This window comes from Pteronotus mesoamericanus, unplaced genomic scaffold (assembly GCF_021234165.1).
Source record: "Pteronotus mesoamericanus isolate MK-2021 breed Mesoamerican mustached bat unplaced genomic scaffold, CSHL_Meso_final scaffold_31, whole genome shotgun sequence".
NCBI lineage: Eukaryota > Metazoa > Chordata > Mammalia > Chiroptera > Mormoopidae > Pteronotus > Pteronotus mesoamericanus.
This window is the reverse complement of record NW_026555312.1, coordinates 4253321-4530771: the sequence shown is the minus strand read 5'-3', so window position 1 is coordinate 4530771 and position 277451 is coordinate 4253321. Positions and strand designations below refer to the sequence as shown.

Sequence of the window (277451 nt, the reverse complement as noted above, 5' to 3'; positions counted from 1 at the left end):
TTAATTAAATTCTGACACCGACTGCCGGGAGTTAACGCAGCCCCCACAGATTAAGGGCTCAGTCCCACAAATCCGCCCCTACTTCAGAAACCAGCTGCAAATGGAGTGCCTAGGCTACCACACTTCTGCCTGGCAGTTTACAAATTTGGGGGTTCCCATGACCTTCTCGGATTCTTAATTTGCTATAACAAATCACAGAACTCAGAAAAACACTCTACTTACATTTCAAGGTTTATTACAAAGGAAGCAACTCAGGAACAGCCAAGTGGGAGAGACAAGGGCAGTGGTGAGCAGCACATGGCTCCCATGCTGGCTCCTGGAGACCCCACCTCAGCACCTCCCAGTGCTGTCTTCTCTGAATGTCGTCCTTTATGACCTCCCTGGAGGTCAGGGTGGGGCTGAAAGTTCCAACCCTCTAATCTAGTGTTTGGCTTTTTGGGGATAAACTCTTATTCTGAGGCTATCTAAGGAGCCTCACCCTCAGCCACCTTGTTTGCATAAACTCAGGTGTGGCTGCAAGGGGCTTTTAATTAACAAAAGCCATTCCTGTCCCCCTCATCACTCAGGAGGTTCCTAGAGTTTTAGAAGCTCTGTGCTAGGGACAGGAAAAAGACCAAATATTTATATTTTTATTATGCCATATAATACTTAACCAGGCCCAGTATAAATTGAAATTGTGATGCGCTTAAAATGAACGATTGAGTATGGGTGCCGCTGTTTCTTCTGTTTACCAAGACACCTCACTACTTCAGTTAAGTTTTTAATTGCAAAGAGCAGAATCCATCCTCGTTAATTTCAATAGTGAAAGAATTTTTAAAAAGATGTTAGCTGAGAGAGTTGTTGAGAAGTTTAGTGAAACAGACTCAAAGAGTGTAGATTTTAAAGGCTTTCTTCACAAGAAAAAAATTTCATAACCATGTAAGGGGATGGATGTTAACTAAACTTATTGCGGTAATCATTTTGCAATATATAGACTATATCAACTCATTATGTGATACACTCATTCACTGTTATATGTAAATTATATCTCAATAAAACTTGAAAAAATAAAAACAATTTCTAGAATAAAAGTGACAGGTATACTTTATTAAATATAAAGATGACACATCTTTATAGCCCCAAATAGTGTAGTTGCATCTTTTATGTGCCAGCACTATCCATGTATGAGTTGTATATGACCCAGAAAAGAGGTATTGTTTAAAAAGAAAAAAACGAAGTCCAAAGCATATCAATTTCTGCCCCTCCTCCCTGATTTCTCACTGGATGTCTCTTCTTGTGCTCCTCCCTGCCTCTCAAAATAGCTGGGAGTGTGCATGCTCCGTCTCTGTGAGCCTCCTGCGCAGGTTTGCAGGGTCAGGATTTCTCGCCTTCGTCCGGTGTTGGGCCCACTTTATTGCTGCCTCCAACTACTCATCAGTTACTCTCCTGAGGGTTAGTTACTGTAAGGTTCCTGTCCCCAGTTTTCTAAATCAATAAGCAATTCTTGGATACTGGCAAGGTGTCCGAGAACTTAACTCAATTCTGGACACTCTACCCAGAGCTAGCATCAGATTGCACAGGCTGGGAGCTGAGTCCTCCAAACCCCACTGCAGGTGCCAGTGGAAAGCCCAGGTCGTTCCTTGTGCTTCTGACCAACTGGCTATAAATCAGAGCTCCCCACGCCCCCTCTTTACATTCAATTAATTTGTTAGAGTGATTCATAGAAGTCAGGAACAAAAATTACTTACGTTTACTGGTTTATTATAAAAGGATATGATAGAGGATACAGACGCACACCGTGACGGAAGAGAGGCGCAGGGCAAGGCAGGAGGGAAGGGACACAGAGCTTCCGCGCCCTCTCCCGGCTCACGCTCTCCCAGAACCTCCACGTGCTCACCAGCCTGGAAGTTACCGAACTCTGGGGATTTTTATGGAGTCTTCATCCATAGGTATGATTGATCGTTAACTCCATTTTCAGCTATTTTTCCTTCTCAAGAGACTGGCAGGAGGGGTTGAAAATTCCAAGCCCCTAATCATGGCTTGGTTTTCCCTGTGACCAGCCCTTATCCAGTGGCCTCATTGGAACAAGAATGCTCCTATCACCCAGGAAATTACAAGGTTTCAGGAGGCCTAGATCAGCAACTGGTGTTAAAAAAAATAATTTAAGAACAAAAGGTGCTCCTAGAGCTCTTAACACTTGGGAGATCAACAAGGGTTTCAGAAGCTCTGTTCCAGGAACTGGGAGGCAGAGACCAATTTCCATGATCCCACACCTATTCTTTCCATCTCGCTGACCATCTGGCTCCGAGGCCTGCATCTTAACCATGAGGCTCCATCCCCACATGCTCAATAATGTTGAGAATTCCATTAGTTTCACTGTCATTTTCCTGATGTTGACGTGCAAAGGCACTGAGCTCAAACTCAGGACCCTTTGTTCTAGGTTCAGCTCTGTCACTAACTTGTGGCTTTTTGATTGATTTAATTTTTCTCTTTTGTAAAACAACAGTGCTGAATTTAACCTCCAATTTTACTTCCAGTTCTTTCCTTTTATTTCTTTTTAAATTGAAGTTTAATTGACATATAACATTATATTCATTTCAAGTGTACAACATGATGCTTCAATATTTGTACATATGGCAAAACGATCACCATAATAAGTCTAGTTAACATCCCTCACCATACATAGTTGCAAATTTTTCTTTTCTTCTGATGAGTTCTTTCCAGTTCTAAATTTTGTGAGTCTAAAATCCCAGCCATAGCATTGTGACTTTCTGGATTTTGTCCTAGACCCAGGCCACCTCTCCTGCCCTTGCCTCTGTCCTGTTTTTTCTTCCTCGGTCCCTGCCTGACGTGTGTCCCTGAGGCTCATACATCAGTACAGCCCCTTATAAATGCTGTGGGGCCTGTCCTTCAGCATTTATATTATGTTATCTTTTATGTACATGTGTTTTATCCCTTTAGATGTATTTTAAGGTTAGAGAACTGTCTTGTAAACCGTACTGACCTTTCCAGGTCACCTGGACCTTTAGTAAATACTAATTTCTTCATTGAAGAGTGTTTTGAGAATGTATGTACTACTGTTATGAAAGCTTTAAAAAACAAAACAAAACAAATCTAAATAGCTTTGGCTTGCCTGACTTTACCTGTTTCAGTGTGAAGATGTTACACATTCTTCCTCTATAATCCTCCCTGTGAGTTACCTTCAAAGAGCTGTTTCGTCTTTTGAAAAATTTATATTCTTATAGGAACTGCTTCTCCCCAGGCATTCCATTAAACCCGTCTGTCAGGTTATTTGGTATGTTATTTTGTTTGTTAGAGAGTTACTCAGAATTGTTAGGTCATTCACTGCTCTACCCAAAACCCTGCAGTGCCTCCCCATCTCTCTCAGAGACCCCAGTGCCAAGTGTGGGTTTCTAGCTCTGACCTGCACTGACCCGGTATCCCCGCCACGACTCTGACCTTGCCACCTTCGTGCTCCCTGCTCCCCGGCCTCCTTGCTGCTCTTCAATGATGCCAAACATATTTCTCCTCCTGTTCCCTTGGCCTGAAATACTCTTGCCCTCCAAATATCAGCATGGTTTGCCCCTTCACTTCCTCCCAGTCTTTTATTGGGAGGCCTTCCCTGACAGCCCTGTGTGAAGTGGAACACACGCTGCCTTGCCAGTCACTCTCAATTATCCCTCGGATTCTCTTCATAGGATTCGTCATCAACTAATGTTTCACATTTATTCATTGTCTCTCAACTACAGTGTAAGGGCGATTGAAACAGGAACTTTGCTTGTTTATTTCTCTATTTTGGGGGCAAATTAGCACCAAGTAATGACTCTCATGTTAAATGACTATATGCTGAAAAAAAATTGACTTGAAAAAATATGGTGGTAAAGAAGGTCATAAATTTTACTTCAATAAATTACAGTTTAGTAATTATGTTTCTGCTGCTAGTTTTTCTGCTGCATTATTGATATAATATTGATAGGATGAGTAAGATTAATAAAAAATTGGATAAATTGAGAGAATTGGTTCAAAGTTCTAAAAATATTAACAAGTTTCACTGATTTTAATACCAGAAGTGGTTAAAAATGACTTCTTCATGTGACCACTAGATGGCAGGATATGCACACATACTTGCAAACGGGGACGTTTATCTCAAGTTCACCTTGAGCTGGCAGTTACAGTAATGCTAATCCTTCATATTTGAACAGTACTTTCTGGTAGACAAAATACTTTCACAAGCAATGTCGCATGATGCTCCTGTGAAGTAGAGAAGACAGGTGTTTTTATCTGTTTCTTTTTAATCTATTTTCTTTTAAAGAGGTTAAACGGAGGCTCAGAGTTTAAGGGATTTGCCCAAGGAAATAAACAGCAGAGCTAGACCTAGAGCCCATGGCCTGGTCTCCTAGTCCAGGGCTCTTTTTACAATTCACTCAATGAGGGGAAGGTGACCTTTCAGGAAATGTGATGTTGGTTCTACATTTGCCCAAATGAAAGAGTCTGAAAATAATCCTTTTTAGCTTAAAAACAAAATAAAACAAAACAATCCAAACCATAAATTTTTTCCACACTCCCCTTTGGATTTGGGATGAATCCTGAAATTCATCTCCTTTTGGATCTCCTGGAACTTCAAGGGGTTTAGGGGAAACTAGTTCAAGTTAAGAACTTAACTTCCATACTATGTCACCAGACAGTCTCAGTGGGTAGCAGTGTGTCTAGTCAGTGACAACATAGGTTTCTGCCTCTTATATGGTTGAGTGCTGTGGTGTATTCTATGTGAAAAACCGGGGTGTGCAATTCCCATTAGTATTGGCAGGAACTGCACTGAGCCCTGGGTGGTTTTGGAACACTGAGGAGGAATAGCAGAAAAATCACCTACATGTAAAAAAATACCATTTAAATCCATTAAATATCGCTCTTAGGTTTTCTAAGTTTATGACAAGCAACGTACTGGTGGATTTTTAGCACAGGTTTCCATGGGCAGAAGTGTGATTTAAAAGTTTACTTCACTAATTGTTCTTGTTGTAGTGCCGTGTGGCATATTAAAAATAACTTAGGTTTTGAGGCTAAATTCTGGGGTATGGTCCTAGTTTAGTTATTTCCTGGTTGTGTGACCTTCAGCCCATGATTTAACTCCTCTGAAGTTCAATTTCCTTGTGTATAAAATTGGTATAATACTACCTGCTTTACAGAATTGGTATGAAGACGAAACGAGATAATAATTATAAAAACAATTCATAAACTAAAATCCCTGTGGAAGGTGATTGTTATTACCACAGAGGCAGGGGAAAACATGGTTTTTTTTTTAAGCTAGAGGACCTTGGCTTTGTCATTACTTGCTGTTGTCCTTCGGTTACTTTATTCAAATTGCTGAACCTCAGTTTTCTTGCTGAGAAAAAAAGAAATGAAGTAATCAACAATGCATTTATTGAATATTTTCTAAGTGCCAGTGACTTAGTTCTTTATATCTGAGTTCTTTATATAGCAACTAACTTAATCTCTATACATATCTCTGAAGTAGGTTTATTAAAATTGATTGACTATTTAAAATCTTGGCATTTTAGAGCTAGAAGAGCCTTAGAAATAATATGGAGTAAGCACCTTATTTTACACATAAAGAAAATAAACTCCAGAGGTGAAGTAAAGTGCTTAAAGTCACATACTACTTGTGGGCAGAACCAGTGGCTGGTTTCCAGGATATTTCATTGTCTCAATTCCTATAATGATCAATTCAAAGAAGTATGAAACAGAGAGGTGCTCTTATATCTTTTAGTCCAGTTGGAGGGATAAGTGAAAATAACCTGAGGCAGTGCCATTGCAGAACACAGCAGCTTAGGAGAGAGCAGAGAGGTGGGAAAAAACGATGGAGGAGGAGTGATGACAGAGGGCTTCCTGGAGATTCGAACTGGCATAGAGAAGCAACTGTGATGTAGTAAGCAAAAGGAGAGAATAGATGATCTAAAAGGAAAAAATGGCATAAATCAAAGAGGGGAGGAAGACAAGAAGAGGGAATTTGCAGGAGTTAACGCTTCCTGTGAAGGAGAAGGGGCAAATGGGGCAGGATAAGCGGTGGGTACGGACTAGAGGCCAGGGACCTGGAACGCCAGACAAGCTTTCTCCTTAATTCTACAATCAAAAGGAGCCACTGATTAATTAATCCAATCACTTGTTTAACAAAGATTTATTGAGCATCTACCACATGCTCAGCTGGGCACTCGATATATGGTGCTAAACAAAAGGGGCTTTCAGGCGGGTTCAGTCTAGTGTGGAGAGATGGGCGATAAAATGCTGAATGAGTTACGTCTTGAAAAGTGTGTTGGAAGTCATGGACAGAGTGCTACGTTAGAGGGTGGCAAAGAATGCATTCTTACATAGGTCAGCCAGAGACTACTTCTCTGAACAGGTAGTAGGGCCTCCTACTAATGTAGCTAGAACACTATTAGCATGAGGGGCTGGAGTAAAGGCTGGGAAGGGAGCTGGGGCTGAATAATACCTGACTGCATTGTAAGTGCAAAGGAACTGCTAAGTGCATTGGAGATTTTTAAGCAGGTCTGATATATATGTAATACTCTTCTGGGCTGCACAATAGGGAAAGAACTGTGGAGGGAGGGTGCCAGGAATGGAAGCAGGGACCCATGGTAGAAATTCCCAAGAGAGAGACAAAGGTAACTTGAACCAGGATCATAGCAATGAAGCAATGAAGCATAGCCGCTTCATAGCAATGAATGTGGATGACTTGGCTGAGAGATACTATTTGAAGGAAACTTCTCTAGGGCCTGTGGATGAATGGCTGTGAGGGGTAATGGAGAGTATAGTGCATTGAATGATGGCCGCCCAAAAGAGCTGTCCATGTCTTAATCCCCAGGGCCTGAGAATGTGACTTAATTTGGAAAAAAGGTCTTTGCAGATGTAATTAAGTTAAGGATCTCCAAATGAGATCATTCTGGGTTATCTACATAAACCCTAACTTCTGTGATAAGTGTCCTTATAAGAGACACAGAGGAGAGACGCGGAGAAAAGTGGAGAAGCCCAAGAGACATAGTTGCGGAGGTTGCAGCGATGTAGCCACAGGGAACTCCTGGAGTCACTGGAAGCTGGATGAGGCAAGGAAGGATTCTCCCCTCGAGCCTCCAGAGGGCGCGCAGCTCTGCTGACACAGTGTTTTCAGATTTCTGGCCTCCAGGACAGTGAGCAAATAAATGTCTGTTGTTTTAAGCCACCAAGTTTGTGGGGATATGCTATGGCATCCACAGGAAACTACCACAGAGAGAGAGGAGTCCAGGTTTCCGGGTGTTTGGCGTTGTCATTACTGCATTGGGGAAGTCTGAGTTTGGGTGGTGGTGGTGCAGAGATCGACAGTGAGTTCGGTCCCCTGACCAGATAGGCCAGTTGGTTAGAGCATGGTCCTGATACTCCAAGGTTGTGGGTTTGATCCCTGCTCAGGGCACATACAAGAATCAACCAATAAATGCTTAAAGAAGTTCAACAACAAGTTGATGTTTCTATCTCTCTCTCTTTCTCAAATCAATTAATAAATTTTTAAAAAAGAAAAGATTTAGAGTGTGAACATGTGAAGTTTGAAATACTTGTGAGGTGTTCAAGCAGAGGTCAATACATAGACAGATGGAGGAGTCTGGAGGTCAGAGGGGGTCCGGAGAAAAGATACGAAATCAGAATTGTCAGCATACAGATCACATTTAAACTGCAGAAATCGAAAACTCTCCTAGAAAGAGGGTGTAGAATGGAGTTGTAGAAGATCTGTGAATTGAGGCATGTGATTTTCAGTCCATTTGTGAGAAAATGGTCAGTCCTTTGCCTTCTGTTTTCTTCCATTTTCTCGACTCTTCTGCCCGCATGCTGTAAGGGAGGCAGGTTATAGGGAGGCAGGGTAACAGGTGAGGTGGCGTAATTTCAGGGCAAAGCTGTGTGAGTCTGCCTTCCCAAATGCTTTCCCCACCTGATGACTGGCGCCTGGCTTTCCATGATTATAGATTCACTTCTTTAGGTATTAAAACCTATATATTCTTTGGGAGAAGTCATTCATAACCCTTTCCTTTACATCTTAGTGAGAATTTGGGTATCAGATACTTTCCTCGGAGCAGGCTGCAACGCAGTGGGTGACAGGAGTGCGGGAGAACAGGAGCACGAAGTCTGGGGCATAAGATGAGAAGGCAGAGTAGGAAAAGGTGATCCTGAGAATGTGGGGACCCTGAGGCGCGACCATGGCTGCTCTACCGCTTTGCAAGGGAGGGGAAAGCCTGCCATAGAAAGATTCCTCCCTTCCCGGCCTTGGCCTGAAAGCTCAGCCGCAGACTCCTTCCCTCACCGCCTGTGCACCACTGATGGAATCTAAGCTGACATGCCTGCCCTTCTCCAGAGGAGAAGTGAAAGGAACACCAGTGACATACAGCAGATGGCTTCGCAATAGTCAAGAGGAAATCTATCACGCAGACTTTGCAGTGTTTTAAGGGCTATTCTGAAGTTTCTGCTTTGTGTTAGGGGGCAGTTACTTTCACTGGCCTGTGGACGTTACCTCCTCTTGTTTCCATTGCTACCGTCATCAGTCTAACGCCAGTTGGGCCTCCTGGCTGCTCCCAGGCCGTTCTGCTAGCTCTGCTATCAGAGTGAGGACTTCCAAATGCAAACATGCTTCTCGCACTTCCGTGTCTTCCTGCTGCTTCTTGGATAAAAAACTATAAAGCTCACGGGGAAGTAAAGTACAGTATGGGGAGCATAGTCAATAATACATGTGGCATCAGGTGGGTATTAGACTTTTTGAGGGCATTATTTTGTAAGTTACGTAAAGGTCTAAACACTCTGCTAAAACTAATATAATATTGAATGTCAACTGTAATTGAAATTTTAAAAAATCATATAATAAAATTTTTTTTAACTATAAAGCTTTTCTTTATCTGATTATTGCTATTATTTTTGGCTTCATCTCATCCTCATCCTTATTCACTTTGGTCTCTGAGATCTAGGTGCACTGATATTCATTCAGTTTTTCCAGGCCCACACGCCCTCTCTTTGCTGCTTCCTGGGTCTGGGGTGCTCTCCCTGCCCCCACGCCCTTCCCCACCTCCCGCACTCCTTCCCTGCATCTTTTCACCCCTCCATCCCCTCATATACAGACTCACACGCTTCATCAGGGACACTGTCCTGACTTCTCCTCCTCCCCCTGTATAAACTCTTCTATTTTCATCCTTAAGGCACTGTTTACTTTTTCTGCCTAGTCCTTGTGATCGTTGTAAATATGCGTGTGTGTGATTAGTGTCTCTCCCTAGCAGACTTTACTCTTTATGAGGACAGGTTTCTTGCCTGTGGTGGCATCCCTAGCATCCAGTTGCCCTTGGCCTGTCATGGGGTCTCATTGCATGTTGGCTGAATAGATAAAATGAATGGACATATATTGCCTCTAATTATTGGATTACCAAAGAAATTCTAAGAATTCTCAGCATGGCTCACTTCTATGTGGCTCTTCAGGTTTTGAAAAACGATCGATTAGTAATAACACTGAGCCTGATTCTCCCCTCCTGGAGGGCGCTTATTCCTGGAGCACAGTAAGGAGAATAACATTGCCTATCAGTATCCACTTATGAGCATCAGTTTCTCTTTTTTTAATCAAAATGTATTTATTTTTAAATTTTTTACTGTATTTTTTCCACTATCATTTAACTTCCTTATACCCGCCTCCTCCCTGCAATCACCACACTGTTGTCTCTGTCCATGAGTCCTGAGCATAGATTTCTGCCCCCAAATAGAAGGAAATTCTCACAGGCCCCAGGAGAAATGATGCTGATTTTGTGATAGCAACTCGCAGAACAGATTTCACTGTGGCTGTCATTTATGAATGAAGAGAAAGCCCAGGGAAGGCGACACACCCCCTACCCTTACGGAGCCACTCCCAGCCCCTCACTCACACCTAATAACGTGCATTGGTTATTTGAGAATGCATTTGGCTTCCCTGAAATAAAAAAGATGATGTTAAACACAATGACTTTAAATAAAAAGGACACAGGGGTTAAGCTTGATAAAATTACCACAAAACTTTAATTTAGGAAAAAAGTCAATGGCATGTCTCAAATGTAGTTCAAATGGTGTTTCTTTTGAATATTAAGTTTCCAGGCTATGGTTCTAGTCCTCAGAGCGATGAAAATACGGTGTGCATCTGTACGTTTGCTTTCTCATGGCTTGTGTTTAATTACCCACGAAGAGAAAAAAATTCACAAAATGTTTCATGTTCTTCTCTTTTAACAGCTAAAATAGGAACTTCTGAGGCTTTGACAGGATTGGTTACTGCCCCTTTGAAAGTTTTATTAATGCAGACTGAGAATGTTTTTAATCATTTGTGTTTTGATCGCTAAAATGTATTTTCTATAATTTGTTCATGCTTGCTTCTATCATATTTTAAGTAAACAAGGAGTTAGCAGCTTTTACCTTATAAAACATATTGGGCTTTTCTCCCCCCAATTTTTAAGATTATTTTTATTATGGTACATTTCTCATAAAAATATGTAAAAGGCATAGTGATTATCTAGTATATCTAGCACTATCTGGAGCAAATTAAATCTTAACAGTTTTCCACATTTCCTTCAGATTTTTTAGAGAATAAAAAAGTCAATACTACTGAGAGCTTTTTGTGTATTCTTTTCCCAATCTCATTTTCTTTCTTATTCTCCAGAAACAACAACAACCATGAAGTTGTTATTAATCTTTTGTACATGTTTTATGCTTTTACTACATTTTCCTGTATCTATAAACAATACATGGTATGGTGTTGCAGGCTTTTAAACTATTTAAATGGTTTCACACTCTATACACCCTGCAATTAGATTTTCTGTGCTTTTAAAAAAAAATTTTAATCTTTATTGTATTATTTTTCATTATCCCTTAGTCCATTTATATCCCTTGCCCCCTGAGCTTTTTTTTTTTTTCAGATGCAGAGCGAAGATGATTAATGAACAAATTAAATATTAAATCAGAGGATTCTTCTTTGTCTAGGGTAGAAAGGAAGTCTTCAGACTCTTTGAGAGATTAGCATCTACATTCATTTTAATGTAAACATCAGAGACATTCCACTGTGAGCATATTTTTTTCCTCTTAAAAAAAAAGTCTGTGTATAGATGTTGTATTTTCTATGTATCTGTGGATGTAGAAATATAAATAAATCAAAGTGCTTACTTTTTTGTCTCAATTGATATTGAGTCAGCAGTTGAAAGTTAATGTAAGAAGTGTATTTTGGCTCTGGCTGGGTAGCTCAGCTGGTTAGAGCATTGTCCTGATACGCCAAGATTGTGAGTTTGATCCCCAGTCAGGGCACATGCAAGAAGCAACCAATGGATGCATTAATAAGTGGAACAACAAATCCATGTTTCTCTCGTTCTCTCCTCTTCCTCTCTCTCTCTAAAATCAATGGAAAAAAAAGTACTCTAGTCCCTTCCTCATTTCTGTGCTGTTAAAAAAGGTGTTTTTTGTAGTACACTGTTAAAAATAAAAATGTGCATAAGAAAATATTGAATGCTTACTATAGCTAATCTATTATTATAATTGTCTTTGCTATTCATATTTTTCAAAATTTTATTCTAGTTTCATACATCTCATTGTTTAGGGTCTATTTAAAGTGTTTGGAGCATAAATAACTACTTTATCGGTAGTTGCCTGAACAGAAAAACAAGATGTCTTCCAGATGACTCTGTAAAAAGAGTTTATTTCCAACAAAGCAGAATTCTTGGGTTAAGTCTCAAAATAGGAATAATGAAAGTAGTTTTAATGCAATGCCCAAACAAGAAGGTATTTTCATAAAAATAAAGGCCATGATATATTACTGAAATAAGGTAATAGCATCTTTTTTTAAACAGAAGTTTATTTTTAGCTATATTGACCTTGTAAAGTCAAAGTCTCAGATCTTTGTTTCTTTCTTATTGTTGTTAAAATCACACTATAATCTCTGTACATATGTAAGTTTATTTTTTTAAAGATGTATTTGAACAGATCTTACCTGTGTTCGTCTAGATCCACAGGCCATTGAAGGATTAAAGAGAATGCCAAGAAATGGAAAGTTAACAACTTCTAAACATCAGGTGATCTGTAATAGGAGCCCCGGTAACATGTCATAAAGAACCATTTTCCATTGTTCTTTTGTTCACCAATTGAGCAGGTATTTTAGTGCCTCTCACGCACCAGGCATTGTTCAAGGTGTTAAGGATACATAAGTGAACTAAAGAGACTAAAAGGAGCACCTGTTTTTGTAGGTGGAAGTGAGATGCTTAACATTTAGCCACATCTTTTCTTTAATCAAGAATAAGTCACATGCTATAAAAATAATCTCTAGATTTTGGTCATAGATTGAGTTTCAAGGACACCTGTGGAATAAATATTATACCACAATATATTATTTTTCTTGATTTAAAAAAGTGTGAAAATTCATCCTATTGGCTTACTCAACTTTTTACTGTATAAGTGGTTGCTTTCTCTCTGATTAAATTTGTATACACCTCCTTAGGAAATTATGATTTTCTCTGTATTTATAAATGAGGACTATTTAGTTACCAGCTGTTTAGTGGCAGAGCTGGTAGCAGATCTTGGTGTTTTATCTGCAAACATCTGATCTTATTACTCACTTTATTTTAAATTTAGAACATTATTAGAGTGATATGTTCTGAACTGGAGAGTGGGAACTCCCATTTATTAAGTCCGTACTATAAGCCAGGTACTTGACATCTTTGGAGAGGCAGATATGCTCAGACATAATTCACAAAGGAGAAGGCTTTTCTGAATGCAAATAGATAATACATAACAAGACTGAAGTTTAGACGTTGGTCTTCAGCTATCTACTATACAAAGCTACTGCTAAATGAAAACAGTACATTTGTTTAAATTTAGATTGCCTCTTAGATCCAAAATAGAGATATATAACCAATATCTAAATTCATGTCTAACAACAGAGTTTAATGATTATTGACATTTAATAAGCACTTACTGTGCCAGGTACTTGATATGAAGTGTATCTTTAATCTTCACAGCAACAATTATTAACCCTATTATGGGTGAGGAAACTGAGGTTTTGAGAAGTGGCTCCTTGGTCACACAGAGTTAGGATTCACACTTGAGAATGTTGTATGCTAAAACTCAGACTTCTAACCCATTTTTTTTTCAATAAATGTCACCAAAAGGTGACTGAGGGAACACTACTATCTCTGGGAAAACATCACATGCACTAGGACAACTTCTTCCCTCAGAGGAGGGTCCCTCATAAGATGCACACTGAGGTGGGCTGTTCTCTTTCCAACCCCTGACTCCCAGATCAGATTCAAGGGGACCTAAAGACAGGAACCTTCAACTGGAGACCTGCTGCTGTGGGTAGAGTAAGGCTCTCCAGTGGGTTTACCTGGAAGGTAATAGAAAGTAGTTCTCTGCTGGAGTCATGAGCATTTCCTAAATGCTCCTGTGAAAGAACAAAAAATGCTTTCTCCACATTGGCAAAGCAAAGTGAGAGTTGGCAGCAGTGTAAATCCTGGCTAAAACATGTCTTGCAGACAGCATCTTCTCTTTTTTGTAACTTTTCAGGGCTTTTAGTCATTCATTGAAGGGATACTTGCTGAGCACCTACTGTATAAGGGGCTCCGTGTTAGGCAAAATAGGGTGCACCTTGCAAGAAATTGGAAGTGCGAAGAGAAGGCTACAATAAATTGAATCTTAATCTAAATCTAAATGTATTTTAAAATCTAAATAAAAAAGAGGGAGTTTACGATTAAATTAGAATGTTTAGAAAAGTAACTTGATAATTCAAGCACAAATCAAAAAGAAAATTATTCAAAATAAATGTCTATCTTAATTTTATTTACCAAATACAGTACCCAGCTTACCTTTCATGTTTCATTGTATAGATAACATCATTAAAGGACAGTGTTGTTACAGTCATACCCTATTTAGGTAAATTGGATGGTGCAGGTTAGGTATTAAAACTTTAGAAAATATTTTAATATTAGAGGACTTCCGACCAAGATGGAGGCATAGATAGATACGCTTTGCCCCTCGCACAACCAAAAGAAGGACAACAACAAATTTAAAAACAAAAAATAACGAGAACTTCCAGAATATCAAACTGTATGGAAGTCTGACACCCAAGGAGTTAAGAAGAAACATTCATCCCAACTGGTAGGAGGGGCAGAGACAGGTAGCTGGGGTGGACAGGATGCGCAGCAAGCTGGCAGCTGGCACACTGGGCAGTCTCACATTGCCGTGCAGATAAACCGAAGGAACAGCTGGGGAGTGAGACAGACCACGCAATCCAGGGTTCCAGTGTGGGGAAAAGAGAGCCTCAAAACCTCTGGTTGTAAAAATCTGTGGGGGTTGCTGTGGCAGAAGAAACTCCCAGACTCACAGGGTCCTAGAAAATACACAAACCCACCCACCTGGGAATCAGCACCAGAAGGGCCCAATTTGCTTGTGGGTAGCAGGGGAAGTGACTGAAAGCCAGTGGAGAGCTGAGCAAGTGGCATTATTTCCTCTCGGACCCCTCCCCCACACACAGCATCACAACTCAGCGACCTGGGCTTCCCTGCACTGGTGAATGCCTAAGGCTCTGCCCCTTCCAACATAACAGGCACGCTGAGACAAAGAGATGTGGTCCAAATGAAAGAACAGACCAAAGCTCCCAAAAAAGAACTAAGCAATGAACAGATGGCCAATCTATAAGATGCATAGTTCAAAACTCTGGAAATCTGGATGCTCACTGAATTGGTTGAGTATGGTTGCAAAGTGGAGGAAAAAGCAGAGGCTGTGCAAAGTGAAATAAAGAAAAACATACAGGAAACCAACAGTAAAGGGAAGGAAACTGAGATTCAAATCAAAGATTTGAGCAGAAGGAAGAGATAAACATTCAACCAGAACAGAATGAAGAAATGAATTAAAAAAAATGAGCAGAGGTTTATGGATCTCTGGGACAACTTTAAATGTTCCAACAACCGAATCAGAGGGATACCAGAAGAAGAAGAAGAAGAGCAAGAAATTGAAAACTTCTTTGAAAAAATAATGAAGGAGAACTTCCCCAATCTGTCCAAGGAAATAGACTTTCAGGAAGTCCAGGAAGCTCAGAGAGTCCTAAAGAAGTTGAACCCGAGGAAGCACACACCATGCATATCATAATTACATTACCCACAAAATTAAAGATAAGGAGAGAATTTGAAAAGCAGCAACAGAAAAGGAGACAGTTACCTACAGAAGAGTTCCCAAAAGACTATTAGCTGATTTCTCAAAAGAAATCTTGTAGGCAAGAAGGGGCTGGAAAAAAGTTTTCAAAGTCATGAAAAGCAAGGACCTACATCCAAGATTACTCTATCCAGCAAAGCTATCATTTAGAATGGAAGGGCCCATACAGTGCTTTCCAGATAAGGTAAAGCTAAAGGAGTTCATCATCACTAAGCCCTTATTATATGAAATGTTATAGGGACTTATCTGAGAAAAAGAGGAAGATTAAAAACTATGAATAGTAAAACAGAGCGGGGGGAGGGAGAAGAATGGGGGGAAGATACAGGGAATAAGCAGCATAAATAGTAGGCGCAAAGTAGACAGGGGGAGGTTAAGAACAGCATAGGAAATAAAGAAGCCAAAGAACTTATATGTACAAACCATGGACATGAACTAAAGCCGGGGGGCAGGGTGGGGGGAGGCTAGGGGGTGGGGTGGTGCAGGGTGAAGGGGAATAAAGGGGAGAAAAAAATGCGACAACTGTAATAGCATAATCACTAAAATATATTTAAAAAAAGAATATTAGAGAAACAATCAGATTTTTATAAAGTAGTTCTAGGTACTTACCATGTATAATAGGGAATACAATGTCCGTTCTCCTTCAAAAAGGCTCTGGAGCTGCACCAAAAAAATGTTGATGCTCAGCTCACTAGTTGCAAAAGCTTCCATGATTGCACTATTTCATTTCTAGGATGCTATTTTATTGCATATTAATTAATTAGTTAATTTTGAATTTGATGCCTTTCAAATGCATTTTTTGTTTTTTAATGCAATATCCTGGTGATTTAGGGAGATACTCTAGTGTCATCAGTAATAAGTTTTCAAATTTAGGACGTGTCACTCTTGGGAAGATATCTTCAGATGGCTTATCTCATTCTTTTTTTGTTTTTTAATATTTTATTTGTCCCATCTCCACCCTGCCTCCCCCACCCCCAACCCTGTCATCTCATTCTCTGTTTTGTTCCCATTGCAAAAGGTGACTTTGCTTTGTTTTCTAAGTTGTCTTCCCCATATTCTCTGACTATTCCCTATTTGGGGATGTACACTCCCCTATACTAAGTTCAGAGAGTTTATATACATAGCATGGATTTTTTTTTTTTAAAGTTGTATTGTGGAGCTTACACAAATATTTTCCTTTTTTTCTTCTCTGATCATAAACATGCCCTCACCCCTGGATTTGGAACATAACCAAGCTGAAAGATGAGATCATGTTTGCAGAGCACAATGAGGTCTCAGCAAGAATCATCTAATTTGAAAGCCATCAGTATTTTATGCACTCGTATGCTAAAATACTGAAGAACAAAATCAGGAGTTTAAAAGTTATTTTCAGCATTGGGACTAAATAAAGGAGATAGAGTTTCTTTTTTGTTTTTTTAATATTAAAAATAACTTATTTTCCCTTGCAAATATAATTCTGTTTCACTTAAAAAAATGGAATCAATAGTCATTTGCTAATTCAAATAATGCTAATGTTTTATTTTGGTATTATGTATAGTGTTAATTCTTTTGTTCTTATTTTAAAATTGACAATTATTTGTTATTTGCATGATTTACATTTTTAATGTGGAGAGATTTTTCCTTGTTTCTTTTTTATGTAATTTAATGGTCTTATTTGCATATTATTAAAGTCTTATTTGTTTATTCAGTATGGACAGATTATTTTCCCTTTTTTTCACGTAATTACACATATACTATACTGCTTAAAATGCAGAACAGATGAGGATAACTATATATTTTTTTTATTTGCAGATTTTAACCACATGTGAAGTTTAGCATGAAAAATAAGCATGAGTCAAAAATGTCTGACCCCGATGGCCCTTTGAAACATTTTTATGTGTTTCCATGAAAGTGCGCATTTTAATAGATGCCATGACATGATGGCTTTGCCAAGGTCTTTGTTTTCAAGACAGTTCAACTCAAACTATCTGTTATAAGCATCTATTGTTTTTACCTGCTCACTATAGTATCCTCATTTGTTGAAAGTCAGATTTTAATTTTCCTTTGGGAGTTATCCTTCCCCAGGCCATGCCATTCTGATAGGATGACTACAGTGCCCCACCTACTGTGCTCTAATAAGAATCCTCTCTATAATTTGTTTCTCTAAGATTGATAGCTGCTAGGAGAGAGAGGAACTCCAGTTTTGAGGGATGAGGGCGGGCTCTCAAGCTAAAACCACATAAGCCTGAAGCTCATGGTCCTAAGCCCAGGCTTCATGGAAGGTCTCTGCGAGTGATGCTAACACACAGAGGGAACCAGAGCTCAAGCACCATTTAGCACCATCTGAAGCTACATCAACTCTTCAAGTTCCCAGTTACTGGAGCCAACACATTCCCGTTTGGGTAAGCTAATTTGAGCTGCATTTCTATCACTTTCAAGCAAAAGAGCTTTGGATATTGCTTTCAACCTAGATGTGAGGATGATAAACTCAGTGCAAGCAAAAATAACTTGTCAACAGTTCTGAGTAATAGAAATATGTAATCAAATCTTTTTTGGATAAGTAGTAAGTTTTTGTTGGTTTAGAATCCTAAATTTAGAAAGCTCAAATAACTAACATTTTCCTGTACCCTGGGGACAACTGTTAAATAAACTAACTGATCCCTAGGATTATTAAAAGATGTAATTCCAGGTTATGTCAGAGTGTCTTTATAGATTCAACTTAATTGCCTATATTTTCAATATTAATAGGATTATTCTACAGGAAGTGAGGCCAAGAGAAATGATCTCAAGGCTTCTGTGCTAATAACTTCAACATATTGACACATATGTAAGCCAAGAAGTATGCAAAACCTGTCATTTTTTAACATTTAATTCTCACAAAAATCCTAAAAGATAGGTGTCATTATATTATTCCCTTTTTATAGATAAGGAATCTTAGAGAGGTTCAGCAATGTGCTCCAATTCACACATCTGGCAAATAGAAGAACAAAGTCTAAATCTAGAACTTTCTAATTTGAAAGCCCAGGCTTCAACCACTGCTCTCTCTTTAAGTTCCCAAAGTTCATAAGAATTTGTGCAATCATCTATTTTTTCAACATACTTTGGAGATCTACCTGGCTCATAGTAGATATATCTATATATTTATGTAGATACACATATAGTAAATATAGTATTAAAATATAGTAAATATCTATAAATTCTTATGAACTTATAAATATATACAAACATTAATATATTAATATATAAAATATAAAATTATTATATAATATATAAAATATAGATATGTTATAACTACTATGAGCTAGGAATAAGAATTTCTAATTCACAAGGCAATTTTATTTTAAAACTCTTATGGATAAATCAGAATTTGTCATCAATAATTCAATATCTGCATTTCAAATTCTTTCTCTTATAAGAGAAAGCAGCCTGGGCTGGCGTTAAAAAAAAAAAAAAAAAAGGTTAGTAACCAATCCAGCAAACTGCTAGCAGAGCCTGTGGTTGCTCCTTTTCCCAAAAATGCACAAGCCCATGCGGTTTTGGAGGACTTGGAAGGCATCTCAACCAATCTCCTGAGATCCGAGGCATAGCAGGCGCTGGACTGGATCCACAACCTTCTCCTTTCCTAAACCAGGTTTCTGTGCAGATGTGTGCTTCTGACCCCCATTATCTGCATGTGTGGCAATGCCTTGTTTTCATGCTGACTTTTCACAGCTGGGAGCTGTATTGGCATTGCGTGTTTGTTTTAACTTTCCACAGAGGGACGGCTTCCAAAATTTAATTAATTGTGTCTTTATTTGGGGAAAAAACCCAAATGTGTTCTGTATATTTAAAGACCCCCAAAAGACATGAAAAAAAAAATTTTCAGAACTAAACTGATTCAAAAGAGATAGGGATTTAAATAGAGACTACCTTGCTTTGAGTTTCAGCTGATCACTTAAATACATATATATCTTTGGGCAGATTGTTCACATCTCAGTTTTTCAATAATAATATTTAGCCTATAATGTTCTTGGGAAGATTAAATAAAATAATGCTAATGTTAGTACTTTGTAAGTTTGAAAGCACTAACATTGTTGTAAATTAATAGACACTCTTAATATTGTTAGGGAAACTTCCTAGAAATCCCTTGGGTATCAGGGAATATATATCACTCATTCTGAAATGTTTATTTTAATAAAATTTTAAGAACAGTTGAAAAAGTCTGCTTAATCTTTAAACATTATAATGCAGTATACAATAGTATTTGTAATGTTTAAATGTGTAATGCTATTATTTAAACCAATAGTTTAATAAAAACAGATTTAAATCCTTGTTGTCTTGCTCATATAAAAGATTAAGCAGTTTCAAAAAAGATTATTTTATTTTGATTTTGGGATGTAATTTCCTTTAATTGCATATTTGTAGATATTGGCTCTTACTGTGCTTTCTTTTCATGCTGAAGAAACTACTTATTTTTCTTTGGAGGCCACTTATATGTATTTCAGGTAATTAAATATTTGGAGTAATAAAGAATTGTTACATATTTTTTTAATTAGAATTAGAACCAATAAAAACACACCTATTAAAAGTATATATGACTATCTAACAACAACCCAGAAAATAAGTGTCATGAGGATGTAGAATAATTGGAACCCTTGTGCATTGTTGTTGAAAATGTAAAATAGTGCAGTCACTATGGAAAACAGCGTAAATATTTTTATTTTATCAAAAAATAATAACTAGAATTACCATATGGTTCAGCAATCCCACTTCTGGGTATTTATCCAAAAGAATTGAAAGTAAGATCGCAAAGAGGTAGTTGCTCCCTCATGTTCATTGAAGTAGTATTCACAATAGCTGAGAGGTAGAAGCAGTTCAAATGTCCATTGATGGATGAATGAATAAACAATGTGCTACATACACACAATGGAATATTATTTGGCCTTAAAAAAGGAAATCTTGTCACATCCTACAACATGGATGGACCTGAGGACATTATGTTAAGTGAAACAAACCAGCCAAAAAAAAACAAATACTGTATGATTTCATTTCTCATATTCACAGTGGAGTTGAAGAGAAGCAGCTCAGATACTTGACTCAGATCACAAAGGTCAGGACAAGGGTCCTCGAACCCAGTGTTTGACTCAAGGTGGAAATGGGTAGGTCTCAGGTCAGAGAGTTTCTTTCCAGGATATAAGGACTAAATCCAAGGCCATTTGGTCGTTGGCAAACACAGTGGGAGGAAAGGGCCTGAATTTTTGTCCAGAACTCTTTCTCTAAACATGTGGGTCAGGGACACTGTTCTGGAACCTCAGTTAGTAGATGTCAGTCACCAGTAAAGGAAATATTTGTTGATGAAATGCATTGTTTAAATCAAATAATAAACCATATTTCTTATCCCATATCAGACTTTTTCAAACTGTTCTGTTTTAGTCCTATGAGTATTACACTCTAAAAGAGGATTCTGGGGTGAAAAGGTTTGGAAAATGTAGGGTTTAAAAGAGTTAAAACTGGGATCATTTATTCCAGAATTTCTCAAAGACTTTACTATGTTAATATTAATGTTATTGCCCTGGCTGCTGTGGTTCATTGAGTGCCAGTCTGCATACCAAAAGGTTGCTAGTTTGATTCCCAGGCAGGGCACATGCTTGGGTTGCAGGCCAGGTCCCTGGGTGGGTGTGTGTGAGAGGCAACTGATGGGTGTTTCTCTCTTGCACATTGACATTTCTCTCCCTATCTTTCTCTCTTCACCTCTCTCTAGAAATGAATAAAATATTTTTTAAATGTTAATGTTACTATGTCAATATTAAATATTAGATGTTAATATTTAATGTTAAATATGTTGATATTAATGTTAATGTTCAGCAGTTCCCCAAATAACATCATTTTGTTCAATGCTGTTTTGCTGTAACATTGATACAATACTCTAGGAACTTAAATCTATATCAGTGAGCCTATGGTACATATCAATTAGCCTATGGTAAAATTGGTTTCCTCTTGTACATTGTTTTGCTGCAGTTCCAAAAACCTATCAATGACATTAAGTGCAGACTTACTGTATTAATTAATATTCATGTAGCTTTATTAATATGTTTTTCCTCATTCTTTTTGACCAAGGAAGCAGGCCTTGACACATCAGTGTAAAAATGCTGCCCTAGATCATAAAAAGCATGGTATTTTTGTCAGCTGCTTCCCTTAAGACAGGAAAAAATTTTCATTCCTCTTGAGTTTGCTGTGAAGCCCTTCTCTTTCACCATAAACACCACTGGGAAAATATCCAGAGGATAGGGCTGTAGCAGTTTAGTATTTGTCATTTAGTATTTGTAAAGCCGTATGGTGATTTGGCTTTACTATAACCCCAACTATTTTTCCAAACAGAGAGCATTAACAATAGACCACCCTATTGATTTTGCAAGAGTACCAGCAAGAAAGAGGGAGTCAAGAATATACATTGCAAGGTGAAATGATCAACATGCGGAGTTTCTTACATGGGGTACTGTTCTGTGTGTGTGTGTGTGTGTGTGTGTGTGTATAAAAGCTAATGAACAAAACAAACAAGCAAAATAGAACCAGACACATGGAAATCAGGAAAAAACTGAGTGACCAAGAGGGGTGGGGGAAGGGGGATAATGGGGGAAAGAAGGGAAAGGGTCTAGTCAGGGAACAGGTATAAAGGACTCATGGACGTGGACAACAGGGTGGGGATTGAATGTGGGAGCCGGGGATGGGTAGGGTGAGGGAGAGCAACGACAGAAAATTGGGACAACTGTAATTGAACACAAAAAAAAAAAAAAGAAAAGAAAAAGAAAAAGCTAGGTAGTGCATTAGGAAATTATGGCTGGCATATTTTGAATTCACATGGAAATTTTGAATGTTAACTGTTACCAAAATGATGATAGTGTAAAATTGGCCCATTTTATAGCTAAAAGATTAGATTTAAATAATTGAGCTTTTAATATGAATAGAGAGTGATATCCAGGAGGAGTATATTTTGGAATCTTAAAAGAAAAAGCAGTTACAACAGGTATCTGCAACCAAAATTCAAGCCAACAGAGCAAAAACAGTCAAAACAATTTCTTGACATTTTAAGGATCCTTATATGTTATGTTTTTAGCTGAAAACTCAGAGTTGCTATCACTGCAACTCAATTAATGATCTTTGTTTTATTTGTAGTCAAAAACAGAAAACAATGTGTGAGGGAGGGCAGGGAAGCCTTGTGTGTAGACCTTTGATGGTGAGTTCCTGTTAAAAGTCGGTCTGTCTAAGACATTAGCAATAGAGGCATTTGACTTTGAACCTGAAAGAGGAATCATCATATAAGTCATCACAAGACATAATGTGATTAGTAGAAAGAAGTATTGACTCCAGTTTTCTAGTATATAGTTTTATCTTTAGCAGAGCACTATTTCTGAAATGCCCCTTCTGAAATTACCTCTTGCCCCTACTCTTTTTATTTATTCATTCAGCAGAAATTTATTGAGTACCTATGATTTGCCAAACATTGGGTTGAGAACTGAGGATATTTGTTTTGCTATTATATCTAAAAGGCATATTTTTGTTTGCATTAAGAATAATTAGCCCTGGCTGGTATGGCTCAGTGGATTGAGTGCCAGCCTGTGAACCACAAGGTTGCCGGTTCAATTCCCAGTGAGGGCACATGCCTCAGTTGCAGGCCAGGTCCCTGGTTGAGGGTGTGTGAGAGGCAACCAATGGATGTTTCTCTCTTGCACATCAATGTTTCTCTCCTTCTCTTTCTCCCTCCCTTCCTGTGTCTCTAAAAATTAATAAAATCTAAAAATAAAATCATTAAAAAAATAATTAAAACAGCTTATTGCCTGTGATGCACAAAACTGAAAAAATATTTTAAGATACCAGTTTAAATATTAGCTATCTGTATGTCAAAATGCTATTTATTTATTATTTTTGTTTTTTAAGTATATTTTATTGATTAAGCTATTACACTTGTTTCATTTTTTTCTCCCCTTTATTTCCCTCCACCCTGCCCCACCCCACCAACATCCCTCCACCTTTAGTTCATGTACATGGGTCATAACTGTAAGTTCTTTGGCTTCTCCATTTCCTATAGTATTCTAAACCTTCTCCTGTCTATTTGGTACTTGCCATTTATGCTTCTTATTCCCTGTACCTTTTCCCCATTCTCCCTCCTCCTCCTCCTCACTGATAACCCTCCATGTGATCTCCATTACTGTGATTCTGTTCCTGTTCTAGTTGTTTGCTTAGTTTGTTTTTGTTTTATTTTAGGTTCATTTGTTGATAGTTGTAAGTTCGTTATTCATAGTTTTTGATCTTCTTTTTCTTAGATAAATCCCTTTAACATTTCATATAATAAGGGCTTGGTGATGATGAACTCCTTTAACTTGACCTTACCTGGGAAGCACTTTATTTGCCCTTCCATTCTAAATGATAGCTTTGCTGGACAGAGTAATCTTGGATGTAGGTCCTTGCTTTTCATGACTTTGAAAACTTCTTTCCAGTCCCTTCTTGACTGCAAGGTTTCTTTTGAGAAATCAGCTGATAGTCTTAGGGGAACTGTTCTGTAGGTAACTGTCTCCTTTTCTGTTGCTCCTTTTCAAATTCTCTCCTTATCTTTCATCTTCAGTAATGTAATTATGATGTGCCTTGGTGTGCACCTTTTCTCGTTTTTTTGAATTCTTGTTTCTTCATTCTGTTCTGGTTGAATGTTTATTTCTTCCTTCTGCTCCAAATTGATGATCTGAGTCCCGGTTTCCTTCCCTTCATTGTTGATTCCCTGTATATTTTCCTGTGTTTTACTTTGCATAGCTTTCACTTTTTCCTCTATATTGAAACCATACTCAACCATTTCTGTGAGCATCCTGATTACCAGTGTTTTGAACTCTGCATCTGATAAGTTGGCTATCTCTTCATCATTTAGTTCTTTTTTTGGAGTTTTGATCTGTCCTTTCATTTGGGCCATATTTCTTTGTCTCAGTGCACCTGTTATAAGATTTTAGTATGATTGATTTTTGATAACTCATTTTAAATTTCTTTTAAGATTTGCCCTATTTAGGAACTGTACCTGTAACTGAAAACTGAGTGATAACAAATACACAAAGCCATGTTTGACTTTATGAGGAGTCAAGGCAAAGTGAATCACTCTTGAAGTTAAAAAAAAATAGAAAGTCTGACAGTATCAACTGTTGGTGAGGGTGTGGACAGGTAGATGGCTCATTCCATCAGAGGGAACTAAATTAATACACCTCCCCCCATGGCGTACACTTTGATAATACCTGTAAGATTTTAATCATTTATACCTTCAACCCAACAATAATTCCACTTTTAGTTATAGTTTGTGAAACAGAGAAATTGTTGCACACGTAAACTGGGAAATAGGTACAAGAATATTTTTGTTATTGAAATATTGTTTGCAATAATAGAAAATAGATGCAATTCAAATGATTATCTTTAAGGGAATTAATAAATAAAATAATATATTAATACTGTGGAATATTATCTAGAAGTTAAGAGAAATGAACTAATTTCATATATACAACAGATAGATTTAAAAATCATAATGTTAAATGAAAACAGCGAGTTGTAGATTATGTGCTACTTATGTAACATTTTAAAGTGGACATATACATTCATATTATAAAGCATTACTTTCTATATATGTACATATGCATAAGTATATACAAATACACACATGTATACATATATGTGTATGTAAAAGTACAACAAAAACACTAAGGATCTACATACTAAATTCATGAAAGCAGTTATCTCTGAAGAGACTGAGAGGATAATTGGGCTGGATTGGAGTTGAGAAAGTCAAAAGGACTTTAATTTTATCTGTAATATTTTATTTCTTATACAGAAAGACAAGTAATCTGTCACAATATTAACAATTATCAATTCTGGGTGTTGACACATATGGGTCTGTTAGGTTAATTGCATTTTTCTGAAAAATTCTTGTAAACTAGCTCTGTTCTTTTTTTTTTTTTTTTGAGATCAATATTCTACTTTGTGCCTAGGTTTGGTGAGTTGTGAAATTTCAGCCCACACAATAGTAATAAATGAGCCTTGGAACAAAGCATGCATAACCTTCTGCCTCGCTGCATGGCCCATTCTTACCAAGCCAGCCTACAAATAACTGAAGAGTGAAAGTATTATTGGATAGAGGGCCCCTCAGTTGACCTTTAGGACTTTCGGATTGTCCACTCAGTTTATCTTGTCACAACCATTTAATTACAAGGTTGGTTTGAGTTTAATGAACTCCATATATACAAGGATAATATGCTGTAACTGGACTTGTGCCACATCAAAGCCATTGGTACATAATGCTTTTCTAGCGTTTCTATGTGAGGTTTTCCTAAAGGAAACAAAGACTTTTAAAATACACTTTTCAGGCATATCACCCTTTTCAACAAATATACCTCTTTCCCAAATCAACTTGGACATTTCCCAAAGTATGCTGATGCCACACACTCACCACATAAAAACCCAAATACTATACCAGATCCTAGTGGGCTACAACCGGAGGGTATTATACCTGTAAAAGCAGTGGAGCTGTAGATTCCTTTTGAAAAGACCATGATATCCTCCTCTGAAAGAGAATCTCAATGCTGAAATACAGTTAGTAAAAAAAATACAGGAAAGAGAAAAGCAACCAGGCAAGGTTACAAGTACACTCAAGCAACACTCAAAATTCCAGGTGAGTTTAACTTGGAGTTATCTTAAAAAATGTTTTAAAATTAAATATCTGAAGAACCAGTTTGGGAGCTTCAGCCTGTCTTTTTCTTTTTCTTTCTTTCTTTTTTTAAAGATACGTACCACTTAGCTCTCTGCGAAAAAAAAATATTGAGAGGGACTTCTATCCCACAGAGTGAAACCTGAGACTATCCCAGGTCAAATACAAAGCTATAGTTCAGCAGTCCCAGTGAAGTTCTGAAGTTTTCTTCCCTCTAAACTTACTTTGTACTTTGAAAATTTTCAGGCCTTAGGAAAGTTGAAAGACTATCAGTGAGGTTTTTAAGATATTTGGCACAATATAAGACTGAAAAATAATTCATACAAGAAAAAATATCTATATAATTTACTAATTTATATGTTCATTTTTATAAATGTGCACAAACCCTACAGATGTATATGCTCTGTTTAAGGAAAAGCAGGAAAAAAAATGGTAAAGAGAAAAGAGAAGGAAAAAGAGTGAAGAACAAAAGCCATACTGAATGCACAAAATCCTATGAAGCTTTTGATTTTTAAACAGGGTCTGAACAATTGGTTTCCTTGATTTTAAAGCAGTAGTTGTTTTAGGATTCTATAGAGAAAACCAAAGGGGATGCTATTGGGATTGTGTAGTGTAGGGGGCCAGAGGCAAAGAAGGAAGTAGGTTATCCTTTCTCGAAGGGAAAGGGTGATGGGAAGAAAAGAAACTGTTTAAGTTGATGAATGCCTCCTTCCTTTCTCTCACACCCGGGAAACAGGGAAACCCTTTAAGATCTGTTTCTTCTCCTTTAAGATCACTGCCATTGGCATTTCAAGATGGCCAGCATTTTTCGGCAATGGTAATAATAGTGTGAATATGATTTTTATCTCTGTCGACATAGTACAAAGTAAGAGTGATAGCTAAGACATGACACATTATTTCCACTTTTAGTGGCACCTGACTCTTTTTCTCTCCTTTAGCTAACTTTAGTAAGGAGGCTTATTTTCTCTGGTCTGGGGGCTTGGTTTGTCTACACTATGTAACAGGTCTGGCTGAGATTGGGAAGCCTCATGCTACAATCTCTGGCTTCCAGGTCAACCTTTATTCATGCTGTTTATACTTGCTTCTTGTCTGGACAAATTGGTGCTGATTCTTCCAGGTCAGATGTATTCTGTTGCCTCTCACTTCCTGGCCTTCGTAACACCAAAGGCCCTGGGTTAGTCTCTTTTTGAGACTCTAGAGGTGCATCTCTCTCAATGGTTGTTATAAAACTTCACTATTCTTTTCAGTCTCTCAGCTGTGGGTATCTATCTCTGGAAAAAGCATCCATTAATTCAGTGTTTAGTGGATTCTGTTAGACGTAAGACATTCTGCTAAAAGCTAGGAATACAATGTTGATTAAGATTGGTCCCTGCCCTCATTGTGCTTGCAGCCTAATGTGAACTTACATGGGAAGCCTGCTCTAAGGAAGGGCCTGGTTTTATTCACTAATGTGAACCATACATAGAAATTACTGAATAAGTATGTGTGCACACGTATGTGTACATTTGTGGGTGGGAAGAACGATTAGAAGCAAGGAGACTAGAGCCATCACAATCATATAGGTGAAAAAAAATGTATTGATTATGATATTTTTCTGCAATGGAAATAGTGAGAAGTGATTATCTGAAGGCAGAGCAAACAGGACTGGCTGATGGATTTGTTATGGGTTTTAGAGACAGAGGAAGCAATGAAGACCCATAAGGTTTTTACTTTTCTTAAAAAAGATTTTATTTATTTATTTTTAGAGAGAGGGGAAGGGTGGGAGAAAAAGAGGGAGAGAAACGTCAATGTGTGGTTGCCTCTTGTGCGTCCCTTACAAGGGACCTGGTCTGCAACCCAGGCATGTGCCCTGATTGGGAATTGAAGTGGCAACCCTTTGGTTCTCAGGCAGGCACTCAATCCACTGAGCCACACTAGCTGGGGCGAAGAGCCATAAGGTTTTGGCATAAGCTGCTGGATGAATGGTGGAAATATTTACTGCAATAAGGATAGGGAAGACATGTGTGCAGGAATTAGGAGTTCAGTTTTTGACACCTAACATTTGGTTTTCCTATTGAACAAATCAAGTGGAGATGTTGATTAAACACTTGAGTTTGGAGTTCAGGGGAGAGGTCCAGCATGGAGATAAAAATTTGAAAGTCATCAATGTGTAGATACATTCAAAGAGGTGAGTCTGGATGATAATACCTTGAGGGAGACCTGCAGTAGAGAAGCAAACCAAAAGACACTGTCCTGGGATAAGCCAACATTTAGATCTTGGGAGCAGGATGAAAAGCCAGCATAGGTGACTGGGAGGGGCCAGTCAGTGAGGTAGTAGGGAAACCACTAATGTCAATCAAAATGTCTCAAGACAGAGAGAGTGAGCTCCTGCGTCATAAAGTAGTAGGTAACCAAGATGAGCACTAGGATTGGCTACTAGTCTGGCCACGTGGTAACCTTGACAAGTGTGGTCTGACTGGATATGGTTGAGGAGGAAATGGCAGATGAAGAAGCATGGGCAACAAATAAGGAGTTCTACTAGAAAGGTAGCAGAGAAATGGGAGTTAAATAATTATGTGGGGCCACGTAAGAGTTTCTAAAATGAGAAATGTTATATTATGTTTCTAAGTTGATGGAATAATCTGAGAGAGAGAGAGCAAGAGAGAGAGAGAGAAATCTGAGGGTACAGGTGAAAGAGGAATTACTACAGGATGAGAGTCCTTTTGTAGTTGAAGGAGTTGAATCTGAGGTACAAAGAGAGGGAACGGGGCCAATTCATCCCAGGTAACAAGAGAGAAATCAGAACAGAGAATAGACACATAAATTGGTAGATGTGGTGGTAGAAAAGTAAGGATATTTTCTTCTGAGGGCTTCAATATTCTTAAGTAAAATAAGAAGCAAAGTTATCAGCTGAGTTTGAGTAGGAAGCAGAAGGTATTGAAGATTTGAGGAAAGAGGAAAGATAAAATAAACCTCTTGGAGAATAAGAGTGAGCTGATGAGGAAAATACAGTAGGATCGCTGAGTAGTGCTAATAGCCTATTAAAGATTGTGGTCATAAATGTATAGTCACATAAATTTATAGACTAGTCACGGTTGTGGATGGGGAAAAAGCAGTAGGGACAGTGGATTAGTGATCTTGTTGAAGTCAAATAATTGTTGGAATCAAGATACTAGAGGCAATTAGTTGGAACAATAGATAGAAATTGGTGGTCAGAGAAGAATGCTTGAAATTGAGATTTGGGAAGTGGAGTAGTCCTTCCTTCCTTCCTTCCTTCCTTCCTCTCTTTCTTTAAAGATTTTATTTATTTATTTTTAAAGAGAGGGGAAAGGAGAAAGAGAGAAACAGGGATTGGCCACCTCTTGCACACCCCCAACTGGGGACCTGACCCACAACCCAGGAATGTGCTCTGACCGGGAATCAAAATGGTGACCTTTTGGCTTGCAGGCATGCACTCAATCCACTGAGCCACACCAGCCAGGGTGAGCAGTTACTTCTAATAAAGATGATTTGGACATGATCATTGTAATAAGTGACTGAAGTAGGCTAGAAGAACAGAGTGCTAGAGGGGGAAAGTCAAGGAACTGAGAGGCCAGATTTTTCCAGAGATAAAATATCTCTGAAAGGGTTTGGAAGCTTGAGGGAAAAAAAAAAAGATTGAATTAGGTTAGGGGACATTCAGAGCCAAATGTTGAGAAGAGTGATGAGCAATGACTTAGAAGGCTGGGATTTCTTACGGAGACTGATGGAAACAGGCTTGTAAGATCCTTATAGTACTTAATGGTGAGGTAAATAATTTGTTCTTATTCTAGCTTCTTTCTGGGCACCAGTCTTTCAGGCACTTCTGCTTTATAGCCTTAGCATCCTTTCGGCTTTGCTCAGATTGTTCTTTCCATTCTCTGCATCCACTGCAGCCTCAGTTCACTTGTTATCAAGGATCATCTCAATTTTCTAGCACTTACAGTCATATTTGATACTATATAAGACTTTTTTATCCCTTTGTTATTTTATTATATTTCTTGTCACCTCTATGTGTATCTTTCACCTCTTAATATGGCTTAGCAAATTTCAATGAATATTGGTTGATTTCTAAAACATGAAAGAAGCGAAAGTCTCCCAGAAAGTAGCATAAATTCTATGAGTAAACTCGGGGAACTTTAAAGAAAATTTTAATTAGGAATTTTATAATACATTTCTCAAATGTTCACAATATAAGTACCCTTTTCAAAAAAGAAAAAAATAATTAGGGAGCTCTGGGAATAAGCTGACTACTTTGAAAAACACTGACCAAGGAAATCAGCCTTTTGTTATGGAAAAGTCTGTTAATTTTTAATTTATTCCTGCCTTCCTCTGCCCCCCAGAAAAGAGGGTAAAAGATTTATTTTTAAAATTATTGTTAAAACAAAAATACAAAATGAAAACAAATTTCTTATTGAACTTATTACTGAATTCTAAAGAACATATGTGCAGAACCCATTTGAGAAACTCTCCTTCTTCTTCTGGTGGTAGCCAGACAGACGTGAGCTGAGCAAGGACAATCGGTCAGGTACAGAAGGTGACCAGGGCAGAAAGCCCCAGGTGCTTAGCAACAGGAAAAATTGGGAAACCAAGGACCTCATCTGCAAGATAACCTTTCCTCTTGTAGAATATTTCTGGTCATGCAGTTTGGACCTCCTGACCTTTCATATCGCTGGTCATGTGGCTCGGACCCTCTCCTGACCTTCCCTCTCCTGGCTCATCACTAGTCGTGCCATGGACCCCCTTGGAGGAAGAAAAATGAGTCAAAGAGTGTCCCCATGCAACTCTCATGCAGGCCCTTACAGGACCACTCCCTTAAGCATTAACCCCTATGGATAACATCTAGGCCTCAGTTGTGTTTCAGCTCCGGGCCCAGAAAAGCAGCAAATCCAGACAAGCGATGCCACAGCAGACATTGGGACCAGCTGCCTTGACTAATGACCCTCTGGTTCTGACCAGTCACTGGAGATGGCAAACCTGAAAGGACACACCTGGAAAGCTGATGTATATTTCATTGAGACCCTCCCTTGGGAACTCCCATAAAACCCCCTCCCTTAAAAGCCCTTAGGAAGAAGGACCCATGTCTCTCTGTCTGTATGTCTGTCTTTCTTTCATGCCTGTGCCTTTCCCCACCCCCTTCCTCCAGGCCCGTTTTCCTTGCTCTCTCTTTCTCCTAAGTTGAAATAAGCTCCAAGGGCCCTTCTTTTGCTTCTGTAACTTGTGTCCTGAGCCTGTTCCTTCTATTGCTCACTCTGTCTACCTCTGTGACTTTCTAAATAAACTTATGCTTGTATTCGTGTCTTGGCTCTGAATTCTTTCTTAGTCAGAACTCTAGCACCAAGGTCGCTGAACTGCAGTCCTGTCTGACTCCATCCGTCTAACAGCTGGCACCGTTCTGCCACCAACACTTAGATTACACGTTACGAGAACAGTGAGTGACCTAAAGAAATGGTATAGCACGTAATTTTATAACAAATATATGGAAATGACCACTTTCAAAATATGTTGGGAAATCAATTTTAAAAGGCCAAAGTCACATCAAGGTCTTGCACAGAGCAAGTGCTCAATAAAGGGAAATAATAATAACATAAATAATAACAGAATCAAAAACAATAGCAACAATAATTTTTAAATTTGGGTGTTTTTAGTAGAGTTTCAGCGTTTCTTGTATTTGTTAAACTGAAGGCAATGAGATTTGTAACATTTGTGGATATTAAAAAATGTTCTGGGTGCTCTGCTTCTTTTTTTGATCCCCCTGAATACAAAATAACATGTCTATCCCAAGAATTAACATCAGTAAAGTGTGCATACTACTCAAAGCAATCTATAGATTCAATGCAATTCCCATTAAAATACCAATGGCATATTTCACAGATCTAGAAAAAATATTCTAAAAATTTATATGGAACCAAAAAGGACCCCAAATAGCCTCAGCAACCCTAAGAAACAAGAACGAAGTTGGAGGGAATCACAATACCTGATACTAAACTACACTACAAGGCCACTGTAATCAAGACAGCCTAGTACTGGCATAAGAACAGACACATAGATCAATGGAAATGAATAGCGAGAGTAGAAAGAAACCCATGTCTCTATGGTTGACATATGACAAAGAGGGCATGAGCATACGAGGGAGTAAAAACAGTCTCTTTAATAAATGGTGTTGGTAGAACTGGAATGGTACATGTAAAACAAATGAAACTACACCACCAACTTATACCATACAGCAGAATAAACTCAAAATGGAGAAAAGACTTAAATGTAAGTCATGATACCATAAAAGTACTAGAGGAAAACATAGGCTGATATATCTCCTGGGGCAAGGGAATAAAGGAAGAAATAAACAAATGGGACTACATCAAATAATAAAAGTTCCTGCATGGCTAAAGAAACCATCATCAAAATGAAAAGGGAACCAACTGTATGGGAGAACATATTTGCTAATGATACATCAGACAAGGGTTTAATCTCCAAAGAATATAAAGAACTCATATGATTCAACACTAGGAACACAAACAACCCAATTAAAAAATGGGTAAAGGACCTGAATAGACACTTTTCCAAGGAGGACATACAGGTGGCCCAGAGACATGAAAAGATACTCAACATCACTAGCCATCAGAGAGATGCAAATTAAAACCACAATGAAATATCACCTACCACTGGTCCGAATGGCCATCATTAATAAATCAACAAACAAGTGCTGGTGAGGAAGTGCAGAAAAGGAAATCCTAGTGATCTGTTGGTGGGAATGCAGACTGGTGCAGCCGCTGTGGAAAATAGTATGGAATTTCCTCAAAAAATTGAAAATGGAACTGCCTTTTGACCCAACAATTCCACGGCTAGGAATGCACCCTAAGAATCCTGAAACACCAATTCAAAAGAACTTATGCACCCCTATGTTCACAGCAGTGCTATTTACAATAGCTAAGTTTGTAAACAGCCCAAGTGCCTATCAGTAGATGAGTGGATTAAAAAACTGTGGTACATTTACACAATGGAATACCATGTAGCAGAAAGAAAGGAGTTCTACCTTTCGTGACAGTGTGGATGGAACTGGAGACTATTATACTAAGTGAAAAATAAGCCAGTTGGTGAAACACAAATACTATATGACCTCACTTATAACTGGATGTTAATGAGCAAAATAAACTAAAGAGCAAAATAGAAACAGACTTGGAAGCATGGAATAGACTGACAGCTGTAGGAGGGGAGAAGCGAGAGGGGGAATGGTGGAAGGAAGGGGAAGGGACTAGTCAGAGAAGGGGTATGAATGACTCATGGCCATGGACAATGGAGAGGGGATTGACTGTGGGGGAGAGGGGTGGGCTGGGTGGAGGGGGGCAATAAGAAAAGGAAAAAAATTGGGACAATTGTAATAGAATGAACAATAAAACAAACCAACAACCAAAATAACATGTTTGTAGTTTGTGATTTTTTTTGCTTCTCCAGGCCAAATCCAAAGTATTCTCTAGTGCAGCCACATAAGTGGGGGTCAGAACGAAGTCTTCCCTCTGGAATCCCTGCTCCCAAGACAGGGAGGGCAGAGGCTCTGTCACAGCCGCTCTAGAACGAAGACCACGGGAGTCTCTGGGGGGTTTGGCTGTTACTTTGAAATGGTGTGAGGTTTCCTGCTTTGTCAGGAGCCCCGCTGAGGGGGAAATTGAAGGTGCATTGTGGAAACCTCCATCGGAGCACAGGAAATGACAAGTTTGCAGGAACTCATGGTTACTGTAAGGGAGTTTTCTTTGGATTTTATTTCCAAGTTCTCTGAAGAATCCCCCAGGCCTGAATCAGGTGTCTGCTTTAGGCTCTGCTCTGCATACAGATTCATCTGATAGTATTTATTTCTCATCAATTTGAAATTTGCCAGCTGCAAATTTTATCAGTGAAAACCAGATTCTAATCTTGGATATAGATACAGAAAATGTGGTTTTAGATTATGGCTTTAGATTACAGTGATGTATAAAACACCTCTAGGCATGAACTGAAATCTTTATGGGCAAATTTTAGAAATAAAGTAGTAAATCTGTCTGTAATAATGGGTCCACCAAACAGAAAATAGGAGCACATGCTGTAGTTTGTAGACCAGTATCCTGTCACAACAACTTTGGAACATTTGGTTCATGTTCTGTCACACATTCTTAAGAGTAGTTACGCAATTGCCTCCAAGATGTTGTCTGTTTCAGGCAAACTTGAAAGTTGGTATCTCTTCTCCCCTCTTTACTGGGTGAAAGGAATCTATTTTTATGTGGCAGTGGTTGGGACTGGGTAATATTTCTCCTAAACAAACTTTGGTTTTTGTCTTTTGAAACTTTTAAAGAATTGAGCTTTAAAAAAATAAGACTCTATGAGTGGAAGGGGGCTCCCTTTCACCTGTTAGCAGCACGAAGCGCAGGTTCAGAGTGGGCTCTGAAGGCAGAGCACCTGGCTCTACTGCTTGTGTGACTTTGGGTAAGTTACTTAACTTCTTTTTTAATTTTTTTATTGTTGTTCAATTACAGTTGTCGCCCTTACCCCCCATTACTCTCCCCTGCCCTGCCCCCTCACATCCATTCTCCTCCGCCCTGTTGTCCTCATCCCTGGGTCCTTTATGCACGCTCCTTGACTTGACCCTTCCCTTCTCCCCCCTCCCTCACCCCGTCCCTGTTATCTCCCACTCCCTCCCCTCTATCATCGTCAGTTTGTTCTTTATTTTCACTGCCTGGCTTACTTCACTTAGCAAAATACTTTGCAGTTCCATTCTATCACGAAGGGCAGGAGTTCCTTCTTTTGTTCTGCTGCATGGTATTCCATTATGTAAATGTACCACAGGTTTTTGGTCCACTCATTTACTGACGGGCACTTAGGCTGTTTCCAGCACTTGGCTGTTATAAATAATGCTGCTATGAACATTGGGGTTCATCATAGATTCTTTTGAATTAGTGTTTCAGGATTCTTGGGTTATAATCCCAGTAGTGGAATTGCTGGGTCAAAAGGCAGTTACTTTTTAAATTTTTGAGGAAATTCCATACTGTTTTCCACAGTGGTTGCACCAGTCTGCATTCCCACCAACAGTGCACTAGGGTTCCCTTTTCTCCCCAACCTTGCCAGCACTTTGTTGTTTGTTGATTTATTAATGATGGCCATTCTGACCAGTGTGAAGTGGAATCTCATTGTGGTTTTAATTTGTATCTCTCTGATGGCTAGTGATGCTGAGCACCCTTTTATATGTTTCTGGGGCCTCTGTATGTCCTTCTTGGAGAACTGTTTATTCAGGTCCTTTGCTCATTTTTTAATTGGTACTTAACCTCTTTGTACATCATTTTCTAATCTGTAAAACTGAAACTGAGGGTCCTTATGACTTTGATTAAATTTAGCTTTAAGTCCTAGCCTTACAAATCACATCTCTCTCTCTCCCCCCCTCCCCGCCTTAGAGACCTAGCCTTCACCCTTCCCTCTGTATTCAGCAACCCTCGAGGCAGTAAAAGACTATAGCCCAGGCCTGACTAATGGTCAACAGGCAGGACCCCTGGCAGGCTAAAAATAACATCTTGACCTAAGTTATGTTTCAGCTCTGGACCTCTAAGGTGGACCAAGCCCCGGGCTACTCTCACTAAGACTGGATGCCAGAGCAGACCTCGGAACTGCTATCCTAAAGACCTGCAGAAATGATTTATTACCCTCACCTCACCTCTGACCAATCAGCTTCCAGCATGATCCTGAACCCCCCCTAATCCATGTTGACTTGTGATTTTGTCCTATATAACCTATAACCTACACACCATTGGGGAATTGTCTTTAGAGCAGAAACTCCTGTCTCTGGATTGGCCAATTCAGTATTAAACTATTTTTCTTTCTATACTGCAAACTCCCACTCTTGCATTTCTTTGAGTCAGTGCAAGCAGGCAGACGGACTCTAACATTGGGGTCCCAGTAACAAAATGAGGATACTAGAATTGTTACAAGGATTTAATGAGTTAAAATTTGTAAAGAGCAAAGCATGTGCTAAGTATTATATGAGGACTTGTTAAGAAAAACAACTGAATGATTTTCTGGTGATATAGTCTTTCAGTAATTTGAGGTGCTTGCTTCTGTGAGGAACATAAACAAGCTATTATGAATTTATTCAGTTGTCTGCTAATCAACAGACTCTGGAGGCAGGCCAGTAAATCTGAGTCATCATAAAGGAGCACGTCCATACCTAGAGGAGGGAAGGTGCCTTGGGAGAAACACAGCCTTAGTAAATCACTGAGACTCTCTTCTGTCAAATATTTTTATACAAGTGGAGATAAAGTGCACCTCTTTATTTAGTACACTGCCCCTCGCCTCCGCCACACTTAGAATTCTTTTTGAAATAATTTGGAACAAATGACCAAGACACCACCTTTGACCAAAGGAAGCTTGCATCTTACAGTAACAAATACTGTAACTCGCATATAGTCCTACTTCATAAGAAACCGAGAGAAAGGACAGGATTCATCCCTGCAGAAATCAGTTAATAAAAGGCAGGGCAACCCTGTTTCTAAAGCTTCTTTAGAGAATCAAAAAGTTAAGTTTATTTCAAACCTTTGTTCTATCCTCCAGATGTCCGGATTTCTGCAAATAATATCACATTATTAGTGTAAAAATTTTTTAAAAAGAGAAAAATGCCTCTGTAGACATTGTTAGTTTTGTAAAAACTGACAAATTCTCAATTTTCTGTATCATTTACAGAAACTAATAGCCCTGATTTTTAAAAATGTTTTGGAAAAAAAAATCAAGTCAACCAACCAATTCCCCTTTCCCCATCCCTGAATCTTTCATTTTGCCAATATGTAAAGATTTTGTAGTATGGCCTAGTGGTCCAAGACTTGGGCTCAGAGCTAGGTGGGTGTGGGTTTCAATCCTGGCCCTCTCACTTATTAGCAATACTATCTCAGTTAGTTGTAAGTCCTCAGCATATGTGTATAGCCTTATGGGACTCTGAGAAGTAAATCTGTTCATATGTATAGAGAGTTTAGGATTCTGTCTAGCATAGAGTAATTAATCGTTCAATAGATGTTGATGGTTACACTGTTAAGAACCTGGCTCCATTGTGAACAGTCACTTCATCATTCTTTAAAGGCGAGATGCTTCTAAGTTATCTAGGACTTGGTTTTCCTCTCTCCTTCTACTATGCCATTTTACTTAGAAATTAGAAAGCTTTACTTAACATGATTGATACATTTACATGTAGAATTAAATATTCACACCCAGTTCAAGTGTTCATGTCTGCACTTGAAACTAAAACGACAATTTGAGGTATGAATACTATATAATTTGAGTTCATGAAAAATTTAACACCTTAAATCTAGAGAGACTGTATCAAAAATGAGGCTAACTCTACCTAGACTGCTAGTTCCTTCAGGGTATTATGCCTTTGTGTATCTCCAAGGCCTAGCTCAAGTCTCTCACAGTAGATGCTCAATAAATGTGGGTAAGGAATAAATGGTTCATTGAGGAGTTTTTGCAGTAAATACAAGTGATCAGTGATGATTTGATCTTTGTGAAAGTGTCTCCAGTTGGGTGAGCAGGGACAAAATGAAAAGGATGAGAAATATGTCCTCTTCTCTCAAAGTAGGGAAATCAAAAAAATTTTCCAAATAATAATATAAGTAATAATATAGGATATCTCCCAATTCCACTAGCCAACATGTCAAAGGTTTAGGCCATAACATGTTAAAACTGAAAGATGTCTCCTAGGCCGAACTCCTCATTTAACACATAGGAAAGGAGACTTGGAGAGTTTTAAATCCTTAGTCCAAGGGCAGTCAGAACTGGAAGTTGGGTCTCTGAAACCCGTGGTCATTTAACCAGCCTTTTGGTAAAACAGTACCCTGTATCTTTTAAAAGAAAAATGGGGTGTAAAGAAGAGTATCGAAGTGGTGTTCTCATTACTGCACGCATCAACTCTTGCAGGGTGGTTCACAGGCACGTGTCCTCTGGAAGATGCAGTGCAGCCCACAGGCTGGTTTATGTCGCGCCAACCTTAGGATAGCGTCAGTTATGCTATCCTGGCTCGTTTATTTGTACCAACTTACATAGCAAGCACGGGGACGGGCTGGGTAGTGCACTTTGAGCTGTTAGAGAGGAGGAGGCAAGACCCGCTGGCGCTTACCACCGGAGCACATCTTGGGATAACAAGCAGGACTGGAGGTGGGAAAAACAAACAGGGACAGAATGAATATGTGCAGGGGACTTGTGCTAGGGGGTGGGCAGGAAGGTGTGATCAAATTACTGGAGGTTTTAGAATTTTTGTATCAAGACGGAGATAACTAAATAAAACCCCAACTCCTCCAGGGAGCCCTGGAAAGTTTGAAGAACCTATTTTGAGGGAGCGAATCTCTGCAGCTCGTATCCGCACACGTGTGCCCCTCCCACCCCTATCTTCCTAGAGGGCTGGGATCTCTACCCGCCGACCTAACCTGGGCGCGTAGCAGCCCAGCCGTTCCCCGAGTTTCTTCTTTTCCTCCCTCCTTGGTCCAAAGGGAAACACAGACTCAAGCTGCGCTCGGGGCTCATCCATCAGTACGGGAGGAAAAGGGGGAGGAGAGAGGAGGCGGGCAGCGGGAGGAGGAGTTTCTCCGTGGCCCGGAGCCTTCAGTGGGGCTGGCGGAGGAGGAGCGCCCTTCCCCCCGCACGCTGATTGCTGTGGCGTCCTGCCCGTCCCCGCCCGCGTGTGTGCGAGGGCTAGCTAGTGCGTTGGGTCGGCCCGATGGGGGTAATCGAGGTTTTCGGGGACGCCGAGCGGCGCATTCCTCTTCCCAGTGAGTGAGGGAGGGAAGTCGGTGGCTGTCGCGCCCGGCCACTTTACCCCTGTGATTCCCGGAGCTCTGTGCAGAAGGTGAAAGTCTCCGGCGGGTCCGGATGGCGTAGTTGCGCCGCGGCGCAGCAGCTGCCGGAGCTCGCGGCCCGCGAACGCTGGGCGGGGAAACTTTCCTTTGCTTTCCTCCCAACTTGCGGCGGGTGGATCTCCGCTTGACAGACCGCCTCTGAGGTACGTGTTTGTCCTGCCCGCGGTGCTGCAGCCCACGCCGGGACTCCCCTGGGCGCGCCGCTAGCCCAGCAGCACCCATCCCGGCCCCGGGCTCTGCAGGCTGCGCGGTGCCTTTGGCGCTGCACGGAGCTCCGCGCCTGCTTCGTGGCCGGGGTCGCTCCGGCCGCCCGGACCCTCGGGCTTAGAAGGGTGGCGATGGTTGGGCGCCGAGGAACGAAGGACCCGTGGCCGCCAGTGCGTGGGGAGCGGCCACCCCGGGTGGGCAGCGGTCAGGCGATGCTCTGGGCTGGGAGAGACTTTTCCCTCCACGCCCGCCCTCACTCTTCTCCGCGGGGCGCGCCGTCCACTTCCCGCTGAGCGCGTGACAGCGTCGGTGGGAAACGTCTGTTGTGGGTTTGCCCTCAGTTGCCCTTGCAGAAGCTGCGGCTGCGGGACGCGCGCACGGGCAAGAGCTGCGCTCCTCGCGGGCCGCACCCTCAGGGTGCTCGCTTGTGGGCGGCGCGGAGCCTGCAGCTGGGTGCCCCAGCAGAGAACACGACCCCTCCGGTAACTTATTAGCCGCCTTACCCAGTTTATTTTGAAGGCTTTTCTTGTTCAGTTGGTTAGAACAAGCTTGGCAATCTTCAATTGTTGCTAAGACAATTTGCTTGCAGTCTCGTTCTTACTAGAGCATTTGCTCCACTTTCCATAATCACGTCATGTAGGAATCCGGCTTGTCAAATGTGAATTGCCTTGGGCAGAGTAGAACTCAATGGATATAGGGTCTGGAAAAAAAAAAAAATCCAAGAAAAGAAAATCACTCCATTTCCTTAGCTGTGAAATGGGAATTATAATAGTACTGGCCTCGTAGGATGGCTGCGTTAGTGTAGCTTGTCCCGAGCCCAAAGGTGACAGGAGAGCGAGGAGGGCATGGTAGGAATGACAGACAGAGATGGGGAACCGGGGGTTTTCTGATCTCCATCTCCAGGAGAAATAAGTGAGCTGTTAGAGAGGACGGAAGTCTCTACAAGTAGCAAAGCACATGCCAAGACCTTTGAATTTTCCTGAAATGGTACTTTAGCCTGCAAACAGTTACTTCAGTGTGAAATTAGCAATTTCTTTTGCACAATAAGGATAGCTAAAGTTTACTGAGTCCCAGCTCTATACAGACACTTTCTTAAATGTCTTTCCGACACATTTGGCACTTAATCCTCACACCAGTTCTATGGTAAACACAGTAATAGCCCCATTTTACAGATAAAATGCTAGAGGCTAATTACTTGCCCGAGCTCCTACACAATTTTCTGTTAGTTCTGACTCCGGAGTGAGTTAGCTTAGTCACTTAGCAGAGAGCAGCAAGTGCAGTCAGATTTGTGTGCAGTGAGTCCCGTGTGTTCTCCCATTGCTCAGTTTCCCATTTGAGTTAACTCCTATCCCTTGAAATACAAATAAGGTATGTGTGATTAATTTAGGTGATACAGGGATGCCAAATCACAGCTCCTTTGAAACTGGTTCCAAGTAATTATATATAGAACTCTGATTTGTGCTAATGAATGTGGATCTTTACTCTTAATTTCTTTTATTATTTCTCCAGACATTGTTGGTCAGTGTTTCTTGTCTTCCTTAGGAAACAGCTTGGGGTTGGCACAGGAGGCAGGGAAATAATTCTTACCCCCTTAAGGGCTATTAAAATGAAATTGATTTCATGCCATTGTGTCAGTTAAAGGATGTTGCTCTGTTTCTTGGTGTTCTCTGCTTTTGGCTTTAATTCTGCATTGTTTAGTGTTTCAAGGCTTCAGTACTTTTTTTTTTTTTTTTTTTGCCCTTCAGTTTTGTCTTTCTCATTTGTCAACTTTAATTTTTCCTGTTTTGATGGAATCTGACCATTACATGGTGGCTTTGCTTAACAACTGTTGCTCTAGCTCATGTTTTTAAATATAAAAGTCACCGACTTACTTTTGAACCCCAGGACTTCAAAGGCAACCCCGGGGGAATTCATTGTTATTTTGAAAATTAGCCAACAGGGGGAGTATAACACACTATTGATGTCTATTAGGCTTGTAAACCAGTTTTTAGGGTATTAAGCATACATTTCAGAAGTGGAAAATGTTTTGAATTTTATCTAGCAAAATAACCCAGTTGATTTCTGAGTTTACAATGGAGAGCTGGGTTTAATTTCAACTGATGACAATGAGAATGACCTTGAAGACAAGGCCTGTATGTTGGACATACCTAAACTCTGTGGTGGCTGGACAGATATTAAATACGCATGTAGTTTTTCGTTAAGAGGTGAATGTAAAGTAGTTTTGTGTATTTTGAATAATATTTTAAATTATTTAGGAGAACTGGGAGTCCAGAGAGATCCATTGTGAATCTTTTTGTAATGATCCTCATTTGTCTTTTGTGGAAAACTGCATGTAGTGAATTTGTTCTCAGGGAGGTTGGTGCACTCGCAGTCCTATCATTATCATTTTTCATTAACATCTTCCAAGTTCAAGGCAATAAAGGGATTGTTATCCTGCATAACAGCATTTCTATTACTCTGCATTCTTCTAAGCTGATATTTTAGTGTAGTAAAAGTTCAGAAGTGTCATACTTGTCTAGTATAGGTGTGATGTGTCTATAGACACTCATACCTGTAAATATTAAATAAACAATAGTTAAGAATTAACATGTTTGGAGAAACAGTCATACTGACTTTTTAAAAAGGTTTTGGATCTTTGCAGTTTTGTAGGCCAATTTCCTTTCTTGTTTCTTGAGCATCATGTACTATTGACTTAACTTTATTTCATTTACCAAGTTAGGGTCAAGAGGATCTTATTTTAAAATACCATCACTTTCAAAGGTTAGTTCCCTTTTTCTAAGGCATTGCACTTAGAGTGGAATTTTATTTATGATCTAATTTAGTCTTCCATGCTCTCATCCAGTTTACTCATTCAACAAACATTTATCAAATCCCAGCTCCCTAATAGGCTTATGGTTCCTGGTCTTAGAGTTTGGCAAATTAATTGTCCTCTTAAAATCCTCTGATAGCAGGGGGCCAAGATACCTTAAGTCTTCCTGAGGATTTGTGATAGGAAGCCTTTATAGATTTTTTTTTTAAAGAAAAGTGTTAACCAGTACGAACATGTATTTTTTTTCATTGAAAGTCAAAAGCTACCTTCATGACAACAAATAAGAATTTAACTTGTCCCTTTTTTTTGAAGTAAATTTATTTTATTTTATTTTTATTTATTTTTTCAAATACATTTGTTTCTGCCTACCCCCCACCACTTTCCCTTGCCCCCTCCCTCTTTCCCTCCCTCAGCTCTTCCCCTTTGGTTTTGTCCATGAGTCCTTGCTATATGTTCCTTGACTTTCCCCTTCCCTTCCTTTTCCCCACCCCCCTCCCTCCTTCCCTCTTGTCTCTGTTGGTTTCTTTTCCTTTCAGTGTTGCTGGTCTTATTTTCCTTGCATCTTTGTATTGTTGGTTAGGTTCCGCTTATACGTGAGATCATATGGTATTTGTCTTTCGCCCCCTGGCTTATTTCGCTTAGCATAATGCTCTCCAGTTCCATCCATGCTGTCGTGAAGTTTAGTAGTTCTTTTTTTCTTTCTGCTGCATAGTATTCCATTGTGTATATGTACCATAATTTTTTGATCCAATCATCTACTGATGGGCATTTAGGTTGCTTCCAACACTTGGCTGTTGTAAATTGTGCTGCTATGAACATTGGGGTGCATAGGTTCTTTTGTATTGGCGTTTTGGTATTCTTAGGGTATAGTCCCAGCAAGGGAATCACTGGATCAAAAGGCAGCTCCATTTTCAGCTTTTTGAGGAAATTCCACACTGCTTTCCACAGTGGCTGCACCAGGCTGCATTCCCACCAACAGTGTACTAGGGTTCCCTTTTTTCCACAGCCTCGCCAGCACCTGTTGTTTGTGGATCTGTTTATGATGGCCATTCTGACCGGTGTGAGGTGGTACCTCATGGTAGTTTTGATCTGCATTTCTCTGATGGCTAGTGATGCTGAGCATCCTTTCAAATGCCTCTGGGCCCTCTGTATCTCCTCCTTGGAAAAGCGTCTGCCCAGGTCCCTTGCCCATTTTTTGATTGGATCGTTTGTCGGAAGCCTTTATAGATTGACAAAATTGCTTTGTTTAAAGGAAAGTATTGTCCCATTCTTTTTTAAAGCTCAGAGGAATTAATCTTTGGGTTTTGCACGCAAACTTGGTTGTATCGTAAAAAAATCAAGTGATTGCTGGCTTTTTGTAAGGACAGAATCTGAGTCTCAGCACCCAGGGCCAGAGGACTGTATGTTCTTTGAGTAGTACTAAGAAGGTGATCACTGCTGACTTCTTTAGTACCTACGTGATGACCAGTTTCCTGGCATCATAAATCTGTAGAAAGTTCTGACTTTACGTTTCAAACTTAACCGACAGAGCAGTTAGAATTTAGAGGATGACTGGTAAGTATTAACATTGCTGTAATATCTTTCCTGGATGAATTTGCTTTGTGGTCATTTTGAATTACTCTCGTTCTTGATAATCCATTTTAAAAATGACTTTCCCACCCCCGCAGCTGCTTCTTTCATTGCTATTGGGCAAAAACCAATTATAATTGTCAGGTTCATTCATTAATCAGGGCAGTCTTCATTTTCTTCTTTTTTTTTTCCTCAAGTTATTTAAAAAGTGATACTATTGCTGTTTTAGTCTGTCTGTTGGAACATTTTCCCTGTATTTTAAAACTTATTTTGAAATTATAAAAGTTAAAAAATGTTAACTATAAAATTTTTTAAAATTGATTTTATAAAAAGAGGAAGGGGAGAGAGGGAGAGAGAGATGGAGAGAGAGAGAGAGAGAAATGTCGATTTTGTTGCTCCACTTAGTTGTGTATTCATTGGTTGCTTCTGGTATGTGCCCTGATGAGAGATCAAACCCCCAACCTTGGCACGTAGGGATGACGCTCTAACCAACTGAGCTACCTGGCCAGGGCCAAAAAAATAACAACTTTTTGAAATTTGCATACCTCAAATTAGATAAATGTTTTTAGAGATCTTTAATATAAAAGTAATCTTGTATTGCTTCTAGGAATATGCAAGTTAGGAATGAAAAAGTGAATCTAGGTTATATGAATAGCTAGCCTTTCACAAATAACAGTTACCCTTTAATAATTTCAGTGAGGGTGTTTGTGGCTTTGGAAGAATATTACTGCAGCAAGATCCATGGCAATAATTTTTCTGGTTCCACATCTTCAGAGTAACACTTGGAATGATAGCATTGTCTCTTTGCACCATTTCCTAAAACACAAGCTATTGCCAATTTGTTAGGATTCTGGTCAAGCTGAAATAAATCCGCACAGCTTGGCAGGGCCTTACGAGAAGCATCTGGGTCCATTCCTTGGCTCTGTCCATTTCTGGTTTTATATCTTTTGAAACAGCACACTTGTTTGCTAACTGACATTGAGCTTTATTTTCTCTGTTTGCAAAGCCCTTGCACAGATTGAGCACAGATTTCCAGGCATTCTTCCTTCTCTTAGAGAAGGAGTAATGATTTTTATCTCTCAACCAAGATGTGTGCAATGTTTTGTGTTTGAAGCAACATTTATAAAAATTTTGTGTGAGGCCACTCTTATTTGGATCTTATTCTACTTTATTTAATTCTTCAGCTTCTCAGGCCAAACATCCAAACATCAAGACATAATAGGCTGACAAATACAGGTATTCCTACGGGGAATGGAGGCCATATTTAAAACTGAAATTGTTCCTGAAGATCTGAAATGGGCCCCAGAGCCATGCCTGAGGCTGGCCTGGCATATCCTGCTTATGATAGGTTATCATCCGGTGTTTGTGCTGAAAGATTCTTCAAGTCTGAGAAGGAGACTGTGTGATAATAGAGTCTGGCAAAGCTCAATGTTAGGACTTAATGTTAAATTGTTGCCACGATAATAATTTATTTATTTATTTTTAAAAGTTTATTGAGAGAGAGAGATTTATTGTTCATTTATTTATGCATTCATCATTTGCTTCTGGTATGTGCCCCGACTGGAGCTCGAACCCCCAACCTTGGCATATGGGGACGATGCTCTAACAACTGAGCTACCCCCCCCTCCAGGGCTGCCACAATAATAATTTAGAATTAAGTTTGAAATGTTAGCTCTGTCTTCACTTTAAGGAAGAAGATGGTAATACAGAAACACATACTGTCTCTACCGCTTGGACACCAGACTGGGAAAAAGCTTCAGAGCTGGGTACCATTTGCAGAAGGAAGAAACACCTGCTTGTCTGTCCTTCCGAGTGCACACTTCATTTCCCTGCTACGTGCTGAAGGTCAGGCTTGTGGGTGAAACTGCAGATGGACCATTTGTAAAAGCACATTTAAGTGGATTAGTCCTTGAAAAAATGATCTTTAGAAAACAGTCTTTACAAATACCAGTCCTTGAGCGCTCCTGTTGATCAGATGGCCCTGGGAGAAGGTCTGCTGTTTTACAGGCTTGATGACTTCACCACCATGGATGGTGAGAACACCAGGTGGAGGGCCCAGCAGAACTTGGATTTCTTTCTTTTCTTTTCTTTTTTTTATTCTTACTATACCATTTTATTAATGGAAACTTGATGAATACTTAATTCCGTTGGCTGTGTGAAAAGACTCCCTTTGGGGAGTATAATTTGGTTAGCATTTTTAGTGAGTTATGTGCTTTTACAGTATGAAATTGGTCATTGGATGCAAAAATACATTGCTGGCTATTTGCAAATTCCATTTCATAATGAACTAACTATATGATGATTGCAGGAGCAGAAAGTGGCTTTTTTTCATACTTGGAAGGTTATTTGAGGTGAAATACTTAGATTCAAATCTCAAAGCCCTGTGTTTATGTGGGTACCTTAAGTATTTTTGTGTGATATTCCCTGTGTTGTTATGAGTTTCTGGGTTTTTTTCCTTTAAAACAAAACATACTCAAAAACAAAACTTTCTTCTGAGTATCCATAAAGAATAAATGTTTCATTTTGTTAGACTTTGTGCAGTCGACTGGCAAATTAAATTCAACTTTGAGGGAAAGTACCATTGATTCATTACAAACTTTTTGCATTAATGTAGTGTAAGGTCTTCCCTATGTGTGTGTGAGAAGTTTCTGATCTTCTAAATGGACACGTTTACTGTTAGTGGTCTCTTTTTGCCAGTGTTTCCAAGCAGGCGTTCCTCTTAGTTTTCTTATTTTTGTGTCTTTACAGAGATTGCCACTTGTTGTGTGTTCACAGAATACCGTCTGAATCATGAAAAAATACTTAGGCTAATAACCTGTGTTGTGGAGACATACCTGTCTCTCTGTTTTGAGTTCATCATACTGTCCCTTACAGTTGCTGCACAGCCATTAGATGCATCATGCTTTTGACACAGGAGTGAGAGGAAGGATGACGATGCAAAGCACAGTTTTCTGTATTCGCATCATGTTTAGTTTGTGGTATCTCTATTTCATTATTAGAGCGGTTGCTCTCTAAGATATTCAAGGTTTTAATTTCATTCAGTGTGTGGGCTAATAAGGTTTCCTGTAAAACCAGTTCTACTAAATTCTTAAAAATGCTTCCAGAAAGCATACTTTGCTTGGTAGGGTTGTTTTTTTTTTTTTTTTTTTTTTTGGTTAATGTTCTAATGGGAGATATTGAACACAAACTAGGATTCTACTTAGCCTATCTGAGTGAGGAGGCTAGGAAAAGGAGGGGGAGTGTCTAATTTGTTAGAGAAAATATATTTTTGCAAGATAATAAGGGATTTAAATGTATTCTGTCGAAAACCTAAGGGATTTCCCCTGGCTGGTGTGACTCAGTGGGTTGAGCGCCGGCCTGTGAACCAAAGGTTCGTCGGTTTGATTCCCAGTCAGGGCACATGCTTAGGTAGCAGGCCAGGTCCCCAGTAGGGGGCGTGCAAGTGGCAATCACACATCGATGTGTCTCTCCCTGTCTTTCCTCTTCCCCTCTGTTTAAAAATAAGATAAATAAAATCTTAAAATAAGGGAAAAGAAAACCTAAGGGATTTAAATGTATTCAAGTAGGTACTTAGGTAAGAGGTTTGCAAAAGAAATTTTGCTAAAGTCGAGGTTCTCTCATTGGCAACTCCTACAACCCCAAAGATCCTGTTCTCTGAAGCCAGGAAAAAGCAGTCTGTTTCCAATTATATATATCACAAAAATAGGGAAATTAGACCAAGAAAAATGATCATTTGGTGGTTGGGTTGCTTTTTTGTAGAGGGTAAAGGAGAAAGGATCGTAGGTGCACTAAAAAAAATCTGTTAGTTTTAATGTTGGCTTTCAAATTTTTCTCAAGTGTCCTGTATTGGAAATTAAGACTAGTTTGGGGTTAAAGACTCTCGCCTCCTCCATCTCCTTTTTGTTTCTCGGAGAGCAAATAGAAGAGAATTAGGCAGTTTCTGCTGACACTAAGGGGTTTGCTCCCAGTGTTCCAGGACTGCCTGGTGTTTTTGGTAAAGCCTTTTTCCTGATTGAAAGGTGTCAGCTTATGGGCTCCCAGCATCACACCAGGAAGTTGGTGCTATGGATTTTTTCATTATCCTTTTTGCACTGCCTTGAACAGAAATATAGTCCTGCTGCTTAGCATTATTCTGCTGGGGAAGAATGCAAAGGTGAGAAGCCTAACTGGAAGTTGAATGATGTGTGGGTGAGTGTATTGTCCTCTGCACTTGCCAGAAGCAACTGGCCTTTCTTAAAGCTTGCTGCTAGTTTCAGGATTAGTGGTCCCAAGAGACCCAGGTGTTAACTAAGAGAAGATCACCCCCAGCAGATCTTAGTTCCTGTTTCTCACACCTTACACCTCCTCATAGTGTTGAATAAAACTTTCCTGGTGGTACAGAATCTTTGATAACAACAGGGTGTGCCAGGGTCGGTGGCGTTTAGCTATTGGCTCTTTTTGTTCTCACCTCCCATGACCTCCTTGGCCTGCTGCGGTCAGGCTCCCACGCCCACCACACCATGATAGGGCGCTAGAAAAGGTGCAATGTGCAAAATTCGCGCTTGTTCTCAGTCAGCATCCTTGTTGCCCTCTCTCTGATGCATCCACTGCTTTATTTTCCTGTTTCCCCATGTTTTATTATCTTGGCTTTCCTGGAACTACTTCTCTCGGTTTTCCCTTCACCTTCCTCATGTCTGTTCAGGTTTCCTCTTCAGTGCTTGATCCTCAGGTGTTGGCGTTCTTCAGGTTTCCATTTTCCTTTTCCCTTCCCTTCTCAGTCATTTAGTCGCTCATATTTCCATGCCTCAGTGGCCATGTCTATTCCAGGAATGCCTTCTGCTTTCTTGCTTACTTCCCCTACCCGGAGCACACTAATCCCACGGTGTCTTACTCGTAGAAGATCACACTTGACATTTTCTTCTCTATTTTCGAATCTTCATCTTACCTGGACAGGAGTCTTCCAGTTTGCTTTCTTCGCTTCAGCGTCTCTATCTTAAATTATTCATTTATTATGGTTGATAAACACATTATGGTTCAAAAACACAGATCTGTTTCTGTTTCTTACATTTTAAGAATCTCTGCTGTTCCATTATCCTTGGCATGGGATATCTAGTTTATTAACAACAGAGTGTTAGTCTACTTTTTCTTCCATTTTTCCTTCGCTTCCTCCGTGAGCTTTGCTATGCTCCTATCAGACTCCTCATGGTTTTCAAAGCATGCCCTGCTCTCTTGTGCCCTGTTCCTTTCATACTTGGCCGTCCTCTAGCACCCCTTTCCTTCCCTTCTCTCTGGAAGTCCCTGGCCTACTCATCCAGGAAAGCTCCATCGTCAGCTTCTCTGGTGATGGTCCACATGGCTCCTCCTGACAGGTGGTTGGTTGCTTCTCCATTAATTTCTCTTACAGCACTTGTGCTACTGCCTCATGAGAACTGATTTTCTTCCTCTGCCAGATTGTGGACTTCCCTACAGCAAGACTGACTTACTATCTTTGTATCCTGGGTGTGTAGTGTGGACTTGGCATAAATGTTGTAAAATTGAATTCTTCAGCTCAGTTCCATTGCAGTTAAAGCTTTGGGGAAAGAACACACTTACAGTCTATATAAACTGTAACAATAGAAAAAACCAAGGAAATCAACTCAGGGTCCTAGGGTTTAGGGTAGAGTGGGGCTTAGAAATAATCCTCTTCAAGTCCCTCTAAAAATAGGAACAACTAGGTAGAGAGAGGTTCGGTGGACTGCCCAAGAGCATGGGGCCAGGAAATAGTGCTTCCTTGTGCGCCTGTGCATTGTTCTCCACCCAATAGTGAGACTGGCCCTAATAAAACCCAAGTCAGATCCTGCCGTGCCTCTGCTTAAAACACTCTGCTGCTCTTGTATTTCTCAGAGTAAATATCAAAATCCTCACAATGATCCGTAAAGTCCTGCATCCCCAGCCCGACTCCCTTGCCTATTACTTCTTTAGCCTCTCTCCTCCGGCGTATTCACTCTGCTCCAGCTGTGTGGCCTGCTTGCCATTTTCCTAGTGGGAGACACACTCTGTCTCAGGGCCTTTGCATGTGCTGTTGTCTTTGCTTAAAATGTTTCTCTCCTATATATGTATAGGCTTCACTTCCTGTAGGACCTTACTCAAAACAAAGAAACAAACCAAACCAGAGACCCTCAAATATTTCCTTTCCCTCTCTTCTGCTTTACTTGTTTTCTTAGCATTTATCTCTATCTCATATACAATTACATATCTTGTTTATAGTGTGTCTCCCCTGCTAGAATGTAAGCTCCATGAGGCCAGGGACTTTTTATATATTTTATTCCCTGTTGAATCCCACACCTAGAACAGTCTTGGCATTGATCAAGCACTTGTTGGGTAAGTAAATAAATGAGAAGAAGCAAGATTTTGTGGATTTCTTATGGTTAAATGTACACTTAGGATATTAAACAGGGCAAACCATCAGATCTGTCTCGGAGACTCTGATTTTTTTTAAAGCCACATTTGAGGCCTGTCAGACTAGAACACTGACCTCCTTTTAACTGTCTGACTTGAAACAGCAACCTTGGGCCCTCCCTGTCTCCCCAGCCCTACAAGTGGTTTGGGAAAACTCCCATTTTACCTCTAACAGGCTTGGGCTTGCTGTGGTTTCTCTCTGCCTGTGGTTTGCCCTTTCACCCATCAGCTTCGAAGATGAAAAGTAAACACAGCATTAAAGAAAAGAGCTGAGGGAGAGGAGCAGAATTTCCTTGTGGCCCTGACATTGTCCCTTGGCTCTGGGGCCCCCTGCAGGGCAGCTCACCGTGCCTTGTAGAGCAGCTTCAGGGCTGTGCCCTAAGGAACGATGTGGAGACCAGAAGACTTTTAAAGCTCATCTTTAAAAACCTCAAAAGGCCAGAAGACGTTTGAGTTTTGCTTTGATGTTCTAATTTCTTTGAAAAGAAATGGGAAGTTTAGTCAAAAAAGACATTGGAAAAAGGATTTTTTAAAAATTAAATTACCATCTTAATTTTGAAGAGAAGTATTAACTTACCATTCTCAAGACAGAGGATTGCAGCCCTGGCCTGGTGCTCAGTTGGTTAGAATGTCATGCTGATACGCCAAGGTTGTGGATTTGATCCCTGGTCAGGGCACATACAGGCATCAGCCAGTGAATGTGTAGATGAGTATAACAACGAATCAATGTTCCTCTCTCTCTGAGGGGAAAAAAACCTCAGAGGGTGGCAAATGAAATTACTACTTGTTTTTGTCAGTGGTACAGTGAGGAGACACTGCTGGGACTCAGTCCTGTGAAACCAGCGGCTTAAATCCAAGGGACAGTAAGTTAAACTTTTGAAGAAGCACCTGGAGCTTGGGAGTGGGGGTGATGTTGAATGAAGAGCTAATTTATATTAGTGTAACAGTGATGTTAGAGTAATTTGCTTCCTGTTCCTCATGAGAACATCAGTGTGGGTCCCAGAGAGCCCTCCTCATCGGGACAGGACACCCAGACAAGGAAGTCAAAGGCTTTGGAGGAAGTGATTGGCCATGTACAACGCCAGCAGCATCATTGAACCCTGGGTTTGACTTGAAAATAAGTTGTCTTGAACAGAGCTAATTTATCAATGACCTGGTTAAAAATCATAGCTACCATTTCCTCAATCTTAAGAACATAGTAGGTATTAAGTGCTTTACATGTTATTAACTCAATCCTCATAACAACCCTATTAGGGAAATACATAGAATCACTATCTCTGCCTTGCAGATGAGGCATGTTTAGTAAGTTACCCACAGTGGCACCACTAGGAAGAGGCAAGGCAGGGGTTTAAACCCAGGTCATCTGGGGGCCCCACACTTTGTGCCCCTGGAACACACTGAGTATCCTCCCCTGCAGGGCCTTTGCACTTCCTATCCCCACTGCCTGGGATGCTTTCCCACCAGATAGTATCTTAGCTCTGGCTCTCACCTTTGTGCTCAAATGTCACCTTATCTGAGAGACCTTCTAAAATGGGTTCTGGCCACTGTTTCCACTGTGTGGGAGGGGCGTTTCCCCCCAACACCATCAAGCAGTTCTCAGACACCAGCAGGATGTCTCAGAATTCAGATCAATTCTGACACTATTTACTATGTACCAGGAGACAGCATCAGATGCCACCGGTTAAGGGCTCCGGCCCACAAGGCCTCACTCCACTTCAGACACAGGTTCAGATCTGTGCTTCTGACCTCCTTGCAATAGACTGGAGGTCAACTACCCCCTTTTTCAGTTTTATTTATTGAATATTTGCTAGAGTGGCTCACAGAATTCAGAGAAACATTTTATTTACTAGATTACCAGCTTATTATAAAAGAATATAACTCAGGAACAGCCAGATGGAAGATACATAGGACAAGTTATGTGGGAAAGGACATGGAGCTTCCATGCTTTGTCTAAGCATGACTCTCCTAGAACTTCTGCATGTTCACCAACCCAAAAGCTCTCTGAATCCCATCATTTTGGGTTTTTATGGAGGCTTCATTATATAGGCATGGTTGATAAAATCATTGGCCATTGACGATTGATTTATCCTCCAGCCCCTCTATTTTCCTCCCATATATGTGGTTAGTTCTCCAGGCAACTGGCCTCATCTTTAAGGGGGGTCCAGAAGCCACCCCAGGAGCGTAAGACACCTTTATGCCTCTCATTACTTAGGAAATTTCAGAAGTTTTAGCAGCTCTCTGCTAGAAATGGGGAGGACGACCAAATATATATTTCTTCTTATAAATTACACTATCGCACCTTGCCTGACCTCTCTATCTAAAATAACATCCCTCCTCTCATCACTCGTTCTCCTTAACCTGCTTTATTTTTCTACATAGGACTTACCACCATTTGACATATTATATATTTGTTGTCTATCACTGCCATTAGAAGGTAAACTCCATGAAAACAGTGTCATATTTAATTCACTGCTCTGTCCCCAGCTCCCTGAACAGTATCAGGAACAAGGTAGGTGCTAAAAAATGTTTGTTGGGTGAATGAATGAAGTAAAATAAAACTGCTGATTGAGACTCCTTGGTTTCCAAAATGAAATAATATCCCTTATGTTAGATCTAGTCACACTGCGCACCACTGGAGGGTATGTGCAGGGCCTGGTTGGAGACCATAGTCTGGGGGTTGCTAAGCAGTGGGAAGCCTCACTTTTCTCACTATAAAGTGGAATAAAGGACATCTATCTCCTTGGGTCGTTGAGAAGGTGAAGTGAGAAATCAGAAAAACACAATCAGTGCTCCATAGATAGCAGGTAGACATTTTATGAGGTAAGACAAAAAAAAGCAGGGTGTTAAGACTCTAATAGGAAGGAGAATGTGGTATAAACACATGAACAACCACAGAATAATGACAAAGCAGCATGTGGACAAGTTTTGGCTGTGTTACTAACTAGCTGTGTATTGGTGGGCCACTCATTGAGCCTTTCTTAATTCTTGGTTTTGCTTATCTATAAAATTAAAGGGTTCGAGTATGTTTTCTAACATTCTGAGTTGGCACTGAATAGAAGGTAACATTGAACAAATGAGGTGAGTGGAACAAGTAGAATTCATGGAGTTTGAGGAATAGAATAAATACGGCAGTTTTGATAAAATGGGCAGATCTGGTAAAATTCAGGTTTTGTGTGTGCCTTACATTGCTCGCAAGATAATTCATATAAATATTTTTGTTAATATAAATTATGTATTAAAAATAGCTAATGTATTAGTATAGGCAGACATACCTTGGAGATATTGTGGGTTCAGTTCCAGAGATACCACAATGAGAAGAATATTGTGATCAAGTGAGTCAGACAAATCTTTTGGTTGCCTAATGTGTATAAGTTTAATGTGCAATAGCATTATGTCCAAAAACACAATGTGCATAACTTAATTAAAAAAATACTTGATTGCTAAAAAAATGCTAACCATGATTTGAGCCTGTTGGAGAAAAATGATAGGCTTGTTTAACTGAGGGTTGCCACAAACATTCAATTTGTAAAAAATTCAGTATCTACGAAGCACGAGAAAGAAGAACTCAATGAAACAAGGATGCCTTATTGTATTTACACTTATGTTGTCAAATTGCATGTTTTCCTTAGATAATACTTCCCAGTTCTGTTAAGTCATTCCTGCTAGCCATTACATGATCATGCATTTGAAATTTCCACAAGTGAGTTTGAAATCTCACTTTATAGGAGGGGTTGAGAATTAGTTGTTAGTCCATTTAATGTCAATTCTCTAAGGTATAGCATAAAAGATTTTCTTGTTTAATCTCTTCATATTAGAGATGAAGAAATTAAAGCCCAGAGCAAAGTGACTTGCCTGAGCCTGTAACACATGTTGATGTCAAAACTCCTGCCTGTCCTGTTCTTTTGAGTCTGCCTGACGTATAGGTTCTTTCTTAGACACAACTTTTCTTTATTGGCTTATCATTTATTATTGAGAAGTGTTCTGATAATTCACACTCGTCCATACTGCTTTTCACTGTAAAGTGCACAACCCCTCACGATACCTTTGGTGGGTGCCTGCTGTGGCCAGGAGGTGAGCTGGGTAGACCGTGATCCCTCTTCCCGGAGTGAACAGGCGAGTGGGAAAGCCATCCGTGGAAGGAAATAATTACACAAAGATTTACCTGCAGTGTTGAATTGTGCTACATTCCAGGCATCTGAGTTTAATTTCATCTGACACAATCAGAGGAGGCTACCTTAAAGAAGTAATGCTTAGACACAGACCTGAGACCTGAAGATGTTAGAAAATGGCCATGTTAGGGGGACCATGGAGGGTCACTGGGGTCCAGCACAGTGAACAGCGCTTCTCAAAGCAAGGGCTTGGGCTTTGGTGGAGCCGAACTGCGATGACATGGTTGGAACATGCAGAGGATGAGGTTGGACTAAGTAGGCAACGTCCAGCAGCCATATGAAGGGTTTTAATTCTTCATGTTTCATGTGCTTGGCCTGCTGAGCCTTTTCCTTACCAAATACTATCAATTAAGGAATTGGAATGTATCTATTGAGGGATTACCCCCATCCAAGAGGAATAGTTTTATATTAGAAGTCAGTGAGAGAAATAAAAATAATATGCTTAATTGTAATTAGCAAAATAGTCTTTTGTTGAGGCATTTATTCTAAATTCATATATTTGCAGAATCCCTGTGAATATAAATAAATACATGAATCATATATTTTAGTAAATTACTATATATTGTACAAAATAGTCTACTGGACATCAGGTCGATGTTGCTTCCCCAAAGCTTTTTTTAATGGCCTAGTGCTTGTAAGGGCCTAAAGGATGATGACTGGTGTCTTGAGAATATTCAGATTGCTGACTTTGGCTAGAATAACTGTAGCTTCATGACTTAATAAGCCCATCTGCTGAGAGCTGACTCCTCCCTCCAGGCAGCTTGGTTGGTTTGGTGGCAGTGCCAGGCTGAGTTCTGCAGCTCCTGGCTAAACCCCTGAAGCTAAGTTGGGAATCATAAGGTAGAATGGAGTATGGCCATGCAGCCTGAGCCCTGTAACTTACACCAGAGATGTTGAGGCAGTAGATTGGTGACCCTTTAGGAACAGCTTTACCACATTATAACTATCTTTAGGACTCTTGTATTGAGTTTGGAGTTACTATCTTTTGGTGATAGAAGGAATTGTTGAAATTCTATTGGATAAAGTCTAAACCCCAGATTATACAAACTTTGATATAAACTATTTTTATATATAATCTTGCTATTAGTAGTTTTCTTGGTATTCTGAAAGTCAAGATGGATTTTAACCGTAAAAGCTGCAATGACTTTTATTTTTTAAAAATTCACTATGTGGGCCAGGTATTGTTTTAGGTACCATGCCCATATTGTATCTCATATTACATCAGATATCATTATCACTTTACAGATGAGTGGTGATGGAGGCTCAGTGACTTGTCCAATGTAACATATCTGGGTAAGCCAGGTTTGGAACCCTCAGGAATAGTTCTCTATTAATTCTGGCTTAAAATTGTAAGTAAAAGAAGTCTTTGGATGAAAAAATATTAAATGTGAAAGGTGGTTCTTGGAATAGTGCAAGGGCAAGTGAAAAATCCATCCTAGTTTATGAACCTGAACAAAACAGCCTTGTGAAATGTACCCATGCCCACCCTCCCCTTTTTGCTGTATTTTGCTTGGGCACTGAGGTCTGTTGTGCTTGGGATAGACAGAAGGGCTTCTAAGGACTGACTGAAGGTCAACCCCAAAGCAACTAAGGATGCTGAGGCCAGAGATGTGCTGGTCACACTCTCAGCCAGCAGCGAGGGTGGATCAGGTTTTGGAGGTACAGGGTAAAGTGGAGTCCAGCTTCACTGTACATCTTGTACCCTCCCTGCCTCCTGCCCCCCAACCCAGTGGTATTCATGTGGAATTCCTGCCCACAAGTACAGGTGGTTTAAGAGTAAGCTTTATTTTTTGCCTGCCTCTGATAGCCACTGAATGTTGAGGCTCGAATTAATCGTAGGCCTCAGAAAAACAAAACTCTTTGTTAGAGACAGCCTGCTAATGATAAATAATGATAACTTTTATACTCTTACATTGAAAATCTCATTTGATTCTCGCAACAACTCTGATGTAGGTAAGTTTCTTACTGTCTTACAAGTGAAGAAATCGAGGCTCCATTCGGATCTAAACCTCCTTTTTTGTCCGACTGGCTCTAAGAGTCTTAATTGATTCTGCACTTTGGGCTCCCTTCAGTCTGTTCTCTGCACAGTACTCAGGGAAATGTTTTTTTTTCTCCAGTTTTATTGAGATATAATTGGTCTAATGTATAAGTATAAAGGATACAACATAATGATTTGATTTAGGTATATATTTCAAAGTGATCACCACAATGATCTTAGTTAACTTGCATCACATCATGTAGTTACAAATTTTTTTCCTTGTGATGAGGACTTTTAAGATTTGCTCTCCTAGAAACTTGCAAATATACAATACAATATTGTTTATGGTAGTCATCATCGTCATACACCCCCAGAACTTATTTATCTTATAACTGGGAGTTTGTGCCTTTTGAGCACCTTCCTCCATTTCCCCTACACCTCACCTCTGGCAACCGCCAGTCTGTTCTGTTTCCATGAGTTTGGTTTTTTGGATTCCACATATCAGTGAGGTTATATAGTACTTGTCTTTCTCTGTCTGACTTATTTAATTTAGTATAATGCCCACCAGAGTCATCCATGTTGTTGCAAATGGCAGGATTTTCTTCTTTTTTTTATGGCTGAATAGCATTCCTCTGTGTGTGTGTGTGTGTGTGTGTGTGTGTGTGTGTGTGTGTATTCCATTTTCTTTATCTATACATCTGCCAATGGACACAGGTTGTTTCCATGTCTTGGTTATTACAAATAATGCTGCAGTGAACATAGGGTTGCAGAGACCTCCTCAGCATAGTGATTTCATTTCCTTTGGACATATACTTAGAGGTAGATTGCTGAATCATATGGCAGTTCTGTTATTCATTTTTTGAGGAACGTCCATACTGTTTTCCACAGTACTTGTACCAGGGAAATCTTTAAAAACCCGACTGGATCATACTGTTTCCCTGCATGAACCCTTTCTTGAACCTTATTCTTTGTTCTTTTGGCTTTTCAGCTATATGTTCCCTCCACAACAGGGATTTGTGGTCATCCCTCACCTGATCTTTTAAAGCTGCATTTATCTTCCAGGTTGCATATTATATATATTTTTAGGGTTCTTGTTATAGCATGCAATGATGTACTTGTGATTATTTGTTAGTGTAGCCCATCTTTAAGTCTATGAAGACAAAGAACATGTCTATTTGACGATTATCTTCCCAATGCCTGGTATGGAGTAATAAAGATCATTGAAGGAGGAGATGATGTTCAGGAAATTACATATCTTGCCTTACGTAGTAAATGGCATTACTTTTACTGGAATATAAGGTCTTTGAGGGCAGAATTTTTGGCTCCTTTTCTCACTGCTGTATTCTTGGCATCTGCAACAGTGGCTCGTAGTAGAAAATATTTGTTGAATATTGATTGTGCTTAGATGCGATTCCAGAGATTTCTTATCTATAGCCAGGACCTTTCCTCTCTTTATGCCAACTGTGTCTGAAAATGGGGATTTGGAATTATCCATTTTCTCCGTGTAGTAGAGAAATCTGAGAGTTGCTCGTGTGACTCAGTGAGGTGGCTTTGCTTTGTCTGTACACAGGTCTTAAACGGCATCCAAATGTCATCAGACAAAAAACAGTATCTGTTCTACATCCTGTACACCCCTTTTTTACAGGCTGCCAAGCTAGATATTGATGTCATCCATCCTGCCTCTTTTCTAAGTTCCCTGAATAACATGTTGAATAGCCATTAGAACAATCCCTTACCAACTTTTATTTAAGCATTTACAGACTTAACAGCATTTTTTTTCTCCAGAAAGTTAACTGTGTCCAAAATGGCAAACTAGAAACATTTTAATGATCTGTTAGAAAACCATGTTATGTTTAAGGTACCAGAAACTCAGGTGTTATTTACTGTTTGCATTTAGGGAGTGGTAATGTTTTCATTCTACTCACTATATCCCTGTCTTTAAGATCTTCAAATTCGTTGAATATTTTTCTGATTGGGGGCTGAACAGTTTTAGAGTTAAGATATAACAGTGCATAAGTCAGTGCTTCGTCTTGCCCTTTGCCTTTTCAAAGGCCTTGGAGTCATGAAGCGTTGCCAAGGATAGTTTGTCTTTTGTAGCTGCCACCCATGGTGCTGAAGTCAAGTCCTAGTGTGTGATCAGTAATGACTTGTGCACAGTGCATATGTCAACTTGGCGAGACTGATGTCTGATGGCAGCCATGGCAGGCTTTGTCCTCTCTTGGAAAAGGCATTCTGTTTTCAGAGATTGCATCCTGAGGGGGAGAAAATGGTTCCTAATTTGTGGCGACAGACCTGGAGCTGGGAAGGCCATTGCTGGTCATGGAAACACCTGGTTTCAGGTGTTGACTCTGCCATATTATTGTGGGCAAGTCCTGGTCGTGGGGGTCGGCTCCTCTTCAAGGAAATCATGTTGACCTCTTCTAGCTTTAAATGCTGTTCACATATCTTTAGCATGCTAATTTTTTCAGTTGAGAACTTGACTGGCTGCAAGTTAATTGTAAGTTCTGATTTTGAATAATATCATGTATGCATCCAGTTGTGTTAGCCATCTAGAGGAAGTTAGTAATTTTTCTTGCTGGCTTTTAGCCTAGTGCCAGACATTATTTTGCTATGTATTTCCTCTGAGATAGAGCAAGATGTGCTCTTTAAAAAAACATCCTGGTCAACCCAGGGAATACTGTGCCCAACCAATTCCTCTCGACCACTGGTTTAACCCATGATGGTTTTCAGGACTTCTTTGGGCAGGGTTTTTTTAGCTACTCCTTGGTCTTCACCTGTGCAGCCTGTTGGCTCAATAGTGAATGTATGGACGGCGTGCTCAGTTTAAATGGCCTCAGACATAGACACAGAGGAACTTTGAAAGTAGAAGAATTAGTATCACATTCACCATTTAAAAAAATCCATTAAGCTCTCAGAATTTTTTTCTATTCATTCAAGGGCACTAAATGTTCTGGTACCCTTTGATTGACCAGATTACTTTGAAATGCGGACAAAATGACTAGACCCCAAATTGTACTTTCAAGACCTCAGAGTACCCTATTTATATGTCTAAAGGAAGCATTTAGTTCATGACGTCCAGGAGAGTCAGTGAGGTCTGAGAACCGTGAAAACCCAGGTGGGGAGTCCCTACTCTCTGCATGAGTGTGATATAACCTCATAGAAGAATGGGGAGCTTGTATTTCCCTCATTTTATTTTAAATCTATAACTTTGTGGAAGCTGTCGATCATCCAGCATTCTTCTAGTTGGGGAACTGACCCCTACGTTGTGTGTTAAGGTGTTGATGTGTGCGAGTGTTGGCCCGAACCGGCGTTCCGCTGAATGGGAATGACACACTTCCCTTTTTATTCTCTTCTGCCTTAGGATCCTGTCACCACATTGGGGAGATTAGACAAAAACTCCCTGCAGTTTATTTTCTTTTTGAATAAGTTATATTATGGGGAGACTTTTAAGCTAAAAGAAGAAAAGCTCCTTCTTTGTTAGAAGCAGCAGTGTGTAGTTTCAACTTGTCTTGGACTTCCTCGGAGATGTTTTAAGATCCGGTGTAAACTTGCTGTGGTTTGCCTTTGGGCATCAAACTGTTTAGCTTGGCTCTATTATATCTGTAATTGCTGCATTTTAATAATTGCCCAATATTCTTGTCAGCAATTTGCAGTCTGTATTTTTAATAGAACCATTGGCCTTTCTTTGCTGCAGGTTCGCTCAGACCTGGTTTAAGCCCCTGGATTCACGAGCGCAGTCCCACAGACCCTCTGCAGCTGCGGGCAGGGGGTGACTCAAGCTCACTCAATAGTCCCCAGCCTCGCGCTGCCTATTGTGTATGTGTTCCATAAAAATCCTCTGGGAGGCCATCTTCTGAGGTCTCTTCATAGGGTTTTCCTCATAAAAATTGCCTTTAGCATTGTCTGAAATAGCATGTTTTTGAAAGAGGATTTTTCCTACTGGTCTGTTCAGGAAATCTAATTTTTTGGCGGTAAAAAATAGGGACAGATTCTCTTTTCTGTTGTTGATTTGTTAACAAAAGAGACTCCTGGTCAGGTAGATCGGTGTGTGAGAGCATTGCCCCAGTACGCCAAGGTTGCAGGTTCGATGCCTCATCAGGGCATATGCAAGAATCGGCCAGTGAATGCATGGAGGAAAGGAACAGTAAATCAATGTTTCTTTCTCCCCCCACCATCCTTCCTCTCTCTAAAACATGAATTTTTTTTTAAAAAAGAGACTTCTATTTTATCTGAGGTGATGTGGAGTTATGGTGACAGAAATACTAAACTTAAAGGGATCATTGAAGCCAATTTTATGGCTTCTAAAGTTATCCCTATCATTTGGTCAGTTTTTCAGACAGGACCATTGTGGCACCCGTGACTTGTGCCTCAGCTTTGTTCTTTTAGTGATTCCATTCTCTAGCTTATCTCCTTTTTGTATCTGTTGAAATGTTTATTTTTCAATAAACAAAAGATTTGAACTGCTTTTACACTAGCTAAGAATTACATAAATAACCACACCCAAATTTCTTTATCGTCATAAAGTCAGGGTGGAGCCAAAGTAAGTTGACAGTTGTTTGTATGAAAACAACACAATAATTAATAAATAATAATACAAGAGTATACTGTCTTTTATGTACTCACAACCGTAAACCTAGTTTTGCCCCACCCCGCATACCTCAAAAAGAATGGTCAAATAATGATAATAGCTAACATTTATTGATTGCTTATTATATGCTTGGCACTGTTCTAAGTATTAATATATATTACTGATCAGCGTGTGTGTGTGTTACCAAACAAAAGGACCCCTGGGGGGGATACCCAGATGCTATTACCGAAATGACACCCTCCTTCCCCGGGACCTCTCGGTTGTGGGTCCTTTGCCCGCCGCCCTTGGAATTATGGCTCTGAATGGCAGAGTTTGGTGAAAAGGAAAAGGAACTGTTTATTCAAAAGTTATACAGGTCTGATTAATGGCTAAATGTCACCCTTAAACCTCAAAATCCTTTCAAAACAACCACCAGCACACACACCGTCTTGCCTTCCCCCCTTTGCCCAGTTAGGCCAGTCAGGCCAGTCAAGGGGACCGTTCTTCAGAAGAAAAAAAGGAAGTCCGGGGCTCGGCTAGGCAGGCCTCTTGCGGGTCTCAGCACCATCCACTGCGTTGCCGCGATCTCCAGCTCTTAATCCATAACCATGTGGCACCTTCTCCTGGCCCACTAGCAAGAGTCCTTTCCCCCCTCTTTCTTCCCGCGTGGTCGTCATACTGTTCCCCAGAGTCTGTGTCCCTTTGTCTCTCCTGCAGGCCCCTGTCTCTACTTTTTCTTTCTCTCTCTCACATTCTGTATTAAATCTTTTAAACCTTCATGATTAGCTTTGGTGATATGCCAAATAATCCTCTTTGCAAAGGAGGAACAAAGCTATCCTGCTATTGACATGCAAACTGACTTCTCAATGGCCCTGCTCAAGGCTCCTATCCCCCATGGCAGCCTGCCCTGGGGTGGGGAATATATTTTTCTTGGACACCCAATCCCTGGACCCCATTACAAATACACTTTGAGGGGGGTCCCTGGCTGTGCCCTGTTACATGTGTACTAAATCTTCACAATAACCCACAGGATAGGTTCATGTTTGCAGAACCATCTGTCCAACATCACTGATTTGGTAGGTGGCAGAATGGATTTAAACTGAGGCAAGCATTTAACTGCCATCAAAATCCCTATTCTATTCTTAGTAGGCATTTAATTACTATCATATACTAAGATTGAGCCACAGTGCCTCCTTCACATATAATAATTTAGTTTTGATAGGGGAACTCAAGAGTTAAAGATTTTAGCTTCAGTCATAGTTGATAAGCTTAAGTGATTAATGTCTGTGGAAAGCTGTTATTGACCCACAAGGCTCCCGGAGGTCAGCGAGCAGTTCAGCTTTTGTGCCCCCGGGGGTCTGTGAGCAAGGGAGATGGTATCTGAGCCATTGGGTTCCAGGGAGGGAAGTCCTTGACACAGATAAAAATTGTTGATCAACAGGTAAAGAAGTACTAGGAAAATCAACGCTGGACTGCAACTCTTAATCTGATTAACCTTTTTTTCCAAACCTCTTACCTACCCTTTCTTCTCCTTTATAAAAAGGTCAGCTTGAGAAGAGATGATTAGAAGGTTTTGAGAGTACCTAACCAGCAGTCTTCCCAGAGTGCCAGCATCTGGATAAAGAGCCTGTAAAGATTCAATCCTTGTCTCTACTTAGGGGTTCTTGTAGTGACAGGCATTATGAATGCCAACTTTTCTGGTCTCAGTTTCAAGATGTATCTAAAAAATTCTTTTTGAAATTAGAACTTTATTGTTGTTATTTCTGTATAGGCAATACTTTCAAAACTCAAATGGCATAAAACTTAAGTTGATAATTCAGTGAAAAGGCTTCTCACCCTCCTACCACTGTCTTTCAACTGTTGCCAGGTGTGGCCCGGGACCAAGGCGGGTCTGCCCTGGCACCGTCTGGAAATAGGATTCTTCCACAGTATCTCAGGAAGCACATTTCATGAGGTGTTGGAAGGGTGCTTTTGGTGCTGCACTTCAGCCCGACTGGCTGCCACACCCAGGCCTGCTTGGCTGCTATGGAGAGAGAATGTGCTGCTACCCACCCCTCACACCTTTGTTAAACTTGGTTATATCTCCTTGGTTTGGGAAAGGGTGAGTTTTCTTTCTGGCTAGACTCCCACTTTTGTGGTGGCCATTTTGGCTTCTGCTATGCATGCCTCATAGTTTTGCTTCCTCATCTGTCTTCTACTGTGCATGTGCTTAACAGAAGGATCTCCTCTGCACCATCTGGGCTTCTACTGCATATGCACCCAGCAAAGGAATTTCCCCCTTACTGTTTATCGCCTTCTCCCCACCCCACCCCCCGCCCCTGTAATCCAGGCAAATGGGCTGGTTGTTCCTGAGGAGACTGTTAAACCTGGTCAGCCCTGCTTGATTGGGGATTAAGTCCCTTTGACAGAGGAGGTGGCTGTCTCCTGGGATGTCTGTGAAGCTGTAGCTTCCAGACTTAAACAGGCTTAGCCAGTTTAGCTCCCTTCTTTTTCCTTGATACCTAACTAGCTACCTATGCTAACACAACCACTCTGTTTCTCTCCCTCCCTCTCTTAGGAAATTAGTGTTTCAGTTGAACCTCAGTTCTTGAATTTGATTTGTTTTGGGAGGCTGTTCAAGAAGCTATTTGTTTGAAAACTTAATCATTTTTCCTATTAGAAATACAGTATTAGCATGAAGGGGTTGTTAGGTCAAGAACCAAAGCTTTATTTGACAACCATGACATTATTTCCATGAACAATTTGGTCGAGAACTGAATTGTTCAAGATGGGAGACATTAGAGAACCAAGGTTTACTGTAGTACTTATAAAGAGCCCCTTTAAATATCTTTCTCTTAACATTGGATACAGTGAACTAAGAACACTTAATTAGAAACTTATTTTGCCATTATTTTTATATTTTTGTTCTGTACCTACAAATTCCCAAACTGACTTTATCTCTGAAGGTAGCAAGCTGGTTCTGTGGATAGTTTTTCCTGGGTGAAGGTAATAAGGCCATGATCTCCAGCTATTTGAAATGATTCCTGGAAATGCCTTGATCTTGCCTTGCCCAGGGCTTATATTAGACGGGGTGTTTGTGCTTCTTTCCAGATGTTGCATGCCTTTCATTCTTGATGAGAAGAAATCATATCTTTAAACAATGCTTGGTACACAGTAGGTGTTCAATAATTATTTGTTGAATTGGACAACTTCTGTGGGTCATGCCAGGCTCAGGGACATAGGACTGGAAAATGTACTTTGGAGCAAATTAAATGAGGTAATCTCTAGAGCCACTGGAGGGGTATTGAAGTTAAGCAAACCACCACAAAACTTGGCATTCAAGGTTCCGGATTGGAAAATGTTAGAAAGAACCTCTGGATCCTCTAGTCCAGTAACCAGATAGTCTCAGATGGGACTAAGAGACAGCGAAGACTTTTCTTCTGTTACAGTACTGGCAAACAGTTGAAATGAGAATCTTGCCTTTTAATGGTTCTTTCTTTTCCAGATTGATTCTAAATCTATTTTAATTTGATCCTTGTGGTAACTCTGTCATTATAACATTAAATTGAGTCTCTAATCAGCTGTTTGTGGTTTCTTGTTAGCACTAGGGAATTCATGAATCAAGTATCATTGATTGCTTTAGTACCACACTGTAACTGGTGATATTATATTATAATTGTACCTTGAATTTTTTCTGTAGTCTTGAAAATTTTATATAAAGCCAAAGACTTAAAGTGTCAAAAGTAAATTTGGTTTTGCAAAAGTATTTGCTTATAAAAAACCTTTAGTAAGCCCTTAGCACCCCTATCTCAATTTGCTTGATTTCTGTTTTGGCATCTTTTAAGATAAATTTATCTTACCCTCTTTTGAAGTTCTTCATTTTGTCCTAATCTGCATTTATGAAAAGAAGTTCCTGCATTAAGTTTTCTTCTTGCAATATGTTTATTTTTACAGACAATTTGAAAATTGTAAAGAAGGATTTTAAGGCTATACCCGGTTTGCAGAGATTGTCTGTGATCTGAAGAACTATAGGCTGAGGTGACTGAGTGTTGCACACTTTTGGAGAAATAAAAATGACTTCTCATTATGTGATTGCCATGTTTGCTCTAATGAGTTCCTGTTTAGCTACTGTAGGTAAGTTGCATTTTTATTATATTCTTTTGGATATGTTTTTCCTCAGTCTCTTTAGTTTATGAAAATTTAGGATATGTGGTATTTATGCAAAACTTGAGTTATTTGTGTTCTTCAGGGAAATAAAATATTTGACTTCTATACAGATACATAATAAGTTTGCTTATGTTACATTTTGAAAAGACTGATTAGCTAGACATTCTAATGTCAGGGATACAGATAACTAACTTTCAGTATTGAGGCAGGTAGAGAACAAGTTTGCTAATGTTTAATCCCACTAAATTTTGTTGCATGCATAGTTTACATTTAATTTCTTGTCCTAAATATGCATTTTAAGAGGCCCTTTTTGTTCTTTATTACAAGATAAATAGATCTTCTAGATAGAGGAGACATTCCTAGCATAGGCTGCTTAGAAGGTTTTTAATTTTGTCTATTTCAGATGTTTAAATCTGTAACTTTAAAAAGTACGGAAATACATACATCAGATTATGAGGTTGGAGATGAGAAGAAACAAATGACTGGGTTGGAACGCTGTTACTTAAGAATATCAGATCCTCTGTATCAGTGTCTCAGTGTTGGCAGTCTGGGTTACTTAACAAATCTGGAAGCTTAATTTGCTCTATTTTGTTGGAATTTACTTTGCATCTGTTCTATAACAGGCTGCATAAAACAATTTTGTTGGACCAGTTCTCTAAATTGGCTGGTTCCAACAAGAAACACACTGACTTGAAAAATGATTAGCCTCTTGGTTATGGCTCTTGAATTCACATACAGTTGAGATGATAGCGATGATAATTACCATTTATTGAGTGTGCACTGTAGCCAGGCACTGGGCTAAAGAACTATAGAAATAACAATGAATAGGATATTCTTATTTCATGAGCTCACTTAATCACAACTCTGAGGTAGGTGTGATTATTTTTCTCATTTTACCGATGATGAAATGAGATATGGAGAGATCAGATAACTTGCACAGTGTCATGCAGCTGGGAAGTGGAGGAGCCAGATTTTATATCTGTGCTCTTAACCTCTGTGCTATAAGGAAGAAGCCAGACCACCAACTGAGGTTCCAGTAGACTCAGACTAGTAGTTGTATATAGGCACAGATGGAGTAAAAGCCAATTTACAGAACTTGGTTTATGAGTTTGGGAAGCAGAATGTCCCCCTCATTGCAACAATTCTGAGAGAAAATTGATAGGGTTTTTTGTTTTTTGTTTTTTTTAAAATACCAGTGTGTGAATTTGAACTGCCCATTCTCTCTGTCAGCAGTTTCATTTTGTGTCATGTTTGAAGAGTTATTTGCCTTTTACCTGTGCATTAAAACTGCTCTTAATTAAAATCTCATTGAAAAATAGGAGAAAGAGAAAGAAATGGCTTGATAGAAAATGTGCTGTTTTGATGACAAGATGTATAATCATATTTAATGGGTGTAAGGCACAGTTTTCTGCTGTCATTAACACTGGGGACAGACTGAAAAACATAGCTGAAGAAGGTACTTCATGGGAAAGCAGTGAGTTTGATGGCTCTGTGCAGCCTTGATGCATTTGATAGCGCATCAGTTTTGCTTAAGAACCTCAAGTCATGGTCAAAAATTTTTTTGAGTTGTATATATACTCAAAGCTTTGCTGAGGTGCACAGTAAAATTGAAGGTACAGTAGAATTACAGATTCTATAGCAACCTGAGGCACCTGATCAGTAGTACAGAGGTAGAGATGCCATTTGAACAATCTATGAATGAAGAAGGGAGAAATGTTTTGTATGTACTGACATACGCTTAGCATACTTTACAAAATGCTTTTTGGGACATTCTGGATGAGTTGAACTTCAAGAAGATAGTAGTAATTATAATAATACTCAATATTTATGAGGGAGCCTCTGTCCCGCAGAGTCTTCCCAGCTGCCATGGATGAAGAAAGAAATTGTACCAGACACGATTTGGCTGTCAGGAAAAGGGGGTGGCGATTCCCTCTAATGAAGAGTGCCCTGAGCCCTTCTCTGAAATGGCTTTTATTGAGGACAAGATGCACAGGGGTATGCAGCATGCATGCAAAGCTTAGCAATCCATATCAAATGGTTATAGATATTTAGATCAGGGTCTGTCAGACATGCAGCACTGGATGGGGCTCAGGAAGTTTCTCCCTGCTGTGAAGTCAGACACCTGGTTTTTCCTTTTCAGGGCAGTGCGAAACAGAGCAAGCTTCAGTAATTATATTGCACTCTTTAGGCCAGATCTCCTAGGGTACCCTTGGTGTCAGTATCTGGTCCTGCCCGCCTCCAGCATTCCTAGTTTTCTCCTCGAGGCTTACAGGCCTTTTTCAAGGCCTAGCTCACGTGGGCCTACAGTTCCTGATACCACACAAAGCGGTCCCCAACATATTTATAGAGTAATTAATTAATTACTGTGTGCCAAGCCCTGTTCAAAGTATTATCTCATTTCATTCTCATAACTGCTTTAAAAAGTGTAGGTACTTTATTTATCCCCCATTTACAGATGAGGAGACTGAAGCACAGACAGGTAAGTAACTTTCTCAAGGTAACACATCTAAGTGGCAGGTTTAGCCATAAACCTACTTAGTCTAGGTCTGTAGATGGAGCCATTAAGCCTCTATGCAATGAGGAAGTATTGGTCAGAAGGTGTTTGTTTAAAAAGAAGGATAATGGGCTTGCTCTGTGACATCTTGAAACATCAAGTAAATCACTTAAGGAGGCCCTGCTAAGCACAAAGCATATCACTTGCCACTTAGGGATATACAAAGAAATGTAAGATTCATCCCTTCCTGTGAGTCACTGATACTTTAGTTAGGCACATAAAATATATAACAAAATCATCAATGTATGGTGAGTGCCAAGTAAAAGACAAAAAACCTCAGAGGGATCGGAAGGGGAAGCTGTGCTGGGCTGGAACAACTAGGGAGGGCTTGGTGGAGGCACTAGGTTTGCAGTGCTTTGCAGGCCAGGCGTAATCCAAAAAGAGGGAGGCATTAGGTTGACCAGATGGGAAAACGTGACGAGCACAGTGCATGGCGTGTATGTGCTTGAGGTTTTTTAAAGAGTGGATAGCCTGGAAAACTGGTATGGCAATGTAGTAAGAGGTCTGTTTGGAAGAAAGGATGGGAATAGACTGTGTAGGACTGTCAGAATGAGGCTTGTGGATATCATTTTGAGGTTTGGATTCTCTCTTCTTTCATTTTACTGTAGCCAAAGGCATACATTGTTAGTCTGAGAATTCAAACTGTGGACTTAAAAAGTGAGGCTGAGCATATGGCCTCATTATCTTTAAAGACAATAGTGCCTTGCACATAGGCTGCCATTTATCAAGGATTTGGTCTCTGCCAGCTCATTTATTTTGTCTTTATAAGACAAACTCTCAGGTAGGTATTAGTTTTATTGTCATCATCTGCGTTTTACAAACAAGGAAACTGAAACTCAACTTGGTTAATAATTGGTATGAACTCCCAGAGCTGGGACTTGAACCCTGGCAGCGTGGCTCTTAAGCCCAGCCCCTCAGCCTCTCCAGCGGAGCCTCTGTGTAGGAGAACCTGAGTGTGGAATGAATGAACCTTTGCGTTTGATGGAGTAGCCCCTATGAGACATCCTGGAACCAGATTAAACCACTTTGGGCCTCAGAAGAGATATTTGTAAGTTACCAGAACCAAAGGAATCTCAAGTAATGGGCCTTCTTTTTTTGAATTCTTACTTCACTGACGTGGCCATTAAGCTCTGTTGTGGGGTTCTCGGCGGCAGAAGGGGTGAAGGCTGTAAAGCCCTCCTTTAGCTACGTGGCCAGGAAGGGACGGACTGCAGCCCTAGAATGAGCCCAAGTTAGAGTAGTAGAAGGCTGCTTTTCCAGCCCCATGGGTTCGGCAGGCCTTTGGTGGAGGCCTTTCCTTCTCTGCTCGAGGCTGAGGGTGAAGGAGGCAGGAGGCAGCAGCAATCCACATCCCAGGGGCAGTGGGTATTTTTACAAAAGTCACACTTTTCCTTTCCTCTCCTGTTTCTTGGCTACTGTACAGCATTATAGAGAGGGAGGGCCACCCCCTTGATGAACAGGTCCTTGCAGGACTATAATGCCTCCTGATTAGAAATTACATTAGGCTTTTGGCACCTTACCTTATACCGTGTAATCTCTCTAAGAAAGGGGGAAGTTTAAACAAATAAATGCTTGCTCTTATGGGCTTAAGGCTCACTAAATTTTCACTTTAAAGACTGTTCTGCTGCACATCTTTAAAAAATATTAACTGCTGCCTTTGAGGCTTGCCAGAGGTAGGTAGGGCTGTGATCCTAGGAGCCTTAATAATGAGAAAAAGAGGCACACAGAATTCAGGGAAATTGGTTTGGTGGGAAGGATGGACTTGTCTGTACTCCACTGGCCTCTGGTGCCAGGTCAAAGGGGAGCTGCTGAGGTGAATGCCGCAGAAACTGTTGGCCTCTGAGCTGGGGCGCAGGGGTGGGATGGATGGCTGTTTCCCTCGTTCCACTGTTTCCATTTGGTCTAGATGCGACCATTCGGAGGTTTGCCCACAACTGCACACATGTGTATTGAGCAAGCATATTTCATTTTCTCTCTCCTGGATGTACCTGGAATTCCAGGTAGAGTCTGCAGGAAAATAGAGATGTTTTTAGTTGGAACTCCTTTCCTACCAAGAAAGCCCTGAACTTTTTGTGTCCACGGGACAGCAAGTAGAGATGCCAGCTGGTTAATATGTGGTTTAGAATGGGACAAGCTGACAGCCCTGCGGGGAGACTAACGTAATAATCCAGGCCTACGCCACTCTATGGTGCTTCATAGATGTTGCGTTTTTGTACATACTGAAGGCAGGACCCTCCACCAGCAAAAAGATTAAAACTCACTTTATTGCGGCGGTCTGGCACTGAACTGGCAATATCTCTGAGGTATGCCTGTTATAGCATTTTATATTTATAGTTTTCAAAATAGTCTTATACCTAGTATTTCATTTTATTCTCATAGTAGTCCCTGGGGTAGGCCGGTATTGTTTTTTTTTCATTTCTGGAAAGAGAGTAATGGGGCTTAGAGAGAAAACAGTTTAGAAAGATGATTCAAGTCTCAGTCAAACCAGAACTCCACTCACTTCTGCAGACAAACAGCACTGGCGATGCCGAGGGTCCTTCTGCTGCAGTGACCCCTTAGCACCTCTTGAAACAGCGCCAGCGCCAGGGCCAGCCACGCACTGCCCTGGGCACCTTACATGGATCAGCGCGCTGAACCATTGCAGAAACCCGGTGAGGCCGGTACTTATCGTTGTCACTGTTTTTGTAATTATTATCACTGCCACCACTCCTACTACTTTTATTGTAGTCATTTTACCAATGAGAAAACTGAGGCTAGGAGAAGAAAGATGTAATATATAATAAGGCAAATCAATTTAAATACGTTAAAATGGTCATTTATGTACAGTCATAAAACTAGTAACTGGCAGAGTGGAAGCAACTCCAGAGTTCATGCTTTTGCTATTGTGCTACTCAAAGAAACTGGTGTTCTTTCTCTTGGACTTCAGATGAATGGCGTGAGGACCGCAGAGGGGGTTCTGCCATAGTTTTCTCTCCCGCCAACGGAGCGATCAGAGGCTGCAACTCAAAATGGCAGGAAGGCGGGGAGAGTGCCGGTGGGGCTGCCGCCAGCGGATAGAAAGGGTAGAGGAGGGACTGGCTTGAAGGTTCAAAGCAAATTCAACAAGGCCTTCTCTTGCCAGCCCCTAAATCTCTGGACACAGCTAGTTGATTTGGTCTGTGATTATTATTGTTTTTGGGTAGTTATTATGGCCACTTTTTGTGTTTAATTCCACTTTTGGATACACAGGGAATAGATATGCCAGTTGTGATGCCAGCTATCACACAGTGCCAGCTTTTTTTTTTTTAAGGGCAAAGAACTGGATTAAAAAACCCAGAGTTGCTAAAGTGGCCTGCATTTTAAGTCGTGTTCCCATTGGGGATACCATGACACCCAAGCGTGATGAGATAAAGATGAATTTGTTTCTCAAAGATTCCCGTACCCTGGATGGACCTGGATGGGTGTGTGAGGGGTTGGAATATGGTATTATATCTAATTAAAGACCTGTTTTATTTCATTTGCAAGGAGAGTTTACTAGTAGGTAATTGGGTCACCGGATGTGCATGTAGTATAAGACAGATATTTACCAAGAACATGAGTAAGATTGTATATAGATTTGCTGTCAGACAAATCAACAGAACCCAAATCAACAGAAGGTTTTTCTCTTCTTTGTGTCCTTGTCCTAGACTGTGTAATTGCCACTGCGCTTTCTAGATCCTGAATTTATTTTAGGACACCAGTATTGGTCTATTTTATAAACATTGATCAGTATTTTCATCAGGACAGAGCTATGTGTGCCCACACAGCTGTTTAATTGCTCAAAGCTTATACTTTCCCCTATTGTATATATAGGATATTAGGCTTCTTAAAAGCTTAGTTTGCTTTGATAACTAATTCCTCATACTCTGGGGCCACCATGAATCATTGATAGAGCTCTGAGCTCCAGGTGCGGGTTTTTGGAAGTGTTTGAGGAGCCGGAAGTGTCCCGGAGAGTGTTCCGCTGAGAGGCCTTCCCTCAGGACAGCCCTGCCCATGGGCGTCGGGCATTGAGGGGCCCTCCCCTCTTGGGAGACTGGCCCAACCTGCTCTGCATTCATGTGAGCCACTGACTTTCATTTTATTTAAAACAGTCTCTGCCTGAGCAGCATAGAAAAGATTTATCCTGAAGTCCAATATAGTTACAATTTTGTCCTCTGAGAGGGGACTGTAAATCAGGTGGAATTCTAGAGGGCTAAAAAATGCACTTGCTCTCAGAATGTTCTTCCAAGGAGGAGGCAGCAGGTGCTCTGAGGACGGAGGCCCAGCTATTGTCCTGCCCTATCCTGCCAACTCTTAGAAATCTTTGAAAAAAAGTTTAGAGTGGAATGTGGAAAATCTTACTGCTTTCAAAGGAAAATGTTGATTTTTTTTCTTAATGTTATTCTCTCTGTTGGCAATGAAGGGAGCCATATAGTAGAAAGTGGTAGTTATGGCAAAAGGAAAAGTTCCAATAGAACTGCTTTCGGTTCTCTGTGTTGCTTCCCTTCGTCCTCATCTGCCTGAATAACTTAGCCCTAGCCCAGGCATAGACTAGAGCCATCACTAGTAACACCCGCTTCCCCACCCCAACCCTTCGGTCCCAATCTAAAGGATGCCGGCGGCGTAGCACAGGCCTCAGGAAAGCAGCGCATCAGCCCCTGGCAGTGGCCCCAGCCCTGTCGTTCCCATCCGTGGTGCCTCCAGCTGCTGCAGCGCTTTCCTGCAACCAGCTTTCCAGGGGGACGCATGTGCGCAGGCCAACCCCGCTGTCGCCTCCTGGCCGCCTGGGGAAGCAAAATGCCACCTAGCTCCTATTCTCCCCTTTCTTTTGGGTTAGAAGAAAGAACCATTTACCATTTTACCCATCCTTTCAACTTTGAAATAAGTGCTATGTTTAGATGAGAACTTGTCTGGTCAGCAAACTTTGAGTGCCTCCCAAGTCTCAGATGCTTTGCTAGCTTCTGAGGCACAGAAAGGGAAGACTTTGGAGTTAGTGCAAACAATGTTACTTTCTGTAACATGGTTGTTTCCTAATGTGTTAATTGATTTATTCAACAGGCATCTATTGAGCACTGAGATACTGTTCCAGGGGTTAGAGACAGAACAGTAATCTAAATAGGCAAAAATCCATGTGTTCATCAAGCTTACATGCTAGTGGGGACAGACCAGAAACCAACAAACAAACAAACAAACAAAATTATGGAAATTTTAGCAGGTTCAATGGGAAAAAAGCAAAGGGGTTGGGGTTGTTAGTGGAGAATACACAATACAAGGTAAGGCGATTAGGGAAGTACTCACTGGAGAGATACTTGTAGCAACTTTGAGCAAAGATTTGAAGGAGGTGAGGTGAGAAGATGTCTGGAAGAATGAGCATTGCAAGCAGAAGGAAAAGTAAGTGCAAAGGTCCTCAGGTGGCGGTTTGCCTGAAGTGCTCAGGGAATATAGTCAGCAGGCCAGGTGACTTGCTAGAGTGGAGAGTCAAAAGGTTAGTTGGGGGTGGGGGAGATGGGACATGAGTGGGTCTGCATAAAGCCTTATAGGCCATTGTAAGGTTTTTCACTCCGAGCGAGATGGAGCCACTGGAGGGTTTGAGCAGTGGAATGATATGATCCGAGGGATGTTTTAAGGATCACTCTGGCTGCTGTGTTGAGGGAGAATAGACCTGTTGGGTAAGAGTGTGTTTGGGGTTACTTGGTGGTGGCTAGTATAATCATTGAGGCAAGAGATGATGGTCGCTATGAGCTGATTTTAGAAGGAAGGACCCATGGGAGGGATATGCTTATGAAATTAAGAATGATTTTGTGATATTCTTTCGATTTGTTCTTTTTGGGGAGGAAAGACGGTAAAGGCATATCAGTGGAACATTGTATCATAACCTAACAGTAAAAATAATTACTTTTACATAACAGAAAAGCTGCATCTTAAAACACAGAACAACCCCCAAAACACCTAAAGAAGGTCTCTTTGTACTGTGAATGGCTATTCTTGAAAAATTACTGTCTTAAAAGCCTGGGTCCCTGTTCTCAACATACTCTCCTGATTTTGATTTCATCCTTTTAATTCCCCAGGTGGCCTGTTTTTCAGGATGATAGGTTTTGAGGGTCTTACTACCTTTTGCAAAAGTGCTCCTTATAGCCAAATGAGTGTTGGAGAGAAATTCAGTTGCATCTAGGTTTAAGTAGTAAATAAATGTGTTGTGTGTAAACTCATTTTTTACTAATTAAACTACATATTAAGCAGTTAAGTGTGAATGAGGAGCTTGATATTTAGAGCACCTTTTTCCTGCAAAGAAAAGAATCACTTTAAAATGTTTTATAGTGTGGATATTCATATTGGTTTTGCCTTAGGGTGAGGTAAACCCACCTTGCTTTTGGCATTTAAAGTTATAAATAGACATTAGATCAGTGCTTTCCAAACTCTAATGTTTAGACATTAATTTAAATTTTTTTTTAGACAACAAATCACCTGGGGATCTTGTAAACACACAGATCCTGTTTTAGTGGGTCTTGGCTTTTTATCATATTTTGTTGATGCTGCAGGTCTGAGGGCCACTTTTGATAGCGTAGATCAGTCGTTTTTCTTAATACACAAATTGTAACCCAGAGCAGGCAAACACCTTCTAAAACATTTTTACTGTATTAAAGGGAGCTTGGCTTTAGCATGCCTTCAAAACAGCTACCTTGAAAACCTTTCAGTAACCTCCTTTGGGTCAGAGGGATCTGTGTGTTGATGAGGAAATTGGTTTGAGGGAGGGAGTTCCACAGATGCCTTTAGCTCCCCAGCTGTGGTGTGGTGCACCTGCAGAAACCAGGTGTGTCTGTATTTTTTATTAGCTGGGGCTACTACACCTTGGCATAGTCATCACAGTTGTTAGGGAAGGAATTGTCCCCCAGCTCTTCCTTTTATGTGCCCCTTGTGCCTTTTCCCATTTCTTGCCTTGTGACTTAGAAGACCAACCTAGGAGACGTGTGTTGATCCAGCGAGCCTGGGGATGTTGATTCAGGCAACTGCGGCTGAAGAGTCTAGGTCCCAGCTGATTGGATAACAGGGAGGGCCAAGGTAGGTTAACAAAGGTGTTAAAAAATGGTCATGTTAAGTGAGGCACAACCCATTTCTGCTGGAGCTGTTCTAGTTTTTAACTCTGGCTTCCTCACTGATTCCCACTTCATTCCTATAGTCAGGCTATCATTTTGAGAATTGCCATTTTTTTCAGAAGGGAAAAAAATATTTCCTAAGTTGTTATTAATATTAAGTACCCTGACTCCATGCTTATTAAAAATTTGGATAAGACACTGAGAAGAATTAACCTCTGGGCCTGAAAAGTTGTCTTTTAAAATAACATGCATTTATTTATTTTGCCACTGAGTAGTTTAGAATGTGTTCTGATTTGCTGTCTCAGACCGCGTCACTGTCACGGAAGGCGGGGAGGGGCACTGAGCTACCCCCCCCCGGAACTCGCCACAAGCCCTGGGTGGTGGCCGGCACGTTTTTGAAATTGCACCAGAGAAGTCCAGAGGAATGAAACAACATTTTTATTTCTTGTCCCCTGCTAGCTTTTTTCTAGGCCTCCTAAAAATGTGTTTATGTTGCTGGCCATGCATGTGGAGCAGTCTGGAATTTGGTGTGGCGCTAGATAGTGAAAAAAATAAGAAAGATTTCCCACTGACTGAAGGTTATGGGAGTGGGAAATCTTAGACTATGCAGGACTCTGAAAGACGGGTATGTTGGGATGAGATTCATTTTAATATTATTTTTAAAAACTTCTATACATTAAAAGATTTTTTTTTAAACCAGTCTTTTTGAGGGTGGAAATGTGGACTAGAAGCAATACCAAACTTTTAAGTACCAAATTGAGAATTTCCGCTTATTAGAAGAAAAAAATGTCTTTAGGGTGAAAGAATAGTTTGAATTTCAAGAGCCTGATAATTACATGATTTGAGAGCAGCATCTGGCATTTTGTGTAAGACCCTCAGGACCTGACCGAGCAGCCCCGCCTTCGTCACCCCAGGATAGTCTGCAAGGATGGCCTCACAGTCACCGGCCAGGGCTCAGCCTGGCCCTCCCGGGTGCCGGGGAGTCTGCCCTCTCTGTTTGCCACATTTAATTAGCTCTGGGTATTTAGAGCTAAATAGAGCAAAGGCTGTCCAGCAGCGTTTCATTAATGGTACGCGATATATTCAAAAGCACTAATTAATTGTTTTAGATTATTTGCAAAGTCCATGCTGAAAAACCTAATGCCTGTAGGAGAAAGTTGGCAGAGAGGCTGCTCAGAGATTAGGCTGGACCTTACGGGCTCAGTTGCCTTTTGGAGTTGGGCCAAGAGGGGAGTTGTTTTTCTTTTTGTAGAAGTGCTTGTGGCCATATTGTTCCCTACATTTCCAGTTTACTGCTCCTGGCTGTTGGCTGATGGAGCTTATATATGGTCTTGCAGAGCTGGGGATCCCAAAGAGCATCTTCTAGAGGTTTTGTTTTTTGTTTTGTGAAACATTTGTTAACTAAATAAATACTTCCTAAGGGCCTCTTCATAGAGAGAGGAAGGGAGCTCTAGTTTGTTATGAAACAATTCAGGTTTTAAGTGTTAAATGTTCAAAGGCACCGGGATCAGGCCTTAAAGTGTTTTTTTTTTTTTTTCCTTCTTAAAATAAAACAAGTCAGATTCCTCACTTCCTCTGTTTAGCTGGCTCAGGGCAGCAAATTGCTACTGCATTTGGAAAATGGTGTTCAAACAATCTCAGTTTAAAGTCAAGTGCATGCCAATATAAGTTCAGGGTATATGGACTTACATTGAAGGGGAAATAGGTTTCCATTATTTTGTTACATTTTTAATATCTTATAGAATAATAATACCTGGAATTAGCCCAGCCTGAGGAATTGTAGTAAGATAATTGAACTGCCCCTTACAGATGTAAGTGACTTGAAGCTTGAGCCAAATGCCAGTTCTGGTGACTCTGATTGCAGTTAAAGATAAAAGTAGAGAACTATTTCAGACTTATCTCAGAGCCAACTGAGGGTTATATAAGGGCACTGTTTTCTAATTAGTATTTAGCTGTTTGAAAACATCCATCCAGAAATCATCCAAACCTGGGCCTGGCCCTGCCTGCTGCTGGCGGGCCTCAGCCTCTTTTCCCGTCCTTCTGGGCTAGAGCAGCTGGTGAGTAAGTAGTTACATACAAATACCAGGGCCAGATTGTACCTTATTAACATGATTCAGGAGAAAAGAATTCTAATGAAAAATTTCAGGGGACTGTGTGGAGCTATTTCATGATATTGTCAGATCTTCCTGAACTCAAGGAAGGCCCTACCAAGTCTACTATTTCTGTTTGTTACTCATCTTGGAATCTATTGGAAAAAGCTTCCATGAAAAACCTCAGCAGAGTATGTGCTGGTTGTGGAATTTATTCTTGAGTGCACAGTGGCATCTGTTTACTCTCTGTGAGGATGGTCACCCTGAAGCCTGGGCACCCTGCCTTCTCCTCACCAGTGGGTCTGGAGTGGCAACGTTGGGCTTTTAACCTTTTCTGCAGACGGTTCTCAGGAAACCTGATGGCGTGAATAGGAGTGCAGACCTCAGAGCTGTGGTATTTTTTAGGTTGGGAATAAGGCCCTGTATCAATGAGTAACTATGTTTTTTCCACTGCTTTATTTTATTCAGTTTATTAAGCTGTTTTCTGCTGCAGTGTTAAGACTTACTGGCATATCCCAGCAAAGTTGTAAGATATGAATAGTGTTCCAACAAATAGTTAATAACTTCAAAGAGTTTTTTTTTCCTAAAAAAATGTAAAACAAAACAAAATTAAAGGTTACCCTAAAATAACCATGGTTATTTACATTAAATATATTGGAGAGGGAGAGACATAGGTTAGGATTGCCATTGATAGAATGAAAAGTGCACAGAATCTGTAGTGTGTCACATGTTTTTGTCATCCATAAACATGGTATACCCCCATTTATTTAAGTTTCTTTCAGCACTGCTTTTGGAGTTTGTAGTAATTGTTTGAAGACTACAGTGTGTCCAGAAGTAAACATTATTCATCATACTTGTCTGTTTCATTAGAATTAGGTTTGAGAACATCTATTTTTGAGTTATAATTCTGTACCCTTCAAATTATTCTTCATTAATAGTGATGAAAACTAATACTTCCTCTGGCCATCTGGAGAGTGAGCCCAGTCACAAATAATTAGGGCCACTTGCTCAAGTGAGTTATTGGCCTGGTTGGGTTTGCTCTAAGTTGTAGGAACTCAGAGCTCCATGTGCATTGTACTATAAGGAATATAATCTTTAGCTGAGGCTCAAACTGGTATTGATGGGCAGGGGGTGGCCATAGCATCTCTTCACTTGGTTCCTTTACACAACAGGTTACAGTTAGGGGCAGTGTCAGAGTCCAAAGATTGAAAGTTGTGTCCATTTTACACAGTTTTGAAAGTTGCAAGTCTATTATTTAGGTGTATTCTTGGTGCAAAAATGAAATCTGACCCTGAAAAACAATGTTGCAGAGTCTATCAATAAGATAGACTCTATCAATGCCCAGTTTCTTTATTTTTTTATACGTTCTGCTCAGAGTGGTACAGTAGGACTGATGAAGTTGGGAGTAGGTTGTGAATAAAAAAGCTCTTCTTTTTTTCTTGTTTTGAAGATTTGAATTTGAGTCCCACATTTATGATTTTCAGAGCTTCTTTTGCCTTATCTATAGAATACTGCCAATTATACTTATTCTGTTGAGAATGAAATACATGTAAAGCAGCCAGCAGTTTAGGGCACATAGTAGGTGTTCAGAAAGTTAGTCCTCATTTTGAAAATCCACATATTTATTCTTAATTTTTATTTTTTTCCATCACTATTTATCCCCCCTCACCCCGCACCCTTTTCCGCCTACATCCACTCCCTGTCCCCTCCCTGCAGTCACCACGCTGTAGTCCGAGTCTGTGAGTTCTTTCTCTCTTTTTTGTTTTTTGCTCACCCTCTCCCAGCGCCCCTCCCCCCCACCAGAGTATTTAGGAAAAGAACAAGAGCTAGAACAAACTTAAAATGGGCAGAATGAATTTGTTGTTTAGCTGTGTGCTTTCAACCGAGAAGAGCCAGACCAGGGTGTTTCTTTGGGTATTTACCGCGAGATGAGTGAGGGCTCAGGTAGCCTTGAAACAAGCAGTTTAACAGCTGAAGAGCTAAATCTAGAGCCAGCATGGAAAAGATCTTGCTCCTCTTGAGGAAGTAACTTGTCCTTTAGCTGGAAGTTGAAGGATAAGCAGGTCAGATGGTAGGGTCATTGAGGATTGGGGCTAGGGAGACGGGAAAACCCCAAAACAATGGTATGAGACTACCTATTGATAATTTTCCTCACCTGTGGGGTACCTCTGGGCTCAGTCCCACCCGCCCTGTTTAAAGTTGTAATCCCTGTCAATCTCTGGTGCTCCCATTCCTTTCCATCTTGCTCTATTTTTTTTGTCCCCTGAGCACTTATCACCTTAAAACATGTTTATAATTTATTTTTTATGTTTATTATTTATTTCCCCTCACTAAAATGTAAGCGCCATGAAAGTCAAGTCGGTTTGATTTTGCTCTGGTACAGCTTTTCCCATGTATATGAAAATTCTCAAGTCGAGTGTCCATGTCTTTTTTGTTTGTCCTTGAACATATCCTGACAAGGGAGAGCCGCACTGCCAGTTCACTAATAAATCCTCAGTTCCTAGCACGTAGTTGATGCTTAACATTTATTGAACAAATCAGTTATATCCCTGTCTCATTTATGAGCCACAGTGAAGAGAAACAACTTTGCTAAAATAAAAATTTGAATGTTAATGTACCTTGTTTTGGGGGAAAGAGTGCTGGGATGAAGACAGCCCCCATAAAGGCTGGGCGGATTCTTAGATTCTTGAGTGACCTATGGTGGTTCATTTAAAGGCAAGCAGTGGATCTATCACTAGGTTGTTATGAGTCTGACAGCAAGAAGCGATTGCTTCTTGGTGAACTTTCTATGAAGTTTAGCATTAGACATTTTTAAGTGCTTTACATGTTGGCTAAAGTAGTGGTGGCATGTTTCACTGAGGAGCTGAAGGTTAACTCTTTAGATCAGTGGTTCTCAAAGGGTGGTCATGAATCTGAGAGCTTTTCAGGAGGTCAGTGGGTTCAGAACTATTTTTTAAAAGAATTTTAAAGCCCTGGCTGGGTAGCTCAGTTGGTTAGAGCATTGCCCCAATATGCCAAGGTTGCAGGTTCAATCTCTGGTCAGGGCACATACAAAAAGCAACCATTGAACACATGAAGAAGTGGAACAACAAGATGATGTCTCTCTCTCTCTCTCCTTCCCTTTTTCTCTCTAAAAAAAGGAAATAAAGAATTCTAAGTTGTCCTCTTTTTACTGGGTTAACACTGCAATGATGGTATAAAAGCACTATAGGATAAAACAGCTGGTGTCACACACCAGTTTTATTTAAGAATGTTATTTATGAACTCTCAGGTAGGTGTTTTTTTCATGTTCTGTATGATGCAGTGGGAAGTATGCACGGGGCACTTCTGTATTCCCAAGGCTGCTGGTTGTCGTGAGGAAAGGCTCTTGTGCAGTGGTTCGAACTGTGTGCTGAACGAGCCCGTTTTCTGTGGAGTACTGTTTTATGGGACACAGTGACTGACAGACAAAGGGTGGCTATGCAGACTCTGGTATTTGGCAGACATTTTTGAAAATGAATGAAGTGAGCCTGTTATTTCAAGGGAAACAATGGACAGTGTTGCCAATGATAAATTTTATTTTTTCAAGCAAAAATTAGAGTTTTGGAAAACTTACATCCATCGCCATGACTGTGGCAGTTTCTCAATAATTAAATACTTTTCAGGTGAGATCCGTGGACATGTTAGCAAGTGTGATTTTTTTCAATACTGTATAAGATGTAACATTTGCCATATTCCCATAACTTGGTGAACCATTATTTCCCAGATGATCAATACATGATGTTACAAAATCATGGGTGGGTAAAAGATCTCATAACTTGATAGCATAAGAAGGAGCAATTGATTTTTAAAAAGCTTTTATATTTTGATACAATTTTAGACTTACAGAAGAGTTGCATAAATAGTACAGTTTCCATAGACTCTTCACCTTATGGTAACGTCTTATATATCCATAGAACAGTGATCAAAACTAAGAAATTAATCTTGGTACAGTATTATTAACTAAAGTATAGAATTTATTTGGATTCACCAATTTTTCCACTAATGTTCTTTCTTTGTTCTAGGACACAACTCTAAATCTCACATTGCATTTAATTGTCATGTCTCCTTGGTCTCCTCCAGTCTGTGACAGTTGTCTTTCAGTAACCTTGACGCTTTTGAAATATACTGATAAGCTGTTGTGAAAATAGTCCTTCAGTTTAGAGTTGTGTGATGTTCTCTCATGAGTGCATTGAGAGTCTGCGTTACTGCAAAGAGCACCACAGAGGTAACAGGCCCTTCTCCGGGCTCCAGGGTTACATTGTGTTTACATGTCTCATCACTGGTGATGTTAACCTTTATCGCTTGATTATGGTGGTGTCTGCCAGAATTCTCTGCTGTGAAGTTAGTGCTTTTGCCTCAGTATTTTGGGGAGAGCAATGGATTTAAAATAATAAGGTATGAAAAGTTTATGTGATTCACATCCCAGATTGCAGCTGATCTTTAAGAAATGACTTTATTTATTGAGTTTAGATATAATATCAAAGAAGAAATAGAGACAAGTATATGAAAAGACTATTAAGATTTGCCTCACACAGGTTTCTTCATATCCTTCAACCAGAAAAATATATCACAACAAATTGAATGCAGTAGTTCTGAAAACCCAGCTGTTTTCTATTAAGCCAGAAATTAAAGAGATTTGCAAAAATGTAAAACAATCCCACTATTCTCACTATAAATTATGTTGTATTTCAGAAAATATTTTTCTTAAAAGATACTATTTGTGTTGACATGCAGTGGGTGTATATTTGTTGGTTTTAAATGAATTAATAGTTATAGTTTTTATTTCTTTTGCAGTAAATGTTGATAGATACAACTCATCAACATTTGGAGTCCCCAGTAATTTTAAAGCATAAAGGGATCCTAAGACTAAAAAGTTTCACAATTGCTGCTTTCTTAATAAAAGAAGAGATACCTTGGAGTTTGGGGTGGATTTTGTCTTCCGGCCCAAATGAAAATTTAGTCAGTCACCGGCTTCATTAGGAGTCTTCGCCCTGAGAGATGTCACTCAGCATCTCTCTGTCTGTTCTGCCACCTGGCAGAGGAGGGCCATTGTCCTGAGCAACTTCAGACTTCCTTCAGCTCCCAAATTCTGTGATTCCAAATCACTGTGGCTTTCAGAGATGCCGCTGTGGCAGCCCGGGCAGCATGGAACAATGCAGGTAGTTTCTAGAGGAGTGATATTTGCTGGGTTAACAGTGAAGAAGACCATGTCTAGAGGATGTGACATGGTAATGCTTGTGAGGCAGGGATGCCAGGGCCTTGTTCTGGCTTTTTGAGCCTGTGAAATGATTTCTTTCACTTCCAAAGAGCTGTAGTTTTAATCGTGATTGGATCTTACCATAATGAGGAAGGGAAAGATTTTAAATTCTTGCTGAATATGTTTGTCAGTTTATATATATCATATATTAAACATGCATGATTTCTAGAATTTTCTGCTATTATGTTCTCTCTGTGTGTAAATGTACATTTCTTTTGTGTGAATAATAGAAATATTTACATAAAGCATTTTTATTTGCAATGGGCTCTTAATATACCGCTGGTGTCTCTATTGAAGGAGGCTCAGGTTATATTATCCATTATATAATCATACTCTTCATGAAGTTAATTAGTTATTTTAGTACTTGGTTTTTGAAAAATTGAAGACTTTGGACATCATTAATATTTACAAATGTAGACTTAAAAATGCCAGCTGGAAGGTATGAAGAATCCCAAAATTTGGAACTGATATTTTCCTTTTTTTAGTTTAAATTGGAAGGAGAATTGCTGACTTTAATGAGGAAACAACAGGGAAAGGGAGGCCAATAGTATGTTGTCATATTAAGAATCAGTCTAAATCAGTTTTTAAACAGGATCCTGCATTTTTGTAAAATGGGTTTTGTAATGGAAACTGCTGGAGTTAAGGGCCAGCTCTGTCATAATCCCCAGTTTGGGCATCCTAATATTTAGCAGAAATATAAATATCTAATGCAATGTGTTTGTTATACTGTCATAGGAAAATTTTGTAATTGATTTTGAGCTAGATTCTTCCAGTGTTTAAGCTACTACTTGGAAGTACGATTTGGAACCTGAATTAACTTCCTGAACACTTCTATAATGTAGTAAATTATAGTAAAGTAAATTTAGTATGTACTGTAGCTAGAGAAAAAGTTTTATGATTATCTTACATCAAAAAAGTTTCATTCATCAAACTTCAAAAGTCCTTTTAAGAAGTTAGCTATTTTAGGATATTTATGTAACCCAATCTAAGAGGAAAATGCTCCCCAGCTCCCAGCAAGACAACTCCACAGCGTGCAGGGTTTCAGAGCACAGACCTGAGAGCCAGCTGCCTGGGTGCCAGTCTCAGGTCTGCCACTGAGTAACCGTGTAACCTCTGTTTGCTTCAGCGTCCTCATGTATAAAATGGAGCTTATAAGAGCACCCAACTCACTAGGTTGTTCTGAAGATTTAATGAGAGAGCTGGCTTCAGGTGCTCAAAACCTGACTGGCACTTAACTGAGCGCTGCTAAGCTGCGGCTCTTAGTGTGTGGGTACTATTAAAATTATTGCTTAGTTAACGTGGTATGTTTTAGGTTGCTTATTTCTTCATGATATATGAATTTTTATCTTATTAACAACATTATCCTCAAGTAGTGTTTTAGGATGAGTTACATTTGGGAAGATTTTGCAGTCATAAGGCACACTACTAGAGTTCTAGATTTGTTGTCTGTTGGTATTTTAAGGATCCTAGGGTTGATCTGGTCCAACTCAGCCTGATACATAAATCACCTTTCTAATATCCTGTTGATAGAGCCCCCAGCATTGCTTGAATTTAAAATATCTCTGACTCTTGGAAAATTAGTCCTTGTGTTTTGCAATCCACCTGGCTGTAACCTTCACTCTCAACACCTAGTTTGGCCTTGTAGAGCAATACGGAATTTGGCTAACGAATAACCCATCTGAATGTGACAGTGAATTATTGGGTTGGCCAAAAGGTTTGCTTGGCCTTTTCTGTACGATGGCTGTAGTAGCACTTAGTTGTCTTTAATAACTTCATTTGAAACAGTTTTGTTAGATTGTATTGTGACAGCTGCCATGTCAACGTGCGTTTAAAAAGAAACTTACCAAAATAGGTGAATTTTTGTGTGGCTATTTTAATATTGAAGGTGGAAGAAAATAAGCATCATTTTCAGCATATCATGCTTTATTATTTCAAGAAAGGTAAAAATGCAACTGAAACATAAAGATTTGTGTAGTGTATGGAGAAAGTGCCATGACTGATCAAACATGTCAAAAGTGGCTTGGAAAGTTTTGTGCTGGAGACGTCTTGCTGGCTGATGCTCCACGGTTGGGCAGACCATTTGAAGCTGATAGCAATCAAATTGGAACACTAATTGAGAATAATCAATGTTACACCATGCAGGAGATAGCTGACATACTCAAAATATCCAAATCAATAATGTTATTGGCGAAAATGAAAAATATGTCTTTTACGGAAATAACTAAAGGAATTCTTTGGCCAACCCAATGGATAGAGTTTGGACAATTAAAGGTTGTCTAAAAGTGACCAGATGTTGTATGTCCAAGTTGAGAAAGCTCAAAAGACTTTGCTCCCTATTAGTAAAAGAAGTAAGGCTCATATTTCTAGACTGAGTTGCCCTGAGCTAGTTGGGAACACAAGTGACGTAGAAATTTGTCCCACTGAGCCTGCAGTTGGGCTGTGAGCCAGAGAGGGGAAGGGCAGTGCCTGGGTTTCTGGGGCCCGCTCATAAAAAACAGCCCTATGCATTGTTGTGCCTGCCCTTTCCTGGAGGTGGAGCTACTTTGTGCTCTGGGAATGTGATCTTCCATATTTTTTTTATTGTCTGTCCTTCTTCATGGGATGACAGCTTCATGAAAATAGAGGAGAAACTGCTTATCTTGTTCATTGCTGTGTCTACAGCAGCTACAGGTACTTGGGGTATGGTATGTGTTCAATATTTAAATGATGGAACTGAAGATGGCACATAGATATGACTATTTTCAATTAGGTGCAGGGAAATAGATGTCACTTTCACTTGTTGATCATGGCCCATTTTTTGGGCCTGAGTTGAAGGAGAAACCCATCAGAGAATAGAAATAAGACCTCAAAAAAGTATTTGTTATTATTTGCAAGTTTGAAACACATTCAGGAAAAAAAACGTGTTTTTAGTTTTGATATGTATTTTCCAGTAAGGAAGGAGGTGTTTCTAATTATATCAAAGGCAAAGGCATACCATGCTATGAGAATTGGGATTTTAAATCAGCCCATTGGATAGCAGCTTCAGATTGTAGCCTGGGCAATGTTATGTGAGCTTAGTTCTATTGTGAGTGCTATTGAAAAAGTTTGCCAGAAACATGAATTGTAAAAAGTCATCAAAATATTACAATGTAGGAGAAAAATGTGGTGACAATTCCAACATGTAATGTTCAAATAGTTAATTTTTCTGAAGGCTTTTAACATTTTTCTTAGGTAATTTGCACAGACTATTTTAAGTGGTAGGAAATAGATGAAAAATTAAAATGACATGAGCCGAAAACTTTGAACAGCTAATTAAAGAAATCTGAGCCTCCTTTTTTCTTTGGTGTTCATATTGCTCTTTAATGTTCTAGTAGCCGCGCTTTCATAGAATGAGGACATATATTTATGTCAGCACTCATTTGGCATATTCCATGGGATATCTTGATTCAGCATTTTCTCAAGGAAGAAAAACTCTTTGATTTTGGAACCAGAAGGACTTCTAGTCCAGGTTCCACTCATCCCGGCAGGCGGCAAGCAGGCTTCCGCTCAGTCATTGACTAAGTCAGGAACTTACGAAGTCATGAACTTCCCCACTTTGAGTAACTTATCATCATTCTACATCGGCTTTTTCATCTGTGAAAAGGAGACAGTGGTAGTATATCTCAAGGTTGTTTTGAGGAATAAATTATGTCAGTACAAGTAAAGTGCTTAGAAGAGAGCCCTGGCACATAGCAAACATCATTATGGTGAAATATGGAGGTTTTGAGGGTAATGCAGTGGAAAATAAATGACAGAACTTTGCACATTTAAAACCCCTATACAAATTCAGAGGAATATTGATTATTTGTCTCCGTGATGACCTTATTTGCAATTTTTTTTCCCATTGAGGGCCCCTTGCTGAGCTTTGTTTACACTTCCCTGAGGGAGGGGTGGAGCTTTCTAGGCTGCTCCATTAATCATGAACCTGGAATGCTTTCGGGGAAAAGTACTAACGAGTTAGAAAAATGAAATAACTTTGAATTACGTTGTAAGGTATACCTGTACTTGGAATTTTAACTTTGTTGAATTTCTAAGTAAGGGGATGAAAAACTACTCTGTTCCCTTCTTAGACTCACAGTGTTCATAGGCAAGTGGGAAAGAATAGCTAAAAATTATGATTTTGAAGGGAAATTTTTTTTATAATTGTCCACATTAATCAGATTCCATGAATGTTGTCTTAATTATCACTTTGTCTCTGCAGAGTGAAGCAGATTTTGAACATACTTTTTTTTCCTTAAAATAAATTGGCCATTATATTTAACAGATTTTAGGTTTTTTGAAAAAATAAAGGTAATTAATTGTGAGGTTATTTTGATGTTCAGCAGGCAAGGGAAACACATTACTTAGTGTAAACAGAGGTTAATATGGAGCCTTTGAAGTCTAAATTATTGAACAGTTTGCCTAAGGACAAACTTTTTAACTGTTTAGGTTTCCTCTGGCCTGTAATAAACTGCAGTGGTGGGACTAATGCAAAAACATCCTATGTATAAAACATTTGGGTCCTGTTTGCAAAGCATGTTTGATCCACATTGTCAGGTTTACCTTTGAGTTACAATGATAAATTAGGGAACTTTTCATCCCATTTTCCTCTCCTTGTAGCAGTCTAATTGGCTTATGGTTGATAAAGACAGAAGCATGTGTTTCTGGGAAAGGTATGCTTTCATTTTGTTTAAGTTTTAAATGATCACTTGTCTCTGGGTCTTGGCTCTGGGACCAAAGAATGTTTATTACTTCCACATTGTTAACATGGAATGGATCTGAGAGATGTTAAGTGAGTTTTATGTTCAGTTCCATTCCATAGCTTCCTTGGGTCACAACCAAGATGACTTGATTTTGTAAGAGCCAAAGGGACCTGCCCGATTGTCTCTTTTATAGCTGTTTGTATCTGAAAGCATCTACTTTGGAAGAGAAGCTCTGCTTTGCGGAGTGAAAAACAACTATTACTGATGTTAGCAAGTGGACAACCAACCACCAGGGAAGTGGGCAGGAGCACACGTGTTTCCAGGCACAGGTTGTGCTTCACACCTGCTTTGCTTGTGTGGGCCCAACTCCGCATTCACTTTTTCAAGATCCTCCCCTTTGCTCTGAGCTCTGGCCCTGCCCCCCTCACACTGTGGAGCTGTAAGGGAGGAAGTTGCTACTCCTGTGCTCTTTAGTCTTCCTGTGTCTCCAGGCTGAGATCTGTCAGGTGGGTCTGAGCGCCCCCTGAAGTCACGTTTCCATTTAGCAGCTCGCTTGGCAGTTCCTCCGTAGGGCCGGCTCCTGTGCGAAGCACTGGCTGGCGTGACTGCAGCTCCCATGGACCCACTGTTCAGAGCCATAGGAACAGGGAGCCCCAGACTGTTGAACCCAGAGAAAGCTGTGGGTGACCTCTGCTATTTAACAGCTGCTCCTAGCACCAGTCACTGTGGCAACTGGGCTCTGTTTATGAAAATGAATGAAGACCTCAAGCCTGGGGCATCCACACCATGGACAGAGCTCCCTCTGGAAACACACTGCCTGCCAGATTGCCAGGGCCAAACCAAAACAAAGCCTACCAAACAAACGTAGCCGGGGAAGTGTTCCTCCCTTAGGGGAAAGCCACCACAGCCTAATTGCCTGAGTATCCTCCTTTACCAACCAGGCCTGTGCGGGGGGCGGGGGGGGGGTGCTTATCTTAGTTATTAGGTCAGAGATCCTGGTACTTGTGTGGGCTGTTTTCTGAGTGCACCCTTGGGGTGCACAGGCCTGGGCTCTTGCAGTGAGTTTAAAAGGAAGCAGTGTTTAGTGCCAGGGATCTAACTTTCTGAAAATCTTATTTTAGGTTCTGCCTTTATGTAAACTGTAAAGCTATTTTTGGGTCTGCACCTTAAGACTAGACCCTTGTCTAGAACAACTGCCTTTGGAGTTTGGCCTTTTTGAGTTCTTGCTTTCCCAGTGTTGGTCCTTTGTGTCCAAAGCACCCTTGGTAGTTATAACTCCCACAAGAAACTGAGCCGTGGACAACATTGAGCGCACTTTCAAACCCAGAGCTTCTTTTGAGGAGACTGCTGTGTTCTGGGTTCTTCTGATATTCTTAGGTTATGAGTCCATGGCTGGACCCTTCCAGCATGTATCCTTTGGCCTCACTTAGATGTTCACTGGGGTACTTATAGATAAAACTGTAGCCTACATCGAATGCTCCTAGAATTTTGGAGCTGGAAGGGCCCCTCCATCAAACAGCACTCCTGTATTTTATTTTATTTTTTTAAGATTTTATTTATTTATTTTTAGAGAAGGGGGAGGGAGGGAGAGAGGGAGAGAAACATCAATGGGTGGTTCTCTCTTGTGCGCCCCCTACTGGGGACCTGGCCCCCAGCCCAGGCACATGCTCTGACTGGGAATCAAGCCAGTGACCCTTTGGTTCTCAGCCTGGCGCTCAAGCCACTGAGCCACACCAGCCAGGGCCACACTCCTATATTTTAAAAGATGTGTAAGCCACGGTGATAGGTCACTTGGCGAGTGTGGCAGAGCCAGGGCCAGAGCAGGGGTCTTCTCCAGGGCTCCCTTCCTCACACCATGCACTGTCACTGTGACAGCGTGCTTGGGCCTGACAGCATTCTTGGGCCATGGCTGAGGTGTCCCAGAGGAGGGCGAAGTTGGGGAGGGGCCAGAAGGTGATTTGACAACAGAACAGAAATGCCCAGGAACATGACATGTTCAGAAAAAGAGGGACTCCTTTACATGCATGTAAGTCAGCCTTAGCTTTAAAGTTTAAAACTCCCTTTCACGGCACTGAGGAGACCTTGAGGTTTCCTGGTGTTCTTGATCTGATCAGATGTCAAGGAGTTGGGGGAGACCGGGGAAGGACCTGGCGTGGGGGTGGTGCGGGTTGTGACTGCGGTGAGCCACAGAGTTCCTTCCCAGGAGGCTTCAGGCCTGGCCGTGCCCTGGCAGCCCTTTTCTCCCTGACTGCAGCAGTATGTCCTGGGGTTTGAACAGCTGCTGCCCCTCATGAAGGTGATCTATTCAGAGGGACCCTTCACTGCGGGGAAGGGAGTGGGGCTACGTTCACCTGCTCCTCCTTCAGTACTGAAGCCCGTGCAGTTACTGAGTGACTGCCACTGTTTGCTCATGATAATTCCTATGAACATTCCTGCTGATAAACCAAACTAAATGAGTGGCAGTTTTCTGTTAATTGTGGATTTAAGTTAAAGTATAACCATAAGTACCCTGTTGGTTTCCGTGTATCTCAGGGCTGGACATTTGTACACTGGCTTACCGATGTGATGTTTCTACCTTGTCTTAGCTGAGATACCTGGGTGAAATGTGAGTTTGTCATTTGGCAAACTCTTTTTACCTCTGGTTGGTTGGCTAATGAAGCTAAAATATTGATGGGGTTGATTGGTTATATTAGAGAGTTCATCAAGGGTGTGAATATCAGTGCAAGTGAATCCCATGCTTCACTCTGAGTAATGTAATTAGAGGAGGAAGTAAACTTTTCCAGGTTTATTCTACAATGGTCATGACATTCATATTTTCTCGGGGAAGGGATGAAGAGGAAGATTGCTAGAGTATGTCCTAGGCTCTTAGGCTTTGAAAAGCAGGCTGCAGGGTGATCTGAAAAGCCACTGCCCTGGACTAGATGAAGCCATTAACCAAAATGATACCCTGGACAGCCTGATGCCAAACAGGTTTCTCTGGTGTCTATTCACTGTCAGCCAGGGAGGTCAATAACAAGTGAGCAGGGAGTCAGTGCTTGCACTGGCCATACCTCACTCATGTTCTGGATGGAGGTCAGAGAAACTGAATCGATTTATTCATTCAGTGAGCAGCGAGTAACAGTAGCCTTAGCTGAAATACTGGCTCTTTTCAGCTTTTTGATAGCATGCATTATTATTACGAACAGGTTGGCCAAAAGTGAACTTGGGAGAGTCAAGGCTTTGTTTCTCTCTGTCCAACAGTCAGATGTTTTCTTCTAGATTCCTGTTGTCATTTAATAAACATTTATCTGTCTACTGTGTGCCAGGGACTGAGTATTCATAATGAGTAACTTAGTCTTAGTTATGAATGATCTCATGCAGCAGGTTTTTCTTCCTTAAGAAGGGGAGGATAATTGGGATTTTTTGTGTCTCCTCTGCTCATCTTTTGGTGTCTTCACACCAGGGAAAGGAAGTGCAAGGCAACTAACATTAGTTTACTTTGGTAATAGCAGCTTCAGAGAAGCTTTGGAGAAGGGAATTTAAATGATTGAGAAATAAGAGGTTTGGGAATCACTGCTGGAGTTTTCTTAGTCCTTTTAGCCCTGGGACTCTGTCCCAGTTACCACCGATAATGGTCCCTTTTTATGTTTAACTGTCTTGTCAGTAAGTCAGTGACACATGCTGAGAATAGAAACCAGTACCATTCCATGTTGTAACTGCCAGTCCATACCCGCCCCGCCAGTTCTGTTGTTGTGATCGTTGCTATGGTGCTTGACATCAAGTACCAGTCATTTGCCTGACACTTTACATCATACCTACAGAGTCCCTGCCCCAAGCACCTCACCTTCGCCAAAACTACAGGACCTTTTCCACACCGGCACCACAGGAAGCAGTAGAGGGGAAGGGACAGGAGTTATCTCTGTAAAACATGGGCCTCGATTAAATCGGTGATGGGAACTATGTGTGTCTGTTTCAGTAGGGAGGGCCTTTATTTAGGCAAAAGTCTTTTTTTTCTGTTAAATTCTACTTTTAAAAATATTTGAGTTGAGTGTAATGAGAGCAGACTAACAACTCTGTTCATCGTTTTCTGTTCTTTCAGAATATGTGGCTTGCAATGGTTGGCAGCGTGCTAGACCCTGAGGGAGGAAATGAAACATGTAGCTCCTAGTTTCTGCTCTGTAGGTGCTTCCTGGCCAGCGATGGAAGGGAAAAAAACATCAGGTGACATCGTCAGGAGCTTTTTAAATGCTGCAGGAGACAGGAGAAAATGGAAACTTGACTAATTTCATTCAGTTCTTAGGTGGTTTTGTCTCTCCACTTTACTGGTCATAGCGTCATCTTAACTGAAGATGGGTCTGCTGGTGGTTATAGGTATGGCTGTCAGTAGGTGTCAGGGCTATGGGCTTGTTCATAGTTGAAATACTGCCTTCAGGTTTCTTAAGAGTGAAAGAGCCCCTTTTTTTAGATTCCCAGCAGACCTCTCTTTGCATTCATTGGCTGAATTGACTTAGCCCCGCCCATCTGGAACCAGTCACTGGCAGAGGGTAATGCAGTTCCCACGTCTGGCTCAGATTGCGCAGCTTAGAATCAATCACACTGCTCACCCCAGGGGCCTCCTACCAACGTAAATGTGTATCATCCCTATAATAGAAGAAATGCACATCCAGTAGGACCATGGCATGATGATCGGAGGCCAAGGACAAAGTAATGGAGTGGAGATCCTGAGCCTTGTTTGTGTTCCCTGTGTCCCTTGATGGCCTTCAGTGGGGCTCTCTAATGTGGTGCTGCACTGTGTATTGGCCTCTCTCCTTACTCCTCGATAGTATAGCTTCTTAAGGCTAAGGCACTCTGTCTAACTCAGTATTTGTGGCCACCATACCTAGTGCATTATAGGAACTTAATATGGGTTTGGACAAATGGAATTGTGTTTCACTTTTATTGAACATACCTTGAAATAAGTGGACCATTGACATCCTGTTGTTCATTAAATATTTTCTAACAGCTTTATTGAGATAGAATTCACATACTACACAATTCACTCATTTAAAGTATACAATTGAATGATTTTTATTATGTTTACAGAGTTGTATAACCACTGCTGCAATCAATTTTAGAACATTTTCATCACCCCAAAGAGAAACTCAATATTCATTGGCAGTAACTACCCAGTCTCCCCTTCCCCCAGCCCCGGCTAACCACTAATTTCTGTTTCTATGAGTTTGCCTATCCTGGACATCCCATGTAGGTGAAATTATATGATATGTGGCCTTTTGCGCCTGGCTTCTCTTACTTAGCATAATGTTTTCAATGTTAGATCCTATTGTAGCACATATGAGTACCTCATTCTTCTTTTATGATTAAATACTACTTCATTGTAAGTAGATACCACATTTTATTAATCCATTATCAGTTGATGGGTATTTGTGTTGTTACCACTTTTTAGCTGTTATGAATAATATGAATGATGCTGCTGTGAACATTAGTGTACAAGTTTTTTTGTGGGCATATGTTTTTATTTCTCTCTCTATATATACCTAGGAGTAGAATAGCTGGATTATATGGTAACTCTATGTTTAACCTTTTGTGGATCTGCCAAACTGTTTTTCAAAATGGTTGCATCATTTCACATTCATAGGAGCTATATATTAGGGTTCAAGTTTCTCCATATCTTTGCCAACACTTGTTGCTATCTTTTTTATTATAGCCATCCTAGTAGACATCAAGTGGTTTATATGTTCATCAATTAAAAAAAAAAACAAAAACATTTAGCCCTGGTCGATGTGGATCAGTGGGTTGGAGTATCGTCCTGAAGCTGAAGGTTTTGGGTTCAACTCCTGTCAGGCTGCACATGCCTAGGTTGTGGTTTGGATTCCTGGTCCAGGTGCGTAGAATCCCCAGACTAGGCATGTAAGGGAGGCAACCAAACAATGCTTGTGTCTTTCGCATTGATGTTTCTTTCTCTCCCTCTCTCTCTAAAAGCAATAAAAGAAATGTCTTTGGGAGAGAATGAAAAACAAACAAACAAACATTTAGTTGTTTGTGTTGGAAACTTTGTTAGGTATGAAGATACAGAGATAGTGACCTTTGACCTTCCCCACCTCTTTTGGCCTCATCTCCTTCATATCTTTCCTCTTAAATTGTTTTGTAGTCTTCACACTACCATGCTGTTTCTCACTTCTAGATCTTTGCTTGTGTTCTTTCCTCTGCCTAAAATTAGTATGAATGTTAATAATAATACTATCATTGGTTAACTCTTACATAGCCAGTTAATCATAGAGCTGGCAGTCTGGCTCCAGACTCTTAAACACTGTGTTGTATGTTTTTTCTTTTAAAATCAGGTTTTTTGAAGTATAATTTACATAGATTAAAATGCATATACTTTAAAGGTATAGTTTGATGAGATGTGATGAGTTTTGATGAACATGTATATTTCTGTAACCACCACTGTAATCAAGTTGTAGAAGACATGCATAAGTTTCTATCCCCTCCCCCACCCCAATTCTCTTGTGTCCCTTTGTAGTCAGTGTCCCTGGTCTCAGGCACTGATTGATCTGGTTTCAGTCACTATTGGATTAGTTTTGCCTATTTCAGAATTTCTTGTAGTCTTTTGTGCCTCGCTCCTTTTGTTCAACAAAAGGTTGAGAGTCAACAGCCAGGTTGCATGTGTCCGTAGTTTGTTCCTTTTCAATGCTGAGCGTGCCCATTGGAAGGATTTACCCAAACTTGTTTATTCATTCCCTGTTAGTGGACATTTGGGTTGTTTCCTTTGAATATTATGATAAAAACGGTAATGAATGTTTGCAAACCTGTCCTTTGTGGGGACTGATATTTTCATTTTTGGGGGGTGAATACCTAGTAGTGCAATTCTCAGTTGTGTGGTTTTAAGTATATGCTTAACTTTATAAAACTGTCACCCGGTTTTCCAAAGTAGATGTACCTACTTTGTGCTTTTCTATCCTTTCTTGCTTAGGTAACTTCAACTAACTTCTAAGAATTACCTTAGACATCATCTACCTAGGAGGCCTTTTTTGACCCTTCCGTCTTCCCCTTCCTTGGGGTGGATGAGAGGCCCCGTGCTCCCATAGCATGATGGTTATTGAAATCATTCAGTTGCTCATCTTTTCCTATTAGACTGTGAGGCCCTTGAAGATGGAGAATATGTTGTTATCTCTGTATCCCCAGGATGTTGGCTGGTACTTATCATCTAGATAGGTGCTCAATAAATGTCTCTGAATGGGGGGCTTGAATTAGATATTATTTGGCTTACAAGGGAGTTTATGGCCCTGTAAAAGAGGTAAAACAGGCATGCAAGTAAGTATAATAGTAATATAAAGTAGAAATCGATAGAATTAAAGAATAATTAAAGAGAGAGAGAGGACTTTAATAGGGAGGATTTAGGAAGGTTGATAGGGAGGTGGGATTTCAGTTGAACCCCCAAAGTTAGGTTTAGAAGACAGAGATATTATTGTGCATTGGTTTTAAAGGGATTTGACCAGAACTTCTGGCCCAGAAGATTCAGGAGGCAGGAAACTGAAGGCTGTGTTTGGGAAGGCCGTACAGTAAAATTCATCTATTTTGTCGTACTTTGTTGTTCCCAGCCTCTAGCAGGCACTAGGGGATATTGAATTTTTTTTCTTTTTTTGCCAGTAGAAGAATGTGAATATTATGTCTGTTGTCTATTATTTCCTCCAAAATATGTCTTCTAAATTGGAGAAAAAAGGCTTCCCTTCCCTTCTTTTCCTCTCACCCCATAGTGCGCTCACAGTCACACAGGCCCCACCATCGCCAAGGCCGTCTCTAGGAGGTGGTCTGATCTCTTTGGTCTCAGCCACCTGGCTGCGCTCTTCAGTATGTGTTTGTCCCCTTTTTCCCTGTAGCACATGTGGATAAAATATTAGAGCTGGGAGCTTTAGGAATAATCAAATGATAGGCCTTCATTTTGTAGATAAAAATTGATTTTTGAGACCCAGCAAATTTCCTGGTTAATAATGGTAATGATAGAAGCTGCCATTTTGGGGGCACTCAGTACGTGTCATATAGTCTCTGTGACAGCCCTGTAGATAAATCCCTATTTAATAAATGAGAAAATTGAGACAAAGTCTCGGGTGGTATATGGCAGAGCCAGGAGCAAAAGTCAGGTGTTTTCACTGCAGCATCTGGCAGGATGCCAGGTTTGTGGTCACTCACCACAGAGATGGAAGAAGCTGGGCTGAAGTTCTCACAGAGAGGAGAGGCTGTTGTCATACAAGTGAGTAGACCAGGGCCCTCTGCTACCTGGAGAGTCACTGGGGTGGCTGTTTTTTTGGAACCGCATGGGATGCTGACCCAAAATAAGACACCCAAGAGCAGAGAACTCATCAACCAGCATTTGCCTTTTCAGAATTATTTGTATGGTAAATCAGGACATATATTTTTAGTTTTTAATTATACAAATAAAACTGTTTTCATTGTATATGTGATACTTGAAATACATTTGCATGGCAAAGGAATTAAATATTGTAGAAAGCATAGGGCAAAATCACAGGTCCCATTCATTTTTCTGACCCATTTTAGTGCTGTCTTGACGTTAGGTAAGAACTATTTACAGTTAGAATTATGTATTCAGTCCTTTTTCTGTGTACTTATATACATATGTATGAACATATACACACAGTTATAGGGGAGTTAATGAGTTTTTTTTTTCATATTTTGCAGTTTAAAAAAAGCTTCACATTATGTCATTAAGATTTTTCTGTTAACATAGACACAGACAACAGTGTGGTGATAGGCGGAGGGAAAGGGGGGATGGGGTAAGTGGAGGTGTGGAGGTGGGCAAAGTGGGGAAAATGGGGAAAAAGACTTTGCTCGGTGTGGTGGGCGCTCGCAGTGCGCGAATGATGTTTTATTGAGTTGTACATTGGAAAACTGTATGGTTTTGTGGACCAATGTCACCCCAATAAATTCAATTAAAAAATAAAGTAAAATGTATCTCATTAATGAGACCACCAAAAAAATCTTTCTGTTAATACAAATCATATTATTTTAAGTGCAGTGCATATATTTCATGGTACAGATGTGCACTCATGAACATTTAAGTTATTTCTTGTATTTCCTTATTGTAAATACTATGGCAGTTAACACCTATGTGTGTAATACTGTAATACCTTTTCAGTTATGTTGGAAAGTTATGATGTAATACAGTTGGTATATTTACAATTATACCAATTACAATATGGTATAATTACAGTTATGGTGTAATAATACTTTTACAGAGACGTTGGGAACTTCGGTTGCTACCTGGACCTAGTAAAGATTGCTAAAGGTTCAAAATGTTCCTATGGGTCTTCGTTATTGAATGATCACACCCTCTGAAAAGTGTTAATTATTATAATTGCTTTATAAGTAAAAGGTTAGGAAGTCTGTGCTAGATACTTTCTTCTGTGTTATCTCATTTAAATCTTTCAACAGTCCTGTGGAAAATGTGCTGCTGTGCATCATTTTTCTGAAATCAAGAGTCAGAAAGATTGTGACAAAGTGACATGGCTTCTAAGAAGCCAATTCAAAAATTTGAACCTTTGTTTTGGTTACCAGTTCAGTGCCTCTTTCTCTACTGTTCTGAAGCTGGTCCATTCTCTCCTTAAGGACTTTGAGAAAAATTATGGAAGATAAAATGTCTTACACAATGGAATCATAGCATGAGTAGAGAAAGGAAGAGCAGGCATCCTCAGAGTTGGTGGGGGAGGGGCTGGCTGGTGAAGCCTCTACCCCTGTCGGGCTTGGAGGTGTGATCATGACTTCAGGGGTGGAGACAGCGGCCACACGGAGAGCCGTTGGTGCCCTGACAGCGATGTCCTGCTGTTATAAGCTGTGGATTTAGTGTCGTGCTGAGATGAATAAATCACTGTCGGGAAAGACAGTATGTTTAGATGCAGCCGACTCTTGGCGGCCCTCTCCCAACAGGAGAATGGCCCTCCATGGATGAATCGTCCCAGCTGCCTTTGAGTTTTAATTTCTTTATGGATATAAGGATTATTTTCAGCCCGTGGGATGGCTCAGCTCTTTGAGAAGTGGTCCCTTTAGGGGGACAGTGGAGTAGGGCAATGGTTAGGATTTTAGGGTTGTTTCAGGCTCTTCCTGAACCCTGTGTTTGTAGGTCCCCTGAGGCTGGTGGGAGCAGCTTTTCCTCCAGAGGCAGCATCTGAGCAGTTTGGAAAGAGGAACCAGTTCTACTCTCTGGCAAGATGACCCGTGTCCTTGGATTGTAGGAGGAACTCACTGGCAATAAAATAATGAAAAATTAAAAATTAAGCCCTGGCTGGTGTGGCTCAGTTGGTTGGAGCATTGTTCTGTACACCAACAGGTTGGGGGTCCAATTCCCAGCCAGGGCACACACCTAGGTTGTGGGTTCAATTCCCAGTTGGGATGCTTATGGGAGGCAACGAGTCAATGTTTCTCTCTCACATTGATCTCTCTCTCTCTCTCTCTCCCCCCCTTTCTCTCCCTAGAATCAATAGGCATATAAGAAAAATTAAAATTAAGTCATTAAATGCATTTGAGGAAGAAAGCTACGAAAATCTGAAAGCAAAACAAAGCACCCCAGAACACAAACCCATGGTAGAGTAAATGGCCTTCTCATAATATTGGGTCAGCACTTTTAACAGATGTATGTATACTCAAGTGTGTGGTGATGCAGTATGTATATAAAAGTCAAAAGCACAAATGAAGTTAATGTTTACATTAAACCTTCCACCTCCAAAACACACACCAGAAAGGTCCCACTGGTGTATGTGTAATTACATCTCTGAATACTCCCTCGGACCCTTTTTCCCCTCCTTTCCCCAAACACATTATTTTGGTTACTTCCCTAAAGATACGTGATATATATGAGGGAACATATTCAGTTGACTCACACCTCTCAGAGTAGTGCATAAAGCGTAACATTTTGAAACACCAGGGATGCAGGTCCACCGGGAATCCTAAATGCTGGTTTCCAGCCACAACTGTGCTGGAATGAAAATAGAAAACAATGAGGCATGTGCAGAGTCAGCTTTTCTTTGTGTCGCAGCTCAGCAGTTTTCCTGCTGTCCTAAACTTTCCTTAAAAAAAAGACTGAGGGAAAAAGAGGAAATGATCCAGTTTAAAATTTTTCATAGTGAAGAGTGAAAATATAAAATAACAGCTAGGGCTGCGGGGACACATTTGAACAAGTCAAAACTGAGTTCATGGTGAGAAAGCTCACTGTTCTTTGCTTGATTGTGAAGACCTGTGTGTGTGTGCACACGACACAGTACACACCTCTCCACACACACAAATACAAACGCAGCTATGGGTTTTTGTGGTGGTATCATACAAGCACTACACTGTCATCATGGAACATGGATTTTATTTTTGCTTCTGCTGCCCACTTGCTGTGAACCTTGGGAACGCCACTTTATTAATTAATCGATCAAATGCTTCCATTTAACCAATATCATTGAATGCTTACTGTGTATGAGACCCTATCTAGGCGTTCTGGAGGATTCAAAAGAAAATGCTTTTTCTGACTTTAATAGCGCGCTCAGCTTTGCAGCCTGCTGCTGTGGCTCTGCCTGTGAGGGAAGAGCCAGGTGCTGCAGGAATTCAGAAGAAAGGGCAAGGTTATGTGGAGCTGAGTGAGGCTTTATTGAGGCAGTGAAGACCATTGAGGTGGGCTTTTGGGCCTGAGTGGGCTCTCAGCACCTCAGAGTCAGGGAGTAGAGATTAGGTGCCAGAGCTGGGGAAGTGCGAGGCCTTTCTGGGTGACCAGACCCCAGAAGAAAGTAGGGTTCTGTTGTGGTAGGTGCTGACCACTCAGCTGTCCCGTAATTTCTCTGGGCCTCAGATTCCTCAACTGCAAAAAACACAGCTGAGATTTCTTTCTGTTTCAATGTGCCAAAGAAAGAAAGAATATTATGTTTGTAGTGTAGGCATGCAAATTGTCACTGGTCTTTTATGCCTTACTGTTTGAAACCAGTTAGGTTTTCAGTCTTTTATGAAAAGTAGACAGCAAAAAGCTTTCCCCCTTCCCCTTGCTTATTTTCCCATGCCTCCCCTCCCCCACCAGTTTAACACCTTTATCGCTAAGATACTTTTTACTATTAAGAAGGACCTGTGGTAACTTGCTTGGTAAATAGAGGGGGAAGAAAACCCCCTAAGTGATGTGTCAAGCCTTTTTCATGAATGATGCAGGAATCCAAATTTACATACTGGAGTTTAATTGAAAGCTTTGTTAGTGAAGTATTGTTTCATACATCTGTATATGCATCTGTAAGAGGAGAAAAGTCAAGACAGAGGGAGAGGTGGACATCAAGGACATTTACATTTCCCCCCTGTTAGCAGCAGCATCCTTCAGAAAGTACTGATTAAAACTCAAGGCTGTTTCTAGCTCTTGGTTTCCTTGCTTCATAGCATACCAAGTCAAGGCTGAGCTGGGGGCCACCTTCCAGAAAGCACAGACTTCCTTTCTGGTTGGAAATAACCCGTATTTTGTTTGACCTTCAGGATATTCATGGCCTTTCTGGAATACGTGTGCCAACATTTGTCCTGGCAAGGCCAGGGCGGTTTAAACTTGTTTTATAGACAGTTTAAAGCAATGGGAGGAAGATGGGTATAGTAATTTAGACATTTGCATCCCTTCCGGCTTAAAAATCAAGGGGGTGATTTAAAACAGGCAGTATTTGAAAACAAACAAACAAGAAGCCACTTCTCACAGTTCCTCTTTGTCTAAACCTTTGAGAACTTCTCCAAGGCTAGAGTGTTCTTTTGCAAGTGGCTTGTCATGAAGAGGGGATTACATCTAATTTATTATACACTGCTAATATCTGCAATCCTATTCCAAAGATTGTCAAATATAGACCTTGGAAAGCACAATTCCCATGCCTTTTGAAAAATATGTTCCTTATAATGCTTTGTTTGTAAAAATGCTGTCAGATGGCTATGGATTTGCATTAACATACTAATGCTTACTGGAGTTAGGTCTCATGGTAGCTCTTAATTATTATTATTTTTTAAATCAGACCAGAGGCAGAGTCCAAAGCATAAGGTAGAGTTAAAAGTTATTATTCTTATTTTAAAGTAAATATATAACTAGGCTTCTTGTTGTGTACTGGGCTCTGGAGTTCTCAGCAAGGCCAGTCATTCTCAGTGCTTAGGGCCACAATATGATTCTGTCATATGTGTAGTTGAAGAGATGACAAATGAAGAGGTACTCAGGGATCAGATGAGTTCATATGTGGTTGTATGAAGATATTTTCTTTAATAAGATCTGTTACGTGGGAGTAATTGAAAATAATCATATCCTAATATAGTTAAAATCTTACATTAATTTAGGAGGGAGAAGTAAAATAAGTACTTTTTATCCTACTTATGTAAGGGAATGTAAAAGAATGCATGTCATTAAATTTCTAAATGCTTCATTTGCTTTCAGTGTGCTCCCACTAGGCAAAGTTGCATTTGAATGTTAACACTTATCACATGAGTCTAAAGTTTCAGACGAGGCCTGTAGATGGGAACAGCAGTCTCTAGTGATTTTCAAAATGCAGTCTTGTAAAGATGAAGAGACCCCACAGCTGAAACAGATGGTGTGTTCAATTCAAGTGACCATTTGGGAGCCCAGGAAGAATCTGACACCACGTAACCGCCGTCATGAGTGACTCCAGCACCATCACTGTGCACCAGCCCGTTTTGTTGGCTGTTAGTCGTATGTTTGCTTGTTGTTCACTCAGTTACAAAAGGGAAATATTGAACAACAACAACAAAAAGAATAGATACAAAGAATATGTTGTACAGAGTCCATTCAGTCCAAATTTATATGTATTTGTTTTCTGCATTTGAGAGAACAGGAATGGTAAGTGAAGCTCAAGGGTTAGGCATGAAAAGTAATTGAGAAAAATGAGTAGAAAGAAAGAAAAATCAATGTTTTGATAATCTTTGTCAAATGTTTTCTCACAGACCAGGCTCAGATTTAAAATATTATGCAGATGTGGGCTTTGGCCTTCTGTAGTTTTCTGATAGGAATTCAGCCTTAAGTTGAACTTTGAGGGAGGTTATTTTCTTTTCTTTTTTTCCTTTTAATTACTAAGTGACCAATCTGGTGTAGTTTGTTGATCTATTTTCTCCTCTTACTCTGCTTCTATTGCTTTCTGCATGAGCTGCTGTTTATTCTGGAATGCTGGGCGTCCACATGTAGAATTAGTGTTTGCCTGTCTCTGTCTTAACCAGGAATAGCGAAAATCTGACCTGATATTTCAATTCACAAGTTTAAGTGGACTCAAGGGGTTCTGACCCACAGTTACTTGCTCTAAGTTCCAACTCCTAGGTCCCCATTTCTTTATGTAATTAATGTGAAAGTTCCCACTATGGAAGCTTCTCTACACTGCCTTGGCTTAGCCTTCTTCCTTCAGGTGTTTAGGAAAGGGCTGATCACAGCTAGCTTCTTTCCTTGTCAATCGATTTTAAAACAAAAAGTCCAAACTTTTTGTTAGGCAAAGCCAATTCATTAATTTCTTATGTAGATATCTCACTGTCAAGCTTATAGAATACTTTGCTCTCCATTACTTTTGTTTACTTTGGCAAGATAGGTAACATTAGCCCCAGTTTACAGGTTAGAAGCTAAGTGAGATGGCTCAGGTCAAGCAGCTTCTTAGTGGCAGAGCTGAGATTAGGACCTAGGACTTCTAATGCCAAGTTCACTCTTCTTTCCTCTGTGTTCCTAAAGTCTCCCTTATATGTTGTAAGCTACTTTTTGCGGGGGAGGGAGTAGGATGCTGAGAAGAAAGAAGGTTCTTTTCTGTTGATTTTTCATACATTTATTGGTAATGTCTCTATGGTTGTGTAGAGCTTCCCAATTTAATAGTAATTTTAAAAAACACTTTCAAATGTATGATCTCATTTGTTTTTCTAATAACCCTGGATATTAGGAGAACAAGAATTATCTCTATTTTATTTTTTTTAATAAAGGTTTTATTTATTTTTAGAGAGATGGGAAGGGAGGGAGAAAGAGAGGGAGAGAAACATTGATATGCAAGAGAAACACTGATCAGTTGCCTCTCGCAGGCCCCCAACTGGGGACCTGGCGGCAGCCCAGGCATGTGCCCTGACTGGGAATCGAACTTGGCGACTTTTCAGTTCTCAGGCCAGCGCTCACTCCACTCATGCAACACCAACCAGGGAAAGAATTATCTCCATTTCAAAGGTGAGAAAACTGAGGCTTAGGGAAATGATATATAATTAGAAATTGGAGCTGTAGCCCAGACAAGGCTGAACTAAGACTAAAGTGAATGAGAATTAAATGTGAGCTTTTCCTTTCTGCATTGTGTGTCAGTTGATGTGTTAGATGTCATGGAAATAAAAAACACCGATTTTTAAATTGGTCACAGTACAGTGGAGGTTTTTAGATTTGAGGGGAAGAGGCTGGGGGCTAAGGAACTTATTTCTTTAGCATGAAGGAGACAGTAAATTTGGAAGACATTATGTTATAGAACTATAGCCAGATATGCTTACTTTTGTGATTGCCTGTTTTATTTTGCTGGTTTATTCATTCCTATGCATTTGGATAGAAAAATAAAGAGTTTCTATTACCTCCCTGAAATAGTTTTTATATTTTCTGGAATTTCCTCACTTATTGTCTTTAATATTCCAAAATTTTATTATGACCATACAATTGACCATACAAGAATAGAAGAAGTAGGTGTAGGCATGTTTGAAGAGGTTAATGAAGTAAATTAGAGCCCGTGTATTTTTGGAGCCTGTAAATGTTCATTTTTTTTCTTAGTTTTGGGATTTGTTTCACGGGTGTCAGTTCTGTGCCTTCTTGTGTGTTTCGGATGGGAGAGGGTGAACAGTTAGGAGTTAAAAGAGGATAGTTTAATTTTTCTCTTTGGCTCAAATGTGTAGTTTTACCATAAACTACTGAAAGTTTCCTGTTCTTGTTTGATTAAAAAAAAAGTGCACTTCCATTCATTGTTTCCATGTAATTTCCTATACTTTTCACAGTTAAAAAGGTTGAAATCTAGGATAAATTATGAGTTATCTCTGGCGCAAAGAAACTCTTTCATTTCAGAAAAGAATTTTAAAAAAGTGAACCTCCCTGAGTCTGCAAAACTGCACTAGTCCTCAGTCTATGCCTTTCCTTATATAACCATGCTTGCAAATAGTGTGGTCTGACTGGTTCTTCTAACATGAAAAGGCAGGGAAGATTTCCGTGTCACGACTTGATTTTAGACAGTGGCAGATTCTATCATTGTACTGAAGAGGGGCTTTTTGAGTGACCTTGTACTGTGTTTTCTCTGTTCAGGCTGCAGCCTGCCCCGCAGTCCCCTGAACACAGTGGGATCATTTATGCTGACCTGAAACAGGGGCCACTTATTTCCATGACAGTGTCTGCTGGCACTGAGGAGAGAGTGAGGACAGGGAAGAAAGGTGATTTCAAGTTCCACTGAGGAACTACAGTGGGAGAATGTGAGAATGTTGCCAAAATTGTAATTAATCTGGGACGTGCAGGTTAAATCTCTTCATCTTGAAAAATAAATGAGATGGGAGGCACCACGAGACCTTTATATATATGTGTGTATATACACATGTATTTATATGTATATACAACCTAGTCATATATTTGCTTTCTTCTCTCCTTGAAAAGATAAACTTTCTAAAATGCTTGAAGCCCTAGAGCAATGGGAGAGTAGGGTTTTTAGCACAGTTTTTGTGCGAACTAAATTCCCAACAGTTCACTGTAGTCCCTAAGCTTCACTGTCTTTGATGGCTTGCCATTCAAATTAGATTAGTGTGGACAGGTCGCTAATGTTGTTGCTAATATTGTCACTAATATTATTATAGGGTGTCAGTCTTTTGGCAGCTCCGTGCAGCTGGAGCACATGAAGGGGGCCAAAGCGCTTGGTGAATTACAAGGAAGGGAGCTGCCAAAAGTGCCTATAGGTTACCCTGTAGGTGGGAGGGCCTTCATCCGGAGCGTGTTAACTTAGAATTGAGGGTAACAGGTGGCATGTGATGGGCTTGAGGCAGAAACACAGGCCTGCCGCCAGAATTGAGAAAAACAGAAGTGTAGGAAATGTAGGCAGAAATAGAAAACATTAAAATATTAGTACTTATAATGATGACGCTAGGCCCTCAAAAAAAAATTTAGTAAATGATATTCTGGATGCTCAGAATGTAAGGTGGCCAGGAGGTAATTATGTGTGTAGTGCGTTTTAGGTAGTCTTCCCTTAAAAATGACCAGTCATTTCCTTTGTGGAAAGGGGTAAAGCTTTAGTTCTTTGGAAGATCGGCTTCTGTGGGATAGCTCGGTATTAGTCAATGCTGACTAAAGGGGGTATTTATTGTATGGTGGGAAGGTGGTTCTTTGGGCAAGATGAAGTATGGTGGGAAGAGGGAGTGTGATATTGAAAGAGAGAATTAATTATTACTCTAAATAGCGGATTAGTGTAACTTGGGTACATTTTTCTGTGCAAATCTTGAAACAAAGCCCTTTTTGTTTTAGGAGTTGGCATGCAAAGGATTATGTTTTTAAATTGACTGCTTGAAAGTATTAGAGTTTGTCTCCATGTGAGAAAAGGTGAATTCCCTCTGGCACGGCGGTTTTCGAAGGTTCACTTGGGAGGAAAAGAGGGGAGCTAGTTGATCCAGAGAGGAAAAACACCGAAGAAAAGCCCTCTCCAAAATAACACACAGATTTCAGAAAAACAGAAATTGCTTTGATTGAATGTGACAGACTTTTTTAAAAAGTTGAGCTTTGAAACATCATATGACACATCTGTTTTGAAAGGTTGCTTTGTCGGGTACAGATGTGTGTTTTACAGTAGTTTACTGTGTGTGAAGTTTTGTCATGAGCATGCTCAGTAGATGTTTTTCTGAACAGCTATCTCATTTATCCCACTTTTAAGTTTTTGGGGAGAGTTCATTAAACAGCAGTACATTATTTTATATATCTTTTTAGGTTAAATACAACTTGATTGAATTGAACCTTAAACTTATACTTCTGTTTAGATTTTATTCTTTCAGAAGTTGCTTGTTGAACCAGGACAGCAAAATCCAAAATTTTTGATTTGTTGCCTGGTTTATTTTTAAAAATCGAGATCACAGAATCCATCAAAGCCTTTAGCAAACTAATGCCGCTTTTTTTTTTTTGCTTTTATACCCACATTAATGCAAATTATTGGTTTAAAAAGTTTTTAAAAAATTCCTTCCAAGTCCAGAAAAGGAGTTTTTGTGCATATTGGAGAGAATTGCCTGGAATCCTGAATGAAATTCACTGCAGAATATATTTCCCCTATTATTAATGAGACCAAATAAAAAAAGTTATGTGTTTATGATTTTTGTAAAATGACTTTTGAAATCACTGATCCTCATATTATTATAGGCCTCTTAAATTCAGCCTCTTAAACAAATAGCTGATTTGTTTCCTTTTTATGAGATCTTGTAAGCATCACATTTTCTTTTACCTTGACTGCTAGGAAGCTCAGGGCTAGGTTGGATATTGAAATCAAGTAGTTGCCTTTGGTTAAGTGCTTCAGTAAGATTTCCCTTTTTGCCATAGCCACTTTTTAATTGATTGGCCGCTGTAGTGGGTTTTCTGGGCCTGTTTTTGTTTATTTTTTATTACAAGTCCCTCAATTTCCTTTCTGGAAGTAGTTGAATATGTATATAATAAAGAAATATATAGCATGACATTTTGGTTGGATCAGGAATTTTCTAGTAGAGCTCATAAAACTGGGGACCCTGATGAGACCTACTTTGGTACATTAATTTTGCATCTGTAACACCAAAAGCCATGGTAGGACTTGTCTGAAAACTAGGAAGGACTGGAAGAGAAGGCCTTTTTACCAGCTAGTTTATAGAGGTCTCTTAAACCTGCTAGGTAAAAGGAAATTGAACTACAAGGAACAAAGTTTCCTTTAAGCTCTAATATTCTGATTCTTAATGCAAAAGGAGGTTGAGATAGGTTAAAAAGTATTTTTTTCCAGAACACATCCCATAGTTGGAGAGATAGTTATAATATTTATAGTTATGTGATAATATAAATGAGTTATTCTTAGAACAGTCTTACGGGGTAGACACTATGATAACCTCCTTTGTATAGGCAAAGAATCAGAGCCGCAGAGCAGTTAAGTAACCACCCTAGCTAAAAGCTAAAGCTAAACTGTGGCAGGGCTGAGATATGAACCTAGGAGTCTGGTTCTGTGGTCCATAGAGAATTAGGGTTTTGGATGTTTGAGGAATTCATCACTCAACAAGTACTTATGAACACCTGCCACATGCCAGGTGCTGTGCCAAGCACCAGATGGGTAGATAGAGGATAAGCAAAAGAAACACGGTCCTTGTCCTCATGGGGTTTCCAGTTAAGTAGAAGATACACAAACACATGCCCAAATTAATGAAACAATAGATTTGTAATAAGAGATGATATTGGTTATAATGGAAAAGTATTACTATAATAAGTATAACAGGTTTACAGAGTCTCTGAATTTAATCAGGTACAAAAATGTGGTTCTAGGTCAGAGCTACTTAGCTGGGCACAATCCTTTTGCCTTTCTAAGGCCCAGTCTACATACACTGAGAAATTTGGTCTACATACACTGAGAAATCCTATCTGTAGTGCTGCTTGATTTGCCCATAACTGCTGTGAACTCTGGAAACACCAGTGCCATAGATTCTCCTGAGCTTTTACGCTTCACTGTGAAAGGAGCAAGAGCACGCTAGTTAGCCATAGATTTCTCACAAACTGTCGTCTCTTTTCCCCTCTTGACAGAAGAAGCACCTGAGCAGCCAGCTAGCAAGCCAGCTTGAAGAGCAAAGAATATGGTTTAATATTGTAATGGGATTTGACATATATAGTGATGCTTGGGAAATTTAGCATTCATGTTAAACATTTCCTTCAATCCTTTAACAACCCAATTGTTCAGTGCCATGATTTATATATATACACACACATATATAAGTATATATTTGTAAAATTATAAAGTAAACATATTTTCAGTTCATGGCCCAGTTTGTACAGATGGTTGTAATTAGCATTATTTTCCATTTGGCCAAACCAAAAGTTGATAGGTTTTCCAATTTAAATCTCTTGTCTCCTATCTATAATCAGGACTAAAGGTTACGGGCTACGATTCAACTTCCCAGGAGTTATGATTCACCTCTTCCGCCCTTTCTGACCATCCTCCTCCTTACAGCTATTATCAGTTATCCAGACCCTGCACCGCAGTGCTAACCAAGAGCTCAGCAGTCACAGAGAGTGCCCTGTGCAACGTGTTGTACCTCTTTGTTTCTGTGCACATCTCCCCTTTATTTCTGTCATCTTTTTCTTTCTTATCAGACTCCAGCTTGCTAGCGGTAAAAGAAGAGAAAAGTAGTTTAGCCACTCTCTTAGGTAAAAGGTGAGGCCTGAGAGATGAACAAGTTTGGTGATGTCATCCCTCGGGGTTAATGAGGGGCAGCTTTCCAGATCTGAGAGTCTCACCTTGCCACAGATTAATGCATTCGTAGGAATGAAATTATAATTTTTATAGGTTATGTGCCTAAACTGTGTATCATATTTTGAGTCAGGATCAATTAAGTATTTCCCACTTACTAAAGAAGTATACTTTCTTTTCATTATTTTGTATGTCTCTAGTTCACATGGTGGGAGAAAAAACAGATTCTGTTTTCTATCATTCTCCAGATCTCCAGGTTTGTTCTTGGTCTCTGTGCTGAGCCATTTAGGCAATAGCATCCTATAAATTCTAATCTCCCCATAAATGCATATTGTAGCCAATGTCCCCTTCACTTTCAGCTTCCTTTAGATTTTATCAGAAGCATTGAAACAGGTGTACTATCTTACAGACCGAAAATAAACAGCAAGAACATCAGATTACCTCTTTCCTGAGTTTGAGAATTCCCTGAGGGGCAGAAACATGGGCTGTTCTTGCCTTTGGGAGTTGTAATTTTAGCATGTACTCAGAGAACAGGAATTTTTACTCTAATACTGTACATGGTTTTATTTTCAATCTTCCCAGTGCAACTCTTAGAAATAACTTTTGGGGAGTAATGGCTAGGGAGTAGTATAAGAACATCTTATCTTAGATATTTTATTAATCTAAAAGCTCATAAAGAAAACATTTTTTTTTCAATTGGAGAAGATGTTTTCATTCATTTATTTCTCTTTCCCTAGGGAACTTTATGTCTCTAGTAGTACTTGGAATTTGTAAAGAATTTGTACGTAGGGTATCACATTTGATGTACAAGTCAAGCTTGTCATAGAGCATGAGGGAGGGAGATTGCTGGTATGAGAAGCTTACAGATGGGTCAACCAACTAGTAAGTGGCAGATCTGGATTTAAAAGGCAGCTCTTATATCTTCTGTCCGGTTTTCCTCCTAGACTACTCACTGTGCCTCTCATACAAGGGCTCTTCTCTTGCTTTTGCCCAGTGGTGACTTCTAGAACATGCCCCCTCTGCTACCTTTTTTCTTTAGGTTATAAAACACACAAAATGAAACCACTACCACTTACTCTCAGAGCTGCCTAAATCCCTCCTGATATTCCTTGGTTATAAAAAGGTGTCTTGCTTAGATGGAAGAGTGAGTGCTCTTTATAGCTTGGCATTTCCCAACACTTGGAGAATTTAGATTCTTAAAGAAGCTCTGCCCATTGTTTCCTTTTGAACATTTAAAAACACTCTTGGACAGGAAATTCTCCAACATGGTTGCACCATGGTTTCAACACAACAATATACAAATATGCACTGGCTTTTGGCTCAGCAAGTTGTCAGTTGACTTCTTGGAAGAGGGTTGGTTTGTCAAGAGGAAGGTTTGGATTTACTCACTTGGGGCATGAAAGAAACTATGATAAGACATGCCTGAGTTGTGCTGTAGAAAAATCTGGCTGTTCTTTTCCCCTCTGAGAAATCCATATTAGAGGTTTTAAGACTCTTCTGTCTTTTTCCTACCAGGGATAAGCTTCAGCCTTAAGCCCAGTTTTATTGTTGAAAAACCCACGTGGGGCTATGGTAGAGGGCCCCCTTTGGATTTTAATGGTGGTACATTCCGCCACTCCATTCCCAAGGGGCTGGAGCTCCAATGAGCTGAAATTTGAGATGATATAAACACGAGCATATGCTGTGTACACTGCAGGCGCCCCGAGCTCAGGGCCTTCCAGGTGTTTTTTCTTGGAACTTTGCTTTTGCATCATATCCTGGTGTTTGTCACATTCCCTCTCATAAAGCTCAATTAGAGGCTGCCCGTGCCATTGGCTGGGAAATCATCTCGGGTGCCCTTTGTTACAGATTCTTGCATCCCATGGGGGTAGGAGGGATTTTCAGCTCAGGGGCAGACTAGATCCTGCAGTGCCCAGTTCCACAATCTGTGGGAGTTTGTCCCTCTTTGCAGCTGACAGCATTGCAGAATTCCCTGTGGGACAATAACAGAAACCCTTATTAGCCAATGGTGTTGTTGGAATAAAATCTCCCCACTGCAATGTCTTGGTCCCAGGCTATAATATTACCCCTTGATTCCCTCTGCATCTTTACCACTTTTATTACAGCTGAACACACGCTCCTCATTAGTGCCCTGGGTGATATGGGGAATCAGTGTGCTGGAAATTATGTGGAATAGGTACCAGATGTTTGTGTCAACTTGGTATGCATTAGTATTGAGAATGCTTAAGGATCACATTTATTAAATGTGAAAATTACTTTCTATATCCTCTCCCAAACAATCACTCCCCCTCCCCCCTCAGTATTTTATTCTGTTGCATGAGGTGTGATATTAATTTCTTTTGGGACAGATTAAATTTAAAGTGTGTGCAGCAAATGCATCTGTTCCCAAATGCTTTGTCTGTATTATGTCAAGTCTCAAGGCTGGCCCGCCGCCAGGGTGGCTGTGGGGGTTCTGTAACTGAGATTGGAGTGCCGTGTTGTAGCAAAAGGACATAATGAAAGGGCGCATCCACTTGCATTTTTTTCTTTAAGTGGAACTGGGAATTTAGACATTGATGTTATAGCCATATTTTAGAAACATTTCCCATGTGCAGATAGGCAAGCGTTAGTGAAAAAGACGAAGACATTTGGTGAAATGAGGAATGAGCTTGTGTTTTCTCATTACATTTGTGAAGTCTTTTGTGTCAGCCGAAAGGTTGCAAGTGTGTGAACCAAGCAATTTATTGTATTTTATCAGACATGAATTAAAGTGCGTGTGTGGCCAGTAAGTGTGTGACCAGCTCCTGAGTTGAAGGACTGGAAAATGCAAGGTAGAAGCAGGCAGTGCCTTGTCATGGGAAGAGCTTGGACCTGGAGACTGAGAAACCCAGGTTCTCCTCCCATCCTGCCACTTACCGGTGGCCTGTGAGCTTTGGCCTATTACTGGGTCTCTGAGACCCAGTTTCTAGCACTCTAAAAATGGGTGTTTTAACACTGTCTTTATGTGGTGTTATGGGGATTAGAAATAATATGTGCACAATGTGTGGCCCAGACAAGGTGCATGATAACCTTACTCATTAAGAATCAAACGCTGCCCTGGCCAGATGACTCAAATGGTTGGAGCATTGCCCCATACACCAAAACATTGTGGGTTTGATTCCTGGTCAGGGCACAAACCTAAGTTGCAGGTTTGATCCCCAGTCTGGGTATAACAGAAGGCAACTGATCGATGTTTCTCTCTCTCTTTCTCTCAATCCTTCTCCCTTCCTTGGTCTCTAAAAATCAATAAACATACACCCTCAGGTGAGGATTAAAAAAAAAAAGAAGTAAGCCCTCACTTGTTACAGGAGGTGGAGCCCATGGGGGCCCAGCTGCTGAACAGAGGGCCCAGCTCTGTGAAAGACACCACTTCATTTGGGCCACCTGCTGAGTTTCTCACAACAGGGTTTACTTGAATCTATGCTGTGTTCAGGTAAGTAAATTTGTTTAGTCAATAGAAGTAGCAACTTTTGGGTGAACAGAGGCTGTGTATCCATCCTGGTGGCTGAGAAAGGTGTACTGAACTGGAAATACGGAGTCTGACTTTATGTTAGGAGAGAGGAGAACAGCTCAAAAAAAACAACACCCCAGATTTTGAGATCAGGTTGCTTGAGTAGCACTGGAGAAGGATGAATTCAACTCAGACTTTGAGAGCAAGAGTAAGTTACACTGTTAGGGAATTACTCCCAAAGAATCCTGGGCAGGGCACGTCCTAGATGCCCAGAAGAAATGGGAGTATCCGGGATGGGAGGCAACAGTGAGGAATGTCTCTGGAGGTGCGCTTCTATCAGGAAGCACTTGACTGAAATGTACATCCAGCTCTGGGGCTTGCAACAATTTCCTTATAATGGGAAAGATGTTCTGCCCACTTTACAAAGTTTCTGTGAGGCCTCAGAGAGTCAAGTATCTGTAAAATGCCTTTCTATTAGAAAACTGGTGCAAGACTAACAGGAGTGTGGGTATATGATACTGTTGCCTCCAGTCAGCATTTCTTCCCCTATTACCAGCGCCCTGGTTTGTCCTTATTGTGGCAGAGGAGCTTTTGCCGTGCTGATTAGCATCATCACCAGAGCATGTTGCTTACTTGCTGTTGTCTGTGGGGAAGAGATTGCTCAGGGAAGGAAGGGCTGTGGGTTTCCAGCAGTGGCCACAAGAGTAACTCCCAGCCTTCTGAGTCTCTCGGTGAGAGCCTGAACTAGCAGCTCCAGAGCTCTTAGGTTGCCACAAAAGTGAGCAGATGAGTCAGACAGGGTTTCGGAGCATGTTTGCGGCTGTGAAGCGCTACTCTTGGGCTCCATGGTGGTCAAGTGAGAATCATGGCCACCTTGCCACCTCAGGCATGTGTGGTATAGGCTGGGGGGTGAGTCACCTAGTTCCCAGGTAGTTTTTCTAACTGGAGACGGATCTGGCATTGTGTGAGTAGACTGGAAGAAACCACTATGGGGTAAATGGGGAAGTATGGGAGACTGGTTCATAGAGGTGGGCTGAGGCCAAGGGGCAAGAAGGCTTGGGGCTGACCCAGCAGGTGACAGGGTGCAGCCGGGGGCACGGTGTGCTGAGGGGAGAGACAGGATTGTTGTGCCACCCAGAGAAAAGAGCCTTGACAAAGAGTGATTGGGATGAGGGGACAAAAACAGGTTTGGGTTTCTGTCTTCTGTGACATTTGAGGGTGGGGAAACCCCAGCAGGAACTCAATTCTTAGCAACCCAAAATGCCACCTCCTTTATCTCTTGATTGATTTTTTTTTTCCCGTTTAGTACAAGATTGAAGCTTTGGCTAGTGGGCAGAGTAAGAGAAAGAACTCTAAGACAGAGTCTCCTATTGGTACAAAATCCTTGGAGCATGGGTCACCTCGTGGTTCTTTTCCCTTTCCTCTCCGACCACCCCTCCCTCATTAATATTTGAGTGCGTGTTGTGTGCCAGACATTATGCTGAGATACGGAATAAAGCAATAAGCAGAGTGATCAGATGCCGTTCTCTTGAGGTGTTTGCAGTCTTCGGTGTATGCAGACATTTTAAACAAATAATTGTACAAGTATAACCACACGAAGAGAAATAGAGAGTACTATGAGAGTATCAAAAATGCACACCTGATATAGTAAGAGAGGTAAGAGAAGCTTCCTTGAGAGATCTGAAGAATGGGCAGGAGTTTGCCTTGCCATGGTAGGGGAGAGGTACAGGGATGGTGGGGAAAGTGTTGCTGTAGGAAACCTTGTGGAGGCTCCAGTGGGAAGAAGGTTGGCACTTCCGATGAAGTGAAATAAAGCCAGTATCTTAATTAAGGTAGGTTAAGCTGCACGTGTCAGAAAACTCCAAGTAATATTATGGTCTTGAATAAGAGAAAAGTTTACGTGTGTTCCCTTATACAAAGAAGCAGCCTAGAGCTGATCCAGCAGGTCCAGGTTCATCAAGGGCTCAGGCAACTCAGGGTGTTGCTTCCGTCTTATGACCCAGGATGGCTGCTCCAGCTTTACCCATCACATCTGTATTCTGGCCAACAGGAAGAAGGAAATGGCAGAAGAACACGTTTCATTCCCTTCATCAGAAACTCCCTGGAAATTGCATATATCACCTCTGTTTACATCATATTGACCGGAATTTGTTCACAGGGCCAAAAAGCAGGACTTCCAGCACAGTGTTGAAAAGGAGTGGTGGGAGGGCGTTGATCGCCTTGCCTTATAACTGATCTCAGTGAGACAGCTTCTAGCTTCTCACCATTGAGTATGATGTGATGATAGCTGTAGATTTTTGTATATGTCCATCATCTGGTTGAGGAGGAGAACCCCAGTGAGTCTCTATAAGGAGTAACCATCCCGTCACTTGATCAGAGTGTGCCCTGTGGATTGCTCCCTCCTTTCCTTGACCTTGGACTGACTTGTACAGGCCATGGCTGGCTCTGCTGCCCATAAAGTGGGGGTTGCCCGGTCCTGAACTGTGGCAGGCCAGAGACCATAGACTCTAGGTGAGGAGCCTTCGTCCTCAGCACTTGGGACCTCCCCTCTCTGGCTCCCCCATCTCTGTGTAAGAGCTTATCCTCTTGATTTGTTTTCAATGAGTGTTTGCACCCAGTCTGGTGGTGATTGCAGGAAAGCCCTGCTGGGTGGCGGTGGCGCCGTGGTCAGGAGGAGGGCAAGTTGAGCCGATTGCAAGCCTTTTTTTGCAGATGTGTTTAGGGTAGAACCACAGCCCAGTCAGAGTTTTGCACGTGCATGCAAAAATAGAACTGAAAAGTACTTTTTATTTGTGCTTAATTGTGGTAATGGCAAATTCATGGCAGGAGGCTATGCAACCGATTCAGAAGGGTTTTTCCCGTGTGGGTAGCAATAGCTGCTGTGTAGCCCCAGAGCTGAGTAGGAATAGGAGACTGTCTCTGGAATACGCCAGGCATCCCACTATGGCTGGCGAAGGCAGGAGGGGGCGCAGCATGGCGCACACCTGCTCATACTGTGTTCTCTGCGTGGGGGATCTCAGGGAACCATATATTTAGTACCTTCAGCCTTTGTTGCCGTGACGCCTTTCCTCGCTACCTCTCTTAGAAAGCAGCTGGGCACCGTACAGCAGTACAAAGGGTGGCCATGATTATTTGGGAAGGTACATACCTCGTTTCAGAGCAGATAACTATGAGCAGCCTAGATAATTTCCATGAGTTCTGAAATAGACTTGATGCACCATGCAAGACATCTGCCTAGGGTATAGCAAAGGGAGTGCAGGACTGCTTGGTTCTGAACTGCATTTGCATTTTAGACCAGAGCTGTAACCCTGGAGAGGATCTCTATTATGTAGAGGTCAGAAAGAACTCGTTGGAGTGCGCTCAGCTTTTGTATTGGGTTCCATTTGGAAGGTTCAGGTTCAGTAGACTCTGTGTATTCAAGTCCCAGTCCCCCCAACTATCACATGGGGATAACACCAAGCTCACAGAAGTGTGTGAGGTTGAACTATTGAAGGTTCCCCCTCCTTCCTGGATGTCTCTCTGTTAAGCCAGCCAACGTGAAATGAGGCAGAATGTGGGGTCATACCTTATATCACTGAAGCAATTGCAATCTCTTTCCCATGTCAGTTCCTTAGAGTCAAATCCAAGTACCTGGAATGGTGCCCTAATCACTGATCAGAGAAGGGACACTTTTTCCTTCAGTTCAATGGTTCATTTAACAAATAATTTTTGAGCCAGGCACTGTGATGAGTGCTGAGGATATAAAGATTAGTAATCCACAGGCGTTAGGAGGTCACACAGCACTGGCAAAGACAGATGTATACACTGGTGGTTACAGTGTGGAAAATGAATCAACTGAGCTGGGCAGAGCGGTTGTAAGAGGACAGAGAAAGAACACCCTCCTTTAGTTTGGGATGTTTGTTGTGAGGTAGGAGTTGCAATGGGAGAGAAATCTGGGTAAAGGGAACACATTCGAATAAAGACAAGGAGCTGAGAAACATCATGGTTTGTTTGGAGACCTTTCAGCTAGCTGGTATTACTGGATGGGGAGAGAGAGGAAGGGCTTAGATCAAGAAAGGCCTGCATGCAGGTTAGGGAGCTCAGGCTTTATTCGCAAGGCCAGCACTTCTCGAGCGACAGGACACAGGGCATGCTCAGGAGATGGGTGGGGCAGGCATTTGCACTTGGAGTAACCGCTCATGGAGCACTCCTGGGTCAGATGGACAGTGCTTCCATAGAAGGTGACTTGGAGAGCTTGACACCTGAGGCTCCTTTTAGAAATCTCTGCAGTTGCTAGGGACAGGCAATGAGGGCTGCAGAAGGTAAAGACAAAGAAGAACGGATGGATTTAGGATTTAAGGTCTGATTGAGGAGGAGAATGAGAAGGCAGCAGCTGAGCATGACCAAAATCAGCTTGCTCTGTTTGAGGCTTTGCTCACATCCTACCTCTCTTGGGAGGATTTTCTGACCTCTGGCCCAAGCTGCTCTACAACTCTGGCACCATTTGCCTCTACTCATTGCATCTTACGTTATATTGTTCTTAAATTTGTTTTGCTTTGTCTAAGACAAGTAGCAGAAGCACTTGAAAGATAGGGACTTTATCTTTTCTGGTGTAATTTTAGGTGTTTAATATTATTTATGCACAATGTTATTGGACCTTTAGGCAATTTATTTAATTTAGCTTTGGTTTTATTCTAAGAGAGGAAGGAAGAATTAAACACAGATGTCAAATGGGATGTTTCCTCCATTCAGATGAATACATTCATGACTTGTGCATCTAAAAGGAAATTTAAATAATCATATACACATCAGAATCGTCCAAAGGAATGCAAGAGATTGTAGTTTTACAAGAATCTAAATCGGCTGACTTTTTTGCCATTTCGTTCCGGCAGCAACTTACCTGGGAAGACTCCTCGGGTGGGCTGGCAGTGGCTTGACCGTGCAGGATAATTACCTTTACTTGCGGCGCAGTTGATTGTGGTCTCTGAGGGGTTCATGTTTGTGATTCCCTCTGCAGGTCCAGAGCCCAGTGCCCATTGCGAACTGTCGCCTGTCAATGCCTCCCATCCGGTCCAGGCCTTGATGGAGAGCTTCACCGTCCTGTCGGGCTGTGCCAGCAGAGGCACGACGGGGCTGCTGCAGGAGGTGCATGTCCTGAACCTCCGGACCAGCGACCAGGGGTCTGGCCAGCCACAGAGAGAGGTAGGCACAGGTGCCAGCTTTCTACCCATTGCCCTTCTAAGTTTGTAAAGACACTGTTCTGAACAGAGTCCTATTCTTCCATTCTGGGTCTAACATGAACATGTGTGGGGGGGAGGAGGATACCGCGAACCCTCGAGAGGGAGGATTTCAAATAATAGATAGCTCTTCGGACTGGGCAGCTTGAGGATTTCCTTCTCTGGAGACTTTTTGGCTTTTTAATTTTTCTGGCCCCTTGTATTGGAAAGAATGTTCTTAAGAATTTCACCTTTTAAACAGGGCTATGGAAAGACCAAATTAGGTGCCATTTCTTTGTGATCGTAAGTGTCTCCCGTCTTCTCCTGTGCCCTTTCTTCTTCTGTTGCTTTGTCCTGTGAACCTCTGGCCCCTGCAGGATGCGTCAGGGAGCACTCTGGAATAAAGATGGTGAGACTTGGTGCTTGCACAAAAAGCCCTGGGGAGCTTCTTATGCTACCCAGGCAGCTTGGGAAGATGGTGGTGTCTTGGTGGTCATGCCGATAATCCAAGCTCGTAGTGACTCAGCATTTTCTCTGTCCTCAGCACTGTGTGAAGCACTTTTGCATTTATTCCGTGAAGTCCTATTATTATCTTCATTTTACAGGTGACAGGCAGGTATACAGATAACTCACTGGCTCACGGTCAGTGGCTCAGAAATGACCTAGATTGTGAATCAGAGATAAAACAGAGTTGTGATTCTTTCTGTTTTTAAGCTTTTGTGTGTCAGAAATGTTATATCACTCAAGTATTATCTCTCCAAGGAGAGAAAAACTGCAAAAAATTCTGATCACAGTGACCTATAGGAAAACCAATGCAGGACAGAATTTACCTTTGAGTTTTCTTCTGGTCAAGAAAGTTATTTTCCAAAACCCTTTGTTTATGTGCATCAACCACCCTGCCTTTTTGGGGGGAGTAGAAATAGGAGAGGTGAGGTGTCCAGAAGGAAAAGCAAACTGATTTAATCTTATGAAAGTGTGCGGAATTGGCTCATTTCAAAGACAAATCATCTAACCTTTCCAGCTACATTGGAAATTATTGTTAATACTTTTGGTTGCTTGCCATTGTAGCTGCAACACATATTTCAGGTCAGATTTCTTTATCCCAGTAATATGTCTTTAATTCCTAACTTATGGGGGAGAATTTGTGGTGGGAGGGGAAGGAGGAGAAGAGGAAATGCAGTTCTTATGAAGCGTTGCTGACTCCAGCGATTCTTTAACAGCAATAATTACTCATTTTATATATGCTTCTCAGAGGAATGAAGAAAGGAGAGAAAGTCTGAGCTATTACCGAGCAGCAACAGCAGAAAATTCTGGGTGTTAAATTGTGCGGTACAGTTGTTGACTCTGAAAACAGATTCAAATAAGACAATTGAAGCAAAGGAAAAATACCTCAAGAAATGACAGCAGCATTCTCCCACACTTGTTTTTACCATGTTAGATCAAAATGGAATTCATTTTAGGCCATGGCAGTACATAAAATTAGATGGTGTCAGGGGACAGTGTGTTAGTGAGGAAGTAAAGAAAGGGCCTGTAGGGGTGGTCTCTAAAGCTTGTTTAAAAACCTGACCATTATTCTTCTCCCTTCTGTATTTGTATTGTATGTGTATGAGTTTGAGTTAGGGATGTGAGGATATTCCTGAGACTAGGCAACTGAGGAAAATTGTGTTTTTTCCTTCTTTGGGGACTTTTAAGAATTAGATGGTTGTAGTTCAGTCCTGCCTGAAAACAAGATGGGATAATTAATCTTTGGAAATTTCACCTGGCTCTGAGCTGCACTTATATTGAGGATCTGAGTGTATGATGTGAACAGAGGAGTGTAGAGGACATCAGAGCAGAGGGCAATGACAGAGAAAGTGAAAGTTTGTTCACAGGTAGTAAGATGAGGATGGAGAAATATTAAATCTCTCTCACCTTCTTCAAATATGACTATAGAGATACATTACTGCATCATGCAAACAGTTTTTAAAAATCATTTGAACCATATGAGCCAGCAATTTCACTCCAAAGTACATTTGTACTCAAGAGAAATAAAACCATATGTCCATACAAAAACTTGTCCACAAATATTCATAGCTGCATTATTCATAATAGTCAAAAAGTGGAAACAACCTGAATATCCATCAACTAATGAATGAATAAATAAAATGTCTATGGACTTCCAATTAATATGGCGGCAGAGGTAAATGCATGAGGTACTCAAGTCCGCCCACAACCACATCAGAATTATAACTAACCCACAGAACAACTGCCATTCAGAATCACCTGAAACCTAGCTAAATGGAAGTCCTACAACTATGGATTTAAAGAAGAAGCCACGTCAAGACTGGTAATAGGGGTGGAACCTCAGAATGTGCTGGTCCCATACCCACATGTGCTAGATAAAATTTCGGAGGGATATCTGGGCTGTGGAGGTCCTCCTGAAGGGCAAGGGATCCCAGCCCCATACCAAGCTCCCCAGCCTGGATTCCAGTGCTGGGAAGAGAAATCCTATAACTTCTGGCTGTAAAAGTTAGCAGGGATTGTCGCCGAGTTGAGACAGAGGCTTCTGGAGTCTCAGGAAGTTCCTCCTAAAGGGCCAGTGCACAGACTTACTTGTACTTGCTTCCTTGAAGCTCCAGCGCTGGGGCAGCAGCATCTCAAAAGGCACCACGGACATAAAAGGAGGGACAGAATTGTTTTGCATCAGGGCAGAAGCTCTAGGGACAGCTTCCTGCCAGACAAAAGTGCTGGCAGAGGCCATTGTTCCTTTTCTGAGACATCCTCCCCCAACTCCCAAAGAGCCGGCGGTGAGGGGGTGTGCAGTATCTGAGTCTCCATCAACCTGACACACCACCTTATCCTGGTGATATCCCGAGACCTTTCCCCACCCAATTTGTGGCTCACCCACGCCATTTCCAGTGGCTTTTCCATACATACTGCCTGTCTTGGCTCTTGCTGTGACTTTCCTAAAATATCCCAAAGGCTGAAAAATTGCAGACAAGCAGCATCTGATCTGGGCCCCAGGTTCAGTTCTAGTGGCAGCTGGCTTCGTTTCACAGCTTAGCCTCTCCTGGGCACCTCCAAGTCCAGCACAAGTAGCAGCCCTCTGCAGATTGCTCTGTAGTTCATACTGAGTGACCCCAGGCAGGGTATAGGTGGTGACTGACCTTGCACTTCCCAAGAGGCCCCAGAGCCAGTGCACTGGGTGGACAGCTTCAGACCATGATGGATTACAATCCTACCACCTCCACAAGTCACACACGCAAGGGGCGGACTTGATGAGCACCAAAGCCCCACTGAAGCAATTCGTGTTCCCTATGGTTGGCTCCTGCACAGCAGCTCCTATGCTGTAGTTGCAGCTGGTCCTCATAGCCAATTGGTCTGGGGGGTCAGTCCCTCCCAGTGATGCCAGTGACAGTCGAGGCTCAACTACAACAGGATAGTGCACACAGTCCACACAGAGGTACACCCGGAACACCCAGCTTGGGTGACTGGGGAGGCTACACCACTGGGCCATTCTGGACACCTATTATACAAGGCCACTCTACCAAGTCAGGAGATAGAGCAGCTCTACCTAATACATAGAAACAAATTTAGGGAAGCAGCCAAAATGTGGAGACAAAGAAACAGGTCCCAAAGGAAAGAACAGGAGAAATGTCCAGAAAAAGAACTAAATGAAATGGAGGCAAGAAAACTATAAGATACACGAGTTCAAAGCAATGATTATAAGGGTGCTCAAGGAACTTAATGAGAACTTAAACAGCACGAAAAAGGACATAGAAACCATAAAAAAAATAACCAGTCAAAAATGAAGGATACATTAACTGAAATGAAGAATAATTTACAGGGAATCAACAGTAGAGTAGATGAAGATAAGACTTAAATCAGCAATTTGGAATATTAGAAAGTAAAAAACACCCCATCAAAACAACAAAAAGAAAAAAAGAATCCCCAAAAAACAGAGTACGAAGCCCCTGGGACAACTTCAAACATAACAATATTCACATGATGGGGTTGCTAGATGGAAAAGAGAGCAAGAAATTGAAAACCTATTTGAAAAATTGACAGAAAACTTCCGTAACCTGGAGTGCAAAGAGTCCTAAACAAGATGAACCCATAGAGGCCCTGACACACCATAATTAAAATGCAAAAGGTAACAGACAAAAAGAAACTATTAAAAGCAGCAAGAGAAAAGCAGTTAGTTACCTACAAGGGAGCTCCCATAAGACTGTGAGCTGATTTCTCAACAGAAACTTTGCAGGCCAAAAGCGTGGCAGGAAATACTCCAAGTGATCAAAAGCAAGGACCTACAACCAAAATTACTCTACCCAGGAAAGCTATCATTTAGAATGGAAGGACAGATAAAAAGCTTCCCAGACAAGAAAAAGCTAAAGGACTTCATTCCCACCAAACCGGTATTACAAGAAATGTTAAAGGATCTTTAAGAAGAAGAAAAAAAGATGAAAAATATGAACAATAAAATGTCAATAAATACATATCTAGCAACGATTGAAACTAAAAAACAAAATAAACAAGCAGAAGAGAAACAGACTCATAGATACAGAGAACATTTTGACAGTTGCCAAATTGGGGGCGTGGGGGTGAAAAAGGTGAAGGGATTAAAAAATACAAATTGGTTGTTACAGCACAGTCATGGGGATGCAAAGTACAGCATCGGGACTATAGTCAGTTATATTCTTATAACTATGTATGGTGTCAGGTGGGTATGGGATTTATTGGGATGGTCACTTAATAAGTTATATAATGCCTAATCACCAGGGTATATACCTGAAACTAATATAATATTGTATGTCAACTGTAATTGAAAAATAAAAATTATTAAATGGCAAAAAATGTGGTATATGCATACACTGGAATATCACTCAGGTAAAAACAAAGAAGTACTGATACATGCCACAACACAGATGAACCTTGAAAACAGAAAGGTTCATCTGTTTTCAGAAAGAAGACAGAAAAGACCGCGTACTCTATAATTCAATTTATATGAAATGTCCAGAATAGACAAATTTATAGAGATAGAAAGTAAACTAGTGGTTGCTTTGGGCGGAAGGGCTAAAGGGAGAAACGGCAGCTGACTGCTAATGAGTACAGGGTTTCCTTTTGTGGGGGTAGGGGGCTGAAATGTTCTAAAATTAAAAGTGGCGATGGTCCTACAGTTGAATATAAATATACTAAATACTATCAATAAATGCGAATATACTAAAACACATTGAATTGTACTTTAAATGGGTGAATTTTATGGTATGTGAATTTTTTCTCAGGAAAGCTGTTAAAAAAAAACCAACAATAATTTGACCGGCCAATATTCCAGTTAGCCCATAAAGTTTACCTTAACTGCTTTTTCCTCCAGCTCACCTAACTCTTTCTGTTATTCTCTCTGGGTGATTTGATTTTCATAGATATACTATTATATGGTCTGTGCTAAAATTCACAGCTGATCCATTTTTGAGGCAGTAGTGGGAGGACCAGAGGCAGCCTGGATGCATGTCAGCCAGATGTTAAAGGCAAATATTTTTCAAAACAATAAATGCTGTTGCTTATAAATTAGCAAAAAGAATGCCACCTGGCTCCAGGCCATAGTTGGATGACCGCTATAGTCGTTTTTCATGATGTCCTCCTTAAATGTGAGGGAATCACTAAGTCAGCCCTTTTTCCTCTCTGCTTGTTGTTGGTGTGACCAGCATGAAGACCTATAATAAATAATTCCTCTCTGACCTTTTGCTAAATTCCCACCTCCTGGGCACCTGAAGGTGGTTCTTCAGCTGAGGAGTGGCTTCTTTTCTGTGTGGGGGATGTAACAGAGCCTTCCCCCTTGAAGTAATGACCACAGAAGGCTGACAAGATTTGGGGAAACAGTTACTCTTAAGTCAGGTAAACAGTTTTATAGGCTAGCAGAGAATTTGTATCAGAAACCCACTTGTTACAATAATATATACAAAGCCTTTCTTTGCCAAAGTTGGCTCCCCTGCTGGATTTTCATCAGGATAGCACAGACCTATAGTTGTATTTTTTTTTTTTTTTTCATCTGAGACCACACCTCTCATTTGTAATGATTGGTTTTGGACACCACAGTCTTGGAAGGGAACAGGAAACTGGAAAAAGACTCTCTGGCGACAGCAGAAGAGGGTAAACAGTCCTGAGATACCAGCTTTGTCTTTTAGAATAAGCAGGCGAGTGTCATGGGTCTCATCCCACAAAAACCAGCTCCTTGTGCTCTTTGACTTCAAAGTAAAATGTACCCTCACTGCCACCCCCTGTCAGATTTTGGTCCCTCAGGGTGTTTCCTGATTTCTGAGAAGGATTATAGCACCACCACTGGCTTGTTTACAGTAACATACTTTCATTAGTTGCTAGAATGGCAACAATTTTGTTTCCTATCATCTAATTTTTACTGTGACCTGCTTTTATGTGGCAATGTGTCTTTTCTATTTCCAACCTAATTCCTTGCTCTTTATGAAAAGCTGCTGAGGATAAGCCCCTAGTTAACATTCATATGTGTACACAGGCAGGCCTCCTTTCATTGCCCTTGGCTTTGTTGCGCTTCACATGTGTTGCACTTTTTACAAATTGAAGTCAAGACCCTCCACCAGCAAAAAGATTGCGTCTTGCTTTACAACTTGCTTTATTGCGGTTGGGTGGAACCAAACCCACAATCTCTTCGATGTTTGCCTGCAAAAAGATACGGGCGTTTAAATTTATGTATTCATTTTGACATAAAGGAGTGGCCCGTTAATGGGCATGCCAGTGACTGGCTGTAGGGGTGGAGTGAGGATCTGGAGGCTTCATTGTGATTGGAAAGGGTCCAGACTTAATAACTTTACTGTCAGAGAGCTCAGAACTGTCCTTGCTTTTATGCATTTGTTCATTCTCTGCGTCATTCCAAAAAAAGGGTTTGGGATGGGTTTACAACAATAGGCATACCAAGAGCGTAAGCAGAAATGCAAAATGAGGACAAAAGAAAAAAGTGCAGTTTGTTAGCCATATGGGTTAATGTGGTTGGTATGATTGGGTTTGAAATCTGGCTCCAAGCTTCTTGGCAATCAGGGCCAAATGGGATGTGTGGTTAGTCACACATGTGGGTCCAAGTCAGTTTTACTTTGTACCTTCTCCGAGGACTGTGGCATAAAGTCATCCCTTTTCTGGCTTTTTTGAAGGCATGCAGGACCACAATTGGGATAAAGAAAAGGAAGTAAACACACTGAAAATGCTAACTGTTCTGCTTGCCTCTGAACAGCGCCCTTACCCCAAATAACAGTTAACAGCTACGGCCGTGGCGGTGGCGGTGAGGAGCCTGCTGTGGGCCAGCCACCTGCCGACACCTGTTTTCTGTCTGCCAGTCCTCACCGGCCGGAAAGGGAAGGAGGCTTAAGGAGGGCGTACCACGGCCCCTGGGTCATGAAGCCCCCTCTGATCCGGGTCTGCTGGACTCAGTAGTCCAAGCTGTCCCCACACTTCCAGTCCCCTTCCCTTGGACTTGTAGCTCTTAACCTTGTTCAGTCTCAGTTGGCTCTTAGTGAGCCAGCGGATCCCCTCCCCAGGGCTTGGGTTTCTTAGGCTTGTGATTGCTTTTTCTAGTGCTCAGGGTCCCTTTCGTTCCCTTCTTCATTTCTTGCCTTTGGCTTTGGGGCAGTATTAAGGTTGGTCTGTGTGTGGCAGTGTCTCTTTTTTCCTTTCTGGTTTAGAGGTTATTACAATTAAGTGTCAGTAATTATAAGATGCAGGCCGAGCTGCAGAGCCCTTGCACTGTCTGTGGCCGTTAGTTACCCACACTGAATGCCACCTCCTGATTTTTTCGTAGTTATTTCCCCCCTTCCCCCAATAAGGATTTCAGCTGCCTTTACAAAAGTAACTCACTTGTCCTCTGCTTCTCATCCAAGACTTCTTGTAACCAAACTTGCTTGAACTGTGTGATAAGGGAGAAGAAACACATTTAGGGATGCTTCCTGCTATGAATGAAACACAAGAGCTTCAGTATGTGGAGTTTGCCATCTGATCTGATATATTTTTTGGGAATCTGGAAATTCGGGGATTCAACATTTTTGGAGATTGCTGTACCAAACTACTTCTCTATCTGTTTGTATGAGTCTTTCCCCTATTTCTACAATATTAGTAGACATTAGTAGAACATCTTCTCCCTTTTTACCCCCTCAGTTATTAAAATATAGACAGATCAGGGTTGGGGGTAGGGGGAATGGGTGTGCGTCTCACATTTACCCATCATCCGTGAAAGAACTAATACAACATTTCAGGACTGGCTCTTTGGAAGATCCATATGTGAGAGCAAAAATAGCAAATGAACATTAGCACACTAGCTACTTTTTATTCTTTATGTGGGGCAGTTTTTCCTCCGCTGTTATTCATGAACAACTTCCCAGTGCTTGTCCTGTGTATATGCAGGAAAAATATCAAAACAAACTGAAGGGTATTTATGTTTCAGAGATCTTATAGGTAGTGTACCCTAAGCAAGTGTCAAAGTAAACCCTTCAAACCCAGACAGTGGATAGTGGTGAAACGCATGTACTAAACAAATACCTTCCATGTATAAACACTGCCGGGTGTTTGTTTAAATGAAGGTTGTTTTGGAAATCACTTCGGCCTGACAGGTAAGATTACCTCCAAACTGTTCATTTCATTGCAGACCTACAGCAGATGGATCTGAAAGTTACACTGACAACAGGGGTCACATTTCTCAGAGACACTCCTCCCTCCCTCCCTCCCTCCTCCTCGCTCTTCCCTTCTTCTCCTCCTCCCTTCCCCCATTCGTTTGAGTATCGTTGTGGAAATTATTTCATTAACATGAAAGGCCACTGAATCTGCACGTAGGATCGGAGGCCCTAAATGAACAGGATGGTCACATTATTTAGAAAGAGTTGCCCCTTCACCAGTGCAGTTTAAATGACAGAACCCTGCTGGGCACTGTGAAGGTGCGGCAGCTGGACGGAGGCGCAGCGCTGGGAACCGCGAGGCAGCCAGACCTCTGGCGGCGGCTTTCTCAGGAGAGGACAGCGCAGGACCCTGAGGACTGGCCACACTAGTCAAGGACGGTTTCTAACACACTGGGGCAAGATGTTCCATCTGAAACTCAGCTTTCAAGTGGGAACTCTCCAAAAACCCAGTCTTGTAATTTTAGAAGAAGTGAAAGCAGAAAGCAGAGTGGTAGTAGTAAACATCAGGGTTTAGCAAACAAGTCAGGACATAAGCTAAGCAAAGGAGTTACAAGTTCTTAACGAGATGCTGGCAGGCCGCATCCCTTAAATCCTGCCATTTATCACAATACCCTCCAGATGCTATTAAATTGCCCTAGGAAAGCATGGTTCCCCACCCCCCCCCCCCCCGACCCGCCCCCCCCCCCCCCCCGGCCCCACCAGAGGGATTGGGCCTGGTTTGACTTTGCCACTTTAGCATGAGGTAATGCTGGGTTAAGTTCTTTGCTGGCTGGGGACTGGCAGATTGAAAAGGCCTCTCTTATTATTGCCTCTTCACCAGTCTGGAGAAGAGACTGCTTTGACAGCCCTTCTAACATGTGTCCAGCGGCAGCATTTTCCAACCCGCATGGTGTTTGTCTTTTATGGAGCTTAGGTTTACAGCCCTGGCCTATGCTGTTGTTGCCATGATAACTTCTCTTCACTTTTTAATAATTGTGTAATTTACTGAAAATGTTGTTAGAAAATGCTTCTGCAGGAGCACCCTCCACATTTGAAAATGTGACTTTTTGCTTGTGGAACTTTTTGGAAAGTATTTTTAAAAGCGATGACCAAAGTAAGGAGGAGGCTACAAATCTGAGACCCAGATGTGCCAACTGGGCAAATGCCCGGTTTGTGTGTGTGCAGAGTATCCAGGTATCTAGCTCGCACTTTCTCATTTCCATTGCTTATGTGCGATCTTGACATTTTAATATTTTTTAAAAACTTATTGATTTGAGAGAGAAAGAGAGAAACGTCTATTTGTACTTAAATTTATACGTTCATTGGTTGCTTCTTGTATGTTCCCTGACCAGAGATTGAACAGCAGCTGTGACATATCAGGATGACACTGTAATCAACTGAGCAACCTGGCCAGGGCTCCGTCTTGACATTTGTTTGAGAATGAAAGGAAATTTACTGCTAACATCTCTGACTTAAATACTCAAGTTCTACAAAAGTATTTATCATATTACTTTCAATCATGCCCCCACTGTATTTTCTAAATATTTCTGTGACAATCAGACATATGTTTGATTATTTTACTTTTCTTTCCCCCACAGTGGAGAGGCCACGTATGAGCTTGGCCCTGCTGATCACCTCTCCCCATGAACTTCTTTAGCCTTTCCTTGCCTGCTGCACTTCTTGAATGAGTGAATGTCTGTGTGTCCTGCCTTTCCCCGCTTTCCCAGCCGCAGCTTGACTGCTGCTCTCCTGAGCTTCTGGCCGACTCATGGGACACTGGAGCAGGAGGGGTGCCCTCGAGACCACGTAGTCCTAACCACCTTATGGAGGAGACCAGGCCCAGGCAGTGAAGTGAGGACTTGTTCACTTTCAATGAAGCAGTTGGTGCCGCTGCTGGGCTGAGACCCAGGGAACGCGATCCCTGTCACTGAGCTCTTTCTACCACAGTACCTTTCCCCACTGCTATGCCTTCTCAGTTTCTTTTTCTGCACCCCCTTTCCTGCCGTTTCCTTCTTGGTTTTTGGATATTACCTTAGCCTCGTTCTCCTTTCTACCTTTCCCTATATTTCTGTTTCTTTCCTAGTTTCTCTTTCTTCCTTCTCAGGAATTCTCTGCTGAAGTGCAGTCCTTGGGCCTTGTTCCCCTACTTCCGCCGTCCTCGGGGTCTTTGGTTGTCACTCGCATGCCAAAGACTCCAGAAACTCTCTCCGAGCTTCTCCAGTGGAGCTCCAGTCAGGTCTCTCAAGCACCTTACCCCTCAGGACACACCTCAGGGTCCCTGGTGCTGAGATGTGCTGTGGGGGAGTGGCTCGCAGTATGGTTCTGTCTGGTGTCAGATACTGGGTTAATCTCGCCTCTTCCTCGCCCCAAGTGAATGAATTCTCTAAGCGTCAACTTCCTCATCTGCAAAATGGAGATGATTGTGGCAGTTCTTTAGAGGGTTCATAAGGATTGAGCGATGTGTCTATGGGACTTAGTTCTGGCGTATGCGCCTGGTACACAATGCCCAGTCGAATGCTTGCGCTTTTTAGTATCTCTAAGCTTGAATGTAACCACTTCCCATATCAGTCTTCTGCTTACCCTGGTGCTGCTTCCTCGGTCTTACATTCCTGTTCCATCAGTGTCACTGCTGCCAGCTCTCTGGAGACTTCTGAACCATCTTGGATTTACCCATTTCCTTCAAACCCTATATTTGACCAGTCCTCAAGTTTTATTGACATTTTCTTTGCAATTTCTCTTGAATTTTTGTGTTTCTCACCGTTGACCATGAAGCTTTTTTATCCGGTCTCCTGGGACTGGCCTTCAGCTTTAGGCCCTGATCCTTTCAGTCTATAGCTTGTGGACCACTTTATAAAACCAGTTTTCTCTAAATAATACTTCATAATTCATTCATTTGTCCATTTATTTACAGACTTATTCAATGAATTATTTATTGAGAACCCAGTGTGCACTAGGTAGACACTCTGTTAGATTCTTACTCATCTTTGTATCTTCATCACTTACTGGCCTGTAGAGGAGACTAATACAATGTGACAAATAGTATGACCATTATTTGTTATAAAACTAACAAAATTTTGCAGAACCCTAACAAAGGGAGTGGTCATTTTATCTGCACATGAGGGGAGAGCGCGGAGAAGAGAACATCTGGTGAAGGGCTTGAAAGTTAAGTAGAAGTTGCTGGGCAGAAGAGAAAGGAGGCCTGGGGTACACGGAGGGAAGGGCAGAAACCACGTGTGGAGGAAAGTTCTTTCATGGACACGTGGGGCTGGTGTACAGATAGGGGAGTGGCAAGCTGTGGCCTTTGGGCCAAATCCTGCCTGCTGCCTGTTTCTGTATATATATTATTTACACACCATAAAGGTCACCTGTTTTAGGGTGTACATGTCAATGATTTTTAGTATACTTACAGAGTTGTGCAGCCATCACCATAATCTAACTTTAGACCATGGTTAGCACCCCGAAAGGAAACTCGTGCCTGTTGGCAGCCACTCGCCATTCCCCAAGCTCCCCATTCTTGCTTTAGGCAACCACTGATCTGCTTTCCTTCTTTATAGATTTGTGTATTCTGGATATTGTCTATCAATGGAATCATATAGTATGTGTGATTTCGGTGCCAGCTTCTTGCACTTAGCATAGTGTGTTTGCGGTTCATCCATGTATTTAATTATTTCATTCCTTTTTACTCCTGAATAGTATTCCGCTGTAAGGCTCCACCACATTTTGTTTATCCATTCTTCAGTCTGATGCTTGTTATGTAAATAAAGTTTTATTGGAGAGTAACCACGACTATTCCTTTATGCATTGTGTGTGGCTGCTTTCTCACTGCAGTGGCAGAGTTGAGTAGTGTGACAATAGGGTGACCTGTATGGCCTGCCAAACCTGAGATATTTATGATCTGGCCATTTGTAGATAAAACTTGCCAACCCTTGGACTAGGGTGGCATCAATGGTGGGGGCAGTGGTAGGGTGGGCTGGGGCCAGGAAACGGAAGATGAAAACAGAAGGGAGGCACGAGTAAGGACTTGGACTTAATCCTGCAGATCAATGTTTCTCCAAGTGTGTGTGGTATGTGGTCCCCCTGCCTCTGAAACCCTTGGAGATGCTTAAGTGCAGATTCCTGAGCCTCATTCCTGACCTTTCAACTGAACCCACTGCCCTGCATCTCTTTTCTTAACTCCACCTGAACTTTGTTCATAATTCTTTCAATCCTTGCCACGTTAGAAGCCCATGCATAGGTCTGAACTCTTCAGCAAACCCTTTCCTGATTCCTTAACTCTCCTCCACCTTCCTCTTCTCTAAACATTACTCTGAATTCCCTCCTTCCCCCCACAGCAGTCTGCACTTCCCCAGAGTATAGGATTATATGTTTTCTTGTATTATTTGCTGCCAAATCACGTGTGTTTATCTTGCACACCCAGCTGGGGAGTGGACTTTTTAAGGGCTGCAACAACTCTTGACCTCCTTTTGCATTGCGCGTATTGGGTTCTTGCATGGTGCTGAGGATGTGATTTAAAACATCACTGAAGTTTTCTTAAACAACTCCCCTTTTCCACAGCGCATCTTTATTTGATTTGCATTGTTATCCGTGGGCTTTGTGTTTTGTCCCCAGGCCCCTCTTAACTTCTGTAGCTGAGCAGGTGTCCTCCATTTTGCATTACTGCTTTGATTTATTTTTTCCTAATTAAATCTCATACTACCGCAATTTACTCTAAATTCTCCAGATCTCTGTGTCTTTCTTTCCCCAGCCTGTTTCTGAGTTTTGTTACATTTTTCTTTACTCTTATGGATTTTAGCCATCTGCTAGTCAACTAGTTTGCTTTTTTCCTCAGCAGGGTAAAAAGCTATAAATGGTTTTTGACTCCATGCTGCTCCCTTGGGTGACTCATTTGATCTGAGCCAGGTTTGAGTTGGGCCACTGAGAATGGTTTGTCCTTACGGTATAGGGGGTGACAACCAGCCAATTTTTAATATTGCTGGTATTAATTAACCTTGATTCTTCCCATTGAACGAGGTCATTTTGCTCTACCTTATATTGTTAAATAGCTAATAACTTAATTTTTTTAATTTTGTTTTTTTGCTTAGTGAGCACTTAAAATATCCCTGCCTGTATAGTAATTTGTTCCCTGTTTAATGTGGCTTTTTCCTTTGTTTACTCTGGACCCAAGTCTTTCTAGCTTGTTTTCTAAGTCAGCTCAAAAGTTGCTGGTCATTGGATTTGGCAGCCTTTTCAAGCCTTACCCACCAGAACCCTACAGGAAGTTGTGTGTCGGCCAGAAGAGTCTGTTTATTTAGAGCGTGGTGTCCAGCAGAAGCAGCCCATTTATGAGGGTCTGGTCTTAAAGACACAGGAATCTGCATCTGGGTTTGGAAGACCTGCTGCCTTGGCTTCCATTGCAGTTCTGTGCTGTGGTGCTTTCCTTTCCAGACCGCCAGGCCTCCTCACCTGGCCTGCCGGCCCTCGGAAGGGCCCTGTCCCTGAGCCCCTTGGCCTTCTCTGAGATGAACACCAATGCCCAGATACTACTAGATAGTCTGTTTAAACTCATAAGAATGGAATTACTTTTTTTTTTTTTTTAACATTTTGGCCTTTATAATTTTATTTATCACCATTTTCTAATGTTCTTGTAGGATTTTGCTCTGAGTGCACTCCTGATGTAGAATGCTAAAGCTAAGTTGAAATGCTTTTGACTCTTGGGTATGGTTCTTTGCCCACAATCATCTGGCATAATCTGGGTTCTAGTCCAAGATACCCTACAATAGTGCTTTATATTTATGGGATTTCCACCCAAACCACAGAGTTCTTTGGCTGAATCTAGAATTTTTGTATTCCATCTGGGGAAGAGAGGCAAATTTCAGGTATGATTTGGCTTCTTTTGAAGATAGAGGGACTAGATTCGATGTTACCAGGTCTAACTATGAGCCAAGGAGAGCCAGCTATAGGGTCCAGGATCACTGTAATAGCCTGACTCTTACCTGGAGCCCAAGCACCACGTTGTGCACATTAAAGTTTAATTTCCACGTGCTGACACATGTGTACTCTCACCTGATTCTTTTTGAATTTGCTTCAGCAAGTAGGTGAAGTGGCTGTAGATTTTTATGTGCCTAGCATGGGGCTTACCACAGGACAGGTACTCAATACCCGTGCACTGATTTGAATGGAAGCTGCATTCATATCTTAAGAGCTGAGCCCTTCATAAATGAGAGGTAACTGAGAAAATGAGGTATCACACTACTCAGCTCTAGCATGCTCCGGGGTGGGGTGGGGGTGGGGGTTGTCCCTTAGTGCTCTACAGGGTTGGGGTTTTGTTTTTTTGTGTGTGTGTTGTTTTTTTTTTTTTTTTGTGAGGTTGAAGTTATATTGGTATTTCTGGCTCAGAATAACTCTTAAAGGGAATTGACTTTCTTAAAGTCTTAGGTAACTTTAACATTTAATGAAGTTAAAAACGATACCTTACACATTCTTCTCCTTACACCACTCAACCCCAGGTAGATAGACAAAGCTTTCCTTGGGAATCAGAATTTCTGAAGAGAAAGGAAAAACCTCATGTCCGAGGGAGCTAACGGTCCATCTGGACATGGACATGCATGCTTTGGTGTGAGACATATGGGCATTTAGTGTGTCTCCTTCACTTGCCATGCTGAATCTCAAATTTGGGGGTCTTCCAAAAATCAAAGGCAACTGGAGAGTTTAATTTCCAATGGTGAGTCATGCTTGGGCATTTTGCCTCCATCATCTGGCCGCAGAGGACCTTTAGGGGCCAATTACCCTCCCTTATATTCTGAACACCCCCTAGATTTTGATCTGGTGCAGCTGGCCACAGGACTCTGCCTGTTCCCTGCTGTGAGTCCTTTCTGCTGAGCGCAGCACCCTTTAGATGTGTTAATGCTGGCTCTTTATTGCTCTTGGTAGGTTTTTAGTGCATGTGTTGCTATTTATTTTTGTTTCCTGCTTTTTTATGGGCTGAAGATTTCACTCTTCTCTCCCTTATCACTGCTGACTGTTAAAATAGTGAGAATCGAAATGAAATGGTAATATTACCATTGTGAACAAGTATTTCTCTGAAAAAATCTTTTTTTCATTTTTAATGCTGTTAATATCTAATTCCCAGTGTTTTAGTTGGAAGCCATTCAAATTCCCCAAATCATAAAATCTTTCAATGCCTACTCCAAGTTTTTTCCCCTTGATTCAGTTTTCCTCCTATTTGCATTTTTTTAAAAAAGGCTACCTATTTCCAAATAGAAAAATGACTTATGTTTATTAGAGACCAGAGTGATACGATCCCTTGACGTGCTGTGAATTTTTTGGATGAGTTTTGAAGCAGTGTACAAGGGTAATTTTTAGTCCTGTTTTTGCCATGTGTTCTTATATACATTTCCTAAACACTTTCCCTGGCTTGGTACTATTACTGTGTATATGACCTACATGTGTTTCCTATTTTTTATGACTCATGCTTACGGTACTCATAAAGATTTAGCCTTTATCTTGGCTCTGAGTAATGAGCCCACTTGCACATTTCCAGCAGAAATGTGGGTTGGGACTTTTGCATTTAATCCTGCAGAGTTGGCCTCTTGAAGGTATGGTGCAGGAAACATGACATACTCATCGGAAGGTACTCCCTCCTCCCAGAGGAAGCAGTCATCTCAGTTTTTGTGAATTTATTAATTTGTGTTTTCCAGGTTTTCCTCCCCGTTTGCTCCTTTTAGTCACATTGCTGCTTATGAGTGAGACCACCCGATGGTGACTAGATGGAACAAACGCTGTACTTCTTTTCCCTGTTGGTCACTGTGTTAAAGGGTTTGGTGGTGGAAGAAATGGAAATAAACTGAAATGATACTTGTTTTACATGTGACCAATATCCAGGGGATCGTCTTGGGTTCAGATAAACTGTTAAGAGCCAGCAGACTATCGCAGACAACAGGTGGCTTCAGTCTACTCAAAAGGTTTTAGGATAGAAATCCCCTTGCAGCAGAGCACGATGGTGTTCCTCTTTTTGCATGCCCATGGCTGGCTACACATCAGCTCATACAGTCATCAGCGCTCTCCAGTCTATGGCTCAAATGCCAGGAGATCTGTGTGTGTTGCCCTGGTTTCTAAGCGCCACACTTCACACGAGCTAATTGGCAACTGTACTCTATAAGAACAGTTTCCATGAAGGACTTGCCTGGTTTACAAGAGTCACTGCTCTTAGGGAGGCCCCAAATAACTCTTTCTATCAGGTATTTTTAATTTTTCCAATTCCAATACATTAATCAATCGGGGTAATTTTAACTATAAGCATGTTGCCTTTTATTATGGTTGACATATTGTTTTAGATTACCAGTGTTACAGAGTTAATAAAATTAACAGAAGATCAAATTCTCAAGCAGAAGAGGAATAAATTTGCTAACACTTTTTCCACACTTTTGGATTTTCTTCTTATTATTCGTTTGTATTCCTGACTCTGGTTGGCTGTGTAATGGCTCCCAAAGGAATGCCCACATCCTAATCCCTCAAACCTGTGAATGTTACTATATGAATATTCTGTAGAAAAAAAATTTTTGCAGATGTGAGTAATTGAAGGATTTTGAGGTGAGCAAATTCCCCTGGAAAATCTGGTGGCCTTTAAATGCAATTACATCTGTCCTTATAAGACAGAGATTTGACATAGAAGGGGAGAAGGCGATGTGACCATGGAGACAGAGATTGGAGTGATGTGGCCACAAGCCAAGGAATGCTGACAGCTATGAGAAACCGGAAGAGTCAAGGAATGGATCTTCTTTAAGGGCCTCTGGAGGTAGTATGGCTCTGCTGACACCCTTATTTTGGCTCAATAATACTGATTTTCAGCATCTGGCCTCCTGAATTGTGAACGAATAAATTTCTGTTGTTTTAGGCTACCACATTTTTAGTAATTTGTTACAGCAGCCACAGGAAACTTATATACTCCCTGTCTCACATTAGTCTGGGAGATTATCTTGAGTTCCACGCAGCCCGCCTGTCTCCATTTTGTTCACTACTTGTGTTCCCCATCTCTGTAAAGGATGCTACTACCCTCAGTTACCAAGGCCAAAAACCTTGGCATTATCCGTGACTTCCTGTGTTTTCTCAGATGTCACATCCAATCCTATTTATTCTACCATAAAAATATATTCTGTATTCAGCCACCTTTGACCTCCACCCCCCCCAACCCCCACCACAGTCTCTCAGCCCCTACCACTGCCTTTGGTCTTAGCCATCATCACATCTTTACTTGAGACACAGTGGATCTTAATCCACTGTGTTCCTTAAGAGAGCAGGACCTGGAGCTTGAGTGCCTGCCTGTGTTGGAAGCCTGGTTCCACTGTATGAGCTTTGTGACTTTGGGCAAGTTGTACTATCTATATAGTATCTATTTAATAGGTTGCTATGATAATTCAATAGTTAAATTGTGACAGATGCTTAAAACAGTGCTTAGAATATAATAAGTACTCAATAAATGTTAGCTACTATCATAATTAGCTAAGATCTTGCCTCCACAGAGCAGCCTGAGTGATCCTTTTAAAACCTAAGTCCACTCACGAAAGTTACCAGCTCGTTACATTTAGAATAAGATCCCTGATCCCAGCAGAACTCTCACCATTTTCACTGTCCTGCGGTTGTTGGCCCTGACGCCCTTCGGGGATGCAGACCACTCTCCTGCCTCCCATCCTCTGCCTGAAGCACTTCTCCTGGCTAGTCCCTGGCTTGTTCCTCCCTTCATGCAGTCCCTGTCCGGCCCTTACCTCTGCAGTGCCCTTCGGTGACCACCCCATTCCCATTTCAAACAGCCACACCCTTCTACTGCCTCCAAACCCTGTTTTACACTTTAAAAATAACTTGTATCACCACCGGATATTTATATTTAAACGTGTTTATTGTCTGCTCCTTCCACTAGAATTTCCATGAGCTATTATATTTTGGGCATTATCTCTAATGATTTGAATATACCCAGCAGGAGGTGAGCACTCAATAAATATATGTGAAATAAATGCTTTACTGCACAAGTGAATGTGTCAGTTGTAACAGTTTAGCTTTATTAAACAAACTGAGGTAGAACTTTTTTAATTGGAAATTTCTTATAGTTTTTGGAAAATCTGGTTATGGATATTGGTACATATGGTTCAGGCAAAAATGTTTCTTAATCCAGGCTTCAGGGTGTAGAAAACAGCACTGGATTGTGAGTCTTAATAGAGGACTCGACTTTCCATTTATCAAGATCCTTTTTGTTTAAAGTTGGGCAATCTATGAACCCATGGAAGTCTCAGTTTTCTTTATTTGTCAATATAAAGATGTTGGGAAGGTTCAGATCTAATATTTTGTTCAGTACTCTTTTGTTTTTGAGTCTATATTAACAGTTAAAGGCGTATTTTAAAAATATACTTAGTCCAGGCCTTCAGTATGAAAAACAACAAAATTTACATTTAGTGAAAAACACTAGTTTAAAATTAAAATTGAACGTGTTTCTGGAAATTGTTAAATTAGAAAGTATCCTTAAAGAAACTTTAGGCAGGAAGCCACCTAAGAGCTGAAATGTAAACTAAGGGTATCTTATGTCTCCTTATCTTTTTTTTTTTTTTAAACTTGGATTAAGTAGGATTTATAGATCTAGGGGCAAAGCTAGTCCCCAGATATTTGGGAAAATCCTTTTGAGTTTCATCGCTTAGATCTTACTGCCTCGCGCAGTAGAAGTTTCCTGATTTCCAAACACCTCCACTGTTTCAACAGGACAGAGTACATACAAAAGAATCTTTCTCCCTCTGTCTTTATTTATTGAAATACAGAAGATTAGAGGAACTAATCATTTCAGTTTGTGGAGCAAGGGCCCCTCCCCACGTAATTAGAACCAGGCAGCTGGACAGTCCTGGGCAGCAGCCTTCACGGGACGTGCTTCAGTGCAAAGCACTGTGGGAGTGACGCAGGCAGCAGCTGCCGGGCTCACCATCCCGTGTAGACCAGGGCAAAGAACAACACCTGTAAACAGCAGGCACAGGGACATGGAAACATGTTACTGCCCTAAACACGATAGAAACAACCAAATAGACTTAATCAACTACAGCTGGGCTGAGATAAACACAGAAGTGCTAAGGAAGCAGGCATGTTGGAAGGATGCAGGGCTGGGGAGGCTCATTGCTGGGTAATTGGAGTCAGGTGTATTACCTGGCAGTGCTTTTTGGAGGTGAGAATTGGGAGAGGTTTGAAATAGGGATGTGGTTTGGCTGAGGGCTAGAGAGAGTGTTTTCAGAGACTAGGGGAGGAGGCTGGTAAATAATAGCTGAGTTAAGGAGTATGAACTATGTTGAGGACAATAAGTACAGTGGCAGATGTGAAAATTTGTATCTGATGGCCTTGCCAATTGGTGTTTATGGTGGGAGAAGGGGTGCTCACCTGTATGACTACTGCAGGTCTTTTAAGCTGGATGAATTGATACCATCTTTAACACTGGAAGGGGCAATTTAGGTAGACCTCTTAAGGTGTGTGTTTGTCCTCAAACTTCCCAGCTACAAATTGGGAGAAACTTTTAGCTTTACCTCATAATCCAGCCATTTCAGCTGCCTTGGAAGGAGTTCATGGCGTTAGCTCTTCCTGTGTTCCTATTTCTTTGGAAGGCATACTCCAGAATAGAAAGGCAGGTGATTGAGTCTGTTTCAAAATCTGGGGCCTCAGAGCAGATGTGATGTTGGGGTTAGATGTGGAATGAACGTGTTATTCTTGGGACCATTCTTTGTTGGACTCCAAGGTCCCCATGATTGCAATGAAGTTTGGAGAACAAGACTTGAGGCTGCTTGGATAGCCTTGTCTTAGCAGGAATAACCAGCGAAGATGAAACCAGACATGTTGAAGATAATTGCACGTGTGCTGCCTGCACTCTATCTTTCAGGTCTGGTCTTTAATGAGACTCAAATCCCAAAGGGCGAGGAGAAGGCTGGGAAATGGCAGAAAAGCTGTTCTTTATTTGAAAGCCTATGGGTCATGTATGCAGCTGTCATCAGTTTGTGATCCTGCTGAAAAATCCAGAAATCTATGGACAGAAAGCAACGGTACCACATTGATTGGAGCCAAAGACAAACACAGAAACACTGCTTTCTCAGAGGACTTAAAAAATTACCATTTTGGTCAATTTTCTCAACACCCCTGCGAGGAAGTTGATGTTAGCTGTGGTTTATAGGTATGGACATTGAGGCAAGCAGAGGTTAAATTTCCTACCCAAGGTCATGAGCTGGGAAGTAATTGGTAGAGCCCAAGCTTGAATCTGTAGCGTACAGATGGGGTCAATGTATAGTGGGTGGCGGTGGGCAGGGTGGGCTTTCTCAAGGTTTAGACATTTATTCAATCATTAAATCAGTATGTACTAAGCACCTGTTATTTGTCAGGCACCGTGCTGGGCACTGGTAGTCCTGATATCCCTGATTTTGAGAATTTGCCAAAGGGAGCAACGACGTGTGGGTCGTGCGCGCTCCCCCTGCCCCTTGCTCCTGTTTAGATGATCTCAGCCTCTTTGCTCCCCTCAAACGTGAGCCTAAATACTGCCCCTGGTTTTGCTTGTTTACTTTAATCATATTGGAGGTAAGCCTTTGAGCTGCAATAAAATAGTCATGTGGGAAGAATTAATGTGAATAGCTGAGTTGTCATCTACAGGTTAAGAGCTTAGAAAGAGGGGCAGGGTGGGGCACCCTGTTACTGATAGCTCTGTTCTATACAAAGAACTCTCTTCACTGGCTTATCTGTGCCAAAATATTACCAAATAGCTTGGAAACAGGTTAGTGTTTTTGCCCTTTAGGGGAAAAAGACCATGGAGTTGAATTTGGAAAGGAATCTTGGAAAATGTTTCAGTAAAACAATGTATCATTCACATGCCCAAAAATTCAGCACTTCAGGCTCCTGCTGGCAGAATCAGGTGAACTTTGAAAAATATATTATGACTTGATCTTGAATTCTTGCATATCTTGAGTAGGCTGAAAATTGGTTATTTTTGTTTCATTGCAGTGACCTTTTATTAGAACTACCTAGGAGATATGTTTTATTTTTTTTTATAAAAGGTTTTATTTATTTATTTTTAGAGAGAGGGGCAGGGAGGAAGAAAGAGAGGAAGAGAAACATCAATTGCTTGCCTCTTGCATACTGCTGACGGGGGACTGAACCTGCAACCCAGGCGTGTGTCCTGATTGGGAATTGAACCGGTGACCTTTCACTTTGTTGAATGACACCCAAGCAATTGAGCCACACTGGTCAGGGGAGATAAACTTTAGATAGAAGCCAGTAAGCTTTCTGGTATCTTTTTGTCTGTAGCTGCCTTCTTTTCCCTTCAAAATTTTAAAATTGATTTTTAGAGATAGGAAGGGTGTGTGTGTGGGGGGGGAGATAGAAAGGGAGAGACAGGGAGAGACAGGGAGAGACGGAGAGAGAGGGAGAGAAAGAGAAAGAGAAACATCGATTGGTTGTTTCACTGGTTTATGCATTCATTGGTTGCATCTTCTACCCGGGGATTGAATCTGAAACCTTGGAATATCGGGATAATGCTCTAACCAACTGATCTACCCAGCCAGGGCTCCCTCCAATTATTGAAAAATGTAATAGAAGGATTTCCTAGCACCATGTTGTGGAGCCCCACCCTATATGCTGGTTCATCTTTCCTTTGTCTTCCACATGTTCATTCATTCTAAAATTGGGTACTGTGTGCGGATGCTTTTCTAGGACTAGAGATACAGTGGTAAATAAGGCAGAATTTTAGTCCTTGTGATGCTTACATGGTTTTGAACATAAGGTATTCAGGTGACAGGATGGGGTGGTTGATAGGGTGGTTAGGAAAGGCTTCCTTGAGGAGATGCACTTGAAGACAGACCTGAATGATGAAACGGAGTGAACCATGAACAGATCCAGGGGAAAAACAGGCAAGATAAAAGATCTCCTCATATCAACACCCTAAGCTAGGAAGCTGCTTATTGGAGGTGAGTGAGAAGGCCTGTGTGGCTGGAATAGAGCAAGGAGAAAAATGGTAGCAGATGGGATTAATTAGTCAAGGGTCAGAGCATATGGTGCTTTGCAGAGGAAGTTGTTTCTTGCCATTTCTTATGTTTCTGCTTTTTTTGTCCAGTGTTTTTAAAAGGCTGTCCCTGAATTTTGAAGACTCAGAGAGTCCTTCTTTCCCAACAACAGAGAATTGGTTCTATAAGGAGACATATGGATAGTTACACTAGCAGGATAAAAGAAGCTGGATTATTGGAATGGAGATTTGGGTCCTAGTCGAGCGAGTCCACGGCCGGGTGTGGAACTTGGGCATGCCATCGCCTCTGTGGGCTTCAGTTTACTTATCTCCAGCAAATATCTGGAATACAATGTTTCTGAAATCTCCTCCATCACTAAGAGTCAGTGATTTTTATTATATAAAAAATTTTTATTTGGGGTTTTATTTTCTTCTTTCAGACTTCTATCAGCACTGAATACAATAACAAAGTCCACTGGTTCCAGTTATACCCCTCGCCTATTTCTTTGCAACTGGAACAGCCACTGGAATATTTGGAGGAAAAAAAAAGTCAGGAAGAGTAAACAATACAGGAGAAATGAGAGAACTTTATAACTTCACACTTAGATCCGGAGCTGACCAGTGTGCTTAACACACTATTTAGCGCAGGCCCTGGCTGGATGTCTCGGTTAGAGTGTTGTCCCAATACACCAAGGTTGTGGGTTCAGTCCCCGATCAGGGCACATACAGGAATCAACCAATGAATGCATGCATAAGTGGAACACTACATCGATGTTTCTCTCTCCCTAGAATTAATAAATAAATAATTTAAAAAACAATTCAGGGCTTTGCCCATTGCCCTGAAAGAATTCCTAGTAATTCTCAGTCGCTAAATGAGTCAATTGTAATGACCAAAACTTGTTCTCAGCCTAATGATTTATGGTGTAATCAAGAGTAGCCATTGTCTTTATTAAGGAGGATTATCACATCAAAATAGTCCTCTTAGAACTGACAGTGTAAATAATGTTGTTTGTGATGTCACTTTTGTTTTTATGTCATATTTTGATTTATTAGAAGCTCTATAGTTCAACAGAAAATAGAAAAATATGCCAGTTTTCCTGAAATTCATTATAAGTCATACAGCTCTCTCATTAAAAATTGTATCTTAAAAGAAATCAGCAAAACCAAATAAATTAAATTGTCTTTATTATCTTGTCAACACTACCTATTTTAAAAGACACTGTAAATCTTGACTTACCCTTAGGATTAGCTTTGAGTATTTCATGATTTGTTTTGCTTCTGCCAAGCATAAAACACTACAGGGCACACAGTGACCCAGGATTAAATTAAGAAAAAAAAGGAAGGAAGGAAGGAAAGAAATTCTCTAAAATATGTTCATGCTGGTTGGAGAAGCTTGATAACTTCATTTTGGAATATTTTCAGTTCTTGAAAGAAAAAAAATCTATTTTGCTATCTTATATTCACTTTTGTGGTTTAAATTAAACTTTTGTCCATCTTTTTCTTTAATAAAGTACACAAATCATTTTGGGTGACCTGGCATTTGTGAATTGTTAATTCAGTCATCAGCCCACTTACTCTTTTTTGTCAGCCACATCTATTCTTAGGGATCTGTCTGGGAGACTGTTGCTGACTCTACTGTTTGTTCAGAGAGCTGTGGCCTTTGGCCTAGCCTCATTTTTAGGGACACAATCCCAAAGTCAGATACTTCAGCAGAACTTTTTTTTTTTTTTTAAATGAACGATATGTGTAGAATCTTACACTTGGAGGAAGACAGGATTGGAAAGCACCAGTGTTTGTGGTTTATAGTAAAATTAACTTTCCTGTCTTTCTCAGGCCCAGATAATTAACTCCTTCTCCCTGAGGGCAAACAATAAATCATTTTCTGTAAATCAGACCATGCTGTTTTTTTTGCGGGGGGGAGGTCCTTACTGAAGGACATGCTTATTGATTTGAGAAAGGAAAGGAAGGAAAGAGAGATGGAGAGAAACATCGATGTGAGAGAGAAACATTGATTGGTTGTCTCTCGTGTGCACCCAGACCAGGGACCGAACCCACAACCTAAGCATGTTCCCTGACTAGGAATTGAACCCGTGACCTTTTGGTTTATGGGATTACAACCAACTGAGCAACACTGGCCAGGGCCAGACAAGCCTATTTTTATTCTAAAATCACTTAGCAACAGGCACTTGCTTGCCTTTTTGAGAAGAACACTATAAGAAAAAAAGAAAAGAACACTATAAGAGAGATTATGACCCAAAATTGTTTTCGGTGTGTACTGGAAATAAGGGAAGCGTTTTTAGCTCTTGTCAACATTTAGAGCATCTCAAGAAGGCATTGGTAGGATGGAGAATGGTAACAGATTTTTACTCTAGGGATGGTAAAGTAGAAAGAGAGGTAAGACACTCGATCTGGCTCATTTCCTGCTTAGTCGAGAACTAAGGGAAGGATTTAAGAATATCTGCATAGAATAATTAAGACCAGGATCAGAATTACCAGGATCTAGGAGACCTTAAGAGTTGTCCCTTGTAAAAATGCCCGAGACTAGTAACTCACAGTAGGTGCCTGATTCATCGATTGTTTATGGTTAAAATATACCCAAATCAACAAGTGTTTATTGAGGGTCTGTGAGCTGCTGACAGAGCCAAGGAACAAGCTCCTCAGGTCCAGGACTTAAAGGTTGAGGACAAGGTTTAATTTTCTTACCTTGCAAGATACTCCTTGGTAATTTAGTAACAGTGACACTCTGTACGACTTGGAATAGGACCTTATACAAAATGGGATTTTATTTTATTTTATTTTATTTTTAGCTCTCTTATGATATATGTTCCTTTGGGCAAATAAATGAGACAATTGAAGTGTGTTCAATGTGTTAATGGGATTAAGTAAGTGACACTTGATATGCTTGAAGTTGATATATCCCTTACTTATCAGGAAGCAAGCCATGGCCATATTTTAGGGAATTATATTACATGCTATTCTTCCAATTGCCTTTACTGATTAGTTAAGCTTAGCTTTCACAGCCCATTGAGAGCTAGACCAATCTACTGTTCCAACTTTCTTTTTTTAAAAAAAATTGATTTGAGAGAAAGGAATGGGGTGGGGGTGGAGAGAAATATCGATCTGTTTGTTCCACTTATTTATGCTTTCATTGGTTGCTTCTTGTATGTGCCCTGACCTAGGATTGAACCTGCATCCTTGGCATATCAGGACAGTGCTCCAACCAACTGAACTACCCGGCCAGAGTTCTCCAACTTTATTCTTCTATTTTCTTTTCTGTATTTCCTCAACTTTGTTTGAATTGAATGTCCCCCAAACCGATACATGCTGCCCCCCTGCCCTGACATTTCTTTTGGGGTTCTCCTTGCTTTGTCTCCTCAGTTCTGCCTGATTGTGCCCTTTCCGCCCTCAGAGTCCAGCAGAAGGGCCCCCTTTCTGCTTCCCACAGACTCGTTTCCATATGTGTATTTTTTGCTCCCATGAAACTGAATTTCTTGAGGGCAAGTATTGTACCTGATTTGAATTTGAAGTCCTTGCACACAGTGATGCTTCCCCAATATGAGTTTATATATGTCTTCCCAATTTTTATAGTGTTCATATATTACCCGTATTATTATCACTGTTGGTACACATCACATTTCTGTTCAGGGTAATTTGAGATACACAGTCGTCCTTGCCAGTAAGTGTTTTTGATGAATGCTTTGTGTACTGCCAATATATATTGAGTTCTAGGATCTTTTTCCTATAAATTCTTGCTAATGGGAATGGTATATTTTTCTTACTTAACTTTTGAGGATGTTGTAAGGCTACTTCGGTGTACCACTTTGAGTTCCTTAAAATAAAATAAAATAAAAGTGTTCTGTATACTCAAGCTATAGTAAGCATACTTAATTAACTTCAATCATGTTAATAAAAATTGAAGGCTTTTGTAAATCCATGTTGAAATTTGTTTCTAAACTTCATAGTTGCTGCTTCCATAAAGTAAAGAAATAATATACTATCCTTTCTTATTTGCTATGTAAACTATAGCATAAATTGAGAGTAGTAGATCAGATATCCTGGAACAGGTTGTTTTCTCATTTAGTGTTAAATAAGGCTTAGAGAATTTTTTATTAAATTTATCAGAATTAGTTTATATAAGGTCAGTATGGGATAAAGTCTATTTAAGGTTTTATCAGAAACCCCCCCCCCCCTTTAAATCCAGGGTTGGGATCGGCAGCTGTTCTAGTGTGGGCAGGGTAACTTGATCTAGTGGCATACGTTTTTACCCTGCTCTGCTCTTAGAGCAAATTTGAAATGGTTGTTTTGGAAAATGTGCTATGAATTTATCTCTAGACCTTCACACCCGAGCAGTTAGTTCGGCCTAGCAAATCCTTGGCACTTGATGTGCATCTTTCGTAACAGAACTTTGATGCTGTGACCTGATGCCTTGAAATCAGCACAACAAAATGGTGCTTGAGGAGCAGTGTTTACTTTGATCATTTTTCAACTTGTGTGCCCCAGCGTTTTCACGGAGCACAAATTGCTTTACCAGAGTTATGGGGCTGAAGCCCACGGACTGTTTTTGTAGACTGGTTGCTGTGGTGATTCTTAGCCTTCCATGAAACTCCATCTCCAGGGAAACAGAAACCTTTGCAGCTGTCTCAACCTTTTTGGTGCTGTATCTGGTGGAGGTCTTCACCGAGCTTGTAGCAAGCCTGAGAGTGGTCAGTCTGTGTCAGGGTAAACAAATATGGGGAAACCGGGTATCTCCTTCAGGGCATGATGTATTTCAAAACAAACAGCTCCCTTATCCTTCTCCCAAATCATAGGGGGACTTTGAAGTATCTCCAAGCCTGGCTGAAGCCAGAGCTGAGTGAGCCATGGAGATGTTGGTCATGATAATGATATGAGTAAGAGCTTTGGGAGAATGGCTGATGAAGTTTATAGACTTACCAGGTGAGGAAGAATGAGAGGGGTGGTGAGGGAGAAGCTTTAATGGATTTTGTGTGTGTCCGGAGAGGAGAAGCTGGTTTAGGAAGAGTGTGGGCTGAGTCTAAGGATGCTGGCAGTTTAGTGTTTGGAGGACTGTGAGGAAAGCTGTTTTGACTTCAGACTTCAGAGGACAATGGAGACAAGACCTCCCTTCCATAGGAACCAAGGAAATAGAGAAAAACAGCCATGGTTTTAGAGGGTAGAATTAATGATAGCTATCGCTTAAAGAGCATTCCCTATGTGCCACTCACTGTTTTAAGTGCCTGAACGAATGACATGTTTAATCCTTTGACATAGGATGCGATAGGCACAGGTGTTATCCCTGTGTTACAATTGATGAAACTAATGCCCACAGAGTCTTAGCGTGCTCAAGGCCCTAAGGCTGGTAATGGGAGAGCGGAGATTCCGACCGGCTCTGAGTCACTGCTCTTAACCATGAGGTCGAACAGCCTGAAATCTAGAAAGGAAGGCAGAGTGACCCAAGTTATTGGGTTACAGGAGACACTGGCCAACTTGGGAGAAAATGTGGATCTTGGAAGAGATTTAAGCCTGCTTTAAAATGTGTTTATTGATTTGTTTGTTCATTCATTCATTCATCATTAAATATTTATATAGTACCTAATATGTGCCAGGTATTAGACTCTAAGGAGACCAGTCTCAACGTCTCCTCTCAGTTTACATGTGCAAAGTTAACTTAATGCGAGGAAGCAGGTGCTAGAGACCCTTTAAGACAAGGCACAGGAGCATCCACTGGGAAGAGCTTCCTTCTTCCTCAGGGGGCACTGAAGACACAAAACTTCTTTAAAAGCTTGATATTTTTATCTAGGAAGTGAACAAAATTGATCCCATGTGAAAATATGAAACTGCAATTAAATGAAGTGTATGAATGCATGCCTCTACCTTGCTAAACAGAATGGAAAGGTCTCATTTGCTGACTTTGCATATAATTTGTTCTTGAGAATCTCTAAACCACAGTAGAGCAGTAAGTCTACTTTATTAACAGTTCTGATAGGAGCAGGTTCCAGAGTAGTGAATGGACAGTACTTCACAAGAAAGAAAAGGGTCTGAGGGGACCTGGGAGACCCAGCTTTATAGGAGAAGGTTCCCATGATGCCACAGGTAATTACAATGCCAAGTTCCTGGAATCTGTTGTGGGCCTGTCTGCAATTAATACATAATTTTTAACTATGAGGCAAGCATGTGAGTGCTTTGCTAGTATTAACTTTACAAGTAGTTATTCCTTATAATAATTCCAAAAGGTAGGTACTATTATCCTGTTTTTAAGATGGTGCACTAGTGGCACAGAAAGGTCAAGCAATTTGCCCAAGGTCACACAGCTAGGGAGTTAATGGACCTGTAGTTGAACTCAGAGGGTCTGGTGCAAGTGTTCATGCACTCAATTATTATGCTGTGCTAGTTAGTCATTTTGCTGTATGCATTCCATTTTTAGCCATAACGTAGCAATCAAAAGGCAGTTTCTTAGGTGCTGAGATATTTTAGGATAGCCTGAGGTTAATATAAGATCCCTCCTCCCCATGAAACATCTGGTCATTCACTGTCCTAGGAGGGATGATACTCATTTTGCACATCATTCATTCTTTGTTCCTCAGTGCAAACTGGGAACCTTCCATGTGAGAGGAAAATCAGTAGAAGGAGAGACAAAAATCAAATTGTTTCACCACTTGTTAGCGCTGGATAAAAACTTTGTTTGCTTAAGGATGTGGAATCTGATGATGACTTTGACTTTTATCAGGTTTCTCTATTCCACAAACAAGGATCTTTTAGAATATTTTCCATCCGTGATGGTCTGAAACAGTTAACTCTCCATCATCTTTCTTTGGGAGAATAATAAAATTTTCTTTACACTAGATAATTTACAAAGAATTATAAACAAATATAAATTATTTAAGCTTCTCAATAATCCTGTGTGATTGCTCTGATCTCTTTTAAGGTTTAGGGGCGATTTAATGAATAATTTATGAAGAATGATGGCTTGTTCAAAGCAAATTTCTAATTTTAGAATCTGGGCTTATCAGCAAAAGGCAAAAAGCTCCCACAAAGCCACATATACTGAGGCGGAGCTAGATGTGATCCGAAGCCACCAGAGCAGTACCCTGAACCCCTTAGGAGGTACTGAAGACTGTCGTCACCTCCCTAATAGATTTGCTGTATCTCAGTATCATTTTCTTTTGAAATGATTACTCTTAAGAGATGCTCTCAAAGAACTTATTGTATTGCTTACTAAATATATAGATTTTAAAAAACAAATTTAGCAAACTTCTTTAGAGAAGAAATGAAATGGGAAGTGGGTGAAGTGATTCTGAAAGTCTTAAGAAAAATATTCGAATAATGAAGTCCTGGAATCCCTAGAGTCGGAAGGGGTCTCAGCGGTCATCCGGTCCAGCGTATACTTGGTTTGCGAATTTGGTTTCTAAAATAGCCATGACAAGTAGTTCAGAAAATTAAGAAAGAGTGGGAGAAGCAAGAAAGTTTATCATGTTAGCAGTTTTTGTCTGTTTCTTACAGAGAAGTTTGGGTCCCACTTGTCTTGCCTGGGGACGCAGCTGAGCCCAAGCTGCTTGTTGCCTCTCCTTACCCTTGACACCCTCTCCTCTCCCTGCACACTCCGGACATATTTCAGTATTGGTGTTGTATTATAACCATCTCTTCATGTGTCTTTCTTCCTCTGGACTGTGAGCCAATTGGGGAAGGAGGATAGGCTGGCATGTCATGGATGCTTAACTAATGCTATTTGAATAAGTGAAAAAATGTATCGGAAACGCAAGCTAGCTTAGTGTGTGGCTGAGCTTTGACTGCCTCAGATCTGATGTCCTGAGGATTGGTGTGACCTTTCAGCCTCCTAAGGGAAATTGAGTGCTGAATATTATCACATGAAGGTCTTTCAAGATGAGATTTGAGACTCAGGATTTTGCCTGGTCTATCCCGTGTAAGAGTTCAAATCACATCTCTTTGGTGGTAGAAAACACAGAACATAAAATTTACCATTTTAACCATTTTAAGGTGTACAGTTCAGTGACATTTATACATTTACAAAGTAATGCAACCGTCCCCACCACCTCATTCCAGAACATTTTCGTCATCCCACAAAAATACCCTGTACCAGGCAGCAGTCACTTCCATTCTCCCCTCCCCTGAGGGCCCAGCGCTATGTGCTCCTCTGCTCTCTGTCTCTGTGGATTTACCTGCTCTGGACCTTCATATAAATGTAATCATACAACATGTGGTCTTATGCTTCAACATGTGCCTGGCTTTTTTACCTTCACATGTTTAAAGTTCATGGCAGAATAATATTCTCTTGTATGAATATACCACATTTTGCTTATTTCAAATCACACTTTTATAGAGAGACTTGTCATGAGTCAGATTTCTTTCTACCCAAACATCATGAATAGTAGAGAATCTTAATTATTTCTGCATGATACTGGTAATTTTGCAGTCTTTAAATTTGTATTCTAAGTCTGAATGTTTTATAATGCCCCCATTCTACTTTTCCCATTTTGGCTCTCCTTATTAGTTGTATTTTCAAGATGAGTCAGAGACAGAATGGTAGACTATAGTAATTTTGCGGGAGTTGCGAGGAAGAGGACTAGCAGCTGTTGCCTTAGAAGGCATTTGGGACTTAACTGAATCATGAAATAGCTTAAGCTGTTTGATCTTGATGGCTTTTAGATATCTTTTAGATTCTGATTTCAGAATTAGAAAATTTCTTTAGAGATACATTATGAAAGAGTAGCTTGTACCTTCTCCATTTGCAAGGGAAACTAAGACTTTGTAATACTTTCAAACTCTTTGAACACAGGTGTTCCAGTGGTACCTGTGCCATCCATGTTCAACACGCAGAGTAAAAGTCAGAGATCAGAAGTGTATTTTTTTTCTCATTTAAGTATTAAAAATGAGACTATGTCTATATAGTTAAGACACAATTAGAAATTCTAAATATTAAAGCAGAACTTCATATTTTCCCAAGTTACCTAGGAGAAACAATTTTAATTATTTGCTTAGAAATGAATTGGTATGTCCTTTTTTTTTCTCTTGCTCTTTACATTCACTGATCCCCAATAATATGAACTGATTTATCAGGGTTTAAATTTGCTGACTACATGTATGGTTTTGACAGGTTTAGTTTCTTCCTTACTGGGAAATGAAGGACTGGTATAGCATTAGTTATACAACTAGAATAGCAAATGGTTTATGTTAGAATTTGCACTTGTTACAATCTGAGATAAAAACCCATTCCTACTCCCTGCTATGATACTCTATTATGATTTATCTATAAATAAATGTCAACAAGGTTGCTTTTAATCCAAGCAGGGAACGTTGTTCAGATTTCCTACAATTTAGGTCTCTTGCTTCTTTCTTTTACTCTTTATTTCCCTTTTTCTTCCAGGTTATTAATAACTGCTGAAAGGATTTTAAGGATATAGAGTGACAACAATCAGTTTGTTTCCAAATGTCCCAGTCCTTGTTGTAGCTTTGTCCCTCTCCAGTTAGAACAAATATACTGAACTACTTGTAATGCTGCCCCAAGATAATTGGAAATTAAAACCCTTCCATACTAGCTTTAAGAAGATACTATCCCATCTGAGACACTTATCAACCATAGCACGCCAAATTCCGGATCCACATTTGGCAACTTCCCCTCCACTTTCTGTGGTTATAGGTCTTACCCTGAAAACTCATTTCAGGCAGGGCTCAAGGAAAACTGATTTTGAGGAGGAAAATGGGCAAAAGTTCTGAACTCTAAACACTACAAACTGCTTTTCCTCTGTTGTGCATTAGGCTTTTCTGACACAGTTCACTCCCAAAATTCAAATCATTTAAAATTCTATGCCTCTAAAAGATAGTGGAACATTTGGTCAAAGAAAACAATATTTTTTCAGGAAAAAATGCTTCTAAAACACAGAATGATAACATGTTCTCCACTTTTGATTTCTGAGTTATTTCTCCCTCTGTCAAGATAGGCCATGTAACACTGAAGGTAAAGCTCCTCTTAAAAACATTGGCACATAAAATCATAACCTGGCTGGATGAGACCAGAAGACCCTTAGGGGGCTGGTTTTGAGAATGCCAGAAATTGGTTTTTGTTTTTGTGAGAGCTTTGAAAGAAAACCAGACTTCATAGACTTCCCAGGCTTTTCCTACCCTGACCAGAGTTCAGTTTCCTTAGAGAGTAATTTGGTCTAATCCACATATTCAGCTGGGAACCCCTGGAGCTCAAGCTATGATTGGCTTGTACCTCTGCTAATTCCATGGCCTCTAGAAATCCAGAGGAGGGTGTATTTCTGCAGATTGTCAGAGCCTTAGAGTTCTCATGGCCATCGCCATGCCCTGGGTGTACAAATCTACACGTGACGTCTCTGGGATACACTTGACTTACTTGGATTTGAAACATAACCAGCACCATTTTGAGCTCCATAGGGCATTCATTCATGGAACAACGAGCATTGTTAAAGCTTTTGTAGAGAAGATAGAGGATGATGTGCATCAAAGCAACTCAGACAATTTTAGCTGTCACTGTAGACGTCACTCTTCACAAAAATACTTGTTGACCCCTTCCCTGAAGAGTTTCACCCACCTCTCAGGTTGTGCTAGCTTTCTGTTATCTTGCTCACAACTCAGTCTTCTTCCTTTCTTCCTTGTCCTTCCTGTTCTAGAAGCAATATAGTTGCTAGAAGCAATATAGTTGCTGCCTCTTACTCCTGCAGAGTAGCTCCCTGTCTTCTCCTGTGCTCCAAGGCCAACACCCAAGATTACGGTGGGGTGGGAAGGTGAGGAGGAAAAAAGAAAGGCAGATGACGAGACACATTTATTCTACTCCTAGCACTGCCACATTCTAGCAATATGACTTTGGAAAAATTGTTTGTCTCTAAGCACCAATTTCTTCATTTTTAAAATGGGAATAATTAGATAATTATGCAAAGCACTTTTTTTTTCTGATGAGAGCAGCAAGTTTTAACCCAATAGAAAGACCCCTGGACCTGCATATTGTCTTTCCTGGCAAGAAAATAATGGTGGCTATCACTAATGCTGCCACCACTATTCTTAATAACAACAGTGACCCGGTAGTGTTTTTGAATGTCCATATCTTTATAAGTACTCCTCTCCAGATTTCTCTTTTGTGCTAGAAGGCTGACACTGTATGCCCATTTAGAATTTCTTACCAGCTTCAGGTTAATATAATAGCTCAGGGGAATTCAAATGCCATCCTTTGATGCTTGAAGCATCTTACATTACTACCTGAATTCCAATCCATTTCATGTATTTTGCCATTACAAATTTACTAACTTTAATACAGTGCTTAAGGAGCAATCTTCATTGAGATCCGTGACTACAACTGGCAGATGGAAATGATTAATCCAGTACTGAGATCATGTGGGAATCGGGCTCTTGCTATGCCTGCTTTTAAAATCAGCCTCCACTGGTCACCCCAATGATTCTCTCTTTTAGACAGTTCTGTTGTTCCCCCCGCTACTGATAAGCAGACCATTTGACATCCTGTTATTATAGACATATGCATGTCAAAATATTGTGTAAGTGGCGAAAACAATTTGAAGCCATTATAAAAAGTAGAAGTTGAAAGGAAATAAATTTACACAGTGCATAGTAATATGGAGCTTTGGTTACATATTAGTGTTAGAAAACAGTAATGAAGTGTTTGGAATGATTTTGTTAAGTGTGACAAAGAATATTAAAAAATTATAAACTTTTTTTCTCATTAATGTGCAAGTATTGAATCCCTTCAATTTGTGTAGAATTTTAATTTCTACCTGGTCTAACACACTCCATTGCCTGAATGAAAAACATTTAAAATTTTATGCCCTTAAAAGATAGTAAAATATTTAGTCAAATTTTTTTTTATCTGTTATCTATCCCTGGGGAGAAAAACATGCCCCAAAGGTTTTTTCACATTTTACGTATCTGTATTTACATACCTATTAAATATTTTAAAAATCTGTTTTCTTATTTTGCCTGGTATGGGTCCCCTACATGGCCTAAGTATTGTACTTCCCTACAGCTGAGGTTGTCAGGGCATTTATTCCCACAACGCCGGGACGTGGCCTTAATTCCTCTCTAACATGCATCCTAGGCAGCCCCTATCATTCATTTTAGTAGCATGAGTTAGAATCTGCTTGTCTTGACTTTGTTTTAAAGTTCAAGTTGAAGTTGATAGTGAAGTTAATGTTCCCTCGATAGATACACCCCCTCCGACATCGTTTTGGCCAGAAAAACATGACAATATGACTCTGTAATAATTACTTGAATCACATTTTATGAATAACTTTTACTGATTCTTCCAGAAAACTTGACTGCTTACTAACTCTCCAGCCCTGTGCTAGGTCCAAGAATGCAGGGATGAGTGTGTCTCAGTTTCTGCCCTTGAAGAATGCCTTGAGGATTTCACAATATCGGGGCGGGGGAGTAAATGACAGATATCTAAACAGATCATTACCGTGCTGCGTGGAAGCAGAGACACAAGTGTGGTCTGTGGGAGCGTCACTGAGCTCCAGCTCTGCCTGCAGGATGGGGAAAGATTTACTGGCAATTGCATCTTGAGCTGGGCACACGTGATCGTCCAGGAGCTGCCGGGAGGGTGCTACTGGCTAGGATCCTGAAGGGCTATGGTGTGTTAGTGACATACATTATAACAGTCAAAAGGCAGATGCTGGATACTGACGGACAATGGCAAAGTGCCTGTCAGTCAGCAGCGGCCTGCCGAGGGCTCCAGCGGCAGGTTCCCGCTCCAGATCATACTCACTTCCCTCTCCCTGCCCCTCTTCCCCATAGCGATCCATCTGTGTGCTAGTCTGGGAAGGAAGGGCCAGGGTCCCTGAAATCCCCTGACAGCTCTCCCAGGACCCCTTTAGAGGATCATGACCTATTGTTTCAGAAATATTTTTGTGTTTATATGAGTTCTCGTCCCTCAGCCCCCAACCCAATATTAGTTCCAAGTATTTTTCCAGGGCATTCAAAATATAGAGCAGAGAGGACAGGCTTATTTCTGCTTCACATTTCAGGCTTTCGTTTTAGATGGTTGTCTTTTCCCTCCAGTTGTGGTCATATTAGATTATAGTCAGAGGCTCCCAGGGAATCCTAAATCCTGTCCTTGGCTGGGAGGAGAAAGAATTAGTTTTGGAATTGATTGGCTGTGTCCCTCTCGTCATGGTAAGTGGTTTCAAGACAAAACCATTAGGAAGGAGCTTGCTCTCACTTGCCATAGAAGTGTGAAATCTTTTTGTTACCATTTGTAATAGCAGTATGAAATCATTTTGGTATCATTTGTCATAGCAGTGCGAAATCTTCAACCCCAGTTCTTCTGAGACCAGGGAGAATGGTCAGTTGACTCCCCCAGTGGGAATAGAGACATGTTGGGGCTTGAGAGTCCTCAAATTCAGCACCAACTGATTAATGTGCCTCTAGAAATTCAGAGAAATGTGAATATAAAATAGTAAGGGACAATTTAAAAGCTCCAACTCCACTCCTTCAAGAGTATTTTAAGGGGCATTTCTGATGCCGATTCACAAATGGTGGAAGACAAGCAATGGCAAATACCATGTCAGCTGTAAGTGTTCCTCAGGCCGTAAACCACGACAGCAGCCACTTACTACTGTTCCCCACTCTCAGCAATTGACTGCACATTTCAGATGCATCTGGGGTCAGGTTTGAGTTCCTAAAAGTCATATTCTCCAAATGTAAGTGAAATTCAAATTCAGCTATGGTAACCTTGTGTTCTGAAATAGACTTATGTCTCAGTGTTCATCTGTGGAAATTATGGATGCTGTAAGACCCAGAGTCAGGATGTTTTCAATTACTACTAACACTGTTGCTAAGTGGATTATCTTTTTACCTCTGAAGAGAGGATGGATGCTGGCTACATAAAGCCCAGGGTGTAATTTTATGGGTCTTGGTTGTAGACACACTGCTAGAGTCCTTTTCTTATCTATCTTTGTGTAAATTGATTATTGGATCATCCATTTCAGAGCATTGTTTGGTCTGGTTTTAGAGAACAGCAGTCCCTCTGGTAGTGTTCTGGATGACTTCATCATTTCACGAGTCCATAGGGGCTGTTAGAAGAATCAGAAATGTTGAAATAGGGCCTCACTGACATGTTAGCAAAATTGGACAACTGTTAGATTCTCTTATCAGTTGTTTTGTTCAATTTGCTTTTGTTCGTGTTAAAAAACTCCAGGAATAGGTGGTCTAATAACATGTTTTTGTGATTGTTATGGTAGAAATATCTTGCATCTTTATTGTAAATACTAGGAGATTCAAAACCGTTTTTATATGGCATTTTTCCATACAGAGAATAGGATTTTTTTTTCTTTCCCATAAGACAGTACACAATTCATTTTCATAACACAATTTACAGAGTTTTAGAGAATCTATAGTTTTTGTTCGTCAAAGATAATCTTTGGAGAACTGACAGGTCCTCACCCTAATAAGGTTCAGAGAAAACCACCCATGTTGTATTCTGGTGATATTGTGGGCAAGGAAGAACATGCTTTGTAAATGGAAGAAAGGAAGGTTATCTTTCTACTTGTAATCTTTGTGCTCCTGAGAGTTGGCCTGCCTTTGGTCAAAATTGCATTCAGATTGCCCAGAAAAGTACTCACAAAAGATTTACTTTGAATTGTTTATAAAATAGGATAAATACATTAATTACATCTAGTAATTTGTTGAAGTGCATAGATAACCTCAGAAGACCTAATATAAAATAGATGTTGTAGAATAGATTAGACCAATTAGCTTCCCTTCATTTTTAAAAAGGGGCAGCAATGCATGATGACAATGTCTACATAGGAAAAGTGACAGGTCAGATTTACTTGCATTTTCTTGTGCCATTAGGAAGATTGAAATTCAGTACATATTGAGACAAACATGATTAGAATAGGAGCTTCTGGGCTAGGCTTTATAGACAACTATGTAGTCAAAGTATGGTTAAAAGAGGCCATGGAAGCCTCAAACACTACATGTGAAAGCATTTGAGTTCTGAGTTGTCATCTTTTAAGTTCTTTCCCTGAGAGGAAGACATCTGAACCAGAGGTATAATTTCTACTTTAATTAGATAAAGTCTTTTTGTTTTGTTTCTGTCTCTGCCATTAGCATTTTCTTGCTCTTCTACAGTGGATTCCTTAACCAGGGAAATGGGTATTTAACAAAGAGTTCAGGGACCCTTTGTAATGGATGTATTTTCTTGAAATGGTCTGCAGAATTTAGTTTGCACGTAGGTTTTGTATGTATGTGAATGTGTCTGTGGAGGGCATTTATAAATTACATTAAGTTCTCACTTCTGGTCAAGGTGGCAGCATAGGTAAAATGGCTCGCTGCCTCACACAACTACATCAGAATTACAACTAAAAAATAGAACAACCATCACTCAGAACCTTCAGAAATTGAGTTGAATGGAAGTTTGACAACTACAAAATTAAAAAAACCACATCCATCCAGACTGGTAGGAGGGGAGGAGATGTGGAACGGGCTGGTCCCATATCCACATATGAATGGTTAGTCTTGGTTCCTGCTTCACAACTTCTTAAATCCTATAAAACAAGCAACAGCCAGCCTCAGTGAGCCTCCAAGCCAGGCACTAGCAGCAGCCAGCCTAGGTTCACAGCTTGGCATCACCTGGGAATCTCCAAGCCCAGCAGAAGTAGCATCCATCTTAGATTGCTTTATAGCTCAGGCAGGGTGGCCCCAGGTGGGGGCTGATTTTGGCCTGCACCACCTGGGAAACCCCAGGGCCAGAGCACCCAGTGGACAGCTACAGAACATGTTGGAGTGCCACCATCCCACCCTTGCACAGCTGATCCTCCGTGGAGAGCGAAGGTTGGTGGTCAGGAGTCACAGCCAGTCCTTGCAACTGACTGGCATGGGTAAACCCCTCCCATTGACCTGCCAACAGCAGTCAAGGCTCAACTATAGGACGAGGGTGTACTCAGCCCACATGAACAGTGTACTTCAAAAACCCAGCTTGGGTGATAGGGGAGGCTATGACCGTGGATCCTACAGGACAGCTACTATATTAACTCACACTACCAAGGCATGGAGTCATAGCAGCTTTACGTAATACATAGAAACAAACACAGGGAGGCTGACAAAACAAGGAGACAGGGAAACATAGCCCAAATGAAAGAACAGACCAAAACATCAGGAAAAAAAAAAATAAACAAAAGGGAGATAATCTGTCAGATGCAGAGTTTAAAACACTGGCTACAAGGATGCTCAAGGAAATTAGTTTGAACCTCAAAAGCATAAAACAGATCCAATCGGAAATGAAGGATCCAGTAGTTGAAATAAAGAACAATTTATAAGGAAACAACAGTAGAGTGGATGAAGCCGAGAATTAAATCAATTATTTGGAACATAAGGAAGCATAAAATAACCAACCAGAAAAAGAAGAAGAAAAGACTTAAAAAAAAAAAGGATAGTGTAAGCAGCCTCTGGGACAACTTCAAGCTTTCCAATGTTCACATCATAGGGGTGCCAGGAGAAAATAAAGAGCAAGAAATTGGAAATCTATTTGAAAAAATAATGAGAGAAAACTTCCCTAATTTGGTGAAGGGAATAAACATGCAAGTCCAGAAAGCGCAGAGAGCCCCAAACAAGATGGATGCAAAGAGGCCCACTCCAAGACATATCATAATTAAAATGCCAAAAGTTAAAGATAAAGAGAAATCTTAAAAGTAGTAGGAGAAAAGCAGTCAGTTACATACAGAGGAGTTCCCATAAGACTGTCAGCTGACCTCTCAAAAGAAACTTTGCAGGCTAGAAGGGATTGTCAAGAAATATTCCAAGTCCTGAAAAGAAGGGACCTAAAGACAAGATTGCTCCACCCCACAAAGCTATCATTTAGAATCTAGGGGCAGATAAAGAGTTTCCCAAGCAAGAAAAAACTATAGGAGTTCATCATCACCAAACCATTATTACATGAAATGTTAAAGGGACTTATTTAAGAGAGATAAGGAGGTCAAAACTATGAACAATAAAATGGCAAAAATACATATCTATCAACAATTGAATCTGAAAATAAACTAAGCAAACAAGAAACAAAGGCAGAATCATGGATATAGATAGCGTTTTGATGATCGCCAGATCGGGGAGGGTGTGCAGAAATGGGTGAAGAGGTGTGGGGATTAAGAAGTACAAATAGACTTCTGGCCGACATGGAGGCATAGGTAAATAGACTTTGCCTCCTCACACAACCAAAAGAAGGACAACAACAAATTTAAAAACAAATAATAACCAGAACTGCCAGCAAATTGAACAGTATGGAAGTCCATCAACCAAAGAGTTAAAGAAGAAACTTTCATCCAAACTGGTTGGAGGGGCAGAGACAGGGAGCTGAGGTAGAGAGGACACCGACAAGGTGTCTGGGTAGTCCCATGTTTGCATGTGGAGAAACTGGGAGGAAAAGCTGGGGAGCGAGATGGACCATGCAATCCAGGGTTCCAGCACAGGGAAATAAAGCCTCAAAACCTCTGGCTGTAAAAACGTGTGGGGCAGCAGCAGGAGAAACTTGCAGCCTCGCAGGAGTGTTCATTGGAGAAATCCACAGGATCCTAGAACATTTACAAACCACCCACCTGGGAATCAGCACTAGAAGGGCCCAGTTTGCTTGTGGGTAGCAGGGGAAGCAACTGAAAGCTGGCAGAGAGTTGACCGAGTGGCATTGTTCCCTCTCAGACTCCTCCCCCACATACAGCATCACAACGTAGCAACCTGGGTTGCCCCTCCTGGCAAATACCTAAGGCTCTGTCCTTTCCAATGTCACAGGTGCACTGAGACAAAAAAGTATGGCCCAAATGAAAGGACAGATCAAAGCTCCAAAAATAGAACTAAGCTACGAAGAGATAGCCAACCTATCAGATGCAGAATTCAAAACACTGGTAATCAGGGTGCTCACAGAAATGACTGAGTATGGTCACAAAATGGAAAAGAGAAAGCTATGCAAAGTTAAATAAAAAAAGATACACAGGGAACCAACAGTAAAGGGAAGGAAATCGGGACTCAAATCAATGATTTAGAGCAGAAGGAAGAAATAAACACTCAAGCAGAACAGAATGAAGAAACAAGAATTCAAAAAAACAAGGAGAGGCTTAGGAACCTCTGGGACAACTTTAAATGTTCCAACATCTGAATAATAGGGGTGCCAGAAGGAGAAGTGGAAGAGCAAGAAATCAAAAACTTATTTGAAAAATAATGAAGGAGAACTTCCCCAATCTGGCCAAGGAAATAGACTTCCAGGAGATCCAGGAAGCTCAGAGAGTCCCACAGAAGTTGGACCCAAGGAAGCACACACCAAGGCACATCATAATTAAGTTACCCAAGATTAAAGATAAGGAGAGAATCTGAAAAGCAGCAAGAGAAAAGGAGACAGTTACCTACAAAGGAGCTCCCATAAGACTATCAGCTGATTTCTCAAAAGAAACCTTGCAGTCAAGGGGCTGGAAAGAAGTATTCAAAGTCATGAGAGACAAGGACCTACATCCAAGATTACTCTATCCAGGAAGGCTGTCATTTAGAATGGAAGGGCAGATAAGGTCAAGTTAAAGGACTTCATCATCACCAAACCCTTATTATATGAAATATTAAAGGGACTTTCTAAGAAAAGAAGATGAAAAACTATGAGCAGCAAAATGACAACAAACTCATAATTATCAACAACTGAATCTAAAAAAAAAACCGAACCAAAAACAAACTAAGCAAACAACTAGAACAGGAACAGAATCACAAAAATGGAGATTATAGGGGAGAGAGAAATGGAGAATGAGGGAAAGGGTACAGGGAATAAGAAGCATAAATGGTAGGTACAAAGTAGACAGTGGGAGGTTGAGAATAGTATAGGAAATGGAGAAGCCAAAGAACTTATGTGTACGACCCATGGACATGAACTGAGGCTGGAGGAGGGGGATATTTGTTGGGGGAGTGCAGGGTGGAGGGGAATAAAGGGGAAAAAAAGTGGCACAACTGTAATAGCATAATCAATAAAATATATATTTTTTAAAAAAAGAAGTACAAATAAAAGTTACAGAATAGCTGTGGGGATGTAAAGTACAGTATAGGATGTGGAGTAGCCAAGGAACATGACCCATTGACTTGAACAGCGGTGTGGGAATTGTCTGAGGGAGTGGGGGTGCTGGGTGGGAGGGACAAAGGGGGAAAAATTGGGACAACTGTAATAGCATAATCAATACCACATAATAAAAAGAAACTCAAAAAAAATCTCAAATGCTCTGTGACTCCTAAAGATTAACAAAAATGCCACTAATTTAGAGACTAGTCATTATTTCCTTATTTTGGATTTAGCCCTTTTAGCCCAGTGAGCCTTCGTAGTCACATTGCCCCTATTGTCAGTTCTCTATTACTTATGAAGCTCATGGATAAGTAGTGACCTTTATTTTTATGTAATTTCAATATAGGATTGAGAATTAACACGATCGCCAAGCTGGAAATTATCGGATAGCATTTGTATCATTTCTCTAATGGCTATTTCTTTGCTTCCATCTTCTTGGGCTCTGGTCCTTAGACAATGATCACCAGACAGTAATCTGCCGATGAAAATCTTCAGCAATATGTTCTTATCTTTGTAACTATAATCTATCCTGAGCTATATAATTGGTTCTTAGGAGGATGTTCGTCTTTAAGAAATGTTTCAGGTATGTTCTACCCACATTTCCAGGGGCTTTTATATCTTCGTTCTTTTGTTGGTTGTTTTCGGTTGTACTTTATCTTCCCTTCAGCAATGTTTATTCAAGTGGAGGCCTTCCACTTGAGGAAGAGGAAGGCTGCTGAGGGATTAGATGAGCAGGTGCTTGGGGGACTTTCTGTTCCTGCCAAATGATCTTTTCTAAAAAATATATTGAATATTTTTCTTTTAATTTCCCAATCATAGTGTGAATTGTTCTTTGCCAAATAGCTTTTGGGTCTTTGCCCAGGCCCCGTATGCCAGAGTCGAGGATTCATCTTGGCCAGACATTGCCACATATTGAAGGAGGGAGCTGTTTCCAGGAAAGTTCAGGGAACTGTGGCTCCTAGAGATTTTTCCTTCATTGTATGAGCCAGGCCTTGACACTTTTGACCATCTGGAAAACTTTGGACCCAAGTACCAATATCTGTCTCATACATATTTTTCTTTTCATTTCCTAAGTTTGTTTTTTTTTTTTTAAAAAAAGCTCTTGTTCACTTGAGATATATATTTATTACTATTTTATTTACGTACTGCTAGAAGAACTGTATGCTTAAGGGCTGGAAAGAAAGTCATCAGAAAAGAGTTGTTGAACCTTCTGTGGATATACATTGCTGATCTTTGTGCCATTATGATTCTCAATAAACAGTTTTGGAATGAGTAAATCTGGAAACTTTTTATTGACATGCTATTAGTGACAAAGTGGTTTTTTTTTTTTTTAGGTGCTCTTGAACAGTAATGATTTTATCTCTCCTTTCTTCATTCTCCATTGTGCTCGCTGTAGTGTGCATCTCTTCGTTTAGCTAATGCTACAGTTAATGTCCCTGCTCTGTTGACAGTGGTGATCAGTCTGTTTATTTCTAGATGCAGAGAGCATCTCCAAAATGCTGTGAGGAAGAGCCTGTACAACCAAGGAACATTTTATTTTGCTGTGGCTGTACGTGACACAGTTCATTAGTGCCCTACTTTCAGTACTTTTCCTTATGCCAAATATAAAAATGTTCCTAGCTGTCTTTCAGAAATCTTGATAGTTTGAGTATTGCTCATGGTTTTTGTTTTGTTTTGTTTGTTTTCAACTTTTCTGTAAATTAGCTTGCTAAATCCCTTGGAACCTATTAACATATTTAACCTTTTTAAAAAAAAACCTTTTAGGTAACATACATTTATGAATTGGCTGTAATAAATCAATCATTTCAAAAATTACTGTATTTTGCCAGGTATAATGCACACTTTTGCACCCAAATTTTTGAGGAAAAAATAAGGATGCGCATTATACATGAGTAATACTAATTTGATATCTACATAAATGTTTTTCATTCTTTTATTTATGCTTATGAGTTAAAAGTGTAACTCTATAAAGGAACAGAAATATCTGTATGCAAAGTAATACCCTGAAATACAATAATCAGTTTTGTTTCTAAATACAAATAAATAAATAATTGAATTAAAAAATTTAAATGAAAAGCTTTTTTTCTTGAAAGTTTGGGCCAAAAATGTGGGCGTGCATTATACACGGCAAAATATAGTATCTACTATGTATTAATCACAGTAGTAAACATAAGACATACCTTTGTCTACAGAGTATTTGTAGTGTATTTCAGAGATTAAGATACCCATTCAACAATTAATGAATGAGATGGTATTATATACTCAGTGCATATTATTCATAGAATAAAATACTTCTGTGGCATTGAAAACTAGAAACTTAAACATTCAGTTGGCATATGCTGAGTGGCTACCATGTGCTAAGGCATAGATATTGAAAGTTAAGTAAAGTTTAGTGCCTTATTAGCAATGACCTAAGAATATGCTGTGACAAGTGACACTGGTCAGCCATCCCTATGATAAAAGGTAAATATACATCGGGATCGCAGTGGGACGGCAGCCCCTGGGAAGGTGTAAAGTGTCCAGCTTTGAATCTTTGTCACTGATGATTGTATAGACCCCAAGCATAGATCTGCCAAGGGTGTCCAACCCGCAGCCTGCAGGCCACATGCGGCCTGGAATGGCTATGAATGCAGCCCAATACAAAGTTTTAAATTTACTTAAGACCTTCTGTGATTTTTTTTGTGATTACGTGTCACAATGTATTTAATGTGTGTCCCAAGACAACTTTTCTTCCAGTGTGGCCCAGAGACACCAAAAGGTTAGACCATTTAAATCCTCATAAGGATTATGGCTGAGATGTGCTATTATTCCCAGTGTATCACTCGGCCTGTGTCTTTCTAGCTAAAGTCCTGTTTTGGTGTTTTCCCCCCTTTATCACTTAATGGTGCTCTTTGGTGAGTTCAGTTTGTTTAAATGTGTGGTCCTTGGGTCTTGCCCCAGCACTCCCGTACAGAAATCCGGTGTGAGATGTGCTCATGTGAAAGCATCTCTTCGGTAGTTCTGCATCTACCCTTTTACTTTGCTATGTTCATGGTGAACTGACCTTGTGCTCCAGGGGGATGTTGTTGAACCCAACATGTCCTGCTGTCCTCACAGGTGCTTTCTGATAATGCTAACAAGGACTCTGGTAACCTACAGTAGTCCTAGATCAGCTGTCAACGCAGCCATAGTTTTCCTATCCAGCTCGTGGTTTTCTTCCCTGTTTTTTCTTCTTCCCCTTTTTTTTTTTTTTTTTAAACTGGGGCTCTATATGATCAGTGTTTATTCTGTGCATTCTGTGTGCTTCTTTCTTTGGAATACCCTTCACGCTAACAGCTGGGATGGTGAAAGCACTGGCAGCTCCCTTTGGCAGCCCCTTTTCCTGAGCTTTCAACACATCTCTTTGGCCGACTCACTTCACTTTATAGACACTGGAGCTTACCTGGAAGAGAAGAAAGTCATTTCTCTGGTGATCCAGAGGGATGACCTGTCCTCGGGGCAGTTCTGGGCTCCAGTTTTCAGCTTAGTCATTGGACTTCAGGGATAAGGCAGCCCTGAGGGAAGGTGACTTTTATTCTGTCTTTGCCAAGTTTGAAAACAATGCGTTCTGTTTTTTGGTGTTCCACTATTACTGGGAGCTGAATCATGTTTTAGTTGAGATTAGTGTGGGTTGAACCGTATGATATAACCATTTTTGTGGTGAAAAATGGTCAAATATTGGCAATATCATCTGATTCAACCTAGTATATCTTAACTATGAATCTGTACTAGCATATAGCTTGCTTCTCTTAATGCTGAGCTTTGAAAAAGTATTCCAGATGCTATGCTAAGTGATTTCAGTGGGGAGCCAATTCTAAGATTCCTCTTTGCCTTGCTTTGCAGGTCACTCTGCACCTGAATCCCATCTCCTCAGTCCACATTCACCACAAGCCTGTTGTGTTCCTGCTCAACTCCCCACAGCCCCTTGTCTGGCATCTGAAGACAGAGCGGCTTGCAATTGGCGTCTCCAGACTTTTTTTGGTAAGTGTGTGAAACCCTCCCATAGTGATCCTTAGCACAAAGATAAAATGACACTAAAACTTTCCAAGCCATTTTCATTGTAATAATATACAAGTCCACAGTGTGTTAAATTTGGAATATGCTCTTAATGATGTTTGGATGACATAGATAAGCATTCACAGAAAGCAAACACCACTCACATGCCTTCTTCTGTGGATGGAGAGTCAAGTCTAGTTTGCATGTTAGAGCAGGACCTGCGGTCATCCTCTGTGTGGCCTGAGCTTTGGTCTCAGCAGTGAGACCCCCCGCCCCACTTGTGGCAGCACGAGCAATGTAAATATTGTCAATAGCCACTAGGTGTGTGGTCTCGGACCGCAAACTAAATAACGCTCAAACCGTTTCTGTTTGTATATAACACAGGCCTCTTTTCTGATATGAGGATCTGTTTGTTGAGAAAGTGACACAGTGAGCTCCAAAGTGAAAACATTTGTATTTTATAAAAAAGCTGGAACCCAGCTCTTGTGGAAAGATCCAAATATTACCTACTATTTGTAAATCATGTCCTTTTGAGTTTGCCAGAACATTCAAGTTTGCTAGTTGTGGAGAAATTGATGGGTTGTTTGGATGGATTTTTGGGGTATGATATCATGTCTAATGATGAGCAACATTGCACTTCACAGTGAAGCTCACATTGTCTATTGCTAGAGCTACATGCTAATGTCCTCAAGTGCAGAGCCTTGGGCTTTTAAACCTCTGTTGCCCTCAAGCATTCAAAATAAGAAGGTGCCTCAGTTCATAGTGCTTCTCTTGCATAATGGATAATTTTTTCCTCATTAATTACTCTTAATCCAGATCTGTAGTTTCTTGTCAAAGTTGATTACGCAAGTCATCAATGCATGCTACATCTTGTGGAGGTGGAGGGAGTTTGAGGAACAATATATTTGCGTAGTCTCCAATCACTTACTGATAACACATGAAAAAACAGTAACCAAATGTGGTGGATACCCAGCAATACTTTAAACAGGGAATCAAAATTAACATCAACATGGTGCAGATGGGCGCTGTGTGCCTCTACATGTGACAACCTGAGAACAAACACAGCATCACTTAATGTAGTTTTGAATCTAATCATGAGGGAACATTGGAGAAAACCAAGTTGAGTGACATTCTATGAAATAACCGGCCTGTGTCCTTCAAAAATGATAGTCATGAAAGACAAAGAGAGGCTGAGGAGCCATTCCGTATCAAAGGAGACTCAAAGGCCACATATGATCCTGAACTGGATCTTCTTGGGTAGAGAGGGGGCAATTACTATAAAAGACATTGTCAGGATAATAGGCAAAATTGGAATTGAGCTTATAAAGTACTGTATCAGTGTTATATTTCTTGAATTTCATAATTTTACTATTGTTACATAAGAGATTATTCTTCTTAGGAGACATAATACACCTAAGTATTAAGGGATAGAGGGTCAAATAATTTAGAAAAAACATATGATGTATAGATAAAATAATAAAGCAAATATGGCAACATGTTGAAAACTGGAGAATCTAGTTAAAGGGTAGGTAAGAGTTCTTGGTGCTATATTTGCAACTTTGTAAACGTGACTTAATTTCAGGATAAAAAGAATCAACTCAAAAGTACATTTACAAGGTAGGAGTTCCTAATAACTTAAATTGTACCCTTTTTGGGAATTAAACTCATTACTTCTGAATTTAAAAGGCCAAAAGTCAGTTATTGTTATTACTATTACTAGCACATTTATTTAGCACTTGGCATTACAGTAGGTTCTTGATACTTTTCATGTCTAATTCTCACAATAACCCTATGATAATGTGGGTATTTACCCCATTTTACAGATGCATTTACAGATGAGGAACTAAGACCTAGAGAGGTTAAGTAGTGACCTAAATCAAATGGCTAATTAGTGCTAAGTCCTAAGTCAAACAGAGATAGGACTTATTCTACAAACTCTTAATGGTAAATTGGCTTCCTTCATACTCATATTCATTGTCAGGCTCCTGTAATTAAAGGTATTTGTGATAATAAGACTATTGACCATGATCATAAGGTCACATTTAGTTCTTACGAAGCAGAGCTGTGCTATCCACAACAGTAGGTGCTAACTATATATGGGCTATTTAAATTTACAGTAACTAAAATCAGAAATACAGTTTCTAGGCACACAAGCCACGTTTCAGGGTCTTGGCAGCTACACGAAACCAGGGGCTGCCGCATCGGGCAGGTTATGAAGAGGTTATAAATAAAGGCTTTGCCTACTCTGGTTTGAATCCAAGCAGTAATTGCTGAGGCAAATTATTTAATTTTTCTAAGCCTGACTCTCCTTAGTTGTGATATAGAAATAATAATAATAGTCCCTATGTAATGGGGTTACTATCTTGATTAAATGAAACTACATATAAAATGTTTAGTGCAGCTCCTGGCACCAATAACTTCATAGACCTTACCTGCCATTTTGTTGCTATTTATTATTAGTCATGGTAAAGAACACTCAGGAAGGTTGGTGAATTTACATTTTTAATTATGAAGTGTCTAGCTTGACTAGCCGCACATTGAAAGGAGTTGCTATTTCTCTGGTCTGTAGGTGCAGATGAGAAGTGTGGGCCACATATATCATAGTTGTACTGGTCACTTTCTGGATTCCTTCTTTAACCTGTCACTCTTTGGGTTTTGAGGGAAAGTATCTTACTCCTAGTTATTATTTATCTGCTTTCATTTTGTTTAAGACCTATTAAGAACTGCCTCTTGGCCACCAGTTTAGGACGCGCTAACAATGGAGGAAAAAAAAAAAGGAGACAGTTTCAGTGAACAATTTAACATCAACCCTGTTTGGAGTTAATTCCATGTAAGGAGATTACAGATCAAGGGATGAACCTAAAATTACCGACATGGGAAAGGCAGCATTGGAAAAAGTTAAGGATTTAAAATTCCGGGACATTTGAACTCTGCCTTGCTGTCCAGCAGGCTCTCCTTTAGGGGAAATGGTTTTCTCCCATCTGTACATTTCTTCATGCCCTGGAAGAGGTGGAACATCTGTTGTTCATTCAGGTTCTCAGATCAGCAGACAACGAGTGATGCAAGTTCTGTCACAAGTTGGGGCAGCTCTCCCTAACCCGAGAGAACGCTGAGGTGAAGCAGGCAAGGCCCTCATAGCCTGCGGTGAATGTCAGGGTCTGCTCATGCCCTTGGCAGCCTTTGCAGCAGAAGGATCTGCTGCTGAAGAGAGAATCAATGGTGTGTTCTGTTGATCTATTCCTAGTAGTTGAGTTAAAGTTTGGAGATAAGATAACTAAATTATTTTGCATGAATTGCTTCATCCAAACACTTCAAAGGCTCATGGAATCTTTGGAAACTGAAGCTTAGTTTGTTCCCATCACTGTCTTCACGGTTAGAGACCTTAGAGGAGCTAAGAAGAGATGGTGGATCTCTGGACTCTCAGTTTAAGATGCAGGTGCCCTTACTTCATCCCTGATATGCTGCTGAAGAATTTGCATGACTCTCTTAAAACTGTCTCTACTTTCTAGGTAGAGTTATAATACTTTAACAGTTATTTTTTAAGTAGGATGATAAGAAAAGTTCAGATATTGGCATCTACTCATCCAGCAGGGCGACCTTTCAGTTTAAGTTGAGTGTCAGCATTGTTATATCTCCCCAAAAAGGAAACCTTTCATAATTAGTTAGCAGGGCCTTATGTTACTCAGAATGTTTCAGCCACCCACGAGGGTGACTAAAAACATTATGCAGCAGGTCCTCGAACAACGTTGTTTTGTTCAACATCATTTTGTTATTACTGTTAAAGAGGGGGAAAAAAAATGGATTCCCAGCAGGGGCCACTGTCTGTGTGGAGTTTGCACATTCTCCCCAGGTCTGTGTGGGTTTTCTCTGGGGACTTAGGTTTCCTCCCACATCCCAAAGATGTGCATGTTTGTGTCACTGGTGTGTCTAAGTGGGCCCAGTCTGAGTGAGTGTGGGTGTGGGTATGAGTGGCCCTGGGAAGGAAGGGCATCCTGTCCAGGGGGGGTTCCCACCTTGCACTGTGAGCTGCTAAGACAGGCTCTGGCTACCCTCAACCCTGATCAGGAATAAGTAGGTAGGAAGAGAATTTTCTTATCATTTTTAATTAATCTTCCTTAAATGTATGTGTAGCTCACATTTATTTCAGTGGCCAATATATACGTGTTCTGGGTCTTTATTTAGAAGTTTGTTGATGTTTATGTTGCCACAGGAACTCAACTCTTGTTTATATCAATTAGCCTATGGTAAAATTGGTTTCATTATACGTTGCTTTACCTAAAGTCACTGTTTTCAAGAGCCTGTCAATGACAATAGGTGAGGACTTACTGTACTTTAATACTGTCTAATAAAGGGATCTTTTTGTCTATGTCAGATTATTCCAGTCCTTCTCATGATTCCACAGTGCAGGCAAGAGGGGTGTGCCAGGCAGGGAGAAAGTCATATTGAGTTTCCTCTGCAAGTATAGTTCCTTTATCTAGTTGTTCTGGTTACTTACTTAGGAAATGGGAGTGAGGTGACGTGGGATTGTTTCAGGCTGAGTCTCACACATGCACACACATTATGGAGTTGTCACGGACTTACAGTTCTTTGCAGGGTACGTGGATGGCCCAGAAAATATTGGATGCATTAGAGTTTTTCCTCAGTGCAATCAGAAATAAAAATAATCTTACCCTTTCAGTCTGTCATGCTGAAATTATAAGTGAAATTCTTTTAGAAGGATCATCTAAGCTTATTTTTATTTATGTACTAATGTCCACATTGAAGAAAAAGTAGGGTAGCTTACCTGGACAATAGATGTCTGAACTTTCAACCTGAGTTTTCCAAAAAAGATTGAGAAGAGTCACAATACTAGGTTGTATTTAAAAATATGCTACAATTTGAATATACATTTCTCCAAAGAGAAAGTACAGATAGCCAAAAACAAACAAACAAAAAACCCCAAAAAGCCACACATAAAAAGATGCTCAATGTCATTAGTCATCAGGAAAATGCAAATTTAAAACCACAATGAGATGCCACTTCACACCCACTAGGATGAATATGATAAAAAAGGCAGATAATAACAAGTATTGTTGAGGATGTAAGGAAAATTGGAAGCCACATACATTGCCGATGGGAGTATAAAATGGTGCTTTGGAAAACATATGTCCACAGCAAAACTTGTCCACAGATGTTCATAGCAACATTATTCATAATAATCAAAAGGTACAAAAACCCCAAATGTCCATCAACTGATTAATGTTTTTTTAAAAAGTGATATATCCATACAACGGAATATTATTTGGCCATTAAAAGAATGAAGAAGTGATACATACGACAACATGGATGAACGTTGAAAGCATTATCAATGAAAGAAGCCAGACACAAAAGATCATGTATTGTATTGATTCCATTTATATGAAGTGTCCCAAACAGTCAAATCCATAGAGACAAAGTACATCAATAGTTGCCAAAGGCTGGTGGGAGGAGAGAATGGGGAATGACTACTAATGGCATGGAGTTTCTTTTGGGGTTGTAAAAAAGTGTCCTGGCACTAGATCGCAGTTAATTAGTACAATTGTGGATAGTACCACAATTGTGAACTAAAAACACCACTGTACAGTTTAAAAGGGTGAATATTATGATATTTCAGTAAAGTGAATTAAAGGATGAATTATATTATTTATATAATCTCTATGATATAATAAGGATAAATTATGTCCCAATAAAGCTGTTAGAAAAAAACTTGCTGCAGCACACATTTTTTAAAGGGATGAACTAAATCTTGAAATCTTTTTACTTTATTCTATGTATCTATTTGATTTTTTTTTTTAAATCTTCCTTTATTTTGTGTTCCAAACATGAATACTTTCTCCTTTAAGGTCTACAGACCTGGAGTCCCGAGACAAGCAGAAATTTTCAAGATGAGACCCTAGTGCCCGGCTTCTACTAACATGAAATGTCTAGTCCATAGTTCTCGGCCAGCCTCTTAGTATCAGGGTTAGATGCTTTGATTACTCATAAGGAAAGAAGGTGTCTAAGATTAGGAAAGTCTCAAGAAATAAAGCAGCAACTTCTTCCAACCTCATTTACTCTTGGAATTACTGTGCTGTGGTTTATTTTTCCAGCCATTTATTATTAAAATCAGGAAAGAAATGAATGTAAATGTGTTTATATTTGATTGGAATAATAGAGAGGAAGGGGTTATTGGTCTTTGAGGTAGGGTGTCCAGATTTAACAAAGATAAAGGGTAACCAGTTAAATTTGAATTTCAGGTAATCTACAAGTAATTTTTTAGTATGTCTATCTGATATTCGAGGCACACTTTTACTGAAAAATTATTCATTGTTTATCTGAAATTCAGATATAACTAGGTGTCCCATATTTTGTCTGGCACCTCTACTCAGAAGTAACTCACGTTTTTGTTTCTAGTTAACATCCTGGCTTGCGTATCAGGAGCCCTGAGGACTAGTGTTGGCTCTGCCACTAACTGGTTATACATCACTGGACAAAATCACTTAACTTGTGGGCCTTAGCTTTCTCATCTCTAAAGTGAGGAGGTAGTACCAGCTGATCTCTAAAGTACCTCTCGGCTTTCAAACTCCGATTTCGTGATAATACAACTGTTAGATATTACATCCCAATTTAATTAGGAACAGAAAATGGTAATCTGAGCATTGCCTCTTCAGCAAATCCAAGTGAATATCAGGGCATGGCAGTTGAAATAAATGAGAGAAACCAAACTCTATGCTATTGGTTTAGGATTAAGAACAAACCAAAATTTAATCCTAATGAAAAATGTAAATTAATACCAGGAACTTGCTTAATATTTAAAACCTAGTTTTGTGCTTCTGAGAATAGGGTAGGAATGGATGAAGAAGCTGAAGTTGCCAAAATCTGGTTTATTCCTTTTACTTAAACTTGGAGGTGGGGGCAGGTCCAAGTATTTTGGGCCTTTGCCACGAAACCACAGGCAGTTCTCTGGTCTGCACTGCAGTTTGGATGACTGACAAGGTTGAGTGAAAAACAAGTGCTATTTGTTTTCCTGTGCCCAGTATTTAACTGGAAATCAGAAGGCAAAGTTTCCAATCAGTTGTTAAATAGCCCCAGATGTGTGCTTAGCTGTGCTCTAGGAAGGGACAGGCACAGCCTGTACCACAGCGCATGCCCAGTCATTCTTTTCATGATTCCAAGAGATGTGTAATTGAGGGCTGTAGTGTCCAGAAATGCCCTATGAATAATTCAGGCATTCAAGTTTGCTTGCAGGAGGGAACTTTAAAAAAATTTTTTTTCTGTGTTCTCTACTGCGTTGCATTTTTAAAAATCTGGAAATGATTTTTTTTTTTTTCCCCTTTTCTAATTTTCTCCCGTCCCTTGTTTGGTAGTTCTCCCCATGTTTAGAAAAAAAAGACATTAGCATACTTGGTATGAAGGCTTATGTATCTACTTGTTTGTTCATCCAACACCCAGTTTAATAGTGCCTGCAGGACGCTGGGAACTGAGCCAAATGTGGAGGATCCAGAGAGACGTGGAAGTGGATTGCCTGCCCTCACGGAGCTCTCCGCTTTGTGCGGGGGATGGTCAAGAGATCAGGAATTACAGTACATTGTAATAAAGTACTGTTGTTGGATCCTGAAAATTGGAGGAAATGAGAGTGCTCGTATTCCAAGTACAAGTAAGGGAGCTTCGTCCGTGAGGCTGACTGGGGAGTGGATGGGTCAGGGTTGCAGACACAGACCCTGCCTTTTTGCTCAACTGGAAGCGTCACCCCTAAATTCTAGGGGTCTGGATATTACCATTTTGGATTCTCCAGTGAGGTCTTTCCCCAGCTAAGTTTTCTCTTAAAGGCAGATGGAGTAACTAAATGTTTCAAGATTAGCTTCTCTTTTTTTCTTTTTTTAAAATGTCTCTTGTGGAATGACTCACTGTGTCCTATGGGATATTCCAAGTGGTTGTGTACCGTGCATTTTTGTTCCAGAGGTTGCTTATCTGTTGGTTTTGTGGCTTGTCTATAAGAGCCCTAATTATAAGGGGCTTGAGCCTCTCATGAACTGGGGTCAGTCAACTACCATATTTGCTAGGAACGAGTTTCTGGCGCTTTTGTGGTGAGAGCTCTTCGTAAATGTCACTGTGGCAATTAGAGCATTGGACAGAGTCCAGTTTCAGCTGGTAATCCTGGTTCAGAAAGGCCTTTTGAAAGACTTCATGGGATTAACCTTGCCTGGGTTAAGGCTGGTGAATGTTGCCAGGGCATCCAGTGAGTGGCCTCTGGCCTCAGGGGGTTTGTGGGTGTGTTCTTCCTGATTAAGACACCCTGCCCTGGGGGGTCCAGGCAAGTGTAGACTTTTCCTGGCTCTATGGGACTTGCTATGTGTCATGTCTGTGTGCAGCCATGGGCCCCAGCCCTGTGAAGGCTGTGCTTTCATTCAACAAATTGAGGTTAAACAAACTCTATTTGACTGAAGGGGGAAGATTGGTGTTTCTTCGTTTAGGATCCCATGACATCCTATAAGGTTTTACTGTCTAAGGCTAGTCTGGTAATCTGATGAATCTGCCCTTTTCGTAGGTTGGGCAATTGTATCAAATGTTACATCTCTGGTTCTCTTGATTAACGCGGTGGGAGACCTCCAGAGAGCTATTTAGTAGAAAAAGCAAGTGTTTTGTTAAGGGAGGTTGCAGAATATTTTTTACGTCATGAGAGGGAGGAAAAATATCTGTCTCTCAGGAGATTCTGGTGAGGCTGACACGCTAGTGACTGTGCCTTGTTTCTTTCTTGTTGAACTGCAAACAGCGAGGCCTTAGGTAAGGCTTCCCCAAAGGTGGCCCACATTCCCCGTCTCTAGAAGGGGCTGCAGGATGGCCCTCCCTAGGCAGAGTCACTGGGTTTATTTGCGGCACCCCAGTTCTGGCACTCCAGCCAGCCCTCCTTCACCCAGCTCCCTGCCTTGGAGGCAGATTTCTACAGGGGAGGAAGGAAGCCCCTGGAGCTCTTTTTATTCCTCTGTCCAGGGTACAATTTGTTTTCTAAGATCTGCTTTTGCCCTTGGTCCTAACGTCCCATCCCGAGGTGGCCTGGGATCTTTCTTGCAAAATTGGGCTCTTAATGTCACTGGGCCAGGTAGCCGTCATTGCTCTGCGTCTGCTTTGTCCTGTTCGGGTGGTGAATGGCACAGCGGGGATGGGGGACCCAGGGTATACCTGGGAGTCAAGGGCTTATCCATCGTCGTCTTTGGCAAAAGCCCGTACGGGCCACTGGCCATGTGATCAGCAGCCCTTCTGTCTTTATCACAGGGACCTGGTTCTGGAGAGCCTCTACTTTCTGGGTGGTACAGGGTGCTGGGTGGTGTTCAGAGCTGCGGTTTGGAGCCAACGCTGCTTCAACCCTTGAAAACAGGGTCCATGTATCCTTTCCTAGTAGTTTGGGCAAAAAGTTTATGGTCCTGCCACAGCGAGGAATGAATTAGGGCCTGTCAACCTTGATCTGTAAGACAACTCCTGTGACCTGCTGTGGGGATATGTAGATGTGTATGTGTATATTTAACAAACACTGCATGAGCCGTGTGCTAGCACTTTTCTAACCACGTTATATGTATTATCTTATTTAACCTTCATAAGAAGCCTGTGAAGTAGGTACTGTTGTTATCCTCATTTTAAGATGAGGAAATTGACACAAAGAGAGGTTAAGTTCACCTGTGTATATCACACAATTAGTAAATTGTGGCTATAGTCTATGTAAAGTGCTTAGAATAGTCTGTGGCACATCCTAAGTGTTCAATGTGTATTAGCAATAGTAATAATTTTTTTTTTAATGACAGGAATTAGTAGTTTGGGCTAGATTTCCCCTACTTTCTCTTTTTACATCACATATCCCAGATTTTGATCCTGGGACTGGATAAAGTTATGCTTCGAAGGACAGCACGTAGGTGTAACCAGGGATATTGGGTTTTAATTGTCCACTGTTGTCTGGCACAGGGTTCCCCTTTTGCGGAGGAAAGGCTTCCATTACACGCTTGTCCCCGCGATCTAGATGTGAGAGGAGAATCCGAGCGCATCTGACTGGGTATGACCACAGCATTCCTAGACATCACGGGGAGCCTCAGAAATAGTGTCAGTAGTCGCTCTACCAATGGCTAGAAGTTAGCCGTGGTGGCTGCTGCCATAAAAATAGCATAGCATTCTAAAAGTGATTAAACCTCCCAGGTGTTTTGAGTCCGTGTTTTCCTTATTTCTTCTTTTCCCTTTGCTTGGAGCCTTCGCCATCATCCCTCAGTCACAGACGGTGCAAGAAAGGGTAATTGGGTGCCTTCTTGAGGGACATACCTAATCTAGGTGCTCCATATTTTACAGAAGTGTAAATAGAGACCTCGCTGGAGACAGTCACACGCCACCTGACTCAGGGCCTGATGTCGTCTGCAACGCTGGTCTCCAGCCTGGAGCCGCCAGTGATGGCCCCACAGACAGGGCTTCAGAACTGAACTTTGGCCACATTAGGGCGTCACTCCCTGGCCCAGTGAGGGGGCGGCGTGGGATCTCCCATCTGGTATCATTTCAGTGAAGTGCGCTGTGAATGGTGTAAGTGCTGGGATCTAGGTCATGCCAGTATTTCACGAAGGTCAAGTTTAAACTGCTTCTTGACCTATCTGGTTGACCCACCTCCAGATCAGCTACACTAGGATTCCCTGCTTAATATTGAGTATCTGCATCACCCTTGGTGGTCTAGGGATCATTTCTTCAGAGATGTTAAATGTGTTCAGTTCAGCCTTCTGGGCTGTGGCTTAGGAGATCAGCTTGGTCTTCACCAGAGACTGTTCAGTGTAGACTGGACAGTGGGGGTGAACACAGGAACATGGCCTGCCTTTGGTTGAGAATGTTAGGAAGTTCAAGAACACTGCAACCAGTTTTGGAGCTGAAGGCCGCCCCTTCCATCCTACCCCCGGCCCCACCATGGAAATGACCTTTAGACCCTCCACCCTTGCCCCTCCCCCAAAACTGTTATTAGGCATGTGGTTGCTGGGCCAGAATATTCAGCCCAGTGCTCTTGGGGCATGCACCAGCCATTCACAGGAGCCAGGGCTTATCCAGAGAAAGAGAACCAGTCGGGGATACATATGAAGAGATTTACTGCAAGGAATTGGCTTATGCCATTGTGGGGTGAGGCAAGGCAAGTCAGGAGTGGCAGCTGGAACTCTCAGGCATCTGAGCCCCAGCTCTGCTCTTAAGGCCCTTCAACTAATCGAATCAGGCCCGCACAGAGTACTTAGGATAATCTCCATTACTTATGGAGCCACCTGATTACGGACTTGAGTCACGTCTATATCTAAATTAGTATTTGATTGAATAGAGATGATAGATCACCAATCCAAGTCAACATATAAAACACCATCACAGAAATGTTTTTATATCTTAAATCTATACAGCCAGATAGTCTCACTATGCTGTATCTTAGTTTCTATTTAATCTTTTTAAGAGCCTTCAGCAATTTTTGTTGTTGTTATTTACTATAAGAGATCTCCTTCCAGCCAAGCAATTATTTTGTTTTCATAACAGTCTGTACTCTCTGTCTTCCCCTTCATTCTTTCTCTTCCACTTTCACCGCATAGCTCCTCAGACCCCCAGGGAAGGGGAGAAAGAGAGGGAAACAAGAGGCAGGGAGGGGCAGAACCGCTGCTTTGCTTCACTGCTTTACCTTTTCACTCTCTTAAAAGCCTCGCTTTGTGTTGCATAGTTTCTGGAGTCCAGCAGGTATAACGTGAATCTGTACTTGCTCCCTTGCTAAAATAAAGTAACCTCAGCGCCCCAGTGTCTTCAGTTGTCAAATGTGAGGATTCAGAATCCATGAAGCATGCACTGGGTAAGTGCTCAGGAAGAGCCTTTGTGGTTATTACCTCCAGTAGGGGGCCGAGAGGGGCTCTGTCTACCCAGCAATGCTGATTTCTTGATTTTGATAACTGGGTGGTGGAGTAGAAAGAGCTGCAGAGTAGGAGGAAATGGAGTCTTTGGTTCTGTTGTTAACCATGCATTCTACCAGCTCTGTGCCTCTGGCAGATTCTTCAGCTTCTCCGAGGCTTACTTTCCTTGTCTGTAAAATGGAATGTAGTTTTATCAGTCTTGATGGAGAGGAACTCTGTAAAGAGAATTCTAGGAACCTATTTAGAACCAGGTGTTTGTCAAGTTCAGTTAGTGGGTTTGAACCAGGATTGGCAGATTGGATGTAATTTAAGAGAAAAATAAAAGAAAGAATCGTCCCCAGTGAGGGATTTCCCAGAAGCACATTTGGAAGGCAAAAATAGATTGAGGATCATGGCAAGTAATAGAATGATGCCAACATTTTTTTTTTTTTCCTGAAAAACACCCTTTAGATAGCGAATGCACTTTAAATTTTGGGTCAAGCTCCTCCTGACATGACACTAACATTGGGAGATGGGAAAGGGTAAGTTTAGGAGACTGGAGAGAGCGCTTTGTGAGGCCATGGAGGCTCCCTGTTTGGCCTGGGCCTCTACGTTGAAAAACTACATTATAAAGCAGCTCATGCTCCCTCATGCTCCGTTAATTCGTTACCCTGTGGGGACTGAGTCTGTCTTTCAGATGGAGATATTTTGCTTCTCTTTGTACATATACATATTCACATATACTATTCTTTTCATAACATTTCCAGGGGAGATTAGAGTATTGCATTTGTACTGGCTCACATTGAAGTTTGTGTATGTTTATATTCAGAGAGCAGCATCTCAGAACTTTCCTCTTGGACATGTGGAAACAAGTAGGGTGTTAAGAACAGAGAGCAGTTCCAATCCTTTAATTCTTTATATTTCAGCAAAAAATAAAAATTAAAAGCAGAGGATGATCATCACGAACGTTTTGAGAAAAAAATTGTTGAACATGTTTTAAATCTTGATTTTGAAAGAAAGTAATCTGGCTGTGGATGCAAAATAAAAACCCAAGAGTTTTTAAATGGCTGCATGGATTTGCATTCTCGAATGCGCCATTGGCAGGTTCCGTCATCACAGGGCTCATGAATATGCAGCTTTGCAAATTATGACTGTAGGTTCACGGTTGTAGAAGTTACTGTTTCTTTAAAACAGAGTTAAAAAAAACATTGAGGCATGATATATGGTTAATAGAAAACATGTTTCAGATCACATTTCACATCACGTGGCTGTGGAGGAAACAGGCAAACACAGTCCTCCCAGGAACTGGGGAGGGAGAACGTGCGACTTTCCTCTCAGAATGTAGGGTTCAGTCCTTATTTGGGAGGTAAATATGTCACAGTTCCAGTACTTTATGTAAGTTTGTTTTTGCTGGACTTTGTGCATAAAAATATTTCAAAACGTCATCTCCTTAGTGTCTTTCTGTGTGGGCACTGTTAGGAGTTCCAGGGCCAACCTGCATAGATCCTACTTACACATAAACCTGAATTCTAGAGAAATACCTTTTCTACTTTACCATGGCTATTTCCCCTACAGTTGAACTAGCAAATACTTGGCATGGCAGATGTTTCTGAAATGTCAGCGTGTTTTTCCTTGCTTCATTTGTTTTCCTTGTTTTGCTCTCTCTATTTTCCAAAGCAGACAACTCCAAAAAGAGGTTTGCCTGCGGGGTGTAAAGTACAGCATAGGAAATATAGTGAATAATGTTTTAATAACTATGTATGGTGCCAGGTGGTTCTAGACTTATGGGTGGGGGGAGGATGTTGTTTCGTAATTATATAAACGTCTAACCACTATGCTGTACATCTAAAACTAACATACAATAATACTGAATGTCAACTGTAATCGACAATTAGAAATAAATTTAAATTTTTTAAAAATAAATTTTACTCATGTCTGCTAAGAGGACACTGTATGATAAATACTATTCTTAATATCAAAAAAAAAAAGAGATTTGTCTATGTGCAGGAGTCTGGAAAAAGGAATAGGAATAGTGGAAGCGGATGTAGGGCAGGACAGAAGAGGAGAGGAGCTAATTCTTATTGTGCAAGTGCTGAACTTTAACCAATGTCAAAGTCAGGTAAATGGGTGAAGTTAGGTGCGTGTGTTAGAATAGCTCCACGGAACTGTAACATGAATAGCAGGCACTTACCAACTGATAACTGAAGCTCCAAATGGACCAGAGCTGAGCTGTAGGGGTGTGTGCACGCGGTTCCTGGACCAGATCTTCCTCTGAGATCTCAGCAGGCTTTTCGATATCACTGGGGAGCCATGGCTCCTCTTATTTCAAGAGGCCTATTTCTTTCCTTTTAGATGTGCAAGAAGATGACTCCATCCATGACTTGGCTTTACTGTCTCCCTCTTGGCTTTTTTTCTTTTTTTAACCAGTGCAAAGGGAGAATACTCCTGCCTGTTTTTAAAGCAGTTCTGCATGCTTTATAAAGACTATTTGGAGTTTAAATAATATAGGTATCTATGGCCTAGCGCAGTGATCTTCAAGTATGCATTGGAATCTTAGGGGGAGGTGAGGTGTAGGGAGATTGTTATTGAAGTTTTCTGGATCCTGCATTCCTACTTCATCCTAAAATCTGCATTTTAACATACTTCTATTTGTCTTATATTGGTCTAAGGATCACGTTTTGGGAAGCACCGAGCTTGAAATATCTTTTTGACATTGATTTATATTCTAAGACAGACCAACAGGAGAGTGGATGGAAATTATCAGTTCATCCTTCCTTAGGGTTGATCATATTGGAGGAGGCTCTAGAGCAATGCTGTCCAATAGAAATAAAATGCGAACCATACAGGTAATTTTAAATCTTCTATTAGCGAATTTAAAAAGTAAACAAGTGGAATTAATTGTGATGGCATATGTTATTTAACTCAATATATCCAAAATAATATCATTTAACATGTAATCAATACAAAAATTGAGATTTTTAAAAAACTTTTTCCTTGGCTATAAGACAGTGCAAAGTCTGGTATGCGTTTTACATTTACAACACAGGTCAGTTTAACTGGCAACATTTCAAATGCTCTGTGATGGTATGTAGCCAGTGACTACTGTGTTGGATGGCCGTAGAGCAGCGACAGACAGACACTTGGCACTCAATTCCATCTTTCCACTGCTCCTGAATAGAACCTCAGAATCCTTCTCAGCACAGAATGCTAGGCAGGTGCTGCCAGTTAACTGGGCTTCAAGATTTGTTCATTCGTTAAACAGATCCTTATTGACTGTCTTTTCTGTACCCAACAGTGTTCTAGGTGCTTGGGTTATAAACAAAGCAGATTAAGATGCCAGCCTCTGAAGCAGCTTACATTCTAGTGGCAGGAGATGGGCAATAGCATAATAAACAGGAAAATTATATGGCAGTTTGGAAGGTGACTATGCTATATGATACTAGAGGAACTAGAGCACATAAAGCAGGTTTGGGGGGAGTCAAGATTGTTAGAGTAGAAGCTGCTGGGTGGTCAGACTGTAATTTTAAATAGGCCCCATTAAGAAGGTAACATGTGAGTGGACTTGAGGGAAGTGAGGTGAAACTTCAGATGACACGTAATTACCAACCATGATCTAGCGTGGCCTGTATTTTCATCAGGACTGTTTGCTGGGGTGCATTCTTTTAGGGTTTGGGTCAGGGAGGAGGGATGAGAGGGACGGGACGAGGTGAGGCCTTACAGGATGGCACTGTCCTCAGCAAAGCCCCCCCTCCTTCCTCACTGAAGATGAGAGCAACACGGGGGAAGCTCGGAGGGAGCCTGCCGCAAGGGCCAGGCCTCTGAGTCAGCTGACGTGCTGAGATAAGTGCTAAAACGAAGAACCTCAGTTCCAGGAAAATGGTGACTGTGCCCGTGAGCCAGGATTTGTTCACTTCACTCAGCCTTGAGAGCTCTATCGTGAGGCTTCGGTGGATCCACTTAGGACTTTAAGAGTTAAAGCTTAACTACAGGTGTGGAAACAAAAGGCCTGGTTGCCTCCCCCACCCCCTCCCTTTTTGCTTTTTTCTTGCTCTTTTGGACAAGGTTGTTGAATCTGATCCAGAAAAAATAATACACTTGGCTCTCAATGCCTTGCCGTAAGTTCTTGTAATAAAACTTCCAGCACTGGCAGAAGAGTAATGTTCTGCTCTTTAAAAAACTCTGGTAGCATAACTAGAATTTAAAATACGAATGTCCTGCGTGGTTTCAGTAGGAAGAGCATTCAGGGGAGGAGGTGGCTCAGTGCGGATCTCAGCAGCCTGGGATTTGTTGGACAGTGAAGTACCTCACGGTTGCCCCTTCCACAGATGCTTGCTAAGAATCAGGATTCCTGGAGCTTAGTGCTCTGTTCATTCCCACAGGAAAGCGTTTGTCATGTCAAGGAATGTCAGAGGACTGGGTTTTAATTAGCAAGCAGGAGAACTGTTCAGTGGATTCTGGGGGAAGACACGGAACTACTAAATGATTTAATAATTGGTTTTTAGGTGGAATTATTGGGTGAAAAATCAAATCATTAGCTTCAAAACCTGGATGAATGATCATTTCCTGGGCAGTGAGAGAAGGAAAGGTTACAGGAATGAAGAAATTATGGCATTTCCTATCTTGTAAGGAACAGCGTTGAGCTTTCATTCAACAGTGCCAAGCACTGTGCCAGGCCCAGGAGATTTAGGATGAATTAGGCGCTTTCTTGGCCCTTGAGGTGTTCTTTGTTAATTGACGGTGGTGGGTTTGCTGATAAATAGTGCAGTTCATGTGAGCTGTGTAAAAGGCTCAGTGAATAGCTCCATCCCAAGGAAAGACAGAGAGCCTGGGTGATTTCCCAGAGAAGGTTTTACCTGCGGAAGGACAAGGAACCATCACCAGATGTGCAAGGTGGGGAAGAGTGGTCCAGGCAAGGAGCAGAATGTAAAAAGACCTGGGAGCCTGAAAGTGCATAATGTGTCCTGCCACCGTGAGTGATCCCATATGGCAAGTCCTGCGTACGTTGGGGAGTGATGGGAAGAAGGACGCATAGAACCCCTCTCTGGTCGTGCACCAGTTAAGATGCTTAGATGCTTAGGTGCTACCCTGCATCATCATGAGTTGACTCTTTAGAGTACTACTCCTCCATGGTAACGGTGTGGAGGAGGGATGGAGGGAGACAGGGCTGGCAGCTTGGAGAGCAGGAGGTTACTCTAACAGTTCGGTCGAGATGTAAGGGCCAGACATGGGGTAGTAGCATGGCAAGGACCTACAAATAAGGTAGAGGATGGTGGATAGATAAACAGCCCTGGAAACTTCTTGCCACTTTATCCAAATATAAAATTCTTGCTCTTAACATTTTTTAAAAATAATTTCATACTCACTCATGTAGTTATTTTCTTTGCAATGGTAATTATAACCCTTCCTCATTTTAGAAAAATACTGTTTCCTCTTTTTGTTTTTTTTGCTAATTCTTTACATATGTGTTCTTCCACAAACTTTACCTAAGCCAAACTCTAATAAGGGTACCACACCATGAAGATTAGACAGGACTAGAGCTTTGACTGGAAAAGTAATGATATTAATATATTGAGTTGACAAAAAAGTCCATATGGTATATTCCATAAAATAAAAGACATACTTTTGATTTTCACCAATAATTCTCTTGATTAATATTTTGAATATGTTGGCTATCACCCACATGATATAATGTTGATTGTTCTCAGTTAATGTCTCAATTTGATCACTGTTACCTTGCATTGGTCTACCCAACTGTGGAGCATCGTCCAGCAAGAGATTTCCAGCATGAAACTTTGCAAACCACTTTTGACCCATTCGATCAGTCACAGCACCTTCTCCATACACTGCACGAATCTTTTTTGAGTTTCAGTTGAGTTTTTACCTTTCTTAAAATAACAAAGCATAATATGCCAAAAATGTTGCATAGTTTCTTCCATCTTCAATATGTAAATAACTACATAAAATTCACCAATTTTGATGAGTTTTTTGTAAATGCATGCTGATATGACAGCTGCCACAATATAGTCTTAACCAAATTATTTCAAATAAAATTAAAGACAACTAAGTGCTACTAGAGCCATAATATGGAAAACGCCAAATGAACTTTTGGGCCAGCCCACCATTATATCTTTATTTGAGTAGGGCTCTTGACAGGTTCTAGCATGATACTCTCACAGGCAAGATGAAGACAACAACACTCTGTAGTTGGTGAACAACTTGGGACCCCAGCAAGCGCTGTTCAGTGTGCTTGAGTCAGTGTGGGAGTGTACCTAAGTCACAGAACTGAGCCTCGTCTTTTCAGCTGCTCAGGAACTGAGATGGATATGTAGAAGGTACTCATGAAGTTGAGCAATATTGACAGCTAACAGAATAAGGATTTTTATGTGTATCTAAAAACTTGAAATATGGATCTAAAGGATAAACATAAGCCTTTTGTTTATATATTTTAAAAAAATCAGTAGCGTAAGGGAAGGATGTAAAGAGCCTCGATCTCATAAAATAAAGACCTAAGGCTTTAGCTGCCATCATCAGCACCACCACCTCCCTGAGGTGAGCTGCCACTCTTTCTCCCCTGGTTAATTCTAGAAGTCTGCTGCTGGTGTCCTGCTCCTTGTCTGTCTTCAGTGTAGACTGGACACGGCAGCCATAGTGATCTGGTTAAAAGATGTGTTCAGTGTTTTGGTGAACTCTCAGTGGTGGCCCATCTCACCCACACGAACTACCACAGTGCTGAACAGTGGTCTGCAAGGTCCAGTTGGACCTGCTGGTGTCCTCTTTGACCTCTGACCTTTGCTCCTGCCTTTCTCCCCTCACCCCTGTGTTGTAGCCCCACCAGCCTCCTTGCCCTTCCTTCCCCGCGCCAAACCTTTACCCCTGCTGCTGGCCTGACTGGGAGTGCTCTTCCTTTGACGTCTGCATGGCTCACTCTCATCTCCTTCACGCCTGTAACTGCTCACGAACTGTCTCAATTAGACTTTCCCCATCACCACATTTAAAGGTATAGTATCCCTCTCCTTTTCTCTCAATTTATTTTGCTCCACAGCACTGATTACATTATATTTTGTACTTACTTTGCTCCTCCAGCTTCCTTACTAGACTGTAAGCTCCACAAAGGTTGGGCATTTCTGTCTTTCACCTTCTCTGCTGTATCCCCAACACCTAAAACAGTGTTTGACACAGAGTATGTGGGCACTTAATAAACATTTGTTGGATGTATGTTTAAAGCATAAAATAATATATATGAGATAACAGCAGGGTTCAGCTGATAGAAAAACTAATATGTTCTTGGGCCTTATGTAATCATGGGCCTTATGCAGTGTCCCCATTTTATAGAAAGAGATTTATGTCAGGAATTGGTTAGCAAGTGCAGAATCTGTAGAGCAGATGTTCAGCTTGAGTTCCAAAGCCATCAGGCTGCAGTAGGACCAGGAAGAGCTGATGTCCTAGTTTGAAGGCTGCCGGGCAGGAGAATTCGCTCTGACCGTGGGGGGAGGGCCAGCCTTTTGTCCTATTCAGGCCTGTAGGTGATTGGATGAGGCCCACACACATTAGGAAGCCTATCTATTTTATATACTCTACCAATTTAAATGTTAATCTCATCCGAAAACACCTTCACAGGCATTCTCAGAATAGTGTTTGACCAAATATCTGGGCACTCTGTGGCCCAGGCAAGTTGACATGTAAGATTAACCATCACTATACAATTGTCAGACCACACCCAAAACCCCAAGGCTTGCCCCAGGCACCACGTTTCAGACTGTGCTGGCGGAAATCTGCCATCCGTGGTGGCTGGGGAGAAGCTGGGGGCTACCTATAGTGCCCTAAAGAAATGAAGTCGGGAGCAGGGTCCAGTGACATCTTCAAACATTTGAAGGCTTGACTCGTGGAGGAAAGAGGGAAGAATCCTTTGGTCTGGAAGACACAGCTCAGACAGTGGATGGAAGGCAAACCTTATGGTCAGAATGTAGGAACAGATATCTTCTGCCTTGGGAGCTAGCGGGGCCTCCTTTCTGGAGGGGCTCAAGCAGTGCCATTTGTGGCCAGGAGTCAGAGGTCCCTTGGTGCTGATTCTCTGACCTTGCGTGGGCCATTAGCATCTCTGAGATTGCTCCTCTCTGCCATGGAAATTGCCTCATAGGTCTTCTTGAGAATCAGGTGGGAATAACCATACCTTCTAGAACTCAGCCGGGGTTGGGGGAGGCCTTCGTCGGCCTCCAGCTTCATCAGAGCCAGGAGAACTAGCGGTCAGCAGGACTGCTGACTAACCCCTTGCCGCAGCAGAAAATTTCCACTGACCTACAGTCAGGGACATTGCACTGCCTCTGGCAGCTTTCCTTTCTTCTTATTGGAATGTGCTTGGGGAGTGGCAGTTCACTCCTTTTCCAAATTCCTCAGCCCTGAAGGTATGATCCTTGCTGCTGCTGGCCCAGGAAAAGGCAGACTTGAGCAGGGCTGACCGTGCGTGGGGAGATCGGCCAGTAGTTGCCCCTCCTGGGCTGTGCGTGCTATCACTTTCCAGTTACTTCAGGATACATTCCAGAGTTGCTCCCTATTTCATTTCTTCTCTTACTGACACTGTTCATATTCTTGCCTCTGGAATGTTCCAGGGTGACGTATCTTACCTTCCACCCTGAAGAAATATACTATATGTATAACGTATTTAAAACCCAAGAGTTTTACTTTATGGCTGCAATATAAATGAGAAGAAAAGGAACAGAACATCCAGAGATGTGTGCCTAAACATTCAGAACTGTGCTGGCAGTGGGACAAAGGCCTCTGGACTGTTGTGGTTTTTTTCGGTGACAGGCTTAATAAAAATGACTTTTTAACACAAGTGCTTTTCAGTGAAAAGAAGATTTTACTACAGTGCTTAAGTCAGAAAATCAGATAAACATTGTTTGAAGTTGTGTGTTGATGAGTAGCTAAGCCTCAAAGGATTTATGCATAGGTTGGCATGAATATTGTTTGGCAGGTAAATAGCTCAGGGCTTTTCTTTTGCAGGCAATGTCAAAACAAGGCTGAACCTAAGCAGTACCCACTGGTTTTGTTTATAACTGGCATTGGGACATTTAGCAAATGTCATTACCATACTCAGTAGCACTTTGGTGCTCAATACATAGTAGGTCTTCAATAAATGATAGCTACTGTTAGTGGTCATAGCTTACAGTCAGGTTGTTAATGATTAGTCCTGGGCTTTCCATGTCAGTATAAAACAGAAGAGTTCTTTTCTGTTCTTTTTTTAAAAAAATTTATAGATTTTATTTATTTACTTATCTTCAGAGAGAGGGGAAAGGAGGGAGAAAGAGAGGGAAAGAACACTGATGTGAGGGAGAAACATCAATCGGTTGCCTCTCACACACCCCCCAACTGGGGACCTGGCCCACAGCCCAGGCATGTGACCTAACTGGGAATCGAACTGTCAACCTTTAGGTTCATAGGTCGTTGCCCAATCCATTGAGCCATACCAGCCAAGGCCCTTTTTCTTTATTAAGTATTAAACAGCCTAACTTATAGCATAGAAAGGGCTGTCAATCTGGGGAGCCAATTTGGGGATCCAGCAGATGTTTGAGTGATAGTAACATTCAGTGAGTCTGAAGTACAGAGCAGGATTTCTCAGTCATAGTACTATGGACATTTTAGGTAATTCTATGTTGTGGAAGCTGCTCTATGTATTATTGTAAGATGCTTAGCACACCTCTGTGCGCTAACTGCCAGTAGCTGTGACCATCACAAATGGTTCTAGACATTGCCGGAAGTCCCTGGGGGACAAAGTCACCTCTGGGTATGAAGAACCACTGGTGTTGAAAAAGCTGCAAGGTGTCCACACTGGGCCTGAACTATAACAGTGTTTTTCAAGTTATAGATCACTCAGTACCCATTAAGGCAGGGCTTCTCAATCATGGATGAACATTGGAATCACCAGGGAGCTTTAAAATATTCTGACACCCGAGTCCCACCCCAAAGATTCCCATTGATCTGGGGTGTGGCCTGGGCCTCAGGATATTTAGAAGCTCTTAAGTGCTTCTAGCTTTCAGCCAAGAGGGAGACCACAACATTAGTAGGTCGTGGAATCAATTTGGTGAAGTACTTCTTTGCTAACATTTTAAAAAATATGTGTATATAATTGAATAGAAAGTATTAATGCCTAGCACAATACTTAAGTACTAATGTGTGTGTGTGTGTGTGTTAAGGTTGAAAACATTACTATAAGCAACAGAATCATAAGCAAAATCCTTGCCCTCAACCTGCTCTCAGTCTGGCTATTTATAACCTCTTGAGAACCTACCTGCTTTTTTTTCATCATAAATAGTTAATGCGAAATTTAATCCAAGACGTTTACAGTTTTATGACTTGGGAACTTATGAGTCTTTTTGCTTACATTTGGAGCTTTCACTCTGACGTTGATAAAATCAGTTATTTTCTAAGTGCTAGCCAGTAAAGATGACATGCGTATTTTCACTAAATTTGATTGTAATACAGCAACAAGATGATAATTTCACTCCTCTGTATGAGTTAAATATGTGTATCATCATTTGCCAGGTCAGTGATGGTCTAAATACATTCTGCAAGAGTGCGGGACTTGCATAAAACATCCCAAAAGTTTCATTAGGCTGAGTCCAACAGCCTCTTGACTTCATTATCTGTCGGAATTTGGAGGGTCTGACAAAATAGACTATAATATACATTCATCTCACTGCTAGGAAGTAGCGTGATGTGGTAGAAGACTGGCAGTCTCTGGCCATTTTTTTCATCTCAGTGCTCAGGAGAGTACAAAGCGAAGGGACTCTTGGTGTCCCTGTGGTGGCGGTGCTGCGATGTGGCCGACTCGGAAGGCAAGCTCAGCTGCTAGCAGGACCTCGGGATGTCTTGCCCTGATCCTGGAGCCCATGACAAGGCTCCTGCTTGACTTGAAACCCGTTACTTGAAAGATTGGCCTTCAATTTAGATATCCGGAAAATAGCAATGACAACCCACATGGTTACTCACAATGCACACTCTGCCGTCTGTCATCCCAAAGTTCTTTAAAAATTCAGAGGGACATCGTGTGTCATTGATAGCTTTGTCGTTAGCAGGGAGAAGTAGCCTTGAGATTATTTCTCGGATCAGCTGCTGAAAAGAGGTAATCTGCCTCTGTAACAAAGGGAAGAAGTTGGGTTGGCAGATACCCATTAGTTGTCTGGTAAGTGTCCTCTCGTCAGGATTCAGCTCCAGGTGACCGCACCACATTAAATATGCAATTCTCTTTCCGCTAGGTGTCTGAGGGTTCTTTGGTCCAATTCTCATCAAGAAACTTCTCGCTGTCAGCCGAAGTAGAAGAAAGGAGCTTCCCACATGGAAATGAACATCTGTTAAATTGGGCCCGAAAGGAGTTTGGAGCAGTCACTTCATTCACCGAACTCAAGATAGCACGGAACATTTACATTAAAGTGGGGGAAGGTAAATTTTATGTGGTTTCAATTAATGACTGATTTACGACAGCCAGTTGTTTTCTTTTCTGTGACCAGGTGGTCAGGGCAAGGAATCGTGTAATTACGGAGCGTTGGAGCTGGCAGGGCCCTGAGGGCCCGTTTCCCCCACCCCCTCCTTCCCGTTTTCCTTCTGAGGAAACAGGCCTGGTAATGGCCAAGTGAGAAATGGGGGTGTAGCCTGGTTGAGAGAGGAGGAGTGGGAGGCAGTGGTGTAGGATTTAGAAACCAGCCATGCACAGAAGTTAGAGAAAGTGAGTGGAGGGTGAGAAGCTGAGATTGTGGGAATGGAGGTGGTAACTGGTGGCCTGAAGGAGTAGGCAGAATGGGTCAGCAGTTAGGGCCTCCTCTTCCCTGTCATTTTGTCAACATTCGAAGCCAATCTCAGTTTATGATTTTGAGACATCAGTTAAATTTTGGACGATAACAGAGGAAAAGTGTTTAAATATATTTTTAATACCAAGGCAAGTTGCAAGGATAAATTATGGAAGAAAGAAACTAACTGTATGGCCTTGATAAGAGATTGCCCATTTTAATTTCCTTGCCTTGCAGAAGGATATAAATATCCAGTGGCTCGATTTTGAAAGTGTATTATTTTTTAACAACTATTTTTCATTATTATTTTTAGTTGAATATATTTGGAACCCCCATAAATTACTAGAAATAACAACTCTTGTGAAAGGATCCTTGTTAGAGTCAGGTGATTGTGTGAAAACTGCACTTCAGGTGCTCAGCGTCCATCTGCTTTCTGTTGAATTTACAGCAGTTGTCACCTCCTCTCCAGACAGCATGCAGCACAGGGTGGGTTACGGAGTGCTTGTTCCCAGCCCTTTTTGGATCTGGGGTGTTTGACAGATGCAAGGAAGGTGAGCGCTGGTGTTGGAGTGTGTGCTGCGTGCAGAGGCACCATCAGGTGTTTTCAAATACACCCACCGCTCTTAACCCCGCCCATTAATCCTAGGAGGAGAACATTATTTCCATTATTTACAGAGGGGTTAGTGGAGGGTGAAGCTAACTTGCTCAAATCACATTTACTAGCAAATGGCAAAAGCCAGAACTCAAACCCAAGTTTCCTGACTCTTGAGTCTAATGCTTGTTGCCTGATGCTGTATTTTAAGTCTTAGCCAAATAACACAACCTGAAAATGAAAGTGGGCCACCTGGATGGAAGGCCTTGTTCAGCAGATTAAAGAGAGGAGGAGTTTGAAATAAAAATTGGGTTTAAAAAGTCAAAGTTTGTTACTTAAACTGTCACGGTAGTCAGGTAGCTAATAATAGAAGTCAAGTCCATTTGGAACAAAATAAAAAATCTCTTTTAACAAAGGCTCTAAGCCCTGGCCGCTGGTCTGCATTTCTGAAACATTCTAGTGGCGTGAAAGAATGTTGATTACCCCTTCTTGGAATTTGTTAGAATAAGAAAATTTGTTATAGGAACATTTAGACTGTTGGGCTCTGTTCTCCTGACTGTACACATGTATATGTACACAGCCGTCACCTGCCCATAGAGTGAGGGATTAAGTGACTTCCCCAAGGCCACACCCTGGGTTGCTGAAGAACTTAAAGGACCTGGAGTCCAGTCCAGTAAAAACTGCTTTAGTCCTTGGTAACACCTTTGGAACCCTTGAAACTTGACTCCAGCCATCAGGTGGATCTAAGTTGTTGGCCTACGCCATGGAGGGAGACAGTTAGAGGAAGTGAGAGTCCTGGGTTAGGTCTGTCAGTGGCCCACAGGGCAGTGTTGTGTATCACCATGGACCAGGCTCCACTGAGTAGGCCTCATCAGCCGGCTTCCCAGAACCTGGCCGTTCCCTGCCCTACAACCCAGGGACCCCAGAAGTCCTGTTACTCAGTCCCCAGTAGCTTTCAAAGTGAGATCCCTGCTCCAGGGATGAGCCTCCTCATCCCTTGGGAACTTGTTAGAAATACCAGTGCTGGGGCCTACCCCAGACCCGCTGAATTGAGCACTCTGGGGGCGGGGTCGTCACATGTGCCTTAAGGAGCACTGTAGGTGATTCCGATGTTCACTAATGTTTGTGAGAACTGCTGCTCTCACCTGTATACCTGGAGTGGAAGAACTGGGGTGTTTGGGGTTCTTCCCCCAGCTGGTTTCATTAACTGTGAAGCTTCAAGCAACACTCTGATTTACCACTGGAGCCTCAGTTTCCTCAGCAGGAAAATAGGAGCTTACATCACCTCCCAGGCTCTCAAAATATATCATTCAAGGTCTCAAAGGCATTTGTCAGTCCTTTCCTGAAATACAAATAAGCATGTGACTGCCCCTCCCCCACCGCCCCCCCCCCCCCGACCTCAAACATGCCAGGTTTCTACCCGGGGATTCCCCTTTGTGGTTTCCTTTCTTCTTGGCAGTTGGTGTAAGTTTTGATGCCAGGCATGCAAGAGGTCATTTTGGGGTGGATGGGAACCACACACACACGCGCGCACACATGCATGCACGCACGCACGCACACACACGCATATACAACAAAAAGTGATCAGCTTATTCAGCTTAGAGGCAATGGCATCTGGAATTGGAGCCCTTAATAACAGCAACTTCCGAAACAATTAAACCTTTACTAGTGGCTTAGAAGGGTCACAACATGGGTGAATGTTTGGTTATGCCTCAAATCTCCTATCACTGTTTGTTAATTCAGGAAACGTATACCATGGACCTACTATACCAGGTACCCCTGTGAATTGAATATGCAAACTGGGTCTCAGGAGGATCCTAGTCCCTTGAGTTTGAGACTGGCCTGGCCCTGGCCCATCCACACACCCTCTGGTTCTTAATGAAAATTCATTGCCACCCCAGTATCACTTTCCATCCTGTGATCTGGGGGAGGCATCCGCAGGGCTGCAGCTGCAGGGTGTGCATTCCTCATCTGCTCATCTGGCAGAACCCTCAGCAGATGTGGAAGGGAGGCCGCTCCAGCAGCCCGAGTTGGCGGAGTCCTGGCCTCTTCTCTCTGAGGGGGCCGTGAGGGAGGAATGCAGCATGCAGAGCTAACACTCTCTTGGAACGAGCCTGCAAGCAGGGGCCTCATGATGTCCTCTGGTCCCCTCTCTTCTAGGGATGGCTCTGGGGGTGCCATGGTGCAGGGAGCCCCGTTGCCACAGTGCTTGCTGTGGAGTTCTGCACAAGGGTAGTTGCACAGGTTTGGCAGGGCTGGGAAGGGCATGGTAGACCCAACCTTGGGACCTCCTGGGCTGATTCCTCAGTCTTCAGTGAGACTTGCACGTGAATTTGAACCCTGGCATCCTGTCCATTAATGAAAAGGGCAGAAGCGTGTTTCACAAAAGTGCCAGGACTCTGATTAATTACCCCTTCTGAAAAAAGTTTGCTACACCTAGAACTTCCTTGACACTGGTCCCAGCTGTCACACTGCCAGCAGTTTCAAGTTCTGTTTAAACATTTAAACCACTGAATGGAAATCCCATCAACGACAGTGCTGTGTTAACGGCGTGTGCCGTTGGGGGAGTATCTCCAGACTCTTGGTACTTGCGTCACTTTCCCTGGTGGATGTGATGAGCAGCCCTCAGCACAATGAGACAATGTTTGTGAAAGCACCTTGTATGCGGTACAGTGCCATAGAACCATCAGTCATCTGTGCCTAGGTTGTGAGAAAGGGTTAGAAAAAGTCTGCCCTTGCTGCACTCCCCAAACTCCTCCCTTTAGTCTGGAGAGTATAAAGCACTGTGAGGAATAAATAAGAGGGAATGATTAATAGTACATGGTAGGTCAGAAGGTTCATTAAGTAGCTGGTTCCCCTATTAATTGAAATAGCAAATATCCAAAGAGGAGCATATCTGAGGGTAGGGTAGATAATTGGATTCAGTGTTGAGTGTGCTGACTGTGAAATATTTAGTGGATTTTTAGGTGGGAGGTACTTGGCAGACTGCCTGCAGCTCAGACAAGGTTTCATGATCTAGGTACACGTGGAAGCTATGGGAGTGGTTGAGATCATCCAAGAAAAACAGAGACAAAGGGACTGAGGAACGAAATGAGGCTCTTAGCCTTGGTTTCATATCAGGATCAACTATGGAGCTTTTCACAAAGAAAGCTTCCTAAGCTCAGCCTCGATCTTCTGAATCAGACTCTCTGGGATGGGGTCCAGACAGGTCAATTCTGATGTGCACCAAAGACTGAGGACCGCTGGTGCTGACAGGATGAGCAGAGAAGGAGCCAGCGGGAGAGACTGAAAGGCAGGTCAGAGGAAAGGGATGAGGACCAAGAAGTATCCAAGAGCATAGGAACGGAGAGGATTTAGACCAAAAGAGGCCAGTGGAGTTGAGCCTAGGAGGTCCGTGGTGACCCGGGGGCAGGCATTTCAGGGCAGGTCTTGAAGAGATCTCAGGCCCTTCCCTGGCACTCTTGGTTCCTGTGCGCTGACCTTGCTCAGCATCACCATCCTTCTTTCCTTTGAGTGTGGTTACCAGGCAGACCAGTGGTTTGACAGATTGTTCTGTGCCTCTTTACTTTTAGATCAAGTATTTCCTCCCAAGTGCAACATAGGGAAGAATTTTCTCTCGCTCAATTACCTTGCTGAGTATCTTCAGCCCAAAGCAGCAGACGGGTGTGTGATATCCAGGCAGCCCCAGGATAAGGAAGTGCATATCATCGAGTTAATCACCCCCAACTCTAACCCCTACAGGTGAGTGAGTGACTGTGTGTTCTGAACTGTGGGGAGTTGAAAATAAATCTCTCTCCTGGCTTGAGGCGGGGAGAGGTGCAGCCCTCCCTGCACAGGAGGGAGGGAGCAACAATGCTTTGGGTGAGATTCACAGAAGCTTTGAAGAGGGGAGTAAAGGCACTAGTGGTAAATTTTATTCTCTGTGTCTGTCTCCAGATCCTCTATATTCATTTGGGTTCCTGAAGTCTATTCTGAACTTCTTGGTACTAATCAATAGGACACAGTCATTCTTGCAGCATCGTTATCTCCTATGAGGTTATCCCTGATAAGAAAATTACAGTATGTGTTTTAGCAACATAATTATTATTTGAATGATGTTCTGTTTTCATAAAGTTCTGTTCATAGTGTCGTCAGAGCACTTTTGCAGTCAAAACTGCTTACTTGAAAGCTGTGTGTGCCATGATGGGGGTGGCCCTTCATAGTGACACACCAAATAGCCATTAGATGTAACTTTCCTCCCTTGCGTTCTCCTCTCCCACCCTGACTTCCTGAGCCAGGGCTGGAAATTTAACCCTCCTGGGAAGAACACAAATTGGTGGTTACAAAATAGCCATAAAGATGTACGATACCGCATAGAGAGTATAGTTGGTAATATTGTAATAACTGTGTATAGTTTTAGATGGGTTCTTGAAATATTGGGGGAACACCCTATAAAGGACATGATTGTCCAATCACTACTCCGTGTATATCTGAAACTGATACAGAATAATATCGATGTAACCTGCAATTGAAAAATTTAAAAAAAAATTAAAAAAGAATGAATAGGGAATTTAACCAAAGAAATAAAAAGGGGAAAAGTCAGCTCTTCTTGCATGTTAGCCTGCATTTCATGTAGACTAATCACTTAAAATATAAATTTATATGGTAGAGGGATGTCCAAGTTAAAGTTGTAATCAAATTTTGATTTGAAAAATGAATAAACTACGGATCAGTTTTGGTAAGATTCCATTCTGTCCCACATGCAGAGTTTTGTGAAAAATTAAAAGGGAAGGAGAATAGAAGCAATCTGGCAAATGTGCTGATATATTAAGCCTAAGGCTTCATTTGAATATATCATTCATTTTATACTTTACAAGTGTGTAAAACCAAGATGGAAGAAAGGCTTCCCTTTAAATTCAGAATGACAGAGATGTTATTGTTCAGTAAAAATTCTCTTTTATACTGAATTCTTAGAAGTTTGGGTTGTGTTTATCAATTTTCCAGTAATCACTTGGTTGACCGTCTGTTTTCTGTATTTTAATAACTATATATCCAGAAGTTTGGGACAGTCAGTACAGATACGATGCTGTAGCAAACGTTAATGGCTTAACCAAACCTTATGTAAGTCAAGAAATCCTCCAGCCTTCTGCCTTTTATTCTGAAGTTTCCTTTTTTTTTTTTTACTGCCATGCCTCCCTCCTCCCTGCCACCCTCCACTCACCACACTGCTGCCCACTTCTGATTTTGAAGGATTTTGAACATAGAGCATATTAGGAAGTAAGACACTGAAGCATTGAAGGTGTTGAAGGTTGAAAAAACAACAATTCTGCTTCAAAAGTAAACTCTTCTGGTTTGTTCAAGGCCATTTCAAACAGTGGCTGTGTTAAGTAACCACCTTTTTTTTTTTTTCTCCCAAAGAGGAGAAAAATTTTAGTGGCTAATTATCAACAGGCATATTTTGCTATTGTTATGTAAGACCATTTTGTTATGTGTGCACTAACAATCTGTTTTGCACATGTCATTTCCCTGGGACCGAATCCAGCTTTTTAATCAACTGGCCAGACACTGGAAACATGAAGACTTGGAAGAGGGGAGATAGTTGCAACTTTCTGGCATTTGGGTCCTAACTCTGCCTTTGTTTTCCATCCACAGTGCTTTCCAGGTGGATATAATAATTGACATAAGACCTTCTCGAAAGGATCCTGAGATGGTCAAAAATCTCATCTTGATCTTAAAGTGCAAAAAGTCTGTCAACTGGGTGATCAAATCTTTCGATGTTAAGGGAAACCTGAAAATTATTGTAAGTTGGTTGAGCATTTTTTTTTGTTTTGATGACTGGCAATAATTTAAGCCATGTTTATATGTGTCATGTGTTATTACTGTAAAGTTTCTGCCTCTTTGGACTCTCTCTAAGCTCTCTCAGGAATGTTTCACTTTGCAAAATAACCTGCTCCTTGGCTTCTCCTGACAAGGGTGAATAGGGTGGTGGTTAGAATTATGTACCCTGGGGTCAAGACAGACCCAGATTTGAGTCCAGACTCTGCCATTTATACACTGTAACCTTGGACAAGTCCCTTCACCTCTCTGGACCTCATTTGCCTCACTTGTGAAATTCCTAAAATGTATTAGTGTACTTCCTAGCATAGTAGGTATAAAATAATGAACACAATTAAGCCTTTCATGACTGAGTCCTTTCTGTAAGGCCCATACTCTCTGCTGCTGAGATAAACACATGATATTGGCATGTCTTTTCTAACGTCTAAGGGTGAAACACTGATAATAGATTCACAATAATGGAGAGGTTAGTGGGATGATGCTAGAAAAGTTACACCCTCCAACCTGCCCCCTAACCATTGTGTTACATGAAGGAGGCACACTGAAGGGGTTTAGCTGGTTGGCACAGTAAGCAAACAGCAACTCGTTCTTGAAAAGTTAAATATTGAAATTTGGTAAAATAAAACTTTTTCAAATATGTTTAGGGAGATAACTATTTTACAGAATATTGGAGCATATCATAATGAAAGTTAAAAATCCCCCTTCTGATTTTTAAGAAGATAATTACCTGTTTAGCATCTCTTTCGTAGGCTCAAATGTTTATGCATTTTCTTTACAAAATTGCAGCCAATCATCTTTCTGTACCTGCATGGAATCAGTTGGAGTGGGTTTCATGTTTTCAATGTTTTGGGAGAGGGATGCCTTTGGTTTTGGTATTATTCATTCATGGCACCTTCATGTGACACAGCAGAGAGCAAAGCCAACGGTCCCCTCGGCAACGTCATGCACAGCTCTCACCAGAGGCAGCAGTCAAAGCCATGAGCACACACATCTTAATTTACAGTAATCGTTTCTGGTTCCTGTGGCTTTTTTTTTTTTTTTTTTTTAAACTTTGAGAGGATCCCAGTAAGCCATTGTGTGTAATGATACATTAATTTGGTGTGGAGCACAAAACCCAGGCATGATTTTCTGAAGTTCAGAGCTGTTTTGAGTGCCTTCCCTGGCGTGGCAGGAGGGGTATGGGTGACCCAAGGTGTCTGCAGACTTTGCTGCCGGGCACACCAATCAAGTGTTTTTAATTACAGAATAACAAAAAACAGGAAAGGGCATGATGCCTGGAAAGACAAAAACATACAGTACATTTTAATTCCCTGCCAGGGTCCTTGTGTAAATGTTCCTTTGGCCCTGACCCTTCAATGGCCCTTTCTCTCCAAGTGTATGTGCCTGGTCCATGGCAGTCCTGGTGTTCACTTTGAATGTCTCCACTTCTCATACGAATAAGAGAGGCTAGAAATGAGATTGCTCATCCCAATGTAAGATCTGTTTATACTTCTCTCCTTGGCTGTACTCCTGTTCCAGGCCAATTTTGGACAGTGCATGACAACATTACTAAACAATTAGGTAATGTTTCATAATGTTCTTTTTTTTCCCCCCAATCAGTTTCATGCTTTGTGATTTCCTAACTCCCTGTCTGAGATGTGAATTTTGACTGTGTCGTGAGGGATAGTTACCTACTAATAAAAAGGCATACGTTTTTGCTTAGAAAGAGGGAAATGGTTTATAGTAACCTTGTTCTAGTATATCCTTTAAAGACAGTATGGTGAAGTTGAAAGAATCCTGGCTTTGGGGCCAGACAGGAGTGGTCTCAAATCCCACCTCTAATTGCCATTATTCCCAGTTGGGACTGGGTAATCCAATTGAGCTCTGAGCCTGTTTCCTTATCTGTGAAATGAGTACGATGATAGTACTCATCTTCAGAGTAATTGTGAGGTTTAATGGAGTTTGTTCATTCATTCGTTCATTTATTCATTTAAAAAATGGAGTTCATCTTTCTTTCATAAGCAACTCTTGATGAAAAGTGTGTCCTTTTGGTGTGACTTAGTGGATTGAGTGCTGGCCTGTGACCCAAATTGTCACTAGTTCGATTCCCAGTCAGGGCTCATGCCTGGGTTATGGGCCAGGTCTCCAGTTGGGGGTGCACACAAGAGGCAACCACACATTGATGTTCCTCTCCCTCTTGCTCCCTCCCTTCCACTCTCTCTAAAAATAAATAAATTTTAAAAAAGAAAGAAAGAAAAGTTTGTATGTAGGAGTAATTCACTTTTCTAAACAAAGTGAAAACAAAAATAATTGTCCACTAAAGGATTCGTAAGGAACTTGATGGGGTAATTTAAAGAAGAGCCCAATTACATATGGATGGCATGTGCATGCATGTGTGTGTGTGTGTGTGTGTGTGTGTGTGCAGGGTTGCGCCGTGAACAAGAACAGGAATACCAAACGTGTCTGCATTGCCATGCTGACCTCTGGATTTCTCTTTAGGTCCCTTGTGGACCATGCATAATCACATTTTGGAAGAACCTCCAAAACATAAAAGAATAGATGAAGGAAACATGTTAGAAATTTACTGTTGTAATATTTCATGACCTCAGGATTTCTAAGGTTGGCAATAGCCATTTTGTTCTTAGAAAGACATTTTTTTAATCCCAGTGGTAACATATGCACTGCACTCTCTGTCCAGCTCTTCCCACAGGCCCCTCCTCTCTACAGCAACAGTTCCAATGCAGATGTGTGTGGGGTGGGTGGGTGGGAGGGGGAGGCATGCAGATTATACCTAGCTCATCATCCTTCACGAAGATGAGGATGGGAAAGGTGACAGTGGTATTTGGAGACCCCGTGAACATTCCCATTTGCAGTAGTTGCACTGAGGCCTCGGAAAAACCTTGGGACTCCCAGAAATACAGGATGAGGAACTCACTCCTTTTTGGCAACCAACTTGCTTGCCGTTGCCCCAAGCTTTGCTGCTTTACAAATGTGTAGATAGATTTGTGGCCTTGTAAATCCCAAGGCATAATCAATGTGAGTTGTACTGACAGCTCCTAGATTTCATGTGGAAAGGTGTAAACAAATCACTCTATACTGGTACAAAAAGGACAGGTGGCAGCTATGATGATAGTATTCTGGAAATACAGTATTTTCTCAGCTGTCCAACAACACGAAAGACTAGGGTCGATGAGGCCAAGCAGTAGTGTTTAGGCGTGTTACAACTCCAGCCAATCAAAACGACATGCCGCTTTGAAAGGCTGGGAAGAAGCTGTGCTTAAGAAACTGCTGTTGACTAAATGAATAAAAAGTTGTAAAAACAAACTGGATTCTTCTTTACCTCATTTTAGTTTTCTTTCTTCCTATTTTTAACCCTTCCTTCCCCTAATGAGTTGTTTGTTTTTTTTTAAATCAACTAAGAGCTAGCATACCCAAACCTGTGAAGCTGAGTTATTTTTTGTTTTTTTGTTTTGTGTTTTTCTGTTTTGATGGCTACAGACCTCATTGGTTGAGGCTGTCTGGTTCCTTTGCATGCATGACTGTGACTGGCCAGTGTGGCAGTTTTTTTCTCAGACAAGCACCTTGGGTAATAGAAAAACATACTTGGTGAGCTCCTTTAAGCTTAGAATTGAAAATATGTGTTCTCAGCTAACATCCCACAACCAGAAAGGCCAAGAGAGCTTAGAGCCTGTGAGTCTTCTATGGTTTTGCAGTGGGAAAGGATTAATATTTAGTCATGTTAGGGGCTAACAGAATGGGAAGCAAATGGGGAATTTAGGGGAAAAGCTGCATGTATGCAGGAGAAAATAATTGGGCATGGAAATTAAAGTGATTTTTATACAGCATAGAAATGCTGTAATCTGCACACTGGAGGGGCATCCAGCCCTGTTGGAGCAGTTGTTGAAAATGCTGTGCCTTCCTTGGGGTCCTCCCTGCCACATTCAGCTCCCTCTTCATCTGACAGGATCACTGCTGTAGGAGTCAGAAAGTGATGTGGAAAATTACCTTTCATGTCATGGTTACTCAGAGTTCTTTTATACCCTTACTCGGAAAGATTTCTATCATTCAGTTTTAATTTTGTAACTGATTACCAAGTGAAAGCCAATTTTAAGACTGATTTGTGTTGCTGGATTAAATAATAATTTAGAGGCACAGTAACTAATTTAATATGTAGAACATAAAACCTAAGCCTATTCAGTTAATAGAATCGGCAGATGAATACAATTATAGGATTGCTAAATAGATCAGAAATTGTAAATGAAAAATAAACACTCTTTTTTTCACCATATGGAATTTAATAGTGTACAAAGATGAGATAGTCTCCTAAGTCACCACTGAATTAACTAGGTTGTGCCTTCTTTCGTTTAAATCTAGGGTACAGGAAGTAGAAACGGACACTTTATTTTTGGCAATATAACATGCACATCTGTATATTTTATACATAATTTTAAGTTAAGGGAGAGTTTGGCCTACATAAATATTTGATATGTTTGTTAATAATTTAAACATTAACTCTGCGGTAACATACTACATATACTTAGTATGTAGCTACTTAGCCATCATTGGATTATTTTTATCAACATAAACAACCCAAATGTTATGATCAAACAGGATGAATAGATTTCGTTTAATCTGTTGTTAAAGATTTTTCACATCAATGTCTTTAGTTCAAGGAAAATAGGGATTAAAAGAATAAATAACTTCATATACAATATGGAATCTATTTGTTTTAGGTATTTAATTATTCTCATTTAAAGACTGTTTGGACTCACAAGTGAAATTTTGCTAATATCCTCAGGCACCTAACAGTATTGGCTTTGGGAAAGAGAGCGAGAGATCCATGATAATGACTAAATCAGTAAGAGATGACATTCCTTCAACCCAAGAAAATCTGGTCAAGTGGGCTTTGGACAATGGCTATAGTCCAGTGACATCTTACACAGTGGCTCCTGTGGCTAACAGATTTCACCTGCGACTTGAAAATAATGGTAAGCGTGATTTTTTAAAAAACATTAAAATCCCTCAAATGAAGCTTTCCAATGAGGAACTGTCATTTTAGCTTACATGGTCCTGTTTTTCTATTGCAAAATTTAATGATTTGTTTTACTACTTTTTGCTATAAAACTTAAAGTTACCTAGAATTGTAGATCATTTTGAGGAAACGATCTTTAATGCAAGACTTTTTATTATAGATCATCTTCATTGTAATTATATTAAGGGTAAATTGGCCTGGCTTCCTCTCTCAGAGGCACCTAATAATCACAGCTGAAGCACATTGTGGTTGAGGCTGCAGGAGAGGGTTGTTAGGTCGCTATATCTTATGTGAAAATAGTTACAAGGGTTCATGCATGTGCTTTCTCATTCTCACCTGGAGGGAATGCAGGAGTTATTACCTCAGTTTGATTGAGCAGAAAGCAGAGGCTTAACTAGTTCTTGAGTTAACTGGTTTTCCAGAGTCTTATAGTTAGAGGGACTCAAATACCAAATTTTCTGATACCCAGATCTGTTCCTCGCCCAATGTACCCCTAATGAGTGCAGTGCCGATAAGGATGAAGGTTAGGAATACAGGTTCAAGGTCCCAGCTCCACGACTTACTACTCATTGTTTGACGGGGGAGATTGCTTAACCCCTGAGCTCAGGTTGTCCCTCCCCAGGCTGTTCTTCCTCAGTAATATGGGAGAACAATAGCACCTTCCTCCCAGGGTTGCTGTGAAGGTTTTTGTCAAAGTACAAATTTAAAAACCCTCCAAAGCTCTGACTTATTTTGGACCCAAACAGCTGTGCTATCTTTTTCAAAAACATGGTATTGGAAGAGAGTTAATGCCCACAGATCATCTTCACTTCCAGCTCCCACTGAGATGGATTGACCTCAAGCTTACAGCAGTTGGCTTTGGAGAATGGTTGCAGAGAATTCTGGGGGAAAGGTGTTTTTGTTTGTTTGTTTGTTTTTCTCTACATTGTTCACGATATGGAAAAACACGGAGTATTGATTAAATGGGAATATGTCTCTGCCTTTTAAGGAATACATACGTAGCTAAGTGGCTAAGCAGATGTTTTTTTGGGAGGGGTGGGAACTAAGCAGCTTTCTTTTCTCCTTTAGGTTTAGGTTCTTAAAAGGCCATGGTGCCCAAATACCTATTAGAATTTAGGAGTCCAAAAGGAGTCTAAATATCTTCAGGGAAACTCTTCTGAAGAATCTCTAGATTCAAGGGAAGTGTTTCAGTGGCATATGAATAGGCTAATATTGTCCCATATAACTTATTCAAATCACAGCTTGTAGGGCTTTAGAAGTCATCTAACCCAATGGCTCTCAGCCTTGGCTGTACATTGGAATCATGTGTGGAGCTTTATAACCTATTAACAATTAGGCACCACCAGAAGGTCTGATTTTTAATTGGCCTTGGGTACAGCCTGGGCATGGGGATTTTTTTTTTTTTTAATGCTCCCAAAGTGATTTTAATATGCAGCCAAATTTGAGAAACACTTGATCTCATCAAATCTCTTAATTTGAAAGCTTGGGAAACTGAGGTACAGAGAAGAAAGCCACTGGCCCAAAGTTACTTAGTCAGTTAAAAACACCAGGACCAACATTCAGGCATCCAGACGATTCATCTCTTTCTCACATTACTTGTTAAGCGGAATTTTACACATACCCATTCTGTACTAATTCTTCCTGTTCTTGCCACCAACGATGACGATTCTGGCCCGGCATCCACCACTGATGATGTTTTGTTCTCTTCTGTCACCACCAGAGGAGGAGATGAGAGATGAGGAAGTCCACACCATCCCTCCTGAGCTACTGATCCTGCGGGACACTGGCACCCCGGACAACCCACCCATCCGGGGAAAGGGAGGCCTGAGTGGAGGTTTCCCCTTTCCTTTCCTGGATATCTCCAGGAGAGGCCAGAAGGAAGGGGGAGAAGATGGGATCGCCCAACCGAAGGACCCTGTCATCCCCAGTTTACGACTGTTTCCTGGTCCCAGAGAGCCTGAGGAGGTGCAAGGAAGCATGGATGTCGCCCTGTCAGTCAAATGTGACAATGAAAAGATGACCGTAGCTGTAGAAAAAGATTCTTTTCAGGTCAGTGCAGTTCCTTAAAGGAGATATGAGGAGGCCACTTCCCTCCCCATCTTGCCTCAGTATGTGTTAGTTATTTCTTTCTAATGCTTTCCCTTTTGGACTCCAGAGACTTGATACTGTTTTCTCAGTTGGATGGGCTCACTTCCCCTTGGCTGTGTGATTCTCACCCATTGTCTGCTGTTCTCAGTAAGGGGAGGGTCCAGATCCTTGTGTGTCAATATTTTGCTATTGAATTTCGAAGGCCAGCAAACACAGCCCTGTTTGAGAGGTGATAGGTAAGAGGGAGGAGGGATGCAGGCCACCAGCAACCTGTACTTGGAAGACCAGGCAAACTGTTAACTGTGTGCTGTAGATCTGCCTGTGGGCCCCGCGTTATATCTTTGATGGTTGTTGTTTCAGGCCAACAGCTACTCAGGGATGGAGCTCACCCTGTTGGATCCTAACTGCAAGGCCAAGATGAATGGCACCCACTTCATTTTGGAGTCTCCCCTGAACAGCTGTGGTACTCGGCACCGGCGGTCAGCCCCTGATGGTGTGGTTTACTATAACTCTGTGAGTGTTCTCGAGAACAACACTTGGCCCTTGGCCATAGCCTTGCAGGGTGTTACCTTAAAATTAGTCTTAACATTTCTATAAAAATGAGGAGGGTCCGATACCCCAGACCCAAACTAAGCCAAGTGTCAGTTTTCAACAAAATGAGATGTACTTTGACCCTAAACTTTTTGTGTTATATTTGCTCTTGTCAGTGATACTGTGGGAGTTGGGAGGCCCTGTTTTCTTGATTGGAGCATGTGTGGCCCTCTTTTCCATCTTCTGGTGACAAAGGGTTCACTGGCAAGGTAATTATGACCTGTCTCTCCTGCCAAGCTGCAGGATCCAATGGTCCTTGCGAGGATAAAGCCCAAACCCTTGGGCTACGAATGAGCACATCCGCACAACTGAGCCCACCAGACTCCTGGTCTCTGGCCTCATGGGAGGACTTCTCCCTCCTTCATGAACAAAAGAGTCAAAAGAGAGAAATCCGGAAAGGGCTATCAAGAAATTAGTATTAAGTCTCTCTCCACCTCTAAGAAAGACCCTAAATTGAAGAAAATCTTCTACTTTTGGTTACCCAGAGGGAGATTTCCCAGATCCCCCAATAATCCATTGCAATAGCTAATCTGCACTTTCTGAAATTGCTCTTGTCAGTTGATCTAAATCCTTCCAGATTAAACCTATTCTTTCAGTGATGACACTCGGCAGTGGATAGTAAAAGAATTTGACACATGATATCGTATAAGAACTTTATAGTGTTAATGTTGCAGTTCACATTGTACTTATGATGGTAAAGTAAGGCCCAAAGAGCCCTGTGTCCAGCTTTGACATGGTGTGTTGCATGTGCACATGTACTCTCAGTGCCTATTCCAGTTTTGGCCTGGGACAAGGAGGGGTGAGACCACTTTTTCTCATTCATTCCACTGTTGGTGGGTAGATACGCTGACCCACCCAGAGAAAAGACTGAAGATCAGGTACTCCCATCGGCGTGGCTCGTGTGGGGGCTGAATCGCGTGTGGGCCCTCGTTTATTGTTCCTCAGACAGTCTGTGATGTTTGAGCTGAAAAGAACCCTAAGATGATCTCATTCAACTTCCTCATTTCACAGGTGAGGAAATTGAACTCTAGGGAGGTAAGAGACTTGCTTAGATTTGAGGACCTTGCTAATGGCAGAGCCAGGACTGAACCCAGCTTCCTGACCCTTCGTCCACTCATCTTTCCTCAACACCAAGCTGGCCCCGCTAATCTCCCTTTGTTATTGGAGTAATTTATGAACCTTTGACCTCTACGATGAACACCCTCCTGCCATTTCCAACACTAATATTTGTTGCAATTATCCCATTTTTCCAGATGTAATGATTGTCAGTCACATTGCTGATATACTGTATTTGATTTGGGAATTTTAAACTTGTGTCTAAAGTAACACCATGAAGTAGCTATGGTAATCTGTCTTGTTAAATTAAAAAAAAAAAAAAAAAAGGGAAGAGGGTCATTTGCCTCAGAAGAGAATGGTGCATGTATCATGAGCCCCTGAAAACCCTTTCTTCTTATATGTACATATTATGGTGGAACTGTGATGGTACTTTGGTGATAGGGTAAGCAGTGTCCTAGGTACTTGCCTCAGTTGCATCAGCACTTTCTTTTGAGGGCCTGGTAAAGAATAGAGAAGTGGTTTTCCTACATTCTCTTCCAATTCTATTCCCTTCAGTGAATATTTTAGCTCTTTGTTCCAGTTATAATTGTTGGTAGTAATTGTCAGACTTACTATATATTTTTGTTTTGCAACATACTCAGAATCTAAACATATAAAGTAACAAATCAAACAAAAAGAGAGCATGACTATCCTACATATTTATGGTGTCACGGTCCTTAGGTGAATTGTTTCATCTTATCCAGAACTAACCTAGGAATACTTATTTCAACCAGTGCCATGGAATAAAACATGAGGTCCTTTTGTGCATCTGTATACCATTGAGAGAGATATTTAGGAAGAAATGGGGAAAAGTTAGAGGGATACAAGAAAAGAGTTGAATGGCTCAATAGTAAACATTAAGTCCTTTGCTTCTAACTCAAACCAGACTTTTTACAAACCTCCATGGATACAAATAACAAAAGCTCCTTGCATTAGCCAGCTTTTAATATTTCTTAGAATTTTCTATGTAAAGAGAAGCCTCCTAAGGAAAAGCTCCCCTCCCCCACTATAATAGGTAGGCCTATTAACAACCCCAGTCAACCCTATTTCAGTGTGTAGTGTTTTCTCACTGTTTGAAATTATTTGTATTTTTTTCACAAAGGGAGATACGTATTTTAGTTCAGGTCTTAGTTTGAATATGAATTGGGCTTCTTTTTAGTTTTCATCTCTTTGAAGGAGAAATTCTAAGCACACTTGGAGAGGGGGGGTGATGAATATGTGTGTTAAAACCAAGTACATGTGATTTGGTGTTTTTATGACATTTTCTGTGCTTTCTTTGCCTTTTAGATTGTGATACAGGTTCCATCCCCTGGGGATAGCAGTGGTTGGCCAGATGGTTATGAAGATTTGGAGTCAGGCGATAATGGATTTCCGGGAGACATGGATGAAGGAGATATTTCTTTCTTCAGCCGGCCTGAAGTTTTGGTGGTAGGTGTTTGCCATAGGTAGTTTGTGGGGAATGTTGTCTTTTTGGCTAGCTATAGTTACAGGAACTATTGGTGGGAAAAAAAAAATGGATATTAAAGGCCAAAGCTCATAAAACTACAGGACCTTCTTCCTTCATTTGACTGTGATTTCTGTCTTATTTTTTTCTCCCCCAGTTTAACTGCAGCCTGCGGCAGGCGGGGAATCCCAGTAGCTTCCAGGACACGCCCAACAGAAACATCAGCTTCAACATGGAGCTGTATAACACTGACCTCTTTCTGGTGCCCTCCCAAGGGGTCTTCTCTGTGGCAGAGAATGGACACATTTATGTGGAGGTGAGATCTCAGCATTAGCCTTGGCCTTTCAGTGCTGCGCTGTAGTAGCTGCTGGGGCGGGAGCCAAAGCAGCCTGGAGCAGACCTTCCCGCTCTCCCTCACGGCCCTTAACCAGCTCCAGGTGAGGCTGGGCTCAGAGAATGCTTTGGGCTCGATTTGTGAACAAAGCAGAAAATTTCAGAATTTGCAACATCATCCTAAGTGGAGAGTGTTTTACGGACAAAGGTCTTAAAAATATTGTCAGTGTGAATTCTGATAAAGCCTGTCTTTGCTTAGCATTTTTGGAACAGCAGTTGCAGTGTTAGAGTTAACCATGAAATATTTCAAATCAACTCACATCTTATCTTTTTAACCGCCCACAAGTTGGCAAAATGCTATGTGCTGCCATATCTCATGAAAATTGTTTTGTTCTAGGTCATTATTTTAATGTATCTATAAACTTCTTAAAACTATTTCCTATACATAATGGTAAGATTCATACACAACAGAAGTCTGTGAAATGGCTACAAAAATATCAGGTAGTGGTGGTCATAATGAAATAGCAACAGCTGACATTTATTTCAGATTTATTCTGTGCCAGACTCGGTTATAAATAGTGTAGTAATTCGCTCTTCAAAGAAATCCTATGAGACAGGACTGTTAATATCCCTACTTTATGGATGAGGAAATCGAGGCAAAAACTAGTCTACGGCCACACGGTTACCACCTACTAGAGTTCAGAGTCAGGACTCACGCCAGAGCCCACACGGTTATCCACTGGATACCACTGTCACTCGCCCTCAAGTGCCATTTAAAAGCAGAGAAAGTGCGAATATCCAGGTTCACAGATTGGATTCTAGAGGAGATAAGTCCCCTTGTGGCCCCAGGAGGGCTGCAGGTCTTACACGGGAGTCGCCCTCCGATGAGCTGGCTTCGGGGCTAAGCTGCACGCTGGTGTTGCGCTTCACTGGGGGAGGAGAGAGAAGCTTAACAGGTCAAACGGGATACCTCTATATATTAAAAGTAACTTCAGTGCACATATTTCTATTTTAGAAAGACAAATAACTCTCACATCTGTACAGATTCTGGGACAGAGCCCACTGCCTCTAGACATTTTCCTGGATCTCTCCTTATTTTTACTTCCCTGTTTTGAGTGGTCTTCTCTTTCTGTGGGTACACCTTCTTTCTCCACTGGGGAAAGTAAACTGCTTTTTACATGCTGTTCCTAATCATAGATCTCCTCCAATCCAAGATCGTTGTTTTCTTCTTGCGTTCCTGGCTTCACGGTCTGTATGTGCAGTTGGTTGGTGACTCCCTGTTGTGCTATAGATTTTAGAAGCTCTGCTTAACTGCAGTTTGTTCTTTTCCAAATGTGTACCTGGCTTTGCTAATTCACAGCTTAGCTGCTTTATACTAATCAGTGGCTAGGCGTCCTCCTGTGTCCAACCCTGAGTGTTTGGTTTTTTGCCTTTTTTCCCCCATTGTGGGCCTACTTGAAACATGGGTTTGTTTGTCTGTTTTAGTTTTTATTTGTATTTTCCCATTTATGCCTTTTCATATATCATCTATGTTTTGCACAATTAAATTCCCTCAAAGATGTTGTCAAGTGATGAAAAAGAAACAAGCCATATCTTTTTGCTACCATGCTAAATATTAAGTACACTGAATTGGAGCAGGGGGAAAATGTTGTAAGTTCTTTTAAACCACCTAAAATATGAGAGAGAACTGTAGATACCTTGCTAAATGGGGTAGCAGCTACGCATATTCTTTGTTTCCCAGTTTGGACTCCACTGCTAATAAGAAAATCGAAACATTATTTTCTTTTTTCAAAATGTTTTTAATTTTTTGCTTAGGATAGGTAAGACTTACTGAATCATTGGCTTGGCTAAAGAACTATTTCCAGGTTTTTTCTCCTGGCCATTCTTATCATAGCCCCTTCCACAATCCTCTGCTCACTCTAGCCCACAGTCCCCTTTTTTAATCCAAGTCACTATCAGTTTTGCCACTTGGAACGGACTTCAATCGTCTCTGAATGATATTTGGTCACATAGTGGCAGCTTTTCTTTTAGTTAATTTGTCTTGAGGAGTTAATAAAACTGTAGTAACAGCTGGTATTTATTGAGTAGATGAGAACTGTGTTGTTTGCCTGTAACTTTGATTTTACAAATCCTCACAATAACCGTATCTAGTAGGTAGTACCCCTCAGTCTGTAGGGAGGAAGCTGAGGATCTGAGTTTGTGTTCTGAGCAGCACAGCACATGCCTTCCTGGGGTTGCTCTCACTCCAAAGCTGGTAGCCCTTCCACTACTCATTTCCCGTCCATTTTAGAGTAAAAGATATATTAATAATAATACTTGTCCTCCAAAACAACTTTTTTGGATACCTTAGACATCCTGCCATTTCATATTTCTTTGAGATTAGAGAAAAGATTTACATTTCTTCTGTCACACATTTTTGCATTGTGGGTTCAGAGTTCATGTTAAAGGACACTTAGTTTAAACGGGACTTAGGTAGTTTACTATCTTTTCAAAATAAAATACCTTATTTTTCAGAAATACTGCAAAAGTAGTGACATGAATATTTACAGACTATCAAACACTACTTTTTGAAGTATTTCTTACAAATCATTTTCCCAGGACTACTTCTTGGGCCTGGTTGAATTGACCCCGTAGCTACAATGAAATAGTAAAGATAAAATGGATTTGTGATCAGAATATCTGGGTTTAAGCTTTGGTTTTTCCCAGTATTTGCTAGATATGATCTTGACAAGTCATCTATTCTCTGTGTTCAGTTTTTCCTATATTTATAAAGTGGAGATGAAAATATTTATCTCAAAAGATTACTCTCAGGGATTAAGCTTTAAAGCACAATGAAGTGACATGATCGTAATCATCTTCATTGTTGAGTGTCTTACAGTTAACCACGAAGGCATCTTGCAAAAAACAGCGCTGTGGAGTGAAAGCCCCATGCAATGTCTGGGATTTCCCCTGGGTTTCTCAGAATGGAAAGTGTGTTTATGTCTTCATGCCTTTTGGAGGATTCTGGGGCTGTGGGTCTTATGGTTAAGGACTAACTTTATTTCTAAAGTGTTTAAGTTTATTTTGATCCTAAGTTTAGTCAAGGAATGAAGCCTAGAAGGGAGAGGCAGTTTGCACAGCGATCCATATGTCACCAAATGGAGAGTCCAGCCTGGTCCAGGGATTTTAGCTGAGTTCAGGATAGTTGAGGTTTGAATTCTGTTTACACTTGGCCAAACACCACTTCCTGTTTCTAAAGAAAAGAATCATAGCAAGGTTTGGATATAGCCCATACAAATGTTTTGTAAGAGGGAAGTGTAAATGAGTTGGAAATGTTTCCAGATTAGATTTCCCTTAAAATACTGTTGGGCTTAAAGAATGAAGGGGAGAGTACTTGGCAAGGCCTGGTTTGGACCCATGAGTGGCTGGGACACTTTGCCAGGCTTGTGATCGCCACCAGATTGCACCATAGCTGACATCCAGCCACAGGGCCTGCTTCTGCCTGTTCCCATGAAGCAGGGCTCTAGATGAATCTATAGCTTTACTGCAGTGTTTTAGGCTCACTCTGACTTGTTGCATTTTAGCAGTTCAGTACTCCCTGCCTAGGTTAAATAGATTCTGCCTCTATATTTTTCAAGCAATTTTTAAAAAGAGTGTACCCTACAAATGCGCTATTGTGACGTTAGGGGTTTTGCCTGATGGTGTTTTATTTATTTTGAAAAATTCACTTTACATATATGATACGCTTTTATTTTTATCTCCCGGAGGACTTACGGAAGATTGAAGAGACTTAGCCATGCTGTATTGGAATCTTCCAAGCTGGCATTTGAACTAAATAATTCACTATCACCATCTATATCAATATGTTACTTTTATCATTATAAAGGTCACTAAATATGTATGTTGTGAAAATAAAGAAGTGTCTCTCATCAGAAGAGCCATGTTGGTATGTTACCCTTGGACCTAAAGTAAAAGAGAGATGCTGACTTGTTTTTATATTGATCTTTCTGTTCTTTGTAGGTGTCTGTTACTAAGGCTGACCAAGAGCTTGGATTTGCCATCCAAACGTGCTTTATCTCACCATACTCGAACCCTGATAGGATGTCTGATTACACCATCATTGAGAATATTTGTCCTAAAGATGAATCTGTGAAATTCTACAGTCCCAAGAGGATGCACTTTCCTATCTCGCAAGCTGAGGTGGACAAGAAGCGATTCAGCTTTATCTTTAAGTCCATCTTCAACACCTCACTGCTCTTTCTGCAGTGTGAGCTCACCTTATGTACCAAGAAGGAAAAGGACCCCCAGAAGTTACCTAAGGTTAGTGGGCCTTCATCCATTCGTACTCTTACTTTGGCATTTTAGGTGAGGCAGTGTGACTTACCAGAGAAGTTTAATCACAAGTTATTGCAGGTGGAGGTTTTTGGTTTGGGAACTGCCCAACTGAAGTAATAGAGTCCATATTAGCAGAGAACTGAGTTTTCTGGAGTCTTAGAGAATAAATCCTGACAGTATGACTTTCTTTCCATGCGTGCTAAGTAATAGTATCTTACGGATGATAAATCAGACTGTTTTCCACTGAGGGAGAGGTCTGGCTTTATCTTTGCTATTCAGATAGTGTGCAGTGCCAAAAGTACAGAGAGCCGAAAGGACGAGTTCAGTGCGAGGATTAATTTTTCCAGGTCCCACTGAGACTTGCATTGCAATTGTTTTTTGACCTCTCTGTGTGAGTTAGAAGGTTGACTTGTCTCAGGAGGACTTCTAAGGGAAACTAACAAATACTTAAATGTTTCTCAGTTCCATATTCGGTTCATCATGTTTACCTCATGTCACTCGCCATATCGAACCACTACATTCTGTTGCCACAGCGGGAATCAGAACCCTTTGACCTTGCTGAAATGGCTACCGTAGGGGGGATTGGAAAGGTTAATTACCTCATTAGACTGACCTTGTGCATGAAGGGTGTCTTCTGCTATGGTTTTGTTTCTGTGATCTGCCATAATTATGTATCATTTCATATGTGCATTTATTCCGTAGATATTCTACACAGTGTAAGCTTCTCATCCTTTTGTAGCCACGTATCAATCAAAGTCTAAAAGTCTAATAATTGAGCTATATATCATTAATAATGTATGTATGGAATTCTCTCACTTAATATATAAGTTGTAAGAGATAGATGTAGAGATAGGAGGAAAAATTATCATTATCAAATAGGTTACCATTGATATGAATCCTTTGTACTATTATATTCCCCTGGGCATCCATTTCCCTCATAGTACCACATAAAATTTTATAGCACATAAGAAAACACAGCAAATCTGATCATAATCATTAGGAAGCTCATATATATATGGTGATTTAGACTGTATTCTTTAGGCTGCACTTGGAAACAGCAATGCCGTAGCCTTGTGGCATTCACTTTCCAGTGGCTGTCAAGGGTAGGACTTGGTGGGTGGTGGCAGAGAGCTTCACTGTGAGACCCAGATTTTTGCTGTATGCAGATGACTTTTAGGAGTCAGGACTCTAGCAGGGGTGGTCTGGCAGTTACTGGGGGTATTTATTGATGGCTTTGGCTATTCCCTTTCACTGAGCCCAGCCTGTAGAAGCCCAGTTTCATAGTGTGTTCATCTGTGAAAATTAATCCTACTGTTTCCCTCAGAACATTCTAAGAAGAGCTCTTAGTCCCAGTGGATGACATGGGATGTTACCCTAAACCTAAAGTCACTATTTAAACCCAAGATAAGATACAATGGAGAGAGCAAGGGGACTGACAAGGAAGGCCTGCTGCTTATTAACAGAACTTAAAGCAAACCCCCTGGCATCTCAGAACCAGCCTTTCCTCGTCTATAAAATTGAACTAATAGTACCTGGCTTCCCTCCTAGGTAGAGAGACAAGTGAGATAGTATTATAGATATGATGGCAGTTCACCATTTACAGAGCAGTGGCTTAGGATGAGCTGTTACCACTGTCTCCCTCTTTACTGCCTATAGTTAATATCTTCATATTTCTAGTGACTTCTGAGTGGTTTCTATCACAATAGACAGAGCCAAAGAATCTCCCAGGAAGCAGTCTCAAAGATCGTTGAGTCCATCTCTGCCCTTGGCTGATGAAACTAAGGCCAAGAGAGTGCATGCAGTGTCTTGCCCAGAGTCATGCAGTGAGTTAGCTGTACAATCTTACACTCTTACTTAACTGAAGAACTAGCAGGAAAGTAAGAAAGCTTTTCCTAAAAAGCAAATCTTTTTAATAATGATGCCCCTTTACAGAAAATCCATTGTTTTCCTTGACAAGAGAGCTATTGTAAAGGCTTTTCTGGTTTTTTGGATGAAGGAGGAGGAGGTGTCTCCTTATAATATATGTCTGACTCACATGTTTCTCAGAGCAGCAATGACAATAAAGCCAAAAATCTTTGCTCTATTGTGATTGGATGTTAATTCACTTTGGAAGTGCCTTGCCATAGACTTTTTAAAGGGTTGATGTGTTTCTTCTTAAAACAAAAGCAAATAGATGGCAATCACATTAGAGTTTCACTGACTGATGAGCATAGACAAGGAACCAAAGTTATTCTGCAGGAAAAGGTAATGGAATGTGACCATACTTTTTAAAAACGGGTCTCTGGGGCCTGGGCCTGCTAATTCTCAGTTTGGGGCCTAAAAATAGCGAGAAGCAGCTGACCTCATGGCATCCACACCTGAGCACCTCTCCCCTGGACTCTAACTAAAAACTAAAAAAATTTAGTTTTGCAAAATAAAAGCAGATGACCCTGGAAAGCTTCATTTTGCAAGAGACTTTACCAGGATTAAAAAAATTCTAACAAGCTCAACAACATGATTATCTTTTTGGACAACAAATGTAAAATCTGTCACCTTAATAATGCAATACATGAAGTTTCCCACAATCATAAATTGCATACATGAACCAGTTATGTGAAGCCGGCTTGGTCAAGGGCCAACATTTGTCATGTAGTTTCTTTATTTTTCACACTAAATAACACTGAAGTCTCCAGTTGACATGTGGGAAGATGGCGGGGGGCGGGGTGGTGGACAATATTTATAAGCTGTCTAGCAATATTTGCATCTCTAAGTGCAGCTGAGAATACACTGGGCCTGCCATTATATCTCCCAGATAGTTTGTGGTTCTTTGAAAAACACCCAGATCTGTTTTTCTGTGGTAACCAGCTGTGAGCTGCCTGATAAGGGGCGCAGGACAGCTGTGTAGGCTGAGCTGGCGAAGGCCCTCTGGAGTGACCTCTGCTTTGCTCTGCCTTTCTGCAGTGCGTGCCTCCCGATGAAGCCTGCACCTCGCTGGACGCCTCAACCATCTGGGCCATGATGCAGAATAAGAAAACGTTCACCAAGCCCCTCGCTGTGATCCATCATGAAGTAGAATCTAAAGGTGCGTTTTGGGAGGCTCAATCAGAAAATAGGGGTCTCAGGGCTACTTGTTAAGAAGTTCCAATGATGTAAGTCAAAGTCCAGTTTTACTCAAAAAGATATATTAATGGCCAATTAGTAATTTTAGAGAAGGATTCCGTGCCCGAGGAGTTTATTTAGTGCATTGTCCTGCTGACCTGTGGCTCAGCGGTCAGTGATACATTTGAGAATTATTTCCTTTTAAATATTAGATCAGAGTCAGGGTTGTCCCCGTCACTATGTCACTCTCTCTTGCATTCAAATACGCATCCTCAAGTGTGTAAGGAAGGGTTGGAGTTCCTCCTGGTGTGCTGGAGTGGCACAGTCTGCAGCCCATCTTCCCATGGTCCCCTGGGAATGGTTAGGCTGGCTGTCTACAGGCTATCGTAGGCTTTGTCAAGATCGCATATCCCTTTGGGGAGGGTGTTATGTATGTGAATACCATCCATCTTAGGTGTCACAGCAGAAGGAGTGTTGAGAACTAGTATTCAAAAGTTATCATTTAATTATCAGAATTTTATGCAGTCACATTTGTTGCTTGAAGCCAAGGGTGCCTCTTACTCTCTCTCTCTCTCTCTTTTTTTTTTTTTTGCTAATATTTTATTTATTTATTTTGGAGAGAGAGAGGAAGGGAGGGAGAAAGAGCAGGAGAGAAACATCAATTTGTTGTCTCTCCCATGTTTCCTGACTGGGGGACCAAACCCATAACCTACGCACGTGCCCTTTTGTTTTGTGGAATGACGCCCATCCAACTGAGACACGCCAGCCAGGCCAAGGGTGCCTCTTTCTGCACATGAAGGAAGATGCAGGGGGAAGGAAGGATGTACTCTTAGAGGTGTGGTACAGGTGGGAGGACAGGTGGGGCAAAGCCAGACCTGGCACAGGCCAGGCCAGCCAAACAGGCAGAGGAGCAGAGTCGGCCTCTGTGGGGATATTAAGAATGGAGCGAGGCCCTGTGGACTGATCTGACAGGGAGCAGCATCACAGCTTCAACCAGGGGCATGAAGAAAGCAGGAACATACCAAGCAGCTGCCAACATCTAACAAGGTGGAACCAAATGTCACATGGGCAGTTACAGTTGTCACTGTCTGGGAAAAAAAAAAAAACACCTATGGCTATCCAGAAACATGGTCTAAAGGTGCCAAACTAGAGCAGTCTGGGAGAATGAAAGTGGATTTCAAGCTTCTAGGGTTAAATATGTAAGAAAGGGCTGGAGCCCCAGGCTGCCTTCCACCACCCGGAGGGCAGAGAGGAGCCTGTCACCAGCACCCAGGGCCTTGACAAAAGCCAGCAAGCAGCCTGGCTCCAGTTGCTGGGCATTAGCTAGGAGACTTGCTGGATGGTGTTGACACCAGATCTAGGCTTGGGGCAGCTCCAGGATGGAATTTCTGATCCGAGCACTGTTGGATCTGGCGAGACTAGGCAGCAGGGACAGCCCTGGAACGAACAGGACCTAATAGAACAGAGACATGTGGATGCCACCCAGTTAAGTGACCTTTGAGAAAATAGCAGTGTCTTTCCTATTCTCATATCTGGTGATGACATCTGCCCTCTTCCCAGGAACATGCTCACTTCAGAAATGCCAGAGAGGGTAGTGGGGACAGCACTGGCTTAGAGCCAGGAGCTTGGGGGTAGGTAGCTCTTAGCTTTCCCCGATAACTGGCTGTGGGACTTTAGACTTCGGAGATCTCACCTCGTGGCCTCAGATTCCATTTTCTTTATCTGGAAAAGGAGGGGCTTGGACCAGCTGACTTCCAGAGGCCTTTCACACTCAGCAGTACTCTTAGAAGAAGCAACATAATCTTTTATTCATTTCTCAGCCATCCGAAAGTTGGTGCAAAATGTACATATTAGATGTTTATTGGTTCCTCGGCAATGTTTTTGTTGTTGTTTGTTTGTTTTTTTTAGTTGTTTGTCAGCCATTTAAACCAGTTATGACAGCCATAGTCTTTCAATAAATGGATTGTCCAAATAGTTCCTTGTTTTTTAGGTCCAGGGGAAAGAAATAGGAATACACCAATTGTGTTGCAAAGTGTATCACAATTGGGCTACAGCTGGCTCTGTTTTGTACTGTGAAAGTGGTTTAACAATAGCAACAGCTACCTCATACCCATCTGTTACTCTTACCTATTTTGAGAGAGGTAATTCTGCTGGTAATTGAAGGCAGCAGCTCGCTTTTTCCTATGCCAGACAATAATTAGGCATTAATATTACAGCATTATAACTTCCAGTAATTCATTCATTCTTCTTTTAAGTCTGGTGGTATTTTTCTAAGTAATTCCTCTTGTAAATTAGGCAATTGCTTTTATTTAAACTTAGTCTAATTATCCTGGACAGTCAGTGTTTTCTTTACATAAAAGTTCAAGAGGAAAGTTTTACCAAATACCAAAGCGCTTTCATGAGATTTGCTGATTGAGACTAGATTTTGGTGGAGAAGCATGTAGTGAAGAAATTTTATTGCTTAGATTTGTTAAACAAATTGAGGAAATTAGACTGCAGGCCACTTTCCAGGGGCTGCATGCAAAGACGCTTTCTGACTTGGCATTGAATGGGTTAGGTTTTCTGAGTTTTCAGCTTCATGAGTGACCCCTCTTACCTTTTATGTCTGTGTTCCTTTGACTCTAAATGACTCCTCCTCAACCAGGCTATTTGAGTCTGTGCTTTTCCTCTACTTCTCAGTGAATTGGAATAGTTGAGTGAAAAGGGAATGTGACATTTGCCTAATAGCATTTGTTTATTTGAGTAACAAGATGATGAATTTTCTTCCTGCCAGACAGCTTTTTGTGTTACTACACAAATAAGACACCAATACTATAGTATTTCTGAAAGTGGGCAGGTCTCCTATTGGGATTGATGCTTTGGGTAAAAATTTTCCAGCCAAGGAGACTTTTGACTGTCCTTTTATTACTACACAGGTGCTCTTTGAAGGCCATCCAGAGTGCTAGCTCTCCCTGGGCGTTTGGTTCACTGTATTTCTCAATACTCGAGTTGTCTGGGGCAGCAGATAAAGGCTCTCATTGTCAGCTTCCCAGTCAGGCCAAGATCAGGGGCTACTGCCACTGCCAATAGCCCAGACACATTTCAAGCAGGGTTTCTTCCTTCTGTGGACAAGCAGAATAGGCCATCAGGACTAAAGAAGTAATTCTGGGTCCCTCCTCTGGGCCAGTGTTTGTAATGGAAACTTCCTGAGCTCCTGCAGCACACCTTTGTGACCTTTGATTTCTCAGCCTCCTGCGAACCAGCTTTGGGTGAGCATTCTTTGGCTGTTTAAACTTTCAGCAATAGATAATGGTGATGGAGATGATGATTATCTAACATTTATTGAGCATTTACTTAATACAAGGTCCTATTCTCTAACTGCTTTATATGGGTTATATTTAATCCTCTCAGCCCCTTTGTGAGGCAGGTGTAGAGTGAGGCTAAGTAAGTTGGCCAGGGTCGCACCACGTACAAATAGCGGGTCTGGGATTCGACTCCAGGCACTTTAATTCCAGAGCCTGTGCTCTTAAACCCTATGCCTTATCCTAGGTGGAGGTCGATTCCAGTTTTTAATAAAAACTGCAAGTGAACTGAAAAGAAGATGAAGAATTTTAGGGGAAAAAAGACTTTCCCCAAAGGGTTAAAATATTGGGAAACATGTAAACTGTTTGAGGCAGTATTAAAGTTTAGGAGAAGTTCCATGACTTTGAATTGTAACTTACAAAAAAAAAAAAGCCTAGAAAACATGAATAGTTTATGTATATTATGGTTTATGGCAAAACAATTAAAATAGTTGAGGTGATGCCATCCTACCATATTTTCTGAAATATTTGGAAGTGTAGGCATGTGAGTGTTGTTTGCTTTGGATGCCGAGACCACTTTTTATAGCACTGAGAACACTTGGGCTTCCACAATAAAAAGTGGTTTTACCATTTTAAACGATGAAAAGGAAGAGTAATCATTTCTCTGAAATTCTGAACTCTAAAATTTTGGGCAAAACACACACACACACACACACACACACACACACACACACGGGTCACTAAAGAACAATGAATAGCATCCCACATTTATCATGATTTAAACACAATATGTAATTCTCAACAAGTTAAAATGAGTAAGGCAAATGTTTAAGATACTGAATTTTTTCCGTATTTCTCCCACCTAACTTTTACAAAATGAAAGTGTGCTCAGAACAGCGCCCAGCGTATCATGGGCCCTGAGTAAATGTTAATTTCCTTGCCCTCCCCTCAACCTGTCAGCCAGACTAAGTTTTTGGAGGGACGAGGAGGGGATGGAAGGAAAAGTTGTGAACGTCAGTTGGAAGTTAATCCAAGAGAGGCGTTACTTTTTGGAACACATTTGATTTTTCCAGAACAAAAATACTCTAAAGACCAGCCAGGTTTTGTCCTCAGGCTGAGGTAGAGATGAAGGATGCTGAGTAGAAAAAAAATGTAGAAAGGCTTAATTGACGGACCAAAATATTCCATTTTTGTCCTGTAAGGGAGAAGAGGTCATAGGAATTTTTTTTTTTTTTTTTATTCAGTGTGCTTCACATTTTGAAAACTTTTTACTCTGGAAAATTTTAAATATATGCAGAAATAGAATAATAGTGTGAACTCCCATGAACCCTCCATCTGGTTTCAACAAATACCAATTCGTAGCCGATCCTGTTTTATCACTTCCTGTCCCTGGATTGTTTCAAAGGATACCCAGACATTTCATTGTATCCAAAAATATTCCAGTATACACCTCTACAAGTTAAGAACCATCAAAAAAATCTCAAGTAGGGAGCTGATGATCAGATCACAGTAATAAGATATACATAATGTTTATGGTTATTTATTCCAAAAAAATGTTTATTGACTACTTACATGTCTTTAAGGCCTTTGCAATGTAGTGCAGAGTGTCACAGCTTCTATTAATGTTTTGGTTCGATATGATGTGAATGGCATTTGTGGTGGGGAGCCGTCCTGTGCACTGAAGGATGTTGAACAGCATCCCTGGCCTCTCCCCACTGCCCATAGCTGCCCATAGCGCACCCCTCCACTGTCAGCTGTGCAACCTGAAATGTCTCCAGACATAGTCATATGTCCCCTGGAGGACAGGAGGCAAAAATCACCCTGAGGTGGGAACTGTTGATCCCCGTGGGAAGATACAGATAAAATGATCAGGCAATTGCGACAAAGGCTGTTAATATTGAAACAACCCAGAAAAGGGGTTCATTTACAGTGAAGTAAAGTTAGTAAAACCTGTATCTTAAATGTGACCTGCATAAAGGCCTCCTGAGTCTCCAGCTTCTTTATCTCTCCATCTTCCCTCTTTGCCAAATACTAATAGATGTGGGTACCATTACCTTGTTTCCCTTTAGGCCTGCTCAGTTTTACTGTATTTAGGAAAACTGAGTTGAAAGTTGGAAGCCAAAAGCTGAGGTCAGTTAGAAATGTCGCATTTATGAAAACCATGCCTGACACTCCAAGGAGGGAAATTTTGGTTCTAGAGGTAAACCAAAATTTGCTCAGAGTATATGAAAAGATTTAATTCAGAATGTGGATTATAGTTTGTTCTTTCTGTAAAGAACTCTTTAGTGTTAACATTCTTTTTACAGTAATAGCTAGGATTTCTTTCTTACAATCTTACCCTTAAACCAAAAGTAAATATTGCCATGTCCACTCTTTTCCTTTCGGCATGCCAACTTGATTACAGGGTTCCGGTAGAGATCAAACTCTTTTACTCTGGACTTATTGGGGATTTTGGAACAAAAGTTAGAGGATAAAATCCTTTAACTTCAGTTCTGCAGCTCGTGCTTATTATTGTTTATGCACAGAAATCATGGAGGAACTTCCCCCACCCCCCGGGACATAAGCAACACTTTTTCTGCTTAGCTCTGTGGGAAGGTCCCCATTTGGGATGGGGAAGAGGATTAGATCATAACATAAATCCATTAGGAAATTTAAAACAATGCCATCCATCACACAGGCCTTGCTATAAAACCTAAATTCTTACTTGTGAGGTCTCCTTGGGGGAGAATCATTATTTAAAACCTCTTGGGGGTTCTGAGTGACAAAATTGAACCATGGGTAGTTAATTAGATGGAACTGTTCCCAGAAGTGTGTCTATTTCTCACATGATGCACACTGTGGGGACCTTTAAATGCCTTTGGACTTAGTTCAGCAAATCAAACCACTACTTGAATGTGAGAGAATGTTGTGGTTAGCCACGCCTATTTCATAGGGTTCTTGGGAATTTAAAATGAAAAAATATAAGTGAAAGCTTTTTTTGTCCATTGTAAAACACTACACAAACAGACAAATGTAAAGCATCATCGTTGTTTTATTGCTGCTTAAGTATAGCTTTTGCAGCTACCCTCATCCAATGCCACCATATTGCACCGCCCCCAGTGGCAGTGGCGCTGATCCATCTGCTAGCGTTTCCTCCCCCTAGAGCTGGACCGCGGTACCCCACGCTGCAAGAATGTGATCGGCCCAGCGGAGATGGTTATTCCTGAGATTTTACAATCCTACAAGCTTCTTTATTTTTATAAACATCAACTCAAACACTGCTTATTTTGGGTCAATTTTTCACAAGTTCTTTTCCCTTCACTTTGGATTCCAACACAAAGTGTGTATTCCTTCTTTACTGAATGAAAATAGAGATGAAAAGAGAGGTGTTCAACACATACCACTTTGAAATTCTAAAAACACGGGGAGGAGTCTCTGCCAGGACTCTGTGCCCTTCTTCTATAAAGGACCAGATAGTGATTATTTTCAGTGTGTGGCTCATATACTCCCTGCCTCCACGACTCAGTGCTGCTATTGACTCATGAAAACAGCTACAGACAATGTGTAAATGAATGAGCATGATTATGCTCAATTAAAACTTTATTTAGGGAATAAATTTGAATTTTGTATACTTTTTATGTCATATTATTCTTTTGATTTTTTCCCCAACCATTAAAAAATAGAAAATGTATTCTTTGTTTATGGGCCATATAAAAACAAGCGGTGGCTGTGATACGCTGTCCCCTGGCCTGTGCGGTTCTCCTTGCTGAGCGCAGTGCATAGCTTCGCAGTCACGGCTTCCCCAGCTAAGGACAGAGCAATGCTCGCCACTCATTTAGGCTACAAGGCAGAATCTGGAATTCTGGCTCAACCCTTGTCCTGATGCTTTCCAGCTGTGACCTTGGGCTAGTCACATGATATCAGAGTCTCAGGCTGCTCATTTGTAAACTAGCAATTTTTGTTTTCTGCCTCCCTCACAGGGCTGGTCTGAGCCCCAAATGAGATCATGGCCATGTAGTACTTTCTAAACACAAAAGCATTATAGAAATGTTGAAGCATACAAGCATTTTCATATAGCTTTATTCCATGTTTCCTCTATTGCTTCCGCTTTCAAAAAGCACATCAACATTCTAGTCATCCGTCACCAAACATTTCTGACAGGCCTATTCTATGCCAGGCGGAGTAAGAACTAGACTGTGCCCTCATCAGGGGGGAAATAGAGAATGACAATGTGTTGTGGTATGTGTATAACAAGAGGGATGGAATGCGCAGAAGTGGGAGAGACCAGCCCTGCTGGGGTGGGCACAGGGCAGTGGGAGAGTCAGGGAAGGCCTCGCAGTGAAAATGTCAGCAGAGCAGGTCCAGGAAGGAGGGTATTTCAGGGATGGCTTGCAAAGCATGATAACATGGAGCACCGTGAAAATTCGGGGAGCTTAGATAACTGTGAGGATTTCAGCACAGGTGAAGGACCCCATTAGGAGAGGAGGCTGGAGAGAGGTGGGTAGAGGAGGGAGGCAGAACTTTATGTGCTGTGCTGAAGAGTTTGAATATTTTTCCTATAAGCGAAAGGGAGCCATTGGACAGTTTAATCAGAGCAATAACATGACCAGCTCTGGACTCTGGAAAGTTCACTCTGGGGCCACAGATGGAGTAGGAACTGTTTGGAGTGGGGGCAGTGATGGAGATGGGGAGGGCCGCTCAGGAAGCTCTGTAATAATGCAGATGTGTGAGGAAGAGGAGCTCAACTACAGGACAATAACACTAAGGATAAAAAAGATACTTTTATGGAACTTGTGTTCATTAAATTAGGAATAATAATACAAATACATTGGAGAAATGTGGTAGTTAAAGGTACTGAATCTTTTTGTAAATAACTTTAGAGGTGTACATACACACAAATTGTCAAACTCAAATTCCTTACAGTTACGTGTTTGCCTTCAAGCTTTTTTTCCAAATTGGAGAGTCGGTACACTTGATCATTAAAGTACAGTGCTTAAAATTTCTGAGTAATTCCCATTATAGTTTTGATATCTAAAGAGGGTAATTCACAGAGCTTTCATGAAATATTAACAAATAGGAAAAAGATTACTCGCTGCTGAGATTTCGATGACCTTTTGCTTAAAACTTGATTTCTCTGTATAATGCATTGTGATTTATGTTTTTGTTTCAGGAACAGGTCCAAGCATTAAGGAACCAAATCCAATTTCTCCACGTAAGTCTTTATGCAACTATTTCGAAATAAGGCCTCCTGGGCTTTTATAAGAATGAGTTGGTTATGGAGCATTTGCCAAACTTTGAGTTTTGATAAGGAGACTTAGGCTCTTACTCTCCCTCCCCCTCTTTTTTCTCATACTTTCTTTTTCCTTTTCTCTGTCCTTACTTCATTCTCCTTTTTTTTTTCCCTCTCTACCTTTGTCACTTTTAAACACAAACTTGTTGACCCATTGGTGTGTATGACCTTAATGGAAAGGTAGTAACTTTCTTAGTTTTAGAGAGAGAAGTTTATTATTTGCATACTTTTATCAGTTGTGATCTGAAAGCATTAACATACAGCTATGGGAGTGGTTTATTTTACCTGCCATCAACAATAGTTACCTGCTCAGAGAAGTAGAGCTAAGAGAACTAGGTCTACCTTCAAGGCAATCTCTAGTCCAAGGTGTGTTGGGAGAGACGGCTTGTAAGAAAAAAGAGAGATACCAACTACTACATAATGATGCATTGGAAATTATCTGGGCCAATTTCATTACTTTATATGGAAGAAAACTCTGATCCAGAAACATTTAAGTAACTTGCCCCTGATCATAATTAACATGAAGGGAGGACTAGAACCTGGGCTTCCTGTGTGTACATCCAGAGCTCTTCTAGGTGATGCTGCCTTATAAGGAGAATCTTGTGCTTTTTTTTTTTCTTCCCTAAAACTCTGGATTAATCTCCATGGCTGACTCCATCACATACACATAACAGTCAGTCAGAAAATTCCTTTATGCAAAGGACTTAATAAACCATCCCATTAAAAAAGTGTCCTACTTTCACAATATCATGGAACAGTATCATGAACCCAGAAAGAGACACATATGAACACATCCTCTCACTTTTATCTCATCTGATTTTCATAAGTGACATCTCCATCTTTAGAATTTTAGAATGTTTTCAGTAAAAACTTCATGCCCCACTTACAGACTTGGGCGTAAAAAGGCAAGTCATCTTTTAACATCTGTCCTGTGGACTGGGTTGCATTAAATTAGGCAGACGGCTTGGTTCATCTTAACTTCCAGGGAGCTCTTCCCTTTTCTTACTTCTTCTAGCAGAGCATCCCCAGCCCTTTCAAAAACTCCTTTTGTTCACCCCCTGCCTTCAGCAGGTGAAGTAGTGCTATCCTCATTTTTCAGAAGTTAAATGAACAGCGAATGGTACTCACTAGAAAAGTAGGGACCAGAACTTGGGGATTTGGATCCTTCCAGAATCTTCTCCGTCATGACATACTTTTGCTGTACCCTTTCAAGTGCCAGGACTGCTCTAGGGTCACATTTGTCCACAACTGGATCTTTTACACTAAAGTGAATTGAAAGACAGAGAGATTTAATTTATATAACGGTCAGCTGGAGTCACTTCTGACTAGAGAGGAATAAAGGAATTAAATCGAAATAATGGGGAGAGCCCATAGCTTAAATTTATATTATAAACACAGAAACCTTAGAAATCTTTATTCTGCCGAAAATCCCTCTCCCTTAGAAACTGATTTTAACTTTTTATAAGTGATTCAAAGAAAGTAGTTCTCGTAAATGAAAGGATATGTTCTATTTCTGTGACTTGGAATTAATTTCAAATATAAAAATCTTTTCCAACCAGAGAAACAATTGGTTCTATTTATATGTTTGCCGACCTTAAAACTGACATCACTCCCCACTGAGAAGTGTTTCCATTCCCCTCATAGACAGATCACGGTTAGAAAAGTGTTAAGAAGTAGATTATTTTAAGTGACACAATATGTAGTTGTTAAGATTGATGGTTTAATATGAGAAGATTACTGAAATGTTATAATCTTTAAGAGTAATTTATCCTTATTTTATGTTTTCTCCTTACCCCTTTCTTCCTGTTATCTTTTTTACTTTTAAATGTTCATTAAACTATGTGTGTGAAGTATCTATGCAGTGTCTAATTGTTGGGAGTGTTCAATGAATAAGAAAGAATGAGCCAGATCTTGAGAGTTTGTTGCTCCAAATAATTGCAAAAGGAAGATGTCTTGGAAATCTGATAACTTAATCTTTCTTTTGAGAAATAATTTGCAAGTTATAAATGCAGTATACTTTGTTGGAATCCTCATTTTTCCCTCAGATTTTATTAGTTGGTGCCCAGCCTTTCTGACAGTGCTTGTGAAACAAATACAAAATTACAATATATGATGCAGACTAACTTCAAGCATGTATTGGTTTCCTTCCTTATAGCAATTTTCCATGGTCTGGACACCATAACCGTGATGGGAATTGCGTTTGCAGCATTTGTGATTGGAGCACTCCTAACAGGGGCCTTGTGGTACATCTATTCGCACACAGGTTAGTGTGACTGTTGAATAGCAGTTCGTGCGTATTCTACGTGCCTGCCACACAGCAGACAGTGTTTCGTTGCATGGATGAATGGATGAAATAATGAATGGAAGAGAAAGTTTATTTCCACTATTTTCACATTTACATTTTTGGCATAAATTGGGTTTTGCAAAAATATAATTTGCTTTAAACAGTTGTAGGAAAGGGATGTTTAAGCTACTTATGTAAATTGCAGTTGAGATGTTGGTGAAGTTTAGCTTCTAATAAAACTATTTTGTGGTTTAGGGTTTAATTAAAGGAAGTTAATGTAGATAAACTGGAAATATATTCCTCCGATGCTAAAGACTTCAGAACAGAAATATAAATGGGCAGGAAGTGAAGAGGGAAGCCAAGATTTCATTACCACATCTAACAAGGTGCTGAGCACTATCCACTAAAGTCCCTAATCAATGGTTTAACCCCAAATTTCTCAGCCTTTTAAAAATTCTTACTATGTCCTCTTTGATAAACATAAAATGCTCATGTCTTTCTATAAAGTTATTTAAATTTTCAAAATATATTTTCACGAATTGTAACAGATAAAAATGGTGAAATAAAATGCTTTGTTTTCAAGTTATACTCCTCTACCCCTTGAAATTCTAATGTGCTCTTCCTCCTGTCCCTTCCAGCCAGTCCATTCTGAACAGAAAGCCTGCAATAGAATGCCCTCTAATAGAATAGAGTAGAATAGAATAGAATAGAATAGAATAGAATAGAATAGAATAGAATAGAATAGAATAGACTATAGCAAGGGGAGTCTATAGTGCAATGGGGAAGGAACAAATGAACGGGCTGCCCTTTTATTGCTTCTTTCTTAGGTGCTTTGCAAAGAGGGAAGGAAAGGCATACAGTTCGAGGCCAATCTAGCCAGCCAGTTGGTAGTGTTTGTTTTTAGATATTGTAGTTTATACAACAGGTCCTCAAATAACGTTGTTTCATTCAACTTGTTTCATTATAACATTAATAAGATGCCCTAAGAATGCCTAGGAACTTAACTCTTCTTTATATCAATTAACCTATGGCAAAACTGATTTTATATGTTGTTTCACTTTAAGTAATAGAGCCTATAAATGACTTTAAGTGAGGGCTTAGTGTATTTTGAATCTAGGTAAACTGTGCTGGACTGATCAATCAGAGGCCAGTGGCAGGCCCAACCTTTTTGTTTAGAATTTCGTTAATTCTCTATTGAACCAGCTAATGCCATGATCTTTGGCCTTGCCATTGGCCATCCAGCTAGCCAAGCTGAAAGGATGACTGCTTTAAAGAGAAGGGAGGTACTGTAGGGCATTTTGTCAAGTCATACCTTAATCCTCATCAGAATCTTCACTTCAAATACAGCATCCTCCAACTGAGTTGTTTTAGATTATGGCAGCAGAGGAATGAACCCTTTGGTGCATAGCATGGGAAAGTCACACAATCCAAAGCAAACATTTAGGAGCGTTTAATAGTGGGACCTTGAGTCCTCAATATTAGTCCTTAATCAGTAGTCTTTGAGTAAAGTATGTTTCATGAGAGGCAGAGAAAGTCAGACCTTTAAGCGTAATCATTCTGAGGATAAAAATAAAGAAAAATATACAGGGAAACAATCATAAAGGGAAGGAAACCAAGACTCAAATAACGATTGGAAGCAGAAGGAAGAAATAAACATTCAACCAGAACAGAATGAAGAAACAAGAATTCAAAAAAACAAGGAGAGGCTTAGGAACCTCTGGGACAACTTTAAATGTTCCAACATCTGAATAATAGGGGTGCCAGAAGGAGAAGTGGAAGAGCAAGAAATCAAAAACTTATTTGAAAAATAATGAAGGAGAACTTCCCCAGTCTGGCCAAGGAAATAGACTCCCAGGAGATCCAGGAAGCTCAGAGAGTCCCACAGAAGTTGGACACAAGGAAGCACACACCATGATTAAGGTACCCAAGATTAAAGATAAGGAGAGTGTGAAAAGCAGCAAAGAAAAGGAGACAGTTACCTACAAAGGAGTTCCCATAAAATTATTAGCTGATTTCTCAAAAGAAACCTTGCAGGCAAGAAGGGGCTGGAAAGAAGTATTCAAAGTCATGAGAGACAAGGACCTACATCCAAGATTGCTCTATCCAGCAAAGCTATCATTTAGAATGGAAAGGCAGATAAAGTGCTCCCCAGATAAGGTCAAGTTAAAGGAGTTCATCATCACCAAGGCCTTATTATATGAAATGTTAAAGGGACTTATCTAAGAAAAAGAAGATCAAAAACTATGAACAACAAACTCACAACTGTCAATAACTGAATCTAAAAGAAACAAAACCAAAAACAAACTAAGCAAACAGCGAGAACAGGAACAGAATCACAGAAATGGAGATCAGAGGGACAGGGAAGGGGGCAGAATGGAGGAAAAGGTACAGAGACTCAGAAACATAAATAGTAGGTACGAAATAGACAGAGGAAGTTTAAGAATAGTATAGGAAACGGAGAAGTCAAAGAACTTATATGTATGACCCATGGACATGACCTAAAGGGAGCGGGGAAATGGCGGGGCGGGGGGTGGCGCGAAGGGGGTGAAATGCAGGGGAATAAAGGAGAGAAAAAGAATGGGACAACTGTAATAGTATAATCAATAAAAATATATATATTAATTAAAAGAACAGGGCAACTGGCAGAACAGGGAAACCAAATGACACTCACTATGGGAACACTGAACTCCCTCCGGTAATCCCAGTCTCTTGTCCACAGCCAAGCTCACAAACCTGATAAAAACCAAGCCTGCTGATATTTGTAGTTGCTGTGCTCTTCTTCCCCAAACCAGAGACTTAAAGAAGAGTTTTAAAGCTTTGTTACTATAGAAATAGGTTTGTAAGTAGATTAAAGAAAAACCCAATCAAAAACCTTTCCTGTGGTGGTTTCCAGCAAAATAAATTATGCCGATTTGAAAGCTAAAAGACTTATAGACACTGTCATTTAGGTTCTAAACCTGTTAACATCATATATGATGCAACTTCAAAATGACTTTTTTTTAAAAGCTGTAATCTCTGGTTCATTTTAAAGATTGCTCATAAGGAATTCATGTGTCATACAAGCATGAAAAGGGCCCGCTTCAGGACCCAATGGTGGTTTCCTGTCCAGAACCACCCCCCACACTGATTTCATACCTGGGTGAGCCAGAAGCTAGTTTAGATAAAAAGAGAAGGTTATGACACAGGGCCAATGGGGAGAGGTGTATGTATGAACACTGACTCAGTATATTCAATTTCCACAATAATCTAAGCTGTGGGACTCAGATATTTTATAGTATGTCGGGGATTCAGACAGCATCTGTCTCTTTGTCAAAAACAGTCCTTAATTTGGACTGTTTTACTTTCCAGTCTATCTGCAACACAGAGCACAAAACCAAGTCATTTGTTCAAATTGTGGCTATTCATTGATACTTACATACCTGGGATGTATGTTAGTCTAAAAAAATCTGGGTCCCGACTTTATTATATGACAGCTTTGGGCACAATAAGGAGTAGTTCCTTAAGGCTGTATTAATTGTTTGGAAAATTCCATTCCTAAAACTTACATTCTCCACTAAGATGGTGCAGAGAGGAGGGGCAGTCGGAGCGAAAATGGAATCATCGAATCTTCATGCTCCCGAAAGCCTAGCTAGGTCAGGGTCATATGCAATTTTTGTCATTTGTTATCTTTTAGGAGAGGGGCAAAAGCATTTATTTTTATGTTTTAGTAAAACTTTTAGCTTTATCACAGTAGTACGTGTACATAGTTTAAAGGCTGAAATACTTCTTGTTATGAAACACACGAGTCCCCTGCCGTCCCACTCGCTGCCTTTCTCGCTCTTCGGAGCACCCTTCTCTACTCCTCACTGATTCTTTTGGACACTAATCCATATCTCTAAATAACACGAATTGACAGCTACTTCTTGACTTACCAGCTTTAGAGGCCTTTTCAGGTGACCTCTTATTATGGAATATAATATTGTTTTGCCTGCATGAATTTTAAGTTTCCATAGAATCAATAATTGTCTCTTCCCCTATCCCCACATCAGCTTAGTTTTTTATTTACTTATCACTGCTTCATCTGCTGATTGTCCGCCGGTGGTTTCAGTCTCCTCTTAACACGTTTAGATGCCAGGTGTGCTACTGATTCATTTTCTTCAGTACATTTCTCCCAGAGCCTTTGGACCTGCTCTGTCTGAACTGGTTGCCCTCTGTGTTTGGACACTGCTGTCGACCCACATTCTCCCGCCGCCATTCTGAGGCTTCCCTGCGCTTTCAGTTGCAGGTGCCCTGTGTCACATATCCCATGTCTTCCTCCGTCTTGGTTAGTTACAGGGAGAGTTTATGGAATTTCTTTCCTGGGAGATACTTAAGCATTGGGTACACGAGAAGGAAATGTTTTTCACACATTGCATACCTGAAAGTATCCTAATTTTATATAAACAATCAGGGGTTTAGCAAAGTATAGAATTTTAGAGTAGAAATTATTTTCTTTCAGAATTTTGAAAGCACTCCTCATTGACTTTTAGCTCTGAAGAATGCTTTTGGCAAATTCAAAGCCATTCAGATTCCTGACCTGTTCATTCTTCCTGAAAGGAAATTCACAATGATAGCTCTTCATTTAGGTGTACTTTTATGCATAATGCTGGGCATCAGGAGAGCCATTTCAGTCTAGAAACATGTCTTTCAACGTCCATCTTTTTAAAGAGTTATTGATTTTTTTCTTACCCCTGTTTTCTTTGTTCTCTTATTCTAGAAATCATATTTTTTGAAAGTTGAACCTCTTGAGTTATCCTCTAATTTTCCTTTTTCGTTTTTTATCATTTTCCTTTCTTTATTTTCTAGATTTATTCTTTCATTTTCCTACTGAGTTTTCAAAATTGCCTTCAAAATTTTAAATTCCAAGAAATGTTTCCTGTGAATTAAAAATATATATATTCTATTCTTGGGTGCAATATCATATCTCTCTGAGAATATTCATGCAGGATTATTTAAGAATGAAGAAGTTCTGAGCTTGTGGGTGGGACATACTGATTATGAATTTCATTAGGGTAATCTGGCTGGGCCTTTTATTGAAGAACTCCTGATACCACATCTTTGTATCTTTCCTCTTGAGCTCATCAGGTTGTCTGTAAAACAAGTTTTCCTGTTTCCTTCTTGGAGGATGTAGGTCTGGCTGTCAGCGTTCTGGGGGGGGGGGGGGGGTCACAGGATTCAACATATAGATGTTCATTTAATCCTTTTTCATTGTGGTTCTCTGCCCTCACCTGTGCCTGGTGTTGGTCATTCCCCGAACTCTCAGTTTCATCCTCTGTAGAGAGTAAACTTCCTGTCTTCCTCCCGGGTGAGGAAGAGCAGGACCCCAGCCCTGTGGAGTAAAGAACGGGATTTGGAGAAATCTTACTGCTGCTTTTGCAGAAGTTCAGCCAACCCCACTGCTTTGTAGCCCCGTGTTCACTGTCTCTTGTAGGCCTGCCTGATGCCACCGTCTCCTGAGCTTGGCGGGCTCTGTTATAACCTGGTTGTTCCTCAGCCTTTAGGTCCTCCTCTTTTGAATCTGCTAAGTCAGATACTATTCACCCATTTCTTCAACTGCTTCCAATATTTTATTGCTATTGGCACCACTTCGGCTTACTGTTTAAAAAAATCTGTAAATTGTCATTTTGGTGAGATTTTTCTCCAGGCCTATGAGTTGGTGGCCGTTTTATACCATATAGTGTCTCGATCTCTTGATATCCTAACTGTAAGTATTTCACAAGCTCACTCCTTTAGTTTAGAGAAGTTTTCAATTACCTTTTATTGATTTCAAAAATTATCCCTCGCCATCCTCCAAACTAAAAGACCTCCCTTTTGTAGGGAGAACGCTGTAAGAGGGATGGGTTAGTTGTTATTATAATTTATCTTTACTTTAACTTGCCTTTATGTTCTCTGAACAGGATACACTCAAAGTCTGATGATGATAAAAGGAGGAAAAGTAAAAGGAAAAGGGAAAAGGGTGGGACAGGAGGTGGCAGGGTGGCGGGGGCGGGGGAGGGAGGTTGCCCTCTATGTATCTGTGCAACCCATAGGTGTGGGCTGCCATCAGAAACTGGACTTGAAGCTCTCCTGTGTTCAATTGCTAGTCTTATTACCTGATCCAGGTATATTAATTATATTTCTTTTTCATAAGCATGGAGATTATGCCTACTTCACAGGGTTATTGGAGATGAGAGTGCTTAAGGAAGAAATGCACGTGAGAAGCTTTCTGAAATCCAAAGTTCTACTAGAATATAAGATATTTAAGGTTGTTTAGATGTGTAGGCAGAAAAAAAAAATCTAAGAGTGGAAGGAGCACTATGTTTCACAGATAAAATAAAATGCTGGGGTCTTGGATTAGGTGTGCCTGTTCCAATCTCTCAGGCGGTCCTTAGTGAGACAGGCCATGTGGTCGTAAAGCACATAACCGGGTCTACCTGAGTCAGGGTAAGAGCTTTTAATTAGGAGCGTCTCTGGAGGCTTCAAGTGTTTTTAAAGGGCTGAAGTTTCTCCAAACTCTCACCTCTAGTCCAGGTGAAGAGAGAAACAGCAAGAAGATAGGATAACATGTGACTAAGTAAAAGGCGGAAGACTAAGTCCCAGGGATCAGAAAGGTGCAGCTGAAACAGGGATCACTTTGGTGTGACTGTAAGGAAGGCAGGATACACCCTCACCCAAGAGCTCAGGTTAAGTTAAAGTAAGATACCCTCAGGAAACGCAGGTGCGGATGCAAATAGGTTGGCCGTACTGCAGGAATACAGAGAAAGTGGCTGGCAAGACATGTGGAAGGATTTCAATTCCTGCCTTGGAATATTCCTCCTTTTCCTCATAATTTATAGCAATGTCTAATCCATCCCTCCTCCAGAGTTCTGGCTGCAAAAAGAAGCTCTTATAACTTGGAGAGTCGGGGGAGACAATTTTTGAAAATGATAGATAGTGATTAGAAACTTCTCTAAACCAAACAGCTTGTTCACTTTCCTTACAGGAGTGAGTTTGTGAAATAATTACAATTAAGATATCAAGAGATTAAGATATTAATTGATACAAAATTGCAACCAACACAGAGGCCTAGAGGAAAATAACTATCTTCTTTCCAGCATCAAGTGATGTTAAGTCTAAATCACCCCCAGGCATGTGGTTTTCAATCCAATGCATAAATATCTCCCAAGGAAGAAATTCCATACATTCCCCCTATAACTGACCAATCCTCATAATCAGCAAGTTCTTTTCTATGTGACCTAAATCCCTGTCACTGATATTTAAACTCATTTCCTCGTGTTCTGCCCTCAAGGAAGATAAAGAACAGCTGTCTGTTCCTCTTTGTAATTATCCTCTATGAGCAGTATTTGCAAACAGTCTCCCTTGGGCTAAATAATCGAGATTCTTCTTACCTTTCCTTAAAATTCTTCTGTCTGTGGTTTCCCCATCGAGCCTCTCCATGTCATTCACATCTTTCTTAAATAAAGTTTTTTCCCAGGACCTTCCATGCTGAAAGACTTAGAGATAAGGACCCAGTTGTAAAGTAGGCACCAGAGAGGTGGCAGAAAATCAGATCTGGACATCTGGACAACTCCATGCCAAGCTAAGGAAATAAAACAGATGATTCTTTATATATATAATATTTATATATATATATATACACACACACACACACACATATATATATATACCTCCCTCCCCCTCCCCCCCGCCATTTCTAAAAGCATCTCTGGCAATATCAGGCTCGGCCACAAGTCTAGGTAGAATTAAACTGTCCTAACACAGCCTCTGCACCAAATGCCTCTTTACTCACTCTTCCCCAAATCTCTCTTCCTCTATGTGATTTGAGATTTTAGGAGCAAAACATGAAGACTGGACACACTTTGGATGGCAGTGTTTGGTTTTATGTTCAAGAAGCTTTTCTTAAACTCCTTCATTTACTATGTCGGCCACTCAGCCAAACCCTGTAACCGCACCCGCCAACCCCCAGTCCACCTTCTCCAATCCATCTCAGAAACCCTACGTTGTGAGAGTTTTTGTTTGTTTGTTTTTGCAGAAGCATCTGCACACTAAACTTCTTTTCTGATGACGACTTTTTCTATAGTACCACCTCCATCTGACAACAAAAAAACTTTCCTAATTTCTCAAAAGGTACAAGTTTTTAACAGCTTGGTTATGAGAAATGGTATATGTGAAAGTAGCCACAGAGGCAGAAGGGATAGCCTAGAGAAGGTATCTTCAACATTTCCAAGCAGATTCACAAAGATTCTCCTTGGCACATTGTTGGCTCAAGTCAATGGAGTACTGGGTTCAGTTGACTTACCCACCTTAATAAAATATATCCTGCAATCTTGAGTATAAGGGACTTCTTTGTTTTATTTTGTGTGGGGTTTCATTTGGGACAGTTTTGCATCAGCAGCACAAGAGTTTCCAAAACTTAGGAAGTTGAAAGACCTTTGTAATGGGCGCTGATTAAAATAAACTGACATGGCAACAAATTATATTTGGCAAATAGACATCAGAAAGCAAATATTCAGACTTCCTGGGCAGGGCGTAGTACTGGCACTTTTCCTGAATGTGAATAATCAAGCACATGTCAAATTCTGGATGAGACAAACTTGTTCCCTGGCAACAGATTAGCCAAGGCCACCTTGCTTGACCTGCTCTCAGGCTGAACAAATGAAGCCCAGGTGAGCCAAAAAGTGCAGTTGGGGTGTTGACTTACCTCCTGCTTTTTTGATACAGTATATCCTTCATTTGAATGGGGAAAAATATATTTAAAATATCCTTCACACACAGCCACATCATGTGGTCCTTCTAATTAATAACACGCGGAGGCAGCTGAGGGTGGATGAACATGTGGATTGTGAGGGGCTGCAGTTTTAAAGTATATCGAGTTGTTTGGGTCTCTGGAGGTTTGGGTTTTTTTATGTGTGTTTTGTTTTGTTTTTGTGTGTGTGGGGTGGGGCTGGACATCAGGATAGCTAAGAGATTTGATTTCTCTCTAGAAATAAAAATCCCCACTGTGGGGAAAATGAGTTTCTGGCAGAAAGTCGCTGTCATTGAGGCAAACTTCCCCCCCTTTAATTACATACACATATGACGGGCAGAGGGCAGTGCTGGGGAGGGTCTCAAATATAGATTGCCAAGCAAAGAAGAGTGGAAATACAGTGTTTCTCTGCTTCTATGGAATATTGACCTTGTCTCCTCTCCATCCCACCAATTCCAGAAGAAAAGATAATCAGGAAATAGAGCAAGGGCCAAATATACAGCAAGCATATAAATGCCCTAAGGTCAACGCACAAATGTGTGCTGTAGCTGTGTGGTTGCTAAAAGGGGTGATGGGGAAGCCAAAACCAGACCCAGGGGCACGAGCCAGTTCTGCCTTTTGCAGAACTGCTTTTTCGGCTGACGCTTTTGAGGGGCCCCTGGAAGGCAGTGGAAGTATCGAGCTAAGTTCCTGTACTTGGAGGGCAGGGCCTTTGCTCATGTGTTTTCAGCTGATAGCTGTGTATTTTCAGCGGGACAGGAAAGAGGAGGCTCATTCATAAACAGACCTGGCCCTCTGGGGCTTCCCACATTGGAGGGGGCTGAGGGGAGAATGCTTGCCAGTCCTTTATGAAGTTTGTACTGACTTTCAAAGAAAATGCACTGTTTGTCATTGGAGAGCCTTGATCACTTATCTCTACCTAGAGCCATTTTTGAGGGCCGCCCTGAGGCCAGTTTCACTGAAGAAATGACTTAACTCTAGAGGCCTTTGCAGTGCCAAATGCAAACCATGTGTGTGACCGGGGGTTCCTTCCTCTCCAGAGCGCTGCACATTTGGCACAGGGATGGGTTTAGCTCAAATGCACTGGGATATGTAATGAAAAGTGGGATATTTACTGTGTTTGAAGGTACTCACAGCGCACCCCACACTGAGCCTCAGGGTGGAGGGTAGTGTTCCCTGGCAGCCGCAGTCCTGTGTATGAACAGCTTAAACCCCTTCCCAAAAATGTTTTCCTGAGAGCAGGCGCCTCTACTTCTGATTCCTAGGTTGTGTGTTTGTGGCACGTGACTCTCTCTGCTTTGCTAATGAGAAAGCTAGGCTTCACCACCCCCATTTTGAGCCGTGCATTAAGAAAAAGGCCCCCAAATTGCCAGTGGTCTCATCACAGTTTAAAGGTCTCATCTCCCAAACCCTGCAATGAGAGGAGATGGCCACTGTTTCCGGAATACGGGTGCTGGTCAGGTAGACCACACACCGCAGGTGGTGGTAGTTTCTTCCAAGGTCATAGGCACTGAAATCCTGGGGATTTGTCCTCTAACTATCAGGGGTGTTAATCACTGCAACTACCTGTCCGTCAGCTAGAAACAAGAACAACTAGAAAACAGTTCTTGTTTTCCTATGCAAGAGAGTTTAGAAACAACAAAACGCCAACAAACAGAACAACCTTATGGTGTAAGGCCTTCTGGTCTTGTTGCTTCTGCCCATGATTGAGAAGAACAGCAGGTAAAATGGTAAAGGGCGATATGGTCTTTTTAGGAATGCACACACATAACGCGTCTCTCTTTGCCTCTTTTCTTTATCATCTGCAGGGGAGACTGCAGGAAGGCAGCAGGTCCCCACCTCCCCGCCGGCGTCAGAGAACAGCAGTGCGGCTCACAGTATCGGCAGCACACAGAGCACACCCTGCTCCAGCAGCAGCACGGCCTAGCAGAACGGCCTAGCACGGCTTTGCCCAGCGGCCCCTGCCAAGGGCAGGGCCTGACAGCGTGTGTGTCCAGACTTCAGAAAGGCTCGATTGTGGTTCCTTTGTAAAGAGAGAGTGAATTTCAATATAAACATCGCCTGTTATATTCACCCCCCACCCAGGGCTAATCTAAATGTGACCCCTGGACTTCCCTGTGAGAGAGCTAAGGCGGTGGCCTTCTCCACCAGCCCCTCACAGTTTTGGGGGTTTTCAATGTGAAACACATGCCAGTTTTTAACATGCTGCTTTGTCCAGGTTAGAACATCTATAATTTGGGCCCCTGAGTTTTACCCAGACTCAAAAGAGTTGGAAAACGGAGAAGAGCCAGAGAGTAAGTAGAACAAGTGATATGTGGCCAAAGATTCTTTTATAACTGAACCAAGATGTAAAACAAAAGAAATGCTTCTAGACTTTCTCAGTGCATTCCTCCCTGTCTAATTTGCACCTTCTGGATGCACACTTCCCACCTTGCCACCACACCCTGTCAGAGCCTTGTGTTTGCTCGACAGATGCTGCCCTCAGGGACGGCGTCCTGACAGACATCAAGGCAACATTCCTCTCTGGTGCCCTGGGCCAAAACCCGTGCTGGTGACATCACCCGCTTCCTCCCTCTTCCCACACTAGCACACCGACGGCAGAAATGTCTTAATGCAAATTTCATACTTATCCATGGGCATGTAGAAGTTGAAAATAGCCAAAATCTTGGGGCTGCAGATGTATGCCCATTTATTACTTTGTGTTCTGATAAATTAATGTATAAATTAGGGCAAAATTTAGTTGTAAAATTAAGAAGGAACTTGCTCGGTGATATATATGCCAGTATGTAATACATCATCTGACACATTTGTTTTCTCAGTTGAAGAAGAAAAAATGTATTCCCCTTTTTAAAAATGTCCTATGCCTTTAGAGATAAAACTTATTCTTAAATATATTTGGGAGAATTAGTGTTTCCATTCAAAACATGTCAACCTTTTTAAGAGACCCTTTTGTAAAAACCAAGCTTTTGTAAGTTGCACATGCATGGCAGATCCTGTTGGATTCCAGTTGGTTATTGAACAGTATCACCAATTCTGCCAAGAAAAAGTGCTGCGATAGGGAAAAGAGCACTCATTTGGATTGCTGCAGTTCTCTTGCCTTAATACATCCCAAACTCAAAAAGGATTTAAGGTGGAAAAACATCATGCCACTTTGCAGCTAAAATAAGCTCAACTGATACCTCTATGTTAAAAAAAGAATGCCAGAGGAAAATTTCCACACCAAATCATTTACTACTGAGGATAGCTTTATTGCCAATAAATATGTTTCTTTCTCTAGATTCCCCCAAACAACTCAAAATTGTACAAATAGAACAAGCTGGATTCCCCACCCACCCAAATATCCATAAGCAAATCTCACTCCCCTTAAAGTAAGGAAGTTGTGCCTGGTTCCCTGTGAATGGAACCTTCAACAGAATGTGTGGATAACACTCAAGGCCTAAGGGCATTGTCTGCAACGCAAACAAGTAGGTTATCCGATTATAGAGTAATATTCTGATTGATTTGATAGATGTAGATGGTTAATCAGGATACTTCCAACCAAAACAGATGCGTTGAAGGCTAAGATTTCCAGGTTGTCTACATTGATAATTTGCATATTACCGCATACAAATGAAGATATGAGATTAGAGAATATTTTTCCTTTAACTTTTTTTAACATAAGGTATCAGAGTGGAGGTCCTAGATTACGCTACCTGTGTTTGAAAATAATGCGCTTTGCCTAACCTTCAGCAGAATGTATTGTTTTAGCATATTCTATGTATAAAAAGGTTTAAAGATGTCTTCAAAGAAGACTAGAGTCTTTAAGTCACTTATAGCTATATTTTACTACCAAAATTTGTGTATAAAGATATATTTAAGTGTTTTAGGTAAAAAAAAAAAGTTACTCCATATGAAATGTTTAACTCTAGTTACTGTGAATTCTTTTGATCAATTCTTTGCTTTTTAAAAAACCCTTTCCATCCTGTTAAAAAGAAAATTAGCTATTAAGAGGTATTAAAAGATCCAGTTCTTAGGTGGACAGATTTAAACATTTTGTAATATATTTAAATATATATTTTTGAGAAAGATGCTACATTGCCAATTATTTTATAAGTAACTTTAAATTAATTTACAAATTTATAGATACAAACCAAAAGATTTTAAAAGAAAGAGAAGAAAAAAAGTACAACTTTTATTTGTTTGGGTCTGATTGCCAGAAGTATTATTCAGATCAAGAAATCCACATCAATAAAACTTGACCCCATATTAATTGGAGAGTGAATGTCATTAAGTATTTCTGAAATGTTTCTTTTAAAATGAGCATTAAAAAAACAGTGTTTTCTTCTTAGCTTCTTGTTACAGCATTTCCAATTACTTCAGACTTCACAGTTTTAATACAGAATACAAGTTCAACTTTATAACATGTTCTGCAAGTTTCTAAAACTTTTTATATTCCACTTAAACTCTCCTGTCTGCTGTCTTTTGTTACTTCTGCAGCCTACACCCTTCGTTCGAAGAGGCCATTCTGTTTGGTTTGGTTTGGTTTGGTTTGGTTTGGTTTGGTTTGGTTTGGTTCCACGCTGAAGCTGTTGTTGAAATGCTCTAAACTGCAAGGCAGGTCGCCTCTGTAACATCCTAGAGCTTTTCACCATGTGGTGTTTACCAGCTGTTGCTCTGTATTTTAAAAGTTAGAAATTCCTTCTGTCTAAGATTTTTCTATAGCATTTTCTAAACCACCACCACAACAAAAAGATGGTCTTTTCCTTGTCTGTAATAAGATTGTAAACCTGTCTCCTGTGCGTGTTCTGTAGTGGGCGTGATTGTGAGCCCGTGTGGGGGCGTGCGCGCACACGCTGGGCTTTCTGCACTGTAACTACCTCATGGTCTGAGTGATGGTCGTACTGCTGGTTGCGGTAACAGAGCACATTTTGTTGGATGAATTGTGTGTGTGATTTTTTTTCTGTTTGTTTTAGCTGGGGGTTGTTCATGAAACTGACAGATGTTTTTCTGAAAAGGACTATTATCAGTTTTCAAATACAATACTTCTCTCTTCTGGTTTTTCCTGAATGAGCCTGATTTTGTTGCTGTTTTTCATCATCTATGAGGGTAAAAAGAGTACCCTTAAAATCCCTGTGGCCAGTTTGAACACCCCTGTTGTATGTAGTCTTTTTCTCTGTTCAATGTGTCAGCAATTTTGTGAACATGCTTAGATGTATAGTTTTGATAACCACAGTTTTAAGTACTTTATTTGTGCATAATAAAAAGATATATATCAATTATTAATACACCTCTTGTTTGGTCATCATTAAATTCTACCCTCAGGCTGATATAATCCTTTTTCATTGTGACTTTCTTCTGAATGCATCTTCTGATACAACGGAATTAATGAGGAGCGGGGAGTGGGGAGGCTGAGGGAGTACCCTAGACTCGTTAAAGCAGAGGGAAGGGATGGACAGACCAGAGGGACAGGGCAGCAGGAGCTGTCACTCTTCTCAGAAAACATGGCAGGAGGCCTAGAAGTGGGCGTCAGCCTTGAATTCCATTCCTGCGCTTCTGTCAATCTCCTAGAGGCGAGGAAAGAGACAAAATATGTATTTTGGATCCACTCTTCTTATCCCCTTCAAGTACTCAGGCCTCCTTGTAGCATTCTCCCCCAATATGGCACATCCCCCTTCCAACTGTCCAAGCCAGAAACCTGGGAGCTAAACTCAACTATTCTTTGGCTCTCACACCCCCAAATTAGTAAGTTTAAGTTTATTCTACCTTTGGAACATCTCTTCTCCAAACCACTGAGTTATTTCTATTCCTACTCCAGTTACTCAGACTCCAAGGCACATAAGCTCTTCAGCTGAATCACTGCAGCACCCTAACCAGTATGCTGACTTCCCGGCTTGCTCCCCTTGGATTCTTCCTCCATGGTGCAGCCAAGGGAATCCTAAAAAGATTCAAATCAGGTCATTCCCAATAGAAAGCCTGTAAGTAATACCTCCATTTGTCTTCAGATCAAGTTCAACCTCCTACCTGGTTTGAAGAGAATCATCTGCCTATCTCCCCAGCCACTCCCTCGCCTTTCTAGAGCTCACCAGATAAATTTATGAGTGTAAATTGTTTTTACTATCAAAGATTAAATTATAACATTGAATATGCATTTACAAATCATATTATTATATCCCTATCTTCTTCCCTTTTAAGGATTACTAATTTAGATAGATAGAAACTCGAAAAGGTACCAAGACCAGCTGACCACCCCTCACACAAGTAGGTGCTCACCCAGCAGGAACATCGTGGGGCTGAAGCAGCATCTCACTGCAGTGAGGTTGGAGTCCTTGCTACAGATGGGAGTCCAGGCATTTTTCAGGACCAGGCTTACACGTTGGAGCCAGCTTCTTGCACAGATGATAGAGGGAGGAATCGGCAGTTCAACCAATTCTTCTGCCATTGAACTCTTCCGTATCTACTGGAACAGATCCGTAGGTGACCCATAAAGGGACTTCAGAGAGTCTATTAACTACATGAAATTATATATAAATTTTGCATTGATGTATCTGGGCTTTTTTTGTTGTTGTTTTGAGTTTCTTTGGTGGGAGAGTCCATAGCCTTTTTGTAGTTACATCCTCTAAAACAATTCCTTTTCTTGCACACACCATATGCATGTGTAAAATAAATGCAAACAACACAGACAGATGGTAGTGAAAGAGCGCCCATAGTCTTCACACTTAGAGAGAACACTGATTTAGTGTATGTGTTCCCAGACATTTTCTTATGTTCATATCAGCATGTACACATCACTATAATATCATCTTACAACATTTGTGACTTGCCTTTTTCACATGGCACATTTGCTATGAGGCTTCATTAAATGAGTGCTGATCATCACTATATTACTAGACCTGCCTAAGTTGCCAGAGTAAACCATGGCATAGTGGGACGTAAAATAACACAAAGTTATTTGTTTATGCCCTTTCCCAGCCCCTTCAGTTACTGCCCTGGAAGAACTGATGTTAATAGCCTTTTTTCTAACTCAAATGTATCAAAACATATCTTCACAAAGAGAAATTTTTGTTTACTAAAATGGGATCACAATATACATACTCTGAAAATTGCCTTTTTCACTTAACATAGACCTCCCTCTTGATTAATAAATATAGAATAAACTGTGCTTTTTAATGGCTGTATTATATTTCACACAATGAGTTTAGCCAATTCACTAGTGACAGACATTTAGACATATTTTCAGGGTTTTGACAAGATCCTCTGTCACAGTTAATAACCTGGAGTATATGTCCTTGCATTCTCCTGCTTTAAAGCAAAAAAAGTAACAGTGTCACAAAGGAAACTGACAAATTGGTTCTCACAGTAGATTTTAACATATCACTCTCAGAAGTTGACAAATTAAAAAGATTTGGATATGGAAAATGCAATTTAAGCTTGAGGTAATGAGGATACATGGAATTCTGCACCCCCAAATTGGAGAAATTTGTACACACTGAATATTTATAAAAACTGACCACTACTACACTGTAACAGAATTCTCAGCAAATATCACAAAACTTAATCATTCTGATCAAGTTCTTCAACCACAATGAAAATTTCAAAATCAGAAATGAATAATTTAAAAATAATATATTTGGAAATTTTAAAACATTTCTAAGTAATTCATTGTTCAAAGAAACAACAGAAATTAGAAAACATAGACTTGAAAAATAATAAAAATTCTAAATGCAAATATGCAGCCAAGATGTGAGTTATGAGAAATTTATACCCGTAAAATGCTTATACTGGAGGAGAAAAGTTGAAAATGAAAGTGTATCCAATATAGCAAGTTAGAAAAAAATGCCAAAAACTATTTATTACTTAAAAAGCCTACCAGAGATAGACAAAAAGTAAGTAAAAATAAACACACGCATGCATTAGGGATGAAGAAGAGAGGACAAAACACACACTGCAGAGTCTTTAATAAACAAGAGATCGTCATAAACAAGTGTTTTCTAACAAATGTGAAAGCAAACTCTGTGGGTGATGGGTGAGTCAGTCCTGCGGGGTGAGCAGAAACCATACTGGGGATGGCAGAGACAATAATATGAGGAATCGGTTAAACAGGTGTTGAAGGGTTGGAAAACGTGCAAAGAGGACACTGAAGTAACAGACTTAGTAAACATAGGACAGATTGCATCCCTGGGGCTGGGGCTGTCGGAACTTCAGGTTGGGAGCAGTTTGCCGAGTCCCAGTGCCAGGATCACCAGGAAGCTAGAAAAGGGTAGACTGGGAACTGGGAAACAACACCTTAGTAAATGACACAATTTCCTGGGATAAATAATTTGCCAAAACCAACTCAAGAAGCAACACAAAATCAGAAGTACATTTAGCCACTAAGGAAATCGATGGTTTAAATTTACAAAACAGAAAACAAAGTTAAAAAATAAAAATTTAAAAAAAAATTGCCAAAGTCAGATGGTTTTACAGGTCAGTTCTATCAAGTAGCCAAAAAATCAGTAATGCCCGGATCATGATCGTTCTTTTATTTTGGGGATGGCAGGTCAAAGGGAATTGTTTTTAAATATTTAGCACTATTACCACATTACTTTCTCTAAGAGTTGCAGCAAATCACACTGCCCAGGCCAACCCCTCAGCACTGGGCTGTTGAAACAGAACTTGGGTGCCCACCACTCAAAGTTGAGTCATCTTCCATCATCATATAGTTGGCCATGCAATGCAACATACAGATCATGTATCAAAGAAAGGTATACCTGAAACCTATATGACCCTATGAACTAATGTCGCCCCAATAAATTTAATTTAAAGAAAAAAATAACTTCGACCCTGGGCATCAGACTGCCTGGGTTTGAAACTTGGTTATGACATTTGCTAGCTTAGCTATTTCCATAATTAAAAAAAATTTACTTCTTAGCATTGTTATGAATATTAAATGAGATAATTCATATAAAGTGTTTAGGATACACTAATCACTTCATAAATATCCTCTACTATTATTACCAGCAGTACCTGTTTTACAATTTGCCAAAGTGATGCTTGAAAAATTATATCATTATTTGATTTTGTATTACCCTCATTGCCAATGAGTTTTAAATTATTATTATTATATAGTCATTGGTCTTCCAAGTCTTTCTGTACATTTCTGTTTACTCATTTTTTAATATATTTTTCTTAATAATTTCCATATTAGCGATATGATATGTCATAAGTAATGCATGTGACAAATATTTTCTTAATCCATGATGGTCTTTTAATTCATTCTGTTTATAATGGATATTGCCAATATAAAATTCTTAATTTTAAGTAGTTGAATATGTTTATCTTTTCCTCTTGGCTTCTGGGTTTTCTATGTAGTTTAAGGTCTCTCTAGATATATACTAATACTTTTATTAATTTATTTTTAAAATTTAAATCTTTACTCCATATTTTTGTGATGGTATGACGGTAGGGATCTATTTTTGTTATTTTTGGGGTGATTATTCAATTCTACCAGAAGCATTTATTTAAAAACTCATTCATTTCCCACTGAAGTGAAGTTTTGAAAAAGAATGGTGAGAGTGGTTTGTCTTAGCAGACATTAAAATTTAATATAAAAGTTCATAATAAAAATAGTAAGGTAGTAGCATAAGGAGATTTAAATAGATTACTCAAATGGTTAGATAGGGCAACATATGACTACTAGTCATAATTTTCATTAGATTCTTAAAGGATTCTATGATATACACTGTCTAATTTTCATTTTAAAAATACAGATCTGATTTTTTCCCTATTTCCAAAAATTTAGAGAAATAGTTGTCTGAAAAGCAAAAATTTGATTAATGTTAGGTCTTCCCCAAACTTATGCTTCAACATGGCTGGGCTGTGAGGGTAATGTTGCCCCCTCAGTGGACCTGGCGGGCAGAGCATCGAACCAGAGAGATTATTCTCAAGCCTTGGAGTTTGTCTTGCTAGGTTTTGGACCTGCTTGGAACATATCACCTGTTCCTTCTTTCCTATTTGCCCCTCTTGAAATGGGAATTGTGAGGGAGGAAAATAATTGTCTTTTCTTCCCTTCTGAGTTCTTAGCTGAGATACTCTGTAATAACATATTAATGAGAGAAAAACAGAGGTTTATTAACATGTGTACCTCATGCGTACATCATAGATACACAGGAAAAAATGAGCAAGTCAAGAAGTGGTTTTGAATTCAGGATTAAATACCATCTTAATAGGGGAAGGGGGTGGGAAATGTGGGCCTTTGAAGGGAGAGTAAATAATTTTTACGAACGATGAACGGGCCCTTTGAAAAATAAATGGGAAGTACGATAGTTTGTGACAAAGTTTGGGTGTGGTGTCTGTTTCTAGTCCTCTATCCTGTAATGAGTCAATCCTCCTTGGTTGATAAAACTCCCAGGGGGAGGATTTATGACAATTAAGTTCCTTTTGGAAGATCTGTCTTTAGGCAGATAAGAGTTCAGAGAAAGCCTCTTCCTGAATTTGCTGTTTTTCAAGTGCCTACAGCTTAAAATAATCAATATACCAAAACAGCATATTTTGGGGTAACAGGTCCTGAACTCCCGCAACTCATACTTTGGGGTGGCATATTGTGCTACCCTTCAGAATGTTTATCTTATTCCTGTCTCACCATTGTATTTAGGAAACATATAACTTGTTTGGTTTCATGAGTTTATAACAGGAGAGCAATTTTGCCTCAGGATGAATCATACCTGCCTTAATTCTCACTCTTATCTGTTTTAGATGATACTTACATGAGACTATGGGCTTTGATGCTGGAAGGAGTTAAGACTTTGTGAACTGTTGATGTGGAATGAATGTATTCAGCCTGTGAGAAGGACGTGAATGGGGAGGGCCAGGGGTGGAATGCTATGGGCCAAATGGTTGCATCCTCCCGCAGTTCTTATGTTGAAGGCCTAATCCCCAGTGTGAAGCTTTTTGGAGAAGGGCCTTCGGGAGGTAATTAGATCCTGGGGAAGTAGTCCTCTTGATAGGATTGATGCCCTCCTGAGAAAAGACAACAAGAGTCCTTACTTCTACCCTCCCTCCCATGAGGATGTAATGAGAAGACAGCCTTCTACAAGCCAGGCAGTGGGCCCTCACCAGACACGAGATCTGCCAGTGCCTTGGTCTTGGATTTCCAGACTCCAGAACTGTGAGAAATAAATGTGTGTTGTTTAAGCCATCTAGTCTATGGTATGTTATAGCAGCCTGAGCAGGCTAAGAAATCGTTGATTTGCGTGATGATTTGCTGATATTTCTCCCCTTCTCTCCTCCCAATAAGAGTTTATAGAAAAATTGATAGTAGCTAAGAAAACATCATTTATAAAGTTTTGATTTTTTTCTGGCACTTGTAAATGTTACACTAATTCTATAAAGTGAAATAACATTACCAAGTGTCATTTTGAAGGAAAATGTCAACATGGTTTTTTTTAATTCAATTACAGTTTACCTTCACATTATTTTGTATTGGTTTCAGGTGTACAGCACAGTGTCCAGACAATCACTTACCTCACTGAGTGTTCCCCCTTGATACTAGTCATGCGGATGTGGGACACAGTGTGGGGGCTATAATCAATAGTGTTGAGAAGACTATGTGTGGTGCTTGGTGTGTGCTGGAGGTATGGGGTGAGGGCATACTTTGAGGTATGTGATTGTTGACTTCTTTTTTGTTTCAAAGCAAGTCAAACCTATAGCATTGCTCTTTCCTAAAACAATGTGTTTGAAAATGGGCAAGTGGCTGGTTTAAATTTTATAGACGTCATTGATAACCTAAAGTTGAGTTTTGGCATGTTTGCTACCTTTGTGTCTAAATTTCAGTCTCAGCTTTTTCAGAGGAACTGAACACTTTATGTTGGGAAATGCCCCTCCTGGTTTCAGGGATTGGAGCCCCATCGACAGGCGAGAGGGCCCCAAGGCTGGAAATAATCAAGGAGGCCTTGGGAAAACAGGCCACTGAGGAGACGAAACCTGTCCTCTTGGCAGTCACATCACCCTGCTTGGCCTTGTGATGGTCGGTTTTTGATGACAGGTAAGTTCTCTCACGAGGAGAGATGACCTAAGACAGACATTGGCCGGTATGGGCAGCAGACAAGGACTTGGGGGACACGGAGAAAGGGCAAAAAGGCCCGCACCCCTTGGCTCGACTTGGACATGGCCGGAGTCCTCATTCCATCTGAAAGAAGTCTCTTTATCTCTTGGTGGCTCTGCCCCACCCACCTGGATCAGGCTTGAAACAATACTAAAGGCAGGTACAGCCCTAAATTGGATTGGACGGTTCCCAGGGACAATCAGGCCTAGAAGTAAGTTCCTCTGAGCATGGTTTGTTCTTCCCTCAAAAGTTCTGGCTCATACTGGGAAGGAGATTTACATTATTCATAGACCCTGACCTGAGGCAGATCTCTTGAGTTCCTTCATTTGTTATCTATGATCTCTATTTGTTTTCTGTAAACATAGCCTTTTGACTTTGATTGTTGAGCTTTGCATCCATACCCCTGTGCATATGGTTCTCAATAAAAGCCTTTGGACATGGGGGTTTGGGGCCTTCTCCACTAGAGGGGACTGCCATGTCCCCTCTCCTGGCAAAGTGTTTGCAACAACTCGTGTTTATACCCCCCATGCAAGACATCCCCCAGGACGGGCTCTGCAGGATTCAGAGCCCCGTTCCCTCTACAGCTGGCTCTGGACAGTAGCCCTCAGATCCAGGAGCCCTGTGCTCCACCACGGCGTTCCCTACAATGCATCGCTCCCCACAGCAACTTTATGTAGACTTGATTTCAAACTTAAAGAAAATAAAGGTAAAATGACATCACCTACCCTGCCTCAGATCATAGCTTGAATTGATTTTTAATGACTGCCTCCATTTACTACCTCTGAGATTTTCATTAAAAAAGAAAAAAGGAAAGAACTCCCAAGTACAACTATATGACTAACATGAACCCTACCTTGATTTCAAAAGAAAGAAGGGTTAAGAGTGAACACACATACACGATTACATCTTAGTTATTTTCTTCTTTTCTTTAACATGTTCTCAATATTTTCTTTTAGCTCACAAGCCCCAGATCTCATGATTCTTTTATAGACCACTGCACACCATCTGTACAGAAAAGATGGGTGAGGAGAACAAGCATTTCTCAGTTTTAAAACCCAACTTGTTTCCTTTCACTTGACCAATCAAAGATCCAGAGTTGAAAGTCTTCATAAGTCACTTGGGTGGAGCAGCTTTTGCTGGTCTGTTACTTGTCCCAGTTTATAAACTGCCTATGACATAGTTCTTGCAAAGAACACAGTGCTCTTGACAACAGTGTTGAAATAATGCTGAATTTTAAAAGGGGCAAAACACATGGATTCTGTTTAGTAGAGGGGAAGGGTGGGAAGGGAGAAAACTGGATTATTGGTATTAAAACCCAACCCAGATAAAGCAATCTAAGTGGAAACCAGAGCTTCAAGTGTCTTCATCAGAAACACAAACCACTGGGGCCACCCCTCTCTCTAGACAAGTATAGCATCTGCAGAAGAGTGTCTCCACGGAAGAGTCTAGTTATCAAATATGTTTCTTAAAGTGGAGAGGAAAGGTAAAAATAAAAAGCTTCTTAGTGTTCGTTAGCCTTAAAAGCAGAAGTTACCTGTTGGAGTCCCAACCTGGACTCTAAGGAAATTCACCATTCTTCACCACTCTATTACAGGTCCAAGAGAAGGTAATTCCAGTTATTGTGCTATTCACATCAAACAAATAGCCAATATTTCTCCATCAAAATGGGTTTATTCAGGAACAACAAAGAATTGCATTGAGGGGCATGCAGTCTAGTGGCAAACCATGCACAGTTGCAGGCAACGAAGGAGAGGAAAGTTCTTTTATAGAAGAAAGGGGGAATTAAGATACTATAAAACATAACTTTGTTGTAAACAGAGTACACTGGGGAAAACTGGGAGTTTGAAGTGTAGTGGCTTTTCATTGGCTGAGTTGTAAAAGTCTTTCATTGACTGAATGGTTGAGGAGAAAATCATCCTTCTTTCTGCTGAAGTAGTAGTAGAAAAACATCTTGTTGGAGATGGAAGGTACTACTCTTCTGTGTGGGGCAATTGACCCTGAAGGGTAAGGTGTGAGAGCTCCCCCTACAGGCCTTCCCATCAGCAATTGAAATAAGGTTTCCGTTTATTCATCTGCACAGTGCCAGCAAGGGAAAAAGCCGCAATAGCCAGACGGTCCTCATTTTGACTGGTTGATTTTTCCCTTTTAGTGTATTTCTCAGAATGCCAATGTATGTGATAGAAACTCCTCAGTTACTACAAGGAAACAGTCACAGGAAGTGTAGGAAGCAGTTAAAAGAAGCATGTAATGGAAATGGAGGATTTGGTTTTAAGTCATTTCATGCCTGTGGGTCTGAACTGAGCCACAATGGAGAAAAACAGAAGCAAGTGAGGAGAGAGATCCACTTTGAAGGACAGAGCCCTCCCCTTGCCCCATCCCCTGCACTTTGTCCTGTGTCCCCTTCTCTCCTGCTCCATTTTCTTCTTTCCATTTGTGATGCCTTCTTACAATCTCCTCAGATCCTGACATCTTCACAGCTGTGCTGATATGCAATCTCCCCCATAAAATGTTATGAACCACTCCATTTATAAGTTATTTTACCACTTTCTGAGCTCTGGTTGCACCATCATGCACACCATTGCCCAAAGCACAGAACTCACTCTCTCCCAGCCCTCAAAGCCAATCCATCAGCAAGGTCCTTTTGACTTTACGTCAAAATATATTCAGCTTATTTCCACCTGCACCACCTCATCCCAGTGTGTCTTCCGCATCTCTCCCGTAAACCAACACATCCAGCCAACTTTTGCATGCTTTTGTCCCACGACAATTTGTTCCCTACTCTTCTGCTAGAGCACTCTCTACATGTTGTCAATCCCTACTTAAAACTCTATGACTTAGGATAAATTCCGAATTCTTTATCAAGGCCTGTATTTGTTCTTAGCTCATTCATCAGTTGTTCTTATTTATTCATATTTGCCTTTAGCTTTTAAGAGATTTAAATAAAAATACAATTCACATGAATTGAAATTTTAAATGGTTTAAAAAGTATCTTTGTGTCTACCCATTTGATTCTCCCCATAGATAATCACTTTTACAGGTTTGTTATGTTTCTTAACAGTCTCTCTCTATCCAGAATAGATACTCCAAGATAAACAAGGGCTATCTTGCTCACCGCTCTATCCCCATAGCTTAAAACATTGCCTGGCATATAACGGACACGTTATACAGATAGTGTAATCAATATATCTTCTCATCCTCTCTTTAGGCATTTTCACAGGCTTTTAGAATGAGTGTTATCAGTTATATTCCCTAGAAAGAAGATTGAAAGTAACATTTTTTAAAAAGTTGCCAATATATGCCCAACACTGCACTGGGCTTTATTTTATATCTCATTCAATCCTGGTCACTCTGAGCTAGCTAGCATTATATCCATTTTTTAGCAATAAAGAAGCTGAAACTCTAGTAAGCCCCCAAAGAAGTTACCCAAGAACATGTGGTTTATACCTGTAGAGACAAATGAGGCCAGCTGATTTCAGGGCCCATTCACTTCTTATTGTTCCACACTTAGGATATTATTTTACTTCTCCTTGAATCTTTGCACAGCACCTACTTGTTACTGGCGCACTGTACATGCTCTTCTAGACTTCACTAAGAAGCACAGTAAATTAGTAGTAGGTCCAGGATACAAATCTGCAGCCTCTGACTTTTCATCACTATACTCCTACCCACACCCTGTTAACCTTAGTCATGCCAAGCTTATTTCTACCTCCAGATCTTTATACTTGCTATTCCCTCTGCCTGGAATTATTATCTTCTAGATTTTCACACAGCTACCTCTTCGTCACCATTCAAACGTCAGAGCAGACACCTCCTCAGAGGAGACTTCTTTGACCACACAAACCAAATTAGGCAACGTCCTTACCCTCAGTTTCTCTCTATCCTGTTATCTGGCTTTTATTTTCTTCTGAGTAGTTCTCCCAATCTGGAATTGAGATATGACTGGAATATGACACTGTATTAGTTTCAGACATACAACATAATGAATTGATATTTGTATGTACTGCAAACTGATTACCAAAGTAAGTCTTCTAGTTAACACTCTGGAATTCTTTTTTTTTTTAATCAAGTTTATTCTATTACAGTTGTCTCAGTTTTTCCCTCTTTGCCCTCCTCCATCCTTCCCACCCTGCCCCCCTCTCCCACAGTCAATTCCCACTGTGTTGTCCATGTCCGTGGGTCATTAGTACATGTTCTTTGTCTAGTCCCTTCCCCTTCTTTCCACCATTGTCCTCCTTCCCCATCCCCTCTGGTCACTTTCAGTCTGCTCCATGTTTCATGCGTGTGGTTTATTTTGTTCTTTAGTTTATTTTGTTGAACAGATTTCACTTATAGGTGAGATCGCATTGTATTTGTCTTTCACCAACTAGCTTATTTCATTTAGCATAATCTCCAGTTCCATCCATGTTGTCACAAAAGGAAGGAGTTCCTTCTTTCTTTTTATTAATGCAGATTGATTTTTTATTTATTTTTTTAAATGTCAAAATCCATTATAAAATATTAAAAAATTATAATCCATTATAAAGTCTCAGCAATTAAAACATGACACCAGCACAGAAATAACCAAGTAGGTCAATGAAATAAAATGAGCATTCTAGAAACAAATGCATATATCTGTCTAAAAATGTAATATATGATTAAATTGGTATTTCAAATCAATGGGGAAAATAAGACATTCAACAAATAAGGTGCATGGACCACTATTACATGAAATAAAACAAAAATAGAGACCTATTTCACACATTATACAAAAAAATATTCAGGTGAGTTAAAAATCAATATGTAAAATCTAAGGGGTTTTAAGAGAAAATACAAAATAATATTTTTCATATCCTGAAGTCAAATATTCAAATCCAAAAGCTATAAAGTAAAATATTGACAATATGGCTATATTAAACATTTAAGACTATATAGTAATATACATATGAAAAAGTTAAAGGACAAGTAATAGAATAGGAAGGTATTTGCAACACATCTAAAAAAGGGTTAGTCGTTTATTTTGGGGGAGGGGAACTCTACAGACATTTAATCAAAAAATGGATAAAGAATACCAAAAAAATCACTTGAAGTTTTTTAAAAATAATAGAAATAGGCAATAAGTATACAAAAACAGGTTTAGTTTCAACAAATAATGAAGGAACAATTAAAAGAGCACATCATTGTCACAATCAGATTAATAAGTATTAAAAATTTTGGTAATATCAAGTATTGGGGACTGTGAATGGCACTGGGTATTCATAGACTCTTTTTCTTCATCTTCTTAAAGCAGTTCCGTTAGCATATCTTGCAGTGCTGGTTTGGTGGAGGTGTATTCTTTTAGCCTTCTTTTGTCTGGGAAACTCCTTATTTTGCCTTCCAATTTAATTGAGCGTCTTGCTGGATAGAGCAGTCTTGGTTGCAGGCCTTTGCTTTTCATGACTTGGAATATTTCTTGCCATTCCCTTCTGGCTTGTAGTGTTTCTGTTGAGCAGTCAGCTGCTAGCTATACTGGGGCTCCCTTGCATGTTACTACCTCTTTCTCCCTTGCTTCCTTTAGGATTCTCTGTTTTTGCTATTTGCCATTTTAATGATGTGTCTTGGAGTGGACCTCATTGGGTTCCTCTTGAATGGGACCCTCTGTGCTTCTTGGACTTGTGTGGCTTTCTCTCTTCTCCAATTAGGGAAGTTTTCCACCATTACTTTTTCAAACAGGTTCTCAATCCTTTCCTATGCTTCTTGTCCTTCTGGTATCCCTATTATACAGATACTATTATGTTTCATGTTGTCCTGCATTTCCCTAAACACCTCCTCATTCTTTTTGAGTCTTTTTTCATGTTTTTGCTCTTTCTAGGAGCTTTTTTCTACCTTGTCCTCCAGCTTGCTGATTCAGTCCTCTGCTTCACTTAGACTGCTTTAATTCTTTCTACTGTGTTCTTCAATCCTGAAATTGTATTCTTTATTTCCTCTTGTCTCTTATTGATAGTTTCTATATCCTTCTTCATGCTGATATAGTTTGCAGTAAGTTCCTCATAGTTTCCCTGTAGTTTTTGGTAACTCTCTCTGAGCTCACTGAGGTCATTCAGCTTCCTTCGGACCATTGTTTTGAACTCGAAATCTGATAGTTGACTTGCTTCTATTTCATTCAGTTCTCTTTCTGGGGATTCCTCTTTTTCCTTTGACTGACAGGTGTTTCTTTGTCTTTCCATTGTTTGTGAGATTCTTCTTTTTTGCTTCTGCTTCTTAAGTCATCTGTCTTGATTTCCTGACTTTGTGGTGTGAACTTCTATGGCAGGAGACCGCTGTTTTTTCTTTCTGATTCTGCCTCTGATCATGTCAGATGTTGACCCTGCCTGACCTTAGGCAGTCTATTCAAGACTTCCAGGAATCTACTGTCTGTGGATGCCTCCTTCAGCTGTTAATCTAGTCACTCTGCACTCAGCAGGCAGGTTTAGAGACTACAGGGTGGGACAAAGTCCCTCCTGGGGGTGAGGTTATTGGGTCCTCTCACGCTGTTGCAGCTCAAGGGAGTAGTCTGCCTGAGCAAGATGGATGCTGCCATATCGGGGAGGAGTCAGAACCGGGATCCTGCCTGCTACTCTCTCAGTTCTCTCCCCAATGCCTCCTTCCCAAGTCTCTCCTCAGGTGTCTCTAGCCCACTCTGCCCTCGCTTCTGCTGGAGACCAAGGAAAGTGGCTGTAAATAAAAATTTATTTGTTGGCCCTTTAAATGGCTCTTTGTGTCTCCAGCCACCTGTCTCTGGCAGAGAGCAACCCTGCCACTTTTCATGGCTGGCTGTTATTTGTGTATTTTTTGGGCTCTGGTGCTGTAGGCTGGAGATCTCCGCTTGTGGTTTAGACCCCACTCTTCTCAGGGGGATCCAACTGGCCATTTCAATATCCTTCTGGCTCTGCCACCTGTGGGCACCCTACCTGCCTTCTCAAGACTCTACCACTCTCCTTACCAGTTAGGTTGTGCTAAAGCTGATTCTTCTGTCTGTCCAAGGTTATAAGGCTCCTCTCTTGATATTGTTCAGTTGTTTTTTCCAGGTGATTTCTCCACAATTTAGTTGTAATTCCAGATTGGTCCTGGGAGGAGGTCAGCGCAACTTCCACTCACTCCTCCACCATCTTGATTCTCCTCACAATCTGGAATTCTTAATCATTTGTCTTCTCACTAGTTGCATGCCTTTCCACCTGAATGTGAGCGCCGTGAGAGAGGGAACTTATTAGACCTTGTTCACACTCTATGTCCGGTGTCTAGAATAGTGCTCTCCATAGCAGAGCTGCAATAAATACTGTGGAATTTAAAAATTAGCAAGATGGCTCTAGAAGCAGCATGGAAAAAAAACATAGGCTTAGGAAGCTAATCTGGTTCAGTGATTACTCAGCTGTTATTACCTGAGCAAGTCACTGGGCTTTGGTTTTCTCATCTCTCAAGTTGGGGGATAAATATTTTCTGTGGCTCCTTAGAGCATGATAATTCTATGAAGTTGTAAATTATTCATATTATAAGAGTGATTTTCAAAGAGGTGAAGCTTACACTTCTAGGCACAAAATCTTTTTTTCCATTTTAAATGGATATAAATCCTTTGGAAAAAATGTATATAATTTTTTTTGCCTTTAAACAAAATAACCAGAACATCATTTACCTTCTTGTTGAATCAGAGTTCTCATTTCTAAAAGTAAATATTGTGCCATGTTGCAAGGGAAGCATTGAGAGGGTAGGTTTCTATGAACTGCTATTTATTCTCATTAAGGGTTGTATTTCCCCCTTCTTCAGATGTCTAATAATCATTGGACATTACGAATGCTACATTGCTGAGTTCTTGATTTTTTTTTTTTTTTTGTCTTCTTTAATAAAAGGTTGAGTCCTGTTTTAGCAGGCAATTAATTTACTTGTGAATCAACTTAGGTATAGAGTAGAATTTACACAAAGGACAGATTAACCTTCTCCTAAGATGTGGTTTTCCTGAGTTCTCTCTTGACTTGGAGGTTCAGTGAGATCATTCCCTCTGGTTGGTCAGAATTTGAATGTCTCCCAGTCCTATGGGAGTTTTCAGTAGTCTTTTAGTTCACAGCACCCCTGTGGTTGTTTTTTCCCTGGTCGTTTTTCTTTGCCCAGCCTTGTGGATTCTTGCCCCACACAAGTGCAGCTTAATATGCTGCCCAAGATTCATGGGGACCCCCTATGCAGATGTCTAGAGTTCTTTCTCTTCAGAGTTCTTTCCTCTCCAGCGCCTTGCCCCACAAAGGCTGACCACCACAGAGGCTCCGAATCTCTGTCTTCTCAGTTCAGCAAGAGAGCTGTGCTCTGTTTGAATGCCTCTTCCCTCTACCACACTGGCCTCCAGGCATTCCTCCAGGGCAATAGAGGGGTTCCTCTCATTTATTTCCCTGCTCTCAGGGATCACGGCCCTGTCTAGAGTCTGAAAAATAGTAATTTCAAACCTTTTTGCCAATTTAAGACTTGTTTATAATGGAAGACTAGTATGATATCACAGTGGCTAGAAATGGAAGTTGCCTCCTTATGTGCTTTTGAAGTGTGTAAAATTTATTTGCCCCAAGACTAAATGACCCCAAAATGCTATACATTTTTATGTCTTTCTTGGGAAAGAATATGATAGTTTGTATTGCTCAAAGAAACTCAAAAGATACAAATAAACTGGTATAATAACTAGATATTTCTCTGGTGTAACTTGCTAAATCAAAGAGTGTTAGGATTAAATAAAATAATGGCCAATAGTACAGGCCCAGTGACTAGAACATAAGTAGTTCCCCCCCACCCCACCCCCAGTGCAGGTGCTTGAAGCCAAGTCCTATTTTAAATTCATTTAGCGAACTAGTTATTTAAAGGATTCCTGTGGTGAATACTTTTCCAAAGCAAAGGATCCTTTTGTGAAAAAATATAAAATCCTCCTAATCCTTTTTGTAAATATAGCCTTTTGTATATTTGGTTGTCTATGAGGAATTTGTTTGCTAAGGTTAAGTGTGGGTGTGGATGTGGATGTGTTTTGGGAAATGGGTAAGGAAGAAGGAGCTTGGTTGTGCCATGTCATAAACCCTACTGGTCTGGGTAGAAGCCCAGACTGGCTTTAGAACTGTATTTTGAATGAGGTTATAAGAATGAAAAAATACAGGATGGGAAATCTCTAGACTGCGACAAAGAGGCGGCTGGTATACCAGTTTCCACTGTTACCTGCTGCCTCCTGAGTTTTCACAGAACACTGTCTAAGAACCTGAAAAGAAGCTTGCTAGGTCATATCTTTTCCATGGCACTTGACTCATTCATTTATGAATGTCAGGTACTCTTCTAAGTGCTGGGGACACATCAGTGAACAGCAGACAAGCCTTCAGAGAAATAAACAAATGACATGCAGAAAAACAGAACAGGGTAAGAGTGTCAGGGAATAGGCTAGGCTGGTAAGAAATGCTCTTTTGATATTGGGAGGGGGCAAGCAAACAGAGCACTCATGAGCAGAGAACAACAACAACAGAAAAAAAATGTAGAGGGAGAGGGAACCTATTAAATGTCTATGAGAAAACAAGGAATGCAAAGGTCTGAGGCAGGAGCAGCGTCATTGAGGTGTTGAGGATGGGCAAGGAGGCCGCTGTGGCTAAAGAAAGGGCGAGATGTAAGAATAAGGGGCAAGTAAGAGGTGAAGACAGAGGTTGGAGAGCACCAGATGAGGTAGTCTTGTAGGCCATTGGCAAGGACTTTGGATTTTATTTCACATGAGATAGGAAACGTTTGAAATGTGTTGAACTGCAGATAGGAGCAGAAGGATATGAGATCACATGTTAAAAGGATCACTCTGTAGAGAAGAAACTGAGGTAAGAAAACCAGTAAAGTAGAATGGTAACAGCAAAGTTGGTAGGAAAGGGTTAGATTTTGTACACATTTCAAAGGAAAATCTGACAATATATGCCAATGGACTGGATGTGGGGTTTGAGAGAAAATACAAAGTCAAGGATGACACCAGGTTTCTGGCCTAGGCAATTGGAAGAATGGTGGTGTCATTTCTTGGTTGGAATGGAAACTGTGGTGGTAGGAATGGGGGTGGTGAGACTGGAAGGTAAGAATATCAATAATTGTATCTTGAGCTATCAAGTTCATTCCTAGGTAGCTAAGTGGAGCTATTGAGAAGGCAAATGAATATCCAGGACTAGAGTTCCTGGGAGCAGTCTGAGCTGGAGTACAAATTTAGAATCATTAGCCTAAAGATGGATGAGACATCCTAGGAAGTGAGTATCCAGCATTTAGTATCAGAATGAGGAAGATGCAGCAAAGGAGACTGAGACAGAGTGGTTACTACAGAGAGACTGACACCCGTTTGACTGATTGTCTCTGATCCCCAGACTCTGCCTCTGTAAAGAAGAGGTAATAATTCTCAGCTCACAGTTGCTGTGATGGTTAAATGAGGTGAAGAACTGGCCTAGCAGTATGCAGCCCACTGAGGGAGAGGAGAGAGGCTTCTGTCTTTTCCCAGTGGTTTCTCCCCGTGTGTTTTCTGCACTAAACATCATGAAACCACATGGGGTCATTTCTCAAGCTGCTCTGAGATGGCAAAAATTAGGCTGTGGCCCTGGGAGCCTGTCATTTTGCCAGCTCCTGGGGAGTCCCCCAGGCCTGATTTCACAAGGCCCACAACAGGTCTGTCCTGAGGTGAGAGAGGCTGGGAAGGCTGCAGAAGTGTGAAGTAGGGTAGAAATAGGCAAAGGGGACTACTAGGGAGAATGCAAGGGGTGCTGGGTGCAGGCCCATCCCCGGCCCCTGGGAGTGTGGGTAACTATGCTTACAGCTGACTTTCTTTCAAGGAATGTCCTTCTGTAAAGAGTCACTTGCCCAAGGTCTTGTCCCCCTTCCTGGGAGCAGCCTGCATTCAATGATTGGATGGAGGCGGGGCGGGGGGTGGGTTAAAGTTCTGGTCCCCTGGGCTTAAGAAAGAACAACTCTGAAGGGCCATCTGGGTATCATGGCTCCCTGTAGGAGCAGCTGAAATGTTTGTGATTCAACTTCCTCCTCTCCTCAATCCCACCTCCCTCGCTCCCTGAGAGCACTCTTAAATAATCCTCCCTATCGCAAATCTCATAGCCTTGTGTCTGTTTCCAGGGCATCTGAGTTATGAAGGTTGGTACAGAAAGTGGTTTTTGGAAGCAGGCTCTAAGATGGGATTGTGAACTGAATCACTCACTGACAGGCTGGCTATGAAGACCCCATCATTGATGGGGTACAATACTCATAGTCTTTGGCAAAATGTAGCAGTCAGTGGCTTAAACCAATAACTGGTGTCAAATCACAACATACCCCAGGTAGGGAAGTGCTGGGTCCACTGGGAGAAGAAAGGAGCTGCAGGGCCTGGCTTATATGCATGGATAGAAGCCCCTAAGAGTGCTATGTCAAAAAGTTGGGGGGTGGGCGGAACATAAGGCTAGATAAGAGAAGGTGTATTACGTATCTATTGCTGCATAATAATACCACCACATACTTAAGTATTTGAAGTGTTTTAAAACAATACATATTTACTTTTCTCATAGTTTCTATAGATCAGGAGTTCCAGCACAGCTTAGCAGGGTCCTCTGCAAGGCTGCAGTCAAGGTGGCTGACAGGGGTAGCTTATCTGAAAGTTTGACTGGAGCAGAACCTACTCCCAAGCTCAAACAATTGTTGGCAAGATTCAGGTCCTTACAGACTGTTGAACTGAGGGCCTCAATTTCTCACTGGCTGCCTGCCTCAGCTCTTTGCCACATGGCCCTCTCCTTAAGACAGCTTATAATATGGTAACTTGCTTCTTCAAAGTCAGCAAGGGAGTTTCTTAGCAAAACAAGCATTACAATCTTATGTAACATAATCACATACAGCCAGTCCCTGAAATATGTCATTTCATTCAGCATCATTTCATTACACAATAACACCATTAAGATGCCATAGGGATTTAACTCTTGTTCATATCAATTAGCCTGTGCTAAAATTGGTTTCATTACACAGGGTAGGGCAAAAGTAGGTTTACGGTTGTAAGTGAAACAGTTTATCCTTGTATTATTATTTATTAATAATTATATTGTTTTCCATACAAACAACTGTAAATCTACTTTTGCCCCACCCTGTACATTATTTTCTTAAAGTCACAGAACCTGTCAATGATGTTCATTGAGGACGTACTGCATTTCTTAGCATATGTATGGATTACATTCATGGGGAAGGATTACACAAATGTCTGAATGCCAGGAAGCAAGATCATGGAGGCTACTTTGAGTCTCTTGCTCCAGTTTCTTTGGGGCTGGTCTTGTAAGTATTGATGCGGGTAGGGCATAAGGTAAATAAAGATACTTCGACACTACCTCAGGACTCAAGTCAAGGTTCTAGTACCTGAAAGAGATAAAAGCCAGGTAAGCAATCCTTACAAAATACTATCATGAAAGCCTTATCTAAGGTTGCTCATTCATTCATTCATTCATTAATTCACTCACTCATTCATTCATTCACCTATCCATACATTTAATCAACCAATCATTCAATCCCTATAATGTCAGCTCTTACATCTCCAACACCTAGATTAGTACTTATCCATTTATGCTGCAAATGTGTGTTGTCTGCCTGGCTTGTGCCAACCTCTGTATCAAGTACTGCTTTATACTGGCGTACAAGGTAGGCATCTTCTGGTGCTACCTTTATGATATTACTCTCTATTGGAGTCACAAATGAACAAATACATTTATAATTACAAGATGTGATTTTTATAAATGCTATATAGGATTTGCACATATTGGTGGATGTGATATTGTGACTTATAAGAAATATTTATGTATATCTCTGTTCATTCATACCCAAAATATATTTCTCAGATGATGTTAGCAAGGTGACTTTTAGACTGCACCCAAGAGTGGGGACTGCTTGGCAATAGGAGCCAGCCATGTGGTTAGAGGATTAGCAGTTTTATTCCACTCTCTGGTTCCCGAGTAGGGGAGGGGGCTTGAGGTTGAATTGATCATGGCCAATGATTTCGTCAATCATGACTATTTAATGAAGCTTCCATAAAAACCCAAGAAGGAGAGCCTATCAATCTCTTTTTTGGAGAGCTTCCACATTCAGGAATTAGGATACTTCCATGTGCCAATGTGAAGATATCCAAGTTCCAAGAGGACAGAGCTCTTTTGTTTGGGCCCTCTCCCTGTATATCTCTTCATGTGGCTGTTGAGTGATATCTTTAATATTCTTTGTAATAAATCAGTAAATGTTTTTTTTGAGTTCTGTGAATTGATCTAGCAAATTAATGGAACCCAAGGAGGGGGTTGAGGGAAACTCTGATTTATAGCTAGTTAGTCAGAAGCACAGGTAACAACCTGGTCTTGCAATGAGCATCTGAAGTGGAGGCTCGTCTTGTGGGACTGAGCCCTTAACCTGTGGAATCTGATTCTATCTCCAGGTAGACAGTACGAGAACTGAGCTGAATTCCTGGACACCATGCTCGTGTCTGAGAATTGCTTGTTGATGTGCGGGAGCCTCCACACCCATGTTGGAATTGGGTCCGGGAACCCTTTTCAGTATGATAAAGGGTAAGGGGTATCTTGAATTACACTGGTTAAAATAGGTCTCTCTGAGACGGCATCATGTAAGCTCATGCCTAAAGAATGAGACCTGGCTGCCCATGGTGGTGAGAGAAGGAGTATTTACTTTCTAAGCAAAGACAATACAAAGTGTGAAGGACATAAGGCCTGAAAGAGCTTGAGAGTTTTTGAGGGACCAAAAAGAGTCCACAGAGTTATCGCTGCTGAGAAATAAGAACTTAACCAAGTCTCACTGACACTTTCCCCCAAAATGGTCCTTTAGAATAGACATTAATGAATATTCTGTAACAAAAAATACCAGCAATTGCTTGTTTTAACATTGAGAAATATAATTAATATTTATAGTTATTAAGCCTTTTAGTTTGGCTTACAGTATTTATCAACATACTGAAAAAAATGTTTTTGTATATAGTCATATTATCCAAATTTTCACTAATGGTTTCTGCCTTTGGGGTTTCCCACAGAAAGTCTTCTCTATCTCAGAATTACATGATTACTTACATTTTCTTCCAGGAATTTTATGATTTTATATTTAAGTCTTTCAGGTATCTGGATAGTTTCAGGCGTATGGTTCTTTTGTTCTGTTTTCATTGTCTTTTAATAAAGCAGAATGCTTTTCTTTATATACGTCTCTCATTTCTTTTCTTTTAAATTTATTGATTTTAGAGAGAGAGGAGGGTCAGGGGGAGAGGGAGAGAGAGAAACAAGAATTTGTTGTTCCACTTATTTATGCATTCATAGATTCTTTTATGTGCCCTGACTGGGGCTCGAACCTGCAACCTTGGCACATCGGGATGATACTCTTAACTAACAGAGCTACCCAGCCAGGCCACTTCATTTTTTGTTATACTACCTCCTGGGAATTTTAAACTTTTTTTTGTTCGGGTTGCTACTGTGAATGTAATCTTTTTTCCACATATTTTATAACTGGTTATGGTGGGTGCTTGGGAAGAAATGTATGCATGTATATAATTATATGCTATTTAATAAGAATATACTGACCAGTCACTTGACTGAGGTCTCAGTTCTGTAGACTTCCAGTTGACTCTTGTTTTCCAGTAGTTAAAATTTTCAAATAACATTATTTCTTTCATCCCTTTCTAATCTGAAGGACACAACCTAATACCTTATTGTTTTAATTGCATTTCCTTGACAACTATTGGGGATGAACATCTTTTCAGGTGTTTACTGGACCTTTGTTTTTCTTCAGTGAACTGCCAGTTTATATCCCTTGTCAGTTTTTCTATTGGGGATTTGTCATATTTTTATTGATCCAATAAAATTATTTTACATTCAATTCCATTTTAAAAAATAAATAGTTATACATTGTTTCTGCCAAGAGAGATAAGAGTCACCAAGTGTTGAAAGTAAATATCAGGATGTGAGCCTTCTAGGAAAGTTGAGAATCACTGTAAAAGGCTGCATGCCTGCAAAGTGACTTTATTTCTCTCTCTCTCTTTTTTCTTTCGTCCCTTGGTACTTAAAATCCAACAGAGGCAGAAAGGTGACCGATAAAACATGTGCCCCGAGTGGGGAAAGTGTTCCAGTTCAGCAGCCGCAGAGCCATGGTTGGCCCCAGCCCTCCCCTCGTTCCCACCCACTGGGCCACCTCCCCTTCCTTCAGACCGGGTGGTCCCCCTGCCAGGTTTGAAGGGATTATCCAGGATCAATATTTGAAATAGTTGTATTTTTTTTTAACTGGAGTTAAGTTTATAAGCTTTTTTATTTAACCACCAAACACCAGAAATAAAAATCTGGAAGGGGGCCAGTTTGACTCGGAGCCAGTACACTTCCTCATAGCCGAGGAGCTTGCCCTTGGTCCTTGTTTTTCCAGAGTTACTGACATTTCCTTTCAAAAGCGATTGCCCAGCTTCTCAAATTCTTCATCTGAGTCCTTCAGTCTCCAGATGAGTCCCAGAGATCCTGCCCGCCCAGCCCAGAGCCCCCACCCCAGCCCAGCTCCTGACACCTGAGCTGGAACTGGGGCCCCAGCCATGTGACCTGGGCTCTGGCTCCAAGGCATTTCCCGGGGGAGCTTTACTTGCCAGATCCGCAAAGAAACAAAACAAAACAAAACAAAACAAGGCTCTGGTCAGTGGGGAAGGGGGCAGCAAGAGCATCTGAAGCTTCTGAAGGCTGGTCCCCGCAGAGGTGTGGGGAGAGTTTTGTTAATACTCATCCCTAACGGCTGGAATCCATCCCTGCACAGTTTATCACTCATCAAATATGTACTCACCAGGCACTCTCCTAGGCTCTGGTGAATAAGACTAAACTGACCGGGTGAAATTTACTACCCAGTGGGAAAGAAAGATGTGGAATAAATAATTCCACATCACAAATTCAATAATTACAAGTGTGAAAATTTGGCTTAGTCAAGTGGGAACAATTTCATGGCCTAGCTTATAAGATTCTTTCCAAATCCTTCGAAGGGATTCAGAGAACAACAGCGAGACTCCCCAGGGATTTTTGATGACGGTCCCTTTCTTCTGCCTCCCACATTTAGGGATGGGCCATCCTGAGAAAACAGTCAGTCCTAAGATGAGTGAGGAGACTTACAGGGGGTGGGGTGCGGCATGGGGGGGAGCAGGGTGACTCTGGAGCCACTTTCCCTCTCTACTTGGGAAACTAGTCTCAAGGCTCAGACTTGCAACTCTCATGACCTCTCATAGCACTTTGGGACTGGTCTGAGACACGGCCGGATCATCCTCGGTTGGCCTTCGAAGTCATCTCTGAGTCAGTTTTCACTGACCCTCACATTTAGGGCTCCTCCCCTCGTCTCCCCGGCCTTTCAGGCTCAGAAGTCATGTTCCAGATGGACTCAGCTGGCGAGTGTTTGAGACATGTCTCAGCATCTTGTGATGTGTTCCTGAACCTCTGGGCCCTGTGTGGGGTGAGTCACTGGCTGTAACTCGCTCCCTGTTGCATATTGTCCCCTTCATCCTGGGTCTATAAACCAAAGCCCATCCTCTGAGAGCAGACCACCAAGTCCCTGATACAAGGTCTGGAGAGAACAGCTCTGCATGAGGCATGGCCAGTGTGCCCTTCCCTCCAAAATTTTTTTTCCTTCCTTGTCCGCAACACTGACTCTTCTCAGATCTCCTCTGTGAAGAGAGAGAACTAAAAACACCATCCCACTTGGTCTTTCTCCCTCCCAGGTCCCTTCTTCACCTAACTTTTGTCATACCTGGGCTATGAGACCAAATGCAGCTGGGAATGCTGCCAAGGCAGGAATATTGCTATTTCATCCAAAAGGGTGAATTTACTTTCTGGCAACTTAGGGTAGGTGGTGAGTTGGTGACATCAAGGAATGGGAAGAGAGAGAGCTTTTGCCTTGTGGTTAAGAGACTGCCTGGATTCAAATCTTGGCACTGTGACTCCCTAGCTCAGTGGCCTTGGGCAAGTTTTCCATGCCTCGGTTTCCTCATCTATAAATTATAAACAAGCACCCAACTCATGAGACTATTGTGAAGATAAAATGAGTTAAAATATACACAGGCCCTGGCAGAGAAGATCAGTTGGTTAGAGCATTGTCCTGATATGCCAAAGCTGTGGGTTTGATCTCCAGTCAGGGCATATACAAGAGTCAACCAATGAATGCATAAATGAATGGAACATCAAGTCGATGTTTCTCTCTTTGTTCCTTTCTCTCTGTAAAAATCAATCCAATTAAAAAATTAAAAATTAAAACATATAAAGATCTTTTTAAAGTCCTTTCATATTGAGTTAGTAATAGTGCTCTTGTTGATATTATAGGCTCTTAGGAAGTCCATTTCTGCCACTTCAAGCTGCTAATAATTCTTACGCATGGCTTCCCCTTTCCTGCCTTTTCAGTATTTCACATAGCTAATCTAACATTTTTTCTTTAATTTCTGCCAACTTGGCACTTGGAAGAAAAGTAGCACTTGGTTGGACTGATTTTTTTGCTTTAGTATCTCTGGGCTCTTGTTCACCTTGGTGAGGGCTGGACAGGAGAAACCCACTTATGACCTGGACTCTTCTCTTCTCTCCAAGCCTGAGTCCTTGCTCATCTGTGGCCAACCCCAGGGAGAGCCTATTTGAATCATCTATCCATCAATCCATTTATTTATTCACTTTTTCCACGAGGTCTTAAAAATAGTCAGATAAAAAATATTCAGTCCCTGTGATCAAGAGCTCAAAATCACAGGCAATTATAATCCTGGTATACTAAGGGATCTTATGAAGATAGGTGTGCGGTGCTTTGGACATATAATACAAGGTTAGTACTTGACCTGATGCTGGGTATGGAGGTTGATGGTCTTCTATGTTGAATTCTGGAAGATCAGGAGGATTTGTCCAGGTGAAACAAGGGAAGAAAATTCCTAGCTAAGAAAGCACCATGTGCAAAAGCATGGAGAAGAAACAACAAAGGCTCCAACGTTGGGGTGGACGCACTGGGGAGTGGTACGCAAGGAAAGTGTGGAGGCTGCTCTCTCGCTTTTCCACTGATGATCTGAATCTGTCATGTTTACCCCACAGTTTCTTATTTCTTAGTAATTTTCATCTCAAATGGTGCTCAGAAATGGAGTTAATTTTAATAAATTTCACTTGACCTATATGAAGCTGGGAGGTTCATATGTTCCATGGTGTTATGAATGTTTTTAATGCTTCTGGTTAAACACAGCAGATTAAACACATGTGTTTATCCCAGCTGCCTTGTAAAAATATCACTGAAATGAGAATTGAACAGGAAAAAAGTGGGCATAAACTCACAAAGACAAAGAGAGGAGACAATAGAAGATGAGAAATGCCAGGAAATCATTGGGATATGAGAATCAGATAAAAGAACTAGAGATCTGAGAGGTGTCTTAGATTGAGTTCCCTGTGAAACAGATCCTCAGAGGAAACTCTGATGCAGAGGTTTATTGGGCAGAACGCTGGGAACTGCACCTGTAGGGAAATGAAAGAAGTGGAACTGGGCAGAGGAAGAAGTGAAACTGTGAGGTAGCCACAGCAGTCCCAACTGACTCACAGGATGCTCTTTAGAGTGGTCCCAAGGAGACGCACAGGGCTCAGGCCTTCGTATCCCTCTACTGCCTGATCATTGAATGTGGCTTCCCCTGGAAGGAAGAGAAGCCTGGGTGAACAGGAATCTAGGGCCAATTCCTGGGAAGGAACTCAGCTGTAAGCCTTCATCAGCCAATACTCCCAACAGCTGGGAACTGGAAGCCTCACTCAAAACGGGAATGTCTGGGTGGTGCATCCTGACACCCATTACAAAGAGGTTCAAAGGAGAAGCAAGCTCATTCACACCATAGGACCCTGGGTAGTCTCAGGACAGAAGATGTAGGAGTCTCTGAGGGCAAGGTGGAGGCATGGGGCTGAAAACAGGGACACCTCCTGAAAGTGTACGGGGGGAGGCCCCCACCTCTCCTCATCCATGATGGAGGATTGAAGGTTTAATATGTGGGGACATTTAACCAGACAGGTTCCAGCGCTGGAGACACTAAATGTGAAAGGGGTGTCCTGGGGGGCACCTGAAAATGGAAGAGGTGAAGACAGTTTTCTGAAAATGGACAATTCCACATATTGAGTGGTGAGCTCACCAGCCCCTTCAATGGCTCAGTTCACAGAGCTCCAGTGGTCACGCTTATGGAGAACAGGCCAGCACTAGACAAGGAATTAATCTCTAGGGAGATTGGTCAGCCTAAGAGAAAAAACCTACCATAGTGAGATTTGGGAGTCCTCAAATTAAAAAAATAAGCCAGTCACCTGATCACCCCAATGAAGATTACCAAGTAATAAACTCTTTTATCTGATTTTCATATTTCCAAAATTTCACACAGCTTTTAATCCATTTTTTAGTGCCTCACTCTCAAGTATGGTCAGTCAATGATGATTCTCATATACTTGGGGAAAAACAACATGAAAGACAGTTGCCAAAGTAGATTGATAGTAAAAAGAACTCAGAGGAAACAAGCAATGCAAGAAGCAAAAAAGAAAACTAAAAGCAACAATGGCAAAAATCCCTTAGTGTCCTCAAAGATATAATAGACAATATTGCTTTATTGAAATAAGAATTGGACACCATAGAATGGAGCAATTACAGAATAAGTAAAATCACTTCTCATTCATATAAGTTCAACCAGAGGTAAAGATGGCAGAATGGGATGGGTCTCAACTCCACAAAATTATTCAGGGCTCAGCTGACAAAGACTCTGCCATCTTTATCATGTGGCTTCCAATGTTACCCCGGGGAAGAGAAAGAGGACCTCTCTAGAAAGTTTTATGGATCAGGTCTGTAAATGATGAATATCACTTCAGCTCCAATTCCATCCCCTGAAGCTGACATAGTCTTGCTTTGTGCTCAGGAAGAGGAAGGATCTGTTTCGGTGAACCCACTGGGCATGAGAAGTGTTGGAACATAGAGTTGGGGTCCTTACATCAGGACTGGAAGTTAACTAATCCAGACTGAAGTAGGCAGACGTTTAACTGAGCATCAGCTGTTTAACTGAAAAAGAAAGTCGAATTCAGAGGGCGTTACAATGCTTTGGTGAGTGTAGGAAGAAATTATAATAGTAAAAAATAAAGAGGTGATAAAAAGGAGGAATTATTCGTATAGAAAGAACAAACAATAAAAGAAAGAAATGTAATCATATTACATTTCATAGTAAAATAAAAACTAAACAGTGATTTAACCAAAAATTTTAAAGTACCTGTTTTGGATGGATAAAGTAGGGGAAGGGATAATCAAGAGCAATAGTACTAAGTCTTCATCTTCCATGTAAAAAGTCAATAGATAATATATAAAAGTGTTGATATGAGGAGTAGTAGTGTAATCCTATGAGTTAGAAATACAGACATAAATACCTTACAAAGTAGCAGAAAATAAAGGAGATGGGAAGGAATAGGCAGGGGACTATTGCTGTTTATAAATGTTACAATATTATTTTACTTTTGAAACCTTGTATATGTATCACTTCAAAAATAGTGACATAAAAAGTCAATTATAAAATCTCCAGTTATAAAAACAGTCACGAAGACATAAGGTATGAAATGAGGAATATAATTAATAACATTGTAATAACTATGATGTCAGATGGATGCTAGACTATTGAGGTGATCATTTTGCAAGTTATATAAATGTCTATAATCACTATCTTATACACCTGAAACTAATATAATATATTGTATATCAACGTAAATTGAGAAGTTAAAAAAAAAATTAAATGTTTAGTGAGGCTCAACAAATATAGTGTTGTTAATCACAAAAGAAAAATAATAAACCCATGGATAGGACCTGCTTTAGGCATGACTGCATTCAGGAAGTTATACAAAGTTATCAGGACTTGAGTTCTCACCTTCGCATTGTGTGTATTGGCTTCATTTTCAATTAGGCCCTCTTCGTGGGGCACAGGACCTTCTGGCCCAGGGATTCTTTTCTGTCCTTCCTTCCTTCTTAGTTAATTAATGAAAAACTTCTTCCATTGTGGTCAAAAAACAGATGAAATTTACCATCTTAACCATCTTTAAGTATACAGCTTAGTAGTGTTAAGTGCATTCATATTGCTGTGCAACAGATCTCCAGGACTGGTTCACCTTGCAAAATGGAAAATCTGTACCCATTAAACAACAACTCTTCATTTGCTACACATCCCTCCCCTAACCCCGGCCAGCTCCTGGCAGCCATTATTCTAGTTTCTGCTGCTTTCTTATACCTATTAGTGGCAGCAGAAAGAAACTTCACTTTCCTGATAATTCTGTTAAAATCCTAGGATTGTGTTTGACTAGACTGACCAGGGGTTGGCCAGCATCTCCAAAGCAAATAGCCTGAGAGTCCGGGATGAGTGGCTGTCCAAGAAGTGCTCACAGACAAAACCAGCTGAGTCTACTCCACGAAGCAATGGGCGGGTCTGGCTGAGAAGCATCTGGTCCCTGCCCTGCTTAGATCCCGCCTGACTTAGGTTTACCTGTACCAACGTGACCTTCTAAGTGAGCAAGGTTATCTCAACACTCCCTGGGACTCTTTTTTAAACCGCTTTAGTAGAAACTTTTTAAAAAAGAGTTATTGTTTTGATAAGTAGAAAATTGTGATTATGAGTAAAGTTGACATTCTTTTAAAAGGTTTATTAGTTATGGCCCTGGCTGTATAGCTCAGTTGGTTAGAGCGTCATCCCAATACACCAAGGTTGCGGGTCTGATCCACAGTCAGGGCACAAACAAAAGTTAACCAGCGAATGCATGTATAAGTGGAACAACAAATTGATGTCTCTGACTCTCTCTCAAATCAATTTAGGAAAATTTTAAAAAGAAAAGGTTTATTATTTTTTTTTTATTGAATTGTTTGTTCATGCTCTTTGCCCATCCCATATTATTAATAGGCTTCCCAATTCTAACAAATGAGCAAAAATATGCTTTTTAAAAATATTCATAGAACCTTGCATAGGACCTTAGAGATTACCTAGTAGCATGATCTCATTTCACAAACAAGAAAACGAAAGCAGTGAGAAGTGAAGCGTCGAGCCAGCTCTAGAACCCTGCAGCTAATGGATTAAGGAACAGAAAATCCAGTTTGATCCTCCACCTGTTAGATTGTGCTGCCCCTTCAATGACTCCTAAATTTGGTCTCCCCTAAAATCACACTTCCTGCCCAAATACCATATTCAGGGATTACAGAGAGCCACCTTTATTTTCCCACAATTTGCAGCATTTTTAAAAGAGTGTGGCTAAATCGCTAAGAAGATTTTTACATTAACTTGAGGCCCCTTGTGATTTCATGGCTATAATCTTGGTGTTCCCCATCAGCACCTTGCAAATCTCCATTTCAACTAGCACAGGACTGTACTGCAATTTGCTATTTAAATGATATAAGTTAAAGGGAAAAAAAAAAAGATTAGTGCTGTCAAGGAATGAAAATGAAATGCAATGACCAAGCTGCTGATTTTTTTGCAGGGGGAGAGAGTGAAAGGGTGGAGCAACCACTGGGATGTTGGCCCCCGCGCCTTTCTATTTAGCAATCCTGGAATCCCATGATACTCCTGACCACAAAAGAGACTGAAAATACCCTCATTGGAAGGAAGCAGTCTTGCTCCTCCCACTGTTCTCACTTAGCATTAATGATACAGTCATCGTGTGGGTCACAGCAGATGTAATTTGTAGAAAAGTAACTGAAGGGTTTAGAGTTTCAAAATGTAAACTGAACTCAAAGGAACAGGAGGCGTTGGGCAGGATTTTTTTTTTTCTGACAAAATCTCTTTGTCCAGGGTAGTCTTAAACAATTGTGTTTTGTTGACTCTTAAGTTTCAAGATTAATCAAGTATCTACTGTTGTTTGGAAGGTTAACTGCTGAATTCTGTATTTTTATCTGTTAACTTGTGTTTCCTTTTGCCTTGACAATGTGCCTCACTTAAGTGATAGATATTAGGTTAGGCAGTCCCCTCACTCAGGCTTCTGGCAGGTGGAGAGTAGAAGAATTATATTAAATGTAGATAATAGAGAAGTTTAAATTTATTGAGATATGAAGCAAGGGCCTCAGATGGACAAATCTGGAATAGTAAAGGCAGAAAGGCAGAGTCAAAGCTAACAATAATAGACAGAGTACTTAGTATGTGCCAGATACTGTAGGAAACCTTTACAAGCACTGTCTCATTTAATTTTTATAACAATGCATGAGGTATCCACGGTACTATTATCTTCACAGATGAACAGACTAAGCTTCAAAGTTTCATGTCCAAAGTCACACAGCTAGACCTCTTGGGGCCAGATCAAGCAATCTGACTCTAAGACCCTGGGCTTGTTAATAGAATTCCATGAACACTCCGGAGGCTGCAGCCCCTGCTCCTGAACTAGTGTTCATCAAGTAGTAGGTGCCCAAAAAATATTTGCTGTCTGAGTGAATACATACTCCATGCTGCCTCAGCCTGGGTCAGGGTCTGAATGCTCTGCAAGCCAGGGGAGACCTGAAAACCGCATGTAGATGCTTTCGAATTCCTCAGAGCTTTCTGTTTAAACTTAGAACTTATTGGATAAATGTCACATTGATGCACCCTCTTTGTTTTAGCAAGATGTAATACTGTACTTAAAAATGATTGTTACAGCACAGAGCTACTTTGAGTACTTAAAAAAACTTATTACTGAATTAAATAAATTATAGAAATGCAATGATGGATAATCAAGTTGTAGAATACTGTATGGTATAAAAACATATTCTTGATATATTGTACAGGGGAAAAAGCAGGTTATAATAATCTGTAGAGTATTAGTTAATAATGTGCATATATTTATGTGTGGTAAAGTCTCTGAAAGAAAATACATTAAAGTGTTAATAGTAGTTATTTCTGTATGGCAAGAGGAAAGGTAGTTTTAATTTTTGGTGTGTGTGGTTTTAATTTTTTTCAAACTTTCTACAGTATAAATTTTAAAATAAGAAAAAAACAATAATGTGATTTTTTTTAAAAAAAGCAATAATCAAATTTTGATTCTTGTTTTAAAATTAAGACACTAAATTACAGCTTAACAAAAGACAACATAGTGTAGTTGCTAAGAACTTGGAGAATGGAGCCGGACCATCAGTGTTCAACTCCCAGCTCTCCCTTCATGAGCCATGTGACCTTGGTTACATTTCTTATCTGTGATTCAGTTTCTATATCTGTAAAATGGAAATAATATTGCTTCCTACCTCGAAGAGTTGTTATAAGGATTAAATGAGTTACCGTATCTAAAGCATTTAGAACACTGCCTAGGATATAGTAAGTGCTGTATGACTTCGTTGTTATTATTGCTATCATTTTTACTATCATTACAAATTCTCTCATTCTATCTTTAAGCATGTATAGGCAGAGGCAAACCTAGGTCAGGCATTGTAATGTCCACATATTTGCGGATCTTTTATTCCCAACTTACAACTAGGATATGCCATCGGAATCCCAAGAGAGAGCTGCCCAGCGGGGCCTCCCCAGGTTCAGTGTTACCATCTCTGGAGGAAGCAGATTTTATAAAACTTTGGGTTTATTTTGTCTTCTTTTATTAACCAAGTTAGCCAAAATAGAAATCTAAAACCAGGGGAAAATTTTAAATATAGGTGAGAGAGAATTCTTCGTATATCAACATTCAAATCATCTTTTACCATGACCCTAGACCTCGCTATGTGCCCCCCAAAACATAAAACACCTTGCGAGCCTTCAAATCCTTTTTCTTTCTGGCTCCTCCTCCCTCGCCCCACTCACACCATCCCCTGTACCAGCGCCCACTCCCACCCCAAGCCTCACTGATCTCCATGCAGAAGAAGCTGGATTCTCCACCAGCCCAGCCCCTACCAGGCCTGACCTCTGGGGTCCTGGGAAAGGGAGCTTGAACCCAACCGGCGCAGGAGAGGGGGGAGTGGCAGTGAGATGTCCTCACTGGCCCTGCTCCCAGGCTGGCCTTAGCTGGCCTTATCCTGGTGCGGAGGCTGGGATTTCCTGCCCGGAAGCACTAGGCTTGCACACAATGGGGGCTATCAGCCACAGGGGATCAGCACCCCAGAGGGAGCCCTCCACTTAGCTGCCAGTTTTCCAGGCCTTTCCTGTGTGAATCTTTACTTCTATGGACTCTTGTTTTGGTCTTGAACAAGGTGGAAACACTTAACCCCTCTGTCATGGAGGAGCAGCTCCCTTTCACTTTCCATCCTCTCCAACTTTGGGTCTAAGTCACCTTAAAGTGATAACGAAGATAGCTTAGGTCAGGAAGGCGTTTCCGCTCTTTCTAGGTTTTTTCTTTTTTTTAAATCATGGATAAAATTGATACATTAACTTTATTGGCTTCCATGATCATGATAATTCTATCAGCTGAGCAAATTCATACATTATACCCTTATTGAAGTTTAAATTCTTAATCTAAGAGCTTACACGGCTTATTTAACAGCCCTCAATAGAGGATCTTCCTATACTGAAAAGCAAAAGTTTTTTTTTTTAAAGCTTAATAGTTTACTCACAAGAAAACATTTAAACAAAGGCATAATTTATCAGGTTGGAGTCTTAATAATGCAAGCAAGAGAATCGCTTTTAAAACCTAAAATAGCTGCTATCATTTACTGAATACTTAGTACGTGTATCAAATGGTTTACTTGTGTTAGTTCAGTCAGTCCTCAGGGCCATCCATTTTCTGAATGAGATAACCAAGCCTCAGAGAAGCTGAATACTTGCTGAGATCTGTCTGGATGTATATGTCAGGACTGGGTTTTGAACTCAGCCTCTGTGACCACAAAGTTCGTGCGTTTGGTACTATCCTATCCTGCTGCATCCCGAAGTTTCCGACACCACTTGCATCTACTAACAATCCCACCTGTTATTGCAGTTCTAGAGCTTGTCTCCCTTCCATAGTAACCCAACCACAGCTTCTCAAAATTCCCCACTGGCCCATAGGACATGAATGGCGCTAAGCTCAGAAAGGATGATGGTGTTTGTTCCCATATACTCCCCTATAATTCAAAAGAAAAACTAAACTAAACCACAAAGAAAGTGTCAACAAGTTAAGCAAAGGTATGGTTTTTCTGATGTGTATACCTGTGTATGTGATAATGCATACATATATACACATGTATATGATACAATATCAGATTGGTATAAATAATTTCCAGACAATTCTTGGGATATTCATACCTTTATGGACTGTAAGTGCATGCTAATCTGTCTATTGGGTAATCGGGCATTGCCAGCTCCTCCTTCCCAGTCTGGAAGTGAGGAAAGAGAAAGCAAAGAAAAGGAAGAGAAAGGAGGATGGAAACGAGGGGGAAGGAAAGTGCATTTACTCAGAAATGGAGGTGTGGGATGAAAACTGCCAAAGGGCGACCTACTGTCCCCTCCTTCCAGGCCGGTGATTCCTCGGCAGGCACCAGCCTGTCCTCTCCTGCAGGAGGGGGAGCTGCTTCAGGGGTGAGCCCCTGCAGGGGAGGAGGGGCAGCTGGGTCTGAGGGACCCCCCCACTCCCAGCCACCGGCCTGCCATCGCGCGGAGGGAGGCCTGCTCTGAAGCAGCAGGGTGCAGCCAGACCTGCACCTCCCCGTTTACACGTGGATCCACCGGGACCCATTTCACAATGACTCAGATTAGCTCTCGCTGCCCTGTGGAGCCTGCTCTGGGTTAACACCCCAACAGTCAATTTAAGTCATTTAATTAATTTTTGGGCCGTACAGCCAGCCCGCCTGCGGGGCAGATCGCTGAGGTCATGATGACACAATTGCCTGTGGCTTTTTGGATGGATCTCTGTTGTTGCTGTGGTTTCCATGGGACCTCAGATCACATGCAAGGCCACTGGCTGCACTTTAAGGAGCGCCATCCTGAATGTGGCCCACATGGGAACCCAATGGGGAGGACAGTGGGCACTCGTCAGGAGAGAATGGCGGCTATATAGTCAGAGGAGCCACTTGGGCAAAGTGACCTCATGCAAAGCGACCTCATGCAAAGCTGGTGCCTCTGTGATTGCCACCAGGAAAAAGCAGTGGGGTCCCTTTGGGTTCCTGTGAAAGTCATGTGCTTTGGGGCAGCTTAGGGTTTTCCAGGGGAATCCGCATTTATAGACCATGGGCACTCAAGTCCGAAGTTTTCTGGAGAATTCTGAGTTTTAGTCAGGGAGTCTTCTTCCAATGCCTCAGATAATCTGCTCAGGGTTTTATGAAGTTCATGGCCTAGAAGCCCTGGGGTGGCTGTGTATTGAAACAGCACTGCTCGCGGAGGGAGGTCTTGGGACCTAGACAAGGAAAAAGTCCAGTGCTGGACTCCAATTCTGCTTCATCCATATAAATGGCTTCAATCCAACCATGACGAGGAAATTGGGCTTTCTCAGCTGAGACTGCTCCATCAGCAGAACGCAGAAAAGTTGGATGCCCAGTGATGTCGACTCTCGCAGATCTAAGGCCCAAGGCGGGCTGGAGAGTGAGACCGGAGGAGCGGGTGTTCCCAGAGTCACTGAGGGCAGTACTGCTCCTGCTTTCCTCCTTTGCGTCCAGCGCTCTAGTTCCCTTTTGAAAACAGCCCAACACCTCCTTCCCCTGCCTGGGGCAAGGACGTGGAGCACCCTCCTGGGTCAGCGGGTTTCTGCTCAGCCCACCACCTCAAAGCCCAGGATCCCCTGAACCTCAAAGTTCAGCACACACATTATTCAACACCAACCCAAATTCCTGTGGCAGAAAGGAGGAACCCTCTGCCCCCTCCCAGGCACTCTGGCTAAAAACACCCACTTGCACTAGACAGCGGTGAGGCTGCTTTTCCTGACAATTAGTTCTTGAGCCGTTTGGTTCCTTTCTTCTCAGTTCTCAATTCAATAAAGTTCCAGATGTGATTAAAAATAAAACAGGAGAAAATTGCCTGGAAGACAAAAGAGACTTGTTCCTCCTTTTCCAGGTGAAGTATGATTTTGAGGACAGAGCCTGGGCTTTAAGGATTCTTTGGTTTAAGTAATAGGTGCTTTGGGAAGTCATAATCATTTCAAGGGTCTTTTTCACTGTGTTGAAGAAAGTGCTGAAGCTTCATCTGAAAAATAGAGAGGTAAAGTGACTTCACAGCTTTAAATAGAAAATAAAGACTGGATTTGAAGTTCTTTGACATTTTTAACTCTATCCTACCATGTTTCTCCAGGAGGAAGCTTGGGACCCAATGGGGTCTTTAGTAATAAAATGTGTGACTGCACAATCAATATTAGTTTTGCGGCAACATGTAACAGAAGCTTTAAGAATATCTTTGGACCAGCAGATCCATTTCTAGGAAGCTCTTCTGGGAAATTAATTAAATTGTGTAAAAATAACTAATGGTGTTCATCACAGGGTTATTTATAATACAAAAAAAAAAAACAAGAAAACTAAGCTAATTGAAAAATAGGGATACATAATTGTGATACATTCATTATGCACCATTGAAAATGATACAGAAGAGTATTGTCAAAGAAATAGTGTATTGTTAAATGAGTAAGTCAGGCTTCAAGTCAGTATGTGTAGCATAACCCCAGTTTCAATTAAAAACATCTACAAATCTCGGAAAAGTATTAGAGTGATATAATTTCTGGGCAGTTTAACATTTTTCCTTTATGTTTTGTAAATTTGCTGCATTTAATGTGCACTATTTTTTTTTTTTGTAAAAAATACACACCCAGTAATTGTTACAAAAACAATACTCAAGAAGGTAACTAAGATTCTAAGTACTGAGAGAGAAAGAGTGTGGCTATTTACTGATCTTACTCAATAGTCTCAGCAAGGACCTAGCTCAGTCATTCAGTTCAGCTTTGAAGATTGAAGCTTCATCTGTCCATCACCCAATCTGAGGGAGAGGCACCTTGGTTAAATTTATTCCTACGTATTTTTTTATGCCATTATAAATGAAATTGTTTTATTAATTTCTCTTTATGATGGCTGTCATCTCTATCAAAATACAACTGATTTTTACATATTTATATTGTATCTTGCAACTTTACTGAATTCATGTATTAGTTTTAACAGCTTTTTGGTGGAGTCTTTTTTTTAATTTTTAATTTTTAAATCATGTTTATTCTATTACAATTGTCTCAATTTTCCCCCCTTTGCTCTCCTCCCCCCAACTCACTCCACCCCCCCGCCACAGTCAATTCCCACTGTGTTGTCCATGTCCATGGATCATTCATACATGTTCTTTGTTTAGTCCCTTCCCCTTCTTTCCACCATGTCCTCCTTCCCCATCCCCTCTGGTCACTTTCAGTCTGCTCCATGTTTCATGCATGTGGTTTATTTTGTTCCTTAGTTTATTTTGTTGAACAGATTTCACTTTTAGGTGAGATCATATGGTATTTGTCTTTCACCAACTGGCTTATTTCTCTTGACATAATATTCTCCAGTTCCATCCATGTTGTCACAAAAGGTAGGAGTTTTCTTTCTTTCTCTCTTTCTTTCTTTTTAAAAATACAGACTGATTTTATTTATTTTTTTAAGTATCAAAATCTATTATAAAATATTAAAAAATTAAAATCCATTATAAAGTCTCAGCAATTAAAACATGACACCAGCACAGAAATAACCAAGTAGATCAATGAAATAAAATGAGCATTCTAGAGACAAACCTATGTATCTGTCAAACAATGTAATATATGGTTAAATTGGTATTTCAAATCAATGGGGAAAATAAGGCTTATTCAACAAATAAGGTGCATGGACCATTATTACTTGAAATAAAACAAAAATAGAGACCTATTTCACACATTATACAAAAAATATTCAGGTGAGTTAAAAATCAATATGTAAAATCTAAGGAGTTTTAAGAGAAAATACAGAATAATATTTTTCTTATCCTGAAGTCAAATATTCAAACCCAGAAGCTATAAAGTAAAATATTGACAATATGGCTATATTAAACATTTAAGACTATACAGTAATACACATATAAAAAAAGTTAAAGGACAAGTAATAGAATGGGAAAGTATTTGCAACACATCTAAAAAAGGGTTAGTCGTTTATTTTGGCTGGGGGCGGGGGGCTTTCTACAAACATTTAGTCAAAAAATGGATAAAGAACACCAAAAAGTCATTTAAAGCTTCTTAAAAATAATAGAAATAGGCAATAAGTATACAAAAACAGGTTTAGTTTCAACAAATAATGAAGGAACAATTAAAAGAAAGAGCACATCATTGTCACAATCAGATTAATAAGTATTAAAAATTTTGGTAATATCAAATATTGGGGACTGTGAATGGAACTGGGTATTCATAGACTCTTTTTCTTCATCTTCTTAAAGCAGTTCCGTTAGCATATCTTGCAGTGCTGGTTTGGTGGAGGTGTATTCTTTTAGCCTTCTTTTGGCTGGGAAACTCCTTATTTCGCCTTCCATTTTAATTGAGAGCCTTGCTGGGGAGAGCAGTCTTGGTTGCAGGCCTTTGCTTTTCATGACTTGGAATGTTTAATGCCATTCCCTTCTGGCTTGTAGTGTTTCTGTTGAGCAGTCAGCTGCTAGCTATACTGGGGCTCCCTTGCATGTTACTACCTCTTTTTCCCTTGCTTCCTTTAGGATTCTCTGTCTTTGATATTTTCCCTTTTAATGATGATGTGTCTTGGAGTGGACCTCATTGGGTTCCTCTTGAATGGGACCCTCTGTGCTTCTTGGACTTGTGTGACCTTTTCTCGCCTCCAATTAGGGAAGTTTTCCACCATTACTTTTTCTCTATCCTTCCCTCCTCTTCTTGTCCTTCTGGTATCCCTATTATACAGATTATTATGTTTCAGGTTGCCCTGCATTTCCCTAAATGGCTCTTCACTCTTTTTGAGTCTTTTTTTCATTTTCTTGCTCTTTCTAGGAGCTTTTTTCTACCTTACTCCCCAGCTCACTTTTTGATCCTCGGCTTCATCTAGCCTCCTTTTGATTCCTTCTACTGTGTTCTTCAATTCAGAAATTGTATTCTTCATTTCCTCTTGTCTCTTCTTGATAGTTTCTATGTCCTTTTTCATGCTGATATAGTTTGCAGTAAGTTCCTCATAGTGTCCCTGTAACTTTTGGTAATTCTCCCTGAGCTCACTGAGGTCATTCAGCTTCCTTCGGACCATTGTTTTGAACTCGAAATCTGATAGTTTACTTGCCTCTATTTCATTCAGTTCTCTTTCTGGGGATTCCTCCTTTCCCTTTGACTGGGGAAGTGTTTCTTTCACTTCCCATTACTTGTGAGACTCTTCTTTTTTGCTTCTGCTTCTTAAGTTGATCTGTCTTGATTTCCTGACTTTGTGGTATGAACTTCTATGGTAGGAGACTGCTGTTTTTTCTTTCTGGATCTGCCTCTGATGATGTCAGATGTTGACCCTGTCTGACCTTAGGCAGTCTATTCCAGACTTCCAGGAATCTACTGTCTGTGGATGCCTCCTTCAGCTGTTAACCTAGTCACTCTGCACTCAGCAGGCAGGCTTAGACACCACCAGGCAGGGCGGAATCCCTGGAGGTGGGGGGTGGGGTTATTGGGTCCTCTCATGCTGTTGCAGCTCAAGGGAGTGGTCTGCCTGAGCAAGGTGGCTGCTGCTGCATGGTAGATGAGTCAGCACCGAGATCCCGTCTGCTACTCTCTCAGTTCTCTCCCCAAAGCCTCCTTTCCCAGTCTCTCCTCAGGCGTCTCTAGCCCACTCTGCCCCCACTTCTGCTGGAGACCAGGGTAAGTGGCTGCAAATAAGAATTTATGTGCTGGCTCTTTAAACGGCTTTTTGCATCTCCAGCTGCCCCTCTCTGGCAGAGAGCAACCCTGCCACTTTTCGTAGATGGCTGTTATCTGTGTACTTTTTGGGCTCTGGTGCTGTAGGCTGGAGATCCCCGCTTATGGTGTAGGCCCCACTCTTCTCAGGGGAATCCAACTGGCTGTTTCAATATCCTCCTGGCGCTGCTGCCCATGGGCACCCCGCCTGCCTTCTCGAATCTCTATCACACTCCTTACCCTTTAGGTTGTGCTAAAGCTGATTCTTCTGTCTGTCCCAGGTTATAAGGCTCCTCCCTTGCTATTGTTCAGTTGTTTGTTCTAGGTGTTTTCTCCACAATTTAATTGTAATTCCAGATTGGTCCTGGGAGGAGGTCAGTGTGACTTCCACTCCTCTGCCTTCTTGATTCTTCCTCTGGTAGAATCTTTAGGGTTTTCTATTTATAAAATTATGTGATCTGCCAACAAAGACAATTATACTTCTTTTCATATTTGGATGCCTTTTTCTTCTTTTTGTCTAATTGTTCTAGCTTTTGTAATATCTCTTTCACTTATAATTTTATTTATTTGAGTCTTCTCTCTTTTAGTCTATTAAAGGTTTGTGTATTTTGTTTATCTTTCCAAAAACAAACTCTTAGTTTCATTGATTTTTTCCATTGTTTTTCTAGTGTCTATTTTATTTTTTTTCCCGTTCTGATCTTTATTATTTACTTCCATATGCTAACTTTAGATTTAGTTTGTTCCTTTTCTAGTTTCTTTAGGTGTGAATTTAAGTTCATTTTCTGTTTCCCTTAATGTAGGCATTTATCACTATAATCTTCCCTCTTGGAACTGTGCTGCATCCTATAAGCTTTGGTATGTTATGTTTCATTGTCATTTGTCTCAATATATATTTTTTTAAGTTTTCCTTTTGATTTCTTCTTTGTCCCATTGGTTGTGCAGACATATGTTTAATTTCCTCATCGTTATTGGTTTTCGAGTTTTTTTCTTGTCCTTTATTTATAGTTTTATACCATTATAGTCAGAAAAGTTACCTGGTATGATTTCAATTTTCTTAATTTTGCTAAGACTTATTTTGTGACTTAATGTATGAATATCTCAGAGAATGTGCTTGGAAATCATGTATTAGATGGAATGTTATATCTCTTAAATCACTTCGTTCTAAATTATGGTTCAAGTTCAACCTTTCTTTGCTGATTTTCTGTCTGAATGATCCATCCATTGAAAATGGGAATGGAAGTCCCCTTCTGTTATTGTGTTGCTAAGCAATTCTCCTTTCACTTCTGCTAGTATTTGCTTAATGTACTTAGGTTCTCCAATGTTGGCTACATATGTATTTACTTATCATTATATAGTGACCTTCTTTGTCTCTTTTGACAGTTTTTGACTTAAAGTCTATTTTTTCAGATCTAGGTATAGCCACTCCTGCTCTCTTTTGGTTACCATTTTCAAGGACTGCCTGTTGCCGTCTTTTCATTTTCCATCTTTTTATATCCTTCAAATTAAAGTGATTTTCTTATAGGCAGTATATTGTTGGATCTTATTTCTTTATCCATATAGTCAGTCAGTCTATGCCTTTTAACTAGAGAATTTAATACATTTAAATTTAAAGTAATTATTGACAAATTAGAATTTACTATTGCCATTTAATAATTGTTTTCTGGCTATTTTGTAGTTCCTTTCTTTTTCTTTTGATGTTTTTCTTTGTGCTTTAATGATTTTTTTGGTAGTGGTACACTTTGACACATTTTTTCCCCTCTTTTAAGCCTGGACATTTCTTTAGGAGAAGTTTTTAAGTTAGTCATTTAATCTCCTTACTTGTCATTCAGATATTCATATCTTATACTTCTTCTGGAGTCAGTTTCTATAGTTTGTTTCATTCTAGAAATTTATTCATTTTCTCTCAGTTACCTAATTTGCTGACATACAGTTGCTCACAGTATTTCCTTATAAGCCTTTTTGTTTCTCTAAGCTCAGTAGGGATGTCCCCTCTATGATTCCTGATTTGGCTGCGATGCATTGTAATGCGAAGATAGTATATCTACAGGGACTTGAGACATTTTTGTTCAAGAAAATAAGTGTCTTTGGAAATGAGTAAGATATCAAAGTGGGTAATTTAAAGCGTGGAACCAGTAAGACCACCTACCTTAAAAAAGATTTGCTCCAGCAGTGCTGGTCTCAGCTCCTAAGAACTGTCTTGAAGACCTTGAAAGTCAAAGTGAGCATCCCTGTGCATGGGCATTGCCACCTCGCCACCACTGGAATCACAGAGCATTACCAGAAAAGGCATGTCTCAGCTCATAGAACAGCTGGGAGTTATCTGATAACATATGGAAACATTTTATGGTCAGAAATAATTTGAAAAGGGGGTTAAAGTTGTCATGAAATTAACTACCCTTATTCATTTTCATGATAAAATCATAAAGGGCAGAATTCACTAACTCCTTATTGCTTTCTTGAATTATTTCCAGAAAATTTAGAAGAGGAAAGGAAAAATTATAAGACTCCCCAACTCACACAAACCATAGAGCACAAGCAAATTTGTTAATTATTAAATGTTTAGCTGGGGAGATGAATAAGCCATTATTTGGGAATGAACTAGAGTATTTAGGAGAATGGTAGCATCAGTCTAGGTATTTTACTGATTAGGAGATATTGCAGTGCATTCAAACTGTAACCAGTTAAAGTTGAATATATTTTCTATTTTTGTTATAATTGCACAAGTTAAAATTATCTATTTCTTTTATATATTGTAAAGTAAGGTCCTAAATCAGGCATGCCACCCTGAGCTCTACCATAACACTAAAAATCAAATGTTAATCTCATGAGTGCAGGGATTTTGGTTGTCTTATTTCATAGTTGTGTCCCAAGCATAGTGCTTTGAACCATGAAGTCACCTAATGAATAATTGTTGAATAAGTAAATGATTAATAGTAGCTGCCTCTCACTAAGGTTCCAGTGTAAATAATTATAATGGAAAACTCCTTGTTGTTGAAGAGGTATCATAGTTCAAAGGCAAAATAACCTCTCCCAGCAACTTCCAAAATACAACTCTAAGACTCCCCTATAGAATTAGTCCTCTGAGTGATGAAGCACCCTAATTTGAGGTTTCCAAAACTCAGCCTGTTGGAAATATCAGAGTCTTAAAACAATCATGGTTGAAAACGCTGTTGATATAGGGATTTTCTTTGATTTAAATGTTGTTTCTCTTGGAAAAGGCTTGTATTTTTCTAACCAAGTTAGGTCATTGAACTGGGCATACTGGGAAAAGGAAAATTGAAGAAGACATTTTAAAAACAGAAACTGTGGTCAGTTTTTTTGTATGTGTCTTGACTAAGTTCCTGATGCCTTACATTTCAGTTTACAAATAAATGCTTTTATGTTGAAATATAATTTTACATCAATAATTTCCTTGAGACATTTCATTATACCTTCTTCATGGGGTTATTATGAGGAATAAATGCTCTAATGAATGTAAAGTCCTCATAACATTCAAGATAATTATTTGATAAAGAAAGTTTATTATTCTTGTTGTGAGCTGAGCCTGCCCTTATTTAACATTTTGATATTTTGTTCATAATGGGTTTTCTAAAGGTAATTTAGGTCTTTAAAAAATTGCATTAAAATATTACTTATCTTGACCACTATATTTTTTACTTATTTATTCTTAGAAAGGAGGGAGGGAGAAGAAAGAGAAATATTGATGTGCGAGAAAAACATCACTTGGTTGCCTCTCACTCACCCCCAACCAGGGGCCTGACCTGCAACCCAGGCATGTTCTGTGACCTGGAACTGAACTGGCAATATTTTGGTTTATGGTACAATACTCAATCTACTGAGCCACACCAGTCAGGGCAACCACTATGTGCTTTGACTCTCCCTAAATTTTGTGCCTTATGCAACTGTCTCACTTTTCTCATCCTAATCCTGGCCCTGGTGGTATAGCCCAGGCATGATTAAATCAGGTTTTACAATGTGTACCAAGAACCCCTTATAGAGAAGGCTGTTCGACTCTTGACCTTGTGGAGATGTGGTGCAAATTAGAGTTATTTTGTGTCAATGGCCACAGTTCTCCCCAGTCACTTTTGGTACAACTGAGTTGGTCACCTGACCCAAAAACACTCCATGGACACCTTAACATGATGAGACTGCCCAACCAGTTTCTTTTTTTGTTGGAAAGGATCTAATGATCTTAAAACATTTCCATATTTTCCATAATCCCATATTCAATAAAAGTATTTAGAAGTGAAATGAAATGGTTTCTGAGATCTCTTATAAAACATTCTAAAAGAGAAGAGAAATAAAAGTAGCAAAATGTTGATAATGGAAAGCTAGATGACGGGTTTTGGAGATTCATTGTCTGTTCTCTCTATTATCTATTAAATTGCACCTATTATAAAACTAAACCAATAAATATCACAGGGAAAGCAAAAAATCTCTATCAAGAGCCATCATTAGGTAGAATCCTGGGTGACCATGAAAATCCACAGGCATTCCACCGTTATTAGGGACTTGAAAATATTGGTAAGCAGGGGAGGTGGGTCAGTTTAGGGAGGAGAAGGGAACAGTCCATTCAGAGAGAAACAGATAGATTTCCATTCCTGGTTCCTTTTCCCATGGCGCCAGCCATGCTATAGTTTCTGCCCTTGAATTGCTGTGCCATTCCTGATCCTTTTTTGTCTCATGTTTATTTTTAAAAATGTGTTCTCTTTTTCTTGAGTTAGTTTCAGTCTAGCCTCTGCCCTCCACATCAAACGGGCATCCTCAAAACAAATAATTATTTGTATCTGTTACAGTCAGAATCTACCCAAGTGCCCTACCAATCTTAAGGTAAAATGGTGTTCAGCATTTTATGGAGGAGAGTTAAGAAAGACTCTTGAAGGAAGCAGAATGCCAGGTGATCAAAACCAATTTTTCCTGCCTCGAGCTGCAAATACACCAGGATGGAGTTAAAAGCAGTTTTCCTAAGAAGTCTTTACAGTAAACAGGTCAAATGAACAGTTTGCCATGCAGTTTCCCAGGGACCACATTGATCTGAAAAGCAAATATAGCCACCGAACAGTCAAGCTGACCAACAAGTTCTGTGTGCTGG

General features: G+C 40.8%; 1 protein-coding gene across 2 annotated transcripts; it reads left to right on the top strand.

Annotated features, from left to right (window-relative positions):
* Window positions 1-38544: 38544 nt before the first annotated feature.
* On the top strand, window positions 38545-233867 carry TGFBR3 (transforming growth factor beta receptor 3). Of its 2 annotated transcripts, none has more exons than XM_054592126.1 (17): window positions 38545-38858; window positions 64365-64544; window positions 115158-115342; window positions 160904-161041; window positions 184176-184359; window positions 188868-189036; window positions 190927-191074; window positions 195887-196076; window positions 197841-198169; window positions 198569-198721; window positions 201182-201322; window positions 201496-201654; window positions 205671-205970; window positions 208926-209046; window positions 217494-217535; window positions 219769-219876; window positions 230449-233867. In XM_054592126.1, the coding sequence occupies exons 2-17, from the start codon at window positions 64484-64486 to the stop codon at window positions 230565-230567; spliced, it is 2547 nt and encodes an 848-aa protein (XP_054448101.1). In that variant the 5' UTR covers window positions 38545-38858; window positions 64365-64483; the 3' UTR covers window positions 230568-233867. The 2 variants fall into 2 exon arrangements, with proteins under 2 accessions (XP_054448101.1, XP_054448102.1); XM_054592127.1 differs by lacking the exon at window positions 38545-38858 and adding an exon at window positions 39364-39404.
* Window positions 233868-277451: the final 43584 nt, after the last annotated feature.

Excerpts from the sequence above, each read along its gene's own strand:
- TGFBR3 (XM_054592126.1), top strand. The coding sequence starts at position 64,484 with ATGACTTCTCATTATGTGATTGCCATGTTTGCTCTAATGAGTTCCTGT. Across the intron at positions 198,722-201,181 it reads GTGTGGTTTACTATAACTCT|ATTGTGATACAGGTTCCATC; the intron begins GTGAGTGTTCTC and ends TTTGCCTTTTAG. Across the intron at positions 201,323-201,495 it reads GCCGGCCTGAAGTTTTGGTG|TTTAACTGCAGCCTGCGGCA; the intron begins GTAGGTGTTTGC and ends TTTCTCCCCCAG.